Source organism: Hippocampus bargibanti, linkage group LG15, assembly GCF_051943395.1.
Source record: "Hippocampus bargibanti isolate YZ-2025 linkage group LG15, ASM5194339v1, whole genome shotgun sequence".
Classification (NCBI taxonomy): Eukaryota; Metazoa; Chordata; class Actinopteri; order Syngnathiformes; family Syngnathidae; genus Hippocampus; species Hippocampus bargibanti.
The window spans coordinates 9221748-9453616 of NC_142748.1; the positions used below are offsets into that span (position 1 = coordinate 9221748).

Below are 231869 nucleotides of genomic sequence, written 5' to 3' on the forward strand. Positions count from 1 at the left end.
ATAAAAATTATGCAATATTTTGTTGTGGTTTATTATACCGTTTGTGCGTTACTTTAATTTGCCACTACGTTTGCAACTTTGCACTCTCTCAAAAAAATTGCATATTTTAATGTAAGTCTTGAAACCATAATGGGAAGCTTAATCCTGATTTTAGTTGAAACACAGACCAAGAGGAGACCAAAATTAATGTTAAAGCCAATATTGAATCACACTAACAAGTTCTGCCCACTAGATGTCAGAAGCTACTAAAGAGAGAAGGAGAATGAAACGAGTAGAGTGAGCAGTTTCATAATTGGGGGGGTTCAGGGGTCAGAAAGGTCATTGAGTCCCACGGATATGACCTGAAAACGATTACAAAAGCAAAATAGTGACTAGTTACCTGTTTATTCTCACGTGGGCGTTGCAGCCTACCCCAGCTGTCTTTGGGCATCAGGCAGGGGACACCCTGAACTGGTCGCTAACCAATCGCTGGCAATCATTTCATTCATAATTTCATTGTCACGTTTTGCTAGTGATCATTATTGGATGCAGCGTTTCAAAATGGATTTTGCAAGTTCATATTCAATTCAATAAGATTCCGTCTTGGTCTAATTTTGCATTGGTCTCCCTTTCTCTGCTTTTTGCCCCCTTCTGAAATCCTGGTATCCCACCCGTGCCAAGCTTGGCAAGCGGGGGCAGCGCTTTCGCTCGGTTCAATTGACTCGTTTAGGCGATGGCGCCCCGACATTGCAGCTTTGGGGCGGCCGCCATATTGTGTCGTCTGTCTCATGTTGTTCACACTTGCTCACGTGGGAACTTGGGGATTGTTCGGGAATTATTTCAGTCATGAATCGTTTAACCATCGTAAAGCCTCATGAGTAAGGTGACCAACATTTTTTTTACCGTAATGTTGCTGTGATGAGTGCTCCCTAATCCGTCTCAACTCATTCGCTGCAATTCCTGAATTATTCGGAAATTGAAAAGTGTGATGTGGAGCTCCATTCCCGAATTTGTTTGGGTCGTTGTTTTTCCTGAAGGGGGCCTCCATTTCAAGGTCAAATAACTCCAGACCCATATAGTTTAGGAATTAACTATTTTTTTCTGATGAAAGAAGATAGTCCAAGGTTTCTTACACTGCATAGAATGTTTATGTAGTCCTTAAACTCAATATTCAGTGGGTCCTGGAATTTGAGTGACTATGGCAAAAACCCTGGCACTGGAGTGGACAAATTTTTTTCACATAGTCTAGCAGTGAAAAAAATAAAAGCCTGACACGAAGACGTCTTTGCACTAGCTGGAAACTTTGACTTTAGTTTTAAATTGTAATTTTTTTGAAACCGTACTCCTGGATATGAACCCTAAAAACCTAAAAACCTTAACATAACACCCTAACCCTGTTGAAAGCGCCTAACTCAAACTTGAAGTTGATGAAATACATAATCTTATCTTGAAAACCTAATTTGAAAGACTAATCTATTTACACATCTTAATCCTAATTTGAAACCCTAATTTAATTAAAACCATATCGTTATTGAGCCGATGATTGAGGTATCAGGTCCTGGCAAAGGCGACTGATACCAGCCATCAATTCTTCAGTTGGTTATGTGGCTTCCTCAGAATGCTTCAAAGTGGATGCATATGATGGGATTACATGTATATTTTTTTTTTGCGATTGACCCCATTCTTCCCCACCCATCCCCCAAGCCCCCCCACGGAAAATAGAACCAGTGTGAAGCCACTCACTTGCCGCTTATTTCATTTTGCATTTCGGTGCCCGCTGACAGATGGCGAGATCTTCTCATCCACCCCCCACCCACCATCACCACCATCTCACCCAGCCCCAGGGGGCTGTCGGGGTGGCGGTAGGAGGGAGGGGGGGGGGCAGTCTCTGTGAATGCGGCCACATGTCAATCAGCGGCTCTCATGTGATGGCTCTCATGCCAATGACGTTCCAGCCATATGGGCCTGGCATCACACGGCCTCGCCACGTAAGTAACCCGTGTGCTTGCTTCCTCTCCTTGCGCGCGTCTGGGCTGCAGACAGAGGTAGGGTGGCTGCAGAAGAAGAAGAGGAAAGGGAAGGAGGGGAGGGGGGAGGAAAGGGGGAGGTAGGCGCTCAAGCAGGGACCACACGCCAGTCTCTTCTTTGCCCTGCACGACGCATGCACCGTCGACATGGTGTAAACAAAACCCATGCAGGTAGGCTCCTCTCAAATGGTTCTTTGTGTCCACCTTGATCTCATCACGCATCCTTGCGGGCATCTTTTTGGCATGTTTTTGTCCTTCGTTTTGCTTGCATCTTTGCTGAGATGTGTGTGTCTGTGTGTCCATCTGAACACTACTTAAGCGGGTAGAAGGATACGGTGGCATATGTTGCAAAGTGTTTATTTTTGGTGGGAAAGGCTAAGGGGAAAATAACAAAAAACTGATAGCATCCGATAGGAGTGTATTTTCAATTGATTTTCAATGTCTACAAGATGAGGCATTTGTTGTTTTGTTTAAAGCATAACAATAACCTAAATCCGCATTCATCCAAACAAAATGGACATTTTTTCTATCAATGCTATCTATATTGGGTGGATTTTTTAAATAAAAAATATTTACTGTTTTCTATCCAGTAGAAGGGTGGTTGAACTTGGGGCCTGTTTATTGTTTAGAACTTGAGGTGCACCTGCACGCCTTGCCACGCCCTTTACAAATGTGATTGTTTTGATGGACACTGTCAAAGTGGTGCTGGTTTGACTATTTGACACGCTGATACAACAGGTAAAATTTTAGGTCATGTGCATTCCACTCATACCTAATTCTATGACACCCTCCCCCCATTTTCATCCAATGTTGCAGATGAAGCCTATCTAATACCTGCATGAGACATCCATTTTTATGTTTTTTTACTGGACCATCATATGTTGATGGTGTACTTTGTAACATTCCACCACCCCCACACCTCATTTTTGGGTTTCCCCACGTGTTGCAGGGGTACCTAATGATGTGACACATCCATTTCCAGCCAATTTGGCTTATAATGCCAAATGTCTCCTTAATAATGTGATTTTGTTGCATTCCATGTTGTACAAGTATTATTCTAATGATGATACTCCATGCGTCCATTCCTGGCCATTTTTGGTTTTCTTATCATATTCATGATGGCCCAGTTATATACAATCAATCAATAATGTGACGCGAGACATCCAATTCCTGATATTCCCCCACCCCTCCTGCAACGTCCACCAGGGGATAGTTTTTCGTGATGCAGGTGTTCCTAAAATGTTACTAGGGACATCCATTTCCAACAACGGTCTCTTCTGATTTATGGTATTATCACATGCATGGTTGACCTGCATGGCTCATCCATTTCCATCCTTTTTAATGGTCAAGCGTGAAGAGTGAAGATGACATCATTGACAGGATATAAACACACGCGCGCGTGTGTCCCCGCCTCTTCTGTTGCAGGTGACAATGTTGAGCCGTCTCTTCAGTGAGGTTCTGCCGGACGTCCAGCGACTGGCGGCGGCGGACTGGGCCGACACACCCGGCGAAGTGGCCAAGAAGAGCGAGCACGATGGTCACCTCGGCGCAGAGGACGAGCTGGACGAGGCGCGCGGCGGCGACAGCAGCAGCCGAGCGGAGTCCGAAATGGCAGATGAGGAGGAGGACGAGGAGGATGATGAAGAGGAGGAGGGCGTCGGAGATGAAGGGCCCGGGGAGAAAGGCAGCAAAAAACGCGGTCCAAAAAAGCGCAAAACGAGCGCCGCCCGGCAGGAGCGCTCCAAGGTGCGCCGGGTTAAGGCCAACGCTCGCGAGCGCACGCGCATGCACGACTTGAACTCGGCTCTGGACAACCTGCGCAAGGTGGTGCCCTGCTACTCCAAGACGCAAAAGTTGTCCAAAATCGAGACGTTGCGCCTGGCCAAGAACTACATCCTGGCGCTGGGCGAGACCCTGCGCAACGGCAAGCGGCCGGACGTGGTTAGCTACGTGCAGATTCTGTGCAAGGGCCTCTCGCAGCCCACCACCAACCTGGTGGCAGGCTGCCTGCAGCTCAACACCCGCAACTTCCTGACAGAGCCCGACCCCGGCCGCTTCCACATGCCCGGCTCGCCCTTCTCCCTGCACCCGTACTCGTCGTCGTCATCGTCGGCGGCGGCGTACCGGTGCCGCCTCGCCAGCCCAAATTATCAAGGCCCGGGCGGGGGAGCCCACAACCTACGCGGGCACGGGTACGGCTCCGGCTTCGAGGCCGCGTACACTCCAGGCGGGGCCTCCCCGGACTACTTGAGCCCGGATTACGAGGGCCAACGAAGCCCCCCGGGGTGCCTTGGCGTCGGGGTGGGCGCGTCCGGAAAGCAACAGGATCTGGACGCTGAGCGGAATTATCACTACCCCTCTATGCCTTACTCCCGAGCCGGGCGAGGTTTGACGTTTGGCCCATCCGGAGCGCGCGGGGGTGGCGCGCACTCCGAGAACATCCCCCCCTTTCACGAAGGCCACCACGAGGGCCCCTATGAGGACATCAGCGCCTTTTTCCACAATTGACTCAATTGAATGACAATCCTCATCGCCTCCTGTAATCCGATTACATACTGTTTGTCATTGTAGGACACTGTCTAAGTGTGTGCGCGTTGTTCTGAGTGTGTGTGTGTGTGTGTGTGTGTGTGTGCGTGTGTTTGTGTGTGTGTGTGTGTGTGTGTGTGTGTGTGTGCGTGTGCTAAATGACATATGTAATCTCAACAAAATGCACAAATAAAACAAGATTTATAATTGTTTATGTGTCAATCTACATGGATATGCACACACCCTTGAATTCTGAAAAAAAAATTAAACAATAGGAGACAAATCATTTACATAGAGATCATTAAAAAATAATAGAAAATATTCAAATATGTGCTTTGTATAGAATGGTGTTGCGCACCGTCGTAAAGGCGTGATGTGCAAAAGCCACAAAAAAGTCCGAAATAAAAATACATATTTTAAAAGGATTTGCAAGAGTTCCCTCGATTTTAAAGAGCAGGGCATCCGAGTTATTAGCTGATGCCAAATCCATATTGCACAAATTTCATATCAGCGTCTTCTCCTTGCACACTTTTTTTTTCTTTTTTTTCAAGTCTTGCACGAAGGCTGCTTTTCCAGGCTGGGACAACGGCATAACTGCAATGTGTTTAAGGGCCTAGCACCTCGGATTTTTTTATATTCTATGCTGATAATAATAGTAATTATTATTATTAGAGTAGTATTATATTCTATTAATAATGATGATAACGCTGAGAGCAGGTGGATATTTTTTGGACCACTGCCTGTGGTCCCATATGTTGCCTTGCTGGTCAAGTGTGCAAAGCTCTGCAGGCACACTATCTTATTACCCCCCCTAAAAAAACAAACAACAACAAATAAAAATTGCGAACATTGATACATCATCACTTTGCTGCTGTAAAATGTGAATTTCTGCACTGCGAGACTAATAAAGGCAAATCCATGAAATCCATCCATCCATCGATATGAATTTAAAATGGCGCGGATGCAAAGTGATGTGTGTCCCTATATGAGTAATTTGAATCTTTCGTTCTTTTCCCTGGGTGAAATGTTCCAGCTTTTGAACCCAGAACATCAACAACAAAAACATTTTAGGGCGGAATGACTCAGAAAGTCATCATTTAAAGGGCTGCACGTGACAAAATCAGAAACCAGTGCACACTAAGCTGGTTTTCAAACGGCAAGTCCTCTACAAAACTGGAAAACAATTATAAATCATGACAATGACTGTCCAAAAAATATTATATTTTGTCTGTCGTTTTCGACAGTTTACCAAAAGGCCGAAATAAAAATATGAGCGACCCACGTCTGCTATTTCTTTTTGCAATTATGGAACACAAAAAGCAAGTGAAATAAAATCACCCATCACACAGAAGAAAAAAATGCACATGCATATCTATCTACATATTTGAAAAAAAAAACTGATTTAATAATTTGTAGATAAATAATCGATCAAATTTCAGCATCTATACATTGAAGTGATTTGTGAGTGTGCTGACGTCCTGCAACTCATCCTCCATGAGAATTTTGCAGGCCGATACAGGTGGCAGTAATTCGCACCAATTCCCCACCAGGACATGGCGAGCGCGTCCACCAGGCATGTTGCCCCCACCACTCTCCTGCAAGTGCTGCTACCACCCCATTCCACGCACGCCCCAACCAGGCCAAACGTCCACAAGGCCCTTTGTGGGAAGGCCTCTGTGTTGCTTTGCTAATTCCAACAACATCTGCTCATTACTGCTGCATAGCCTCCTGGAAAAAACAAACAAGAGCAAAACTGCATTTTTTTAAAGCCTTGCCATGCATGCAAAATTTTAGGATATGTAATGATATAAATATATATATTTGGAAGATTGTGTCACATAAATGGAAATTCTGTACTTCTATTTGTTTTCATCGTCCAAAATGTGATATGGATTTAATCATCATCAAATCAATTAGTTCAAGCCTATTTGTTAAAATGGATGTGTGCAAAATGCCTTAATAAATACCGTGCAGAATGTAATCAAATAACCCAGCGAACTGTTCATTTTGTGTCATGGTATATAGAGGCCCTCATTTCCATATGGACCAATGCACTGATCATATTATCATGTGATTGCATTGCAGTCATTTTGACAGTATTAGCTGAAATGATGTCCAAATTGGAGGGAAGGAAGGATGCAATGGTGCTATTTTCATATTTAAGGTTCATTCTGTGTATGAGGGGGGAAAATCAAACAATGATCATTCCTTTACTTTTGAATGAGTTGTCATATAAGACAAAATAATATTTAAAGTCCCAACAGGAACCTTAAAATAATTAAGAGCAAGTCGTTTTAAGATGAGATAAACCTAAAAACGTTTGACATGCTTCATGACTAACACATTTTTCCAAAATCCTATATATGTGTGGTCGGAGCTCTGTTGCTAACCAAAACAGCAGCAGATAAGCCCCTCAAAATGATTTGACACATCTAAACCCTTTAAAAGTAGAAATGACTATAATGCAGTTTTTTTGGTTCATTTTTCGGTGCTTTCGTCATAATAGATTTTTTAAATGACACATTTCCCCATCTACATCATAATATGTCAATCGATCAAGTCAAGTCTAAATGAATGCCCCCCATTAATATAAGCTACCTTCCCCTTGTTTGATAATTTGCAGAAATACAGGATGAGGTGCATCTCCGTGGATGCAAAAGACAATCAACATATTCATAAACGAGTGTTTTGTTTACCTTCTTGTCACCGCTCCTGTCATGCAGCTCATTAGAGTTTGTGCAGGTGTCCCTAATGAAGTGGCCGCTGAGTGTCTATTATGCAGTGGTGTTTTGCTGCACAGATGGCAGGAGTGTTTTTAATTTATTTATTTATTTATCTTTGGGGGGGGGGGCAATGAGCACGAGGGGTAGGGGGGTGATGGAGAAGTGAGTGAGAAGGATGCCGGCGAAGTCGTTGCCGCTGCCACCGTTGCCGCCATGGCACGGGCACGCGGGCAGCAGTAATTGGCGGCCATATTGAGGGGTTTTGCGGTGCTGCCGGGCGGGCAAACTCCCAGCTGGACCTGTCAGATGCTATTCAGTCCAGCTCATTGCCTCCATTTTTTGGGTTGTTGTTCTTCTTCTTCATCTTGTTTTTTTCCCCCTGCAATATCGCAATGCGCTATACGTACTTCTTTTGTTGCTTTTTTTTCTCCTCATTTGGTCCAAATTACACATACACTTTCCATATCAACTTTTCTTCGTCACAGTCACTGCCACTGCCATTCCCCGGGATGACGACGGGGCTTTCTATGACGCACAAAAAGGAAGTACACGAGTTAGCCTGTCTACATTCTGCGAGATCAATACGACAGACTCTTTACAACATGGCGGACTAGCATGGCTAACATATGCCAAAAAAGGGTAAAATGTGTTGCATTTATTGCTATCCTTTGCATAATTCCAGCAACTATCTTAACGCAAGCTAATAACTGATCAAGAAATGTATTTTTAGCCTCAACGACAACACCATATTTAACAAAAACAACAACATCTCTGAAAGGTAGTGATGTTTTTTCTTGCCCTTATGTTCATGCCTTCGCTGCTTCGAGATGTGAGCAGTGCGGGCTTGTCAAAGACTAATGAACATCTGTCACTGAATTCAAACACACAGATGCTCTCAACACACACACGCACACACACACACGCACACACGCAAACACACTTTAATCGCTGTCCTCGACGCTTTCGTCGCCACCCGCTGCAGGTTTCGACTTTGACCTGAAAGTGAGATTGACCTTGCGTGGATTTCGCCCAATTGGCCGCCGTCTGTTGTCACCAGTTCCCGTTATCGGAAATGACAAAACATCATTGTGCTTATTCCATTCGCTGGCCAAAATATTCGGAATCGGTCTCATTGTTGTTCAAATTCTTGATGTTGGGATTTCTGAACCGGAAGCCATTTTTTAAATACATTTCTATATATTTTTTGTTGTTGTTATTTGGGTTGCTATTTCCAGCAGGGTTATGATGACTCTGTCAAGTGTGTCTGAGCAAACGGAATGGAGTGCACAGCTCTCTGGATTAAAAGATTATAAGGAGAGGAGCGAAGAGAAGATGAGGTCTCCGTGTGGGGGCTAGGGGACCGGTGGGATGTGGGGAGGGGGCACCCGAGCACCGAAATGGGGGGCATGTGAGGGTCGCGTAGAGACATCCTGGTATTGAACATATGCTCATGCATATGCGCCCATAAATGAATGTATGTGGTGTATGATTATGAATGTAGTGATGGAGTGACTTTTAAAATACATGACTGCATAAAAATAAATACTAAATAAAATATATAAATCATCACTTTTCCCCTGAATTAATCTGTCTCAAATTGAGATTCTATTACCAATAAGCTTGGACATCACCATGGTAACTGGAATTTTGCTAGTGGCTTTGCCAGCATGGCACGCGCCCGACAACAACCGGGTTCCGTTCACTCTTGGAGCTAAAGATGGCGTCTGAATGTTAAAAAATAATAATAATGTGCCGTTACGTTGCCTCCATGCAGAAATGCGGAAAGTACTGCGATGAAAAGTGGATGCTGCGTGTGCCTTCGTCCTTCCAGTTGCCAGTGGGAGTGCCAGAGGGAATCAAGCGCCACATGGCATGTTGATGGTGAGGCCAGCTGGGGGGGGGGTTACGTGTGTGTGCGTGTGTGTGTGTGTGTGTGTGTGTGTGTGTGTGTGTGTGTGTGTGTGTGTGTGTGTGTGTGTGTGTGTGTGTGTGTGTGTGTGTGTGTGTGTGTGTGTGTGTGTGTGTGCATTGAATTTAGTAGGGTTTTTGTTTTGCACGTTAAATTCCACAACATCTGTTCAGTAGGCAGCACCATATACTTCTACCAACCTGGCTGGTATGTGTCAAAGCAGCAGTGGGGGTATGTGGGGGCTTGGACTTTATATAGAAAGAGCCACACTGAAGTTAGACACACACAAAAAATAGATATGATTTCCATGTACCATACTTTCCTGTGTATAAGGCGCACCGGACTATAAGGTGCACCTTGAATGAAAAAAGTTTTCCAAATATAATACATAAAAATATAATGGTTTTCCAAATAGAAGGCACGCCAAATTATAAGGCGGCACATTGGTGTCACAGTGTGAATTATCAGTACTGTCAATCATAAAATGTTTTTGTTTATCTTTTATTTTGGAAAATGCAACAACAACAGACTTGTTTTCTGGAGATTGCAATGCTGGTAGTTTGTTTTAGTTTTTCAATTTGTGCAAATGCTTTTTTGTTCATTAGAAAAAGCCAAAACGCATATTTTTTTAAGGATATTGAATCTGTCAGTATTTTGCCTTCTTTTCAAGAAAATGCAGCACAAAGAGCTTGCATTTCTATTTAAAGTTTTCGGTATATAAATAGTAAATAGTAAATTTGACGTGACGGAATACAAAAACAAAAGCAGCGTGATTACATTTCCTTCACACATGTTCATTTTGCCGCAGGCTGATTAATGTGACGTGACCATCCCAATTTGTTGTTCATCACAACAACTGGGTTAAAAGTAATTTCTAGCATGATCGCGTGGAGGCTTTTCCACTAGCTGTGTGCAGTGTGTGTGTGTGTGTATGTCTCAGTCGAGCTATCTTCACACATGGAGGTATGCAGACATGCCACACACACATGCACAAAAGTAGTCCTTCTCATCCTCATCATCCCCATTGGCGATATGAGGGGGAAAAAAATCCCCTCCAGCCCCCTCCCTCTTTCATTTATCTGCCCCCACTTGCCCCCCTAACGCCCATAAGCCCCCCCCCCCCCCATCCCCACCCGTGGCAGCCGATGTCTTTCGCAGCGTGGCGTGCCATCTGTTGTGTTGCACACCCCCCCCCCACCCGCCTCACTCCCACCTCCCCGGCTCAAAAACACACTATCCAACATTAACTCTGTCTTTATACTCGATACAGAGAAAACGTACATTTTGACATCTATCTATCTATCTATCTATCTATCTATCTATCTATCTATCTATCTATCTATCTATCTATCTATCTATCTATCTATCTATCTATCTATCTATCTATCTATCTATCTATCTATCTATCTATCCATACATCCATACATCCATACATATTCAATCTCATATTCAGTTATTCAAATATTTACTGAAAAACGGATCATTTTGCCGCGGTCTCCTAATTTTTTGTAATTAATGAGAAGAGTACGCGTCCAGTGTCCAAACAGAAGCTGGCATCTGTGCCCGAGGGCATCATCCCGGTTCATTCCGCTGATTTAACCCTCAAATGAAAATGGATGCGCTTGCGTCCGCTTTGACTACAAAAAAATGGAGTAACATGTGAAGCTTTGTGAACAGATCCAGCACGTACCCTCTCGTCTCCTCAGGTGCAAATGGAGGCGCGCAACCACGCTGACGTCTCATCTGTCAGCCACGGGGGCCGTGAGTGGCACTTTTGGAACGCTACCAATGCCATTTTTTTCTCCAGTGAGACACCAGGCCCATATTAGAGGACAGGTTCTTTGCTTGGTGCTCCTGAATAGAATTCAAGCAGCTAAGCAATGGCCGCCAGCACTTGCTTTTCTCAGCGAGTTGCCCGAGCCAGCATTTGATGCCATGCTCCTCCCATATTAGGCCCCAAAAAAATTGGGGGTGGGGTAGCAATTTAGCGTCGCCCGTCTGTTGAGTTTACCTGCTTCCGACACCAAATTCCCCAGGAAAAGCCCTGGAATGCTTCCAAAATGGAAGCTTCAAAACAAAATGGAGTATTTTTCTGTTCGTTGTGTCGATGGGGCCTTCAAATGAGTGTTTCGAGCATCTGTTTGAAGGTGACGGCTTCAAATCAGACAGGAATCCATTTCGTGAATGAATTTATTTTTTATGATTTGAATCTATTCCTGTCATGAAACCCTAATTTGAAAATACACTCCTTTTTTTGAAGCCGTAATCCTGTCTCGTAGGACTTTGTGTTTGCCCATATTCGTGTCAGTCGGTCAAAACTGGAAGATGGCTGAAGACCGACATCCGTTTTCACCTTGATCTCAAATTTTCAAGTAAAGCCTTCATTTTAGAGAGCTTTTTATTTGGAATGCAATTTTACCTGAGATATGTATGTATGTTGTTTAATATACAAAAGATGGCCTCCCCGCCACATAAATGAGAAATGAGAAGTGTGAGAGACTGAGCGAGGCACACAGCAGCTGTCCACCTAATTCCTCCTTAACCAGGGCGCTTGTGCTCTGATTAAGAAAACGATCTGGCCTTTAATTTCCCCGTGACACCGCTTAATGCCTGCCGCGTGTCTCAATCGCCTCCAGGAGAGCTCGGCTCCTCTCGCGCTCTTTTTGGCGTGAGAGGGAAGCAAAACTAACGCTCGGAAGAGTGGATTTGACCTTCAGATTAAGGTTACGAGACAGTTATTGTTCCACTGGAATGTTGCAACGTCAACGTGCGGTTTGAATTTTGGGTCTCAAGTCTGGGTTAGGGTTTCAAATTAGGGTGATAGTGCACGAATAGGGTTTCAAACACGAATTGGGACTAAAAACGCCTTGGATTTTCTCCATCCTCACAGACGCCGCATACGCAGCCTCAGTATACAACACAGCGGGCGTGCATGCGTGCCGGCATGCGCCAATGTGGGTGCGTCCGAGCTCGTGTGGGTGCACCACCCGGGCCGCCATGTGGCACGTGTACGCACCGCCGAACGAGGTGGCGTTGCTATGGGGGCCAGGTTGCGTGCAGAACCGACAGCGTACACCATTGACACGGCAGGCTGGCGCTGGAGAAGAAAGGAGTGGAGCAATGCCAACACACCCCCCCCCCCCCCCCCACTCCCGAAAACACACGTCCCACCACCAACACCACCACACACACAAACTCGGCCCCTTGAGAGTTGAGGCAGAGGAATATGGAGATGATCATGTGACCTCAGTTGGCAACACAATATGCAGGGGAGGGTTTCATTTTTTTTTCATGAATTTCAAATTCAGGTTCAGGTTTAATTTTTTTCAGGATTGGTTTAGGAGTCAGGCGTCTAATTTTCATGTCATAATTCATGGTGGAAGGGATTGAAATGAGTCATCAGGTGAGACCTTTACGTCATACGGATCGACACTGTTGTGATGCAAGATCTCTAGTAAATGGAATCTGTTTATATGCGCTCGTTTACATAAAACCAGATTAGCCGCGGAAATCGTTGTCAGCATCACATGATTTGTCAAAATGGAGTTCATTTGACTATTTAGCACTGAAGTTATGATGCTATCAACTATTTTATTAGTGCAGTAGCTTCATTAAAAACAAACACACATTGCACGTAGTTTAAAAGAAGTTCTGGTATGATGATCAGGTTTCAAACCAGTTATGGTTTTGGGATTTAGCTCATCCTCAATGCCCCTTTAAAAGGGGACGCCGTGCAAACGGGGCCGTCTATGCAAATGAGGCGGTTATTACCCCACCGCTCATCAAGCAGCACCGAGGAGACATTAATAGGCTGATGAATATGCATGGAGATTTGTTAATTAAGTTAATTATTCTGCTGAAAATGCATTCGTCTTCCAAGGACATCTTCCCCAGGATTTCAACCTGCTCCGCTCATTAGTCATGCGATGTTTCACGCGGTTGAGAGGGAAAAAAACGGCAGGGGGGAGGTTATTGTTGTTGTTTTTATTTTGTGGGGGGGTGCATGATGTGTCTTAAATTCACATGCTCACAACAGGAAACTCCTTTTAAATGCGTCAACTTCAAACTCCCAATGCCCATTTTCCCCCAAAATATTCTGCACTACCCCCCCCCCCCCCAAAAAAAAAACGACATTCTCATCCTCTCTGTTTCCTGCGCATGCTTCCTCCCTCGCTCGCCGCCTTCTCCCTAATTGCATATTAAAACCCTTTTAAATGAACTTTTGCTGCCAACTTTCCAACACATTAATTAATTGTTTTAGCCAATTAAGTGGCGCCGTGCAAATGAGCCTCGTCGCAAATGGTCCTACAGGGGCACCCCCACCCCATCCCACCCTTCCCCACCTCCTCCTTCTCGTCTCCTTTCCTCCCCATCTTCCCGCTTCCTCTTCCCATCTGCCCTTACAGTTCAAGGCACACGGCGCTACGGAAGCAGAAAGCGTACCCCCCTTATACTCCCTCCCTCATAATACCGCACTGCTTTCTGGACCGTGTCCAGGCCTCGGGCTCCTCGTTCATGTCCAACTTTCATGGAGAGTGAAAGAGGCACATTCACAAAGCTTTAAAAAAAATACATACTCTGTTTCATACGGCAGGCACGAGGTAAGTAGCATTTGGTGACCCCTGCACCAAAAACTGGATCAAGTTGGGATTTTTAAACTCAAGCAGGTTTAAAAATCACGACTTCAAGACATGCTCATTGTACCGAGTCAGCTTCAAATCTCAAACTATGGCGGTTGCATCCAAAAATGAACTTGGATGCAAACCAGCATCGGCAATTGAACTGGACTAAATCCTGGTGGTGCAGTTGCACCCGGTGGATTAGTCCGGGCTGGTGCCAATCTCCATCCCTGCGCCACCCTTCATCCCTTGGCACAGAGAAGAGCGAGTTAGGGTCCCGGCACGTGCCCGTCCCCCCCTTTGGTTTGGCACACTGAGGTGAACTGGAGTCTGATTGATGGGCACCGCCTTCACTCCTCCGTCGGCCTTCCAGTCCTCTTCTGTTGGCACCGCAACTCGCCGCCGCGTCATTCCTGTGCCAATTGCAGCTCTGCTGGGGCACATCAATTACAAAAGAGAACCTCCTTTTCCCCCCTGGTGGCTTTCGACTGCGGCGTTGGGGCCCTCGCGGCTGAGATGTGGAAAGATGGCTTCACGTAATGCCAATCGGTTCACGGATTCCGCCAGGGTTTCAAGCAAATCTTGTGTTTTTAAAATATGGTAAGAAGTAAGGATCTTCTACCACCTTTTTATAGACCGATACCAGTATGAATAATCACTCCGGAGCACTCCTCAATACCAATACCAAGTACTCATGCTGCATAAAATGTTGATTATGAACAAAGACCTTTTTGTCTTTATGACTGGCAGGGTGGATTGATACAGTGTCCTTTTTTCCCTGCTTCGCATATTGGTTTGTGCGGGTTTTAAATTGGGGTTTCAAGCCTTTGTTGGGGTTTCCAAATGTGGCTTAAAGCTGGGGTTAGGGTCTTAAGAGAGGGTTGGTTTCAAATAAGCGTGGGTTTACTGTTGGCACGGTGCGTCGTCTGACAGGCAGGTCCTAATGGGTGGTGGCAAAAGCGTCCCGGGAGAGTCGTAAGCACGTCGGCTGGCACCGGCTCAGCTGCTCAACTGGGCTCAGGTGCACCCTGCCCACGTCTTCTCATCCGCTTGCTTAATTACAATCCCGTCACAAAAAAAAGGAGAAAAAAAGACATTGTTAAAAGGTGGTGCTCATCACCACGGGTCGATGGATGAGATGGTCCAGGGGTCATGGTGGAGGGAAACCTGCACCAAATAGGGATGGCTGTTTTGTGTTAATCGGGCGCCACCTAGAGCAAACGGCTACGTTAAATTTGACTTTCCTTTGATACTGCGGATTAAAAGGAGCAAGAACAGTCTGCAGCTGCCCTTCTTTATTTGCACCAGCAACTTTGTTTTAGTGTACAGTATAGTATTAAAATTGAATTATAATGGAAATAAAAGTATGTATATAATTTGAATTTAATTGCAGCATAATATTGGTTTGGGATTAAAGATGCTAGAACAATTAATGCCTTACCACTTGTCTACAACATCATTAAATAACAATACATTTGTACTGTAAGTACATGCCCAAAAGTGCTTGCGCGTTTAGTACTAGCATTACGGGAAAGTACGGAAGGAAGCAAGGGACCGGAAGTTGTAGGGAAAACATCCGGCCTGGAGTCGAATTGCGAAATCAACACAATGGCGGCGGTGCCTGCAGGACTGATTCAGAACAGTCCTGCTTCTGAACTTTCGGTCCCGATAACTCCGGCAGGGGCTCTGTCTCACGTGGAGCGGGTGAAAACCGAAGAGGTGACCGGTGAGAGTGATTTATTGTCAGGCACACCCTTCTGCCATACCCCTTTAATTAGTTTGGCTAAGCTATCGAGCGAAGGCTAACATGAAGCTACCATATTATTTAGTCTCTGTTTTATGCAGTATATCTTTTTTAATCGTGTGCAATGAAGCGGAAGCATTAATTATAGTTCCTCTATGTATTACAAGCCCGCGTGGACAAGATGCTTCTTTGTTATGTTGTAACATTGTAAGACTGTCAATAGTAATTCATGCATTGATTTTATGACAGTGTCAAATGGTGAGTATACTTTTGCTTTATTGATTGTTGCTGTGTCACTGACAATTTTGTGTTTGGGAGCCCTTTACTGAGCGAGTTGCTTGTTCTGTAGCCACAAGGGGACATAAGTCTTCTTGTGCCGGTCCCAAGCCCGGATAAATACAGAGGGTTGTGTCAGGAAGGGCATCCGACGTAAAAGCTTGGCCAAAACAAACATGCGAATCAAACCTCTGAAGATGGAGGACACTGATTCGCTGTGGCGACCCCTTGAAGGGAAAAGCCGAAAGGGAAAGAAGAAGATGTTTTTTGTTTGTTGGTAAAGTTTGTCCCACCAAAAAAATTAAGATGGTACATAATTTCTATCATATATTTGGTATAGTGCTGGACAATCAGGTCTTTCAATGGCAAATGGCAGGTCTTTCAATGGCAAATGATTTTCTGAACGACCCGATGCGCCACAGCTAAATGTGCACATTTTTCAATTTCCTGGCCTTATCATGGACAAATTACCCATGCAAATGTTATAGCGCCGTGTCTGTTTTCCAGAGTCGGAGAAGCAGAGTCGCATGGTTGCTTTGCTGGAGAGGCTTCATGCCAAACACAACGCGGCCCGCCCATGGCAGGAGACCAGCAAGGTGGTGCGTCAAGCCATGGTGAGACACCGTCTTATTTTTAGTATTCCTTTTCTTACGGAATAAGAGTAGTGCCTTCGTTTGAAAGTGTGCAGTAACTGCATTTACAATGACAAAAACATGTGTATGACGTTGTCTTGCTTGCTCTGTAGGAGAAACGAGGGATGATGAACGCCGCCAGTCACCAGCTGTTGCTCACCTGTTTGGAAACCCTTCAGAGGGCACTTAAAGGTGAGACCAACACCTCTTCAGAGCATCTTTAAAAACCCGAACAGTCTGTAGTCAACAATATTAACGAATTCTGTTTCCCTTTTTTTTCAGTTTCATCTTTGCCTTCCATGACAGATCGTCTGGAGTCCATAGCGAGACAAAACATGTGAGTGTTCATATTTTACATGTATATACAGGAAATGTATTCCAATTGTTTTTGGCTCTTTTTTTTCCAGGCTGGGGTCACATCTGAGTCCATCCGGAACGGAATGCTACATCACTTCGGATATGTTTTACGTGGAGGTGCAACTGGATGGCACTGGACAGCTTGTGGACGTCAAAGTAGCTCATCAAGGAGAAAACCCGACAGTAAGGCTGATCCCAACGCCTAAACTAATTCTTGAAGATGCTACCTTATCAAAATTAATGTTTTTGTTATTCAACAGAGCTGCCCCGAATTGATTCAACATTTAAGGTGAGCGAAGAATGTACCACTGTTGTAAATGAACAAATATGCTCATTTCATCTGTGGGTTTTTTTTTTTTTTTTTCGAACAAGGGAGAAGAACTTTGAGGAGTTTTCCAAGCATCTTAAGGGACTGGTTGACCTGTATAAGCTGCCTGGAGACAAGTGCGTTTTGGAATGTCTCTATTTTTCTTTTAACTCCTCCCAGTGTCGTCTTCCATCTTGACATGTATATATATTTTTTTGCCTTGCAGTAAACTAAAAACAAAGATGTATATTGCATTGCAGTCCCTGGAGCTGGATCTCACCAAGATGCTGCACATGTTTCGGTCAGTTTTCCTGCCTTAGTTGCATAGATCAGGGAAATTGCTGGAAAATGTGATTTGCATTGGGCATCTCCTCATTGAATGATTTCCTTGTTGAAAAATTGATCTGTCCGCCCATAGGCTGGCAACCAACGCCAACGCCGTGGAGACCATCCTGCACGGCAACGTGGGCCTGCTGACAGCGAGGAGCGGCGGCCATCTTGTCACCCTTCAGTGTTACGTGTCGCCGTATGACATTTTCGAGGAGGGAATGGGCGTGCACGGCAACTTAACAGACGGCAACGGTAAAAAACCAGCGGAGGATGTTTGCAGTCAGCTTCACTTTTTCTTTTTTTTTTTCCGCTTGAAAAAATTGACTGTGTTCAACAGTCGCCCCCTCGCTGGGCGTGAGTGTTTCCGTCACCATCGAGGGAACGGCGAACACTTACAAGCTCCCCATTGCACCGCTCATCACTGGATCGCATCCCGTGGATAACAAGGGGTAAACAATATACCTTTACAAAACCGAATCCATTTTAATTTCAATGAATTGAATTTCGATTTATTTTCAGGACACCTTCCTTTTCCACGGTGACCAACTCCAACTGCGTGGATCTGCCAGCTTGTTTTTTCCTCAAGATGAATCGGCCCATGCCGTTCTCTCAGTCCTTCATTCACAGACTGGGCAACGCTACAGGTGAATTATTGAGATATGACGCCCTTGTTTCTGGAGCAACTCAAGCACAAATTTACAGTTTGATCATTGCAAATAAAATGATGACAGCTACTACACTCATTCATGGATTCATTGTGTGTTTTACAGCCATCCCTGTGTTTGAAAGCCCTCCAAGCTTCTCCGCTCTCTACCAGCTGATTGTGCAGAGTCAACTTCAGACCCCGGAGGAAGGGGGAGGAGCCACGCAGCCGCCCTCACACAACATGCACTTCTACTCGGTAAGTATGCATTCAGACGCATCATGGTCAATTGATTCAATTGGATTGAATCACTTGATGGAGAGGAGAAAATCAATTTGAATCAGACATGGGGACATTTTCTCTGCGCTCGAATAGATGCTGCCAGACCAGCAGCACTGCTACTTCCTGAACGGCGACGCCCCGGTGCAGGATGGTCATTCCCTGCAAGGTGCCCTGGTCAGCAAAATCCCTTTTCGACACCCAGCTCAGGTGCCCCTCCTGCTGGACATCATTCGCCACCAGGCAGCCTACAACACCTTGATTGGTAGCTGTGTGAAGCGGACGTACATCAAAGAAGGTGGCCAACCTTTATTTTTGGGTTGTTTCATTTCAATCAGAGACGGTCAGTTTTGAATCTTGATTCATTCACTTTTATTTATTTATTTATTTTAATTCGGCCTTCAGACAGCATCGGCCTGCTGCAGTTTGAGGTTTGCCCCCTGACCGACTCGAGTTTCAGTGTCTCCTTCCAGCATCCTGTCAATGAATCGTTAGTCTGCGGTAAGCTTCGGGACTCCCACACAATTCAACAGAAGCCTTGCTGATCTCCCCTGCATGCTGATCTTGAACCTGTTACTTCTTCTTGCTCATATCTCCCCCTTGAGTTGATGATCGTCAAAAGAAAAGATCATCGAGCAAAACACAACTTTTTTTTATTTTCTAGTTGTGATGGACGTGCTGGACTCCAGACAGGTTTCGTGCAAACTTTACAAAGGACTGTCAGATGCGCTGATCTGCACGGATGACTTCATTACCAAAGTGGTCCAGAGGTAACGGTTTTTGATACGTGAAGAAAAGCTTATTTTGGGCGCAGTGTCGTGTTTTTTTTTCAATTGATATTTTTAATGTAATAACTGGTTCATTAAATCATCTATGAATGAACTGGTTCTTTCCTTTGTTATTTCCTTTATCTAAAGGTGTATGTCCATTCCTGTGACAATGCGGGCCATCCGCAGGAAAGCGGAGACCATCCAGGCAGACACTCCGGCCCTGTCTTTGATTGCTCAGACAGTGGAGACCATGGTAAAAAATAATCCGCCTCCTTCCGGCAGCCCCGCCTACAACATGGCGGGTGGAGATGCAACAAATCCGATGGGACTGTTGGGACTCGTCGGCGGCAGCACCCCTACTGGAGGAGGACCCCCAGGCGGGCCTAATTTTACCGGATCGATCACCTCTCTGTTTGGGATGTCTCGCAATGAAAAACAAGTAGCTGACTGCCAAACTCAAGCTGGCCAAGCACAGCAGGCACAACAACAACAACAACAACAACAGCAGCAGCAGGGCCACACGGACGACTATAGCAAAGTGACGCAGAATCCAATCCTGACGAGTCTTCTGCAGATCACGGGAAGCGTGGGTTCAAGTCCCAGCTCGCAGAACGCGCCTCCACCTCACCAGACTCCGCCGCCGACATCATCGCCTGCTAGTAATACCAAGAATCATCCAATGCTGATGAACTTGTTGAAGGACAACCCTTCGCAAGACTTTGCCGCTCTCTATGGTTCCAGTCCGAGGGAGCGACAGAATTCATCCTCTGGATCACCTCGTACGGATAGCATGGGGGCCGCATGCCCCGGAGGAAGTGCGAAAGGTAAGAAAAAGCGGCCACGAGTCCCAGAGAAGGGAAGCTTGTTGCCTGGGACTCCTGGCGCCGGGGGAGCGGCCGCAGGTAGTTTGGGCATGAAATCTCAACAGGCGACTTCCATGTCGCACCATCAGCACCACGGCGTCTCGCACGAGGACGATTTCCACCGCGAGCTCCTCTCGATGGACGTGGACGCATCTCAGAACTCCATCTTTGACGTCAATCTTCCGGGTGACGGCTTGGACACTCCCCACAGCATCACTCCGGCCCCAAGCCAATGCGGAACGCCGCCCTCTGGCCCGAGCGTGCCTTACCCGCCGACTCACATCCAGGCCCAGCCCCCCGCTGGCTCCGTACCGCCGCGCATGGTGCGCCTTTCCAGTTCTGACAGCATCGGACCGGATATCACAGAGATTTTGTCGGATTTACCGGAGCAAAGCGGGAAAACCGGCGGTGGAGGACAGCATCCAATGGGCGGTGGCGGTGACGACGCGGGCCCGCTCGGGACACCGATTCGGGATTCCTCCAGCTCAGGACAGGGCAGCGCTGTGTTTGACTCGGCAGACATTTTTAACACCAACAGCAACGAGAACCCTTTCACCGATGCCGCCGACTTAATTGCAGAGGCTGCGGCCACCCCCACCAGTGATTCATCCTCGACTAATTTCTTCCCGGATGCGGCCGACTTCAACCCCGACCTGCTGAACTCGGGCCATGGCATCTCCCAGAACTGCTTTGAAGACAGTTCACCCAGCGCTGATGGAGACCTGGATCTGGTTAAGGGTTTTGGCGGGAGCAGTCAGCAGAATACTCCGTCGGGTACGCCCCAGAATCCCACACCGCACAGGCAAAACACACCGGAGCCCTCGCTGAAAGACCCTTTTGATATGGGAATGTTTTTCGGAGGCAACAGCGGCTCTGGCAAACCGCTTCTTGGGCAAGCTCCGGATTTGGGAGACACTCATTTTGGAGGCTCGCAGAGCCCCCTCATGATCGGCTTGGGGCCTGCTTGCGTTGATTTCAAAAGCGGCGAGTCGAAAGTCAAACAACAGAACCTCATGCGGCAAAAGGACGATAATGGCAGCGGCGGGACGAGTGCTTCGGGAATGGGAAGCATGTCCACCGAAGGCAAACAGGTCAAGCGTAGCAGGACTCCATCCAGTGAGGGCAAATCCAAAGAGAAGCAGCCCAAACGAAAAAAGCTGGACCCGGATGGCAAGTCGCCCTCTCACAGTTCAGGCGGACGTCCGTACACGCCCCCCAGTGGCGGCTCTGGCTCCGGGGGGAGTTTGAGTGGAGGAGGCTCCAAATCTCCGGGAAGTTCCGGATGCTCACAGACGCCGCCTGGTGGCGCCACGCCTCCTATTCCCAAGATTACAATCCAGATCCCCAAAGGCACCATAACCGGTGGGAAAACCTCCTCCCATAGCGGCTACACGTCCAGCAGCTCAGCCTCCAGTGGGACGGGCGGAACCGGGGGCACTGGCGGCAGCAAAAGCCACCATTCCCATTCTTCTTCTGGGAAGATCAAATCCAAGGAAGGCTCCTTAGTGCAAAGTAACAGCTCCAAGTCCGCAAGCGCTACGGGGATCAGCACTGGGCCCTCCCACTCGAAATCTACTTCTCAGGCGATGGGTGTTGCCAAACCGGGGTCATCTCCGATCACAAAACACGGACTCTCTGGCGCCGGAAGCAGTGGAAGTGGACTTGGGACTGGTAACAAGATAAAAACTCAAGGCGGCAAGCCTCCCGGATCGCTTCTGAATCCCAGCATCAAGCCCAACATCTCCCCTTCTCACTCTCGCTCCAGCACCTCCGGTGAAAAGCTGTCTTCGCCCATGAAAATGCAGCAGTCCCAGGTACCGGGAACCCCGCCTTCCTCAAAGGCCAAATCCCCAATGGGCTCAGGAGGTGGCGGCTCCGGAGGGTCCAAGTCTTCCTCCGGGGGAGGCTTGAGCTCACAGAAGCCAACGAGTGGGACCCCTGTGACCTCCACGTCCTCGTCCTCCAGCTCCTCTACCTCTTCCACTTCAATGGGATTTTCTGGAGGCTCTCAATATAGTGGAGGGAGCGCCGGAAGTGGCGGAAGTGGCAGTGGTGGAGGTGGGGGTGGCGGCGGCAGTGGGGCAGCGGGCCAGAACAATGCCAACAACCCAAACGCCAAAGGAAAGTCCCCCAGTCGAAACAAGAAACCGTCCCTCACGGCGGTGATTGACAAATTGAAAAGCGTGGGCGGCGTGGGCGAGGACGGTTCTGAAGTTGGACCACCCGGGGTTCCGCCTGGTCCGGTGGCCCCGGCCGGCAACGTCCCCGTCAACGCCTCCAACATGGTGACCACCAAGCACGCCGCATCCTCCCAAAGCGGAGACTACAAGCGTGAGAGGTCGGATAAAGAAGGAAAGGCAAAGGTGTCCGTCTCAACGGGGGCCAGCGGGGATAAAAAGCTGATGGACCCCAAAACGGGCGCGGTGAGCCAGTCCGGCCTCGCCAAGATCATCATCAGCAAACCTGACGGAGGCTCACCCAGCATCAAGGCTAAAGTCACCCTGCAGAAAGGCGGTGAAGGCCCCGGTGACTCCATGAGACCTCAGATCAGCAGCCTGAAGGCCTCGCCCCTGTTCAGCGGCTCCACACCCAAGCACGACCGCTCGTCCCCGAGCCACAGCCGCTCGCCCGGCCACACGCCGCTCAACCACGACAGCGAGAGCGAGTCGGGTAGCAGCTCGGTGGCCGAGAAGTCCCACCAGAACAGCCCGAGCTCCGACGACGACCAGACGCCGCGACCCCTTCCTGCTCAACAGGACTATATGAGCACTGTCCCGCTGGGTTCCGGCGAGAAGCACAAGAAGCATAAAAAGGAGAAGAAGAAGCGGGAGCGCGAAAGGGAACGGGAGAAAGATAAGAAAAAGATCTCAGGCGGACCGTCGTCGCATCCGATGAAGGCGGACAGCTGGTCCCGTTCGCCCATCTCGGCCTCCGAGTCCTCCTTGTCCTTGCTCGCATCTGAGCGCCCATCGCGGTCCAGTCCCATGTACATCAGGAACGAAGATGATGACCTCATGGACTCAGCGCTCACTGGCAACCTTTAATGGCACTCTTTGGATATACTGTATTTAGTTTTTGGTATTCTCGAAAAGAAATACACAAAGGTGACTATTTTTGGATAAACAGTAGAAGATGCAGCGTTTTATTTCATTTTGCAAGTTTCCATATTATAGTCCTTTGTTATTTACATGTTTACCTCAATACATGTAGAACTATTTATTCAGACCCTGAGATCTTTGACGTGTGATTTTTGAACGTGCCATTTATTTTGGGATTAGGAGTGCGGACTAAATAAATACAGTCAAACCTCGGTTTTTGACCACCATCCGTTCCAGAAACTTCTTCGAAGAAAAATACCAGTCACTATTTTAGGAAGTTTGTACCCCCCATAGACCAGGATGACTGTGATTACACAGGAAAAAAAAAGTGCAGCTGTTTTGTTTAGTAATAATCTAGTTTGGACAGAGTGGTTGACTCTTTCATAAGAAAATATGTCATTTTGACAAATTGTCTCACAATACCTTTTCGTGTTTAAGATGACTGTATATTTTAAAAAAAAGTTGATACTTGTTCATTAAACATTTGAACTGGTTCAAATGTCCTCACTGCATCTTTTTTTTTTGGCAGTAGCAGCAACTGAGAGGAGAATTGATGAGATAAGCGCCTTTTGCTCTACTCTGGATCTGCTACTTGTACACTAGAGGGCGTCGTTGTATAAGAAGCTAACAAAGTATCTTCCGGTACACACCTTCCGTATGACCAATTGGAAATGAGGTAGGCGTGCCTCACGAGGAAATCAAACCTGTCATAGAGCGCGCTTGGAATGCTTTTCAGTCAAAGAGTGAAGCAACAAAGTGGTCCACCTGTGTGTGAGAGAGAAACCGGTTTCTGAACGTCGAATTGGACTTAAAACGTGTCAGCAGGCACCTTATATTCTCACCTCCCCATTCAAGTCAACAACAAGGATACATTTGACAGACTGAGGATTGGATGGATGGAAGGTGCCAAACCTGGATGACTCCTGGTCATGTCATCTTTCGCCTCATTTGTCCTCACTCTTCTCTCCTGATCGACTGAGAAAAACTGGGGGTTGTAAATTACAGTCGTCATGACGGAAATAAGCGAGAAGGAGAATGAACCGCAGCGACGGGACCCCCAGAAAGCACTGGCGACTGCGCCTGGCCAAGCTGAGTCCAAGGTAAAGCCTCACATTCTTTGCCTATTTGATTCTGTGGTGGGTTATGGGGATCAGTTTGTTGTCAATAATGAATTGACTGGCACACACTGGCACCGATCCCTGGGTCACTTTGTATCAGGTACTAACCAAAAACAAAACACACTTTATTCATTTTGCTCCAGCATCCCGTCAATGAATCATATCAGTGCATCCACCTTGTTTTTATTTAGGGACAAGATCCTTCCCTGTTCTTCAGTCTGTTTTTATTGCACAGAGACTAGTCTTTGCCTGAGGCTTCTATAAATAGGCTGCTGTGAAGAATTCTGGGAGAAATTAATGATTGAGTAGTACTCTAGTGAGGAGGGAGAAAAAAGGTAAACTGCTATCACAGCAATGGAATTTTTTCTCATGGGTCCTTTGCAAATGGCCTCCAGATACAAAAAAAAACATTTTTGTATTATAGTCACACACCCCCAGAACAACAATCTATGTAAAATTCAAATGCATCATTCATTCTGCTCTGTGTTCGCATGTGAGTTGGTGGAACGTTGCGTCACAGGCGGGGTCTTTATAATCTGCCACGCATAGTTTCATGCCAGGTCCACTTTCATCGGTTCTGACCGTGCAAAGTGATTAGTCTCGTGTTAAATCAAAGGTCAAACCTCATTAGCTGCGGATACAAACTACCACCACGGCCTGCAAAGGACCTTCTTTGCAACCCGTTGACATGCATGAAAAAGCCCCGCGTGAATAGTGAATTTAAAACTCATGGTTAAAATCAAGTCATTAAATGCACAAATCATTTTTTCCCTTTTTCTGGATTTTCAAACAATTGATGTCGCTTCATTTGGTACTACTCCTACCTCCTTTTTGTTTTAGAAAGGAAGCACTTTAAGCACTTTCCATTTTATGCAGTCGACAGTGACTCACAAAAATAAGCTGACTGCAGCCGATCAAGCGGCTGCAGTGACCCAAGTGGAGCAAGAAGTCGTGCTCACGTGGCAGCTTTGTGGCTGCTTCTTTTGCTCTTTTATCCTCCGGAGGAGATTTCAAATTCAAGCACTGCGCTTTCCGCGATCTCCCTTGATGTGGGTGTTCTGTACTTTAAATGAAATTATAAAAATAAATAAATATCCAAACAGCAGCTTTTGCTCAGTTTCATTAAATACCACAAAACAACCAAAACTGTTGTTTTAGATTCAAACAAATCCAACATTGGGGTAAATGAGCCCACACCTCATCGCCTCCCTTTTATCGTGGCAGTGACAAGATGAAAAGAGGCGGCGCTGCTTCCGGTGCCAAGACGTGCGGGCCCGCTCAATGAACCCAATCAAAAGGGCATTTTTTAAAAGGCCTATCGATTGGAGTCTGCTCGCAAGGGATTGCAAATTTGTGCAGTCGGGATGCGGCCAAGGGTGATGGGGATGGAAGGAGAGGGGAAAAAAAAGCCCGAATGACAGCAAACGAGCTTTGAAAATCGGGCTTTTCAGGCAAATGTATTCATGTCCTTGAGCCCCTCCACCCTGACCTTGTGTTCTTTCGTTCAAATGCACTCGTGTGTGTCGTTACGTCGACCGTTGTCATTAAAAAGATGATTTAGTGAAGCAGCATGTGGCTCATTAGTCAGCATTTCTCTCTAGGCTTGATTGCAGTGCTTGAATCAAATGGCCCTCACCCGACTTGGCTTTCAAGCATAAATGCTAACCTTCCAATTTTTAGTTCGTCCGCAACTCGTTGAGGCGGCGATCTAGTCATGTTTAAATGCAGGAGTATTAAGTGGTTCTAAACCAAATTTACACATTTATGCAATATTTTGCCATCGCTTACTTGTATAAGGTAACATGTTTGCCTTTTTTTTTCAGCTGCAGCGTCTGAAGCGTTCCCTGTCCTTCAAGTCTGTGATGCGCAGCAAAAGTGTGGACAACTTCTTCCAGCGCAGCAACGGCGACTCGCGACCACCCTGCGCACTCATCATCGCTCCCTCGCCTTCGCCTTCGTCGCCGCCCACCTTATCCCAATCACCCCTGGCCTATGAGCGGTCGCCCGCCCTCTCGCCGGCCATCAGCCCCAACCCGTCGCTGTCCGACTGGTCGCGCTCGCACTCCGTCAGTCCCTCGCTGTCCACGCCGCCTCTCAAGACTCACATTTTCCACGAGCACATCTTCCGAAGACCGACCAGCTGCGAGCGTTGCAAGCTTGTGATCCAAGGTAATGGCAACTTGCACCCGTTTGATTTTCTGGTCATGTCATTGAACTGGCCATGCGGATGTCCATGCAGGCAACTCCAAGCAAGGCCTGCGTTGCAAAGCCTGCAAACTGGCCGCTCACCTGTGGTGCTCGTCGGATCTGTCCCGGCAGCCCTGCAATGGCAAGGTAGGAAAAATGTATGAAACCTATTTGTACATTCTTGACTTCCTCTGCGACCCATCTAAGCCGAAAACTAGTCTGGTCTAAATTTGGATTCTTGTTTTCACACCAATCTCTGTGTTATAGCGATAGCGTGCAAATATTTCATTTTTTCCTTTGAATTACTCATATTTAATTGCAGTATTAATCGTGGTATCTGGACACCTTAATGGTTCCTCAAGTTGTCGGCCATTGAGTCTGGCTGATGGGCTTAGCCTAACAAGGGGGGGGCTTGTCCCGTACAAAGAGGATCAGTGAGTCCCCTTTCAGTGCAAATATAAGCTGGCCCGCAAAGACGATTAAGACACTGAGCAGCGTGTGAGAGCAAAGGTTAAAAAAAAACAAATTAAAAACGAGTACACCTGAAATTGTTTGCACACTTCCTTTTCCGCCGTTTTCTCACAATGCTGCAGCAATCAATATCTGCCCCCATCCAGCCGGCCTCCGCTTAATTCGGTGTGAAATCCGTCGCCTTTGAGGGGCGCGGAAGCAAGCCGTCATCACTGTCCTTTTGGATTGCTGCGCAGTCATCAAAGCGAGGATTAGACGTCTCGGAAAACAGCCGCACATCCGCATAACTTCTCATGGTGAGCAAGCACATGCGGAAATGTGCTTACCTAGTCATGAGAATGACCTACTTCAGCCTGAAACGTACATATCAAATATTCATCCTATGCAGTTTTTTTTCTCCCCCTTTATGAACTCTTGCAAAAAATTGGGTACAAAAATGTGACATGGACCGATCCCCAACCTGATTTCACATTATCGGTCCTCGTAGTAAAACGATTGGCAACAAAAAGGGCCTGGAGATCATCAAAGGTCTAAAATAAACCAAGAAATAAACGGTGACCGCACCCAGGTGCATGCTCGCGTTCAGTAGCGCAATGTGCCAGTCATCGTTTTTAATATCAGGCTGCAATAAAGCTGCCATGTATTCTTGGTGTGGTGGCATCGGTTTTAATTTAACGTAAAGAACGCCGGCTTCATTTGAGAAGCCTGCTGAGACCTCAAATAATGACCTGCAGGGACACAGAATATACATTTTACATGCACGTCACCTCAAATGGTTCCACTGTTGAGGCTTCTCCGTTTGCGACCAGTATTAGAAAACAAAACGACTTCAAGGTGAGAAAACCGTCCTGTCATTCAAGTCTTATTCCTCGTGCTAAATATAGCTCGCACTGGGTTGCTTGATCTTCTGCAATACGTCCTTGGATGGCGTGGTCATTTTTAGTCGCACTTGATCACACGTGAAACTAAAATAAGAAGACGAATGTAGATGGTAGAAAAGAAATTGTCTCACATCTCCTGACCCAAGTAAATCCGCTTCAATTCCAAGCCGCAACACTTCCACATACGCATCGGTGTTCTGCGCTGATGCTCATTTCTTCTCTTGTTCAGCACTTGCTGACGGCTGCCTGCTCGGGCGCCATCTTGGACTTCTTGTAAGACCTTACCTGTCACCTGTGGTCTCTCTTCAGACGGGAGCCTTTACGCGAAACTTCAGCTCGCCTCTACTAACTACTGAATCGCTGGGCGTCGTCCGGGAGACTCCTGATGTGCAGGGTGAGTGAGGGAGGAGTGTACTTCTATGACGGAACAGTCGCCGGTGTTGTTTTGGGGATTCAATGTCAAATGTGCGGAATGGTTTGTCATCCGGCAGAGGTGGACGACGCCACGTTGGACCCCGTGTACGAAGCCCTGCGGTATGGGACGTCACTAGCTCAGATGAGTCGCTGCAGCTTCGGGAGCATCTCCGAGTCGCCTTTCCATAAGGTAGCTTTGCATCGGTGAAGCACATGTGCCGAAACGACCACAACTGGTTTTTCTCCCACAGGGTGAGAAACTCCCAGACAAGACGGAGAATCAGCCAATCGCAGAAGAGGAAACCATTCCAGGATGTGTGTTGAGCTTGTGTTTCATTCATGCACGCAAAAAATACACAAAATGTCAACATCTGTCTTGATTCTTCATCGTTCTGTGCATGTCCAGTGCTCACCCCTCCTGAAAGTGAGAAGGCCGAATCTGAAGAGCGACTCAGCCTAAAGGTGTGTCTTCGGATTTCCTCGCCTCTTATTCTTCTCTTATTCCATCTTCCATCGCTTATTCTTCCTCCTCTTCTTTTCGACTCCCAAGCGTGTGGAAGTCCACTCCATGCACACCTATGTGGCTCTCTACAAGTTCTTGCCTCAGGAGAACAACGATTTGGAACTACAGTCAGTCCATTTACTGTCATTATTATTCATTCATTTACGTATGAAGTGATCATCTTGATTATTATTCAGAATAATGGTGGCTTGAACTACTATCCTTCGAGACCTGTGGGGTGGGATCCTGGGAAGGAGACAAACATTTCCGTGGCGTGCGTGGCAGGAAGAGGGAAAGGAGCTTATTAGTTGCTGGAGGAAGCAGCGCGTGACGTTACGTACGTTAAAAATCATCGTGTGACATTTATGAGCGACACATTCTGGAATAGAAGAGAGTCACATCAAACCCTCGAGAGTGGCTCCGTTCTGCAGCAACTCTCCAATCCAGTTGAAGCCTAACTTTATTTCCCACTTCCGAAAATAGACAGATTTTTATTGGCCAAAGGTCCACCAATTTGACAGTTTGTATTTTTTTCTGTTGAACCTCTTCTATCCTGATTTTATGGAAACCGGAATAATAATAATAATAATAGCTTCTTCTTCTTCTTCTTCTGTTTATTCTTCAGGCCCGGCGATCGTGTCAAAGTCACAGATGACTCCAATGAGGACTGGTGGAAGGTGAGTCTGGACGTAGCGTTTGACGTCATCTTTGTTCTTTCCTCCCATTACCCTTTTGTGAGCAAACGCCATCCGGGCAGGCACTTGTGCAATCAGTCAAGCCTCCTCCAGTCCGACGAGGCGGCGTGACTTGAGAGCCGCCTGGGTTGCCTTTGAAATTCAATGGCCGTGGGTGTGAGGATACCAAAAGTACTGAATTGAACCACTTGCTGCTTCACCAAGTCATGATAAAATGATCACGTTTGTGGTGTCTGGTGACTGAGACTGCCTTTTGTGCTTTCGTAACAGGGGAAAAGCCGCAGCAAGGTGGGATATTTCCCTGCCAACTTTGTGCAGCGAGTACGTCCTGGCGAGCGAGTGTGGAAGGTCATGGCTGGTTTCCACGGCAACCGAGACAAAGGCCAGATGATGGTGAAAGAGGCCCAGGTGAGCACGCCTGCGCGCACGCGCACACTCACCCAGCGAATGCATTAACAACAATGTATGCAAATGCATGCGTGAAAGTGCTGAAGTGACAGAAGATGGCACATTTGCATCGCGTAGCAGCCCAAGTCATTAAAGAAAATCTCACTTTTTTTCCCTGCCCTGTCTCACTCCCAATCCATCATCCATATCGTCACCCATTCATCACCGCTGTTAACACCCAACATATCCCATCCACCTTTTCCTCTAAATCCGATTCCCATTGTTTGGCCATTTCATTGCCCAAATCACTCAACCGTACCTATTCCCGCTTTCCTTGCCCATAATCGTGTTCGCCACCCCTCCCACCTTGTCGCTCCATATCCTCCTGCCGCAGATCTGCGTGGGCAAGAATGAGGAGACGGACGGTTTCCTGCGGCTGAGCAGTGGCAAGAAGCGAGGCTTAGTGCCGGTGCACATTTTGCTTGAAATATGACTTCGGCGAATAATAATAATAATAATAATAATAATAATAATAATAATAATAATATGAGTACTTGATTAAATTGCAGAAATTGACAGAGACATCCTTTGTAATGCTACCACGCCCTCTGAAAACGCCCTCTGCGATAAACATAAAATGAACAGCTGTTTTTAGGGAATAACAGCTTGTCTTGTTTGGATTTCTTCAGGGCTACTTTTTGATGTAGCGCAAAGTGGGAAATGTAGCAAAAGTGATGTCAGGCTACCTCCCTGCTAACTGGGAAAGCACGATACAACAGTAGGGAGCCGACGGGGAGACTTGGTGTCACACATTCAGTCGCTGTATTCAATGTGTGTTCCTGATAATATTACAAAAAGAAAACTGATAGTCATGAGAAAAATATTATGGCACTCTCCCGTCAAATCACAGATGCATTGGAACCCCCAAAGTGGAACACGAATCACCTCTTGTCGTTTTGAATGTCGTCATTACCTGTGAGCGAACTATAATAAAGGACATCATAGCAATAAAACATGGCCAGCCTTTAAGCGACACGCTACTCTGAATAGTTAAGCCATGTGAGGAGCGACTAATAAGCGACTAATTGATCTCACAATACAGTAAAGTCTCGTTATATCGATATCGGATATATCGATAGTCCCGGTTATATCGATACTATTTCTATGCACGCACGGAGAAAATTACATGCAAACAGGGTCGGATATATCGATAGTCCCGGTTATATCGATATTTTTTCGGACTCCCTTGAATATCGATATAACGAGACTTTACTGTAATAGCAAAGCATCACTTCTAGTTTTCATTTCCATTGGCATGCCTACTGCATCTTTGGTCAGTTTCTCCCGTGACACGTCTGACGTGCACTCAGTCAGTTTGACAGATTCCTCACTGGAGCTTGCAAAGCAAATTGTGGGAAAAAAGTGAAGTCGGGTGAACACTTTGCACTTTTCATCCATTTATTCTATGCACAGCCCACCCCACCACTCGCTTTGTTTTGTCTATGCGCACGTACAGGGAACATACTTGGGCTCAGGACCATTTATTGACAGGCCAAATCACTTTTTCGGCATTGCCCAATAAAGTGCGATTAGCCCTCTGTTTTTTTGTGTGTGTCGTCGTTTGTTTGCCGAGCAGTATTGACAGCCCGTGCAGGAACTGTAAAATTAACTCAAGTGTCATGTCTTGCAACTTCAAATTACTTTGGGAGGATCCATCACTCTTATTTTCCCCTCGCCTCCATGCCGAGATGCGCGGAGTCTCCTGCTCGTAATGAGCGGAAATAATACCATTAACTCCCAATAAAAGTCATTGGCAGCGGAAAAGCTGCTGGCAGGCCATTGAGTCCGTGTGCCTGCTGTGGCGCAATTCCTCAAATGATGACCCAATTTTGTTATCTATTATTTTTTTGGGCACCAGAGATGATGCTCAACGGCACCAACAAACAAACGTGTACTCTAATTATTCTTGTGTGTATTTGGAAACAACAGTACATTGAAATATTTTTGAGTCATTTATAAAATAAATACAGAATCAGAGGGATCACCTCCGAGGGTTTACATTTTTCCTGTTTATATTTACCTCCTGAGGTGCACTCGAAATGTCAGACTATCTTTGGGATGAGCGTTGTGTATTCTCATTTTAATCCTTTGTGAAAAATTACTGATATTATTCTAATGTTCGTCCATATAGGTCTGTATCACACTGCCCCCAGGTGGCTAATACACACATCAAAAGGAGCATCACAACGACCAGGAAATTGAAGCAAAACGGTTTGATTCCATTTCATTCCATGTCATTTTTTTAGATGCATTATTTTCCCATTTTTGTTGGACTTCATTGCAAAAATATTTTCAGTTGAAACCCAGTTCGGTTCTTTGCTGACCTCAGGCGATATACAAACACAACCGTTAAAATGCACTCAAAAATCCATTAACTCACAGAGAAAGTTATTTTTAAAAAGATCTTTCTTTCTAATGGTCTCCGTGGCTCGTGTCACAACACATTTGCCGACGTGTAGAAATGAATTTTTCACCTCGTCCGCCTTAGTTTAATGTGTTTAGCGATTGGTGAATCATGTATTATTTAATTTTTGCTGGCTGCATACATTTGATTTTTTTTGTTTGTTTCTTTCCCTTCAATTGTTTACGCCATAAATATAAAAATAGCAACGTAACACCTAAGCAGGTCGGAGATGGCTAATGTTTGTGATATACCGGTATTGTTGTCCATTGTGGAATTGAACAAAGGCTTATATTTCTTTACCTCGTCCAATCTCATTTAGCTGCAGGAAACAACAGTAATTAAGAAACAAGATGAAGAGAGGTGCAAAAATGCTGATCCGCCTCTGCATCTCGTAGCCTCTCATTTACTTTATACCTGAGATGGCTATTTTTAGATGTGAGATTTCTTTTATATGGCTGCACCATAAAAATAGGCTCCAGTGTGACCTTTTATTTCTATTTATGCTAAAATAACTGCTCACGATTAAACTGTACAGGCCGTAAAAACAGATTTTATTTATTTTTGCTGCCATCTTTTGGCATCATCAGAATCAATTTGTTCAGAGTGAATTCGAAAAAAGTTTGTAAATCGAAGGACAACCGTATTTAAAACCCAAACGTCAGCTGTTTCTTTTTTTTAAGTAAAAATTATTTTTAAATATACAAAAGTGCAGTGTTCCGAGGGGGGGGGGGGTCTGTCATATATGTTAAGGCTCACAATTTGGTCGGGAGACTCACGATTTTGACCACATTTCACTTTATAAAGCAACCATTGACACAATACAGACAGTTCATTTGTAAGGTGAAACAATAGACTGTAAAGAACAAAAACATGTTTATACTCATTGAATGTATAAGTAAACAATGAAAGCATTTTTTTTATTTACTTCTGATTTACACTTTTGTAACGCTTACATTATTTTAACACGCACCACAGAGTTGTGAGTACAAAAAGCTCCCAATTATGATTTCTGAATCTTAACATGCATGGCAGGCAGATTGAACACTCCAAATCGTCCCTGGGTGTGAGTGTGTGACTGTTGTATGTCTTTGTGTGCCCTGCAATTGGCTAGCAACCAATTCAGGGTGTCCCCTGCCTCGTACCAGAATAGGCTGTGAGAGACTGCAGCACCCACCGCAACCCTAATGAGGGATAAGTGGTACGGGAAATGGATGGATGGATGAATCTTAACATGTGTGGTCTGTAGATGCCGAAATTATTGCTGGGGCACCCGCTAAAGGTGCTTCCTGGGCGGCTTCGCTGGTCCCGTGTGACGTCCGAAAGGGGACGTTGAAATTGTGAGAATTTGCAGGGCTCCAGAACGAGGAGCCGAAATTTCGCCCTGGGCGTCGACTAAATATGCTTCCCGGGCGGCCTCGATACTCCCCTGTGACGCCTGGGGGCGCTTAGAAAATATGAAAAAAAGCGCGGAGTTCCAGGAGGGGAGGGCGAGGTTTCCCCAGGAGCATCCGCGAAATGTGCTTCGTGGGCGGCGTCGTGAGTTCCGTGTGACGCCTGGATGGTGACTTTTGACATATTCAAAAGTGCAGCCATCCGGGTGATAGGCCGAAATTTCGCCCGAGGCGTCCGCTGCAGGTGCTTCCCAGACGGCCTCGCTGGTCCCGTGTGACGCCCAAAAGGGGACGTTGAAATTGTGAGAATCTGCGGTGCTCCGGCGCGAGGGGCCGAAATTTCACCCGGGCGTCCGCTAAAGATGCTTCCCGTGCGGCATCGGTACTCCCCTGTGACGCCTGGAGGGGGGCTTAGAAAATGTGCGGAGTTCCGGGAGGAGAGGCCGAGGTTTCCCCAGGAGCATCCGTGAAAGGTGCTTTGTGGGCGGCCCCGTGAGTTCCCTGTCACGCCTGGAGGTTACTTTGGATATATTCAAAAGTGCAGCGTTCCAGCAAGATAGGCCGAGATTTCGCCCAGGGCGTCCGCTATAAGTGCTTGCCGGGCGGCCTCGCTACTTCCCTGTGACGCCTGGACGGGGACTAAAAAAATGTGAAAAAAGTGCGGAGGTCCGGGAGAGGAGGGCGAGGTTTCGCCCTGAGCATCCACTAAAGGTGCTTCGTTGGCGGCCAACCTACTTCCATGTGACGTCTGGAGGGGGGCTTAGAAAATGTGGAAAAAGTGCGGAGGTTTGGGAGGGGACGCCGGGGTTTTGCCCGGAGGCATCCGCTAAAGGTGCTTCGTGGGCGGCTTCGCTACTTCCATGTGACGCCTGGAGGGGGACTTTGAAAATGTCAAAAGTTCTGAGTTCCGGGAGAGGAGGCCGAGGTTTCGCCCTGAGCATCCGCTAAAGGTGCTTCGTGGGCGGCCTCGCTACTTCCGTGTGACGCCTGGAGGGGGTCTTTGAAAATGGCAAAAGTGCGGAGTTCCGGGAGAGGAGGCCGAGGTTTTGCCCTGAGTATCCGCTAAAGGTGCTTCGTGGGCGGCCTCCCTACTTCCGTGTGACGTCTGGAGAGGGGCTTAGAAAATGTGGAAAAAGTGCGGAGGTTTGGGAGGGGACGCCGGGGTTTTGCCCGGAGGCATCCGCGAAAGGCGCTTCGTGTGCGGCCTCGCTACTTCCATGTGACGCCTGGAGGAGGACTTTGAAAATGGCAAAAGTGCGGAGTTCCGGGAGAGGAGGCCGAGGTTTCGCCCTGAGCATCCTCTAAAGGTGCTTCGTGGGCGGACTCGCTACTTCCGTGTGACGCCTGGAGGGGGCTTAGAACATGTCAAAAGTGCGGAGTTCCGGGAGAGGAGGCCGAGGTTTCGCCCTGACCATCCGCTAACGGTGCTTCGTGGGCGGACTCGCTACTTCCATGTGACGTCTGGAGGGGGACTTTGAAAATGGTCAAAAGTGTGCCGTTCCGGTAGGAAAGGCCGAGGTTTCGCCCTTAGCATCCGCGAAAGGTGCTTCGTGGGCGGACTCGCTACTTCCGTGTGACGCCTGGAGGGGGCTTAGAACATGTCAAAAGTGCGGAGTTCCGGGAGAGGAGGCCGAGGTTTCGCCCTGAGCATCCGCTAAAGGTGCTTCGTTGGCGGCCAACCCACTTCCATGTGACGTCTGGAGGGGGCTTAGAAAATGTGGAAAAAGTGCGGAGGTTTGGGAGGGGACGCCGGGGTTTTGCCTGGAGGCATCCGCTAAAGGTGCTTCTTGGGCGGCCTCGCTACTTCCATGTGACGCCTGGAGGGGACTTTGAAAATGGTCAAAAGTGTGCCGTTCCGGTAGGAGAGAGGCCGAGGTTTCGCCCTTAGCATCCGCTAACGGTGCTTCGTGGGCGGACTCGCTACTTCCATGTGACGTCTGGAGGGGGACTTTGAAAATGGTCAAAAGTGTGCCGTTCCGGTAGGAAAGGCCGGGGTTTCGCCCTTAGCATCCGCGAAAGGTGCTTCGTGGGCGGCCTCGCTACTTCCGTGTGACGCCTGGAGGGGGTCTTTGGAAATGGCAAAAGTGCGGAGTTCCGGGAGAGGAGGCCGAGGTTTCGCCCTGAGTATCCGCTAAAGGTGCTTCGTGGGCGGCCTCCCTACTTCCGTGTGACGTCTGGAGGGGGGCTTAGAAAATGTGGAAAAAGTGCGGAGGTTTGGGAGGGGACGCCGGGGTTTTGCCCGGAGGCATCCGCTAAAGGTGCTTCGTGGGCGGCCTCGCTACTTCCATGTGACGTCTGGAGGGGGACTTTGAAAATGGTCAAAAGTGTGCCGTTCAGGTAGGAAAGGCCGAGGTTTCGCCCTTAGCATCCGCTGAAGGTGCTTCGTAGGCGGCCTCGCTACTTCCATGTGACGCCTGGAGGGGGACTTTGAAAATGGCAAAAGTGCTGAGTTCCGGGAGAGGAGGCCGAGGTTTCGCTCTGAGCATCCGCTAAAGGTGCTTCGTGGGCGGCCTCGCTACTTCCGTGTGACGCCTGGAGGGGTACTTAGAAAATGGCAAAAGTGCGGAGTTCCGGGAGAGGAGGCCGAGGTTTCGCCCTGAGCATCCGCTAAAGGTGCTTCGTGAGCGTACTCGCTACTTCCGTGTGACGCCTGGAGGGGGACTTAGAAAATGTGGAAAAAGTGCGGAGGTTTGGGAGAGGACGCCGGGGTTTTGCCCAGAGGCATCCGCTAAAGGTGCTTCGTGGGCGGCCTCGCTACTTCTATGTGACGTGTGGAGGGGGACTTTGAAAATGGTCAAAAGTGTGCCGTTCCGCTAGGAAAGGCCGAGGTTTCGCCATTAGCATCCGCTAAAGGTGCTTCGTGGGCGGCCTCGCTACTTCCGTGTGACGCCTGGAGGGGGACTTCGAAAATGTGGAAAAAGTGCGGAGGTTTGGGAGGGGAGGCCGAGGTTTCGCCCTGAGCATTCGCGAAAGGTGCTTCGTAGGCGGCCTCGCTACTTCCATGTGACGCCTGGAGGGGGACTTTGAAAATGGCAAAAGTGCTGAGTTCCGGGAGAGGAGGCCGAGGTTTCGCTCTGAGCATCCGCTAAAGGTGCTTCGTGGGCGGCCTCGCTACTTCCGTGTGACGTCTGGAGGGGGGCTTAGAAAATGTGGAAAAAGTGCGGAGGTTTGGGAGGGGACGCCGGGGTTTTGCCAGGAGGCATCCGCTAAAGGTGCTTCGTGGGCGGCCTCGCTACTTCCATGTGACGCCTGGAGGGGGACTTTGAAAATGGTCAAAAGTGTGCCGTTCCGGTAGGAGAGAGGCCGAGGTTTCGCCCTGAGCATCCGCTAAAGGTGCTTCGTGGGCGGACTCGCTACTTCCGTGTGACGCCTGGAGGGGGCTTAGAACATGTCAAAAGTGCGGAGTTCCGGGAGAGGAGGCCGAGGTTTCGCCCGGAGCATCCGCTAAAGGTGCTTCGTTGGCGGCCAACCCACTTCCATGTGACGTCTGGAGGGGGCTTAGAAAATGTGGAAAAAGTGCGGAGGTTTGGGAGGGGACGCCGGGGTTTTGCCTGGAGGCATCCGCTAAAGGTGCTTCGTGGGCGGCCTCGCTACTTCCATGTGACGCCTGGAGGGGGACTTTGAAAATGGTCAAAAGTGTGCCGTTCCGGTAGGAGAGAGGCCGAGGTTTCGCCCTTAGCATCCGCTAACGGTGCTTCGTGGGCGGACTCGCTACTTCCATGTGACGTCTGGAGGGGGACTTTGAAAATGGTCAAAAGTGTGCCGTTCCGGTAGGAAAGGCCGAGGTTTCGCCCTTAGCATCCGCGAAAGGTGCTTCGTGGGCGGCCTCGCTACTTCCGTGTGACGCCTGGAGGGGGGCTTAGAAAATGTGGAAAAAGTGCGGAGGTTTGGGAGGGGACGCCGGGGTTTTGCCCGGAGGCATCCGCTAAAGGTGCTTCGTGTGCGGCCTCGCTACTTCCATGTGACGCCTGGAGGAGGACTTTGAAAATGGTCAAAAGTGTGCCGTTCTGGTAAGAAAGGCCGAGGTTTCGCCCTTAGCATCCGCTAAAGGTGCTTCGTGGGCGGACTCGCTACTTCCGTGTGACGCCCGGAGGGGGACTTAGAAAATGGCAAAAGTGCGGAGTTCCGGGAGAGGAGGCCGAGGTTTCGCCCTGAGCATCCGCTAAAGGTGCTTCGTGGGCGTCCTCGCTACTTCTATGTGACGTCTGGCGGGGGACTTTGAAAATGGTCAAAAGTGTGCCGTTCCGGTAGGAAAGGCCGAGGTTTCGCCCTTAGCATCCGCTAAAGGTGCTTCGTGGGCGTACTCGCTACTTCCGTGTGACGCCTGGAGGGGGACTTAGAAAATGGCAAAAGTGCGGAGTTACGGGAGAGGAGGCCGAGGTTTCGCCCTGAGCATCCGCTAAAGGTGCTTCGTGGGCGGCCTCGCTACTTCCGTGTGACGCCTGGAGGGGTACTTAGAAAATGGCAAAAGTGCGGAGTTCCGGGAGAGGAGGCCGAGGTTTCGCCCTGAGCATCCGCTAAAGGTGCTTCGTGAGCGTACTCGCTACTTCCGTGTGACGCCTGGAGGGGGACTTAGAAAATGTGGAAAAAGTGCGGAGGTTTGGGAGAGGACGCCGGGGTTTTGCCCAGAGGCATCCGCTAAAGGTGCTTCGTGGGCGGCCTCGCTACTTCTATGTGACGTGTGGAGGGGGACTTTGAAAATGGTCAAAAGTGTGCCGTTCCGCTAGGAAAGGCCGAGGTTTCGCCATTAGCATCCGCTAAAGGTGCTTCGTGGGCGGCCTCGCTACTTCCGTGTGACGCCTGGAGGGGGACTTCGAAAATGTGGAAAAAGTGCGGAGGTTTGGGAGGGGAGGCCGAGGTTTCGCCCTGAGCATCCGCGAAAGGTGCTTCGTGGGCGGACTCGCTACTTCCGTGTGACGCCTGGAGGGGGCTTAGAACATGTCAAAAGTGCGGAGTTCCGGGAGAGGAGGCCGAGGTTTCGCCCTGAGCATCCGCTAAAGGTGCTTCGTGGGCGGACTCGCTACTTCCGTGTGACGTCTGGAGGGGGGCTTAGAAAATGTGGAAAAAGTGCGGAGGTTTGGGAGGGGACGCCGGGGTTTTGCCCGGAGGCATCCGCTAAAGGTGCTTCGTGGGCGGCCTCGCTACTTCCATGTGACGCCTGGAGGAGGACTTAGAAAATGGTCAAAAGTGTGCCGTTCCGCTAGGAAAGGCCGAGGTTTCGCCATTAGCATCCGCTAAAGGTGCTTCGTGGGCGGCCTCGCTACTTCCGTGTGACGCCTGGAGGGGGACTTCGAAAATGTGGAAAAAGTGCGGAGGTTTGGGAGGGGAGGCCGAGGTTTCGCCCTGAGCATCCGCTAAAGAGATGCTTCGTTGGCGTCCTCGCTACTTCCGTGTGACGCCTGGAGGGGGACTTAGAAAATGGCAAAAGTGCGGAGTTCCGGGAGAGGAGGCCGAGGTTTCGCCCTGACCATCCGCTAAAGGTGATTCGTGGGCGGCCTCGCTACTTCTATGTGACGTCTGGAGGGGGACTTTGAAAATGGTCAAAAGTGTGCCGTTCTGGTAAGAAAGGCCGAGGTTTCGCCCTTAGCATCCGCTAAAGGTGCTTCGTGGGCGGACTCGCTACTTCCGTGTGACGCCCGGAGGGGGACTTAGAAAATGGCAAAAGTGCGGAGTTCCGGGAGAGGAGGCCGAGGTTTCGCCCTGAGCATCCGCTAAAGGTGCTTCGTGGGCGGCCTCGCTACTTCTATGTGACGTCTGGCGGGGGACTTTGAAAATGGTCAAAAGTGTGCCGTTCCGGTAGGAAAGGCCGAGGTTTCGCCCTTAGCATCCGCTAAAGGTGCTTCGTGGGCGTACTCGCTACTTCCGTGTGACGCCTGGAGGGGGACTTAGAAAATGGCAAAAGTGCGGAGTTACGGGAGAGGAGGCCGAGGTTTCGCCCTGAGCATCCGCTAAAGGTGCTTCGTGGGCGGCCTCGCTACTTCCGTGTGACGCCTGGAGGGGTACTTAGAAAATGGCAAAAGTGCGGAGTTCCGGGAGAGGAGGCCGAGGTTTCGCCCTGAGCATCCGCTAAAGGTGCTTCGTGAGCGTACTCGCTACTTCCGTGTGACGCCTGGAGGGGGACTTAGAAAATGTGGAAAAAGTGCGGAGGTTTGGGAGAGGACGCCGGGGTTTTGCCCAGAGGCATCCGCTAAAGGTGCTTCGTGGGCGGCCTCGCTACTTCTATGTGACGTGTGGAGGGGGACTTTGAAAATGGTCAAAAGTGTGCCGTTCCGCTAGGAAAGGCCGAGGTTTCGCCATTAGCATCCGCTAAAGGTGCTTCGTGGGCGGCCTCGCTACTTCCGTGTGACGCCTGGAGGGGGACTTCGAAAATGTGGAAAAAGTGCGGAGGTTTGGGAGGGGAGGCCGAGGTTTCGCCCTGAGCATCCGCTAAAGGTGCTTCGTGGGCGGCCTCGCTACTTCCGTGTGACGTCTGGAGGGGGGCTTAGAAAATGGCAAAAGTGCGGAGTTCCGGGAGAGGAGGCCGAGGTTTCGCCCTGAGCATCCGCTAAAGGTGCTTCGTGGGCGGCCTCGCTACTTCTATGTGACGTCTGGAACGGGACTCCACCCATCTGGCCATTTTCTAAGTCCCCCTCCAGGCGCTACTTGGAACTAGCGAGGCCGGCCGGGAAGCACCTGCAGCGGACGGCCTAGGCAAAATTTCGGCCTCTCCCACTGGAACTCTGCACTTTTGAATATTTTCTAAGTTTGCCACCGGGCATCATACAGCACTCGCGAGGCCCCCTGGGAAGCACCTGTCGTGGACGGCCCGGACAAAATTTCAGCCTCTTTCCCCTGGAACTCTGTACTTTTGAGTATTTTCAAAATTTTATTTTAAAAACATTACACCTCTTTAAAAAATATTAATAAAATGTTTAATCCTCTTTCTTTCCTGTGGCCTCATGTGGAGTCATGACACACTCGTTGACGTCTAGACAGGAATTTTTTGCCACATTTGTCTTAGTTTTATGCGTTTAGCGATTGCCAACTTGTATATTATTAAATAAAGTATTTTTTTGGCCTGCTTCCGTAGTTTTAACATTTAGCAATTCCCAACTTGTATATTATTAAATAAAATATGTTTTGGCCTGATTACCTATGACGACTATTTTTTTTATGCAAGATTGCTTTATTATAGTCACACCATAAACGTAGGCTCCAGCGTGACCTTTTATTTGTATTGATACTAAAATAACAGGGCTCACAGATTAAATTGTAAAGGACAAAAGAGTTTATCTCAACTGTCATCGTTTGGCATCAGTTTAAAACACTCATTTGTCCACAGAGTCAATGCGAAAATGTTGCCGTTTGTAAAGCGAGGGACAACAGTATTTCAAACCTAAGCTTCACACATTAAAAAGAAATGACCAGCATGTGATAACATGAACCCAAATTTATTCATCACAAAAAGCAAAGTGCAGTCGCTTATTTGCCGGCTTCCTCCTCTTTAGCTAGATTCTTGAGGAAGTCCTCTCTCCTAGCCTGGATGTGCTCTTCTCTTCGCTCTTCATTGGCATTTCATTCGTCTCATTGGGATCCAACCAAACCTTCTTCTTGCCACAGCCCAAGACGCTCGACGCCAAGCGCTTCGGAAGCCTGAGCATACTTGGGAAACAAGTTGGATTAGGCATGTTATTACTGGAGATGCACTGACTGACGAGCCACCGTACTACACCCAATTTGGAATAGTTTCAAAATTCCAATGGTGATTTTCCGCCCCAACTTAACGACAGAAAGTATCACCTTGCTTGTTTTTTTTTATTCCAAACAGAGTTATTGAACTCTGGATCATTCATGGCATCACTTGTCGCGTGAAGCAAAATTTCACCCGATTTCTCATTTGAATGCGTTTGTCTCTCAATTTATGAACTATCAAATGACCTTTATGTCCATTTCAAAATGTGCAGCGTAGTGTTAAGACCTCAGACATGTCGATGAAGTTAAACAACTTGTTTGGACGAGGCCAAAATCTACATTTGTCTAACAAAACGTTTTAACTTACATAAATGCTAAAGAAATGATTGATAACCGCATGTTTAGGAAAATGACCCACATGTGGACATGGAGTGGCTCATACCCGCAGAGAGTTCATGAAGAGGATGTAAAGCCGACAAACCAGACGGTGCGGTCGAAACCACTTCAACCGTCGTCACTGACATCATGTTTACATATGTGGCTATATACAGTGAAATAAACCCATCATTTTCAGCCAAGATGCAAGAAGTAGTACTTGAGTCACTCACAAACAAACTAGTGTTACCAACGACATTAATATGCTTGTGTTGTATCATTTTATTCAAATTTCCCACATATTGGCTCAGCGGTAGGCTCTAAGTGAATGCAATTTTCTTTTCCACCGCACGATGGGGTAAAACGACAAGTAATTGAAAACAGTGTAAAACGTGCAGTTATATATTAAACGTCAAGGTAGCAGTCGCGTTTCATTAGATAATAAAAACCTTTATTTGTCTCACAAAGGAGAAATTCTTAATTTGAGAGAGGAATGAAAATTATTTAAGTAAATAGAAATGATAAAATATAAATAGAAAGATGTGACACCTGAGTGAGGTAGGGTGAGTCCGGAGTTTTAGGTGTGTTTGTTCAATTAATAGTCAATGCAATTCTTAATAATATTCTGCAAATTGTAAATTAGCAGTCAAAGATAGGCGGCGCCGCACGCACTAACGCACTTCCTAAATATTGACGAAAGGCTTTCCTGCCATGGGGGTTTGGACTTAGCCTCAGCCAATCAGAGGAAAGTCGTGTTTGTTCATATTCATGAGCATCCTGAAGCTTTTTGCTCCAATGAACGAAAGGCTTTAATCGCCGCATTCCGTTTCCTGCGGCTTCCGACGTAAGATCGGTACCACAACAACACCCAAACCATCCATGCACTGTGGAGTAGGACTTTACGTTGTTTTTTTTTTTTAATGGCCTGTTGTTTGAAGCATGAGTCGACGTAATACGACATTGAAGGTAATCGAGCCCCCGGCGCCTTGCATGCAACCTTGCATCGCTCGTCTCGTGCTGTCATTGTCATGGAAACAGGCTGACGTTTGCTTCATGCATCTTTTGTGACGTTTGCGCCTGCACGCGAGCAACTTTTATCTGACGTAGCTTGCAGCCCTGTTAACTGCGTGTTCGCAGTGAAGTCTAAAGTGCTATCGCTAAGATTGCACAGTCTTCCCAACATAACCCCTTTACAGTTATCCCAGTTAGCATAGTGGCTAATCCCGCTCACGCATAACGTGATGCAGTAGTGAGGCCAGACGTCCAGATCGCCATTGTTGTCTGTGCGACGAGTTCTTTGCATCTCCATCTGTTATTTAACGGCTTGACCTCCTTATTTATGAAATCGCGTAAGGGAGGGGGCTGCAAGTGCCCTTTGCTTTACCTCCTCGATCATTATTGTGTGCAAACAAGAAGACTATTATTTCATGATTTGAAAGATGGCTCCATAACATGATGTTTATGCTATGCCTTCATCCAAGTACTCAGAAGAGGGTGGTGAAATTGGCCTATTTTACAGGTGCATCCTTCTCGTGCATTAATCAAGCGCCTCCTACATTTTATCAATGAAAGAGCCTTGAAGTTTTTTTTTCATTCCATTCCCCAGTTGCAGTTTATGGTCAGTTAAGCATGAAGCAAAGAAAAAAATATGTCCTCAATATTAAATTGAACTTCATAAGGCCACAAGTATTGAAAATGGACACAGATGAAAGCAAGTGTTGCTTAAAATGTTAAAAAACCCCAAATAAATTGACCTGAAGCAAAAAACAGAACCTTATTTCTTCTCAACATCAAAAGCAACATGGCAACCTTCTTCACTCGCCTTTGTTTAGCCCCCCCCCCACAAAGTCACCCCATAGCGGGTAGTACTCTCGGCCAATGACCTCGTCGGAAAAAAAGCAGTCTCATCAGTGTGCGCGGCGAGCTCTTGCGCTGAAACACAACACGCACACTAGACGGGTGGGTGGCATCCCAGCATCCATTGACAAAAGTGACTCACTACTTTTATTTTCCAAGCGTACGTTGTGGCGAGCAATGCGGGGGAATAAAAAGCCTTGCAGATAAATATTTATGCTCCCTCGGTGGTTCAAATCACCGCGTCAAATGAAATTAATTGTCTGTGTTTTGATTGCTCTAACCAGGTGTCCAGTTAGATTTCGGCTGTGTGTGTCGGGGTTGTGAAGAAAAGGCCACTGAAGGCCATGGAGTTGGCGGACGGCTTGCTTCTGCAGGTCAACAACGGTGAGCAGTGGTGCAACCGCTGGAAGCGCCCCAATGACGACTCGGTAAGACTTAAAAAATATATAATGAAATGACAGTTTGTGTTTATAGTATTTTACTCTTATTACGTATGTATACAGTTTATGCTGTAAAATAGTTTAAAAAGTGCTTTGAAAAAGTTGTTTTCTGGACTTGGAACGGGTTAAAAAAATTAATTGATTATAATGGGAAGTGCTGTTTCGTTTACAACAAATTAGTTTTCAAGACAGGTTTCTGGAACAGATTATGGTTGAAAATTGAGGTACTATTGTAAATACAATCCACCCGCGATTATAAACTTGCCCGATCTAAAATTGCTCTTTTTTAATCCTGTGGTAATATATGTGTCCTGTTGTCCTTGAAGGATCGCAGTACTAGTCCATCCGTTCTGCGATGCGTGGCCACCACGTGGAAGGAGGGTCTTCTCAACAGGAAGAGGCCTTTTGTCGGCCGCTGCTGCCACTCTTGCACGCCACAGAGCTGGGTAACCTTACACGCTCATTCCCTGCCATTCTTGCATTAATTTGACGCGTCTTTATTCATTTGTATATTCTCATCACAGGAAAAGCTATTCAACCCGAGCATTCCATCACTCGGCCTTCGTAACGTCATCTACATCAACGAGACTCACACCAGGCAGCGCGGCTGGTTGGCACGGCAACTGAGCTACGTGCTCTTCGTCATGGAGCGAGACGTTCACAAGGAGATGTTCCCTCGGAACGTGGTGGAAAACGTGCTCAACAGCAACAGGTAGACATGAAAATAGGAAGTTGTCCCAAAATCCTTTTTTCCTGATTGAAAATCAACTTTTTGCTCATGTGTTAGCGTTGAGAGCGCCATCTTGAGCGTGGCCTCCGATTCGGAGCAGGTTGGCGGGAAGCGCAGCGAGTCGGTCAGCAAAGTCAAGCAAAAGGCCCGACGCTTCCTCCAGCAGATGGTAGCCAGTGTTTCGCCCGCCTTCGTCAGGTACGTTTGAGATGGAGCGATACGATCGCTTTTGCGCCGATCTTATCATGGGAGAGTTCAAAGGGCGATCGGCTGACAAGAATATATTTTTTTTTAACTCGCCGTTCCAGGCTGACCGGATGGGTTCTCCTGAGGCTCTTTAATGGTTTCTTCTGGAGCATTCAAATCCATAAGGGCCAGTTGGAAATGGTCAAAAAAGCAGCGACGGAGGTCAGGAAACATCCCAAATGTTGAACTCATTTGCTGACATTCCCGAATTCATTCGGGAATTGAAAAGCGCCATTAAAAATCAATCTGTATAGATTTTATTTTGTATAGCCACCTCCATTTCAAGCTCAGATAACTCTAGAACCAAAAAAGCTAGAAATGAACAATTTATTTCTGATTAAAGAAGGTTTCTTACGCTGAATTGAATTCTTATGTAGTCCCAAAAATCAATATTCTGTGGGTTCTTGAATTTCAGTTAGAATGACAAAAACCCTGGCACTGGAGTGGACACATTTTTTTGCACATCGTCTGGCTGCGAATGAGTTAAAAATGTCAATCCGTCCAGCAAAATGTCGTCCCCTAATTGTTGATGTTGTTGTGACCCCATGCAGCATAGCGCTCCCATGGTCTTCCTGCCTGTCCACAAGTCCCACATTGACTATCTGCTCATCACGCTGATCCTCTTCTGTCACAACATCAAAGCGCCGCACATCGCCGCCGGCAACAACCTCAGCATCCCCATCCTCAGGCCAGCCTCATGTCGTGTTTGCCCAAGTGAAAATAGCCACGGTTTACACGTTTGTTTGTTTTTTTGTGTGTGATTTCAGCACCCTGATCAGAAAACTGGGAGGATTTTTCATACGGCGGAAAATGGAGGAGTCCGGGGACGGCAAGAAAGACGTTTTGTACAGATCACTCCTATATGCTGTGAGTTGACTGCTGTTATGTAAGGAGAAAAATGTTAGGGCTCATTTTCTGGGGTCTCCATGTGAATTCCCACACCAAACACTCTTTTTTTTAGAACTTGCTTGAGAAAGCTTTCAATAAAATCGCTGATTTAAAAACAACAGAGGATTTATTGTTAATTTTTCTCGTCAATTCCTTTCAACCAGCCTTCTTTATGAATGCCCCCTCCCCAAAAAATAAATATTTTCACTGTCTTTTCCAATTTGCATCTTCCATCTTCTCATGTGATCCACTGCGCTCTCTTCAGTACACAGAAGAGCTGTTGCGTCAGCAGCAGTTCCTCGAAGTCTACCTGGAGGGCACGCGCTCGCGCAGCGGCAAACCGTCCACGGCACGCGCCGGCATGCTGTCCATCGTGGTGGAGGCGCTGTGCGCGGGCTCCATCGGCGACGTGCTGGTGGTGCCGGTGGGCATCTCGTACGACCGCATCATCGAGGGCAACTACAACAGCGAGCAGCTGGTCAGGTTGCTCGGTCGGCGACGTTCGGTGGAGGCGGCCGGCGCGGGCGCGTCTGATTTCTTTCCGTCCGTACAGGGAAAGCCCAAGAAGAATGAGAGCTTGTGGGGAATCGCCTGCGGCGTCTTCCGGATGATGAGGAAGAACTACGGCTGCGTCCGTGTCGACTTCAACCAGCCGTTTTCCCTCAAGGTGACATCACACTATATGGCTTTGTTGTGATTCTCTTTTTTTTACGAAGAAGCCGACATTTTTGACTGAGATCTCCGCAAATCGGATGTGGAGCATTCCAGAGAATGGCGTTCCAATGTTAATGTTGATGTTAAAAAGGGTGAAAATCAACCACATTTCAGTTTTTATAGTATTTTACAAATGACCTGCTTTATTATGACATTTATATGCAGTTTATGCTGAAAAATATTTCAAAACGTGCTTTAAAAATGTTGTTTTCTAGACTTGGAACGGATTTTAAAAAATACATTGATTATAACGGAAAGTGCTGTTTCAGTTTTTGCACCAATCGTTTTCAAACAGGTTTCTGGAAAGATGATGGTTTAAAATCCAGGTATCACTGTATTTGGAAAAGCTTTTTCATTCATTGAAGGTGCACCTCATAGTCCAGTGCGCCTTATACTGTATATGGAAAATACAGTATATAGAAAATCATGTGTATGCCAAAATCTATTTCTTATAAGTAAAACAAGACATGTGATTGATTTATTTATTGATTGTGAACGCAGGAATACCTGGACAGCCAGAGAAACCGCCACATTGCACCCCCGCTGTCCCTGGAGCACGCCTTGATGCCCGCCATCATCGATGCCCAGTAAGTGCAACTCTCTTCCTCTTGCGTGCCACTAACGCCTTCAAATAAAGCCTCCGAAATGCCCCCTCCCCTCCTTTTTTCCACTTCCTCGCAGCAGGCGCTGTCATTTGACATTTTGCCGCGCCAGCACTTGAGTTGACATTACCCTGGGGGTCATTTGAGTTCATTCCCATTGCAGCAAAACACCCGTGACCCTTTTTTTTAATGTATTCAGGCCGGACGCGGAGCCGTTCGACGGACAAGAGGAGGGTCCCCAGAACAGGGAGCTCCCCGAAGACTTGTGCAGACGACAGCTCATTAACAACCTGGCCAAACACGTTCTTTTCAGTAAGTTTGACTCTCCTCGCTCGTGGATCTTATTCCTTTTCAATGTCACATCCCAAGGTTTGCTTTATGCTGCAGCAGCACTCGAAACCGGTCCACCCCCGCCGACCCCCCACCGGCTTTGTCAGCTGCATTGTCCTCCTCTATTTTTTTTTAAACCCCTCCATCGCCAGCAGCCAATCGCAGCACCGCCGGCTGTATGGCATGTTGTTTTCAGCCAATTGGAGGTGGAGGAGGGGGAGCCCAAGAGGGGCCGGAATGTACCTCTGGTGTTCCGCTGCTTACCTCTCAAAGGACCAATACCGTACAATGACCCTCACACCTTATAATAATAATAATACATTTTATTTTAAGCACCTTTCAAAGCTCTCAAGGACACTTTACTGTCACAGACAAGCATAGATACTATCGTAATAAAATACAGTTACAAATAGAATACAATAAATAAAATACAATTGTGAATATTATGTGATTGATGAGAGTTACATTTTAGAAGCCATCTTTAGATCACTCCATGTTTTTTACCGCTTGCAATTCTATAAAATATCTGATCAAACAAAATGTATTGTATTTTGCATGCTTTAGTCAGTCATCGATGAGAAGGTTTCTTCAGCCGTCATCTGTACAAAAGTCTTTGTACTGGAAGTCTTTTGTACTTTTGTACAGATGACGGCTGAAGAAACCTTCTCATCGATGGACCACTCCTGTACGACTGAGAGCTTACACAGACGTTTAGTCAGTCATCCCTCTCACATCTCCGTTTGAGTCGCCACCACGTCTATTTCTGTTTTTTTTCCTTCTCTCATCCCCACGTAGCGGCGAACAAGTCCTCCGCCATCATGTCCACGCACATCGTGGCCTGTTTGCTGCTCTACCGACACCGACAGGTAAACATATGCTCATTAAAAAAAAAAAGTACTTTTAATTTGTAGGGGTGATTTTACTCGACCGTGCCCTTCACCGTGAAAGGTGGAACAAAGGTCACATTGCGCTATAACGACCCAGAGATCAGGTTCGTCTCATCAGGAGGAACCGCGACGTGATGGAATCCTGTGCGATTCCTTCCGGCAGGGGGTGGCGCTGTCCAAGTTGGTGGAGGACTTCTTCAACATGAAAGAGGAAGTGCTGTCCCGTGACTTTGACCTTGGCTTCTCGGGCAACTCTGAAGACGTGGTGATGCGAGCGTTGCACCTGCTGGAGAACTGCATCACCGTCACCGGCGGGGCCAACCGCAACGGCGAGTTCACCATCGCTCCCAGTCACACCGTGCCGGCTCTTTTCGAGCTCAACTTTTACAGCAACGGCCTCTTTCACGTCTTCATCGCCGACGCCATTGTCGGTATGTTGCGGAAAGTGTTTATTTTCATAACAATGACGCCAGGTTACCTGAGGTGTGGTTGAATTTGCAGCCTGCAGCGTCCTTTCACTTCAGCGGGAGCAGGCGGTGGAGTCGCAGGCGGTGGAGTCGCAGGCGGTGGAGTCGGAGGCGGCGGCGCTCGCCTCGCAACAAGCACCGAGCGTCGCTGTCGCCGACTGCCCGCTCAGTCAAGAGAAGCTAATCCGCAAGGCCGCCGGGCTCTCACACTTCCTGGTCAACGAGGTCGCCGTGGCGTCTGTAAGTCTTTGCATCGTCGCGATCAAGCTTGTGATTATTCATTTCCCAGATACGCTGCTTTGAATATTTATGTAGTCCAAAAACTCAATATTCCGTCCTCTCGCAGCCTTGCCAGACTATCTACCAGGTGTTCCTGGACGCTATCGCCCGCCTCATCCAATATGGCGTCCTCTATGTAGCCGAGGTCAGTTTGGAGAGCTTCCCGTCGCCCTGTCGCTCTCCTTCCTGATGCCTCTGTTGCGTGTCAGGAGGACCAGGAGGAACTGAGCCCGAGTCCCACGGAAGACCCGTGGCCTAAAAAGTTTCCCGAGCCGCTTTCCTGGAGGAGCGACGAGGAGGACGAGGACAGCGACTTTGGAGAGGAGCAGCGGGATCGCTACCTAAAGGTTCTTCTTTGCTTTTTAGCCCATATTTTAGTCGGAATGCTCAACTCGTTCAATTCAATATCAACAAAAAAACTCGACTTGACGTTTGGCCACTTTCCCTTTTTCCAGGTGAGCCTGTCGGCGGAGCACCAAGAGTTTTTTGTGTTCCTGCAACGGCTTCTCAGCTCCGTCCTGGAGGCCTACAGCGGCGCCGCCATCTTTGTCCACAGCTTGTGTCAACCCATGGCCGAAACTGAGTACACGCAGCGCCTCTTCAGATACTTGCTCACGCGCACCGAGAGGAGAATTGCTGCTTACGGTAAGTGAAAAGGATTACGATGTCATTATGTGTGCAAAAATGTGTCCGCTCCAGTGCCAGGGATTTTGTCATTGTCACTCAAATTCCAGGACCCACAGAATATCGACTTTTAGGACCACATAAACATTAAATACAGCGTTACAAACTTTAGACTCTCTTCTTTCATCAGAAAAAAATAGTTAACTCCTAAATTATATGGGTCTGGAGTTATATGAGCTTCAAATGAGTTAAGAGAGATTTTTTTTAAAACTGGAACTACCTTCCAATTTTTGATCATTTGTCCTCGTGTCTTTGTGTGTCTTCACAATTGGCTTTTCTTTTCTGTCTTCAGGTGAAAGTGCAACTCATTACCTGGTGAAGAACACAGTGAGAACATTCAAGGATCTCGGGGTAATCTAAATATATTCCGAAGGCGAATGAAAAGATCAACTTTCTTAGAATTTAATGAGACCGAGGCAAGGGCGTGTTTTTTCTTTTTAATTATTCTTTGTTTTTTTTCCCTTCAGGTCCTCAAGGAGCGGCGAGAAGCGCGCGTGACAATGCTGGAGCTCAGCCCCACCTTCCTACCTCAGGCAAACCGCAACAAACTGTTGCAATACATTTTAGGCTTCTCCCTGCTGTGACCCCGAAAAGCCCGCGAAACTCGTTGCTTCAAGCTCTCCCAACCCACATAAGGGCTTCTTAGTTGTTCCTTCAAAAATACGACTAATCCAGGTGCTACCCGGAAGTGCCTTTACGTTTAGAAGAAAAACAAAAAAAGCTCTGTCTTTTCCCCGTAGCAGTCCATCTCCATTACTTTGTAAGATACTATTGCAAAAGGCAAAGTTGCCTTTTAGAGAAAGCCAAGTAGCCATGGCAGGCAGAAGTGAAATCAAATTTAGTCTAGCAGTTCACTTAGCTACTCTAACCTGACAAATCAATCCGGATTCACATTCCTTATAATGAATATAAAGTTATTTATTAGCAGTAACTAATACAATTAAAGTGAAGGTCAAGTATGTTCCGGGTATTTGCGCCCTCTGGCGGACACGGCGCTCCTCGCATTTATCGACATTGCCTCATTCAGGAGCCGCCTCTGCATTATCTTCTAGCAGCTGTGAATTCAAATAACACGACTGATTCTTTTACCATTCTTGTTATTTTTAGACGTAAATCCTCTCAGTGGGTCTAAAAATGAGTTTTTTCCCCCAGGATTAAAATAAAGCAGGGGGAAAGTTCTCAAAAGCAGCAATGGATGTGCACGAAAGGTCTAAGTAAGTCTACTGAAGGAGTTTTCTTCTCAATTGTAGATGGTTATTTCATGTTTAAATCTGCATGTTTTCATGCAGATTTTCCTTTTTTTGTGACTTAAACGCGTCTAAACGATTTGGCAGCATGTCAAAAGTTTTGTTAAAAATGTGAATGAATTGGACTGAGGCGGAAATCGAGTGAATTTTAAAGTCACTCTCATAGACTGTACTGCATGTTCTCCGTCACGGGCGCTCGGCTGTAAACTTTGTGTTGTATTTATTGGTTCCAAGTGTGTGAAATATGCTGAGCCCTGGTGAATGTATCGCGGTGTCGCGATTGTCCAAAAATCAAGTGGATTTGCTGTTTGGACAAAAGGAATACGAACGGAAGTCAAAATGGAAGTTTTACATCATCACACGGTATGAAACTCAAGTGAGTGAATGAATGCACGCTTTGCTGTGGAAGGTTAAGAATGCCTGTAACATGGGAGCAGGTGCCTTTTTTTGTTTCAAATCCACTGCCGTGGTCTTTACTTGTATTTTTATGCATGTTAATGATTCGAAATCAAAGAAAAACACTGTATAATATATTAAGTTATAACAGGAAAAAAATCACCAGCCAGTAAAAAAAATCATGATGTGTTTGTTTTTATGTCTTAATTTTTGCTTTCCCAGAGCAAAGAATTGTCATTAGAATCATACACAAGATGTTGCGGCGTGAGAGAAAAAAAAGTCGCAGTTGCGCTTTATCGCCACAAGACGGCGACTTTTCCCACCAAACGCTGATTTCGATTTAAAGTGGTTGACGTTTTAGTTCCCAAAATTACATTAATAAATGTCATTAGGTTTGTAAATAAAAGAGGAATAGATGTGTTGGGACTTTTGCTTTTAGCATCTCTTAGAAAAGAGAAAATTAGTGTTTCAGTCCCTTTTGCAAGCCTCGATGTGTTTGGAGGACAGATCATTGACTAGTGATGATCATAGTCCATTTTTTGGGGGGTTAAATATGTTTTTTTTTATGTTGCTTCTGTTTGAGGCAACTGGTGACAAGATGCCGAGGGGAGAGAGGAAAAAAAGTCGCAGTTGCGCTTCATCGCCACAAGACGGCGACTTTTCCCACAAAACCCTGATTTCGATTTAAAGTGGTTGACGTTTTAGTTTCCAAAATTGTATTTACTAAACGTCATTAGGTTTGTAAATAAAATAGGAATAGATGTTTTTTGACTTTTGCTTTTTGCAGATCTTAAAAAAATAGTGTTTCAGTCCCTTTTGTAAGCCTTGGTGTGTTTGGAGGCCACATCATTGACTAGTGATGATTATAGTTCTTTTTGTTGTTGTTAAATATGCTTTTTTAATATGTTGCTTCTGTAAGAGGTGTGTGTGTCTGTGTACAATGGTTGGCCCACCATTGTTATTCTTGCACAGCCTGCAGGTCTCCCAATTGACAAGCGGCCTCGTATTTTTAGCAGCGTCACCCTATTTTCTGACCAAATTTGACATTGTTGCAACTCACGCTTGCTCTCCTTCGTTCCCATTGTGTGTATATGTATAGTTTTTTTGGGGGGGGATTTCAACTTTTTTTTTTAAATACTTTGTATTGTCTTTCTTTTTCTTCCACCTGTTGTCATCTGCCAGTTGTTTTGTTGACTTGTCGGACGTGTTACTCGGGGTGTTAAGAATCAAGTCGTCATGAAAAACATCTCCCGGTTTATCGGCGTAATCCGCTTTTAGCGGCTTTTCTGCCAGCGGAATCTTAATTCTGTCACGAGGATGCTGGGAAAGGGGGGTGGGGGGGGGGGGGCTGCAGGTCTGTGGTGGGATGGGGTATGTATGAGAGCAGCTGGAATTTTATTTTTACATTTTTAATTCTACGCCTGGCACCGCATGGCGCTAGCAGGCCGGCAACATGTACGACAATTTTGGCCAGCCAGTATCTCACACTCGCACAGCGATTGACCATGTGATGGTACCGGAGTTTGCGAGTCATTTAGCCTCAGAGTCTCTATTCAACATTTTGAATGGATTTGGACTTAGGACCATTTTGACTTACGGCCGTTTGGTCGGAACGGAACTCGGTCATAAGTCTGATATTTCCTGTATATATTTTTAATGGTGATTTTTCATTTTTTTAATTGCATATTTTTCCTCTGGTACGGTGCTGTTAAATTCATCCTTTTGAGAATCAAGTTCCACTTGGCCCGTGTCAATATTGATCTGGAACACACTACAGTATATAAAAATAAAAGGTTGAATGAGGGCAGAACACAATAGAAAGCATCCATCTCTCCGCTGAATACAAAAGCCATGTGCTGATAGCGGCTTCCATGGCTTCTGTCAGCTCTCTCGCTCTCTCTCCCCTCCTTCTCTGTGTTGTTCTGCTCGCTCTCAGACCAAGCGAGCGCCCGATTGGTCGCCGCCTTACAGGGACCGGGATGCAGGAGCGCAAGGAGGAGAGCGCAAAGATGCGATGAGGGATCGCCACGCAACTTCCTCGCAACATGTTCGGATGAAAGGGGCTCCTTTCTGTCCCCCTTTTTTTTTCGTATAAAATGGTGGACCACAGCAGTCGGCACCTGCATCACACCCCTGGAATGATGTGACCCTACTTGGACGCCCATCTCCCGAAAGCGGGCTCAACATGCCGGTGATGAAGGGGCTCCTGGCCCCCCAGAACACCTTCCTGGACAACATCGCCACTCGCTTCGACGGCACCCGTAAGTGCTCGCTACTTCCTGTACGCTTTCAATGTCTTGATTGGTTGGTTTATCTTTGTATTGTGACAGGTGGAACAATCAAATGTTCTTGTGTAAAAATGTATCCACGCCAGTTCCAGTTTTTTTTTCGTTGTCACTCGCATTCCAGGACCCACAGAATATTTATTTTTAGGACTATGTCAACATTCAATCCAGCGTAAGAAAACTTAGACGATCTTCTTTCATTAGAAAAAAAGTTCCTGCTGACAGTAGTTGTGAGACCTCAATATGACTTCACATATAAGGCGCACCAAGACCAGCAGGCTCAAGGGCAGTTTCTGCCAACGGGCAGTCAGGTGACTAGACTCCCTCCCAACCCTGCCCCCCCCTGCTCTTTCCTACTGCCACATTCACTGAACTCTAAGTACACTATCATCCTGAACTCTATTTTTGTTGTTTTATTTTACTGCAAGACCTCACGTTAACCTTTTTTTTTTTGTTTTGCATGACTACACTACCTCACTTTACATACGTCACTACCTCACTTTACATACGTCACTACCTCACTTTACATTCCGAAATTGCATGTATTGTCTGTTGTCCATTGTCTGTCTTTTTTAGCCACGTTATAAGTGTCTTGCACGCTGGGTCCGAGAGGACATTCTGTGCTGTATGTCATGCATATTAGCATATTTGACAGCTGACTTTGACTTGACCTGCGTATAAGGCGCAGGGTCATCTTTGGAAAAAAAATCAAGGCGTTTGGAAAATATGGTAGTTGCCAAATTCTTTTTGGACAAAATACACACGGTGCGTGCTTTGCGCTTATGATGACCCCCCTCCCCACCAAGAATAGTCTTATTTCCTCCGACATTTGGCGCCCAAGCGGCCGCGCCGGTGTTCACGTTAAGCCGCTGCTTCGCAACTCTGTTGTTTTGTAGCCGCGGCCTCCTCCGGGGAACGCGTGCCTCTTTGTAGGCTGCGGCCATTGGGGATGCGTACGTATGCGCACGTGTTCCCCGTGTCTCGTTTCAGCTCTCCTCCTAGCCTTTGTTGCTACAAACCCTTGGAGGCCCGTGCTAAATTTGCCATGAAATATGATGCAATTTTGACATATGATCCTAAGGAGTGAGTTGTTGTTTATGTTACTGTTTTGTTGTTGTTTTTGGTGATAATTGCCCCACTACTTATTTATTTATCTCAAGTTGTTGTTTGTCTATTTGAGAACGTAGCATGAAACATACTCATCGAGTTGACAATGACCGCGAATTATGAATTATGATATGTTGAGCTACATAAGGTAGACCAAGGCGGATATCGTTTGGTGGAAAATATGTCAGATACGACGACAGAAAGAAAAAAAGATCAAGTGCTGACACGGGAGCCGCCAATGTCAAAACAGCGCCTCAGACGTGTCAATCTTGGCGATTGGTAAACAAACCAACAAACACTCGTTTGACATATTTTTACACAGCCACAAGATGCTTGACGTCAATCCATGTAAGTTTTCTGTTTAACTCATTCACTGCCAGACGATGTGCAAAAATGTGTTCACTCCAGTGCCAGGGTTTTTGTCATTTTCACTTAAATAACAAGACCCACAGAATATTGCGTATTAGGACTATATAAACATTCAATACAGTGTATAGTACAAGGCGTTTGTAGTTATCAAAATAAAAGATGACTTTTCATCGCCAACTCATGAATGGCATTTGCTGATTATTTCTTGATTAGACAGCAACTTCCTGCTGGGCAACGCGCAGGGCCAGCGCGGTTACCCCATCGTGTACTGCTCGGACGGCTTCTGCGAGTTGACGGGCTTCACGCGCACCGAAGTCATGCAGAAGAACTGCAGCTGCCGTTTCCTGCACGGCGACGACACCAGCGAGCGGGTGGCCCAGCAGATGGAGAAGGCCCTGGAGGGACGCCACGAGTACCGGGCCCAGGTGCACTTCTACAGGAAGGATGGTATGAAGAGCCAAAATGGAGGACTGGGGGACAAAAATGTCCTTATTCACAGCAGTCGGGTACAAAATGATGTCTTTGACATCCCACTGAATGAGTTAGGGATTTTTTTTTGATTGGATTGGATTAACCTTTATTAGTGTCACAGGAAGACATTTACATTTCAAAAGTAGTAAAGTTATGGAGCAAAGAGGAAAGGAAGAAGTAGAAAAGCAAAATACGACGGCGCCATCTTGAAATCAAAACAACAACAAAAAAACAACTAAATAACAAATAATGTGACACAACACAAAATACACAGACAGTCATTCAATCTTAAACACTTTCTGCACCGTCTTTGTTACATGAAGCAGTCCTAGATGAAAGAGGAGAGGATCAAAGCCTCCTTTTCACCAGTGGATCAGCAGAATCATGGTGGAATATGCAGGTCTGCTCCATGCTAAATGTTGAAATCAAACGCAAAGCTGTCGCATCCATTGACAAAAAGAGACTGTCTAACATCTACTGACCCACGTAAATCCGCTTCAATTCCAAGCCGCAACGTTCTTCTTCTTCTTCTTATTATTATTATTTCCTCAGGTGTGTCCTTCTGGTGCCTGCTGGACATCGTGCCCATCAAGAACGAGAAGGGCGAGATGGTCCTCTTCCTCTTCTCATTCAAGGACATCACCGACAGCCATGCCAAATGTCAGCGCAACAACACCCGGGAAGGTAAAGGCATGATTTTCTTGGACCATGGAATGGCGGGGTCAGGGGGTCAAATGTAGTTTTTGGATGTTCTGGCTGTTTGAGTATATTTCGCACATTTTTTTCACGCAAGTTTTGGAGGAGGACAAACGTCGGAGGAGGAAGGGCGACTCCCGCTTGAGCGAGGCCCGCAAGCGAGGTCGAGCCGTGTTGTACCAGCTGACCAGTCGCTTCTCCCGCCGGGCCAAAGGTGACGTCAATCTGGGCGGGGTCAGTACGCCGCCGCGGCACAAACACCTTCTGTTGAAAAGAATACATTGAATATGAATCTGAAATCAACATAAATGTATTCATGTGGAGAAAATAGAAATGGTATCAACATTTTTGGGTGTTTTTTTTGTGCAAAACAAACCCTCCAAAAATGTTGGTGGACCTCTGTACAGGTTGTCTTTTCAAATTTTTGATATATTTTAAAAACAGTTTTGATCTCAAATATTGTTTTGTTTTTAAAGCTTTGGTGTTTAACTTATTGACTGCCAGACAATGTGTAAAAATGTTTCCACTCAAGTGCCAGGGTTTTTGTCATTGTCACTTGAATTCCAGGACCCACAAAATATTGAGTTTTAGGACTACATAAACATTCAATGCAGTGTAAAAAACCTTAGACTCTCTTCTTTCATCAGAAGAAAAGAGTTAATTCCTAAACTATAGGGTCTGGAGTTATCTGAGCTTGAAGTGAGGGCCGCTGTCCAAAATATGCAAAAAATGCAATACAGATTGGTTGATATAGCGCTTTAACAACAACTGAAGCTGGAACAAAGCACTAACATGGAAACATGTGAAATGCAGCCCCTATGTGGATCTATCTGGCACTCTACGTCATATTTTCAATTCCCGAATATTGTCGTGAATGAGTTAATACCGTGCATAATTTTAAATAATGTAATGAATTAATTTTGCCATTGAACATTCTATTCAGTTCTGCGCTAGGTTTTTAAATATATATGTATCTCCTTGTACTTTTCAAAATAATTTTCAATTCTAAAGAAAGAATTAGCTCTCCGCTTTCTCCTCCAAAGCCTGACGATAATTGTTATTTCCCTCCTGAGTAAAATAAATAAGTAAATAAATAAATAAAATGGCGACAGCTTTCCTTGACAAGGCCCTGACACGCATTCGAGTGTCGGTCAGCAGCTGTTGATGACAATCCAAAATGCTCCATTTTTTGTTTTTTTGTGGCTCTGTCCACGATCGACACATCCACCAAATCTCTCATCACGTGTTTCACATCTTGTCTTTTGGCGTATCCGCCCGCCAGAACATGATGGATCGTCTTTCGGTGCCGGAGTACAAGGTGGCGGCTGTGCAGCGCTCTCGCTTCCTGTTGCTTCACTACAGCGTGTCCAAGGCGCTTTGGGATTGGCTGATCCTGTTAGCGACTTTCTACGTAGCCGTCACGGTGCCCTACAACGTCAGCTTCACGCCTTACCAGGACAACGTCGCTGCTGCCCGTTCCACCATCGTCAGCGACATCGCCGTCGAGATGCTCTTCATTACAGGTCGGATTGCGTCGCGATTCTTTTGCAAACTCGGATCAGATGCGCTCATGCTAATCATGTGACTTTTTTCTTTCGTAGACATAATCCTGAACTTCCGCACGACCTTTGTGAGCCAATCAGGTCAGGTGGTGTACCACTCACGTTCCATTTGCATCCACTACGCCACCACCTGGTTCTTTGTGGACTTGGTGGCCGCTTTGCCCTTTGACCTCCTCTACGCCTTCAACATCACCGTGGTGAGGATGCCAAAACCACCAAGATCCGGTCGTGTGTGGGCAAGAATAGAACCAAGTTCTTATTTTTTCTTTTTGGTAGACCTCTCTGGTGCATCTTCTGAAGACGGTGCGCCTGCTGCGGCTACTGCGGCTACTGCAGAAGCTGGACCGCTACTCGCAGTACAGCGCCATGGTGCTGACGTTGCTCATGTCCGTTTTTGCTCTCCTGGCCCACTGGATGGCCTGCATCTGGTACATGATCGGGCGCAAGGAACTCGACACCAGCCACACCTGGGAAATCGGTCCGTACGCTTCAATGTCTTTTCATCATTTCAATTTCTTGAACTCACTCACTGGCAGATGATGTGCAAAAAAATGTGTCCAGTCCAGTGCCAGGGTTTTTGTCATTGTCACTCAAATTCCAAGACCCATCAGAATATTGAGTTTTAGCACTATGTAAACATTCAATTCAGTGTAAGAAACCTTAGACTCTATTCTGTCATTAAAAAAATAGTTAATTCCTAAGTTATATAGGTCTGGAGTTATCTGAGTTTGAAATGGGGGTGCCTGTACAAAATACAATACTATACTATTTATTTATGTAGCGTTTAACAATAGCTGAAGCTGTAACAACGAGCTAACATGAACTAAAGGCAAATGCTACCCCCTTGTGGAAGGGAAAAACATTGACGGAGGTCTGACTAGCACTTTATCGGCACCCAAGCAAGAAAAAACAAAACCCAAACAATTTGGGAATGGCGCTCAACGGTATATTTTCAATTGCCAAATAAATGTGATCGTGGCAGCGACCCGAGTTTTTGCACGTGCCGCAGGTTGGTTACACGAGCTGGGCAAGCGTCTGGAAACGCCGTACGCCAACAGCACATCGGGGGGGCCGTCGGTGCGCAGCGCCTACATCGCCGCCCTCTACTTTACACTCAGTAGCCTGACTAGCGTCGGTTTCGGCAACGTTTGCGCCAACACAGACGCCGAGAAGATCTTCTCCATCTGCACCATGCTGGTGGGCGGTACGTAACCCTGACACACCCACACACACACACACACACACACCGGACGTGGACCGACAATGACATCGTAACCCTCTCGACACAGCGCTGATGCACGCCCTAGTTTTCGGGAACGTGACGGCCATCATCCAGCGCATGTACTCGCGCCGCTCGCTCTATCACACCCGCATGAAGGACCTGAAGGATTTTATTCGGGTGCACGCGTTGCCCCAGCAGCTCAAGCAGAGGATGCTGGAGTATTTTCAGACCACCTGGTCTGTCAACAACGGCATCGACGTGAACGAGGTACCTGCTCGCGCCCGCCCCGCCGGTTCTTTTGAACTTCTTTTGACGCTTGTGTGGGGGAACCCTGGACGCGCAGCTGCTTCACGACTTTCCCGACGAGCTTCGCGCCGACATCGCCACCCACCTGAACAAAGACATCCTGCAGCTGGCCGTCTTCAAGGGCGCCAGTCGGGGGTGCCTGCGCTCGCTCTCGCTGCACATCAAGACGTCTTTCTGCGTTCCTGGCGAGTATCTCATCCGACAAGGCGACGCCCTGCACGCCAACTACTTTGTCTGCTCCGGATCGCTCGAGGTCCTCAAGGACGGTGTGGTGCTGGCCATACTCGGTTCGTACACGCCACTGCCGCCTGGAGATTCATAACGACATTGTTGAAGCCACAAAATATTTTTGGGGGGATTTTTTGACTCATTCGCTGCCATTCCCGAATTCTTTCGGGTTTTGGTTTTTCTTGTGGGGGTGCTGATAAAGCGCTGGTCAGACCTCTGGCAATGTGTGTCCCCTTCACAAGGAGGCAGCAATTGTCTTTTTTCCATGTTAGTGCTTTGTTACAGCTTCAGCTGATGTTAAAGTACTATATAAACTAATACAGTAAAGTCTCGTTATATCGATATCGGATATATCGATAGTCCCGGATATATCGATACTATTTCTATGCACGCACGGAGAAAATTACATGCAAACAGGGTCGGATATATCGATAGTCCTGGTTATATCGATATTTTTTCGGACTCCCTTGAATATCGATATAACGAGACTTTCCTGTATGTATGTATTTTATTGTATTTTGGACAGGCATCCTCATTTCAAGCTCATATAACTCCAGAACCATATAATTTAGGAATTAACTTTTTTCTTGTTGAAAGAAGATACTCTATGGTTTCTTACACTGAATTGAATGTTTATATAGTCCTAAAACTCAATATTCTGCGTGTCCTGGAATTTGAGTGACAATGACAAAAACTCTGGCACTGGAATGGACACATTTTTACACATCGTTTGTCAGTGAATGAGTTAATGATGCCGCTAAATAATCATTGATGATCATTTTTCCCTCCCCGTATCCAAATCTGCCTCAAGAAATATAAGCCAATGTATGATCTTATTAGTGTTAGATTTGCATGTCTACATGTGCTGCTTCGCCTTTTGTGCTGTTTCACCTTTTGAGCGCCTACATTGAATGTAACCTAGTGTCTTGTCTCTTTGTTTCACACATTATTAATTCATTTGTGAATTCATTTATTCCTTTTTTTGTGATGTATTAATTTTTTGTGATTTTTCGTGGCAGGAAAAGGCGACCTGATCGGATGCGACTTGCCGGAGAGCGAGCAGGTGATCAAGACGAACGCGGACGTGAAGGCGCTCACCTACTGCGACCTTCAGTACATCAGCGTGCGCGGGCTGAGGGAGGTGCTTCAACTTTACCCCGAGTATGCCAGCATCTTCGCCTCCGAAATCCATACCAACATCACCTACAACCTGCGGGAGGGCAGCCAGGACCAGGTAGCGACCAATTAGCGCAAATAGTTCAGCACTAGATCATAAGATAAATAAAAATAACTTTTTAGAAGTAAAAGCGTTGTCATGGGAACAGACCGTAGGATGGCAGTCCAACCTGCCAGATGGAAGGCTATTTTTAGGATTTATCAGAGTCAGGGAAAACCCTTCAAATCCTGGCTTCAAGCTGGTGTTTCGTAATAACTTGCTGGAAGGAGATGAGATGGTGGGTGGGCAGCGGGCGGGCGGCGTGGGACGGCCGTCCGGGTGGTTTAATGACCGCGCCTCTCTGCGGGATGACGACTCGTGAGCAATCCGAGTGTGACAACCAAAACCGGTGCACTTATTATGTTCTAATGAAGCCCGCTGGACTCGGCCTAGTAATAAAGGGGCAAACTTTTCCAATATGGGTCACTTGCGGTGAGACCATAAGATGCTGGCGTCGTCATAACAACGTCGCTCCAGGGACTGTTTTCAAAGAAAAATGTCACAAAACGTTTTTTCCATCCCACTAATGTCTGAATTATGTATTTCTTTTTATAGGGGGGAAGAAAATCAAAATACAAATGATGTAATTGGGGACCTCACCTTTTTTTGCTCTCTGCAGGGACTCGGCAGGTTTCCAAGGTCGCCCAGGATCTTACACGTGAGTCCATCACAAGTGTGTGTGTGGTTACTTTGATTTATTTATTTTATTTTTCCATTCGGAGTCAAAATCTGTCCAAAATGCTCCATTTGAATCCACCTCTCCTCTTTTGTGTGCATAAGGAAGCGCGACTGAGTCCCTCGGCGCAAAGAAGCAAGCACGAGAATTCATCCGAGGGCTTCCAGCCGTCGCCATCGGCGCGGTCGCGCCGTAACTTGCTGCTTCCCAACCTGAGCAGCCCCGTACGCCGCACCTCGCTGGGAAACCTGCTGGGCGACGAGCTGCGCCAGTTTAACGCGCTGCGCCGCTGCCGCTCGCCCAACATCCGCCGCGGCTTCCTGGGTCACGACGCCACCGCCGCCGCTGCCTCCTCGCCTCAGACTCCGGTCAAACCGCAGCCTCCCAAGCTCCTCATCCCCACCGTCGCCTGCTTTGGACCCCCCAACCTCAGTCCCAGGTATGCTCACGTCATCCATTTAGGATGTTTTTGGTGTAAATGAAGCTCCTCAACTCACCAAAGAATAATATTGTTGAGACCGGAGTCCGACTTGAACGCGCTCTCTTGTCACTCGGCTCAAGAATCGTGGACGGCATCGAGGACAACGGACGCGTGTTCCATTTCAACGTGGAGCACGCCGGGCCGCAAGCCAAAAAGGGAAGCGTGGGAGCCCAAGGTGAGTCCGGTTAGGGACATCCGCCCTCATTTCAAGCTCATATTCCTCCAGACGCATATCACTTAGGAATTAACTCTGATGAAAGAAGAGAGTTTTTTTACACTGCATTGAATGTTTATGTAGTCCTAAAACGTAATATTTTGTGGGTCCTGGAATTTGAGTGACAATGACAAAAACCCTGGCACTGGATGGACACATTTTTGCACCTTGTCTGGTAGTGAAAATAGTTAGGAATAATCGCATCTTTGTCGGGATTACCGCAGAGTCCATGCAGAGTCTCTTCCTGGAGAGTGAGGAAGTGCGGCAGAGTATCAGTCAACTCCATCAAAAGGTCAGAAGCAGCAGGTTTCCACTTTAAAACGGCCCTAAAGCGTATTTGCTCACTTTTCTCTTTTGCACAGATGAGCTCGTTAAACCAAGAAGTTTCGGAGCTGGCCGAGGGCCTGCGCGGCATCATCCACCTTCTCCAGGTTCACTTCAACGCCCATCAAAATTCGTACCACGAGGCGGCGCCTACTCATCCGGGCCACCGAAGCCACCCTTCCGCTTCCCGCTGCCCAAAGGCGACCTTGTCCGCGCCGCCGACGTGGACGTCGGGTCCGACCGCCATCAGCCGATCCCAGCCCGCTTTGGACCTACGTCCCGATGCGGACCCCCTCGCCAACCTCCCGCCGGCCGGTTCTTACCCGCTTCTCGGCCTGTTGCAAACCTCACACGATGACGTCGGATCTTTCGTTCAAGACATGCATTCCTCTTTCATCCCCGTTTGTACATCCCCGCTCCAAGTGGACCACCCCGGTCTTAGTCTAGGACACCGCAGTCTCAATCTAGACCACCACAGTCCACTATTGGGCAGCCGTGGAGAACCCGAAAGCACATCCAGGTCCAGCGTTGGCGTACAGACGCAGAGTAGCGAGCAGTCGTGGATTCTGGATCTCACGGATTAAAAAAATAAAATAAAAAGACTTGGAGGAACCCCACAAGGCCATTGAGCACCACTTATGTTGCCTGGTGCCTTTTATTTAGTTGTATTTTTTTCAGGGGTGTATTGGGAAAAACGTGGGTGTATACTTGGGAGAATCGCCAAGAATGAATGCAGAGTACAAAATGGAAAGGAAAAAAAAAATCTGATATTTTTTTACAAAATTCTTGTTTCATCAGACAACCTTTGTATGTCCCACAATGATTATTCATACAATGATAAATATCAAATGTGCAATAGAAATAAAATAGTCCCCAAATCAGTGTTTAAAAAAAAAATCATTTTTCATGTCAAAACGGTTTACAAGTAGCCTGGCATGAAACAAAGTCCAAAAGCCCCCTGAGGATGGTTAGTATTACATCACATCATTCCAGTAAATCAATGATGTCAAGTCACGCAGGAAACCCAAAATAAAGGACTGTAATCTCACCCCCCTATTCCGGAATGTACTGAAAATCAGATCGATAATTCTTCTCGGGTCCAATTGTAATTGCTCAGAAACATTTGGTCTGATTGCTACCAAAAAAACGTCACTAAAAGTCGAACATTTACTGCTAATGTTATGAAAGCTTTGAAACTTTCCCACGTTGCTTCATATTGGATTTGAAGGGCAGGGGTGATCAATAATGTGTCGCAATCAAGTATATTTACTTTTTTTTCCAAACACCTAGCATGTTTTTGTACTATTGTGTCAAAAAGTAATTTCCTGGCAAGGGGGTAAAGCTGCATATAAAGGAGACCACGCTAGGAAGAAGAACAACAATCCAGTCAGATCTTCACCTGAACAACATGAAGTGCCTCGTTGTTGCTCTTCTCGTCTTTGTGCTCGTCTGTCAGGGTGAGTTTTTATTCACACGAAAGCCCGTTTAATTTGGCTTATTTCTCACTTTTTTTCTCCCTTTCCTCCATTGGTTTTAGGCGAGGCCCTGCAGTGTTACTGTGGAGGAATTCGCCGGTGTCCAAGATCGGTGGAAGTGTGCACGGGTTCCAGCAACGCCTGCGCCAGCGTCATTTTTGAAGTCGCCAACCGTGAGTATTTTGTTCCAGTCACTTCACGTAGATTGTATGATGCATTTGTATTCAAGCCTCCAACTTAGCACTACCTATTGAGCTATGTGTATTTTTTATTTTTGTTTTTCATCCCCAGCCCCCAGCTACTTTCAAGGTTGCAGCACGTTGAATAACTGCCATTTGATGAACAGGCCCGGCATCTCCACGGCAAGATGCTGCACCACCGACTTGTGCAACCGTTAATGTTGTTTAATAGCACGAAAACGTTTATATTGATGCTTGAATAATAAATTCCTGTCTACGGACTTCCATTGTGTGCTATTATTTTTTTTCAAGTGTTTGGGCATTCATTGGAGTCAGTTAAAATGGCGGTCAGCAACTTTTAGTGAAGTCAGGCATAGACGGGCAGGCAAAAGATTCATTCCAAAAAGCGCATCGCAGCCACCAATCCGAGGTTTTTGTGGACTTCTGAGGAATTCTTGCCCAAAATTGCAATTGGAAGTCTTTGCTATCAAATAGTAAAAGTTCAGCAGTGCTGGAAAAAAAGTATCAAATAACTTTTGAAAAGATGGTGAGCATCCAAATATTGCTTCATACTGTATATTTTTGGGGGTCACCAATAAATGTATGTTGCAAAAAAACTCCTTACATGTAGGTATGTTGAATTCTAAGGATATTTTTGTGTTCTATTGTGTAAGAAAGTAATATCTAACCAAACGTAGTAAAATGTAATTTATGATACTTATAACCAAATAATATAATTTTGCGTTTATTTAGTTTGTCGAATTTGACTCTCCGTAGCGTGACGTCATCAAAATGGTGCCGGAAGTGTGAACTACGCACCCGGAACATACACCTGTCGTTCAATTACCAATCGTGCGATAGCTAAACACGTTTTGCAGGCGTTTGCTTCTCTGGTTTCGGGGACACTTCATACCTTTTGGACTTCGAAATTCAACCCACTCTTCGCCGCTTTTCTCGAGGTAAAATTTTGTTTGTGATGCATGTTTTTTAATTGTAAGTGTAATATGTGTACAAATGAACACAGCATCCACATATCCCATGAAGACTGTGCTGAGGCCATGTCGGTGACATGAACCAGGATAAACACTCCCGAGCAAGGTAATAAGCTTGTGCAAAGTTTCAGCTTGTCGGTGATACTTATGACTTTAACTATAAATGCAGTAAACTGTCTGATGACTTGGACTGGGAACAACAAATGTGGGACGTTCATCTATGCATCACCAAAAAGAACATCTGCTTTTGTGCATGCTTGACATCCTCACTTCCTACACCTCCCATGGTAAGTAAAGTTGTGCTTTCTGTTTATGTGTTTTTATAGTTATTACTGGTATTAAAAATAGTATAGCAGAAATTAGAGTTGGTGCTTCCTTTGGAGAGAAAATTAAAACTAAAATAGAGAATTAAGATCTGCATTTTGAAAAAAGAGATACAGTATATCTTTACTGTTTGCAATATGGAGTGTGCAAGACATACGTGAACCTGTGCGTAAACAAAAAGAGTAGCTGCTTTTGTGCATCTATGTTAAAATGACATCCTTACTTCCCATAACTCCCAAGGTAAGTAAAGTGGTTTTTCTGTTTATGTGTTTTTATCTTTATTACATGTGCTAAAAATAATAAAGCACATATAAGAGTTTGTCTTTAATTTCTTTGGAGATAAAAATGTAAACTAAAATAGAGAAGCTCTGTATTCTGCAAAAAGAGATACTTATTTACTGTTAACAATGTAGAGTGCAAAAAAACAATGTACCTTCAATCTGTGTGTCAACAAAAAAATGACATCCTCACTTCCCACAACTCCCAACTGCATTAAGGTAAGTAAAATTAAGTTAATACTTGTCTTTCAAAATAGCATAGCAGATATAAGAGTTGTTACTTAAGTTGGAGACAACATTAAAACCAAAAATTCCGAAAGCTGTTTCAATTGTTTTCTCAAATTCAGTATCGTTCTTAACTCTCTTTGTCAACTGTGCTCGCAGGCTTATATAATAATATCAAGATTTATTTCTTTAGATATTCTGCATTTTTTAAACCAAATAAAATTTGTATTATTTATAGATGGTTTTTAGTTCCCCAAAAATGTGCTATGTTGAAAAAGGACCACATAGGGTGTTTTTTTTTTTTTGAAAAATGTCTTTATACTGTACATTCTTTGACCAACAGGTAGGTCGCTTACACACACACAGACACACACACATGCACACACACTTGTGCTTTTCACCATCTTTGATTCCTTTCTGCTGCTTTCATAACTTAAAATAAGTTAAATTAGAAAATAATAAAACCGGCACTTGAGAAGGAGGATGACATGACATGAGTGGTTATTGAGCTCAAATGAGGGGCGGGTTTATGTATGTTGAAAGTTAAATTAATTACTAAACTTTTTTTCCCAGCTTGTGCCAATTGCAATAATCGAATGATTGATTACATTTAGAAAACCACATCCAAATGCTATGCTGCCGTCTTGTGGCTACTATGGGAAATTACAAGACTTTTTGGGCAGAGATTAATTACTGTATGTATGGGTCAGGTGTCAAAGGTCAGGGTTGGGAGTCCCAGAGAAAGGTGTCATTGTGCAGCACTTGCGCCAGCTTGCGATTGAACGGCGCATAGAAGTGGCGCAGGACGCGTTGCGTGGCAGGGAGCATGGGGCCCAAGTCTTTGTCGGCGGGTCTCCTGCTGTTCGAAGCGGGGCTTCTGTTTAGCTCCGACTCCATCGGCTGGCTCAGTGGCCCTGTTGGTTCGTTCAATTAAAAGTGGAAAAAAAGTCAAATAATCAAATATATATTGCCACCAGAGGGCATTGTTGAACAAGGTATTTCATCGTCATTGATAGAGTCATAACATTTTATGGGGGTTGGGGGCGTTTTTATTTTAAAATAAAATATAATCTAAAAGTTGTATGCTTTGAAGATAGTAAAAAAATCATATATAATACTGCGGCTGATTGAGGAGCTTAGGCTCAAGAGTTCTTCTGTACCATAGTTTGTGTCTGTAATCAATAATAAAGTACTGGCCCAACTGAATGTATTTCTGAGTAAAGTAAGAATTCCGTCCCCTATGGGTTGTATGTTCTTATAATTACTGAGCCCGTGTTTTTGCACTTTTCCAATCAATGCAACGCAGTTGCAACATTACGTGTGGCTTGTCCGGCTGATTAACATTCTGCGTTGCATATCGATCACCAACGCTCACCAAGGTCAAGGAAACGGAAAACGGTGTGCATGGTGTACTTCCTGTTGGAAGCGTGGTCTTCGAGCCTGAGCACGAGGATCTGCTCATGGCTGAAGATGCTCAGCCAGTCCAGCAGGTAGACCACATAGAGGCCCACGTGCAGTCGCACCTGCACAAACAAAACAGAAAAAAGGTTTTGGTTGCATCGACCGAATGTTGAGAAACACATTTTTAAAGTACACTTAATCAAAATGCATTTGCGTGGTTAATTTTCAGTTTTCATAATTTCTTACTTTAACTCATGAATGAGTTTTTGACCATTTTTTTCCTCAAAAAATATAGTTGGTTACTCAATATAAGACATTTTCATTGTATTTAAATGTTGATTACATTAGATTGACTTTTTTATCTGAAAATCAAAGTGTCGACGTTTGGTCCCTCAAACTTTTCTCACGGGAAGGGGAGGACAGCTGGAAGGCATTTTTTTGCATGCTCCAACAAGCATGAGGTCATATTAGCGGATGGGCAATTAGGCCATTGGTGGAGCGTGGCGAGCCCGTAATGGGCCGGTGTGTTCTGGGGGTACTGGGACGGCACGGGGGGTGGCAGTCATGAGGGGTGGGGCTCATGTAGAGAACGCTCGGCGCCAAGCTCTGCGCTCTGTCATGCCGTCTGACTCACGGGCATGGCGTTGTTGACGCTGGTGTTGTAGACGCAGGAGCGAAGCGTGTAGTCGGCCAGGCAGCCGTCCAATAGCTGGAGGGACTCGGACACCCTCTCGTGGAAATCCTCCGCTGACTTGTTGGCGATGCCAAAATACAAGTAGTCCGAATAGAGCCTGAATCACGTTAAGAACTTTGAAAACATGGACTTTTGTCTGTTGATAGTTAAATCTAGCCTGGCTAACCGTTAGATGCTCACCTTTCCACCGGGTCCCTGAGCATAACGATGAAACGGGCGTCGGGCTGCAGGGCGTGCATAAAGTCCTGGATGAGGAAAGGGGGCTCTCCACTACTGGTGGTGTTGTCGTAGAAGTACACCCAGGCGTTGTTGTCCCACATGGTGGAGGCGCTGGCTTCGCCTGCCAAAGACAAAAAGTGGCCGGATGGGAATTTTTGGCGGGCCAATGCGCATATGGGTGGGGGGTGGGGGGGGGGGGTGGATAGAAACGGTTTCCAGTAAAGAATTTGTGGTCACGGAATGAATTGGCAACCGCATAGATGTGCTTTGTAACCCCACCCCCAAGCAAGGAGACATTTCGATGTCATGCTTTGGAGTTGCTGGTTTTGCTTATTTGGTTCGGGTGTGGGTTAATTAGTCGCTTGGTTAGAAGATAATTTGTTGATTAATAGAGATTGTATCATGCAACTGCAAACTACTGTCCAGGAGGCTACTTGTGACACAATTTTACCAATGATGATGTTGGGCCGACTCGGCGTCCCACTGTCGTTGGCCGCCAAGCTGCCTTGGATCAGGTGAGCGGCCTGGTCGAACAGGTCCAGGTAGTCCTCCACCGGGTAGCGGTCATGGAAGCCATCGCTCAGACGGATGATCCCTGCAAGGGGTTTAAAAATAAAGGGCCACTGTTACAAACGGCTGAGAAATTGTGGTTCCATCTGAGCCAATGTTTCCGTAATTACAGTACGCATGGTAACATAGCGGAGTGCTCTCCAGTTGGCGTGCAATTTGCGGATAATGATCGTGGCCCGGTTGTCGCCGTACAGTGGGAAAATGCTCCCCCAGACGCATCATTATTCCATGTGTCGCATCGCAAGGTGTGATGACGGAGGGCAACGCTAAGAAGTGCAGAGCTGCAGGATTCCCCCCTCTCCCATCAATCGATGTTTCATCTTGTTGGTTTTTGATCGCCTGCGAGATTTTTTTTCTTCTGATGGATATGGTGTGTCAGTGCTGCTGCTGATTACCATGCCTAGGAATATCATGTATGTTTTTAAATATATACGGTATATGTCAAAGGGATCTATGACGTGTTCTTAAATGCTTTGAAGCACAGTTGCTAGTTACCCCATCTCTAATTCTTATCCCATACCTCGCCTGCCTTCATTTTTTTGATCAATGCTTTATTATAATTCACTTCACCCAATAATCCCTTCATGACATGACCAATTCAAGAGTTCGGCATCGAACGGCGGAATTTGTCCCCACCCACCTTTTAGATTTTTTTTACTCAGAGTAGTGTACAAAGACCAAAATCCTGCTGGTGCATTAACAAATAGAAATACATGGGTGCAAATGGATAGCTAAAGGATCAAGCGAACTTTGCTATGACTACAAAATAATAATAAATATGAGTAGTAGTCATAGAGATAAGCGCAAATCTTTCTCGATACTATCTGAGCTCATCATTGCACTGTGAGTGATCAATATGTTTTTTTGTGAGTTTGAACGTCATCAAGGGTAGACTCGAAATGCATTGGAAAAGATTACAACACCTCCCTGGAATATTGCAACATCAACAATATGCAAGTGATATTAATCAAAGGTTTTTGTTCAGCAGCTCAAAAATTTCATGAATTAAAATGAAAAAGAATCAATGGTGATAGACGCGCACTCAAGGCTCGAAATCGGCGCGCAAATTGAGTCATCGGTCTGCGATTTGCGCGGCAGCTGTTCTTAGAGACGGCATTAAGAGATTATAATAGCTGCAACGCCTGGGAGCGTATGCCTCTTTCAACTCAGTCATTCTCTCATCTGTGTCCGTAATCAAGTCAGCGTGATTTTTGAAGCACGGCAATCACGTCGGCGTATCGAGCTTCCGTCGAACCCCTGACACCCTGCCTGACTTCACGACCCCTGATCGGCGCTGCGACCAATTTAAGCACCTTTTTTGTCTTGAATCATATTCGGATTATTATGTGCACCCAAATTCAGATTGTTGGGTGAAGCCTGTCCGCAATTTTAGCCAACCAAGTCACTTGCAGTAAAATTGTTATCAGACTCGAGTTTCTCACATCTGAGCCGAACGCAGCTGGGTACATGTTTTGTAAGTTGGCGATATTTTAACGTTATCTCGCACTACTAATTATCTCAGGTTTAAATCCAGACTGTTTTAACATGACAAACATCTGGCAAACTCACCGAACCTCTTGCGAGTCCACCAATGTGGCTCTTTGAAGGTGGAGAACTTGACGTCGGGGTGCAGCCGCAAGCGGTCGTAAAGATCCGTGGTGCCGCACTTCGGCTGTCCGATGATGTAGAAATACGGCAGGCAGCGGATGCGGTAAAGTTTACCGTCGCGGCTCCACAAATGCTTTTGGAAAGTATTCCTGAAATGCCGGAAGACGTCGCGGAAGCGCCGTGCGTAATGCGCGTACAAGTTGGCGCTGTATGGGTTTGAGGTGGCGTTGCCCACGTACTCCTCATACCAGCAGGGGTTGCGGAAATCTGGAAGGAATTGGCGGGGGATGACCGAAAACATCTGGAAAGAGGGGGAAAAAGATGATCAATTCTACATTGATTGAAAATATTTGCTAGAATTCAGCAAAAGTCTGACTTGGACCTTCAGATCTCTATGATTCGAATTTTGAATCAAATGGGCAGATTTGAAGTCGTTAGCATTGAAGATAACAGCTATTTTTTACGCTACAAATGAATCCTAGATAGACTTGAGATGGTTACTCACATGTTGCTCACTGAGAACCAGAGCCTTGAGCTCCGGTAGCTGTCGGGTCCTGTGGAACTCCACCTTAGACACGATGGACTTGACCACCAGCTGAAGGTGTGCGTAGTCCTTCACGTAGGACAGGTTGAAGGCAAATGGTCCCAGGGGGTTTACCAAGTGGTGATAAGGCGACGGCGTAAGCAGGAGATCTTTCCTGTTCCCCGTCAGTACATACGAGGCCATGATGACAAACGTGACGGCCACGCCAAGGAGGACGCCGCACAGTCGGACCTTGCGGAACCAGCCGGGGGCGCTCCAACTCCTCGGGAGCTCGGGCTTCACTTGCAGGATGGCGAACAGGTTCATGGGCGCCCGGTCCACCTGAAGGAGCAGCGGCCTCTTGTGATAGTCATCCCCGGCCGTGTCCAACTGGGTGTACTTGTAGTCCATGTTGGTCACGGTCCGCGAATGCTGCCTCGCAGCGGCGGCCCAGAGTTTTGAGGAGGTCAGGTGACGAGCGTCCATGGTAGGATGGTGACAAGACGCCACCTCATCCGCCGATGGCTCCCTGACAGGGAAACGAAACCAGGGTCGATTTTTGTCATTCACAGAGGCGGAATTCGTCGACGCAAACGCAGTCTAACGTAAGCCACATTTGTGGAAAGCACAGAACGTGTGGGACAAAACCGAGAAGTTGCGACATTTCTGCCGGCGTAGCAAATTTGACACGGTCATGACTCATTTGCGGTTGATGCTTGTCAAAGTCAGACGGTCTTGCAACATTTCTCAGTAATATCTACACAGGACACGATTGGTCATTTTCCCTGACTTGATTTAGATCAACACAAAAATTAAATAAATAAATAAAGCTGTGCCCAATAAGCTACAGGAAGTCAGCCTTTCAATTTCGGTTTTGTAACACAACCCAAAATGTTTGCCCTTGAATCCAATTTTACTCAGCAGCAAAATATTTGGTCGGCATGTCATCAGTAGACCCACCAAAAAGTCTTGACAAGCTAAACTCCCAAGGCCACACAATATTTTAGTGCTCCAGTCCAACCGCCCCCTCCCCTGCCGCGCACAATGTCAAAATAGGAGCAGTGATAAGTAAACGTGGAATGATTCCAAAGGAGCATCGGACATCCATCCCAGCAGTGTCGGTGTGGGTCGCATGCGGGATTGTATTATTTTAAAATCATATTTCTCACGCGGATCAAGAGACTTAAATGGGCCAAAGAAAGAAACCCCCGAACCCTCAAATTTTGAAAACAAAGCTGTTCCAGATGATGCAGATAAGTGAATGCGACACCCAAGAACACCCGGGTTTGAATCACTTATGCAGCCGTGTTTCAGCGAGGATGTGCCTCTCCACCTGCGCTCATTCATCAGGCGATAAGAAACGCAGAGGAGGTGACTCATCAACCTCCTTCCAACATCCCGCTTCCCCACAGGTGCACCCCCATTTCCCTTATCTTTTTGGACCGATAAGAGGATGCCTCATCCTCGCTTAGTCAATGTCATTTACCTCGCCATCTTGCCACATCAACGCGGGCATGCAGGCAGAGGAATAGCAAATAACTCGCCTCCCTCCCAGCTTGGCGAAGAAGCTTCTTTTATTGACGAAAAACAGCCCAGAGGAGCAGCTGAAACTAGTCAGATAGAAGAACTTTTTTTTGTATGTTGCATACATGAAAAGTTGTGGTACTTAATCAGTTCACAGGTGTCAAACCTGAGACCCCAGGGCCCACATCTGGCCCAATACCATCATTTTCTGTGGCCCATGAGAGCAAATCAAACTAAAATTCAGATTCTCGTACGTAATTCTTAAAAGAGAGAGAGAGATTATAAGCATGATCTTGTTGCCAAACACCTCATGAAAGTAACTTTTTAAACTTTATAAAGAATGTTGGCTTTGCTCACTCTAAACAAGCCGAAAGCTGAAAAGGTTTTCCGCCATCAGATTTTTGAGGGACATACAAAAGAGCAAAATGACGAGTGTAAATGGCGCGTCTTAAGTGTGTCAACAAAGAAAATCAATTTCCACTAAGGCGTCAAATGAAGCGGGCGCAAAGCTGACGAGCCGAGCGTGAAATTAATCGTGCGCTGGGCGGAAGGAGAAGGCGGGGTGGCAATTGGATTTGTTTCTCACGTAAAAAGATCGGCGTACATGAGATGCTTTCAAGTGCGTGCCGGGCCTTCAGATGCCGATGACTTGGATTTAAACATTTTGCATCAGTTTGCTCGACGCATAGGAATGCCCTGTTTGGTAACCGTGGGCAAAGGAAACAAGGTACCATGGGATGAGGAACGTATGCATACCCCTGTTCTATTTCTGTGATACAAACAAAACAAAACCGGGGATTGATGACAGACAGTACTTGCCAGAAATTACCAAGGCGTCTTCATTGTTAGCTTCTCAGCATTTAAAAGGGTTGTGTAGACTTTTCCTTTCCCCTCGTTGATGTTTTTTGCGGGTTGGCAACTCAGGTGGCTTCCCCGTTCGGTGCTCGGCTTCCACTTATCTTTTATTCATCCTTTTATCTCGCGTGAGGCCGACGCCACAAGGCCAACTGGGATCTTTATCAGCGTAAACAATCGCGGGGGGCGAAGAAAGGAAACAAAAGAAACCATGTCGTAGCGAGAACGCATGCAAAATAATTGCAGACTTTCCTACCCATGAATAATTGATTGGGCCGAACGTATTATGCGCTTTCAACTCTACGTCTAACTTTAGAACATAAAGAGGCAAAATAACGTCAGACAAGTTGCCGTGTTCGTTTTGCGATCACGCAACCGCACGTCATTCCGATGCAAGCTTGACCAGCAGGAAGAGCGGAAATGTTACACCACTGAGGATTGAAATCCAAGTGCTAAAATAGGAACTACTTTGAGTTTTTTTAACATCCAAAAAATACAATCCATGAAATAGCGTGAAATTAAATAATAAAAAAATATGGGGGAAAAAAATTCCCACTAAAATTTGATTTATATTTAAAGAGAAAAAAAAATACAAAAATACTTAAATTATACTGAAATAGACTATGTATAGAACATAAATAAGATATTAACTCATACACCTCCAGACAATGTGCAAAAATGTGTCCACTCCAATGCCAGGGTTTTTGTCACTCAAATTCCAACCCATAGAATATTGAAAACCTGAACAAATTTGTGAATGGCGCTCCACGTCACACAATAAATTCGGGAACGGCAGCGAATGAGTTTAAAGCACCTTGTTGGCTAATCATCCTCAAAGTATCTCCCGGCGCATAACAGCCAATTCCATTCCCACGTCCGTGACGACAACATCGATATAGCATGATTGAGTAACAATAATATATACTGAGCGCAAAATGGCCATCACAATAAACCAAAGCGTTGCGTGCGTGTTTGCTGACAAACTGTGACTTGTGTTTATGGGAAGAAGGGGGGGTGGACATTTTCAATTTTCCCAGCTGTTCCGCTTCGTGGAGAAAAACAACACACACACACTGTGTTTACAGCCATGATCATAATTAGGAGTCTGCCGCCGCCGCACAATCTTTTAAAGAGCAAGCGTGCGGTCTGATCACTTGACTCTGTAATCAAGGATCAGCACATGAAAAGAGAAGAAAAAATCCACCATAAACACCATAGATGATCCATGCTGATGTGAAAAGAGGAAGAGCACGAGTGGGTTGTTTTTTTCCTTTTCTTTTTTCACCGCTGTCTGACCTCCATCCACCCCTTTTTAAGCGTTTAATGTCAAAGGAACGCTCATAGCTTAGTAGCTACTTTGTCTTTTGTTGATTACGGATGACCTGGTTCTCTGATTTCAAGGAATTGAGCAATTCATTTGTCCGCAAAGAAGGCATTCATGCGGGACTTCGCTCTAGGTCACAAATGTTTGCAGGACATTCGCCAATGTTTTTTCCCCTTCTTCTGTGAAGGGAACTTTGAACAAGAAACAAAAAAAGTGAAAGTCAAGCAAACATTTGCAAGCTTGAATGTAGCCTGAAGTTGTTAACTCATTCACAAAGCATTGCCGGAGGTGTGACCACCGCTTTATCTGTATTTGAGGCCTTTGTTTAATCATTTACTGCTCAGTGCAAAAGGGGCATCGTTCCTACTACCCAACAATTAGGTTCTTATGAATCAAACGCACTGTCAGTAGCCCAAATGTTGGTAGCCACGTGTCATAAACCTGAATCAGAAAGCCTTTAACCATCCCACAATGAGAAAATCAAAAATGATTTTGATGATGATGATGACAATTGGCAAAAGTGTTTTTTTACAGCCATCCCTAGTCTTGCCATGTGGATAATCTGAAAAATGCCCATTTGGCTACATCGGGGTCAAAGTCTCTGATGTTCCTGTCTTGAAAGAAAGTCCCTGGCCCATTGTCCCCAAAAAACTACAACTTATCAGGTGACTTGCAAGTGTATTCTTGGATTCTTTCGATGGGCTTGCAGCTGCAAGCGCACGCGCACACGTGCAAATTTGGTGCGGCGAGGCATCCATGGCGTGTTCTGAAAGGAGGACATTATACGCGCCTCCCGAGCGGGGCGCCCGCAAAACTTTTCCACCTTTCCATTTGATTCGGGCGTGCGTGTCAAGCCTGCGAAAGGCTTTGGAAAGTCGCCTCACCGCAGCGGCGCTCAACGCGCCCAAATGTCAACGAGCGCACTTGAATGGGAGAACGCGATGCGCGAAACGTACCATGAGTTGTCGGCGGCCCCGCTACGCCGCCGCCGGGGTCAAGCAACTTCTCGCCGCACCTCCCGTGTCCATTCCCGCGAGGGATCTGTGTCAACGGGAGGAAATCCACTGCGATGGAATTGTGTGAAAGTGTACGATGACCTCAAGCTGAATGCTGCTTGTCTCCTTGTCTGTCTTTCTTCTGTCCTTCCGTCCTTCCACCTTTCCTTTCTGCCTGCGTTCTGAACACTGACTAGCGCGCTCGTTCGCTGCTTCTCTCTGACTCCTCTCTGATGAAAGGGAGGGGGCAGGGGCAGCCCCTCCAAAGGCATCCATCCCACCACCGCCACACACCATGTTATTACATATCGTCATCATACACACATGTATTTTCATCTGTAGTATGATCAAAAGGAGATGCAACTGAAAATCTATACATCAAAACGCTTTTGCGCAGGACAGAAAAAAAGTTTTGTCCTGAAAAAAAAAAAAAACATTCAAACGCTGTCACGTTTACGACTAAAACACAGCTAGGTGCACTCGGACACAAGGAACATGCTTTTTCCCCCTTAAACTGATTTGTTCCTATAGGCTAGTGCAACGTATTCACACACACGACTCAACAATTACATACATACATATTAGCATATAAACATATTAGCATATTTGAGAATAAAGCTGACTTTGACTTTGACAATCACCCGCACTACCGAAATATTTCGTCATAGTAACACCAGCTGAAAAAGGCGCGTCACAACAACATCCGTGACACTCTGACGAAGGCGGAAGTAATTGAACACCTAAAATACACTGTCTGTAAGAAAAGAATCTAAATTAGATATCAAGTAGACAGAATGAACTTAATACAACTACTACAGGAACATATTTATTGGCACACACTACCGATTGTGAACGACGCACGTTATATAGTTGAATAAAATACACATGCACATTATTTTCATTGGGGGAAAGAAAACAATGTGGAAATGTCAACATCTTGCCATACACCGCCACAATGCTCATCATGCTTGGCTTGTTGTGATGTTGTGGAGAATCGATGGTGGGGGGGGGGGGGGGTCGCCACCACCACCAGCAAGACAGCCGCGGCTCAAAGGCTGCTCCCATTAAGACAAGCGTGGATTTATAGGCCACGTGCGTAATTGCCGTATGGTTCACTTAGCCAGCGAATACATACGTCCTGATAAAAGCGGCGCTATGTAGTGTGTAACATAACCTAGCGGATTGTAGTGTAAAAGCAGGGTCCTTCGTCTGGGGATTTATTTGGGAGCAGGCACACGTGCGGTTGTCATTTCGCCACCACATCCATCAATGCGGCACATGCTCGTGGGAATTTTATGTTATAATTTCATAAAAAAAGAAGATAAATGACAGCACTGAAAACACGGTTGGCATAAAAAACAATCTGGTGACATTTATGGTATTAATTCTATGCATTTTGGAAGATTTGGAAGATAAAACAAATAAAATACAAATGATACTTATTTTCCTACAAGAAAAAAAGTGAATACATTTAAAGAATGCATTTTTTTAAATCCACATTGAATGAATGCTTGTTTTGTTTTTCCCCTCCTATTCCCGAGCTTGAAGTGTCCATTTTATTCAAGACAAACTTCTGGACGCTTTTCAAATAACTGACAACTTGCATCATTTTTATTATTGTTTGCACTTCTGGCAATAAGCAGGCAGCCATCTCGGGGCGGGAGGGTTGGGGGGGGGGGTGTAGGGGTGTTCCTACCTCACTCTCACTCACTGAATAGATTTTTCCACCATTTCATCACAGGACTCTTTGTGTGGTGAAAGTGATCTCAGGTTTTATTAAAAAAAAGTTTAGAAGGCAGATTTCAAAATTAAACTAATTCTCTCGAGTCCTCTTTATTTTGACGTCTGTATTTTGTTGCTATGTCTGGTTTTAGCGTCTCAGGGGGTCGGAACAAATGGGTGTTGGGGGTGTCTGGTGGTCCAGGAACTTTTTGGTTCCAAGGATCGCGTGTGAAGGCCACGCTGCGTCATGACTACATCGTGACCCTGATCCTGTGTGAATTTACAGATGTTAATCAGACTCATCCATCAGCATTCGTAAGTGGGAAAGGCTATGCTACGCTCTGCCATGCTGTCATTTGGATGAGCAATGCTGTACTTGGCTCACGTTTTCCAGCGTTATGCTATGTAACGCTAGTCTCGGCGATGCTATTATTTTGACATGCAATGCTATCCATTGCCTTGCTTCGCTGTGACAAGCTAAGTCGTGCTACGTCACATGCTGGGGTTTTGACAGTGTGACTGTACGAATGAAGGTCATGTTCCAGGGCCGTACAATAAGAGCAGTGTTTCACTCTGCGGGGGAACCATCTCCCCACACCCTCCCAAAGTGGATGGGGTCACCCGCTGAGCTATTTTAAGGCTGTATACTATAAATATAGGAAGCATTCGTCAGTGCTGAACATAATAGTCGATTATCTGCTATTCGGGAATTTGCGCATATGCGGGAGGGATATAAAATAAATTGTGGAGCTCGTCACTGAGGTGCCGGAGAGTTGAGTGGAAAAGCAAATCTCTTGGCTGGAGCTGGGGGTTGAGTCGGAGGAGCGGGCAGTGGCCGTTTTCCAGCCAAGGGTGCTTCTTACAATCTGTTCACATTGTCTGTATACCACACTTGACACATTGTAGCGTTCTCGTGCTAATCTTTTAAATCCGATCACCTGCACTATTAAATGGAGCAGACGGAACAAAGGCTAGCAGTATTGCTATGTAGCTCAAGATCTGTTGAGCGTTGCACAATTACACCAATCAGAAGCCAATCCACATGAACATGGGCTTATTTTGAAATACGCCAAATATCCCTCGGATTTGGCTTGAAAGCCCATTTTTGATGTTGCACCTTTTCCGCAAACAACTTTTGTCATTTTTCTGATTGCTATCTTGCGTTAGTTTTCTACATATCGTTGAAAAAATGTCATCATTTTGATCTCTGCAACATGTTTTTCTCTGCGCAACCCCAAAAAAGGTAATAGCATAGATGCCATTTTTGGAGGCAGGCTGTCAGTAAAAATGACCTGCACCCCCTTTTGGGTTGATTGTTTTTTGTGCCTCGCAGCAAAGACACCACGCCTCCTGGGGGAAGAAAGGAGCCGCTGCCTCCTCGATGAGACGAAATTGAGATTTCGTTCCAAACAAAACAAGCCTCCTTCGAGCAAACGCAGATAACAAATCACCACACCCTGTCCACTTTAACAGCCTCGGTGTGTTTGAGACTCGCTTGACATCATAATCAGCTCAGTTGTATGAATGCTACTTTCAGAAAACATTATTATTATTTACCCTTTCAAAATAAACTTGCTGATCAAATACATATATTTAAAAAAAAACCTAAGGCTTGTTCTACACCGCTCCCAGCTTTAATTCCAACCGTTTCCGAACGCATTTGCTTGATCGGCTGACTCGCTACGGCATCCCGTTCAGCGTGACAGCTTTCGACTCCCATCATTCAAGCATACGCAAACATCAGCGAGAATGAGTGGGATGAAACAAAACAGAGATATAAAAAACACCCATGGGATGATCCACAATTAGTAATGGATCCTCATGAATATTAATGAGATGCTAGTGTCTTTATCAGCTGTGTGCAGATGACTACCTTGGGCTATTTCAAATGCACGCAGAGGCTGCCGATTATCTCCTCAAACTCTATTTTTTTTTCTTTCACCCCTCTTTACTAGAAACTGAATTTGTTTTGGGGAAAGTGCATAGCAGTGATCTTACAAATCCCAAAAGAAGTGGATTTAGCCCATTTCAGTTCTCAGTGGCTCAAACGTTGACACTCGGATTGTTATATTTACCACGTAAAAAATATATTTTTTTTCATGTATTATACTCGTAAAATGACAACTTTTTCATCGTACCATTATGACAATCTCGTAAATTGACCAGACCATGACGTTATTACACAAATAAGCCCATTTCTTATAAAATAACACCATAAATGTTAGCTTTATTTAGTTTGGATAACAAACCGCCCATGCATGGCCGCCGGGTCCAATGAGGACTTTAGCCAGTACAAACCCCACCCCAAATAAATGGTTCCCCCGGGTTGCCCCAGGTACCTGCATCCCGATGAATAGCGGCCAGTGTAATTGCAGGACATGAGCTCACCATCCTGGGCATCCAGAAATCCATGCCGACCCGTACAGCGGTACCAGAAGCGATTCCTCTCCTTGCTGCCACAGCTGCTTCAATCTTCCTTCCAACCCAACTTCCTTCATAATTCCCTCCACCCATCCACGTTTCTGTCTTTTGGCCCAACGTGAACATACACTGGGATGGTGGCCCGTTTCATCCATGACAGTACAGTGTGGCTTTTTCTCTCCCCGTGTGAAAAATATCTCTTTCTTAAAGTGTCAGAAACTTATCAGAACTACTCCGAAAGTGCCATGTTGGCATTGGGCATCTCCACTGTGGTGGTGGCTTGTCTTCATTGTGTGTTCTCCATTAGGACATGTGGTTTTGTGTTTTGAGACAGAAAGAAACAAACATAATTCAGTGTTTGTTCCATTTGTTCCATCCCACATGCAGAAAAAGATGCCATCAAAAGAATGTTATTTTTTCTTTTTTTGGCTTTTGTTGTCCCCTGTAAAGATGCCAGCAACCAAGCGCGCCGCTTGAGCAAACAAAAACAAAAATGAGAAGAGAGCAGACGTCGCTTAAAGCGCAACTACTGCAGCTATAAATCAACTACAAATTGGTAGTTGATAAACCGCTAATTCCATCTGCTGTTTGTTCATTTTTTTAATGATTAATGTAGATCACTACCATGTATTGATGACTGCTCGTACTAATATCACCGTCCACTGTCCCTTTTGGGCTCTTAAAACGCTGGGAAAATAAAAAGCAGGCCCAGTTTTTATTAGAACGTAGGCTCTGTGGCTGCGGGAACATCGGGGGCATACTAATACCAGCCGGGTCCAGCTGCTTGCTACGCTTGGATGACTAAACTCGATTGGGAAACATCACACGGCCTCTTTCTCTGTCGCAAACGTGCCAGGGTAGCAAGCGGCAAAGTGGCTCACCACTGCGTCGTCCTCTGACAGCTGAGCGCTTACCGCTCAAGCGGGCGGCGGTATCACCAAACTCATCGTGCAGTTGGTGCGGTTGCATGCATGCGGTGCACCTCGATTAGTAGTGCAAGTACCTGTAATTGTTTAGGGACAAAAAAGGCAATCAGAAGGTGACACTCAATAGAAGCGCGTGAAAGCATAACATATTTATTTTACTTTTTTAGATTTTATCGCTAGGCCTTCACTCGTGCTACCTCTGAATCAATCCAGACTGTATAAAACGTGTGATTTACTACAAGTCCATATAATAAGAATTCATGGACAAAATATAATTAACATCAGTTCGTGATTAATATATTTTTTGGCCAGCAGACAAGGCTTTGCATCCCTTGAAAGTCCTTGCCTTTGACCTTCCTCTTCTTCCCCGTCAGTCTCCAGCTGTATGATCTGTGTTCAAGACGCTCCTGGCTCAGGATCTGCCCGTCTGTCTGCGGCTTCCCCAAATATCCCCGGGGCGCATTTTCCGGTGAAATGTTTCGGGTTACGCGGGCGGCCTTGGCGTTCTCGCTTGGCTGCATGAGAGCCTCGCGAGTCTGTCGCTTGTAACTGACCGACGGCAAAGTGAAACGGGAGTTTATCCCCAAACCTCTTCCCTCCAAAAAAGTTATATTAGGAAGTGTGGTGCAACAACTGGTAACGCTTGAGCGACGGGATTTGTCTTTCGTGGCTGCGGCTTGAAATGTCAACCGACAATGATTAAAGGGCAGGTCAAGTCCAACGTTTTCTCAACAAAATGTTTCGTGCACCCTGATGTGGCCTTCTGATTAACATAGTGTTTGTCAAAGGAAAAAATATTAGGACTAATATTTCTCTGAGCCCGTTGCCCAACCTGTAACCCGACCTGCCAAAAGCGACGCTCGTTTGCCAAAAAGGGACGCATCGTCCAAGCCTTGAGGGGCCTCGCTTTCGTTATTTGTGTCACCTGACGATAAAAGCCCGCTCGCTGCTGCCAACCTCGGATTCCTCTCATATTTCACAAGCAAACTCGGAGGCCTTGCTTGGCCGGCTGCCATACGGAATAATGAGGTGTCCTGTGCTGTCTGATTGAAGACACTGGGCCCTTTTGTCGTCCTCTTCTGAAAACGATAACTGCAGATCATCTTAGCGAGATATCGTTACTGCCTCCCCCTCGAAATGTTTGATTTTTCACAAATGCAGAATTACAATGGAAACTGTAAAAAGCCTGAATGTTACGATAAAGTATATTATTTTTCCCACACTCATAATATTTTTAAAAATCTGTTAATTTTACAGAGCAATAAATTAATCGACACTTCTAATATACTGGCAGTTCCTATGTTGCCCTTCTTGGGTCCAGTAAGGTCACCTCACCACCTTGTGGTAGTAATGGTTATTACACCATATCCAAACTTTGTAATTTCCTTTCTTTTTATTTGCAAAATGACAACTCACGCCACACCATGATTGGCTGCAATAATTTATTGCAATTTTTTTTCTTGCATGTAACAAAAGCCTTGCCTTGGAAAAGAAAACAAGATGCAAACCTCGTTTTCTGCTCATTTAAAAGCGTCATCCACAAGAATTAAATGACTACGAAAGAGAAAAAAACTAACACGTTTTAAATCCTGCTCCTTGCACATCCCTTGCACACCTCCATAGTTCAACAAAAAAACCATCCACGTTTCTGCCGCTGTTTCCATCTTTGGAGGAAAGTAGTAAAATAGTATATTTCACATTTTTATTTTAAATAATTAGAGCAGTAGTAGTAGGAGGTAACTTTATCATTGTGCAAAAATGTTCTCTCTCACAAGAGTGAAACAAATCCCTTCCATTAGAAATAAAATTCAAGTGGCAACAAGTACGCATTGGGGGGGGAGCGAGTGGTGATCGCGGTGACGGTGGTGGGGATTCGCTGAAAACCAAAAGCATTTCTGCTGGTCGGGACGTTCTAGAGTCCCGCGACGGTTCTGTGGATGATATCGATGCACTCTCTGAGCTGAGGCTCCTTGATGGTAAGGGGCGGGGCCAGGCGGATGATGTCTCCGTGGGTGGGCTTTGCCAGAAGTCCGTGATCGCGAAGTCGCAGGCACACCTTCCACGCGTCGTATTCTGAGCGGGTTGACAACGCCGCCCCGTCAGCGCCCCTTCTTGCTACAAATGTGGTGAAATGGCGCGGCTAACCTTTGGTTTGTTTGATGACAACGGCGTTGAGTAGGCCCTTGCCCCGCACCGCAGTCACAATATCGGACGGCAGCTTCCTTAGCTCCGAGCGAAGCAGCTGTCCCATTCGCTCTGCGTTCTCCGCCAGCTTTTCCTCCTCCAATACCTGCGGGAAGACATTTTACTTCTTTTAAGTCTTTTCCAAGATTATTCATACTAGTACTTGCTTGAAGTTCAGCGACTTTCGCTTCAAGTTCTTTGTTGAGGAACTATTGGCCACCATGCAAATAAACGATGTGGGTCTTGTAATGAACTTTTGAACTCTGACCTCAAGGGCGGCAATGGCCACCCGACAGGCAATGGGGTTCCCGCCATACGTGGACCCGTGCTCCCCGGGCTTGATGGTCAGCATGACCTCATCGTCGCACAGCACGGCAGAGACCTGACGGCGAATGCAACCGTTAGACATCGCGTGGCAAAAATAATCAATACAAATTTGGCTTGGTTGATAAAAGTTAATAGAAACGCTTACAGGGTAAACTCCTCCCGAAAGCGCTTTTCCCAGAATAACAATATCCGGACGCACTTGCTCATAGTCTACGGCCAGACGTTTCCCGGTACGGGCCAAACCTGTCTGCACCTCGTCTGCAATCCACAGCACCTAGAAAGACGTTTTCCCATGCGATTAAATCCATTCCTTTTTTTGTAAGTAGCATTGTATGTGGAATAACTATGACCCAAGTGCATACTCACGTTGTGCCGTGTGCACAGTTCCCTGACCTTGGTCAGGTAACCGTCGTCGGGCACCAGCACGCCCGCCTCGCCCTGGATTGGCTCCACCATGAAGGCGGCCACGTGCGGGTCCTGCAGAGCTTTCTGCGACGGACGTGACATAACAAAACACGATCAAACCTCCTTTCTCTTTACACGGGGGAAAAAAGTGAGTGGTCGTGGTCATGATCCGGGGTGGGATCTCTTCTACAGTCCCGAAACCAAACCTCAAGTGCAGGAATGTCGTTGAACGGAACCAGCTCAAATCCGGGCATGAAAGGGCCAAAGCCTTCGTAGCTGCTGGGGTCGGTGGAGCTGGAGATGGCTGCCAGGGTGCGCCCCCAGAAGTTCCCATCTGCAGTTAGACACATAGCCCTTTATTTTACAAAACTTTTGACCTTGCCTCTCTTTTAAAATCTCTTTGCTTCTGGCTTATTAGCTTTCGAGTAACGGTCCACTCGTTAGCTTTCACTCACCGGCAAAAACAATCTTGGCTTTGTTGTTGGGGACGCCTTTCACATTGTAGGCCCACTTCCGGGCCAGCTTGCAGGCCGTCTCGCCACCTTCCACACCTTCAACAAAGACCGGCGTCAGCATTTCCCAGCCCCCCGTTTCAACAGACATTTTTCTCCCTTACCGGTGTTCATGGGTAGGACCTTGTCATAACCAAACATGTTGGTGACGTACTCCTCGTAGGCGCCCAGCACGTCATTGTAGAAAGCTCTGGAGGTCAGCGTTAGCATGGAGGCTTGAGCGGTGAGGGCTGCAATGATCTTTGGGTGGCAGTGGCCCTGATTCACGGCGCTGTAGGCGCTCAGGAAGTCAAAGTAGCGACTGCCTTCAACATCCCAAACGAAGATTCCTGAAGAGGGAAACGATTCAGTTGTTCAGTTCATTGCAGATTTTTGTGTTCTGCGGTTTTGGCTGTGTTAGCTCACCCTCGCCCCGCTGGAGCGCCACAGGCAGTGGATGGTAGTTGTGTGCGCCGTATTTCTCCTCACGGGCGTAAATCTCCTCGGAGGTGAGCGGCTGCTGCTCCATTTTGCGTATGATGCCAGGACGTGCCGCCGAGTGGACGCCACGGAGGGCGCCGACTGGCGCCGGGTTCCTCAGGTTGCGACTCAACTGGAAAAACAGGGACTTCATCCTGGGGTGGTTGTGTCTTTGGGAAGGAAAAAGTAGGCACAGTGGAGGCTTTTAGTGTATGTTCAAGAGCAACTAGTGAAATTCCATTATCCTACTTCCCAGTCAAACTGGAAGCAGACATACGACAAAAGCTCCGCGCCGCTATTGAAAGGGAATCAGCTCATTCCTGGCTTTGTGGGGGGAAAAATGCATGTGTGCTCACTCGGTTCTGCTGAGAAACAACCCAGATACTCTTGACATTTGTTCTTGCTTGTATTTTGATGCCATTTGACATTTTAGTTTGTGAAATTGTGACTCTATAGTATGCTTTATCTACATTCAGTTATGTATTGCTGCGCGAGTAGGTTATAATACTTCGGGAAGGGCAATTACAGCATGCTATTGAAGTGAAAGTCCCTTGACTGGATTTTCCTTTGCCCTCAAAAGACCCACACATAGTTAAACTGTAAACTGCGGTCAACAAGCCAACTGCCCAAAAAAACTGCGGACTTTTTTGGCAATGCTGGATTTAACCCCCCCCCCCTGAAAGATGATAGGCTGCAAGGGAGCAGCCTCCAAACGCGCACCCACTTTTTGCATGCATCAAAGCATTGTGCTTAGAAATACGTTGCCAATTGGGTTATGTTATGCAATATATTTTTAATTCAATATCGCATGCATGATCATATTATTATATTAGCCCCGTAGCTAAGCTAACTTTAGCTGTCAAATGTATTGAGTATATACGCGAATTAAGACAGATGAAGAGAACAAAGCATTAAGTACCAAAACAAGGTGGGGTGTAGTTCAGGAGCGTATCGGCGTGGGTCGTGGGTTTAATCCGATGATCGACGTTAGAGCAGGTCGGATTTCGATCTGCAAGCAGTTGTCAAGTGTGGAAATATACTAAACGCGACGTCACAGGAAACGCCCCCATGTCGTAACTTTCGCCGTGATTGCGAAATCAACAGTTGGGCTCCTATTGTCCGTTTAAATGATTGTCATTACTATATTTTTAATGATAAAATATTAACGAAATGTGGGAAAAAAACTTCATTAACAACGCGACTGTAAAAATTTTATTGAGAGCGCCTCTGGCTACTGTCGCGCATGCGCAAAAAAAGGGGCGTCTGTCATGGCGGACACCGGCTGGTCCAGCGACGCGACAAGTTTGAAAGGAATCATACTGGACATGTGTGGAGTTTTGTACGACAGCGGGGAGGGCGACGGGGTGGCTATTCCCGGTTCCGTCGAGGCCGTGAGGAAGTGAGTGTTGATCGGCACTCCAGAAAGCGCATTTGATTCGAAGCCAGTTTTGTGCACACATTGCACTGAATACTACTAATACTACCGTTTACTTTTTGTGTTTGCAAAGGCTCAAAGCTTCCGATCTGAAGTTGAGATTCTGCACCAACGAGACCCAAGCAGTGAGAGAGAAATTTGTAGCCAAACTTCAGAGATTGGGATTTGACATTAGTGTCAGCGAAGTCTTTTCTCCTGCACCTGCAGCCGTTGCTGTGCTCAGGGAACGCGGGATGCGGCCCCACTTGCTGGTGCACGACGGTATTGCCTGTTCATACATGGAATAGTCCAAGTCTTTATTTGTACTGATAATAATGATTAAACAAATCTGGGAAATTCATATCCGAGATTTATATGGCGGTTGTTATTGCTTCCAGTCATGTGATGCAAAAAAATCTGAGAAACCCAATGTTTTATTTTAAACCAGACTCATAAAATTGTATAACATATTTTTGTCTCCCAACAGCTCTCCTGCCAGAGTTTGACGGCGTGGACAAGAGCGATCCCAATTGCGTGGTGATCGGCGACGCTGCTGAAAAGTTCTCCTATGACAACATGAATGAGGCGTTCAGGGTCCTGATCGGCCTGGAGAAGCCTACTCTGTTCTCTCTCGGCAAAGGGTAATCGTTTACCTGTCTTCAGGATGAGAGTACTGCTGTTTTCCACCACGTGCATAAATCATAGCTTTTGCAACATTTAAATGAGTACCATTTCTGTCACTCTCTCGCCACAGAAAGTACTACAAGGAGACAGATGGGTTGAAACTGGATGTGGGAGTTTACATGAAAGCTCTGGAGGAGCGTGGCCACCGCACTTGATGCAATTGCTTCTCATCATCATATTTTGCAATTGCCTGTTTGATTTAATCTAGTACGCTTGTGACGTGGAGGCCGAGGTCATCGGCAAGCCGTCCCCTACGTTCTTCCAGAGCGTCCTCAACGACATGGCCCTCCAGCCACACGAGGTGGGTGGAAGCAAACATGCAATATACTAAAAGTATGAACACGCATATAATTTGTACCTTGTCTTTCCTGCGAAATCCTTCATCTCAGTTATTTCTGCTCATAGTTTGTCTGTTTATTATTATTTTACAAAATTATAGTTTCATTGTACCGCTAGGTGATCATGATAGGTGACGATCTGGTGAACGATGTTGGCGGCGCACAAAAAGTCGGAATGAAAGGCGTGCAAGTCCGAACGGGAAAATACAGGTTGGTGAATTACAGGGTAGTATCATCCTCCAAAAAAACATACATTAATAAATAAAAAATACAAAATTGTGACATTATAAAACACCCGCCTTCCGGGGAGAAATACTTTTTTTTTGTCAACAGAGGGCACCAAACACCAGTTGCTTTTCCCCTTGAGTTTGCGCGTTTTATTGAGATGCCTCCCAAAAAAATTTAGTATAATTTGTTCCACTAATGTCTTAAATTGCCTTGAGGGTTTGACAAAGCCCGAGAGAGAAAGAAAGCATAATTGCATGTGCTAAATTGGAGACCCTAATCACTTTCACGTGTACTGTACATGCATGGCTGCACTTTTTTTTCTCATCCACATCACCATTAGTGTTATTATTCCTCCAGTGAATAATAACTCTGCCTGACAACACTTAAAGGGCCTTTTGAGACGACAGTCTGTTTCTTTGACGAAAGACTATTTTTGGTTAAGTTTTATGAAAATGGAGGGAAATTAAGTTGATCTAAACCACGCCAGGAATTACAACCTCCGATGAGGCCATTAAAACGCCTGAAACAGGTTTGGTTTGATCGTTAGCTCTGAGATTTATGAGTGGCAATGAGTGTGCCGCGATGCCATTTTGAAAGAATTGGCAAATGAGCCCACATCTCCCATGAGCCACTTATGACTTGCAAGTCATTTTTATTAGGAACAGCTACACAAATAAAAGGGTGGTTGGCGGAGGTGAGGGGCTGCAAGTTAAGCAGAAACCGATTCACGTTGGGAGTTGATGAGAGCGCACGACAAACATTTTCACACAGCAGGCAACGTCGCCGTTGCCTGCATGACGGTTTACAGTGTCAACCGTAACGCCTGGCGGACCATGCTTGGCTGCACGTGAGAGCTGAGGCCGCTGTTTCCAAGCTGGTCCGGCTAGATTCTGCGTCGTGTTTTGGTCGTGCAGCATTTCAAAATCATTTTGCAGTGGGGCCCTCTATGACAAATGTTGTCCTCATTGAGGCGACGGGACCGTTTGCATCCCAGCTCACGTAACCCAAATGCCCGGCGGCTTACAGACGTGCGCAAACACACGGTAGCCGCTTCCTCCGGCTATTCACTATTCAATCCCATCTCTTTGCAAAATCCCGCGCCCGGCCTCCTTTCTGGCGGCATACAAATATTTGCCACGGTGCCTTGGCGAGCTTTCAGAGCGCGGGATTAATGGCCTTGTGTATGCGAGGGGAGGGCGGCGAGGGACAAAGCCCGGAGCCCATCTGGAACTCGGACCTGTGATTCGATCCAAGACGCAGGATGAGGCGGGTGAATATTAAGGGCCTCCATTTCATAAACGAGAGCCTTTGGCTACTCTTAGCAAGTGTTTACCCCGTCCGGGAACCATTCACCATCGGAATACCCCGTCAGCTGCTGTTCTTGTTTGGGTCCTCCTCAGGCCCAGCGACCAGAGGCACCCGACCGTCACCGCGGATGGGATGGCCGACCACCTGGGCCAGGCTGTGGACATGATCCTAAGCCACAGGGGCAACCCGTGAACCTTTTGCGCTCGTATTTGGAATGCCGACCCCCCAAAATCAGATTATGGATCGCAGTACGGTATGTCAGTATGTACATATTGGACTTGATTGAGTCGCTTTTGTAGAATGATCAATGACACACCAGCCCACTCCCACATATAAAAAAAAAATCCAATCAGAAAGTAGGTCATCGCCTTGTACCGTGTGAGCGTGTCACAACGCAACTGGGCTCTATCACACCAATGAGTGGGTATTTTCATAGAACCCCCCCCCCAAAAAAAAAGTAAAGGAAAAAAAATTCGGGCAATGCAACCAAAAACTATTTTCCGTCACTGCTCTGCAGGTTCTGCCGTACTCAAATGCATCCCTAGCCCAAAAACAAAAGCCCACTGCCAAGTGATTAATTGAGGTCTTCGCGGTTCGCTTGACCACGAACCCACACAAGCTTGACCGCCATTGGCCGATTAAAGGTAATAAAACTCTCCGCGTAAGGACAAAAGTGCCACTCCTCTTTTTCATTACAGAGTAAAAACCCGAGCGGCGTCCCACCGCAAAGTGTTTGCAGCCGCTGTGGCTTTACAAACACCCTGCGCGTAGTTCAACTCTGCACTTGGCCCAATATTTGCCACTATTCAATTGGAATTACTTTTCTCTAATTTGCGGGTGTTTTTCGGGGGGGCTGGGGTCTTCTGCCCACCCCATATGGTTCTCCCTTTCCTTCCGTGCGCAATTAAGCTGATGATCCAATTTTCGATGCTAAGATGACTGACGGCGCAAAGTCTGAAGTGTGTCTGTCAGGAGGACCATCTCCATCCCCCTTAATACCTTTTGACTAATCCGTGTTATTTTTGTTCATGTATGGAGACCCCCCCCCCCTTCGCTCCCTCTTAAATTGTGCAGATGTAGCTTAGAGCAATAAATCCTACAATGAAACACCATAGGCTGTGTGAAGTAATATTTTGCAGTACCTGCGTATGCACTTTGCCCTTGACCCGGAAACAGCAATGCAATTAAATTCCTGAGCCCACCAAACGACAACTTCAAATTTTTATGATCGCCTTCTACAGGAAAGCGTTTGACTTTTAGATTTGACGATAGGAGCGCGATCTGAGTCAGAGTGAGCGTAGGAGCCAACTGTCATGCAGTAACCTCCCTCGCACCGTTATCTCCTATTGGTAAACGGTCTCCTTCCCCTTTCTGCAACACTGCTGATTACAAAGGGCCGGCAGGATATTTGAGCGTTCCGAAACATTTAAGTGTCGTTGCATGGCGGGGGTTTTGTAACACAATGAGGAACTTGTAAATCACGGCATCGTAATATGATGACTGACATTTGATCAGATGTGAAATCTGGAATGAATCACGAGTTAACCGTTTTGTTGTTATAGAGGGGGGGTGGGTTCTTGGGGTTCCACGGCAAGGTTAGCAAGCAGGCCTGACACATGGCCCACATAATACAAGCGTCCCGTACGTCACCGGGCTCCTCGCAAGTAAAAAGACCCTTTTGTTTGCCCCTTGCAGAGAAGGCCGCGTGGGCAGACGGGGGTGAGGGGTGGGGGTGTCTCTGGGGTGAACCACAGCCTCGCTCCGTCACTCCGGCCGCAATTATCACCCTCCCGGACGTCATTCTAGTTCGTTCGGTCCACTTCACAAACACAGATTCATCAAGTGCGCCGTGGCTTGTCTTGAATTAGGTTAGTTTGCGTTGTCGCGTTAAATACAAAATAACTTTTGAAAACTTCAGTTGCTCCCCCGCGGTGGACCCCAGCTTGGCTCCGCTACATTTTTAATTACCGTTAGCCTCAAAAAAAGGAAAGGAAATTACGCATTTGAAGCGTTTTATTCATATCGAAATATGTTTTTACACCACCTTGTCGTTAAGCGTCGTAAAATATGAATGCTATTAGCGTCCTAACGGATCTTGCGTCCAACTTGGAGAGAAGCCACGTTTCCCTTTTTGTGGGTTGAGTCACTTCCCGTTTGTGCGTTTCTGTGCTTTCGGGTCGTCCAACTTGGCCCAGTTCTGGGGAACCTGTACAAACCTGCAGCAAATTCTCTCCACGAATGTACGGTGAAGGGTTAGCAGTGAAAAAAAAAGACGAGTGCGGTGTCAATTCCTCTCAATCTGCTCAATGTCCAGCTCGCCTCCGAGCAGATAGGCGTCCTTCCCCGTCCACGGGGGCAGCTTATCTTTCTGGTACGTGGAGAACGGCTCCGCCTCCCCAAAGGTGAAACCAGGCTGAACGTCGCCCGTAGCGTTGGCGGCGTGGGATTCCTCGCCGTGTCCACGACGCTGGTCTGAGATTCCGCGACAGCTGAGGCTGTGGAAGTTTGGAAGATTCTGCAAAGATGGCCGGAAAAAACAAGGAAGGGCCTTTGTGAAATGATTCCGCAACGGACCCTGAGTGACGTTGGCACCATCAAGGAGCAATATTAGCAGTTGATGCCGATTTTTTTTTTTTCAGTGCTTTTTCCAGCGGGCATCGCACAATGAAGGCATACATGCTGGGGGAACCTTCAAAGGACTTGGGGGAGAACGGATGCCAGGATCCTGACAGCTGAACACTCGTAGCGAAAAGCTTTGCCTCGCATTGGGACGATCCAATCTTTACGCTTTAATGCGGAGAAGACGCAACAGCTGCCCTGCGACTGAGCACCACGGACAAAGGAACCCAGAAAGCCCCTCTCGATGGCTTACGTAAGCAGCGAACAAGCGTGCTGGAGACTGTGAGCAAACCCCCCCTTAACTCCCCCCTTGTGAAAGGACCTCCATCACCCCGTGCCGCTAAAACATCTAGCAGGCTCATCATCTGTTCTGACCTTGAATGACAGTCCGCAGACGGTGATCGATTGCATTTCAAGGCCTGTTGCAACCAAAATACCCCCCCTCCGACCTCCCCCATAGCTGAATTTACCCCTAATCAATACCTCTTTACAACCACGCCCCACTACTGCGACCTCTGTCGCAGCTGTTTCAGTGCATGACATTGACAAGTAAATGACACACTGCCTCGGCCAGCGAAGCGCCATTAAGCCCCCCCACACGCACCACCTATGCCCATGTGCAGGGTTCTGGAACTTGTTTTCATGAGTTGCCAACTCCCCGGAACGAGCCTGGAACTCCCCAGAACGAGTCTGGGACACCCACGTGCGAACACCAACCTGTGTCATCTTTGCCAGGTCCAGCGAGGGTCTTTGCACGTCATCCGGCCTCCGGCGCTTGACGCCAATTTTCTTGTCATTGAGGACGCAGGGCTGTGAGCTGCTACGAGTGAGACCGCCCGGCACTCCTCTGCGCTCCAGTTCAGGGGTGGAGTCGTGCGAGCTGACCGGCGAAGAGTCACGGGTCTCGCCGATCTGTTCGTTCGAGCAATAGAGCGGTGGGGCCAAGGCGCCGCTGAGCCTGACGCTGGAGCTCCGCCGGATATCTGGGAAGCCGGTCCGAGCGATTCCGCCAGGGTGGACGCTCCCGCCGCTGTGGCACCTCCGCTTTTCCACGGCCGTCCACACCCTGGACCCCTGCGGTCGCCAGGCGGAGCGGTGCAGCTCGTCGGAGCAGGAGAGCGAGCGGCATTGACGTTTGTTGGGCGGCGCCGTCGACGCCAGCGAAGACGCGGCGGCTTCGGTCAGGCTGAGATCCTGCAGGAGGCTGCTTATGGCGCCCGACGCGCAGCCCGCATCCCAACCCCATCGGGAGGTGTTCCGGTGTACCTCGGGGAGGATGTCCCAAATACTCTCCAGGCTTGTCGCAACCCGACTTTGCGGCGAGGAGAGGCCGTGTGCCACTTCGCACCACCCCCTGGTATCTGCAAACACGTTAGCCACACACAATTTCTTCCTTAATGGCGCCGAGATCATTTCCGGTGATCCGTGCAACCCACACGATGGAAGAATTTGGGATTTATTTAAATGACCAAGGCCCCAAAGTCGCACTTCCTGTTCCCTCTCAAAACCACGAGTTGGACAAGCGTCTCACGACACTGCACAAACGCTTGCTTGTGCGAATGACTTGTGTCATCCAGTCATGTGATTTAGTGCGACCAAAGCGGCTTGCCCGCCGGGGGACGTTTGCTCATTTCCCTGGAGGAAATATCGTCTTTTTTGCTGCTCATCGATACATATTCGTCTTTCCTTCTTACCCGTGAGTTCACGAGAGAAGAGAGCGGTCCCCTGGCTCATGGTCTCAGCCTGGAACTGTGGGAGGAAAAATAAAAAGCGGAATAATCACGCAGGCGTCTTGACTTCATTTTCTCGTGGCCCAGAGGGCAGGAGGGATGGAATTCTTCTTCTACTCCTCCACCTACGTGATTTAGCAAATGAATGGCGGCAGCTGAGCGACTCTATTGTGGCCACCAGTGGAGTGAGTGGAGAAACACGACAGGGGGACGATAATGAGCCACGATGATGTTGAAATTCACTCACCGAGCCCAAATGTGTGCTTTTCGACGTTACATTTTCGACGCCCTTCTCCGGCCTGGTCTTGCAAATGATCACCATGGCGACGGGCACCCCCGTCCCGGGCCGTTGTGGCGAGTGTCAGTCGAGTTGGGCCATGACGAATCTTCACTCCTCTGGATTGTCGATCCTGATGGAGAGACACGCAAAGTTGGATGTTTGTCTCATTTAGAAAAAATGGAGGATTCGGCGCCGTGCGAATGACGCAGGAGACCAAAGTGATCCACAGGGTCAAAATTGTGTAATTGAATCCTCGTGGCCGGGAATAGCCGACCTTGCGGTTATCCACACGAGCTTCCTGGTTGCGGAGGATGCAAAGACCTTATTTACATCCCTTGCCTTGGACGACACAAATGACGTTCAGCAGCATTAGCTAGTAGCATCAACCCCCAAATCAGTGGCGGACCGTCAATGCCCTCAATGCCTTCTGTGCTGGACTAACGATATCCGAATCCCGGACTGATGTTAATTATATTTTGTCCATTAATTCTTATTAAATTATTCCAATTTGTCCTTTAGTTTCCTTTCATTGCTTTTCCCCTGCTACGCTGCTTCTAGACGCGTATTTTCCTATTGAAGCATTTAACCAATCACATTTCAGCCATCATTTGTTACCGGGGTCAGAAAACGACCTGGACGTCTCCACAATCAGTTCTGCAGGCCCTGGAGGATAAAATGAAGTGTCGATGAAGCTGTTGCTTCGTGGGGTTACAAAATCTGACACACCCCAATTAGAGCGACTTGTCCATACATTGGCTAGACTTGTAATCCCCCAGCCAGCAAACATTACATGAGGATTTGGGTCTTGACTGACAATTAGCGCTAATGCTAATCCATGCAACAACCCTGAGACAGCTGGTTTTAAAAAATAATAATACAAAAAAAAAATTAAGCTCAATCAACTTGTTGAAAAGCTTTGCGTCTTCCCTTCCAAGCGACTTACAAAATCCGCCATGTAACATCAATTTCGGCTTCATACGTTAAAGTAGTTTAATGATTGACGAATATTTGCTTGGGTGCAAATAGCGACCGTTTGTTGGATAACGACAAAAAAAATGTTTCGCTGAAAGTGAAAGGAGAACACGCCGTGGCCGACCGCTTGTAGCTCGCCGCGTTCTGACTCTATCTTGTGTCACGGGTGTCTTGTGACAAAGCGCGTCATAAAAGGAAACACCTAATTGACAGTTTGGAACCAGTTTTATTATCGTAGTAATTCACCCAAAGGCCAAACTTTTTCTTCCTTGTGATTAATTAAAGGGCAGGTGCCGAGATGACGGGGCTTAAAGCAAACATACCAAAGTAGGGTACGTTCGCTTCTCTCCGTTTATGAATGAAATGAGCCGAGTGGGAGGGGGTCACCGGGGGTGCGCCGGGGGTCTCGTCCAGCTTGCAGCTGCCCGCTTACCATAAACACAAAGGCTCAGCGTGGCTGCCAAACAGTGGCGCGCTCCCAAGGGAGGGGGGGGGGGGCTGTTTAATTATCCCCCTAACCCACACACACACACACACACACACATAATTGCAGTAACTGCACACACTAGCGCATGAGCCATTAAAGGCCAACAATTGAAAACACAAGCATCCTCCTAAATGCGTCGCACAACGCTGGAACGTGTCAGAAGCGCACTCGCCTCTTTCACACGGAGATCCGGTAAAATTGCTCTGTCATAGTAGATCCCTCCCTCCCCCAAATGTAGCTGCCTCGGAACCGGTCCTAAAGTGAGACATCGGATCCTCAGATTACCATTTCCCATAATCCAGTTCCTAGAAATTAGTTTGCCTCCTTTACAATTCCGCAAAAAGCACATTTTGATACCAACAGTTCAAGTCTGGATTGTTTATTTATTTTAATGCTCTGTGGTATAGCATAAAAAGGGGGAATACTGTCTTTGATCGGTAAGGGGCTTTTTTTCCCCCTTAATTTCATCAAAAAAACAGCTGCATTCCATGTTGCTTCCCCTTGGCATCGGCCATGATTAGTGGGACACTATGATAATTATGAGTGGAAATATCCCGATTTCATGGTATTGCGTTTTCAATTCGAAATTTTTCCATTCACCCAAAAAGGCTATGTTTTTGATGTATTTATGAATGTAAAAATGTTTTCCCCCGAATAAATTCTAAAAATCGTATCAAGAATTTATCTCTCAGTTAAATAGTAATTACTGCAGGATGGAACATTTTCCATTGTTAGAATTGCTGTAGATTTTGAGGGTATTTAACCCAACCCAAAGTAATTCTGCATGCATGCATGCATGCATACCCCCACCTTCAGGTGGGTGCCTGGGCCCCACTCGCCCCACCCCCTTGCACGCCACTGCGCCCCATGTGAGGATCTCAACTTTATCTTATCAAATTCATAACAAAGTACGCTTGAACCTACATAAAGTAAAATGACAATATGTCGTTTTTATCAATGTCATCAGTGAAGACAATTTGCGTGAAAGGGGAAAAAACGTCATTGAATGTGTGCAAATTATTAAAAGAAATATAAACCACAGACAAAAGAGAGATGAACATGATCGAGCAAATAGTTTCATAGCCATAAAGTTATTTAGGTAACAATCACCATCCGTGATGAGTAACGAACAAATTAGTTAATAAATACATTTCGTTATTTACGACTATTTGGACTTAGTCAAAGCTTGAGTCGGGCGTCTAACATTACCTTCTAGCTGCTTTTCAGCGTAGCCGGATCATGTTTGCATCTGTCGTGCATTTTTTTAAACGAACAAACAGATCAAACAAACCAACAAATAAAAAGTAAAAAACCAGGGTGAGACGCGCAGATAGTAATTCGCTGAGGAGTAGTGTAAAGTGCAACATTTACTCAAGTCCAACGCTCAACTGTCCAACATTGCTCGTGACGTCACATTGCAGACGAGACCATTCACGGCAAACCCGGAGGGGCGTCGCAAAGACATTCCCACTGCTAAACTGTGAACAGCAATGCTTTTATTGTTGTCAAACAATCATGCAAATTTCTTCCTTTATTCAACGCTTCAACCGTTGTTGGGAAGTCCAAGCGTATTTTAAAATAGCGTTCACTGAACGTGATGGTTTAATCCGGGCGTGCTGTCATGAAAAGTAATCAGTTTTGCACGAGCACGCGCACATACACAAAAGTGCTTCCACAACATAAAACTTGAAACCTGATAACTTTACCATACCAATGTTCCCCCAGAGGGGGTAATACTGAGATCTTTCTTTCTTAAACCTGAATAATAACTGGTCTGTTATGGGGAAAAAAGATATATACATATATGGCAAACAGATGTCCAGGAAGTGACCTTTGACATTGTTGTACTGACATAATAATAGGAGTCTTCAAGAAAGAATATTTTCACTGTACAAACTGTCTGTCTTTTCAAGTTTTTTTAAAGTGGATTTTATCGATAATACTATACTGTGGAGTGCAAGCCTCAATCACTGAATTTGGTACAGCATAGGTTTTCATTTTTGATCGTACACACACATCCTATATTTTAATTGAGCACACAAAAATGACGCCGAATGGCTACAAAATGGTGGTGCTGACGTCTCGCCTGATGAAGATACTGGAGGGACTCATCCTGGCCTACCTGAGACCACTGCTGACCGTGAAGGACGTTATCATCTACCTCCTCCATTCTGCGCTGTCACACCCGCAGCACTGTGAGGATAGTTATTTATTTATTTACATTTTTTTTGTCTTCTATCTCAGTTGGATCATATTACTGAAGTGAATTGGGAATTTGTCCGTTGCCATAAAGGTAAAGATTTTTAAAAAAATATATATATTGCTAAGCTACTTTTGATCCTCCATTGAAATAGTGTTTAGTGAGGCACACCCATTGGGTGAAACCCTTTCGGTAATCAAGGAGTTACATCTGTTATGTGTCACTAATCCCCCCCGCCAGTAGCCCCTTCTCTACTGTCTGCTTTTTGTGTTAAAGGGCAGACAGGATTTGTGCTTGTTAAAGTACTGAGGTTCCAACCAAACATCTTTGAATGTTTGTTTTACACTTGTATTGTGTTTATTCTGCTCATAGGGGGCGCTGTCTACTTACCAGGAATAGGCTGCTAAATGTGGATTGGTAAGATTCTTGTTTTTTGTATTTACATAGTATTTATAAGCGCCCTTCAAAACATTAAGAACCTTTACAGTCACAGTATCAAAATGTTATCTGTGTGTATTACATGGGTACTTCCATGTAGTGCGCCATCTTAAAATTGATTTATTTTCATTAATGCAATAGGTTACCCAGTGTCTTAGAGAGGTTTTATAAAACGAGCACATGATGAAAACAAAACAGTAGAGTTTCGAAAAACAGCAGTACTGAAGAAGAGTACACATAATTTTGAGAAATTTGCACTGTAAAAAGTGCACCCCGGTCCCACAGAATAAATATGTCCCTACATGGATTTACAACATTATACTACAAACAACAACCTTCAGCATTGCTTGTAAATACTGCAAAAACACCCCCCTCACCACCGCTCAAAAAAAGCATTTGGTACATTCTGTGTGCTGTCTTTCCTAGATTAAAAAAGAAGAGAAAGAAATAAAAATCCCTCCCCCTGCGCATGCTTCAAAGTGCTTCATGTGGTCCGTTGCAGGGCGTTTTCCTGCTTCTGGCCGTCCATGTGCATCTGAATGGACTTCCAAAGGGCCCGGATGTTGCCCTCTCCAAAGCCGATCGACCCTCGGCGCTCGATCAGCTCCAGGAAGAAGGTTTCCTCGGCAAAGAGTGGCTTGGAGAACACCTGCAGGAGGTACCTGGGGAGGGAAACATCAATTTCGAGGAGTGTTTGCTTGCTGAAAGGACACACATGTAGTACACTAAAGCAGCTTTGAACCACCCGGCCGGTTTAGCAGGGGAAAAAAACAATATATATACATATATATTCATTGATTTGACTGCTTTAATATGAGATCACCTCTGCGACTGCGGGTCTGATGAGGCCTGCATCTCTGGGTCGGCATCCAGAAGAATGCCGTGCTCCGCCAACTTCTGGGCGTCACGTCCCGCCTCCTCAATCTCCCGCAGTTTTCCCAACTAGTCAAAAGATTTTTCGAGAGAGTTGTTGATTCTAACTTGGATATTTTAAGCTGCTGTCTATTTGGTGATTTAATTAGCAAATAAACATCAGCAGTTTAGCTCATTCACTGCCAGATAATGTGCAAAAATGTGTGTTCAATACAGCAATAGAAACCTTAGACTCACTTTTTTCATCAGAAAAAGATAATTCCTAAATTATATGGGTCTGGAGTTATATGATCTCGAAATTAGGGTGGCTGTCCAAAATACAATACAATGCAATGCACACATATTGGTTCACTTTAACAACAGCTAAAGCAGTAACAAAGCGCTAACATGGAAAAGGGGAAATGCTGCCCCCTTGTGGAAAAAAAAAATGCCAGAGGCAATGGCCAGCGCTTTATCGGCACCCAAGCACAGAAAAAAAAAAACCAAACAAATTCCGGGATGGCGCTCTGTCATATTTTCAATTCCCAAATAAATTTGTGAATGGCAGTGAATGCATTAAAATGGTTTTGGATGATCGGAAGGAACGGTTCATTTTGCCCGTCGGTATTGGTTCAAACCTCGGAATAGTAGGCAGGCGGCGGAGAGAAGAAGGGCACGCCGGCGTCGGCCATGTTGCGCACTGTAGCCACGATGTCACCCGTGTACAGTCCGATGTGCTGGATCCCCGCCCCCTGGTGCTCCTCCAAAAATGTATCCACCTGGTTACTGCCTGGAGGGAAGACGTTTCAATTTGACAAAATGTCTCGCAAAGTCAATCAATATTTGCTTGACTTTTGTCACCACCTTGATTGGGCAGCGATTCCGCCAGGACAAACTTGCAGCCGGGCTCGTTTTCCCGCTGGCTGGGCAACGACAGGCCCGACTCGCCGCATTTCTGATACTTCATGGCGGAAAGGCGCAGGCCGATGCCCTTCTGGTGGATGACCAGGCCGCTGTCTGCCTCGTCATTTCTGCAAAGATGACATGTTGTCAGTCATTTTAGGGAGCAGTCGGAGCAAATGTTGATTTAATTTTATTTGTGTGCAGTTGTACAGTTAAGTCTTCTTCTTATTTTTTTTTTGTACATGCAATACTTTTTTCTTTTTGACCTCCCCAACACCGCTTTCAATTTTGCTGCTGTAGATGTCAAATGTCCTCATTGTGGGACGATTAAAGGCTTTCTGACTCTGATCTGATGAATGATATGGCCTGGTTTCCATCATGACAATATGCAGTGGTGCGTTCACGCGCAAGAGTCATTTTGTTCAGTGAAAACACTGTATTTCTAAGTGAAAAGAGTTCAAGTCAAATGATCTAATTGGACGTCTTACCGATGGATGAAGACTCTCTGGAAGCCAAATAGTTGTTGGTACCAACTCAGGACTTGCCGGCTGGTCCCGATGGCGCACGCGTAAGTGATGTGGTCCACATGGGTGACAGCCTCCGGGCGGTGCGGTTGCCGCTGCTCCCCTTGGCCGCTTTCCGTCAGCAGGAAGCCGGGCAAAAAGCTTCCCCGGTACTCGCTCTTGTCGATCAACGTGTGGCACACGTTTCCCACCGCGGAGCGCAGCACCGCGTAGGTGACCAGGCCCTGGTGGTCCCGCACGGCGGTGGGCGGCACCGGGAAGCTGCACCCCATCCGCCAAAGAGCCTCGTACGCGCCGTGGACGTCGTCCACCTCGAAGCACACGTTGCACACCGTGTCCACCGGGTGGTGCGGCGGGATGTCGTAAAGACACCCCCCGGTTTGGCGATGCCCCGGCGGTTCCGGATCGACATTGAGCCGGCCGCGGTCTCCTCGGTTCGCCCTCTCGTTGACGACGAACACGGCGGCCCCGGTCTTGAAGGCGAGCTGCCGGCTTCGCTCCGTCAGTCTGGTGGCGAACAGATTGAACTTGAATTTGTTGCTGAATTCGCTGGCCAGCTTGTCCACGTTCGAGACGTGCAGAGAAACGTGATGCATCCGTCTCACGTAGGCCGCCATGTCGCTTGTGGAAAGTCACCACGAGGTGTGTCCGCATTGTGCCACTTGGTTGACTTCTTGCATCCTCGCCCTCTCTCTAACAACTTTTATTAACGCATACTAATCCGATCTATTCACGATGTTTATCAGGGCAAACAATACATGCAGTGGTTGAAATGACAACCCTGTATTTATTGCAAATTTCCCCATTGTGGGACGAATAAAGGTTTTCTGATTCTGATTGTGATTGTTGGAGATGCGTTAATCTGTTTAAATGGCGCACCATAAACATTAATGTGCGTGGGGAGTGGGTGCAAATGCACCGTTCTGCCGTCTAAACCAAGTACCTTGTTTCAATTCTGGTCTGCAGTCATTAATAACTTTTTTGCTACTTATAATAATAATAATACATTTCATTTCTAAGCGCCTTTCAAAACTCTCAAGTACACTTTACAGTCACTGGATACTTGTTTGTTTGCTGCGTCTGTTTGTTCGCACTTTATAATACTTCATGTCATTCATTTATAAGCGCCTTTCAAAACGTTAAAGTACACTCTGCCTGTGGCTTATTTTCGACAAATTAAATAGTAAAACATAAAAACGTCATCAAAACGATGTTTAATGTATAAATACTGCGGATCAAGTGAACGCCTTGTCAATATTGATATTGTACTTTTTCTGCTGCCACAAAATGGAATATAGTGTTTCATCATTAGACTGTACTATATCTTTTTTTCTTTAACGATGTCAAACAGAGACTTTACTCAAACCAAAATGTGTGCACTTTGCATTTAAAAATTATTCTATTCATAATAAATATAATATTAAATATTTAATAGATATACAAAGAGCACACATTTGTGCAAAAAATAGTTATACAATAGACAAACGCACAGTTTGAACTACTGTAATTGATTGTTTTCTTGTCATTTATAGTGATGTCGATCACTAATATTGATTTAATCCTTAACACTTCATGCAAATCATTTTAAGAACCGAGCAGGCTCGTATTTAATTGAAAACAGATTCAACAGATTCTCTTGTTTATATAATTTCGCATAAAATAATTCGCCTTAAAACGTTAGGTTTTTTTCCTCTTAAAATTCCAAATGTCCCACCACACGTTAATGCATCGTGACATTCCCCCCACTCCCTCTTCCGGCTCCCCAGTGCGCACCTTACGCAACGTCGTTGACTTCCGGGTCTCGCCCAATCACGACAGGCGCTCTGCCATCTGATTTAGGACGTCACTAAGTTTATTTGGACGCTTCAAGTCTGCATCGCCGCCATTAAAAAGAACACAAACAAACAAACAAAATACAAGCAAAAATAAACGCAAGTTGCAGCTATTCACAGGATAAACAGTATCTTTTGCGTCGAGGTGCACGCATCCGTCGTGGTAAACATGTGAGAGTTAAAAAAAAAAATCGGTTCGGAAAAGATTCGACCGAGCAGGAGACGGTGTCGGCGGCGCTGGAATTGAAAGGGGGGCTTTACAAGGCATTGTTGCGGTTCCCCAAACAACACTTTAACTTAGACGGTAAGACATTTGCATGCACCCTGCACGAATATGATCACATATTTTGGGCGTGTGGTGGGGCAATGGGTGTCCATGTTAGCCGAGTGTGCTAAAATGGCGAGTTCGCGTTGCAATCTGGCCGCTAAATTCAACCCAAAGGCCGTTAGACTCATTTTCGGCGCTGGCCGGATCATCATCTGCACTGCATTTGCATATCATTGTGAAAACATCGTTTTAAATGCTTCATAATTGCTGTTTTTGTTGGCAATGTCACGTGGTGTGACGTCATCACATTCGCAAGATCCACCCCGACTTGTTGAAAAACATCCAAGGAAATTAACCTGCAAACTTGTCATTTATTTTCTAATGTGTTTGTTTTGCTGCCGATTTTCGTAGTACCCGATGTCCAAGATGTGCACTTCAAATAATTCTTGGTCTTGATCCGCAGGTGATCCACAATGGCCGACCCGTGGGAGAAATGGGCCTGCGACTACTGCACCTATGAGAACTGGCCCTCCGCCACCAAGTGCACCATGTGCCGCGCTCACAGGTCCCGCGGTCCCATCATCACGGAGGAGGTGGACGCGGAACCCGGGCGCCGCCCGTGGGACCTCCGCGCCAGCGAGGGTGGCGGCGGCGGAGCCCTCCTCATCTGCCCGGACTCCAGCGCCAGGCCCCGCGTGCGGCCAACCAGCATGGCGGAGATCTCCGCCAAGTGGTCCTGCCACACGTGCACGTACCTGAACTGGCCCCGAGCTGTCCGCTGCACGCAATGTCTTTGCCAGCGCCCCAAAAACATCAGCCCGACCGAGTCGCCCCACGCCTCCGGCTGTCGCCCGCCACCGCCCCGCTTCCCCGCGGCGGACCCGTGCGAGGAGTACAACGACCGCAACCGCCTGAACACCCGCCGGCAGTACTGGACTTGCTCGTCGTGCACGTACCAGAACTCGGCCGTCACGCTCACGTGCGGCGTCTGCGACCGCCCGCGGGCCATCGAGCTGACCGCCCCATCCGCCGGGCGCTCGGCCGCCGTCAATGAGCGCGACCGGGCGCGGAGGAGGTCACCTCCTTTGTCCAACAGCGAGGACAACGTCCAAACGGACTTCCAGAGAATGAAAATGGCGGCGGGGGGCGTGAGCGGCGAGGAGGAGCGCCGGCTGGACTTTAAGAAGCTCAAGCAGATCCGAAACCGCGTGAGGAAAAGCGACTGGCTGTTTCTCAGCGCCTGCACCGGTGAGCCGCTCGTATTTGGACCGGGCGCCGACCTCCTTTCGCGCCAAGATGGCGGACGACCGACTCGCAAGTGGCAACGCGGCCGTCCGTCTATGGCTTTGACTGAAGAGGGCCTTTGAGGGGCGAAGCGGCGGGGGTTGGGGGGGCGGGGTCTGTTGGCCCAGCTGGCGGCAATGAAAGGGCATGTCTGGTCTTGGGTAGAGTGGCCGCAAGGACTTCCTGGATGGCGCTCAAACCCCCCCCCCCCCCCCCTACATGTAAACACCACCGAAATAGACATTTGCATAGGTCATTCGCATTTTTATAATTGAAAAGTACAAGTAGATACTGTACATACATGCAGTTAAGATCCAACTTACAACCGAGTTCCGTTCCGACCAAGCGGTCGTAAGTCGAAGTGGTCGTAAGTCGAAATCCATTCAAAATGTTGAATAGAGACTCGGAGGCTAAATAACATGGGTATATATGGGTCTGGAGGTCATGGTTGTCAGTACAGGGGGTCGTAAGTTGAGCTGGTCGTAAGTCGGATGTCACCTGTATTTAAAAACCTAGCGCAGAACTAAATAGAATGTTCAGTGGCCAAATTAATAAAATTAATTACAACTATGCACGATATTAACTCATTCACTGCCATTCCTGAATTTGTTCAGGTTTTGGTTTTCTTGCTACGGGTGCTGATAAAGCGCTGGTCAGACCTCTGACAATGTTTTTTTTTTAACTTTCCACAAGGGGGCAGCATTTCCTTTTTTTCCATGTTAGCGCTTTTTTTCCAGCTTCAGCTGTTGTTAAAGTGCTATAGTCTGACTGGCTGGGTGGCTAGTCGATAGCCAGCGAGCTGGCTTTTTATCTATTAGTTATATACCTATCCAGCTAACTAGCTGTCTTGCTGGCTATCTATTAACTGTCTATTAGCTCGCTAGCGAGACCGTTAGTTGAGTTACTTCCGGGTTGAGTGAACGCTGGCGCATATGGCTGCCGCTGCTCACCCACAGAAAAGCCAATGGTGTGACTGTAAAGTGACTTTGAGAGTTTTGAAAGGCGCTTAGAAATGAAATGTGTTTTTTTTTGCAGGCGTGGTAGAAGGAGACCTGGCGCCGGTGGAGGCGTACAAGTCGTCGGGGGGCGACATCGCCCGCCAACTGACACCCGACGAAGTGCAAGTGCTCAACCGGGCGTCGGCGTTCGATGCCGGCTTCACGCTGGTGCACTTGGCCATCCGTTTCCAGAGGCAGGACATGCTCGCCGTCCTCCTCACCGAGGTCAGCGGCGCCCGCCCATTGCGTCTGCGTCTGCGCCGGGTGTCGCTTAGCGCTTCTGATTGTTCTTTTTCAGGTGACTCAGCAGGCGGCCAAGCGCATCCCGTCGATGGCCTTCCCCGAGCTGACGGAGCAGATCCGCCGGGAGATCGCCGCCTCGCTGCATCAGCGCAAGGGCGACTTTGCCTGCTACTTTCTAAGCGACCTGGTCACCTTCACGCTACCCGCCGGTGACCTTGACGCTCTCCGTTTTGTCGCCGCGCTTCCATGACCGTTCTTCTAACCTCCAAGCCCCGCTTTGCAGATATTGAGGACCTCCCCCCCGCGGTCCAGGAGAAACTATTTGATGAGGTTCTTGATCGGGATGTGCAAAAAGGTAAGTAACTAGCTTCCCGAGCGTCGCGCTCCCGTGAGATGCTAACTCCGCAACCGTCCTGCGCAGAACTGGAGGAAGAATCGACGGTCATCAACTGGTCGCTGGAAGCGGGCACGCGCCTGGACAGTCGCCTGTACGCGCTGTGGAACCGCACGGCCGGCGATTGCCTGCTGGATTCGGTTCTGCAGGCCACGTGGGGCATTTACGACAAGGATTCGGTCCTACGCAAGACGTTGCACGACAGCCTGCACGACTGCTCGCACTGGTCGGTTGCTAGGAACCAAAAAAAACAACCAATCATCCATCAATGTGTGTTTTTATTTTGAAATCATGTCGCGGCTAATTTCTCGCCTTTGGCAGGTTTTACACTCGCTGGAAGGAATGGGAATCGTGGTACTCGCAAAGCTTCGGTATCCACTTCTCTTTGCGGGAGGAGCAGTGGCAGGAGGACTGGGCCTTCATCTTGTCTCTGGCCAGCCAGGTGGAGTCCCGTTGCATTGTGGGAAAGCCGCCCTCGCTCTGTATGTATGCGCGTGACATCTTTTTTTGCAGCCTGGGGCGAGCCTGGAGCAAACGCATATTTTCGTGCTAGCGCACATCCTCCGAAGGCCCATTATCGTTTACGGCGTTAAGTATTACAAAAGTTTCCGTGGGGAGACTTTAGGCTACGCGCGATTTCAAGGTGAGCGGACGACAAAAATGTACACACGCATTGTAATTATTTCATTTCATCAATCAATTTGACTCTAAATTTCCATCACATTAGCATTTTTTTGTCAAATGAGGCCTTGCGGTCCAATCATATATTTAAAAACCCCGCGTGCACCTTCGCAGGCGTGTACCTGCCGCTGTTGTGGGAGCAGAGCTTCTGCTGGAAAAGCCCCATCGCGCTAGGCTACACGCGCGGACACTTTTCGGCGCTGGTGGCCATGGAGAACGACGGCTACGCCGACAACCGCGGCGCCGGCGCCAACCTCAACACGGACGACGACGTCACCGTCACCTTCCTCCCTCTGGTGGACAGCGAGCGCAAGCTGCTGCATATCCACTTCCTGTCCGCGCAGGAGGTACGTCGCTAGCATCGAAAACGAGGGCGGGGAGATCGTCTTGTCATGTCTTCGTGTCCGCTTTTCCGTCGAGATGGGCAACGAGGAGCAGCAGGAGAAGCTTCTGCGCTCATGGCTGGACTGCAGCGTGACGGACGGCGGCACGCTAGCCGCCGTGCAGAAGAGCTCGCGGCGCCGTCATCACCCGCTGGTCGCGCAGATGCTGGAAAAGTGGCTGGATACGTATCGACAAATACGACCCTGCGCCGCCGCGCTCTCCGACGGCGAGGAAGAGGACGACGATGAAGATGACGAGTGAGTGGCGCACACTCAACGCGGACAGCACCCCCACCCCTTCCCTCCTCCTCCTCGTGGACTTCCTAGTACTTATTTAATCATGAAGAAAAACGCACTACTTTTTTTTTTTGGGGGGGGGGGGGGGGGGGGCTGTTATGTTTGCAATTTGCCTGACAGACGTTTACCCAAAGAAAAGCCAGCGTTTGATCATTCTTGAAGCTATTTATTTTTGCTTTTGCACAGATGAACTGCTGCGTTCTGCGAGGGAGGGACAGATGGACGTTAGAGTTGGGGCAGTTTTCACTCTAAGACGTAGTTGCTCGGGTAGTGAGGAGGGAACGCCTGCGTTGGTTTCATTAAATTTGATTCACTTGCAACATTGTTTTATGTATCCTTTCCTCTCCCACACCCCCTTTGCCTTGCGTGCGCACATGAATTGATTTGGCAATTGAAAAGTGACGTGGAGTGCCGTTCCCGAATTTGATCTGATTTTGGTTTTTGAGAAAATACTTCAAATATGGTCATAGACAAAACCAAAAAAAGGTATTTTCACCATCTCATTTAATTCAGCAACCCCCCCCCCCCTCGTCCTCCGTGGACCCAAAAATGAAACCACACAACTCAGAAACAAACAATTTGCTAATATTGTCTTTTTTTTCCTTGTTGTTTTAATTCCAACTGCACCGAATGCTAAATGTTCACCTGATACAAGAAACTAATACAAATACTTGTGCTAAAAACAAATGCGTAACCTTGGGGGGGGGGGGGGGGGGTCTGTTTCACACCGCTATGATTGCCCGCTATTGCTTTTGACAAAAGAGTACAGGATGACTCCGGACAACCAAAACTGGATTAGGAAGGGGGTGGAAGTGAAGCACGCGGGACCATGCGGCGGAGAAGAACATCGACTCATTGACGATAATCTCACGAGAAAAGGTGACATGTTTTTTGTTTTTTTTTTTAAGTTTTTTTTGTTACTTCACAGAGCAAAAATAAAGGGGGTGGGGGGTATTCCTGAGTCATGAAGTTTGTCACCACCTGTTTTGTGGAATAAGATTGGAACGAATCAACAATCAAGGGTACAATTTTAGAAACAATTCGCCCATTAAGTACTTTTTTTTAAGTGGTAGATATAGTTTGAACAAGAATGGGGGGAGGAGGAGTGAATGCATTAAAAAAAAGCAGGACGTGGGGAGCAGGGTTGATGCATATCCCAAAAACAAAGTCCATTGGGGTTGCCCACCCAGAATCAATCCCATAAAAATACAAACTCCACTGTTGGTATGGGGGGCACTGTCTCTTGGTCCCGGTTGGGGTGGGGGCTTATGGTCCCTTCTGAGCACTATTGCTCCGTTAGGTGCTCTCTGAGCTCGCCGTGTTTGGAAGGCTGGTTGGGGGACGGGGCCTGCGAGGGGTGCGTACCCGAGGGCATCGCGTGGGTGCTGCTGGGCAAGCCGCCGGGCATCATGCCCTCCAATGCCCCGGGGAGGCCGCCTGGAGCCACGCCCACCAGGCCTGCAGGGTATCTGAAAAAGGCGGAGGGCAGAGAAAAACAAGTTACTTCCTAAAACTGCACAACTGGGGCTTGGGGAGGCAAACACAGCAAAAAGCATTCTACACGGTGAGAAAGCAAATGACTTGAAGATAATATAAGGAGGGCCTGCGAGACCATTGGTTAAGTAGATGAGCAAACGAAGTCGAGCAGACGAAAAAAAGGCGCCTGTAAATGAAATGTATTATTATTATCATTATTATTTTTTATAAATATAAATAGGACGGATTATTGGCCATGATATGTCCTCCCCCATTTAGAGAACTGCAACATGACAGAATAAGCGCGAACTGTCGCCGTCTTGTGGCCACTTTGGGAATCGTTGGGAGTAACAACTTCCTCCGTTCCCAAATTAATTCTAACTCAGTCAGCATATTTTGTCTTTGCAAACAACACACTACAGGAACAGCCGTACATAAAGGAGGGAATCGCCTATACATACCTAGAAGACATAATAGACCATGATGGCATTTCCAATACAAGAGATTATACGGACATATATGAAAAACACGCTGCATCCAACTAAGTGTCTGGATGACAGAAACCCACAATGTAAGTTACAGGTTGTAAAATGTATGGCGTGCGTTAGGCTCGACGGCGTAGAGATATCTCCAGAAATCAACCCATACATAGCATTTGAACGAATATCAAAATTTGACCTTATACTAAAAGACAGGGGAAAAAATGAAATGTGATGCACCACCAGAAGATGTCTGCACCCAACAGCAGCAAGTGTCCCACGACACTAAGTGACAGTGATTTACTTTCCACTTTGGTCATATTTCACATAAACTACTGAGATTTCGCAGGAAAAGGTAACTAATAACTGCTTGAATTTTAACATGTCACCGTTTTGGGCAAAAAAAAGAAAGAAAAATGCTTTTGACCTGACTGAATTGTTTCCCTTTCCGATTACGTAGTTCCGCCCAGGCCGGAAGCGGATGTTCTCCCAATGCTGAGATGTGCTCGCGTGGATTGTTAGCTTCTGTTCCGACAGACCGAGTCAACAAAACCAGAGCAAATATGGCAGACGACTTTCTATCTTTGGTGTCCAAAGTGTTCGCGGAGACAACGATCTTGCAACCAGCGACAAAGATTGAGGTTTGACCACCACGCCGAATAATCGAGCTATCTCGCTAAGGCTAACATCGCTCCGAGCTAGCTCGCTAAAGCTAACGTCGCACCTGCTGATGTCGACGTGTCATATCGTTGTTTTGCATCTTCAAGTTCGAAGTTAGCTGTTTTTGCGCTTTGGGACTCTGCTATGTTGGACGTGATAAGATGCTTGCATGTTTGTATTTCAGCTGAATTCGTCATGAGCCTCCCGTAAAGGGAACCGACATTTGACGGCTTGAAAGATCTGCTGAAAACTGGAGCCGATTTCAACGTAAGTTTGACTCATCAAATTTGTCCCATCATATGACATATGTTGATTGTAAAGTTGGTGTTGTTTTGGCAGGACTCTCTCGTCTCAAATTGCTCAAGCTTCTTCAGACTGTGAGCTGGTGTGAGAGAAGAGGATGCACAAAACTGGGGTAGATGGAGGACACTGATTCGCTGTGGCGACCCCAGAAGGGAAAAGCCGAAAGGAAAAGAAGAAGACCCATGCCCAAGTCGTCCACAATGAAGGTGGATACGTCTGTGTAAGCTCTCAGTCGTACAGGAGTGGTCCATCGATGAGAAGGTTTCTTCAGCCGTCATCTGTACAAAAGTGAAGGTTTCGGACGTTTCGCCTCCTATCCAAGAGGCTTCGTCAGCGAACTAAAGTCTGACTGGTCGTATCGGCCCCATATATATATCCCTAATGTCCAGACCTGGTGGCGCCGGACACAGCTATGATAGGTCCCTACTCTCAGGTTGGGGGGGGGGGGGGCGTGGGACCCCCCCCTGTGGCCCCACTGATTGTTCCTACATTCCTGACTAACGATTGGCCTATTACACCCACTCCCCCCGGTATCACCTCATCAGCATAACGACCCTCATCAGCATTGCGAAAGTTGCCTAACCTGTTTTGCCTGATCGTTATGCTGATGAGGTGATACCGGGGGGAGTGGGTGTAATAGGCCAATCGTTAGTCAGGAATGTAGGAACAATCAGTGGGGCCACAGGGGGGGGTCCCACGCCCCCCCCCCAACCTGAGAGTAGGGACCTATCATAGCTGTGTCCGGCGCCACCAGGTCTGGACATTAGGGATATATATATGGGGCCGATACGACCAGTCAGACTTTAGTTCGCTGACGAAGCCTCTTGGATAGGAGGCGAAACGTCCGAAACCTTCACTTTTGTACAGATGACGGCTGAAGAAACCTTCTCATCAATGAAGGTGGATGTCATCTTTTTTTGCAAACATTTTTTTTTTTATGACAAAAATATTTAATTGTGAAAAGTCATATTTTAAGACACTCTGAGGTTTCTTTTGATGTGTCATTCAACAGGCCTGAATGAAACTGATGGACCACCGGAAGAGGGATACCCAACCAGCAGAGGAAGTTGGCACGAGGTCACTCATCAAAGTTCGCTCCAGAGTTGTGGTAAGTTTTTTCATCCCCACAAAGACCATGTGTAGTTAGGTGTTTTTTTGCTGAAAAAATGTTTAGTGAGGTGTTTTGATTTCCCTTTGTCACAATGACATTTTGCAGGTTGTGCCAGTTGCACGTGCCTGGTCTTGAACCCTGCACTTCTGCGCCGCAAGTATCTGCCCTGCCCACTGGACCATGGGGGTGTGGCTGTTTTCGTTAAAAATTCATGTATTTATCATGCGATACCGCGTTGACACTTAGTAAAATTCTTTGCAGGTTCTCGGCGCTTCGCGCCTCGAACCTGCCTAGCGAGCTCGCTTCGCTCGCTCGCATTGAGACACTTGGCTCGCTCGCTTCGCTCGCTCGCAGGTTCACTCTTGTGCTTGTCGGGGCCTTGGGAGGCTGTCCACTTGTGGACCCGTGAGCTCGCTCCAGCGACCTCGCTTCGCTCGGTCGCTTTCGCTTCGACTTGGTTTCGAGCCTGTGCCGCGCAGTCGACACCCTTGTATCTTTCGCTGTGACTTGGTTTCGAACCCGTGCCGCGCAGTCGACACCCTTGTACTTTTCTCAGCGGCCCACGGGGCCCCAATAGAATATCGGGTTTGTTCGCTTATATCCTATTCTGAAGGTCACTGTTGGAATAAAAGCACAAGTTAAACATGCTGCCCAGAGCTGGGATCGAACTCAGGGCCTTCACAGCGAGAGTCCATTGCCTTAACCAGTCAGCCACGAGGACCACAAGTATGACTCGGTTGTGGCCTATCATAGACTTTTCTCAAGTACAAAAAGACTTAGACTAAAAAACTTGTCTTTTCTCAGACATCCATTTGAAATGTTGGTTTCTTTGCTTCTGTCTTATTGTGAAGGTCATTGATTGAAGAAAAGAACAAGTTACACAAGGCGCCCAGAGCGGGGATTGAACCCAGAACCCTCGCCTGCGGAATCCATCGCCTTAACCAATGAGCCACGGACAGCACAAGGTTTGATGCACCATCATATACTTCTGTGAAGTACAAAAAGACTTAGACTACAAAAACTTGCCTTTTCTTTTTCCACAGATAAAAACGACCATTAAGAAGGCTTGTAAAGGGAGGCGGCATTAGCCATGAATGAGTTTTGATCTCAACCTGCCCAAATACAAGCCCAGCATTCGTACCACTACTCCACTGGGGGCTGAGCGTAGTCGGGGCCTTTGCTCGTATTTGACCTGCGCGGCGGAAACACTCTGTACACAAATACATAAAATAAAGGTTTTTTTTTCCCCCCTCTATTGGTCTATCTTTTATTTGCGTTGTTTCACGAAAAAGCAACTCAGTTATTCAGGTTGTAAAACGACCATGCATAGTAAGACGTTCCCCCCCCCCCCCCCCCCCCCCAAAAAAAAAAACGACCATGTATAGAAAAAAAAGACTGTATAGTAAGACGTTTTTACCACCAAAAAACGACCACATATAGTAAGGTGTTTTTATAGTATAGTAGTTTTTATAGTATAGAAAGGCCCCAAAATAAAACGACTATGTATAGTAAGGTGTTTTTCGCCCAAAAAAAAAACTACTATGTATAGTAAGGCGTCACCCCCCCCCCCAAAAGAAAAAAGACCATGTATAGTATGGCATTTTTTGCATGTTTTGGTGTGGTTTGGGCTCATAAGCTTTAGCCGAAAACATTTCACATTTTAAATCAGTTTTAAAAAAACATTACAAAAGTGGGTGTGTGTAGTCATGTTTTTTTGGGGGGAGGGAAGCGCCACGCATAGATCAGCGTTTTGTTTTTGTTTTTTTACTGTATTGTTCAACTTGTACTTTTTTTCAAAAAGATGACCACGTATAGTTTAGTCGTTTGGTATAATTTTGACTTAAACAAGACAAAACGCTGAACCAACTGTCAAGAACTAAAATGACCACAAAGCTAGGACAACAAACACGCACGCGGGGGGGGGGGCGTTCTAGCATCGATTTGAAATGTTTACCTGCTCCCCGTCTAGGCATTTATTTTGTCTTGGGGAATGGCAGCCGGCAGCGTTTGGTTGGCGTGGCTGCGTGGAACGACACCAACCACAATGGGACATGACGCCAACATGGCCCACCACAACAACATACTCACAGCTTGAATCGACACCTCTTTAGGCACAAATCGTCGGAATCGATTGTTTTTTTTTGTGTTTGTTTTGGGGCGTGTGGTCACCTGTAGGCCGCGCCGTTGATTTCGGGGTGAACCGCCGGTTGGTCCGTGGCAGCCCAGGGCGCCGTGGTGACAAAAAACTCCTTATTGACGCAGTTCCTTAAGCTGTCCGGGATGCGGCCTGTCGGAAAAGAAGATTTTTAGCCGTCCGCCGTTTGCCTGCGCGCAGCCCAAAGGCGCCACCTACCCGTGATGGCTCTTCGGATTTCGGTGGCGGCGGCCTCCCTCATCTCCAGAGATGCCTGCTCGCTGTACCAGGACGTGTGCGGCGTGCAGATCAGGTTGGGCGCGTCTTTCAGGGGGCCTTGAGCGAAGCTGCAGCCACCGCAAGTTGGCTTGATATCGTCACACCAGACACATTCCCGCGCTAATAATCCTCATTTTTTATTGATTGACTGACCTAAAGGGCTCATTCTCGTGGACGTCCAAGGCGGCCCCGCGTATCCGGCCCTCCTTCAGGGCCTGCGCCAGGGCCTTCTCGTCCACCAGGCCCCCCCGGGCTGTGTTCACCAAGAATGCTCCCTGACGCATCTGCACACAAAACGAGAACTGTCGCATCAGAAGCATTTGGACTTGTTGTCTTGCAGTTCCCCCAACTCGGCACCAGGTGTCAGCCCACTCTTATACCTTCAATTTATTTGTTTATTTTCACTATAGTGATGCAAACCTTTTTTTTATTTTCACTGCGTTTTGTCATTTATAGAGTTGATGTCTCAGGGGAAAAAAAACTAATAAAAAACAACGCAAATCGCATCACGTAGCATTTGCCTTATGTCCATGTTAGCGCTTTGTTCTAGCTTTAGCTGTTGTTAAAGCGCTACAGAAATCAATATGCATTGTTTTTTATACATTCGCCCCCATTTCAAGCTCAGATAACTCCAGACTTGTATAACTTAGGAATTAACTCTTTTTTTCCTGATGAGGTGTCTAACGCTGAATTGAATGTTTATGTTGTTCTAAAACTCAATATTTAGAATGAAAAATGACAAAAACCCTGGCACTGGAGTGGCCACATTTTTGCACACCATCTGGCAGTGAATGAGTTAAGCGTATGAGCGTCCCTGCTGTGCACCTGTTTGATGGTGAAGTCATTGATGAGGTGATGGTTGTGCTCGTTGAGGTTGCAGTGCAGGGAGACGCAGTCGCTCTGGTAGAGGAGGTCCTGCAGCGTGTATACGCGCTGCACGCCCAGCGAGCGCTCCAGCCCATCTTGCAAGTACGGGTCGTAAAACAGGACGTTGAAACCGAACACCTTGGCGCGCACCGCCACCGCCTGCCCCGAGCGACCTGGCCGTCACAAAAGACGCATTGCTTGCTTGTTTGTTTCAAAGTCATTTGAGTTAGCCGGCAACGCTGGCTCACCAAATCCGATGAGGCCCAGAGTCTCCCCGCGGATGCGCGCCGCGCCCGACGCCACCTCCCGGATCTGCTCCACGCTCTGGACCCGCGTGCCTTCCCGGAGAGCCTGGTACAGCCACGTGTTGCGCCGGTACAAGTTGAGCACGTGACATAGGGTGGAGTCGGCCGTCTCCTCCACGGCCGCCGACGGAATGTTGCACACGGCGATGCCTGTCGTGGGGAGGGGGCGGGGTCTATTTGGCCATTCGAATCTGGTCTCGGCCGTCAGACCTACCCAGCTCTCCGGCGGCTTTAATGTCGATGTTGTCGTATCCGCTGCCGATGCGGATGACGATGCGCAGTGCTTTGAACTTCTCCAGGTCCTCCCTGGTCAGGGTGATGGTGTGGTACATCATGGCCCCCACCGCCTCGTTCAGCACCTTGTCCACAGAAACCAACATTGTCACAAACATGGATTGAAAAAAAAAATGAAAATCACCGGCAATGTTTTTCATTGTCCTTCGGAAAAGTAAAAATAACATATATCCATTTCATCCAGGAGGGGCTCACAGCGGAGAAGCCGTCCTCCACATAGAGAGGACCCAGATGAGGTGGCTCGGGCATCCGATCAGGATGCCTCCAGGGCCCTTCCCTGGTGAGGTGTTCCGGGCACGCCCCACTGGCAGAAGACCCTGAAGATGACCCAGGAACACCTTCAGATCCGTGAGGAAGAGCTAGAAGAAGTGGCCGGGGAGAGGAGCATTTGGCTACTCTAGCGTGCAGCGCTAACCTTGTGCTGATTTTCCGACCAATCTTTCAGGTGATTTTCCTTATCAGCAACTTGTCAAAACTGATTTTCAATCTTTCCTGGCTCTCTTGGCTTATCACGGGCCGCTTCCTAGGTGAACATTACCGTCGTGTTTTCCCCCAGAAGACGGCGTGAAAACAACACAAAGGTCTGCGGGTCTTTGGATTGAATTGATCTCCGTGTAGATGCTTGCCTTGCATTTTTTTTTTTTTTAAATTGCATTGTGAAAGGGCGCACAGACTTCCCATCGGCAAGATGCGGCAACAGATAGCAAGCTACCCGATAGCAGCAATAAAAAAGAACCCCTTCTCCGCCAGCTAAAGTAATTACTGCACACCACGCAGTCATAAAACGCCAGTGACGCTTCCCCGGCAACATTCAAAAGGGAATTGCAGGGGGGATAACCTACCAAACAAAAAAAAATGACAAAAACCCTGGCACTGGAGTGGCAGTAAAGTCACTCAACAAAAAAAAAAAAAAAAAACGTTCCGTTACCTTTTCGTGAATCTCCTGCGTGGACTGCGCGTCGCAAAAGGCGACGGTGGCCAAGTCTTTGAGGATGGGCATCTCCACGGTGCAGTCGCGCCCGTCCAGCAGCGCCACCAACGGGCGCGGGTGCATGGGCCCGTTCATGATTGGGGGACGGATGCCTGCGAATGAGGCAGACACGGGAAGAGCTCACGGATCGGATTGGATTGGCAGAAGTAAAGATCATCATATTGATTGTGTTAAATGTTGTCAACAATTAACGTCAGATCACCGTTTGGCGGAACAGGAGAGCCTTTTTTGGCGCTTTTGTCAATTAAATTGAATGTCAACAATTTCCAACGACGGTAATTGCAAGCAAGCTCAATATTTGACAAGGCCGATTGTATTAAATGTCATTACAATTCAAGCGGGTGTGAAACTAGCATGAAAACAAACAAAAGGGTAACACAGCCCGTTGGACCCAAAATGCTCCCCAGAGAGACGCATCGGGCGACAAAGAGAAGATAAAAAAAACGAAGGCGGACAAGCGAGCGGTCCGACATTGCGGAGGAGGATGAGGTGTCGTATGGCGGCCGGTTGTCATGGTGATCGCTTCAAGCAACTGCGGTCGTCGCCACTTCAAATTTCGCCTTCTCGCCATCGCATTGGCACAGACGGAGGTCAACGCAAGTGAAGCGCGACTGACATGGTGGCGAAGGGGGTCACAACGAGCGCTAAGGGGTTAAAGGTCGCACCAGAAGAGACTTTGCTCAAGGCTACGCTACTCGTCGCTCCTGTCGAAACAAAAAAGGCTTGGAAATTGTAAGATTGCCGCTGCTACACTCTGGTTGCAGATGAGGCCAGAGTTTCCATTCTGCTGCGAGAAGGGGGGTAATGGTGGGTGTTTGGCGGGTGGACAAGAACCAGGAGGGGAGAGTGAAAAAGGCATTTACGAGCAGACACGCTCTCCATCGTATTATCTTCAACGCTGATGGTTGCCGGGCAACCGCAAGCTGCCGATTGCAGGTGGGCGAAACAAAGTCAATTCATGACTCTCAAACACACTTTTTTCCTTAGGGGGTTGGGGCAAAGGTCATGCACAAAAGCCACTTGTCCCACCCTGCGCCCCACGCGGCTAGTCAAGAAAATGAGCCTGCACATCTCTACCGCGCCAAGTTGCTCCCCGAGAAGTCAAAGCGAAACCGCAGGATGACAACGCGGTGATCAAACCCCCGTCATTACCACTGACTGACCCCCCGCCCCCTTATTCCGCCCCCTCATGCCAGACTTTAGTAGACATCCAGCAAAGAAAACAGGAAACATGCCGCTTGCCTGGAAAATGTTGCCGCCACATTCTTTCTCACTCTTATAAACGTCGCATGGCGAGGGGGGTGAAGTGGGAGGGGGGGGGGCAGATAAAAATCTTGACGGAAGGAATGGGGGTGATAAAAAGTGGAAGATGATAATCCAAGGATGACCTATCCACTCTCCCGCTACCTGGACCCCTCCCAAGCCCCCACCCAGCCCCTACTTACAGTCTGGGGAGGGCGGGGCGGAAATCAGTTCGATGGTGGATGCATCATCATCATCTTCATTAGCATCATCTTTGCTGGAAAGATTCAATTTTGGACCTTGGAAAAATGCCCCCCCCCAGGATGGAAAAAAAGGCAGCAGAATGGCTGCTTGCTTCTTAGACGGCGGCAGGGGCGACGGCGACGCACCGGCTATTCATCGCTCCCTCCCTCCCTACTTCCTTCTCCCCGTTTTCCCTCCTCTTCCTCCTTCTCCTCGTCGCTTTTTGGGACAGTGTTTTATTTCGGATGTGGACTGTTCACACCCCTCCTCTCTCATATACGCACGCCCCCCTCAGCCTTTGGATTATTTGGTTTCCTCCATTCCTGCACCCCCCCCCCCCCCCCATCTCGACAGCAGCGAATAGCAGAAAAAAATGCAATTCAAGTGTTTTCATTCCTATTTTTTTTTGCAGCGACAGCAGCGGCACAATTTTGTACGCAGGGGTGGGGGGGGGGGGGACAAGGCGGCAGATGATTGACAGGTCGCTGTGCCGAAGGACGGCGGGTGGGCGAAAACGGCCTGTTTAGAATAACAATGTCGCTGCGACTCTGCCACGGAGAAAGGTTGGGTTGGTGCAAGGGGCGGGGGGGGGACACCAAAAGCTATTAGCGGTGACGGTAAAGTTAAATTAGGGGGGGGGGGACACACGCATGTGCATGCCGTGTGTGACGGAGGTAAGGGGGAAACAGCTGCTTAATGAATAAGATCAACAACGAAAGGTTTGGATGGCATGGAATACTAATGAATGATCAAAATATGAATAATGTATTACAGTGTGGTTAAAATATTCTGCGGAGTGCCTTAAACAGTCAAAACCGCAAATGGCGTTTGATTGCTAAGTTACAACCTTTAAGAAAACGAATGATTTCTATCTCATGAGCTTTAAAGTTGGCAGTAGAAAAAAATATATTTTATTCTAGTCAATGACCGTTTAAAAAAAATGACGTCATGATTAGAATGCAATTGCATTCACGAAAAATGGCATTTTTTCTGCCCAAAAATAAATTATGAGACAAACTTTTCTCTCCAAAAAATAACATTACTGCAAATTTTTCAATAGTTCAACTTATTGATTGAGAATAAATTAAATATGTATATTTAGCCCAAAAAATGCCACGTGAAAAAAACATTTGTGTTATAATATATAGTCACATGTTTAAGAGTGGGTATTTAAAGGGAAATAAACTCAAAATTGTTTTTCTTTCTTTTAACCAAGACTTTCCTGATCAAGTAATTGTCGTGGGCTCTGTGTAGCCAAGCGCAAAGACCCCCCGACCCCCTTGGAGAAATCACTAATGGTTGCCAGATGAGGGAATTCGGCCTAAGTGCACTTTTTACTGTAAATGAGTGCCGTCCGCCGCTTTCTCAGAAACAAACAAATATCAAAACGGCTCCAAAACGACAAATATTTTTCACCGGGCTAAGTTGAGGACGTGGGGGAGATGTCAAGGACGAAAAGCCACCGCTGCGACCACGTCAGCTGCAGGTGGTCCCCAGATGTGGTGACTGGGGGCAAAGGGGTCTACTACAATGAGGCTGTGGGGGTGATAAGGACCACTGCAACCAGGAAGTAGTACTGGGTACGGCGTGTCAAAGCAAACCGGCAACCAGCTTGTTGTTCTACCCAAAAAGATGAGAGATGTTTTTTTTATCTCACCCCCTTGGCATCTCCAGCTTTTTGATCTTCCTCTCGACACCCCCACCCCACTCACGGACTCCCACTCGCTATCCAGGAGAGACCAAGGTAAATATGTGCAAAGATTGGTAAGTCTTTGAAACATACTGGCAGACAGATATGGCGATAACACGTTTTGTACCTTCTCTATTATTTCACAGGGAGAAAAGGGTCGGAGGGGGATATAAAACACAGTTGGCCAACACTTCACAGAGGATATTCAATATCCATGAGCTTTTTCATTTGAGGCTGATGAATAATTCAGAGTGACCTGCCCACAACTGAGAAAAAAAGGGAAGAGACACTCGGAAAAAAACATAAACGGGAGGGAGGAGGTGTGCAGTTGTCTGTTTTGGCCGCTGTTGCCATTTGACAAGAGAAGGGATAATATGAGATGGCGGCGGGTAATTTTGGAGCGGAAGGGGGTATCATCGTGAAGCGTTGTAACGTCACGTGAAAGATTGGCTGGAGTAGTGTGCTCTCGGCTGTTGTTAAAGCGCAATATAAATCAATAGTATTGTATTTTGTACAGTAGCCCTCATTTCAAGCTCATAACTGCAGACCCATATCATTTAGGAATTAACTCTTTTTTCTTGATGAAAGAAGAGAGTCTCAGGTTTCTCACGCTGCATTGAATGTTTATGTCGTCCTAAAACCAAATAATCTGTGGGTCCTGGAATTCGAGTGACAATAAGAAAAAAACCCTGGCATTGAGGTGGAGACATTTTTGCACAAGTCTGGCAGTGAACGAGTTAACATCTTTTCACTTTTTAGACAACGCAAAGGTCAGCTAGCAAACCCCGCCCACGCTAATACTCCCAACTAAAAAAAGCCCGGCTGATCCTGAGTGGATTAGCTTCTGTAGGAAAGAAGGTGACGACACGCGATTCGCCACCTCCGCCGGAAGCCAATAACACGCCCGAGTTGACGTCACGTGACGTGGAAGCTACTCACTTGCAGTGCTGCTGTGCTGGACGCCGCTGACGGACAATTCCATGACCGAGGTTGCGCACTTGCTACTTTGGCGGAGAAGAAGGGAACTGTGGCGACTAAGCTGGACCGGAGTGTTTAATGTCATTATTAACGCCACTTAGCCAACCAAGACGCAGAACCCTCCCACCGCCAGACATCTTGTAGAGCCGTGCAATCTTAACGTAAAACTTATTTCACTTTGTCAACGTGAAAAAAAATTCAGGTGAATCAACAATTAAACAAACCTATTGGTCGATATCGGCGTGGCCATTATCGACGATATTGCAAAACATCATTATGACATAGTTGTACTAAGTTCATCCTGTCTACTTGATATCTAATTTAAAGCAGATTCTGTAAGTAAAAAATCTGTTTTAAATCATTATGACATTGTAAATAGAAATAATGAAAACAAAGGTCTCTCAAATTCAGTCATTGTTAAGCGAATAATTTTAAAATAAAATAAAGGAGGGGTGCAAGACAAGTCAACAAGTGCCCCTACGCATGATATCACAAACCCCTCGAGAACTAAACGGCGACAAAGTCGTCATTATTTCCGCTCAATTTTCTCTTGCTCCGAGGGGGTAGCAAAGCACAGCACTACCTCCCTCCACCCCACCCCCACTTTCCTTAAATGCGAAGATTATCCACCTTCTGATTGCCACCGGAGCCCAGGGTTGCGTAGCAACAGACAATTAAGAAATACGCTTTGCGTTTGTTTGCGTGTGAGGCCCGCCCGGCCAGGCCATTATCAGATGAAGTTACCGAAGCAACAAATATCAGCTTTATGCAAATGAGTTTGCACTGCCGCCAAGGTAGCGAAAAAATAAAATAAACAAAAATCATCACGATAACCTTGGTATGGCGGTAATTTAACGCCACCCGATTTACTCAACAGTATAAATGTCCATGTTACATTCAGTGCTGTTGAACGTAATTGAAAAATGATCATAGAACACCAACAAAAGACAACGTTCGGTGGTTCGTGACTTTCAAAAGCCAAGAACGCATCAAAAAAGCCAAGAACGCATTTTCTGTTCATGGTCATCGCTAACGCAATATACGGGGGGAAAAAATACATTAAATAGAAAAAAATTGTGGTTTTCTTCCTCTGCATAAATACAAGCGCGAGAATTGTGCGTTTAATAAGCTTTAAGAAGAGAGCGCAAGTTTCATGATTACTGTCAGAAGAAATAATATTTATGGTGTTAAAAAACAGACAAGGCGTCTATAAAAAAACGGTTCTTATAATAGACAACGGTCTATCTTATTAGACTAATTGGATGACACGCCACTTAAGCACCTGATTAGGAGAGAGTAGAGTGTAAAATAACAACGGCGATATTTACCATCGGAAAATAGAACCAGGGTTCCTACTTTTGGTTTATAGTTAGTCCCTGGAAAACAACCAAATACAGCGCCAGTTGATTCTTAGCAAGACAAAAAGTAGCGATTGCTAAGGAGGCGCATCGCAGCTTAGGGACGTTGTACGAATGTACTACGTCAAATAATATAAATGATGGAGTCAGTTCTTTCTTGTTGACCGTCACGTGACTAACTTTCGTAAGTCTATCAAAGGCCGACAAAGACAAAAGTTAGAGAAGAGAGATCATCGTACTTGTATCGGGCGTTGCGGTCATGGTCGAAACAATGACGGGCGGACCAGTGCGACGTCCGACTAACTTGGAGGTGCTGGGGTTTAGCGCTTGGAGAGCGGCGGCGGAAGCCGAGGCGACAACGCTACTCTCCGGAACGGCGTTCATTCCTTTACGTAGGAGTTGCGGGCTGTGAAGAGGGCTCGGAGCAGCTACCGGTGAGGCAGGGGGAAGGTTGGGGGCTCTTTTCATTAACTCCATGGGGGAATAAGAGCCCGAGAAGGTTTTGGGTGCAGCTCCGGGAGTTCCCGGAGCAGGCGGGGGCTGTTGGCCAAGAGCAGACATGGCGAGGCCAGTGTGGGCATTGTACATGGAAAAATGTCTTCCTTGGTTTACAGCCTGGCTATAACCTGCAGGGCTGATTGGTAAAGCTCCGGCTGCCAGGGGGCGCAGCGCCGGAAAAGAGGTGGTCTCCAAAAGGTGTTGGGACGGAGCGCTGCTGGGTCTCCTCCCGAGAAATTCCCCTAATCTGGGAGACGCCGCTTGGATAGCGGTTGGGGGCTGCTGCATCAGGCCGGGATCCATGGACAAACCTTGAGGCTGGACGTAGTAATCGTTGCGGTGGCTGAAGCTGTTGGATCGGGTACGGGGTGCCGCCGCGCCGGTCTTGGAACTCAGCACGATCCGGGAAAGAACGCGGGCCTGCGCCAAGTTCGGGGCGACAGAACGGACGTCGTTGTCCTCCATCATACCCAGCACGGGGAAGGAATCAAATCCGTGTTGCAGAAGGAGAGTGATGGTACTCTCAGCCAGACCTTCGCCTCGCAAAAATGCCAAGAAGCCGGTGTCCGCCATCTTCTTGGGGTCCGCCGCGACGGGCAATCCAGCGCAAATTCCCGCCGCCGAACCCATCATGGCTGTGCTAGGATCGTAGTTGGGGTCATAAGGAAGTCTTTGGGAGGCTATGGCTCCATAAGCGCGAGGTAGAGCGGCGTCCATTCCAAGCGAAGTCGGGTCCACCGCGGAATCGGTGGCGGCCGACCGACGGGCTTCCAGAGACAAGCTGCCGAAATTGTTTAGTGGTTGGTGAGCGGCGCCGGTCGACTGCGTAGCGGCGTAATTGGGAAAATGGGGCTGAGGTTCGTAGATTGAAGGAGAGCCGCCGGCAATATGCTGAGCGTCCGAGATAATCTTGGATCCCAGAGTTTCCCTGTACAAACGGCTCAGCTCTTGGACAGGAAGGGGAGGAGGCGGCGGGTGTGGTTGCGTGGGGATAGGTAGAGAACCGGCGGCCTGCGTGGAAGGTGTGGCTCTGGCTTGATCCCATAGAGGCCTCAACCCCCTAACGCCGTGCCCGTAATGCAAGGCTGATCTGGTTAGAAGTCGGTGGCTATCCCGAAGAAAGTCTGGGTCTTCGGGTAGCGGACCAGTTGGGGCGGGCGGAAAATAACCATGGGGTCGTGCAGCACCCCGGCCTGACATGGCACGCTTGAGGTAAAGGCCGTCGCAGAGATCCGACTGAGGTGTCTTACTCATGAACTGCCGCTGCCCCGGTTGGTGGACCGGGTCACACGCTGACGATCCAAGAAACGGAACGTGGGTCTTACGATCCAAGTGTCGCAAAAAGCAAGTTCCACTTTCACCGCTGCCGGGCGTCAACGAATTCCTCAGGTCGGAAACGGTCCCGCAGTAACGACAGCGACTTACGGCCTCGTCTCTGTGGCCCTCAGAGAAATATGTACCCCGCTCGCTCGGATTAGGCATCGGGGGAAATGAAACAGACCACAACGGACATGTGTTGCGTTTCAACTCTAAAATTACGTCCACGCCTATCAAAAAATAGGGAGGAGCAAAGAAGTGAAACACTACCCACACCTGAGTTGCAGCTTTCGGTCGCCTCTGATGCTCATTCTTACGTTCGCGCTATCGTGTGGCTCCCAACTAAATAATTCAACCCCTTGAAATATTAGAACTTCATCCAACTTTGGGGCGAGGTGCTAATCCACCCTGTGCTATGTTTGATCACAAAAGAAATTGATCATCGCAAGTGGTGTTAAGAAGATAGTCGAGCAGTGTGAGATCGTTGCAAAAATCACACTGCTGATTGCTTCAACAAAAATGATCTTTCAGGGTGGAGATTGACGTAAATCTAACTCGAATTAAATCAAATCTAGTGGAAAGATTCCTTTGCCACAATTGATCGGCAAAGCAGCAGCCAGTTGCCAAATTTATCTTGTGTGCGTCTCGTGAGGACTCCTCCATAATTAAGTGAGGATGCTATATTACACTTGTGCAACGGGGGACTAGCCTGAATAATACAAGAAAAAGGAAGAATTGCGATATTTGGTGCCAATACTACGACTGCAAGTGGGTTCTAGTTAAAAAGTACAATGCGGAGAACAGGCGTCCAGTCGCCGTGGTGCCTTTGGAGCAATCTGGCCATCTTTCTAGGCCACGGGATGCTAACGGCGGGAATTGGCTGGCCGAGATAGCGGCGGGAATGATTTCAGTAGACAGCCGTTCCACTCAGCGATTAAACTTTCATGACAACTTCATGAATTAAAGTATGGCAGCGGATAATTTGACGATTTCTTTCAATGATTCAATGATTGTTTATTCCTGTTAGTATTTTCGTTTTATAGCGCGAGCAGGTTTTTGTGCTCAGAATGAACCAATCAAATCGCAACACACTTTCAAGCAACTCAATTATCTTTTTTTTCATTTTGGCTTTCCTTCTCAACAGATTTCCATTTTAATTGATTTATCGGTCATTAATGGTGGAAAAATTGATTGATTTTTTTCACGTTGCAAAAACCTGGGATCTGAGCGAGGATGTGCAGAGATTTTGCATCCCCTAAAGGTGAATATTTGCTTTCCTATTTTAGTTTCTGGTGCCGCCAGCAGCACAGATGGGGCGGACAGAAGGGGAGCGGCGACGGCCCACTTGCTTTCTGGTGAGATAAAGTGGGGGTGAATGAGGGGGCGGGGCTAAGCGAGAAAGGGTAGTCAATCTGACGGTGTGGTGGTAAAGAAAAAAAACATCTTGACATTTATTATTTGTCAAGATGCTGTTTTTTGAAGAGCTGCGGTATATATTTTTGGGGGGCCGATTCAGTTTGTTCAAAAAAAGGTAAAGGACATCTTCGTATCTGATCAAAGCACCTTGTGCGACGAGAAGGACGAAAACAGCGGGAAAGAAAAGATAAGGCAGCGTGGTGGCTTTGGCCGGTGCAGAAAGCACGTCGTCCGTCTCGGCGGACACTTTGTCAAAAGGCGGCGCTTCACATCTTGAAGGAGAAGAGCGTCCCTCGCTCCTTCTTCTGCCTGCCAACGGCGCCAAACTGGATCGCGATGAGTCACGGCAGAGAGGAATTTTTAGCCCAGCTGCCAGAGACAATAACCAGTTCGGGCTCGGCGCCGTGTTTGCTTTCTCCTGGAGTCGAGATTGTCGTCATGGCGGCCTTATCGTGTCCCTACATGCGAGTGGTGGGACGAGTATTTATTTTATAGGTCCCCCACGAGACCCTTTGTTGGGACCAGTTTGATTTTCAAGCGAGTTCCCATTTTTAAGTGTTGAAATAAATGATTTATAAAACACCGACAGAAGAGTGATCCATCCACAAATACATTTATTTTGCTAGCATTTTTTTCTATCATACTTTTTTCTATCATACATTTGTTTCAAATGTATATTTTTTGAGATTTTTTTTATGTAATCCTCTGCAAATGTGAGTATTTTATGGGCTTCCCCCCAAGTAATTCATTAGATGGGGCTCCGAAACCCAAGTGATGGACTCAGTGATAAAAGTAGGCACAACAATGACAGAGACGAGATCCTTACCTTCACAGATTCGGTCTAGTCGCTGCCTCTTTACTTTGTGCTTGTCGGTAAGAGACATGGCCTCCGAAAAGGACGTCTCGGCAAAACAAGGGGGCCGGGGGGGTTGACGGTGTGGCTTCGGGTTTACCAAGGCTGACAAGGTTCAGATGCCTCTAGTGCACTGCGGGCACTGCTCCCCGGGGCATAACGCCTCGGCACACACACCTGAAGCGGGGGAGAGAAACAAGTTATGGAACTAAAACTAAAACTAAAACCTAAAACTCAATATTTTGTGGGTTCTGCAATTTGAGTGAAAATGACAAAACCCTGGCACTAAAGTTTTTTGCACATCGTCTGGCAGTCAATGAGTTAATCGCATAATTTCTGGAATTTTCAAATATTTTTGCATCTCACTTTATTGACATTATAGTTCCAATAAACCGCATTCTGACGAAAACCCAAGTCCTGCACTCATGGAAGGATTTACGATGTATCGAGAAGACCTGCTGAGTACAGCATTGCCAAGAAAGTTGTTGATCCCTAAAAAAAAAAAAGAGCGCACAGGCTGGAAGACACGGACGGATAATGTAACACATTGAGCCCAGTAGAGGGTAGTTAAAAGCAATTCAGAGTGGAACTCAATCAAGGAGGAATCAATGCCTGTCAATCTTTTTCCACTTTAACGACTAAACAGCAGAGTGAAGTGAAAACGCATGTTATTTTCTAATCGCCAAACCACATTACCGGCGATGTTGCACAAATGCGTTGCTGCTGTAGAGAACGTGAGGCAAGACTGATGTTTTTTTTTTTTTTTTAATCCCCTGGCCGGCACAAGTAAAGCAAAAAAAAGCTCACACAAAAAGGATTAATTGTTGCAACTAAGAAAACTGCTTGTTCAGTAGCTGAGGCGGCCTTCCTCCCGCTGACGCCGACAGATGTTTTGATGTTAGCAAGCAAACAAGGATCAGGAATAAAAACATTTGGGGGGGAAAGAGGGAGGGTGGGAATCCTTGCCTGAGGTTTTGAAAGTCCTCTGTGGAAAGCAAGGCGTCCAAAAACAGAGCTATCAAATTGTTTACAACGGGGAGGAAGAAGCGCTGTCCAAAAAAAAATATTACGTCGCTCAATAGCAGTTCAAAAAGTCAATTATTTTTTGCAACTGACATTTTCTTGCAGTGATTGGGACATAGTGTCGAAAAGGTCTTTCAGAATAATGTGTAACTTGTATTTATTTTATCATTTGTAATGTATAATTGCATCTATTGTTTTGTTTTGTGATTGAGAGGTGTTGAAAGGCGCTTATAGACAAAAATGTATTATTATTAATACATTAAGAATCGTGGCCGAGTCTTGACTGAAAAATATTTGTGCATAAATTAGATGGCAAACCAAACGTTGGATGAGTGGGCGCCGTGGTTGTCCATCAGCGGAGGGAATCGGGGGTGCAAAGCGCTGGTTTCAATTAGCTACGAGCCCAAACACTTTCTGCGGCCTCGGTAGTCGATTAATGGATTTAGCGGCGGACGGCCATTCGACAAGCGATCGATCGCTGTTGTTGCTTGGGGTCCTTTTACTGAGTAGTTGTGGCTTTTTTGGTCAGTAGACACAGAATCAAACCATTTACTGGTTGTAAGATGATAAATACGAAAGGTTTTGGTGTGAAGAGGCTATGAGAAGTTGGAAATATCAATGGTCGAAGATGATTGCCCCCTTTGTCACCAGGGTCATGACGGGGGGGCGGGTATCAATTAGTCTGCAGCAGAAATGCTTTGCAGCCTCATTAGTCGATTGATGGATTAGCACTTGACCAGTGATTGATCGCCCTTGTTGCTCGTGGCCGCTTAAGTGAGTGCTGGTGAGCTGCGCTTTCAGGCTTTGGTGTTAGTGGGCAAAAGCTGCAAATTATTCTTCTTTTTTGATTGATCAATTGAAATTTCTCAGTCAAAAAGAAATGGAGCCTGTTACAAAAGACAAAGTGTCCAAGGGAGCTGACGCTCGGCGGGCATCTGCGGATGCGACTGAATTATTCAAAAGGTCACGACCACCTGCTTGCTGCGCGGGGGCTTATTTGCCGCCGGAGAGGCAAAACGCCAAAGGAAGCAATTGACTGTGTTTCGCTTCCTGCAATTCTCACTGTTGACTTTGTAGTCTTGAGTCGCTTCGTAACAGGCTCATGGTTTTAGTTTTCAAAGTCTTGGTGTCCGCTTTTTCCAAATCAATCTGTTAGCACGGTGCCAAAACAAAGGAAAGAGGAAACGGGGAAGGTGTGGTCACCTGGCAACACCAACCCGGCTCATCTATTAATATCCCGTGGCAGGCCGCCTCCTTGCGGTGTGATTTTCGTGTTCCGAATGAGTCCCGCCATCCGCGTGGGAAGGTAACAACTTGACACCATTAGAATTTGCTGGAAAAGCGTGCCAAATAAATATAGAAATGAAAAATACCCGTTTATAATCATCATCACGCTGCCCACATGCACGATTTGCTGCACTAGGAATGAATTTTGCATTGCAGTCCGCCGAATGCTATTTACGTCCAATCAATACACTTGCAAAGTTCCACCTGGCGAGGTTATCTGTGCGCTGCAGAAGCTGGAGCAAAAAATAAAGACAATAAAAATACCAGAACAAGGGGAAAAAAACTCTGGAGCGTGCCAACTTGTTGGTGCTAGGCCACAGCAGCGCTCCTTTTGTATCCTTCCAAAAAAAAAGATGATTCAGAGGCACCCGTGAAAGAAACTGAGGTGCTTCCATGACCCCCACCCAACCTTACCGGTCCTCCTTGGAATGTGCCCACAAGTTCCCAGCGGGATGGCGGAGAGCGCAAAGCTTGCCGTACGCAAGCTTTGTATTGGGAGCGTGCCAATTCAAACAATAGAGTCCACAGTACAAAGTGGCGAACCGGATTGCGAAACTGGAATGCTGAAGGGCATAATTGCAAGTGGGTTCAATGTCGGGTTTACGATTGGAATTAATTTGCTGGGCGGAATAACGTGGTGAGTTCATTAAAAAAAATATTGAACTCACAAAGATCAATCGTTGTGGTATTTTTTTCCCTTACCTTTTGGCCGTGTTACCGGTGTTTGAAGAGACGGACCAGGCCACCCAAGCTTCTGAGACACTATCAGAGTTGTTGTGGATGGGAAAACACCTGGAAGTAAAACATAAGGGCTGAGCTGGAAGCATTTTAGATTGCATTGGATTAGCCTCGCAGCAAAGTGATGAAAGTAAAAAGGAAAGAAAGAAGGAGAAAAAAAACACACAGAGCTAAATGTTGAAAACAAACACGAAGCTGTAGCATCCACTGATTGTCTCACATCTCCTGTCCCACGTAAATCCGCTTCATTTCCAAGCTGCGACAGTTCCACATGAGTATATTACACACCTAAATATATGATCTGAAATGATGTGGACGTTACCGTGACGACTGTTGGATTCCCAGAAGAAAGCCCATCGTAAATCGTCCCATTGAGCCATGTTATCCGGACAGACGTGACGATCCTTTTAACGTTTGACACCCCCACACCCTTCCCCACTCCCGATAATGGACTCTCCCAATCTCGGAGCACCGCACCTGACTCCCTTTCATTTTCGTTGACAGGGCGCCACTTCAGTCCGGAAGGGCTTGGATGCCGGTGTTAGAATTCCAAGTGAAAAATGACCGTCGGAGTGCACTCGGCTCGACGGATTAACTGCACAGCGAAGGAAAAAGTGCTGATGGGCAACGGAAGAATAAAAACGGCCATTCATCATTGTGACACGAGGGATCAAACCTGCGCTTTTTCTCAAACTTGAGTTATCGCACGGTAGTGCCGGCGCGGTGACAGCTGCAGAGATAAAGATGCTGCAAACTCAGGACCGGTTCCAAGGGGGCCGTTTCCTCAAGAGGGAGCGTGTTCGGTCTCCTAAAATCATTTCGTCAATTTTTTTTCCTCATACAAATCGCACCGCTGCCGCCGTGCGTTTATGCTGAGATGGCGTTTTTCCGAACGGCCGCGGATATCAGCGTGGAGATGTAATCACTGATCCCTGCTGCAAACCATTTCGGCAGGAAACTAGTCGGGCCTAAATCGCAGTAATGGTTCCTCAGTAACATCACTAACTAGCAATAGCATTAAATTACTTTTGTACTGCTGGAATTTTTTTTTTTGCTACTGAGAAAAAAAACCAAGTCACAGAAACAAACTCTGGAAAACAGCTCGAGTCCCGTTTGTGAACTATCTGGGATTCCCAAGCACAAGAAATGAACCACCGAGCCCCCTACCTCCCATTTATCCACCCATCTGCTCCCAGACTAAAGCGCCCTCCACTCGCCACGCATAGAGGGGGCCGGATTAAATCAAGTGCCATGGAGAGCAGGGTCCCGTGTTACCCTCGCAGGAACCACTTGAGGGTCTGCTTTACTAGCCAATGTTGGTTGCAAACCCCCCCCCCCCCATGCTCCTTATTAGGAAAGCAGAAGGCTTAAGTCAGCCGAGAGGTCACGGGTGGGTCCATAGGGGGGGCGGCGGGGATGGTGAGCGTGACCCCGATGGGGAATGGGGAGGACGTGACCGAGATGACCGCGATAACGGTGGGGGTTCTGGTCATTGTTTAACACCTGATAGAAAGTAGAGGCGGATACGACAGGACACAGAGCGCCACATTAAGACCACTTGACTTATAGCGCTAAGCTATCTGAATTAACTCCGTATATCAAGCTCGGTCGAAAGAGGCCTGATCTAATTGGGGGGAGGATCAAGCAAGGGTGGGGTGGGGGGGGGGGGTGTGCAGACTAACAATTCTATCTGCCGCCATTAAATTTAACCACTTCTTCCCCTTTCTTTCTCTCTCTCGCTCTTTCCAGAGCCATAAAACCGCCAGGAGGACGTTTGATTTATCCCACACCCTGGCCCGGGTTTCTATCCTAACTATCGCAGGCCTTCATTGAATTTTATTTCCCCCCCTCTGTCTCCTAAATGTGATGAGATTGCGACATATCGGCGAAGAGGGGAAGTTGTGCTGGTTTGACAAAAAAACGCTGATGCACAATTACTTTAATAATACCAAAAGCTGCTGCCTAAGTACAAATAACATCAAATAAAAATACAAAATGTCATCCCTCTCTGCAAATGTAATTAAAAGAGTCAATGAGGCAGCGCATTATGAAACGTGGAAAATGACAAAGTGACTGAAGCAAATACTTCTTTTTAGACGTGCACGACCCGGAATCTATTCGGCCGCCTACTTACCACCCACTCGTCGCCGCTTTTCTACCTGACGCCTTCAGATTTTTTTTTTTCTGACAAAAAAAATCTGAAGGTTTTATTTTCAGTCTATAAAACCCTCCGCTATTTTTATTTTTTTTCACATGGCAGCTACGATGAAAGGCTCTAAATTTCCCCAATCCAACCGTGCGGTATGATCACCAGCGGGGAGGATGTAAGCGCTACATCACTCTTAGTGTCAAATACATAATCCGAGCGTGAAGTGAATACACTGGTTGGCGCTCACTCATTTCTCAGCTGACCGGCCTCTCCGGCAAAGAGTGGTGACCCTGTGAAGGGGAGGTCAAGGGGGGTTCCGTCACACTTTCCAGACAGCAAATTGACTCGAAGGCCCCGAGCGGCTAATGGCATAATGAGGCCTGAGGCAGCCCAGAGTGACAGGAAGTCAAAACAGACAGACGCACATGGGTCCATTTTTGGAACATGCAAATTATGGCACCAACTGAAACGACTTTCTCGATTTAGTTTCTCATTCTTTTAACATTCAATTTAATTCTGCCATAAGAATAAAAAGAAATCAATACTAAATGACTAAATTTGTCACACTGTGCATGCTTGGTCTTACTTGGCAATATGTTGGAATGCAGACGGACAAACTTGAGATGCGAGTTTTTCGTGTCAGATCAAATCAGCTCATGCAAAGTCGTGGAGTTTCATGGTGTCTAGAAGAAAAAAAAACACAAGGCTATGAACTCTGCGCTAGTGCGCAGGGTGGTCTCGCCTGATTTGTGGATTCACCTGGGATGTCGCGCGTCTTTCAGTTTTGCTGTGTTTTGTTTGAAGGGAGGTCATGAGAAGTGGAACCCCATGCAGGAACGATAGCACTAAACAAAAAGAGACAAGAAAAAGAGGGTGGGAGTGGGGGGGGGGTCAACACACAGTCTATTCGGTCAGGCAGAAGTGGGCCAAGCTGGTGTCGCACTCAGGAGATGACACACATTTGAGCGTCTGACTCGTTCTTTTAAAAAGACACACACAAAGAATCCCCTGAGTCTTACCATGCTGATACTGTGTTCCATGCACATCAAGCTGACTGAACAAGACGGAGGGTTACAAGCCATGTTATTTAGTTATTTTTTTCACTTAGCAATGTGATCAATGATCGTATTTACTGAAAAAGGCAGTCTCGGCCGGTGACTGTAATTACCTTTTGCGATGACTGATGTCACTGTGGGTAGTGCTAAGTATAGCGCTGCACATGTCATGTACAGGTAACATCCAACTTACGACTGAGTTCCGTTCCGACCGAGCGGTCGTAAGTCGAAAGGTGTGAAGTCGAAATCTAGGGTCTGCAGGTCATGGTCGTAAGTACGGGTGGTCGCAAGTCGAGCTGGTTGTAAGTCAGATGTTACCTGTATTTTTTTTTACGATGAGTCTCCTGATTAGAAAAAAAACAATCACAACAATGGCTCATTCTGCTATTTCATATATAATTTTATAATTTGTGTCTGCTTGGATGTCATCTTCTGTTGATGCGGGAGTCAGTAAAAGAGGGTAACCTAGTCTTTAAGGAGCTTTTTGAACCCTCGGAGAAGAGCATTTTAATTTTAAAAGGCTATACGGTTATCTCCACCACAGAAGAAAAAAAATCACCTCGGGTGATCCAGCTGCAGATTGAGCTGTCTGGTCTCTTAACAGCAACCAGGCTCGGTCGGGCCCAAGTGGAGCAAACTGATTACATTTCTCAAGAGGCAACATTTGTGGCCTTAGGCCCCGGTATTAGTGGAGCCAAAGCTTGCTCTGTTACGGCTTGCCAAGAAGCGAGCGCGACTATTCCGATCGAGCGCTGAGATTCAAATTTAAATGAGCGTTGACATTTCGCATGGCGAATCATACGCGTAATGCCTCGGTCGCTTGTGCAACTGGCGCGCCGAGGCAACATTTTGTCAACAAAAACCCAATTAAAAGCTACTTTTGTTGTTAATTCTCCATCTCCGGGGTTGATGCAGGGGGGACATATGCGACTCTGTGCAGCTGCGGTAAACACAAGCCGCTTTCGTCCCTGTGCTTGTTTTTTTCGCACATGCGAACTCGGCAAGTCATTATCCAACACGAGCTCATCGTTAGCGCAATCATCATTCACTGTTAAGGGTTATGTAATTGCTCTGTTAATCAGTGGGGGGGTGAACTGCGGCGGCAGTACAAGCAAGTGTGTGCATTAAAAGAGATGACGGTTGTAGTTCAGCGCTGGACGTACACGTCACGGATCATCAGAACAACAAGGGCAATACAATATAACACGTCTTCATTTATATAGCGCTTTCACAACAGCTGCAACAAAGCGCTTCACATAATAGTCAACACAAAGCAAAATAATAAACAACAGGAACATAAAATAGTGAACGTCGGGTGGCGCCGTTTGGCGAACTTCCTCCCACGAAATGCTCTTAAGGCAACGTTTTGCTTAACTTGAAAACGTATACGTTCGCAACCCCAAAATGGGTCCCGAGTGCTTGGCACCTCAGTCGCAACCTACGCACAGAAAACAAACAAGTCAACGGTTGGCGGTTAGCGTCGAGAGGCTGGCAAAGCTTCACAAGGTTTAACGCCGGCTGCCGGGGCCCGACCCAAAACGGAGAATGGCGAGAAAAAAAATGCACTTCTATTGTGGCGAATTTGCAACGTGACACTTGGGAGAGCGGATGCATTCACCTTGCTCCAGTGACATTTAAAATAAGCCGCAGCCATTTTCTTTTATTTATTTTTCTTCTTCACCCCCACCGCCAATCCCCTACCGTCTCCCTTTCAGCTCCATGTGCGTCGCCATAATTTGAAGCTGTCACAAACAAATCCTCAGCGCGGAACCTTGACAAATGTCAGGTCCCGTCAAAAGAGGACGACGTGCTTCTGGAGAGAGGGCGAGGTGGGTAGGGGCTGGGGGGGACCTTGGAAACTTTTTGTCAACAAAACGGGGACTCGTGAATATTTATGAGCGTCCGCCATTCACTTCCTCGAGACGTCAGACTGGGCTGTTGATCTGACGGAGTCGCCCGACTCCAAATATTCCAAGTATGGCTTAGCTCCAATTTACACCGTGTATATGTTACATCGCTTGGCAGGGACTTGAACGCTTTTGGTTTTCATTTTGTGGCGTTTTACGTCATTCATTTTATCGTTTTAAGACTATATGCTGCGTGTAGATGTAGTACTTGTCTCGCCGTCTCCTTGCGCTGCCATCATCTAATCTCTGCTGTTACAGCTGCACATTATGTCACTGTGTCCAGCAGGCCAGACTTTTTTTCCAGACAAGGGGGGAAGATAGTGTGGTAAGTGGTGCTGGTTTGGAAGGGGGTGGGGGGGTGTCTCTTTTCTCTCTTTCCTTTTCTTGCATGGGCAAAGGATCAGAGGCTTTAATATGGCTGCCAGGGAGGCAACAGCCATTTAATAACAATGCAATCGTTGCTCACAGCAGTCGTCCGGTGTCGCTCAATACGCCCCGCCGTGTGCAGATGGTACATTGTCTGCGCTAACCCAAAATACCCCCCCCCTCCAGTCACCCCGCCTTCTCTCTCTCTCCTTTTGAGATTTGTCATCAATATTTAACCCTTCTTCCCAACAGAATCAACAAGCAATAACACTGCGGTATTGGTTAAGAGAGGGGTGATCTTTTTTTGGGGCTCCCGCAGGGTTGAGGACATCTGGAGGAGGCGTTTCCATGTACAAAACAAAGAGTTAAGAGCGCAATTGTCACCCAAGCAAGGACGTAACAGGGTTTCATTAGCATGCAACAAAAAAAAGGCGAGGTGAGAGGGGGGGGGGGGTTGGAGGGCGGCGCTCATTCCATTCAAATCAACACAGTTAATGTCGCCATAAGCAGTCACCTTGCCAAGTTACCCTCAAAACTCATTCGTAGGCAATTATGCAGCATTTTGATTAAAACGACCGCTACGACGGCCATTTTCTAACGGCGGGCGTTCATTACGCGGCAAGCAGGGAAGGCCTTAATAGAGCGCCGGCCGTAAACATCGCTCATCATCAGCGAGCCTGCCATCGGATCTCCCCTTTGCGGGGACGGCGGAGGACGGGGCGTCTTCATTTTCTTTGTGTGTTTACTCGATAATGGACTTTGCCCAAAAGAGTTGCGAGCGGCGGATGAAGCCGACGCACCTGACGGAGCGCTGATTAACGACCAAATTACAAAACAAGTCCGGGTCACCTTCCTTAACTCTGTGATGGATGGTCCATACGCGGCCATTTCGATGGCTTTGGCGAAATAACGGCGGCTCGCCACCTGTGAGACGCTGCCTTCTCGCTTTTAAAAGACCAATCAATGCTTCCATAAATCAGAAAACGCTACCATTCGCAGTCATAACGCCGTAGCGGGCGATGCTTTACGGCCTGGCTGACGTAAGCGACCGTGATCCGGCGTCCGCGAGGCCTCCGTTAGCGCTTGCATCGCTTTGTCGCCGCCGTCACGGGTAGTTTGCGAGGCTGCAAATGAGGCTCGCCATCTGTCCCACCTCGATGGGAGTTTTGCGCAGCTCCGGTATGGCTGACTTCCCCCGAATGCCGTGCAAATGTTTGGAGATGTTACATAAGCGGTGAGAGCTTCACTCGGGTCAACGGGGGGGGCTTAAGCAAAGCGTAGCGCTATCCGCGTGACGGTATGGCTAAAAGTTTGAACTCATTCACTGCCATTCCCGAATTTATTCAGGAATTGAAAATATGACACGGAGCGCCATTCCCGAATTTGTTCGGGTTTTGTTTTTTCTTGTGGAAGGACCTACCTTTTGTCAAAGAGGACCAACTTCTACTTCTGTGATAGCTGCCTCGCACGAGTTGATGCGAAATCCAGCACCGGCGTAAAACCGTCTAGTTGCTCTCCTGGCTAGTGAGTCGCTCGCATCAAAAGTCGAGGGGTCCGTTCGGCTCCTTCATGATGGGGGTCCTGCCGCCTCAATTAAGTTGAGCTGAAAAACGACAGAACATTTTTTAGTTAGCTCAACATTGGAAGCGAAATGAACATGTACATTTTTGAACTATTCTTCCAACAACTTCAGTTTTCATGCCATTATCGCACAAATATTTTGGGGCCCTCGCTTGCGCAAAATAAAACGCACGGCAAACCGAACCACTTGTTGGAAACGAGGCTAGCGCCGGTCTTGGCTTCCAGGCGTATTCATTAACTGGACTGATCTGCAGATACAAAACTGCTGAGCGGCACATTGCGGGAGACAAAGTAGCAAGCAGCGCGGCCATGCCGCCCGTTACCATGGCGGCCCTTCACCCCCATTTGGCTGCCTGCGCTCAGCAATTTTCCTCTTCTACGTTGGCCTTGTGTTTTGTTTATGTGCATATGAAACAGGAAAATTCTCTCCAAATAAAACTCACCGCTGAATGGCGAACAATAGACGAAGAAAAAAATCATTAACAAAGCCAGAGGAATGATGGGCAAATAAGGATGACCCACAATCGATAAATCCACTTAGCGGTCCTGTAAACACTTGGGGGGGGGGGGGGGTGCTGTTGAGTTCTTGTCTCCAGAATGAAAACCAAGGGCAACACAGAGGTGGCCATCGCAAATCACATTACCGGGACACCAAATTAACCTGTCCTCTCAAAACATTTGGCCGAGGCGCCATACCCGTATAACCTTGAAAGCGCATTCATCTTGCGAGGGGAAGCCATGTACCCCCCCGCCCCCCACATTGAGGTAATTATTCAATATGATCCTTGGCCGCCAAACGCGACACCTTGTAATTTCATTTCACTTACCTCTATTTAGCGGCACAATGAGGGGTCCCAAAAGACCACTTCCTCCTTAAGATCATAAAGGCCTATTGTGCTCGCCTTTGAGAAACCCCCTCGGTGGATTACGCCAATTAATATGCATTCAATGAAACGACGATGAATTAACGTCGCCGCCCGCCCTGACGACACGACGGGGGAGGGATGCTCTGAGTTTGACATAAAGGCATGACCTAGTAAAGGTACCGTAGAGGTAAGCGCAGCTGCTCGCCAACCACATGAGGTTCAGTGCCGCTTACTTGCGCTGAGGAGGAAAAAAAGGGGGGGGCATCGGTTCAGCAGCCTTATGTAAGACGTATCGCTGGATCTTCTCCCTTTTGAATAGAGCTGAGCGCTCACTGTCACCGTGATAAGGATATTCGTAGCTCCAATTATCCTTCCACTGAAACATCACACGATGGACTCAGCTGTCAGTAGAGTTGGGGGAAAGTGGTGACTGGGGGCGGGGGGGTAGATAACAGCAAGAAAGTCCAATAACTACCTTTCACGCAGACAGTTTCTCCAGTTGTACGCTGGGGGAAAACAAAGATGCCAAACACCCCGAGAGACCAGACAAATGACATGAAACGTGTTACCTACAGCAACGTTGCCAGCGTCCGCCCAATTTGCGGTGCTTTCACCAAAAGAAATAAACCCTGCAAAGTCAGGCTCTTTATCAAAATAAAGTTTACAATATGAAAAGACTTAAACGAGAGACGTCCTCGCACTTGTCAGTCTAAAACGTCCTCGCACTTGTAAGTCTGACAGGTATGCGACCGAAGGGAAAGCTGCCACCATAAATCCCAGCTAATGGTGGCCAGCGAGGGAACTTTTTAAAGCGGAACTTAGAGAAACCGCCGTTATTCACCCGTGGGCTAGGGGGGGGCGGAGGAGGCGGCGGCGGAGAGGATTTCGTTGGAGGGTTTGACTGATGGTAATAAATATTGCACGGCGGCGACAGGGGTCCCCTCTTGGAGAGCCGCTCAATTGCCATGAGTGATAGGTCGCTGCTGGGCAACACACGGTGGAGGACGGCAGAGTGCACATTCCTCACGCGGGGGAGTCGATTCTAGAAGCGAGACAGTAGACATTTTTAATGCAAAGGATAAGAGGGGAAAACAGGAAGCAGGACACTCGTTTAACTTCTGTAGGATTAAAAGCCCACTTTAATGGACTTTGTGGAAGGCTCCACCATTTTAACTTCTTTGACAACAACGGCCTTGATGGAGGACACTTGTGCATTTGACCGTTGGGGAGAAAGATGACGAATAGGAGGAAGGAAATAACTATTCTGGGGATGATAGTACAAGACTGCAAAACTGCAGCAATCAAGGCTTAGTGCACGAGCTTGTTGAAGAAAATGCTAAAAAAATGATAACAGAGCAAGTCACAAAGAACTGGAGGCCCTCCCGCACCACCCAGGGAGAGGTCATGGCAAGGGCATCTGACAAAAAAACAGGTCGGGGTCATTTCCATGTGACAGATGCTACAATTTAGCTGCTAGCTTGTCTGCTCTTTTGGTCATTGGGAGCCACTTTGATTGCATTTGGAGGTGCTCGACGCCAATTTGCCCCCCCACGCAACTTATACTAATACACATTTGTCCTATTATTTTGATGCATTTATAAAAGTCTTTATAAGATTCCCGGTCACAGTTGCATACCTTTTAACGTCGACTTGCATCTTTTTCTGTGACTTAATGAGCTGATCGGCTGCACCTTTGACCTATGGTACTTCAAGTACCGGACAAAAAAATCCGACAAATGAGTACTAACGGGAATATGGAATATCAACAACATTTTATACTTGTCGGCTTGTTTGGGGACTTGTGCACAAAGCTCGGACGATGAATTCCAGCGCGGGGGCCGGGGGTCGAGTCGGTAGTGGCGGTGGTGCCTCTGGGAGGGTGGCTGGTTGCAGAAAAGTGCACGGCGTCGTTCGCCGCACGTTTTAACGACCACAACTCAGAGTGCGACCTTTCAGGGGCCATCCTTCTGACTACGTTTGTAACTTCGCAATGCAAATATGTTGGCTATTTTCGCTGAGACGGGAGGACGGTTGGCGTCAAGTTACCCCTTGCCCCCGAACGGTGCTCATGGAACAAGGTGGCGGCCATTAACGAAGGGGGGAGGAGCGCTGTCAGTCTGACCGACCCGTCTCTTCCCTTAGCGTTTACGGTGGCCGCACATGGCCGATCGAGCGAATCGCGAACTCAATTAAATCACCGACATTCGCTTAATTTACCTTTCAGAACTGTGAAAAGGGGGGAGCAAGTTGACTTTTTTTAGATGCACGTCGCAATCGTTGTCTCCGTCGTCGTCTTGGTGGTCAACGGCTGGGGTAGCATCATCCCTATCCGTAATTCAAGATTCCACTTTATTAATCCTTCAGGGTGGAAAAACAAACACAAAATCCTCTCCTTTTTCTTTTTCTTGCTTATCCGATCGCCTAAAAGATGCAGTTGGAAACACACCACCTCCTTGTTGATTAAAAGCCGAGTCCAACCAAGTCCGGTTTATTTTCTCCCCTCCGCCTCTTTTTTGCTCACTCTGTGCAACTCTCGTGTAAGTGCGTGTGTGTTTTCTTCTCTTTTTTATCAAGGCGGGGTCTTGGCACGTTCAAGCCAATGACATCCACCAAGGACCCCCCACCCCCCCCGTCTTTTTTTTTACTCATATGGTCAAAGCATCACAGACTCAAGCAGATTTGACACTTATCCTTTTCTGTCAGTTAATGATGCTCATGGCGTTTGTTGCAAATAAGGATGTGCTTTGTGAATACCACAGCAATCCATCATTTTGGATTGATGGATTGAGTAACTCAAGTGTGGTGTCATTTTTGATACACGCGTCTGAATGCTGTTTTCTGATGTGCAGATTTAGGCGGGGATGACATACATTTTGTTACCTATCATCCTATCCATCCATTTGAGCAACATGTAGTGTGCACGGCAGCGCTCTCGAGAGAAACAACATCTATTACCCTGCTAATGAATTATCGACGCCATGTTTCCTTCATTTTTGGTGGATTTAGTCGCTCCTGCCAACTACCTTGATCGATCGGAATACTAAGGGGTCAATTATTCACATTTTTATCATGCTCAGTCGCAGCTCTGTTGCAGTTGTTCCTAAAGTGTTTCACACTTTGGCATCGCGTCAAATAAATAGGAATCCTAATCATCCTAGTCCCTGTAAAATGAAAGTAAATATGTCTTGTAAATTCCATACATCGCAGTTAAGAGTTTAACAACAATCAATGAAGGATTCAAGAAAATTACCAAGTTGCGTACGTGCGACATGCATTCTCAACCACCTGTGCTGTAGCAGTAAAATATTTCATCACTTTAATTTTTTGTTGTTGATGATCACGTGTTGCATACGAGTTGTGTCAATATTTTGATTGGCTGTTGAATTGACGAAATAGCGGCCATTTTAACAGCTTGGGCCACATTCAAGTATCCCTGAGTGAAAAGGAGCCTTTCCAATGACAATAAACCGTTTTCGAAGCGACAAGCCGCACGTGAAATCCAAGACGCTTGCCATGTTTTTATGACTCAAGAGTGCTTTAATGGAAAACGCGCTTTATTATGGCGGCGACGCCCAATTTGTCGTCCCCAGGTGAGCGCTTGTTGTTTATTTTCATTGCCTTATCTTTTACCTGTGACACGTTGTCGTTCACGAGAAGAGTTGAAGAAATATGCCCGTTAAGGCCCTTCATGAATCATCGCTGATGTGAAAATGCGAGCGGCAAATAGACCGCCGTTAACCCCTCCTTCAATTTACCTGATGCTGGATATAGCAAAGCAGCCCCACAGAGGTTTTTTTTGTTTACATTCTCAGTTCTGTTTTGTCTTTTAGTCTGTACAAAAAGCACTCTGGCAACGTGTAAGGGTCACCATGTTGTGAGAAATTTTCCTTGGAGCCATAGTGCTGCCGGGCAGGAGCCAACAGACAGCAGAAATTGGGTCGAAGTATGGCGAGATTGGGGCCGGCGGCGTGCTAGGGACACTCGGTAGCAAACACGCACACAAAAAAAAGGACGAGTTGAAAAATGGACACCACCTTTTCAGCCCGTGTATGGAAAAATCATTACAGCGTGAGAGGGTACGCCAAGCCCGGGCTTGCTGACTTGTTATTGCGCCATTAATAACTTTTTTTTTGCGCTGGAGCAGACATCAACAGGCTCACTTGAGGGAGGCGGGAGGGCGAAATTAAAACCATGCGTGTTACTTTTTCATCACGTTCTCATTCGTGAGAACGTGATGAAACAATCCAACATTTATTGGATGTTTAACCTCCAAAATGACACCGGAAAGTGACGTACGCCACCTAAAACAGTGGCATAGGTGACAATCGGGTCTTGAACTTCTCTTTTAATTAAGTATCGGCCATTTTATGGCTTTAATTCTCCTTCTGTATTTGGAAAAAAACATTTTTTTTAGTCAACCTCCCTTGCCACATCTTTTTGACAGACTATTTTTTAATCTCATTTCTCTCCGTTCCACACGGAGGGGAATTGACAGCGACATGAGACGGTTGAAACTGTCAGGCTTTCTCCCGTTGTAGTGGAGATTGTGCTGACGCATCATTTTTTTTTTAAGTAAAAAAAAAAAGTAGCAACTCAAGTGTTTCACAGAGCGGAAACAGACAGAAAAGCAGGAGGAGGGACGGGGATGCTCACCAGAATACAATCGGGAAATTGTAAGAGGAAGTGCAGTGTTTCGTATGAAAAAAAAAACATTCCCAGCAATCTTCGGGAACTGTGCGGGGGACACCCTGAACCGCTTGCCAGCCAATCACAAGGCACATCAAGACAAACAACTTCACAATCACACCCCTGGGACAATTTCGAGTGTACGATCAGCCTTCCTTGCGTATTTTTGGAATGTGGGAGGAAACCAGAATACCCAGAGAAAACCCGTGCATAACATGCAAGGTCCACACGATGGAGGTCGGAGTTCAAATTGAGATGTACCTTTATTCGTTTCGCAGTGGAGGAATTTACATTTCACAGCAGCAAAATTATGAAAGGGAAAGGAAAGAAAGAAGTAGAAAAACAAAATTTGCGCTAACCACCGCACCGATGATGTCATGACGGTCACCGTGGAAACCACGCACGCCGTAGGAAGTAAGCCAACGTGAGATGGACATAAGAGGGGCGGCTTTCGTTTCCGGGTGGGAGAGGTGGCGCAAAAGTGTTAATCTGTGAAATGGGATGAATTTCAATTGGCTGGCAAATGGGATTAAAATGGCGCTGGCTGCACTCGGAAAAGTGGACTGAAAGGAACGGATACGCATGTTTTGCTATTAAAAGAACCCCCCCCCCCCCCCTTACCACTGTACGTGTCAACCAGTGGGAGTTTAGGGGAGGTTCAAGTGTCAGATCGAGAGAGAAAAAGGCGATGCAGGACGCCAGATGGACACAATGTAAACATTGCGCATGACCTTTGCCCACAATTATAAGAGAGATAGAAAAGCCACATCATCTAAAAAAATTAAAGCAAATAAATAAAGACGTTTTGGGTCATTTTGCTGTAAGAAGAGTAAACAATGCAAAGCGTTATACCCACTGGCACTGGAGGTGCAGCATGGCCATGGCAACAACCCCCATTTCCTGGTCATATCTTGAATGAAAAGAGAAGCATAACAGTGCCGACTTGATTACGGCGGTAAAGATCGGGCAATAAAAATAAAAAAAGTCAATTAGCGTGTCCGTCATGTGCTGCGTCGACACTCCGGAATGGGAACAGAAGCTGTCCTCTGCCCAAGGATCAGTGGCGGACCGTCAAGGCCTGCAATGCCTTCTCTACCGGCTTAAAAATATCTGAATTACGGACTGATGTTAATTATATTTTGTCCATTGAGAAAGGTTATTTCCTGGCTAGTGGTACTCTCTATTGGACTTTTTCAACCAAGATTGATTAAGACATAGCACTACTGAAGGCCTAGCGATGAAATCCACTGCCCGCCACTGTTAAGGATGATAGTCAAAAAGTACAGGAGGTGTACCTTTGACAATCACTGCCGTTTAATCCCTGCTCCACAAATGAAAAGTAGTCTGTAATTATACCCCTAAACCAGAGCCCCCCGCCCCTTACCTCAGGGGAGCCACCATCAAACACCGGAATGAGGAATCTCAATCACACTGATGTAATTACGCATTGTGTAGCCTCATGTGTTATGTAGCTTTTAGATGCTAAGTTGCTAATCAACGCGGCGGATTCCCTCGCTGGATGCAATCGCTAAATTAGCCTCGGAGTGTCCCGCCCAGGCCACAAGTTAGGCTCTTGCACGCGCGATATCAAAATCATGTGACTTTATGATGATAATATGATAGTGTGCCTCGTTGTTTTCCCTCCACCAGGCTTATGGCACACTTGGTGTCTTACCACCATCCCTTTGGCAAATGGGCATATGGCGCTAACAAATCGCCACGGAAAAAAAAATCCTTCCAAGCTTTGGCTGGGTTTCTTGCCCCCCCCCCCTCCCCGTGCTAATGGAAAGTGTCACATAACACATTTGCATGACGTGTGATGAAATGCCGCTGCAATGAGAAATTTTGTTTGTTTGATTTACAGAGGACGTCCTAGCGCACGGCGGGGTAAAGCGGCGACACCAAGAATTGTCAGAAATCAGGGTGTCACTGTGTGCACCCCCCTACCCCAATATGTGCCCCCGCTCACTTGTGCAATGCATTACATGTGCATTTTAACTTGAAACGACAGGACTTTAGACTCAATGCTAATGACGCTCAAGTCAATGGTGTAAATTGATTTTTTTTTTTGGTGGTGGGGGGGGGGGGGGGGGGGGGGGGGGAGAGCGACCGCCACCTTCTCATTCCCTCAGTCAGTTTTTCCACACTACTCTGCTGCAACAACTTTCCACAAAATGCATCCCGCATAATCATCCTAGAATTTGACTTGGGAATTTGCACTCTGGCTCCCTGTGGGTCATGCCTTATTGTTCAAATAAAGTTTTTGTAAGTAAAAAATTCCTTTTTTTTTGGGGGGGGGGGGGTTGTTTTTTTCCATCGAAACGTTTTTTAAGGGGGGTTTAGTACTGTAAGAGTGATGGAGCGCTGAGAAATCATTAGCGACGTCGCCACCTCGCCAGGGCCGCGCTCGTGCCAGGCGTCTGTTTTGTGACGGAGATTAATGTTGCGTCAGTAACATTCTTTGTATGACACGGCTCGCCAGCAATCTCGCGACATTGAAAACCGATGGCGGGGGAAGTGAATAAAATAAATAAATAGGAGCCTGGCGTTTTGAGGGGGGCGGGGGGTTGCAATGCTAAATTGACTTGACGTGCGTGGCGTCCCGCTGTTTTCCGCCAGTCAAACGCTCGCTTGCTGTCGGTGGCGTCATGAAAGCTACTGGTGGGCGGGAGGTGGCTCGAGTATGCGGTTGTACGCGCCCAACAAGGCAGGGCTTTTATTTTTCCCAACAAGGCTTTGCTCGGGGGCACGACACATTTCTGAGGGGCTTTTGGATCTCCTGGCCTGATAATTCCTTTCATTATTCAACGCTTTGCTGGCAGATGTAGTGAGGCCACAAAAAGGGGGTGACAGAGGGGGGGGGGGGGGGGGGTTCTTGGGGAAGTGTAAAACGTCTGGGGTAAACGTAGCAGCGTTACCCCAAAAATAAGATGAAATCAATGTCAATTTCCATTTAAAAAAATAGCGAATTTGTTTTCTCCCTGCGCTTATTTTCCTTTGTTCATGAATAATAAAACGTCTCCTTCCACTGAAGTGGAGATGAAGCGATCTCTCGTCGCCTTTCATGTGAATCCTCAAAACGCAAACGGCGCACCTGTATGGGAGCAATGAGGGGGTGCGGGGGGGGGGTCGTGCATACAGACGAATGCGCACCTGTGCGAATAAACACACCCAAAGCATCACACGAGGGCAGGAAGTTGATTTTCGATGACCTTTGACCTGTGAAGAATGGCGACAGACCTGACCATCGCAATATAAGGTATAACTCCATTTTGAAGGGCATTGTAACCTACACAAAATGTTGTTTTTTCCTGCAGGATAGTCAGAGCGACGATATATCCCCAATTTACTGTTGACGCTCAATACTAAAAATGATAATAATAATAAATGTCAATTCTAAGCACCTTTCAAAACTCTCAAGGACGCTTTACAGCCACAGGATAAGAACATAAAAGAAAATATATTAATAAAAAAGGACTTTCAGTCGAGTCTTCAAATTTTTTTGTCTCATATTCTACCAAATGACATCACGCATCCATCATGTGACCTTTCTGTTCTCCTATTTTGTATATTTCAACCATAACGAAGTAAAGATCCCACCCGTCACGCGATTTTATCTTCTGAAATTTTCCTCCTTTTCTTTGAATTGATTTCTCCTCCGCAGTCATTGGCGGATGAACCAGTTTGTGATCCGACAACCCCCGCCCACCCTCTACCCTCTCCCCCAACCGCCTTCAACACCATCTGAATTAATAAGTGTTCCGGGTACGTATCGATTCCTTAAATCGATATCTTGTTTGTGTTGCGGCGCGCTGGCATGATGAGGTTGAAATGGAAACGGCACAGAGAAAAGCAAAGGCTCCTTTTTCAGTCACTTTTGATTTAAAGGACGCTATTTTGATCGACGGGAGCAAAACAAAATGGCACCGGTTCTTTACAAGCTTATTACACTTTACTATGTCGTAGCCAACAAAATGGTTGTTTTAGTCAACATTTAAATACATATATATATATATATATATATATATATATATATATATATATATATATATATATATATATATATATATATATATATATATATATCTACACTGTATATATACATGTACATATATATATATTACCGTATTTTTCGGTGTATAAGGCACACCCAAAAGCCTTAATTTTCTTCAAAAGATGACCCTTATACTCCGGTGTACCTTAAACATGGAAAATCGGATACACGGTATTATGGACTTCGAAGTACCTCTTCATCGAGTCAGCGTGAGCGCGGTGGGGTGAACATTGCAGATGTCAAACCACTGCCGATCCACTTCCTTGTGGGGCATCAGGCCATTCCGCGGTAGGTTGGGCTGGCGGCGGCGCTGACGCCCGCTCACCACCTGCCAGAAGCGCTGGCCCTTAAAGAGGAAAATGGTGTCGTGTGCGTACGAGAAATAGGCAACGTCGATATTCCCGCCCGGGTGGTCGCCGCCGGATACCGGCGGGAACGCCTTTCGGATGGCTTTCGGAAAACCCCGCGCCACCTTGTTGGATTCCACGCTAAAGGCGTATACCTGTCAGAAGACCAAATATAAGTTGCCGATCATTTTAACGTTTTTTTAAATGGATGACATCCTTACAAGGGTGTTTTTGAAGAAGTAAATGCACGAGTCCCTTCGGTCGTACACGGCCGTATCGATGGGACCGGAGATCCCCGGGAAACCTTTGGAGATCTTTCTGGGGTAGCGGCGGCCCTCTGGGTCCTGTATGAAGACCCTGTCGTTGTTGCCGTCGTATTTCCAGAACTGAGTACCTGTCACAACAGAAGGTTCGGGACCCATAAAGCATCGCACCCTTGAGAATTGCGCAAAAGTGGGATTCTACCTTTGAAAAAGTAGACGTCGTCTCGCTTCAGGGACCAAACATGCACATAGGCGTCCACTCCATCCGCGGGGAGCCCGCGCCAGCCAATCCGAAGCGGCACCGGGTCGCCATAGCGCGTCCGGTTGTTACGATTCTCGTACAGCCAGTACCAACCCTCCCTCATAAAGTAAGTGTTGAAACGGACCACCACTCGGCCGTAGGGGCCCCTCTCCCGTCTGATCCAGTCAAAAACGGTGCTGAAGCTGCCCTTGCAGGCGCCTGCGGAGCGAGAACCAAACGCGGGTCGGTCGAGGGCTTCAGTCGAGGGCCCGTTCGGAACCTGGACGGCGGGTGATGCTCACCATAGAGGTTCTGGATGGCTTTCCTGTCCATCCAGCCCATTTCAAAAGCCGCTTCCTGGGGCAGGTAACTGGGCTGCATGATGGAGCCGGCTCGGTAGATGTGGGGCAGGCCTAAAACATGACCAATCTCGTGAACCGCCACCTACATAAATAAATAAATACATAAACAAATATATACATTTAAAAAAAAACAAGGATAAATAAATGTAATTAATTAATTAATCATCATGATCCAGGGTTCCTTCACCGCTCACCTTAAGGAGGCTAATTCCACTGCCAGTATTCGGTGCGGTAAAATGTTCATCGTCGTCAAAATGGATGTCGCCCAGAAACCAGGCGTGAGCAAACTCTTGACCGCTGCCGTCAAATCTCTGATTGCAACCAAGATGTCTTCCTAGACGCCATGTAATTGAATCGCATGAGTAAACGTGGGTGTCAAAGTTGTTAAATGGCGGTTGCGGCAATTCTCCGAGACACCAATTTTGGTCCCAGTTGAAGTCTACCAAACGCAAAATTGTTCAGACAATCCGAAAACTCAAACGGGAACTTCTAGTTTGCCATTGTAGAATAGTTTTTGATGTGAAAATTGTCAACTGCCTTGAAAAAACATAAACATGGCCCACCTGTTCCGAAGCCCAGCCTGACGTCGATGTCCTCCAGCGGTGACCTGTTGTCCTCCACGAACTGCAGCGGCGACACTTCGCTCCACATGCGGAAGGCTAACCTGAAGATGTACCTCTGCTCCTCTACGGAAAGCTGATTGCTGTAGCCTTCGCCGATCAGACGCCACCTCAAGACGTTCTTGCTGAAGGCCGCGTGGCCCGTTTCGCTTAGGTCCCTCTTTTGCCGCCTGCGTTTGGTCGCCAGGGCGGCCAGATGCCGTTTCCTACGTGTCACCCGGGCAGCGTTGGTATCTGAGAGAGCACTTACCGTGCCGTTAACATCCAACGAGTTCGTTTTGGAGTCATTAACGACACGAAGGTGGTCGTCACTTGTTGTGAAGTTGCTGTCAGTCTCATTCAAAATATCAAAAGCGGTGCTGTTTTCAACATCCGAGGTCAAACTCTCCTCAAGTTCACGTCCAGAACTGAACTCTTCCACAGGGTCTTCTGGTTCCTGCTCTGTTTCCTTGTCGGGGACGCCACACCTGGGCTTGTTCATGGCCTCCCTGGTGGCGTCGTCGAAAGCGCCGGTCACCGGAAGGCCAAACAGCCTCTGGAAGTCTTTAAGCGCCTCAGTCAGCGCTCGGTTTTCTGGAGGACGATCTCGAAAATGGGGCACCGAGTTCCCCTCCTGGATGCTCGCTTGGAGGTCATCAAGGAAGTCGTAATTGGTGTTCAGATCCTCGTCGCTGTCTCGCGTCTCCTCCCACCTCACTGGTTTCAGGAAGCCGTATCTGGACAGGAAAAGCTGATCCAGATGCATCATTGTTATGTGGTTCCCACTCCACTCCCACGAATTTGTATTTCATTGCGATGAAATGTAAATTTACCTCTGCCGTGTACTTGTCCGTGATGGTCTGAGCTTGCTGGCCGTTGAACATCTGCAAATCCGAGTGATCGCGATGATGGAAAAGCTTCTCGCCGCTGCTGGTCCATAGAAGCAAAGAAGTGATCAGCTGGATGGAAGTCAGCATCGTGGTGGCGGTTCAGGTCGGGTTGTCCGCTGAAGAGAAAAAAATGTTGGCTGGGTAGGTTTTATAGGACCAACCGGCACACCGGTTCCATCCAACCGGATGCGAGGTGGGGCTTTCCATGGGGTGATGTGTGAATAGCAAACAGTTCAACTTGTTAGCGACAAACAGCGAGGATGTACCGTGCTGTATAACGCTTCGCTGGTTTCAAATGGACTTCGAAGAACACCCACTTTGAAGGGTGAAGCAAAATGAAATCTGAAGACCCCACAGTGAACAAAAAAATGGCATCTACAGTCCATTCATAGACAAAAAAAAAAACAGTCCGCTGACCAAATATTGCAAAAATGTGGCAATTTTAGAGGTCCCCCCAAAAATTCCTCCCATGTGTTTGAAATCATGAGCAATTGTGAGGATGCACAAAAATTCTCCACTCAACTTTATTTACACAAAACTTAAATATCCATCAATGTATACAAAGTTCTGCACGTGGAGCTACTATCATATATACAATAATAAAGCCATAAATCCACATGCAAATTCAATATGACACAATGCATGAAAATCAATGAGGAACCTATGCTGTGCAACGCACAGGTGGTCAGCCATCTTGGTTTCATGATGAACTTCTGCTTTTTTTGTCCATACCAGAACAAAGTCCTCCTCAACTAGTCAATATGGTCATTTTAACTTTAGCGCGTTGCTCATGGCCTCCGCCAGATCCTGCGGCGTGGGCTTCTCGGCAGTACAGCTGACGCTCAGACCCTGACACAATATGGCGTCCCGCGTGGTGGGCCCGATGGCGGCGAACTGCACACAATATTTCGCTTTGCTCTTTTTTTTTTTTACCGATTTTGCGATTTCAATTGTGAATGTTTGTCGAACATTTCAGATTTTACCTTTATTTGCGTTAGCCGCTCACCAGCCAGACAGCGCAAGGCCTGTACACAGAAGTTGACCCCCGACGGGCTGAAGAAGGCCACACTAGCTGGGGGGCCCTAAGGGAAGTTTGTGTGTTTTATTTATATTATATAATATCTTGTATATCTCACAACATATCAAGGGTAATGTTTGACCTGTGCAGCAGCAAAATAGTCTGTAAGATTCTTGACCAGGTCAGGATGCACGGCTGTTTGATAGACAGTCAACGTCTCGAGGGGGACGCCTTGTGGACAGATCAGGAAGTGATCATCACAGGATCAATAACAACAAACTAATCAATTGGATTAAATTAGTGTTAAATCTATTTCCATTACGTCCAATACAAAATAAGTACAATATAGAAAATCCACTCTCGTTCAATGACTGTTTATGGTATTTTCTCTTGATGCATCCTTCTTAACCATTTGCTTTAAATATAGATCTACTTCATTAAAAGGACATGTTACCATTTTCCCGCAAAGCCACAGGCAGAACTTCTCTTTTGATGGAGCCACAAGGGAAGAAAAGAGGGAGGATACCGGTGTCCTCTCCTATAATCAACAAGGAAGTATGCTAATTTGCATTACTTCCAATCAATGAATAACCATTTTTGTTCTTCCATTATCAAAATAGACCGAAAATACGCCCTCGTACGTTCAATGATGACACGCGACAGGACGTTGGCCGTCCCCGTGTCCTCACCGAGTGGGTTCAAGCCAAGACGTTGTACTGCATGCAAGACAAAAACAAATAAATAAAGAAATTATGCATTTTGGCCATCATTTTCTATTAAAGTCAGGAACAGTGAATCACTTCCTGCCACGTAGAACAACCAGGTGGTTTGTTTACATAGATGAGGAAAAAGCATATAGGCCGTAAAAGAACGACAAAAGGTGGGACACACTTCAGGAAGGCACCTCACCTGCTCAGAAACAATAAAAGGACATTGCAACAAGTTGTCACCTGTGCTAACGGCACCTCGCGTGTTCATGTCGGTGGCAGGTGAGTTTACCTAAGGCAGCCGTCGCTTTCCCCACCACGTAAACGCACTTTGCATTCCACTTGTCTTTCGCCACACGCTGCCATTCTGTTGAAAAAGACACAAAGGCCCCGTTTTGTTACACTGGTGTGACAGTTGTTATTGTTTTTAACATTTGAAACAACAGGGTGGTTGTCCAGATCAACTTTTCCATCTGGTTTCACCTTCTCTTCTGTCCTCAAGGCACATCTTCACTGCTTCCACCGCTCTTGGGCTTGTAAATATAAGGCCGCCATATTTTTCTGTTTGGAAAAGCTTTGGGGAAGATATGAATTGTATTTCATGTAAGATTACATTTAAAACCAAATTAAACAAAAATATCTGGTCACCTTTTCTGATAGGGTGTTGAGTGAAACAAACTTAAACGATAGCACAGGCAAAAGGGTTGCCTGCAGGCCGACCTTTGTCATTTCCTGTGGTATCACAAAAAGGGACAAGCATTAAAATATGAGAAAATAATGTTGTTTTTGTTGTTTTCCTGCATCTACCTGGTTGTAAGGATCAGACCCAAGGTCTCCATCACTTGGCTCTTTCAGAAGCAGCACGTTCATCTTGACAAAAACTGCAGAATTTATAGATCATAAATCATTGAGAATATACTGGACATTTGTGGGAACATGAACTGAGCTATCTTAAAAAATTGAGTCAAATGAAAATGCAGGGCGTGAATGCACACAAACCCAAACTACACCCCAACTGTCAGGTTGCAGATAACAACAAAGCTTGGGTGCATGGGTTTGGATGCATATTATTCAATCAAGCCACAAAATCCAACGAGGAGAAGCCACTTACTGACACTACCCGCAACGCACCATAGCGTTTGCGTTGCACCACGGTCCCGTCGATCACATTATTATTAATAAAACAAGCAATTATATTACGAGTCTGAACGTACAGCTGAGCGCCAGGAGACCAATCATTTACAGGGGGGTCGTCTTATTTTACTGTCGACTAACGTATTGCTGCGAGGCATGACTTGCATGTTGCATCTAACCGGTACTTTCAAAATAGCAGGAATAAAATTCTCTACGAGTCAAGAAGAAATACGTGACTTCACATTGCAGCTAAAGAGCAGCATGAATAATTGTCACCCCTTCTTGATTGGTTTATTCCAAGTCGCCATTGACCCTGACCGAGCTACGGCGAGTCCATATGGCCAAACCAAGATTGAAACAAAATGGCGTGCTAGTAAACAAGTATTGCACATTTTGTAAAGTGAAAGGTATGCAACAGAAGAGGTGGCAATATATTGATGCATGCTTAAATCTTATAAATTAGGGTGTCATAGCTACATTATTTCGTCGAGTGACATTGTGGTGTCCACTTGCACATTACGAGTATAATGCAAACCCCCTTCGTTCACAATTGGTTTATTACATTGGACGACCATTGGGGCTCTCCGTCACGCCCATCCCCGCTGAGTCTACGCACACGCTCGGCGCATGTTTGCAGCATGGCTTCGTCAGCAAAGAAGAGGGCGATGGGTCTTGAGAAGAATCCCCCGGAAAGCGATGAAAGCTCGGACAACAGTCTGGGGGATGAAAGCGATTCCTCCGGCGAGGGCAGCGATGCGTCCGAGGAGGAGGAGATTAACGAGGCGGGGATGACATTTTAGAGTTATCTGAATGAGTGCGAGGTTGCTAAGGCTAACACAGATGTATGATAACTATGCACAACTAGCCTTGTGCAGCACTATCCTTATATTTGACCAGGTTGTGCAATTATTAAGTGCATGAAATTACTGTAATCAGATTTGTTTGCTATTTAGGAGGTGACTGTAGACTTCGAAGGGCACGCCGTTACGCACAACGACTTCAATGGCATCAAGAAGCTCTTACAGCAGGTTGGTTGCATTGAAACGAAAGGAAGAAAACAAAACAAAGCGTCTTCATGTGTCGGCTTGCTGCGATCCAGCTGTTTCTGAAGGCTCATGTCAACACGTCAGAGATGACCGACATCATTATCCAGCAGAACCACGTGGGAAGTGTCATCAAAGTAAGTCCATATTTACTGTATTAATAAAATCGTTGTCATTTATTCACGCTCCGCTTTTGAACTAATCTCAAGCAATGCATTATTTTTTCTTTTCAAGCAAGCAGAGGTGCCCGAGGACAGCGACGATGACGACCCAGATGAAGTGTTTGGTTTCATCACCATGGTGAACCTCACCGAACGAAAGGCAAGATTATCCATCGTCCTCTGTCAACCTCGCCGTCAGGCTTCTGTGACGTTTACCTTAATCGTTCGCAGGGCGTGCAGTGTGTGGAGCAAGTCAAAGAACTGATCCTGGACCAGTGCGAAAAGTGCTCCGGCCACATCGCCGCCGAACAAATGGAGCGGATACTCGGCGACACCGCCAAGCCCGTGGGCCTCCTGCTGAGCGAGCGCTTTGTCAATGTGCCGCCGCAGATCGCCCTGCCGCTGCACAAGCAGCTACAGTGAGTTACTGCACCTTCTCCGGATTATGTTATGTGTGATGGGGATTACGTGGGGCACAATGAGTGACAATCTTGGGAGAAAGAACTACAAATTAAAATCAGAATCAGTCAAAACATGATGGTGATTTTGACAGGGAGGAAATCTCCGAAGCGGAACGCACAAACAAGCCCAGTGGGAAGTACCACTACTGCCTGATGATAAGCAAGACCTGCAAGGAGGCCGGCAAGGGCGTTCCCGCATCCAAGGACGAATACACCTTCATCAACGCTGAAGAGGAGTTCTTCTATGAGGTACGGAAAATGCATTTCTTGCTGCTTTTAATCCATTTACCTTGGTTGCCCTTTGAAAAATTGGCCTGTATTATGAAAGTAGCCAAATATAAGTTTCAAAAATGCAATTACAATTATTTAAAAATATATATAAATATTTTTGTATGCTACCATCTCAGTTGCTAACGTTTACCTCTGTCAAACTTGATGGACGTGTTCAAATTTCTTTTTTGGCAGCACGCCGTCTCCACGTTCCACTTTTCCGTGCAAGAGGATACCGACTCGTGCCTGAGCGGCCGCTGGTCCTTCGACGACGTTCCCATGAAGCCGTTCCGCACCGTCATGCTAATCCCGATGCAACGGATCCCCGCCATCATGGACAAACTTAAAGAATATCTCAGCGTGTGACGACTGGTTGCATCGTAGTGATAAATGGAGGGGGGGGGGGGGGTCTGAATTCCCCACATCCCTCCCAAAAAACTATATTATTGCAAATAATTATGAGGATTTGAGAGAATGTACTAGATTCAGATACATTTTCTATTCTACATTTATGAAACTAAATTCTGGCAATGATGAGGATAAATCAAGTGGACTGCAATTAAATTTCTTACATCAATCTGTTCAAAATCCTTTTTTTCAGTTTTCCAATGATAAACTATACATCTTAAAATGCACGTTATACAAAGATTGTGGAAACAATAGGAGTCATTGGAAAAAAGCTACCAGATTGACTTGTACTGGAGCCAGTTAACTTTTTCTCACATAATTTTGTTTTTTTGGTCGTAAAAATAGTGCAACAAAAATGAATAGACGTGGAGAGAAGGACCCTTCGGACAGTGTTTACTGCACATGGGATGTATCAAACATTTGGCATATAAAAACATGGTCACCTGCAATACACATTCGCACACGGTGCTTCCCAGCACACAGACATGTTTTTTGTTTGCAGTAAAACTAGTGCATGGTCCTCAAAAGTAACAAAAGTTGAGTTCCATTTTGGACTTATTTCTGTTTTTTTGCATGTGTTTTAACTAAAAACCATACGCCAAGAAGAAACGATCAAATGATGTCAAATGTTTGCAAATGATATGACAAAATAACATTTTAGCAGGTGTCGCAGTTCAAAGCAGAGACGTCATTTGCAGTCATACGCTAACTTCAAGTTTAGTTTAGCATTGCACGAAATAATAAAATAATAAACTTCCTGACATAAAAAACAAGAATTCTGCATAGTGAAAAAAGACAGTAAAAAATTGTTTAGCCTCCAGCTAAAAAAAATGTGCCCATTGAGATGAATTGAAATTAATGTGTAGTTTGTTCTAACCTAAAAAAAAAAAAACAAAGAATGATGCTCACAAAATGGCCAATGCAACTATTTCCTGTTTTCATAACATGTAAATGAGGTTACAAAAACAAGACAGCATGGCTGTAATTCTCGGCTCCCGAAGTAAAAACAATAAAAGTGCCTGGCACATTGCACTAAGTGGCCATCAATAAATAGCGATTCCGATAAATAATTCACTCGCATGTACCTGAACTCTTAGCACCAAGGAGGCATGTCACCGCCGCCATTTTGAAGGCGGTTGCAAGTGCAAACGATTCCACCGCTGCTGCGCCAACGTCATCATCTGCCGACTTGACGTTGCCCATCACGCGGGGCTTGGGTAGCGTGGCGGGATGCTCGGACACATTTCTGACCAAAATAAAAACTAATATGATACTGAATTGAATGTGTCATTTAGTTGAGATACTGCAAGATGGTGGGAAAACAATTGATTTTTTTGCAAGTTCAGATCATATGAAAAAAAAAATAGATATTTTTTTGGGGGGAGACTCACTTTGTCGGCTGGGGACGTACAGGTTTGGGTCCAAGTTCGGGTCTGGGTGCAGGTCCAGATCCTGGTCTTGGTCCAAGTATGGCGTGAGAAGTCCGTGGGTCAGCAGGCAGGGGCTTCTGAGGGGGGCAAGGCCGCTCCTTTTCCTGATATAAGTGCAATAGCATGAAATCACCACAGGAGGGCGATGTTAGTTAACAAGTCAAAAAGGGATGACTGTATTTGTATTTATTTATTTGTTATTTATATAGAAATGTTTAAAAACGGGATTAGTCATGAGGTACACGCCAGTAATAATTGATAAAATATTTTTATTATTTTTATGTACACATTTTTGTATCGATTAATTTATTTTCCATTTTTATTGTTTTTAAATTCATTGTATTTGCATCATTTTATCGTTCAAAAATAGAAAGCAAAGCATAGCAATGAATTTTTCTGTTTATTTTGATTTATGCAAGGTAGTACTGAGAACTGTCCAGTAATTCGGAAATATTACTTTGGTTTATTCCAGGGGTATTACCAATATATGATTATTTTTAATACATTGTTATGAAACAAATGGCAGTTACAGTTACAAAAACAATTAAAAGTATTATTTGTTTACCATTAAAATTAAATTAATTGATGCATTTTTCCTGTAATGAATGGGCATTCAAAATATAACCCAAAATTCGGCTATTAGGTATTTCTAATTGACTTCATAAAACATTTCTGGATGCTCACCATCCTGCACCCGTTTAGGCGTGGAGCGCCGGCCAACGTCACAGCTGTCCTTCCGGCCATCGTCACATGGACGTGAGGATGAAGATGAAGACGAGGAGGAGGCGGCGTTGCCCCCGCCGCCGTCGCCGCGCCCAGCGACGCGCTGAGCGAGAGAGGCTGGCATTGAGGCAAGCGGCGCAGGCTATGCGACGGGTATGGCGGCGGCGGCGGCGCAAGCTGCGTCTGTGGTCTGCGATGAGTCGGCTGTGGTGAAGATGGAGAATTGTTAACAATCCAGGTAGGTCAGAAACACACCCAAAACCAAATATTTGGTCTCATTTCGGGAGACCCCCCTCCCATCCATCTAGGCAGGACTTCCTAAGGAGAAAAAATAGGTCTACTTGGTTCCTGATCATGTGTGCCATGTTGAAAACACATTCTCCCCGTGTGGTGTTATTTGTAAGTGGGCCATCGCTAAGCAGTCCCCAGCCGTCTAAGCAGGACCATATCGGAGGTGGACCACAGAGAAACGGACCCCCCGCATTGGTAAAAACAAGCCAAAACATGAGCGCTTGGTGTTTAGAGCAGATGTTGGAAGCGTACACATGAGCTCATATGGAGCCCCCCCCCCCCAATGGAGGAAGAGCAGGATGACCTCACCTGCACCGCACACCACATCAAACAATTTCTGGAAAAGCTTCACGACCAGAACCACATGATTCAAACCAGACTAATGTGCAGCAGCTGGAGGAGGCAATGATGGGTGGGGGTGTTTGTGTGTGGGGGGGGGGGGGGGGGGGGGGTCCGCCCTTTTGTGCAGTTAGGTTGAGTCAAGTCCCGCAATGGGACTAGCCGTTAACATTGTGGTGTCGCAATATACAACATCGGACACATTTTGTCGCTATATCACAGATTTTCATCCGCTAATGCTAAAATGTGGAATCACGCTACCTTGAAAACGTTGGTGTTGGCGGGCGGAGGAGGCGCCGGTCGGGATGGCGACGCCACGCTCGCTGATTGATGCCGCTTGGGAGTGGATGCCGTGCCCGTCGAGGCGCTTACAGACCTGTGGGAAAAACACCTATTAACTCATTCACTGCCAGATGATGTGCAAAAATGTGTCCGTTCCAATGCCAGGGTTTTTGTCATTGTCATTCAAATTCCAGAACCCACAGAATATTGAGTTTTAGGACTACATAAACATTTAATACAGTGTTAGAAACCCAAGATTCTCTTCTTTCATCAGAAAGAATGAGTCAATTCCTAAATTATATCCGTCTGGAATTATATGAGCTTGAAATAAGGGCGACTGTCCAAAATACAATGCAATCCATACATATTGGTTGAGATAGCGTTCTAACAACAGCTGAATGACAGTGAATGAGTAAAATACACGATGAAAAGCATTTAAAAACTGAAAAATAACCTGAGCTTGTCCGTCGGGGCCTTCTTGACGCCGGAGAGCACCCCCCGCAGACTTTTCCGTTTGATGCACACCACCGCAGCGGCGGCCATGAGTGTGAGGAGCACCGCCATGACACCCACCGTCACGCGGGTACCATCTGTTCTCAGAGTGGGGGAGAAAGGGGGTAAAAGGGGGGTGTAAAGTGTCCTTGGGAGCTTTGAAAGGCGCTTCAAATGAAATGTATAATATTATTATTATTAAAGAGAGTGAAGCGAGATCAACGCAATCTTTGGTGAAATTACCTGCTAGTCGGATGGGACCGCTATCCACGCTGCCTCCGAAACCGGACGCGTTGCAGAAAGGGGGTGCACGGTGCGCCTCGCAGTGACAATTCTTCTGATTGTTGCACACCTGCCAAAGATGCCGCATTTAACTCATTCACTCCCATTTATGAATTTATTCGGGAATTGAAAGTATGATGTAGAGCGGCATTTTTTTTCATGCATGGTTGCCGATAAAGCGTTGGCCATGGCCTCTGGCGATGTTTTTTCTTGGAGTGGACACATTTTTGCATGTCTGGCAGTGAATGAGTTAATCACACACACACATCCCTCCCCCCTTTTTGTTGTGTGTTTGTGTGGTGGGGAAAAAGGGATAGGGGCGTGTTGGTGGTGGGGGGCACAAGGACGACCGCCCCGAGACTTTGATGAACAGCTTTGGGTGGCTAATCATAAGTGAAACCATTAAGCTTAATTGAGTGGGTTGCTTTTGGCGTCCTGGATGATTGAGTGTGCGACTCTTTAATGACTCCTGAGAGAGAAAAAAAGAAAAAAAGTGCAGGTGGGCACTCAAGTAAAGCCATCATGGCGGTTGAGGACGGGGGGGGTCTGTAGGTTAGTAAACAATAGACGGCAGGATACTTTCAAATGCAATTGATTGACATTGAGGCGAACTAAAATGGTGATGGGGACGTGTTAGGGTTTGTGGAATTGTATGGATGCAAATAAAGTTTTTTGGGGGGGTTTGGATGGCGAGCGGATGACATCGCGGCGCACTCACCCCTCGCCCGTTGCACTTGGAGGCGCATTCGTGCACCCCAAAAACGCTGACGTTCTGGCAACGGCGGTTCAGGCACATCTAAAGGACGACACATTTGAAAACAATGACAAAATGTATCATGGGGGTCTAGGAGGCTTTTTTTTAAAGTGGGGGAGGGGGGTCGTCACCATTCCATCTCCACACTTGGTCCCCGTCAACACTAGGCCTGGATCTGGCATGTCGTCGCCCAGGTAGACGTGCGTGCCGCGGCAGAGGATTCGGCCCCCTTCTTGCAAGGGGATGTTGGTTTCTATGGAGACGGCGTTGGTGCCGATGACCGGGCGATTGGCCCCCCCTTGGCATTGAACTTTCCCGCACTGGGCGTCCCTGCAAAATACAATACAATACAATATATCCTCATTTGTGCAGCACTACACATAATAGTCAACAAAAAGCAAAATAATAAACACAACAGGAACATGGATGCTTTGGAGTGCCTCATTGTCGACCATAAGTGCATACGTCACTCTAGAAGGAGTGACATCCATTTTTTAGCTTCAGTTTCAAGCTAGCATGGCCACTTTAGAACGCCTCGTTGTTGTAAGCGGTGTCTAGTGGTTTACCCGGCATCACATTTGGCAAAGGATCCTTTGGCGTCTTTGCCGCAGTTGCCGTAAGGATCGCCTGCCGAGTTGACTCTCTGGAAGCAGATCCCGGGCGCGGCTTTGGCCCCTAGCGAAGAGAAAAAAGTCACGTGAGGAAGCGGCAAATGGGTGGGTTGGGGGAGGGGGGGTGGACTTACCCGGACCCCACAGCGTCACGCACTGCTGCTCGTGCGTCTGACACACGCCGTTGTAGCAATAGCCGTCGGCGCCGCGGCAGGCGTGCCCGTCGTGCAGGTAGACGTTGGGGGGGCAATGCGGCCCACCGCCTGTGCAGAACTCGGGGAGGTCGCACGAGTTGCCCGAATCGCGGCACGGAGTTCCCGCTGGTTTCAGCTTTGGAATGAAACGTTCGAATGAGACCAAATGAATGGACGGGCTGTGGGCGACGGGCGCCATACCCGACAGTCGTGGCAACACTGGCCGTGGGCGCACACGGCGTCCCCCTTCAGGGTGCAGGTGGTGGCGTTGCAGCAGGGGTTCAGGCATTCCTGGCCGCAAAACGCATGACTTGTTCTGATTCCCATTTTAGGTGACCCCCCGACCCTAAATCACACCTCGGGTTCACCGCAATCGCACTCCTCGCCCTCTTCCACGTAGCCGTTGCCGCACTTCTGCCCGCCGTAGAGCACCTTGACCTCGGGCATGTTGAAAAGACACATGCCCACCCCCTTGTCCAAACTGGTTGCCAGGTCTTTCTTGCTGCAGCTGCTGAATACAGTCGGGAAGGGAAACCTGTGCGGGTGTAAAAATGGGGGGGCGGCGTGGTGTCAAAAAGGTTTTTAGTCAAACTCCATTTTGCCGTGCATGACGGAGTGCGTTTCATATTATTCCTGGATGCGAACGCACGTCCACGCCCGCCTCGGAGTTTCTTGATCCAACTCCTCCTCGAATGACGTCTGTGTGATGGGATCAAGAGATAAAGAAGAGCCCTCCGAGAATTTTGTCATTAACTCCTTCACTGCCAGACCATGCGCAAAAATGTGTCCACTCCAGTGCCAGGGTTTTTGGCATTGTCACTCGAATTCCAGGACCCACAGAATATTCCGTTTTAGGATGACATGAACATTCATTGTAGCGTAAGAAACCTTAGAATCTTTTCTTTCATCAGGAAAAAAATCAATTATATGTGTCTGGAGTTATATGAGCTTGAAATGAGGGTGGGGGTCAAAAATACAATGCAATACATACATACAGTATTGGTTTATATAGCGCTTTAACAACAACCGAAGCTGGAACAAAGTGCTAACATGGACAAAAAGCAAATGCTGCCCCCTTTAGGAAAACCATTGCTTTATCGGCACCAAAGCATGAAAAAACAAAACCGGAAAAAAAAAATCGGGAATGGCACTCTATGTCCTATTTTCAACGCTCAAATATATTTGTGAATGGCAGTGAATGAGTTAAGAAAATAAAAATGTCATATTTCTCCTGACAAGAGATGACTCACGCCCACGATAGGAGAATTAAAAGGCAGCGTAATCAAATATTTAATTACCCATAAATCCCCCTCCGGACTCCGAAGTGAAAACAATTTCTAAGCACGGGAAGATGATCATCAATCATCAACAGCGTGCATATAGCATGTACGCAGTCAGGAATTCATCTTTCGACGAACACACTCTAACGTTGACAATTCACAGCGTGCTAATCCTCGTGGCCTTTTTAAGATATTCAACTGGAAGGAGTGTGTGTGTGTGGGAGGCGTTGAAAGGGGGGGGGGGGGCAAAGAGGGGATAGCCGGATTATAAAGTGCACTCGGCAACACGGAGGAATATGGATTATTTGCACGCCAAACAACGCTCAATATTCACGTCTTAATTGTATGTCCATGATTAGTTCTATCTTAGCTCTCCGTGCACGGCGCCGTATTTGGAGAGGCAAATAACGGAAGCTTCAAATATTCAAAAGCCGCCAACTTGGAAGAAAAAGTGTGGAACAAGACGGTTTAGGGGGGTGGGACGGCGGCGCGGGTGCTTAAGTATTTATCAGTCACAGCAGAGTTTGTTTTTTTTCAACATTAAATTTGAATGCATGTCAAAGAATAGCAACTGGCTTAGAACGAGGGAAAAGTGAACGGAGGAATAAGACAATTTTTTGGGGGGGGTGGACATTAATTTAATTTAATTTACATTACTGTAATTTAATGTCATGACATGTAATTTCACTTAGTTGTAATTTATTGTATTTTATTTATTGTATTTTTATTGTATTTTACTTTACATTTTTAATATTATTTAATTTAATTTCCTTATTTAATTTAATTTAATTATTAATGTAATGTAATTTAATGTAACATGATGCCATTTAATTTTATGTAATTGTATTTAATTGTATTTTGTTTTTTGTCTTTTTATTGTATTTTATTTTACATGTTTTATTTTATTGTATTTTAATTGTATTTTATTGACCTTTTAAATTGTTCTTCAAATAAAAAAAATATTTGGTGAAAGATGGCTGCCGTGCAAAAAATAAATAAATAAATAAATAAATAATAATAATAATAATTTGAGAGTGCAGAGTCGCGACGCTCACCCGGTGGAAGGAGTCATGATGCAACCGCCGCGCTCCGCCGTCAGCCGGCAGCCGCACCCCCGCTCGGGCGTGTCGTGGTTCATTCCGAAATTATGGCCCAGCTCGTGGGCCAGCGTAACGGCGGCACCCAGGGGGTTGTCGGAATGATCCTGAAAAGCAAGCGGCGGGTCACACAAAATGAGGTATATACAAAATGAGGAGAATACTTGAATATAAATATTGATAATATTTACATATAAAACAATGTACCATGACGATTCCCCCGGACTGCTCCGCCGTGCACATGCTCATGATGGGCGCCATGCCGATGGTGGTGCCCTGGAAGTACACCCCGCTGATGGGGGGGTTGATCATGAGACCGTTTTCCACTCATTCTAAGACGCAATCTATGTATGACTGGCAGATGCAATGGTGAACCCCACCTGATGAGCTGTGCGTTGTCGTGGGGCTTCCGAGGGAGCAGCTTGACTTTCCTCCAGTCCAGGAACTCGTGCAGGGTAGTGAAGGGGTCCTGCGTGACTGGACACTTGTCGACGTCGCTCCAGACCTCCAGGCCCACTAGGGCCACGCGGATATTCAAGGCCCTGTAGAACTGATCGGGGGATGAGAAAAGGGATGAGAAAGGACGAGCATTGATGGATATGTGGAACGGTCGCTGCTTGGAATTGAAGCGGATTTACGTGATGAGTGGGGCTGCCTTCACAGCAGCTCCTGAATTTTGGTTTTTCTACTTCTTCCTTTCATCACTTTCCGAGACTAATAAAGGCTCGTCTAAGGCTCAACCGATGGGTCGGTTACCTTGTCGACGTAATTGGCAATCTCGGCCAGCCGCTGCTTGACTTTCTCCGGGTCCTTGCCTTGCTTCTGAAACTGAGGGCGGGCATTTGAGTCAAAAGAGACGACGGCGAAGGCGACGGCTGGCCTTACCTCGCGGTTGTCGGCCACGATGATCAGCTCCACGTATTTGGTGGTACTTTGGATGTGACGCTTGTGCTGCGACAGAGAAATGGAGACGACGTTTGTTTCGGGTTGCCATCATTCCGTTCTACTGTCGTATGTGTGACCTTGGTGAGTGACACCCATGTCAGTAAACGAGTTTCTAGTTGTGATTTAATCGAAACAAAACTCCAATTCCTGGCCACCTAGAGGAAAATAACGATCTGTGTTTATTGTTAGATCCTTGTCAACCCCCCCACAGGCACGTAATTGTTTTGTGCCATAAGAAAACGGGAAAATTGTGCAAGACAGTCAAGTGTTTTTGAAGCGCCATATGTTTGGCCTGCATCCCGAGAAGCAAGCAAGCAAGCATCCAGGGAATGATTTACAAAAGACGGAGAACAATTTTTAGGGGTGGCGAGTGGGGGGGGGCGGAAAGTCCCAGACTTGTGGGAGAGGGAGAGCTGGAGGGGATGGGGGTCGCGTGAGTCCTCTTGCAGTGCTAACGTCAGCGTTTAGCATCATTCCTGCAGCTTTTTGTTCTCGTGCGAAGGCCTAATGGCCGCCATGAGATCAGTCGGATAGCTCAGGTGAATAATTCAAACAAGCGACAGGGTGATCAAATATAAAATACAGACCCTTGAATAATTTGCAGAATCTACAAAGCACATTTTTTCTGCATTTGGTGAGGCGTCACATCGGGGTCAGGGGTCAAGGTACTTTTCAAAAGTGAATAATTCCCAAAATAAAAAATGAGTAATCCTCACCCTGGTGCTGAAGGACTTGAATGGGTCAAGCAGTGCGACAGGTTTGGACGTGTTAGACTGATGCCCACAAGTGCCGCTTGCCAAGCGGAAGTGTTGCGTTGAGTAGACCCGGTGAGTTCCGTGGGTGCCCTGGGCCATTGGCTCAATCACGTATGATTTTCCATTCACAGATATCAACCCCCTGTGCGCACACGGGTGTTTAAAGCAGTTGAAAATCTTCAGGCAGCCACCATGGCGGACTCACTTGAGTGTGGAGTTACAGGTGCTGAGGGTGACATCCGAATCTGGATAACGTTCCACTTCGCCGTGGTAGTAGCAGTGCGCCTGGGGTGAACGCCAAAAAACGCACAATTGTTTCCATCAATGTATCGCGGACATCCTCATCATCAAATGGAAAAAAAACAACCAAAACATTTCCTACAGAAGAATCAGGACGTCATCTCTATGGTGATTGACCAATACAAACAGAGAGCTTACTAGAAACCTTATTTTGAAATCCAGACAATGTCTTGGAACAATATTTAGAAATCCCTCGCCTTTGCTTTGCACCTGAAAGCAACACCCGAATTTGAACGAGGCTTCAAAACAAACTCTGTAATTGACACCCCATAACCTGAGTTTGAAAGCCGAGCCGGCAAATGTTGACGAGAGCAGTTCTTGAAGCTCCACGTCGGTTTTGAGGCGCAGTAGGAGAATGCAACGATGCCGGCTGACAGCTGTTTTTGAAATGAAAAGCTGAGCATGTGTGATTTAACGGGAACAAGAAGAGCCGTTGAATATTTCATCCCCTTGGACTTTTCAGGCACACTTAGTCTTCAATTCGACACTTTCACTACAGCAAAATTCTTTTCAGTCTATCTATTATGAATTAAACCCCCCTCTACACCCCGAAAAAAAGTGCAATTTGCTTCGGACCTGATCTGACTTCTCCCCCATTCATCAATTATGAATTTCGTGAGAGCAGAAAGTGACAATTTCCCTCTTTTTTCAGTCATTTATAATCTTATAGCAGAGTGGAAATACGAAAAAAAAACATTTAAAAATAAAAGGATGCCAAAAAAATTCCATACCATAGAGTTGTGTGAGCCTGTGACCGCAGTGCCATCAGGTAGGTAATGCGTTTCTTTGTAGCCACTCGCAAACAGACCCCTGATATGAAAAAAAATAAATAACATTAAATAAAACACAAGAAAGCATTTGACTATGACCATAAATCATTCACTGCCATTCCAGAATTTATTCGGGAATTGAAAATATGACGTAGAAATACAGTAAAGTCTCGTTATATCGATATTCAAGGGAGTCTGAAAAATATCGATATAACCGGGACTATCGATATATCCGACCCTGTTTGCATGTAATTTTCTCCGTGCGTGCATAGAAATAGTATCGATATAACCGGGACTATCGATATATCCGATATCGATATAACGAGACTTTACTGTAGTTCGGGTTTTTTTTTTTTCATGCTTGGGTGCTGATTAAGCGCTGGCCAGATATCTGGTAATATTTTTTCCCTTCCACAAGGGTGTAGAATTTCCTTTTTTTACATGTTAACGCTGTGTTCAAGCTTCCACGGTTGTTAAAGCGCTATGTAAACCAATTTGTATTGTATTTTGGACAGCCACCCTCATTTCAAGTTCATATAACTCCAGACCCATATAATTTAAGAATTAACTCTATTTTTCTGATGAGAGAAGACAGTCTAAGGTTTGTAACGCTGTTTTGAGTGCTTAAATAGTCCTAAAACTCAATGTTATGTGGGTCCTGGAATTTGAGTGACAATGACAAAAACCCTGGCACTGGAGTGGACACATTTTTGCACATCGTCTGGCAGTGAATGAGATAAGGAGTGTACGCAAAAATCAATTGCGCAAGTGGGATCAACAAAAATGACAAAATAATATGTTTTTAATCATTTCATGATAGAAAAAGTGAGCCTGTGGTTCGGCAGAGATGCATTTTCACTTTTATAATCTTGCCACTGCAGGAAATCAACAAAATAAATGGAAGCAGCGGGACTTGAAAAAGGGATTGCGATTTGCAGGGGGTGACAAAAGGCAAGATTTGGCATCCAGGAATGGCAAATTCAATCCCTTTCCTGCCACTCTCTGAGCTGCTTTGATAACCCGACCAGGCAAAAGCGCCAGTCAGTCTTTTGTCAGCGTTGTGGAAATACTCGTTCCTGTCTCGTTTCCGCGGATGCGTGTGACATTTCATCCAGACAGCATAAAAAAAAACGGCGCGAACCTCTTGACGACATTCCTCGAGGTAATTGTGACAAATGCGAGAGGAATCGGGCGCGTAAAAATCCCAGTGCGGATCAAATGGAACGACGCCGGGCGGATGGAATCATTTCAAAAGTGACTTGAGCCATAAAAGTCAATCTTGGGAGGACAATTAGTGCAATAAAAGCTATTGGAGAGATTCACCAGGAAACGTACTAAGTTTGGAAAAAAAAAATTGTGAATGGCGGCGGGGGGTGGAGGGGGTTGTCGGGGTTTGAATCCTTTTTCCAGAAGCGGGTCAAGAGTCTGACATCAGTGCCAAGTAGAGCAGACTATTCCCAACGACGACTCAGATGCTGACATTTTTACAGTAACTCCCGGAATTCCACCTTGCTAACCGCCCACTGGACGATTACTTTCAGGCAGGCGCCGAAAATGACGCGGGATCCGTTGACGTCGCCACCTTTGTGAACCATCTCCCTTTATTACCCGGGCTTCATTAATATTCGTCACACCTTGCACGGCGGAACCGAAAAGATGGTCAGATGCGATAGCCATTAGTTTCCGAGGCGATGCAATTATCGCGGTGACAGTCACCTGAAGATTGATGCGCCAAAGCCCAGGCGTGCCCCCACCCCTTTCACATCCCCGGAAATCAATTAAGTGGCATCTCCGTGCGACGTCCGCCAACGACGGATGACTCGAGGGATCCCAATTACGGTGCCTGGCGATGATGAATACCCCACCATCACCAGCCCTCAACAAAGGGATTAAATGATTGGAATTGGGAGAGAAGCGACAACAAATACACTCGAGGATGACGTGAAGAGACGCACACAAAGTGTCGGGGGTAATGGTTATGACCTTGTGGAGCTGTATCGGGCCCCATAAAAGTCTCATAGGAGCTCCAAGTCATCCTTATCATAGCATTGAAGAAGTCCAAAATGGCGCCTGAGTAGGAGACTGTGCAGTATGAATATTCCAGCACCGTTTTTGATTGTGATGATGTCGGTTCCATTTGACTGTTATAGCTGGACAGCTCTGGGGCGATTGTGCTTTTTTTGTGCCTGTAACAGGCAGCATTTTCGTAGCAGAGTGCCGGTGCGTATGTGGAACTGTCGCGGTTTGGGATTGAAGCGGATTTACGACAGGAAATGTGAGACAATCTCTTTTCGTCAATGGATGCTATTACTTTGAAATTTGCTTTCAACATTTAGCTTGTAGCAGACGTGGACATTTCACCATGACGTTCCTAACCCATTGGTGAAAATTACGCTTTGAGCCTCTTCTTTTTCATCTAGAACTGCTTCATGCAACAAAGAGGGTTCAGAAAAAGTGCTTAAAATTGAATCTCTGTGTGTTTGTGTTGTCATATTATTTGTTATTAAGTTTTTGTTTTGTTTTTTTTGACTTCAAGATGGCGCCGCGAGATTGGCTGCCTTTACAGCAGCTCCTGTATTTTGTTTTGTTACTTCTTCCTTTCCTTTCCTCTTCACTTTGCTGCTGTGAAATGTCAATTTCTCCACTGCTGGACTGATAACGGCTAATCCAATCCAATTGTCATTCTGACAGAAAGTTTGGGTAAAAGTAACCCTGGACTATATATTACAGATATTTGCCATTAAAGAAGCTCATATTCACTTTAGTGAAAAAAAAGTAGTCATAAGCCGACGAAAAAAATTAAAACAATCATTTGAAGGCTTGAAATTGGACGATGAGTGCCTGGAGTGCTTTCAAATGGCGTTACATAACGGACACATTTCTCAAGAGGACGGATGGGCCTCGATTCATTCATCTGGCTTACAATTCTTTTAATTAGATGGTTGTTTCATCAAATAAATCCATCCTGAATTAACCAATGCGAAGGGAAAAAAAAGACGGGAACAAATATCCGATAAGCGTTGTTCCACTGAACAAGATTGTTCTTGGATTGTTCCCATTTCCGCCTTCAGGCAGCCATCCTTCCTCGCCCGTCTGTTTTCGGAGGGGCACTTTGACGTGCTCGCCCCAGGCTCCGAGTGACCTTTTAGCCCCCTCACCCACCCACCCCCAAATCTTCAGCCTCCGCCCGTCTTAATGTCAAGGGCCAGACGTCTGGTAGACACTTTCCAAATGTCAATGAAACAAATGGCGTCTCCTGACAAGCAGAGTTAGCAATATGCTAACCTAAATCCATCACGATTGCTAATAAATCCCTTCCAAGATTTGTTTTTAAAAAATATGACTTCCATATTATTTCTTCCATTTCCCATATCGTCTTAGTTATTTGAATAATAAACTCGGGAGTTTTTCTATATCCTGCTGCAAACCTGCTGCGCTGTTATGAGCTGGTCTGGTGCGCCGGTGACTCGGCTCTGATGAACTCCAGATGTCCAAATACAGACATCATCAGCTAGAGGGTTGGGGGGGTGAAGTGCGGGTGTTTGGGGCGAGGGGGGGGCGGGCGGTGAAAAAATTTCATTGAAAGTCACATACTTTTTTTCTGGTTGTTTTGTTTCACTGAAAACACTCCAACCGTCACCTCTGAATGATCACTAAAAAGGCCTGCTAGCAACATTGAGCGGATGCGATGCTAACTTTGACCGGGATAATATCATATTTGTGTCATTTTTTTAAGGGGGGGGGGGGGGGCGATATCCGGGTGTAGCAACTTACTCGTTTTTGCGTAGGCGCAAAAGCAGCTGCTGGCCTTCCACCTCAATCAGCAGCTTCAAGGAAGTCGGGTGATTCTGCAAAGGAATTTGAATTGTGTCTCAATACAACAAGCAAAATGTCCCAATTGGTGTCAAAAGTAATAAATAAACCAAGCCACAAACATAATGACCCCCCCGCCCCACCCAGCATGCCGACAGCTTGCGCATGAATTTCATCCGGAATCTCCAGTGTCCTGCTTCCACTTCCACTTGACGGCACCGGCGCAATAGAGGGGCGATAAAGGCACTGGGGGGCGTTGGGGGTGGCTGGGGGTGTTGGATGAATTAACCCAGAGCGCTTCTTTTTATCACAGTTGACCAGGAACCAACCACCACACATGCCGGCACTGACAGCAAAGCGACGCTAACTTGCCTCTGCTTTATCGGAAATGAGTGTCAGGTTTCGGTTTGTGACCAAAGTGGGGGGGGGGTCACTGTCGGGCCCCGCTTGCAGCTGCAAACACGTCAGTCATTTTAATCAGTGGCAGTTAAAAGGAATACCAGCATGACCATTCAGGGATGGGTCAAGTTTGTTTCGTCTTGTCATGTTTTACTCATGGTTTTGTTTGCTACTTTGGACCTTTTTGTTCTGATGACTTTAGTACAATTTGTCAATTACGCCCTGCATCTCCCTCTTGCCTGCATTTTTAGGGTCCACCACCACCACAAACGCCTTGCAAACTCGTGACAATCAGAGTCCACATTGCCAAAAAGTGCCACAGCACAAAAAAATAAATAAACAAATACATAAAAACATTATTTTGTCCCACTTTTGACACCATTTGAGACACATTCTTGACATGTCACCACACTTGGCTAACAATCTTCTGGACATTTTTTGGGCAATGTTTATCGATATGCGTATCCCAAAATGGTTGCCACATGGTACATATTTTTGGTATTTTATTGTATATTTTTTGCCTCACCTGAGAGTGAAGCAGGTGCATCGGTTTCCAGTCCCGTCCATCGAGCACGAGAGGGATTGTGGTCCCGTTGTGTTTCTGCTCGGAAGTGGCCCAACTACCTGCAGATGACACCCATGTTTTGATTGTTTAATATTGATTTAAAAAAGCAGACATTCATTACATTGGGAAATGTTTCGGTTTTTGACCAAATCGGTTTTTGAACAGTTTTCTGGAACGGATTATGGTCGAAAACCGAAGTTTGACTGTATTTCAGTTTTTTTAGGGGGGTGAAATTCCGCGCAACTTTTGCGATTGCATATTCAGACCGTGTCCTTTTAGCAAGACTTTATTTGAATAATATCGAATCCAAATGGCTGACTGCAAATTTAGTCATGCTGTCATTTTTCGTAATGATTTTACTTTTCCTTCCTCGCTAATAATCCGTTACGCCTTGGGGGTCGACCCAGCGTCATCCTCTGCCAGTTTTCAGTTTCCCATGAGTCGCCCCCTTTAATTGCTGAGTCTGCTTATTATCCAACGTTGGGAAGCAACTGAGCTTTGTTCAACGGGAAGAAGAGAGAAAAAAAAAACAGCTCTCGCTCTCTCTCTGGAGTTCATCATGGTGTCTCTGTTTGGCAAACCCCCCGAGCCGCCCTCCCCGTTGTGGACCCAGCGGGAGAAGTGCATCATTAGCGGATGGAATACCATCTCATCTCAAGCGAAGTCGGGAAAGGACTGCGTAAACGCAAGAAAGATCAAGATTTCGAGTAGCAATACGGTTCGCCGGGTGCGGCAGCATTAAATAAATAAATAATCAAAGGAGGTGTAATTGACGCGTTCAATAAAATAAAACCAGGCTCTCCATGCGATAAGCTCCCTTTATAGCAGTCGCTATACACAAAGATACCTTGTTCCGTTTTATATTAGCTAAATAAATCTGCGCTGGTTGGTGGACACTTTTGTCCGCGCGACCGAATGGCGACTTAAGTGCGGCTTTGTGCTTTGACGCCGGTGAGCCAAAAGGTGACTTTTTGGGGGATGGAATAGACTGCAAAATATAAAATACAAGATGGCGTCTGCAACACGGGCTGGGTGGAAATATATGGACACCCGACGTAAAAATGGGGACGTGGTTTTGTTGCCAAAGTTTTGTCTCTGGGAAGTTTTCCTGGATGGGATCCTCTCAGCCAAATAAAAAAAATATATAGAAAACCTCATCGTTCATCATTCTGGAGCTGCTCTTGTCTTTGTTTGCTTTTACTTTTAACTCATCACTATGCCCTAATTTATTCCACATGCGCTTTATTCTTGGCATATTTCCTCCTTGTGATTCACAAGCGAAAGCGCGTCCTCCCTTGCACTTATTTGTATACCATGCAAAGCTTTCGCACTTTCCAAAGACATTTTTGACACGCTTCAAGAGCTTTATATTATCTGCTGTTTGCTGCAACAAAGCGAATGGCAAAAAAAGGCTGTCAAAGATGACTTATTATTATTACGAGTGCATATGGAAAGGTGGCACTGAGGGGCTTCTTCATTGGGGCGAGCCATAGCTTTGTCTAATAGAAACGAGTGCATGGTTGCCATCTTGTGGCAACTGTAGGCAATGCCCAAACTTTGTATGCGCCATCAATGACCATTTGGCGTAAATAAACAATTATTTTCAGTCTACTTAAAGTGAAATTGGATGGTCTAGCGTGCTTGGTAATAGCTGATCGGATTCAATCGGGGCTGAGGGGTAGTGGATGGGGGCTCTGTCACACAATGGAATCTTTTCAGGGTGTGATGATTGAACATCTCGATGAATGCTAGTGTTCATCTAGTGGTAAATGGCCTTTCGGGGTCGTTTTCTATTACCCCCAACCGCCACCCCCCACCTATTGGCGTAATGAACCCATTCACTGTCACGCCAGTGGGGCTTAATCACCGTTGGAGGGGTGGACGGATGGCCTCGCAGCCCAAAAAGTCATTTCGGCCGCAGCGAGAGCTTAATATCGTCCCAGACGACAAAAGGTGAAGACCACCGTCGACACCCCGCCGTCCGCCTCCCTCCCTCCTCTCTGGCCTTACTTAGCCGGAGCGATGATGGTCAGCTTCTGGGTAGCGAGCTGTGCGAAAAGTTAATGTTAATGCGCTTCCCGTGATGGATTTCATTTACGGCCGCCCTGGAAGGCAAGCGCACGTCTGGCGTCCATTAAAAGGGAAACGCTGAAATTGAGGAGCCAAGTTCGTTTCAGCCACATGGTGGCAGCCTCAAAAAGACAACCCTTTTGATCCGTTTTCAACGACGACCATCAGTGAAGAAGTATTTCACGTCCTTTCGCCTCATGAATATACAGGATTGTTTTGATGTCCAAATGTGAGCTCATTTCTTAGCCCTGCTAACCATTATTTCTTATGCAGATGTAAAAATAACTTATGGTCAAGGGGAAAAAATGGGAGGCAAATAAATAAATAAATAAATAAATAAATAAACACCAACCCTCCAAAACAAACAAACAATTAAAAAGAATATTAAAAAAATAAAAATACAAATAAAAAAAATAAAAAAATAAATTAAATTACAAAAATAAAAAAATAAAAATACATCAATAAACAAATAACACAAAACCCCCAAAGCATTAATAAATACACAAATAAATAAATACACATATAAATACAGAAGTACATAAATACACAAGTCAGTAAATAACACAAAAACTGAAATAAATAAATAAATAAATAAATAACTCGACAAATTCATTGACGTGTCAAATCCACGTGAGCGTGTAAACAAAACCACCCAAAGGGGTGATGGACAGCCTGCCTCTTAATTAACTCCCAGGTTTCATCAATTACGAGAGTGAGTGGGACAGCGTGAAGATGTAAGATGTTCCCTGTTGGGCACATGAAGGCGCTCGCTAGTGTCGCCGCCTACACCCTCAAGGACATCAAACAAGGAAGTCAAATCAGCTGCTGTGACTATTGTCTCTCAGCTGGTTTCTGGGATTGAGGTTGTGGGGGCAGCATGGGAGCAAGCACATCCAGATGCACTTAGATCCTTGGTAGATCAGATTTTCTTTTCATATCATCAAGCTACAAATCCCCCATAGTCAAAAATGTATTTCTTGCCCAAAATGTGACAATATTTTATAGGTAAATTCCCATTACATTTTTTTTCCGCAGGAATGTATAAGTAATGGGAGGAAGATGGTTACAAAATATTGCTAATTATTTCACTCCATTATTGAGATGCATTCATTTAATGTTATGGTTTAAAGCTGAATGTTTTTTAAGTGAACACAATATTTGCATGAATTATATCACTCTTAGATTCTTACTAATTTAATATTACTCCAATGAGTGGAGTGGCGTGGACTTGTACTGTACTGTACATCCATACATGTTTCCATGTATGGCTCTCAGACAAAGCTGCACACACATGCACACGCACACATTACATCGTTACGGCGTGCGTGCGCGTTCCATCCGGACGTACGTCTTACCTCCCGCAGGGTGACGCGCGTTTACGCATAGACACGCTAGGAGTGCAGCCCAAATCCCAAAGTTGCCACCAGCCATGGCGCTGCCCGTCCAGATCAGTGCTGCCGAAACGTCATCTTCATCTTCAGCATCATCCTCGTTATGATCATCCTCATCATCATCAAATGACGTCGTGCAACGTGTGCAAGTTGCAAGGGAAATCCCGTGGACAGCGAGGCATCGTGGGGTGAAGTGAGGGAGTCTGCGAGGAAAAAATGACGGCGAGTAGGTAGAAGCAAGTGAAAATGTGGCAGAAGTAAAAAATCCCAAGAAAGAGAAGGACAAGAAGTGGTTTTGTGTCTGGTGAGCTGTGTGAGTGGCTGACCATGTGCAGGACGAAGTCGACAGGGTCCTAAAACCCTTCAAACCGGAAGCTGGGAAGACAATACAGGGGCGTTTCTGTCTCCAAACAAATATCTACCCCCCCCCCCCCCCACCCAAAAATATAACTAACTAACTAACTGACTAACTAACTAACTGGATGAATAAATAAATAAATACATCTAAACAAAAATTAATTAATTAGTGAATAAATAAAAATACAGAAAGAAATACATGAATAAATACATAAATAAATACAAATAAATAAATCCATCCATCCATAATAAATAAATACATGAATACATAAATAAATTAGAAAGCAGGACCATGACAAGGAAAGATATCTTTTATTAATTAGTTCACGTAGACAATGAATAAAACTTGAGTTGGACAGTGTCACCTTAAAAGTGACCCTACCTCGAATTTTTATTTTTATTTATTTTTTTATTTATGGATAGTAACCCACTCACATAACCAGATGCATCCGCACCCACACTGAAGCAATACTTCAATTCCTTTTTGAGTCTTCAATCTCTGAATCGGACTTTCCGGCATGCTTTTGGCCATTCATGGGTGGGATCGTTTCGGCTATCATAGTGTCAGACATATGGATCCGGAAAAGTATAGAGTGCAATAAAGGGGCCACACCCTCAATGTCAAAAATTAGAACTTGACCTTAATTTAGTACAGTCGTCATCCGATCACTTCATTTTAGCCCTTAAGTGAAAAATGAGGTTGCCCATTTCCAGTCTTCATATCTCAGCTGAGCTTCTGAGACACACTCATGTACTTTGGCTGCGCGCTGTAAGAAACAGCCACTGTGCATGGGGGACAAAGGCGCCATTCTAATCGCTTGCTCTTCGTTAAAATGTGGCAAAGAGGTCACATTCGGCCATCTTGCCGCTTCATAGCTTGGCACTGCCGCCACGGGATGGCCGTCTGCTTTTGGACCACCAGTGGGGCACAGCGGTGGTTCATTTGTTGGCAAGGGGGTTGATCATATGCCATGTAACAAAAAACGAAAAAGAACTGCGAAAAAAAAGTATTATCACTGATACAAAAATGTATAAATGTGGAAAATCCCGTCAGTCGACAGTCAGTTGCTGCTCCTGTGGAGAATCTGATCCAAAAGTTTCTACAAAACAGAAAATATGAACACATGGAGTAATACGGGACAGTAAATAAACAAATAAATAAATATAACGTGAATTTGAAGCACAATAATGGACACCTTTGTTCCAATGTAGACAAAATAAGACACATCATGGAGAGACGGGAAGTGCATGGTCGAAAGTCAAGCCAATCACATAAATCTAATCGATTGTTTATTATACTTTGGATGCCACGTTGCAGACACTAAAATTAATTGCCACCACATAAATGAGAGCATTGTTTCCACCAACAAAAATAGCTTTGTGGCATTTGGGACTGTCAAATGTGAGGCAATACTTCCCTCTGGTGGAACATAAAGAATATCCATAAACATTACAAAACAAAGGGGAAAATAGTACTGTATATATAAATATAAAATACAAATATATTAGTTCTTTGTGCACATATGTGCACGGTACCTTTTTGAAATGCTCCGCTCGCTGTCTATTGGTCAAACAGGCCTCCTTCTTCTTCTTCGCTTCCTCTTTTCGCCTCTTTACTTCTGTTAGTGGCCTGCTATGAAGTAAATGTGAAAAAAGGCGATTGCCCCCCTCTAATTTAATATTACATTCATATTTAACGCATGCATCACCCAATTCCTGACCGGTTGGATTTGAGCTCCTTGGTTCCTTCTCTGGATTTTAAAAGATTATCTAGAAAGAAAAAAGAAAAAAACATGCATACTTTTTATGAATGTACTAACATCTTAAAATATTCGTTTAACAGTCTAAACATGTGAAAAGTAACGTTGAAAAAGCGTTTAAAAAATAGGTCACGAAAATGTGTGTTGTTGTAGTATTAAATAATGTCCGCAAGAGGGCAGTAAGTTCGCGTTTACTGGAAATGCTTGAGCATCGCTGTATGGTTTACCCTATTAAATATAGATGATAAAAATAATTAGATACCTCAAAAGAGGTACATTTATGTCCATGCAGTTTTGCTTACCTAACACAAAAGTCGATTAAAGTATTTCCCAGCTGCATGGCATAAAAATGAGTTCTTATAAACTGCACAATTTGCTCTTCTTACCATTGATGGAGCGGGCCTGTTGCTGAGGTCCTCTGGGTGTGCGAGCAGCACCTGCCCTGGATCGCTCTTTCCTTTCCTGGGCCTTCTTCGCCATGTTTTGCACGCGCTCCTGTGAGCGAGCGATAAAACGGGGCTTGGATTTCAGCAGGGCTTCCTGCACACATCCAAATCACATTTTTTCCCTCTCTGTTATAACTAGTTCACATAGCCTCGAGATATTTTCCACCGAGATCTCTAAATAACCCGTGATTTCAATATGGGGATGATTAACTTCTTCACTGCCATTCAAGATATGGGCCTTTTTCCTGGCAAAAATTCAGAATAACTACTCCAGCATGTCGCCAGATCTCCCGACTAGTTCAGTTTTGAAAGACCCCTGAAAAGAGCTCAAATGACCCAAAACATATTTTAGGATTTCCTCACCTGGAGAGAAATAGTGGGATGGGATTTTTCAAGGTCAAAATTGGTAGGTGCATGTTCAGGACAAGGCTGATCTCGGGTAGGAACGTCGGTGGTTGCCGTTGAGCACCGTCCCTTGACTGCCGGCGAGGAAAAGAGAATCGCATGCTTTTTGCTTTCATTTACGCGGCCGGCGATTGCCGTCGCATTCCACCAAAGGTGGAAGACAAACTGCGGCGCTTGCAACATTTTCAGGTCTTTGTGACCGAGATCAATGTTTCATCAAGGCCGGGAAGTGATGATTACATTTGAGGAGTAATAAGAGCACCTGAATTTCCCTGCGGGGAGGCGTCGGGATCTCCCTCGGAATCGCAGGCCGCTGGTTTCTTCTTACTGAGCTGCCGCTGGAGTTTGATGTTGGCGATGATGGCGGCCGCGTTTAGGGCCAGGACTTCCTCTGGAGACTGGTGAGGGTCTGCAAAAGCCAGCAAAAGCTGATTTAAAACAACTCAGCATGATTCCGACTTATCTTAGTTTCACTCTCTGATGCTTTCTATCTTTTTGACTGCTTTATTTCCTGTATATAATAGCTGTCCATGTGAATCGTTTTGTTACCGCTTTAGCTGTTGTTAAAGCGCTATATAAAATAATATGTATTGTATTCACTGCGCATAGTAAACGAGCAACATGCGCACTCGCTGCTTCCTTTACATAGTGAAACAGATTTGTTAGTGCGAGGATCATGTTGTCTAACCTCCCCAAGGACACGAGCGAAAACCGTCAAGGAGCAATATTTGGATTTTCAATGAGTATGAATGTCGTTGGAAGCGACACCGAGCACCAAGTCAAAGCAGATGAAGAAATCTATTGGATGCAATGGAGTCAGCGGTATAGTTGAAGAATTCAAGCCCCAGAGTGTTGAACAGCAAGACTAAGCGCCGCTATTTTTAGTTTTCGGCAGCCTTTAAACATGCGTAGAAAAGAAATGCTGATATAAAGAAGCCTGTCAAACCTACCCGGAGTTTGAATGAGGGTAAGGCACGGAGTTGAGCTCCATCGAGCGGCAAATGCCTCCCGGTGGTCTTTCTTTGGGGTTTCCTGAAAGTTCTCCCGTGGGAGTCCCAAGCTCCATTTTCTGACAGGCGGTCCCTTGGGTTCTTGTGCGGCAAACTCCGCAGGAGTACAGTCACCATTTTGTACCGTTGCCCCAGACTCAACATGAGTTGGACTTTCTAGTAGCCTCCAGTTCTCGTTTTCTTTGCCATCTGCTCCAAAACTGTTCCTGCTCGGAGTCCTGGGACTGTAAATCTCCTTATGCTCTGTCACTTTGATGATTGCGGGCTTTCTCCGTAGGATCACGGGGGCGGAGCTGACGCTGGTCCTCTGTTCGGTTACTTTGACGATGGTCGCCTTACTTCGTCGGTCCATGGGTTCGTCGGGCTGAGAGTGGACAAATTGGCCGGGAGGCCTGTCCGACGAAGTCAAACTGGCCGAGCGACTGACTTTCCGACTGGAGATGGTGATGGATGAGAATCCCACTTGGTTACGGGCGATGAGAGTGGTAGGCACGGACGTGGTCTGGATGTGTTGCGACTGTAAGCTGTGGCGCCTGTACGGCTGCGTCACCGATGGATGTCCGCTCGCACCGCCGGAATGATCAGGCACTTTGTACTGGGCGGAAGTCGTCAGGGGACGACATAGCGAAGGTTCACCTACTCTGCTCGACTTCTTTTGGGAGTCTATGCGCAGAATATTTGAACAGCAACATGAACGGCCATTGACAAACAATGATTGTTTATTTTACTAAACACCGGATACTGACCAGGAGAACTCCCCCGCGGAGAATTTCTCAGAGGACTCCGCGGGGGATCTTCTGCTCTTCTTACACGAGGTGATTCTTGATATGGGTCCGAAAGGATCTCCGTCGGGGGTGGTCTGGACAGAGTCCCTGACACCCTGTTACTATTCCAGCCTCTTCTCAGTGCTTTCCAGATTCCAGTCCTTCCCTGCTCAGGAGAAGCATAGCTTTGCTCACCTAACACCTGAAGATGCGATGGGAGATGAAAAGTAGTTTTAGAAAGCCGACGCCAACCATGTCTCGATGTCACGTAACACGGGATACCCTCCCCTATAGAAAATGACCTTGGTTTTATTCATCAAGCATGAGGTCTCTATAGTATGACGGCTTTTCTAAAGAGAGTCTCAGCTGCTTTGCCTTCCTTCGTGGTTTTTGCTGTTGATTCTCCGGTCAGATGACTCGGGGCTCGACACATTCGATGGCCCCCGCCAGCCACGGAGGCAGCGAGTGAGACCGATGCAGCACACGGCGTCTGCGACTCATCCCCTCGCAGAATAACAATGAGACTCCAGGCTCAATAAAAAGGCCAGAAAGCAAAAGAGCGGCACGTCTTCCGAGGCCTCTGACACGTTTATCGAGCACCAAGGAATTACCGATGCACCGCGTCCCGGCTTGTCGAGGCATTTTTGCTCTTGTGCGACACTTGTGAAGAGAGTTTTGCTCGGACGTTAGACAGCTTGGATAACATCTAATATTTCAGCAGGAACAGGAACAATAAGAAAAATGGTGGCGGTGTTACAAAATAGGCAAACTTTAAGGGCCCTGCAAAACGGTTTTTCGATACTGAGCAGAAAAATTTATCATACTCCAAAAACTAAGATCTAATTTATCAGCTAATTACAGGTAACATCCGACTTACAACCAGCTCGACTTACGACACTCGTACTTACGACCACAACCTCCATTTGAAAATGTTTAAGTCCACGCCTTGCACTGCAACGCGCTAGCAGGCCCGCAACGTGTTTGACAATTTTGGCCAGCCAGCATGTCACTCTCGCACAGCAATCGACCGTGTGATGGCACTAGAAGGGGCAGTTTGTGAGTCATTTAGCCTCCGAGTCTCTATTCAACAATTCGAATGGATTTCGACTTACGACCATTTTGACTTACGACCGTCGGATGTTACCTGTATTTTGTTTTGAAGCAAAGTTCATGACGAGCATGTTGTTCAGTAGTTTTCCACCATACTCATCGACGGCGGTCCAAAAAATGTGCGGTACCTTTTTGATGACAGGGGACGACCGGTCGGCAGTCCGCCACGTCTCGCGCGGACTCCTCTCCGCCTGGCCCTCTACGGCAAAGAACGTCAGGGCAAAACAAATGGTCACAACGTGTATTTCTCCTTTTTCGGCCTGACACACGCACACACGCATCTATTTGTCTTGCCTCACAATCCACAGCCACAGTGTTGACACTGTCAATAATGGATGTTAGCTTGGAAAAGTGAACGCAGCGTCGACCCTGCGACACTTTTTCCCGTGGCGTTTTTCACAGATAGGCAAAATAATTGCAGGTCACTTTTTGGGGGTCAATTTGTTTAAAAATAAGTGTACGGCTAAAATCTTGAATCGTGATTTGTCACCATTATTAGCTTAGATGCGACTTTATTAGAGAGTGTAGAATTTCCATCGGCTGCTGCATCTGTTGCCATGGCGACAATTTCGGGGTGATACCACCGATTCCGATTTGCTTTGGACACAAACTTTTGAAAACGCCACCACTTTTTGCACCGTGTGATTGCGGCAAAAAAAAAATATAATAACACAAATAATGTGTTTTTCGGCGACGCTGCTAGACAGGAAAGTGCCTCGCCGCATTCCATCTGACTCACCCGATGTCTCATTTGTGTCTCGGCAGCAAAATCAACACCCCCCGCCCGACCCTATTTTCACACCCCCCACGCTAATTTGTGCCTCCTGGAGAATCTTGTCATTACTCCGGCGGCATTAGTGCCCATCCTCCCAATCTATTCCTCACACTGTTAAGCTTTAGCCAAACAGAACGCCGGGGGCACACGGGTAAAAATTACCCATCCTACCTGTCATCCACGTGTCAAATTTGGAAGATTTCGATGAAGCGATTGATATGATGAACATCGTCAACTAGCTTGGAGCTAGTCATTTATCACCTCCCTATTGATTATTTTTTTCCACTGTGCTTACATCCGTGTTCCCAGTCGACGAGGAGAAATTATTTTGATTCCCGCGAGAGGCTCCACGGGGGGTCTTGACGGGATAATCGATGCAGAAACAACAACGGGATGGCGGGTTATAAAGGCGGTTGAGTGACGGACTGCCATGCTTGAAGATTAGTAGAGGTTAGGCCACAAATTCAATCAGTCTACATCTCGTCTTGTGTTTCCGCCGCTAGGTGACTAGCTTCTTTTTTCTCCTTTTTTCCATCAAACGCGATCCCGCCAAAGCAGTCGTGACACGGCAAAGGGGCAACAGCCGCTCTCCATCATCATCATCATCATCATCATCATCATCCGGGATGAGCACAAACCTTGATGGAGGCTGAAGGTTCCTCGACTCTTCAGAAACGTCGGCGTGATTGGCTGTTTCAGTTTCACCTAAAAATAACATTAAAAAGAGAAATTAGCCGCGTCAAGCTTTCACATTAGTAGCAGGTCAAAGGTCATGAGTTTCCATTGTCCAGCAGAAGAGGCCTGGCGGTTGTTTTATGAAAAGCAACTGATCGATTGAAAAGTCACATATTGTTTACAATTTGCCACACATGAAGCGTCTTTTTTCCCCTCTCTCTTGCGCCTGAGCTCCAAAGCAGTCGTAAAACCTGAAGAAATAACGCACAGTAAGCTCTTTTCAAAAGGGATGCGATGCGGCGAGTTTGCGACAAACAGCTCCCTGAGGCACTCTTTCTCCCTGTTTTTTTTATTTTTTTTTATTTAATGTTATTTATTTACTTGAGTCCCCACTTTGGACAATTGCGACTTACAGGTTTGAGAGTCCGCAAAGCCTGTGAGGATTACAATAACAAATCCTGCGGGTCCGATTCGTGACAAAAACGTGCTTTAATAAGGTAGTCTAGCGTAAAGAATAAATACTCTTGAATCAAGTTAGCTTCGACCATTTCAACTTTGTGCTGCAATTTGCGTATGATCCAAAATATGGGTATTTTCTCCCTCTCAAGGGTCCAACGACTTTGATCTCATTTTACTTTTGCTGGGATGAAAACGTTGAGTCTGTTGGATGTGAGACGCCCGTTGCCTTACCTGGGCAGCAAAATGTGTGGAAACATTTTTTCTTCGTTCCGGCGAATCTTCCACCTTCATCACTCTCCCTTGAATCGGGAGCCACCCGGTTTTCACCGGCGTAACATCACCGAGTTGGGACTGTTCCTTTTTGGGCGTCTGTGAGATATGAACCCTTTCCAGACTCCCCCTGCGACCCACTGGGACGAATAACTCGCTTTGGTGGGACTCCGGGCTGCCCGCGGAACCTCTCGTCAAGTTGCCGCTGGACGACGAGATCCCGCTGAAGGACGGAGTCCGGTACGGTCTCCAATTTCCATCACTTGATTCTCTGTCGTCCTGCATTTTGCGGAGTTGCTGGAGCCAGCCGTCCACTTGGACGCCCTCCATGGCGCTTTGAGGGCGAGCGGACCTCCTCCAGCCTATAGGCAGGTGAGCAGCTGGCCTTCGGAGGGTCATCCGTTTAGCGGTTCAGGTAACCACGCCAAAGTCTCCGGTTTCAGGCTGCGATCAAACACTTTTACAGCGGAGGCAACCCGTGTTCAAGTCGAATGCGTGTCAATTGCATCGATCAATACTTACACTCCTTTTTTTTCCACTTGCGCCCAAATTTGGATGTTAGACGGAGATAGTTTTCAATCAATGAGATGCCACAGGGTGGCGTCCCCAGTCAAGGCATGTAGTGTGAGGGATGCTCAGCCAAACAAAGGCGTTACTGAGCATGATGGGGGCGATGGGACGATCCAAGAAGGCACTGGGGGGTATAGATTGAGGAGAAAACAAACACTTGTTGATCCAAGAACGAACCAAATCAGGATTTTGGAACATTTTGTTGAAACTGTTTGTGTTTTCATGAAACATTTTCATTTCCACATAAACTATGCAACGCGAGCATCCCAGATGAAATGATTCTTCATGCTAATGATATGATTTTGTGACAGCAAAAAATAAAAAATAAAAAAATACACACCCGACCCCGCTTCCTTGTAGACTCCCCCCTCCGATTTGGGCCCGTCCGTCCCAGGGATCTTGTGATCAGCAGATGATGATGAGGCTGGTTTGTCCTGGAGCTTCTGTCTGTGCCATGTGACCTTCTCAAAGCTCTTGAAACAGTCAACTGGGATGCACGTGGCGCGGCTCAGTGCGTGAAAGGTTGACGGCGTTGAGATTTTCTTAAAAATATACATAAATACAAATTTTAAAAATGTGTTTTCACTTTGTTGTGGACAAAACAACCTTTATAAGTCATAAACGTAATTTTAAAATACGGCCCTCCTTGCACCAATAACGACGTGACATAAAATAATCTAACAGTACAACAGTAATAAATTGCCATTTGAAAAGACACATTCGGTATAGGTGAGTTTTATAATGACTTTTGTTGGTGTGAATATATTTTACTGCTTTAATTAATCTCATCTCGTATATTAACCTTCGTAAAGCTGTTGTCTTTGCATGTTTTCTCTCCTCCCAACAGTGCATAAAGCTTATATATTGTTTTACGAGGGAATACAAGCACCCCCAAAAAAACATTAGCCATCTGGGGTGTGGGCAAGACGGGAGGTGCATAATTGAGAGAGTCCTCACACAGCATGAGTACGTAATGTGCGCATAAACGCCGAATGAACATTGGCGATATGGTAGAGTACCTTAAAATCGCACAATTCAATAGCACACTATTTGTCTTCCAACAGTTGGGGATTTTTATGTTTCAAGATCATTGTTCCACGATTAAAAAAAAGAAACTTTGGCCTGTGGTAGAGGAATTTACTATAATTTCAAGGGTTTACATTTAAGAATACCAACAATAAATCCAGATGATGGTTTAACAACAAGGTGAATAGTTGTTTATATTCTTTAGATCTGTATATTTTTATTCTTGGCCCATTATACCCCTTTGTGACTAAATTTATAACATGTAATACTTTCTATAGCAGTAAAGTGGTGATGTAATGCAAACTGCACATACGCACGTGGATTCTGCCTGGTGACAAGTGACGAGTTAAAATATCCAAGTAAATATATTAGCCAACGTTCCTGGACCTGCTTTTGGATGTACAGTATTGGACATTTTTAAGTCATAAAATGTTTTCACTCCCTAAAAATATTGGCTGACCACCCATTTGTTTAAATATAAAAACACCCGACGTCACCCTACCACACCGTTAAATTGAAATGCAGCCTAAATTCTACCTAGCAACAAAGAAACAACATGACTCAATTGGTTACGTAATGCACTTGCAATGTGGCTTATGTGTTTTCCAATCAGCGAAATGTTGAAAAATATATATAGATTGAATGTGTTAGAAATTAACGGAGAACTCTGTTTTGTTGTTACAATAATACGCCGATTCATAAATACTACAGTTTAACGATTGTTTGTCCACTCGAACAGATCAAGCCAGTCATGCTGTTGAATGGAGTAAAATTGAGTGATGTGTGCATAATGATACAAAAAATAAGAACTATTTTTTTTCCATGCCGGGTAGGTAAAATAAAAAGTTTTTAAAAAGTTCCCGTGGTTCCCCCTGGTGGAAGAGTCAGCTGCAGGAAAAAAATGGCGACCCGGAGTAGCTGCACAACTCTCTGTAGAAAGTGAAGCAAAAGTCGAGCGTTTTACGATCGACTAGGCTCGACTGAGCTGCCTCGTGGATTCGAGGGAAAAAGATTGGAGCATGTCTCGCTGGGTGCCCACCAAGAAGGAAAAGTACGGCGTTGGTAAGTACAAAGCAAAAGAAGCAACTCCATCGTTAGCGCCTATTAGCTCTCACATTGAACAAGTTAGGAAGGGACGGGAACAGAAGATACTGTCAAGCCGAACGCGATCGCCAATGTCCGGCTTCTCCTTCCAATTCGGAGATCGTGCGAGCTAGTTTTGACAGCGCGTTTTTGAAGCGGAATGGCTGGAAACGCTTCTTTTGCGCGGTGGCAGTGGCGATGAAGACGCAGGGAAATGTTCTGAGGCGCGCCTCAGCTGCTGTTTCCGCTGCAGACGGACGAAAGGGGCCTCAATCACGACCTCAATCAACTTCCAAACTCTTCCACTTCAGCTTTGGGAATGCAACTTTTTGCACCGCAAACTTATGTACTTCACTGTTGCACTTTACTCCACTTCCCTGGACAAGGTCCTTGCTAATGTGATAAATCACATCAGGGTGAGCTAAATAGTGAAAGTCAGTACCTGGGATGTGTCACAAATGACACTAAATCAAGGGAGTCCAAATGTCTTTGTTTACGGGTTGGATGAAAATCATGGAATGAGGGAATAGCCACTTTTTGAACAATGTATCTCATCAGCTGAGGGTTTGTATCTCAGTATTGGTTGTCCGCCTCTTTTTTGAATGATTAGATAAGTCTTTCCGATCGGTGATTGTGGTTTTCTGCGGCGCAGATGACCCAAAACATCTTCCAGTTCCATGTCCGTGAAGTTTTTAAAGAGCAACAACTTGGAAATGTTGTTTTTTGACAGATGGCGTCAAGGGGGCTTCAGTTTGGCAAGCACAATTCTGTTTTTTTTTTTTTTTTTTACAAAGCGTGCCAAGGATACAGTGGAACCGGTGTGACAGTGTATAATATTCCCCACTGCGCTCCCCTGACGGTATTGATCCAAACAGCCCTGGTATTGTCTGCCGTGGTGCCCCCGCTGTGTGCGCACCCTTTGCCGACTTGACAGATGGTCCAATAGCGTCCGTGATGTCGGTGTGAAACCAAGTTCAACCACGTCGACCGGCATCATTACATAATTTAGACGGGCCTTGGTGATAAAAAAATGCAGCAGAGCCGCCTGACTGTCAACTTCTATTAGGTGGCTTGTTGCGTGAAAGTGGGACCCCCTCCTCCAGCTTCCCACATTTTACTTTTTATTATTTAACTGAGAAAATAATGCCACTGTGGAAAAGCGCAGAAAAAAAGTTTTTCGAATCCATTTTGATCAAACTCCTTGTTGAAATTGAGCCCATTTGTGTGAAATTCTTTGTTTGTTAGCAGAATGTTAATTTGGATGCATTTTTTTTCCACCCGATTTACTTTCTTTTTTGGGTGGGATGGGTCGTTTTCAGTGAAATGCTAGCGTGACTCTCGAAAGTTTGGGTCATACATAAGCTCGCAAAGTTGATTAAAAGGTTAACAACAAACTTTTAGGCATGATGTGTTTGCCGCTGCACCGCCAGCAACGTTTTAATCTATCAGAGTTTTGCTCATAAGCCATCAGGGGGGACTTTGACACTGGACAACCCATCTTCTTCAGCGCACCAAGAACTAATCTCACAAGTCCGACACTTCAAGGCTGTCTATCAACGCTTGTTATGAAAGTCCCCGATGCGCTTTGAAAAGTGCTTGCCTCTTATTTTATTTGCGAATCAACAGGCTCAGCATCTCTTGGGCAATTGGGGTCATGCTGTCCACAGCATCTTAAGTATGTGTTATTTTTGTGTTTATCCCGTCTTTTCCATGGCGGTTAAATCACTCTCGTCACATTTCGGCCTGGATGCCATTTTGGACAACAAGGATATTTAGTCTCATGCTTGGTTGATCATCGCGGTGCCCAAATGTCACCTATTTGGAACCCCGGGAAAATAATTTTGGTTGTTTACGCAGAGTCCTCAGTTATCGGTCCAGACGTTCTACGTTACGCCGTGTGGAACCAGCAATTTGCAGCCATTAAGCCCACTCCAGTGGCAAATTCCAAACAACACCTACGTAGCGGGGTTCAGTGTACAGTACGCGCACCAAGGCGGCGGGGAAGCAAATTACTTTGGAGTCTGTCGCTGATGGTGCTTCATGAGCACTTTCAGTCTGCAGCTCAAGGCCGCTCATTTGCAGTTGCTGAAATCTCAACAGGAAATCAACGCCCCAAAGACCCCCCCCCCCCCCCCCCGTTTCTTCTTGAGCCAATTATAAACAACGGCCCCTTGAAGACGTTTCGATGAAAGTGTTGGCATGATTGGACTAAAATGTGTAAGTATAGAGAGAGGGAGAGACCCCCCCACCCCACCATCATATCCCCTTTTTGGATCGCAGCCAAGCAAGCAGGAAATGTCGCTTGAGATATTAAACAAATCACAATGGATGGAAAGCTTCCAGTAAAGTCGGAAGGAAATAGGATCTTGCGCGGGAACATGAACTGTGTATCATTTTGGCAAGGAAATAGTGTAGTCTCTTTCAGTGTGACTCATCCATTCCAAAAGACACACACTCCACGTCCACCGCAGAGCGCAAGACAAGGCCCATAGACAGCTTTGCAAAGACCCCGCCCTTCAAAGCATCCCTAAAACACATTCGCTTTTCTGTTGCGAGCAAACCTCACAAAAAAAGAGCCGATCCCAAGTCCGAATTTGACCAAAGCTGGGACATTTTGACACGGCATGCAAACCCGCTTAAAAATAAACACACAGGCATTTCCTGCCATTAGCGATGGCATAATGGAGCGCTCCCTGCGGTAAAGTGACCAAACCCCTGTTGCCTTTTATTTATTTGTATTTTTTTTTCCAGGGCCCTCGCCTCACGTCGATACCTTTTGTGTACTTGAAACAAACCGCATGCGTTTCCTGTGGGTCTTTGTTCACATTGTCAGCAAGTGGCTCTGGCGAATTCTCTATTATTAGAGGCCGCAAAAACAACACTGGCATGTGTTTATGGATGACAACCTGACACACGAGGCTAATTAAAATACGATACTAGCGCATTTGATGAATTGCATTAGAATATTATCTGATTGACATTTAAAACAACATGGCAGTCAAAAGCAAATCTGCTGAGTTTTACACCGCCTCCAATGTTTGGTCTTTCCCGCTGCCTGTTGACGATGACTGCGGCGTCAGCGTTAGCCGGCGTAGGCGCTTGTTGTCAATACACGCCACATAAGAGTCCCTTCTGCTCTTTTTCAGCCATCTACAACTACGATGCCCGCGGTGAAGAGGAGCTGTCGCTGCAGATCGGCGACACGGTGCACATATTGGAGACACATGAACGTAAGAATCGGATCGAATCTGACGTTTTCCCCACATAGGGAAGTATGACATCACCGATGCAATACCTACCATGCATTTCTTTTTGCGCATGTCCACTATTCTTTTTTTTTTCTTTCATTCCCAGACTGGTACCGAGGGCATAGGCTGAGGAGAAAATCCAGAAAGGTGAGCGTCGGGTTAATACAGTCAAGTTCTGACCCAGTTCTTGACCCCGTCCATGTTTTTTTGCATTGACCTGTCAGGCTTGTTCTCCATTCCGGCAGGGCATCTTCCCCGCCTGTTACATCCACTTGAAAGAGGCCACTGTCGAGGGCAGCGGGTCAGTACTTGAGCAGCGTGTTTCTATTATTGCGTAATAATGTTCCTCTCCTGTCGAGGGGGTGCCGAATTGGAGACCTTTCAAAATGAATTCAGAGATTTGCTTCCTGCGGGCTTTTCACAGGTTGGAGGATGACTGCTGAAAATGTGCAAAGATGAGATGGTGCATGATTGTGGAGATTGTAAACCTTGAGTTGCCCCATCTCACTATTATGTCGCTCTCTTCCTCACTTCGACATAGTTCTAAGATGCCACTGAATTGCGCAATATATTTGTTTCCCCACCTGACCGATAAATAAAATGGATTAAAAAAAAAGCCAACACTGTCCATGGGCGGTTCCGTTTTGATTCATGAGTAAATCATTGTATTTGTCATCGGTCACCGCAGGCAAAAGGAGACGGTCGTTCCCACGGAGCTGCCGCTGGTGCAGGAAGTCACCACGACATTACGGGAATGGGCGTCCATATGGCGCGACTTGTACGTGGTAAGTTGCAACTTTCTTCTTTCTCGTTCGATTGATCTCGTCAAGCGCGTTGACGGAAATTTGGGATGCTTGCAGGGAGACAAACGCGAAATGTTCAACTCGGTCCGGGATATGATCTACGACCTGATTGAATGGCGTTCGCAAATCCTCTCGGGCACGCTGCCGCAGGATGAGCTCTCCGAGCTCAAACAGAAAGTCACGTCCAAGATCGACTACGGCAACAAGTGAGGGTTTGCTTGATTTTGGAAATGTCGACATTGTCAGTGTAACTGATGAATTCTATAATAGAGGAATGTGAAACGAAAAGAGCTAATTTGATGCTATTTTTTCTCTCTCCAGGTACTTGGATCTGGACCTGGTGGTTCGGGACAAGGACGGAAATATTCTGGACCCGGAACTGACAAGCACCATCAACTTGTTCCGAGCTCACGAGACGGCTTCCAAGCAAATCGAGGATCGCATCCAAGAGGAGAAGGTGAAACTAACGAAATCCTGGATGGATATCTGCCTGCAACCATGCTTTGCAAGCTCTTAAATTCTTCCTTTTGCTTACAGTCACAGAAACAGAATATTGATCTGAGTCGGCAGGCCAAGTTTGCTTCCACGCCGGCGTTTGCGCTTTTTGTCACGCTAAAAAACGTGGTGTGCAAGATCGGAGAGGATGCTGAGGTGCTTATGTCGCTTTATGACCCGGTGGAGTCCAAATTCATCAGGTGAGTCCCTCGAGGAGGACTTGATGAGAGAGGAAACTGTGCCGTATTTATTGATTGATTGATTTTTAATTTCTCCGGCAGCGAAAACTACCTGGTCAAGTGGTCCAGCTCCGGTCTAGTGAAAGACATCGACCAGCTTCACAACCTACGCGCCGTTTTCACCGTCAGTCACTTTTTACCATGGAATGTGATCACCCGTTTACAACCCCCGCCACCCAAAAAAACAACATCACACATATTTGTGATGTAATTTCCTCTCAGGATTTAGGCAGCGAAGACCTGAAGCGCGAGAAGATCAGCTTTGTGTGTCAGATCGTGCGCGTGGGTCGCATGGAGCTGCGCGATAACAACACCAAGAAGCTGACGTCGGGCCTGAGGAGACCTTTTGGCGTGGCAGGTTAATATTCAAATAAATAAAAGTTAAAAAAAAAACACTCAATCTAATCTATTGTATTGATAATATTTTAATGTGCGGAATCAACGAGTCTTCCTGACTGTGAAGCCATTTTGTGTCTGCGCCCCAACAATATTCCAATAATGCTCTCCTTGTCCCTCCCGCCAGTCATGGACGTCACTGACATCATCACGGGCAAAATGGACGACGAGGACAAGCAGCACTTTATCCCGTTCCAGCCGTAAGTGCACAACGCCATCATTCTGTGGCCAACCCCCCCTCCCTTTCGATTCCGTCCCCCCCCCAGTCCTTGACACCTGATTAGCGCCGACCTTAAGAGGCGTGCACTTCTCCTTTTCCCCCCACTGACTCAATTAAGGCAATCTCATTAACGGGCTGCCAGTCTCGCCGACAGGCGGAGCAACCTTTTGCTTAACGCCATTTTCCGCATAATTGCAAACGCTTCGACGGGGCCAACGGCTGACCCGGAATTTCATCCGTCTGCATAAATTATGCTCATTGCAGTCCAGCGACAAAGCAGGTTCTTGATGTGTTTAAACAAAAAAAAAATTGCGCTTTGCCCAGCGCTACCTTGACTTGATTTAATTCATTCCGTGGCTAAGCTCTTAATTAAGTACTTATTTGTACCCGGATCATTTTTTTTTTGGAGACGCGGTTTTAAAACTGCAACTAAATTTCGATTTAATGAAGGAAGACTGAATAAATGTGGGTTTAAAACAGCAGGTCAAAATCCAGTTGGATTAAGAGAGACAAAACAATGTAATGCGGTTCCACTGAATAAAAATAAGAAAAATAAAATGAGCAGAAATAACACCAAATCCTTTATTTTAGGACTAATCCTCTCATCACATTAAAAGTCATATCCTCAGCGCTTGCACCCAAAAAGGAAAAGTCATTGACATTCGCACACAAAGCACCATTGGGCAACAAACGCTCGCTTTTATATTAGCACTTCAATATCTGGCGAGGGACATTGCCGCGGCGCGACGCCAAATTTTGCCCCTACGAGTTAAGCGACCACATTTTGTAAATCTGACATTGTGTCATGAGCATTTCCCGCATTACGCTAGTTTTTCTCAGCATCACCAGCGCATCTGTTGTGAAAACATGACACGTACATAATTATCATGTTTTTTTTTACCATTTCCTGTTTCAGGGTAGCCGGCGAGAGCGACTTCCTGCAGATGGTCATCAACAAAGTCATCACGGCCAAAGAAGTCAATCACAAAGGCCAAGGTAATCGCTTACATGATGCGTGATTGGAGAATTGTAAACTAGCGTATACAACATCGACACAGGAAAAGCGCTCTTCCTTCGTCAAGCATTGACACTGTCACCTGTCACCTAAAATAACCTCCCGCTCATCTCCATAGTAACGGCATACTTCCGCTAATTAACAGACACGCCTCTTCTACTAAGATATGGTCACAGATTTGACACGTCTGTGCAGGAAGCGAAAACATGCAAAGTGTCTCGTGGCTCCGTCTGCAGCTGCAAAGCTGTAAAGCCTTCTCAAAATAAATCTAGCACTAAGCAAAGCTAGCCGTGTCCTTTCAGTGATGGCATCATGTAAAAAAGGCCAAAAGTAAAAACAAAACACATTAGATGTTTTGAAAGGAGTATTTTCATAAAACAGCAAAACCCTTCAAAATCGACTTGGTGGTGTGAGGTTTCATTTGCATCGTGCTTACAATACACTTCTGAGATCGTTACCACATAGACTTAGTTATACTGATGAGGTGATACCAGAGCAAATGGGCCTTTCAGGCCAGTCGTAGACCATAATCAATCAGGACAATAGAAGTAATCAATGTAGCCTCAGGAAATAGTACTCTGCTCCCCCCAACTTTAGAGCAGGGACCTATCAGAGCAGAAGTCTGGCACCGCCACCTCTGGACAGTAGAAATATGTATATAGGGCCAGAGCTACCAGCACAATTTTAGTTCGCTGACGAAGCCTCTTGGATGAGAAGCGAAACACCTTCAAAGCAGTACAGATGACGGCTGAAGAAACCTTTTCATCGAAAATTGTCTTTTTGTCATCATGATTAGGCCTGTGGGTGACCCTCAAACTGCTTCCGGGCGACATCCACCAGATCCGCAAGGACTTCCCTCACTTGGTGGACCGCTCCACTGCCGTAGCTCGCAAGATGGGCTTTCCGGAAATTATCATGCCTGGTTTGTGGAACAATTTTCCCTGAATTTCATGATGTGTTATCCACTTTTAGCATCACACTCATGTGTTTTTATTTACCGCAAAGATGTATTTGTTTGGTAAAATGTTATGGTTTTGTCAAATGTGTTTTTCCGGTTTCTTGAATGCCATAAAGTTGCTGCTTGGCCACTTCCTGTTCCACTGACCTGTTGTTGCTTTTCAAAAGGTGACGTACGAAATGACATCTACCTGACGCTGGTCCAGGGAGACTTTGACAAGGGGAGCAAGACCACCCCCAAAAACGTGGAGGTCACCATGTCGGTGTATGACGAGGATGGCAAAAAACTGGAGGTATAATATCAAAGTTGCAGAATGTTTCCTTTTTAAAAATTATGACTACTATATATGATTGAAGATATTTTGGTTCGCGTCAAGTCTCCAAAGCTTTTTACTTGCATTTGGTCTCATCACTCCATCCAAAATTTGCATACGAGAGCGGCAAGATATTTTTTAATCATCTGTCTCGTGTCCTAATTAAGCTTTAGCGCCCACTTGAGACTTCAGCTAGTGGCAGGCCTTTTTTTTCCTCTTTGCACCGGATGTTTAATTATTGCCAACCCTTGCTGGGACGACACCTTTTGTACTGCAGAGGTCCGTCGGCTAATAGGGAGCATGGGAGCTGTACTTCCCTAACGTGGGAGGAAGATTGTCTGCGTCACATCGTTGACTTTACTTGCGAGCTATCTTGAACAAGAGTGGAACCTACAAAGTCAGTGTGGATTTATTATTATTTTTTTTTTTGGCATCATTCTTCTGTCGCCAAAAGGTTGTCACGTTCAACTGAGGGCTCAGTTATTCCTCATAATTGCCACTTGTCAGAAGCCATTAGCGTCGGACCAGCTCAACATCGGAGAGTCAGCTGGCAACGTGCGAAAATTCAGATTGCGAGGAAACAAAGCCATTGGGCCCTTGCCTCGTCGCTACGCCAGATCCCCCCCCCCCCCTCCATATACACGCTGACCGCCTTAAATAATTAATTTCTCATTTACCCATGAAATCCACAAGGCTTTCGGGAGCTTTGCAGGCAGGTGTGTAAGCATGGGGAAAAAGGCCCGTACGCTTGCAAGTGGAGCGCATTTTATTCACTAAGTGTGATTGAAACCGAGTGAGAAAAGCGCAGCCATTTTGATGATGTGTATTTGTGGCTTGGGGGTGTTTTTATTTACTCAACTGCAGAAGGGGAGGAATTGGCAGCCTGGCAGGGACGCAATTTTGTGTCACTCGCAACAAGTTAAACGCCCCCGGCAACACACCGATTGTCAGCTATGTCATCCCCAACCACTCTGCAGATGAGCGTGTGTTAAAATATGATACGGTGAATGATCCAATTTCACTCCAGGTTTCTTATATAATAATATTTATTGATGCCCCCCCTCACTCTGTATCTTCCAGAATGTCATTTTTCCTGGTGCAGGCGACGACGGGATCAGCGAGTACAAGTCAGTCATCTACTACCAAGTCAAGCAGCCACGGTGGTTTGAAACCATTAAGGTATTTAATTAGTATACCACTTAACCAAAACAAAATGGCGTGTTTGTTGAATTGCTCACGGAAATTTCCAGGTGGCGATCCCCATAGAAGACGTCAACCGGAGCCACTTGCGCTTCACTTTTCGCCACCGCTCATCTCAGGACTGTGAGTAAATCGAAATAAAAGGAAAATAAATCATGTTTTTTAGTCTTTTCCCCAAATCTACCTTCATATTTATGCCGGTAGCAGCTCCTCTGCTCTAAAATATGCGGCGAAGCAAAGTAAACATAAATCTAAAGTGACAGCTTGAGTTAAAGTCAAAAAGCAGCGCACCTTTAACACAATTGTAACTTTAATTGGCCCACAAAAGGAAATGTAGCCTAAAATGAACTCCTTTCTCATACTTACCCCAGTTGGATGTCGTGCATATTCGCCTTTTCTCTCCACTGGCCATCAGCCCAACAATTAGTCACTACGAGGGCTAAACGATACAAGTGGAATTTATGCCACTTCCCTTGCGCTTGTAGATCACAACCTGAACCTTTTCCCTACAAAGTAGATTTTTATCATATTTCTTACTCTTTTGTGGTTAATGTCCCCAAATAAATATTCCTGAATATGTAAACACACAAAGAAAAAACGCATCTAAGGGCAAAATCTCTCCATGTCTTGTGTTTTTCTTTCCACCTCGCAGCAAAAGACAAATCGGAGAAGATTTTTGCCTTGTCTTTCGTGAAGCTGATGAGGTACGACGGCACCACCCTGAGGGACGGCGAGCACGATCTCACTGTGTATAAGGTACGAGAGCAAACTCCTGAAATACAATGGAGGAGGATACGTTTCAGGATGCTATAAATAATCCTTATGAATCGTATCGAGGCAGTCAAATTGATTTAAGATCCAATTTTACTTGACTGTGGCCACTAATGTAATGTCTAATGTTTTCTTTCTTACGATTGGCAAAATATAATTAAGGATCTGCGCAACCGTGAAAAAAACCCTCCACTCTGCTCCATTTTGTGTTTGCAACCGCGCAGGCCGAAGCCAAGCGTTTGGAGGACTCGTCCTTGTATTTGAACTTGCCCGCCACCAAGGTAGAACTTGAGGAGAAAGGATACTCCAGCACGAACAAGAGCACCCACAACCTGGGAAACTGTACCGTCAGCAAGGATTCCTTCCAGATCTCCACTTTGGTGTGCTCCACAAAGCTCACGCAGAATGGTGAGTGACACACACAACCTTCTACCTATCTTAACTTCTCCACTCAGCATGTGTTCTTACAGACGCAAATGTGAGTGCAGAAAAAAAAATCTACAAAGTTCATGTAACCAAAAACGACATAATAATTATGTAAAATTCCCGATCCATTATCAAGAATAGAGCATGTTTAAAACAGAAGGCTCTGCGTTTTGGTTCATTGGAAATTAAATCAGTGCAGTGCGGCCTCTGGCGCGGTTAAGTAAATATTCACACGTTAATGCCGAGGATTTTCTGTTTCAATTGCTCCGCGGCAAGGTCACCCTTTTATGCTAGTTATTTCATTCCGAGAGCATATGTTGACTTTAATGAATAAATCCTTTTGTCTTGCTTTTTTCCCCCCCAGTGGACCTACTCGGCTTGTTGAAATGGCGCTCCAACACCAGCCTGTTGCAGCAGAACCTCCGACAGCTCATGAAAGTGGAGGGCGGCGAAGTGGTCAAGGTCGGGAATGGGCGCTACCTGCAGAATAGACCGAATCAAAAGTTTGTTTTTCAAATTGAGGCACCAAAAAAAAAACATTTTTTCCCTTCATGTTAATTAGGTGCCACAGAAAAGCATGTGTTAGTGTGACGTGGCGCCTTCTGCGTGAGTGTTATTTGTATTAGCGGCGCTTTTCATATTAGTAAATATTTCAGAATCTCACTCGTCTGCCCCCATACGACAGACAAACACGGCCCTGATTTGATTCATCATTTTTATGCGTCACCAGATGGATTTGCAGTAAAAAAAAAAGGAAAGAAAGTAGCAACGATAGCAGCGTTCTTTTTGTTGAAATTAAACACATGGCTTCAGATAAGGGTGAGGAAATCAAAGTTATGGTTCCAAACTCAGGTTTGGATTTCAAAATAAGGTTTTCAGGGTTTGAATTTAGGTTCCAAGCCAGGGTGGGGTCTTCAAAGTACAGCTCAAAGCTTTCAAAGTGGGCTTGTGGATACATTGTGGCACATTGTGTCATTTTCAGTTCCTGCAAGACACGCTGGATGCTCTCTTCAATATCATGATGGAGAACTCGGACAGCGACACCTTTGACACGCTCGTCTTTGACGCCTTGGTGAGTGAGAAGCTGAAGAATTTTGTCACTTAAGTCGAATTTAGTCTTCAATCTCGGCCATTGCGAAGCGAGGTATATAGAACGAGTCATCATTCAGGCCCATCTAGTCTGACTAAATGGGCGTGATGTGTGTGACTAAGAAAATTATTATTTTGAAACTAAGTTGTTGCTGCAGTAGAATTTAATAACGTGTCATCCTTCAGGTGTTCATCATCGGACTGATCGCCGATCGCAAATTCCAGCACTTCAACCCGGTTCTGGAGACGTACATCCGCAAGCATTTCAGCGCCACGCTGGCCTACACGTGAGTTGAAAGGTCGTCACGAGGGGAGCGATGCACTGATGACACGCCATGTGTGTTTGGTGCAGGAAGCTGACCAAGGTTCTGAAAAACTACGTGGACAATGCAGAGAAGCTGACGGAGCAGTTGTTGAAGGCTATGAAGGCCCTGGAGTATATCTTCAAGTTCATTGTGCGCTCGCGGGTCCTGTTTAATCAGTACGTGATAACTGGGCCTTCGTTTTGTGCATAAAAAAGGAAAAATGCAAACATGACATAAAATGTCCGCCATGCACCCCCCCCTGGCAGGCTTTATGAGAACAAAGGAGAAGCCGACTTCATGGAGTCTCTGAGGCACCTCTTCACCTCCTTCAACTACATGATGAACAGCAACTCGGAGAATACGGGCATGGTGAAGGTATTTGTGTACCTTCTTCCCCCTCCCCCTCTTTCATTCTTCTCTATGCTTTCTATGACTGTCTTTTCTATTTAATCTTAGTGTGTAAGGACTGTGATATGCTTGACAGTATGCGCAGTCCAGACTTCCTCAATGTACTTTTCATCACTTCATACTATTTGTTTTATTTCTTGTGTCTCTGTGTCATTTCCTCTCAACCTTGACTGTCCCTGTGAACTGGTGCTCCTCTTGGCTTTTTTGCCCTTTAGCTGCTCCTCAAGGTATTTATCTCATTTCATATCGCTTTCTTCTTTTCAGCCGTTGCAAATTAAAATGTAAATCGCGTTTGCCATTAAAACAAAACTGCGGAGGCCATCTTGAATAGAGCCAATTGAATCCGAATGGACATTTTTTTTTATTCTGATGACATTTTTGAGCAACAGTTGTGGTTGTTTGTGTCCAGGGTGCCGCACTCAGGTACATTCCAACGATTGTCAATGACGTCAAGCTGGTGTTTGATCCAAAGGAACTAAGGTAACAAATAACATACTGATGAGAAGACATTCCCCAATTTGTCACCCAAATATCACATTGATTCAGTCAGCCGTGGCTTTCCACTCCAATGTGCCGTCAGCGCGTCTCGAGCCAAAAAAAAGCTTTATTAAACTCTGCAAATATTTGCTTCGCGGTCACCGGAGTCACAAACCAGGGAAATAAATACTCCAGTCAATCAGCAGTCAACTCGTTGTAAATAAAACACACAATTTGGCGTCTGACCGCCCGCCCTCCAAATATTACCGAATTTTGATTAGTTGCTTTGTCGTGAATCGAAATTGGGGTGATTTCTGGTTATCGTAGGCTCTCGATGACATTTGTTCTTCCTTCATTTCCACAGCACGCTGTTCACAGAGTTCATCCTGAAGGTTCCTCCGGGTCGCCTGGTGAAGCAGAAACTGGACTGTCTGATCGACATCGTTCACAGTGATCTTTTTACCCATCATGGTACAAAACAGTCGACATATGTCGCGCTGTGCTGCTCATCATCATTAACGACTATTTTGTGCTTTCCGCAGATTGCCGTGAGATTCTCCTGCCTCTGATGACGGAGCAGCTGAAGTTCCACCTGGAAAGACGCGAGGAGCCCAAGGCCTGCTGCCAGCTTCTCAGCGACATCCTGGAGGTGCTCTACAGGAAGGACGTGGTGAGGAATGCCAACCTTTTTATTGCAAACATGACGCGCAGGAGTTACTTTTGGGCTGATGTGTTGCTCACCCGTGTGCAGGGCCCCACCCAGTGGCATGTGCAGATCATCATGGAGAAGCTGCTTCGGACCGTCAACAGGACAGTCATCTCCATGGGGCGAGACTCCCCCCATATTGTGAGTTTTTATTGCACACACGACACTTTTAGAGGTTTCAGATAGTCTCTAAAATTAAATCCTTTCACTCATAATTTCACTCAAAATGGTTTCGATCTATGCAGCAGACCGTTGCGCGTCTTATCTTCTTGCATATGTCTGATCACCGACTCGGTAGACGATTGGCGATGCCTGGCAAGGAACGTGTGTAAACTATAAATACTTTGCGCCATTTGCATGACTTTAATCCATCTTCTGTGTAGGCTACAAATATCTAATCGCTGACGTCTTCGTTAGTTTGTCATCGGACGTTGACAAGAGCGGATCATCCATGTGAAATTGTCATTTTTGTTCTTTTTATGGAGGACTTTTTGAGGACACTCAATACTTTTATGACACCCTTAAAATACAACGACAAGCATAATGACAAAATCAATTTTTATTTGAAGAATCAATGCTAAAAAATAACTCATAGCAGCTGCCCCAACTGCCTTTTGCCCTTTTGGGTATTATCTGAAACCCCTTTTACTGCTGCCAATTCAAATCTTAAAGTTGTTTATTTTCTTGCTGTAATGCATCGCGACTCATGTTTTGCCAATCGCTTCGCATAAAATGCCATGGACTCCCTCTACTGTGTCCTCTCCCAGTTTTCCTCTCCGATTCATTGCCGTCCAAGACTTACCGGGTGTTGTGTTGTGCAAACCTCAGGCGATAACGCCATTGTTTGTCAGCTCATTTCATTTCCTGCTTCATTCAGAGCCCAATGAAGTGGCGTGTGTTAATTTAGCCAAACCTACCGCCCTGACGTATTGAGTGTGGACAGAAAAGGCTGCATGTGTAATGTCATCGCTTTAGATGAACCGCTTTTCATCCCCCGGCCACTTTGCATGCTAATATAGCCGCCGGTAAACACAGGCCGCGCCGGGTGACATCTAGCTGTTGAAACAAGTGTGAAAGTGGGCCTTCAGCCTTGCTAAAATGATTTTAAAATGCCCTTTTTAAATCAAAGGAGGCCTTTGAAACCTGTTTCCAAAGCCGTTTAATCATCCATTTTGATTTTAATTTCTTTTCTGGAGGAGCTTGGCGGTAAGCGGTCACAGCATCCCGGCCGATGACCTTGTCCCACTGAGTGGCGTCCTTTCCCGTTTAGATTTATGCATTGGTGTTCTACTCCGCTTCCCTGCGCTCACTCCTTATTTTTTTTTTTCCTGGCGCTCGAACGGAATGTAGATGAAGCGGCGTCACGAAGGCCACTCCCCGCGCTGCCCTTTGGATGACGTCACGCTGGATATTGCACTTTTGCAAACTATTTGTGGTTTTTTTTTTGCATTAGCCAAAGCCATGTCTAATACAAAGGGCGAGTAGTTAACTTACATATGACTAAATGTTGCTTATTCTTCACGCTATTGTTATTTCAATACGTGGCCTTTGCGGATTGACATCCTGTTTGTTGTTAGCTGCGTGACAGCAGGCACTATCACGTTCTCACAGCACACGTATCCCCCCACTCCACCTCCCATCCCACAAAAAAATGAAAACTACTGTTTTCAGATCTTTGCCTCACTGCCTTTTTCTCTTTTGCCACTGAACTCACAGTGCTGCAGAGCCAAGAAGCGGGGCGAGAAATGGCACTGCATGTTAATCAGTTGCTCTCCCGCATTCAATCTCCGAGTGTCTTTTTTTGTAAGCCCTTGGAACAAAATACAGCAGAGGAGAGAATGTTATCGCATAGTTATCACTTGAGTTTTTAAATAACAGGAGGCTTAATTGGCAAGTTTTAAAAAATGGCACCTAATTAGCCAAAAATACATAATGATGTTGAATGAACACATTTGTGTGAATTGACAAATAATTCTGAGTTTTGTAGGTGTCTGCTTTTATTTTTCATAGTTTGCATATGAAATTATTCAACAGTATAAAATACACAGTATTGCACGTAGTTAATCAATTGCACTTTTTTTCCCAACATACAGATAAACACCGAGGTTTCTTTCTCAAGTGCTAATCATAATGTTAAAACATACGTATAATTGGAGTCAAATCATCCTGGCACTTTTTTGTGCACAAACTACTTCCTGTGTTTTTTAGGTTTTGTTTTTATGTGCGTTTCTGACTCTACAATACTATTTATCAATGTTTTTTTTGTTCCCTAGTTATGCCTATTTGTAAAATCAAAGTAGCCCTATTCAACGTTATGTATCATATCGTGACTGTCAGAAAAGGTATTTATAAGAAATGCAAATGCCTTGGTGACAGTAAACATATATTTTTATGTTCGCCCAGCACCGTCGCAAAGTGGATGTTCATCTTTGAGTGTAACAGCACGTGTATTTTGATTTTTGGGGCGGAGCCAACTCCCAAGGGACAGAAATTGTTAATTGTCTGCAAAAAACGAAGTAATTTGTTAAATGTTGATTTCTGTTTTTGTTTGTTACGATTTATAGACCCAAATGCAGTTGTTTCTTTTTCAGCAGCTTCAGTCCTGCGAAAATGCGAGGCTACACTGTACATTCTGTTCAGGCTCGGTTTCCCGCGGCAATACAATCGCATGGAGTTGTTCTTGTACCTTCAATGGTGTTCATTATTTTCAGGGCTGGAACAAAAATATACATATATTATTTTAAAAAGATGATCGTAGCTTAGTGGCATTAAATATGAACACCCCCTCCTGTAAATATATTCCGCTAAAACCTTTTTAAATACAGCTACACATAAAAATGTCTTTTGATGTCCAAAAATGCAATTAAGAAAATAAGTTTCTTTTAACAAGACTTTTTTTTCTATTTACATCTCCTTCAAAGTTAGTCAAGAAGTCAATGTGACATGTTACGGATGGATAAAATTGATCATAGCTTTTTTTTCCTTGTGAGACGACCGCTTTCACATGTGAAAATAGTCTCAGAACTTGCAGGAACAAGTATTTCCTGAACGGCGTTTGTTGTGCTTTGTGGTATGGCGTGGCAAGCCCATGTCGTCCAGGATTTCGCTAGATGGCAACTTAGAAAGGAGCTGCTCATCACATGTTGTCAAAAGTGTGACCCCTGCAGCCCCCAGGTGCGATTTCACACCAATTTTGACAACAATAGCTTCCAAAATGGCTCCAAGTGAAAGCTCCTGAGGCAGGAAAGCGTGGCAGGCCAGACTCTTCTCCACCCCCGACGACGGGTTCACATGAACCAAAGTCTCCATCGGGCGTGCTTCTTGGACTCGGCTTTGGACTTGCGCTTGGGTGTGGACGTGAAGGCTTCGTGGGGGTACGGCAAGGAGGGGAAGTGGCCGTCGTCCGACGGGCAGAGCCTTTTCATGAGAGGCTGCAGTTTGTCCTCCTGCTGCTTGAAATCCAGCTCCACGCTGAAAGCAAAACAGGACGCAATCAGATCAACCAGATTACACCGGAAATGGTCAAATTGATTCCCAAAATGTCCACGGTGAACAAAAATGGATGACTTCCTGCGGTGGTGAGGCTACACTCAGCATTTTGCATCTGCCCTCGCTTTCCCGACTCAGGCCTTTTTTAAACTCGAAGTCGAGACCACTGCAGTAATTGGCAATAAATCACAATCACTTAATTACAGAAGGGGTAGAAATCAATCAGGGTAAAGTTAGTCCGAATTTGCAGCTTTGTGACTGTACAAGCTAATGGGAGATCTACAGTATAACGGATAGGCTTGAACGGGAGGAGAATTTATGTCGGGATGCATAGATCGATAGTGGGAGTGCATTTGGAACATCCAATTTCTATAGCGATTATTCCCACTTGAGGCTGGGTGACCTGGAATCCATTTTAACAAACTTAAAAATGTCCATGGCGAAATATATTAGTTTTAACCTGGAACATCCCCTTAAAAGACTCCTTAAATCACAAAAAAACAGATCTGTCTTTTGTGTTTAAGCACTTTTTATCTTTAATTAGAAAAGGAATGAAAAGCCAAGGATTGTTTGAGATCGGTTTAACCCGCTTCCCTGTCCAAAAAAAAAACACATTTCTTCCACGGGCGTTTCAAACAACGCTCGTCGCATGCAGATGGTCCAAATGTCGGCGGCTTAAACAGATGCCAGGAGAGCCGAGTGATTGGGTGTCTTTTCTCGGGCTTCCAGGGGGGAATATGCTTTTCAAGGTGCCACTTAACATTAGAATCCAAGCATTTCTTGTGCATTTTCAATCATTTTCTTGACCGACCATCAGCATAATGAACACCTAAAACATTCTTACGCACACCAGCCAGTACGATTAACTTATTCGGTGCCATTCCCGAATTTGTTTGGGTTTTGTTTTTTTTTCATACTTGGGTGCCCGTAAAGCGTTGGTCAGACCTCTGGCAATGTTTTTTTCCCTTCCACGAGGGGCAGCATTTGCCTTTTGTCCATGTTAGTGCTTTCTTCCAGCTTCAGTTGTTGTTAAAGCGCAAAATAAGTCAATATGGATGTATTGTATTGTATTTTGTATAGCTGCCCCCATTTCATGCTCAGATAACTCCAGTCTCATGTAACTTAGAGTGGCCTACTCCCACGCTTTGTATTTTCAGCGCAGCCCGCGAAAGGTTATCGACGCAGGCGGAAAAAGTTTGAAGTCGCAGCTGAAATGAGCGCGACGCGTCGGGTCTGTTGCGATCAATGACGTGGTGTGTTTGTCAGAAGCTAATGAGGATTTGCGGCTATTGCCGCCAAAGTATTTCCGTGTGGCCCTTTTATCGCTCACAAAGCCTTAATTGCATCGGCGCCAAAGCATCCGGGGGGCATGTTCTCATCCATTGCTGCCGTTTTTCTGTTTTCCTTCATTTTTTCTTCTGGGATCGCTTGCATGTACCCACACGCGCGTACGCCAACACGATCGCCATAATAGGCTTTTGCTTGCTCTTCGGAGTAAGCTCATCATACTGTTGAGACCGTTGTTGCTCACCATCTGTGGCTACAAGTTATTATTTCCCCCGCACGGATAGAAAAAGCCATTTAAGCTCATTTGGAAAAACTGGTATTTTTATAGTAATTAATTCGCTGGCGGCCATTTACGTTTATAATCCGAAGCCTCCTGCTCGCATTTGCATAGAATCGCATTTAATCCAGTGGCGGGTTTTACTGGTGTCAGGTAGCAATTTGTTAGCTGCGGCAGTTGACCGCTCGCACGGAGTAATTAGAGAAACATCGGATGCATCTAATGAGATCATTAAGACGATTCATCTGCGAAAGGGAATGTTTACATGAGAACATTCAACCAAAAGCAAAGGGGTGTTGTTTGGAATGGCCAAAAAAATCCAATACGGCGACTTTTTTTTTCAAGAAATGAGACAGGGATGAAATTCCGTGACCGTTCCTTGCCTCAAAACCTTCTCATGTGCCTCATTGACGTTCCGGTCAGTCTCCTCTTTCCCCTTTTCTCCTCCCCTTTCCACACCTTGAGGTATTACATCACCCGACGATATGCCACAGAGGCCACTAATCTTTTCATCCCTCTTCTTCTCGCCCACTTCAGATTCAAAGCCGCACACGTTTGTGTGTGTGTGTGGAAAAAGTGCTGAATTCCCGTGAACTCCTTCCCGTCGGCTGCGCTGCCTGAAGGCGATAACGCATTCTGCCGATATGGTTCAGGGATCTTCCCAAAAATAAATAATAATGGGGGTTAGGGGGAATTGAACCCGGCCGGCAAGGGTGGTTGTGTTTGTGTATTCTACTTGAAGTTCTCGGGACTGTGATGCGGTGCCGTGGTTTTCTGCTTTTTGACATATTGATTATGTGTAAGGGTGTGTTCCGCCCCCACCACCTCTCTCAGTGTGTTCTCGCCATCATGAATTGCCTTGGCCCAAAGACCAAGGCGTAATATGGGTCCCCACGTTTATGAACATGGACGACGCCACTTCTCCGCTCACCAAATGACTATATGACAGCAATTGGACCCACGCGCTCTTTGTTTTCGGTCACGGCATTTTTTTCCGAACCTGCTTTCCTCCTCCTTGTGTTCCTCCACCTCCAGAGAGGTAGCGTTCATGGAGACGGAGGTAATTAGATTGCCGTTTAATCCCCCGTGCTTTTGCTATATTTGAGTCTGTGTCCAATCGAGATCATTTTCTTCAAAACTGACGCTGGTTTCAATGCGGACCTTTTAACTCATTCACTGCCATACCATGTGCAAAAGTGTGTCCACTCCCGTGCCAGGGTTTTTGTCATTTTTACTCAAATTCCAGGACCCAGAGAATATTTACTAATAAATACATTCAGAAATGGCAGCATATGAGTTAAAAAGCGGTTACATTTGGGGCCGAGTGGTGCTGTTGTTTCCACGTGTCATTAGGCAAAATCAAGTATTTTGTAAGCTTGTCGCAGATGGGGAAAGTTTATTGTCGTTATCGTACCAGTCGATCCTAAGAGGTCCTTTTACGATGCAAAACAATTGACTGCAAATATGATCCGTTATACTCCAATGGCGTTAAAATATGAGTATCTCCTACTTCGATTTGCTCCAGCTTCATTATGTTTGCCGATTATGTTTGTCGCTTACGATACACGGCGAGTCACTTCATTATAGATTCAATCCGATTTGGAAACGAGGCGTTCCAGTTTGTTCGGATTCAGCCCAGCGACGATACAATTTACTGCAATATGATTCTTTTTGTCAGCTTGCTTCTGCACTGGAAAAGTCTATTGTTGTTTTTAGTCATATCAGAGTTTGCTATTGTTGGCAAAATGCCGTATTATCGAATCGCGCTTACACACATCTCGAGTAATGACTTGACGTAAAAGCCGCACATTACCAAATCAATTGGGGCGTCCCCGTCGGCCATGTATAAGTACGCAAACGCTCAGTATTGAGTTGTTGAAGTTTGTAAGAGGAATTGTCATTTATACCCACCGTAAAGGTTAGCAATGTTCTCCAGAGAGCCTCGGTCTGTCTCTACTCAAGCAGACAGAGCAGAAAGATGAAGAGTAAGAACACCGGAGGGAGACTCAACGTGACTTCCCCGGGTTGAAATCATAAGATGAAACGTGTTAGGGACTCATTTAATGACACCTCGCGAGCTTCCGTGTCACCGACTTGTCCAAAATTGTCACGCTGCTCTCTTTCTGTTTTTGACATCCGGCTCGTGTCACACTACCTTGCCAACGCTTTGAAATGACATTTTGTTCACCTACATGGAAGTACGTGATTTTCTTTTTTTCATGTGAAACTTAATATACGCAAATCTCGCATAACGATGGCACATTTGCATCTTTGCCAACTGGGGTCACGCCACTGACCTGTAAATAATGCAAGCGCTGTTCCGGCATGTGTCGCAGTTGGCCGTGTCCTGTCCGGTGCGATAGGAGAGCCTGCTGGGGGGGAAAGGAAAGATGAGAGTAGTAAGTGTGTAATAATTACAAGCCTTGTTAAGCCGCTCCCGTTTTTCTCGTCGACGTATGTCTCGCCTCTCATTAGCGGGGAGACACGCTGCCCCACCCTGTGCTGAGCGTCCGAGAGAGTGGCATTAACCACGCTTGGCTGATTGAGAGTGGAGGTGACTACCCCTTCTGCACTAAAGGCTAGCTTAATCAAAGCCTGACCAGCCATATTGACAACATTAACCCACAATTACACCTGATTCAGAAGGGCGCAAAAGCTAATTATTTTTCCACGGTGTCACTTCATCTTTTTATTATTGTCCTTTGTCAGGTGGAGGGGCTAAATGTCAAGCCACATTTACTATTTTGATACCTTTTAACAGTGCTGTTGAATCAGTCTTGTCTTGTTTTCTGTCTCTGGAAGAGCAAGATATAAGATATAACCGAAAAAACGAAGCCGACCACCTCAATTAAAAAAAAAACTGCAATCCCCAAGTCCACTTCTTGCGTTTTAGTCTTCGCAAAGAACATATTTAATGCAATCGAGCCCCTTTGAGTACAACGCAAGCTCCATTCTTCCTCAGGCAACAATGAACTTATATTGCTCCCTCCGCTCATACTTGGCTACAAAGATAGCTCTGGTTTTATGTGGCTTTAATGGGATGTTTCTCTCGCGTAATATTCCATCTTGAGCACTGCAGAAGGGGCTTTACCTCTATTTTGTGTGTGTGAGTGAGAGAGAAGCTATCTCCAAACTCTTAAATGGCCTGTTCGACATTGATATTTGATGACCGCCATCATCTCTTGCTGATTTATGAGCACCTCCAATGAAATTTTTAGCGATCGCGTTTAGATCACCGTGTCTCCTAATCATTCGCTGTCCATGGTGCTGCACCAGTCAAAAAGGGAAAATTAAACACCCGTCATAAATTCGACGCTCCTTATCTAATCAACTTCCCGCCATATGCTCTGGCAGATATATTGGGGCGGCGTGGATGCCGACGTGGTATTTCACGCCATTGAGCAGAAGGTTTTTGAGGATTAATTAAAGGCGATATATTTGTGGAAAAATGGCTTTTTAATGGCTCGTATACACATATTTGGGTCTTTGCCTGTCCGGTGACACGACCAAGTAGAGAAGTTATATTGCATATTTTGTTTTTTATTTTTTTTTAATTGCCACTTGGGCGAGGGTCCATCTTCAGACTTGGCCCAACCATTATTTGCTGATTCGCCATCAGCACCGCTTTTGTCTCCTTTGGTTTCAAGTGGATTTTTTTTTTCGTTTTGTCATCGGGAATGCCTTATTTTGGGGAAAGTGACCAAAAAAAAAAGCTAACCGACACCACGTTCCGCTGTACAAACTCATCGTCGGAACATAAAAGCCACTCATCAGCCAGCATTTACTCTACAAAGTCGTCATGGTAACACAGTCTGCTGTCATTCTTCTTCGAGTTATTATTACCGACATTTTATTGAGACCTCCTTGTAAGTTGGCGGAGGTGGCACATTTCCCCCACACAATTTAGGGAATGTCGTATTTGTGTTATTTTTTATATCTATATAATGAGAACAGAACAACCTCGCACTAAGCTAATAAGACAAAATAGCGCTGTTGTTGAGCAGGTCTTCCTTGCGGGGGACTGAAAGCACAAGCACCATTAGCCGTATATTGAGCACCCTGATTTGTATTTTTTTTCCCACCATTTTAAAAAGGTCACCGTGCTGGTGGTTTTAAAAAGAATGTACGTAAATCTTATTAGACAGGAACAGCCATGGGGACTTGAGCTGGTCTTGTATTCACCGATGGCAAATTCAAAAAGCCATTGCTGAATGTTTTGCACGTGGAAATCAATGGTGACGAAACAAAGTTCTCCCCCCTAAAAAAACATGAAGAGCTCCCTGAGATGAGCAATATGTACGCCACTCCGCACCTCAAAGTATGTGATTGCCCAGGGCCTCGCAATTCTCTCATCAAATTGCCCCCTTTTGTTGGCCTCTTTTCTGATAAACAGTCCTCTATTTCCCAGCAGCCTCGATGCTATCTGCCTTCTTTTATAAAAACTCGGTCGCCATTGAGCCACAAATGTGGATTTCCGAGGTCTGCCGGCACGCGCCGTCGCCTCCTTGACCGTGACGTCGCTCGTACTTTCGGCTTGCAATAGCGACATCAATTGCTTGGAAAGAATTGCCTGAATTTTAACGGCTAGATTGAATCAAACGTAGTTAACGTTCAATGATTTAATTTTGGATTAATGCCACTGACGTGGGAGGTGCAGGTGGGATCTACTTACCCCTCTCTGTGGGCTTCCCCCTTTTCCAGTTCTTGGATCACCCCCAGAAGCACCTTGATGGTCTCCTGGCTGGAGCTGATGAGGTTTTCCATGGCTTGAAGCTGTGCTTGAACTTGCCCATCTTGATTCACAGGCACAATTTGCTTACAGGCCTCGTTGTCACCCGCCGCCACCCGCCGGGGCTCGCCCTTTTGGCTCTGCGGCCCGTCAGGCTGGAGGCTTTTCTTCCGCTTGTGCCGTGGCGACAGGCTATCCAAGCACTCCACTTGGGTGAGGGAGTTCCACGCGATGGGCCCGGTCACCTTGCAGGCCCTTTCCGGCGGCTTTCGCGAGCACTGCGACGTTTCCTCGTGATGGAGCGGCCGCTTTTCTCCCGGCGGTAATCCCACACTGGTTTTGGATGCTACGCTGCAAAGCTGGTAGTCCGCGTTGCCGCACGGGCCGTCCGATGCCGTGTGGCGCTCATTTGTATGGAGCAGTGCTTTGGTCCGCCAAACTCTGCGTCCCCCGTGGGCCGCTTCTTCCGCCTCATCGTCCAAACACGGCGGCGGTTCCGGCTTCACCTCCACCACAAAGCAGTTATTCTGACCTCTGTACGTTTCCACGGGCGCCACGTGCTTTAACGCGTGCCCTTTCTTGCGCTCAAAGGGGAACGTCTGGTAGCGCTTCTTCAGATCAGGCGACGTTTGCACCCCTGTACTGCGCGTGACGTTGGGGATGGCTCGTCGGGCCGGAACGGTCATGTACTTGCGGTACGTCGCTTTGTAAGATCGAGGATTCCCGTCCTTGGCCAACTCGGCCTCCCTCTGCTCGTTTTGCGCCTCGCAGATATCTTTGAAACGCACTTGCAGGGCCTTGTTCCGTTTCCTCACCTGTCGACTGGCGTCCAGAGAATACTTGACTTGCAGAGCCAGCGAGGCGGTGGGTAAGGGCGCCACCGCCGCCTCCGAGTCCGATTCGGAGTTGGTGAGCATGTATCTGTCGCCCTCCTTGCTCACCATGTTTCCTACGAGGCGTGGAGAAAGATAGGGAGGGCTTAGTCATAACACTTTGTGTATTACGACCACTTAAACTCAAGTTACGGGAATAAAGGAGAACAAAGGAGCATCAGCCCAGACTGGCGAGAATCTGAATCAGAAAACCTTCAATCGGCCCACAATGGGGAAATTTGTAAGGATGTGAAACGGTCGCAGCTTGGAATTGAAGCGGATTTACATGGGACAGGAGATGTGAGACAATCTCTTTTGGTCAATGGATGCTACTGCTTTGTGTTGGTTTTCAAAATGTAGCTTGTAACAGACGTACACATTCCACCATTACATCTCTGATCCACTGTTGAAAAGGATGAATTGATCCTCTCCTCTTTCATCTAGATCTGCTTTATGCAACAAAGAGGGTGCAGAAAGTGCTTATGATGGAATGACTGTCTGTCTCTTTTGTCTTGTCACATTGTTATATATTTTTTGTTGTTTTCACTTCTAGTTCGCGCCACAAGAGTGGCTGTTTTTACAACAGCTCCTGTATTTTGTTTTTCTACGTCTTCCTTTCCTCTTGTTTTTATCACTTTGCTGCTGTGAAATGTCAATTTCTCCACTGCCAGACGAATAAAAGCTCATCCAATCCAATCCAAACCTGCATAATTATGGCAAAGATCACAAATAGCCTTGTATTTGCCTTGCTTACTAAACCGCTGCCGTTAATAACTTGTTGAATGGTCCAAAATATCCCTCGGATCCTTTCTTAAATTAAAACAAAACCAAAACCAAAAACTCAGATGTAAACCGTGCAAATTTGCAAATCGGCAAGATTTTGTTTTACTCTTCCCTGCCATCACTGCGCAAAACAAAATCCGACCCGAGAAAAGGGTAAGAATTTTGCATTCCGCAGGCTCCTTAACTCCTGACACAAACAGAGTATAATTTCTCGCCTGCCGATTTACGACAAGCAAACAGTCTGCAATCTCATATAGATGTTGAATCAGACAGGGCAATTATTTCCCCTCAGCTTATCTTCCGTTGACGTTGCGCTCTGTCAACAGGAAGAAAACGTTCAAAGCGTTCTGTTTATTTACCTGCGAGCCACGCAGAGGGAACGTTGCGCCCTCTGTCGCGTTACCTCCACGGCTATTATCCTTGAATTATGCATGTAGGGTGGAGTTACGGGCGGGGCATCTTATTTTACTATCTGAACCATCTTATTGGCCATAGGCCACGCGTCCGCAGGCTCCCCGTTACTGTGACGCCGCCTTCAATCTCCAGGCATAAAGTGTGTCTTTTGAACGTGCTCCCGAAATGAGGTCACCGGCGTTCCAAATAGCGACGCGCGACGTTCTAGGTGATATGAGGGACAATTTGAAATGTCACCCCGCCGGGGAAAAAAAATACAATTAAACATGAATGGAGTCAGTAAGCCTCCCGCTCTGACAAAATCGGGCGCTACTTTTTTTGCCTTTGATCCTTTTTTGACATTTGCGAGCTCTGTAAATCTTGATTTTGATGTTTGAGAGCCTCCCTACCTCCTCGACTGTCGGCCTCTTGCAGTACCAGGATGATTCATCGTGCCAAGCGTCTTCTTCTGAGACTTCTGAGACTAGCCCAATTTTTCTTTATTAGGTTTGGGGGGTGTCTACTTCTGGGGTGCTTGTCAGCGACGTTTCATTACAAATCCAGATTACTGCAGTAAAACAATTCATTGCTCAGTAATGCAAATGTTTTTTCTGCCTATGCTAAATAAACATGCCCCACTTTGAATTCAGATCTAGCCGTCAGCCTCAAACCTGACTCAGCGGTTTTCCGTGTGACAGTCGTCACTGCGGGTAAACTCGTAAAGGGTTGAAATGTCAGTGCTCAGCATTTCCAACCCTGAGGGGACTGAATATTTGCCACTTTTTTTTATTACGCTCGACTAATTTTGTCTTATCTCGCGCTCCATCGAAAGGGAAAATCCATTCATGTTGTGTGCGTAGCAAAAAAAAAAAGCCTAGAATTAATTAAGCACTGGCAAATGTAGCTGCACATGTCAATGAGGGAGGAGACTTACTTGAAATCGTCGAGGGATGAAAATAACAATTCGATTTAATTATGATGCCAAATGAAAGAGGTTCCGGAACGTAACCTTGAGGGACACCTGTTTGATGGGGTGTAACATTAGCCTCCCAGACAAGGTAGGTCAAAGGATTAAATATTTTTTTCCTCTTCAACTGAGCCCATTTCAGTGGACTATGCAAAACTAACTCCTTCAACTTTTTATTCGATTGCTCCCAACTTGAACCACATATCAAAATCTTCACAGCATAGCATCCTGCCGTATTTTGGTGATTCGTGATAAAACCTCCCCTTAACTCAACTCCCCGAGGTCAAAGCTTGACCAAAACATCTTTGGTGTGATGAAGGTTGTTAAAGCGATTCATCGCCTCGTCCTCATCACATGGGATTTTTCCCGCAACTCCCCTCCGTGGCGTTCGGGGTGCGAGGACCCGATGGTGGCCGCTTGTAACTTTGATTCATATCGCTACTGCGATAAAGCTAGAGAAAATCCAGCAAAAAACACCATGGCCTTGATGCCTGGATCCGCCAAGGAATTCCCACTCTCCCGCCCTGCCTGAACAAATGAGCAGAGCAGAGCGACGGCGGCATGATGGAACTTCCCTGTAATCCTGCTTTATCTCGCCTTGTTTTGTCATCCCCCCGCTTATTTCTGATCTCATAATTACAAATGGTTACGAGTGTTTTGAAAGACTCGGATCCGCCTCTGAAGCCTTTCTGGCGGCCGGCTTTAAATTTGATTGCAATAGAAATACCCAATTGTCATTCCTTGAAGCTCAAATTTGACGGCGAAATTGACAGAAATACGACGTTATGCATATTCAAAGCTAATCGCTAAGCTAATTGGCACAGTCTGCGAGCTATAAAATGGTGACTACGTAGAATTCAACAGTTTTTTGGTCCAGTAGCTCACTCATGTCATGCTTGACGGCCAGGCGTGGTCAATTTAGAGCGCCTTATCGTTGGCCGTGAGTGCACTCGCATCACAGTAGGCAAATACCTACTCGGATCTGAAATGCAATGTCGGGATTAATGGCAGACTAACTCCGCCAGGCGTTAAGGGCTGCAGGTTTACTCAGGATAGTTCGACAGCTGTCACGTCCAAGTGTGTTTTTACAGTTACTGATGGACCCACGCCGCCATAGCGGCCAGTAGTGATTGACCGCAAAGGTCAACTCGGAGGCACTATCAGCCTATGGAAAATCCTTTGTGAGTTTAACGGCAGTTTAATACCCCTCAGGATTAAAAGGTGGCTGGAAACGGCCGGATTTTAAAGGGATTGTCTTTCTGGCGGTTGTCCCTGCGGCCGGTCGCCTCGCCGAGCTGTTGCCAGGCAGCATCTTCAACATTTTTTTTCTGATGCTGCGGTTGAGGATGAGATAACGGAAGCAGCGTTTGAAGGACGTGCAAAATCCCAGTCACATTCTGGCTGTATGCTTCAAATCAGAGGAGGAACTCTGCAATGGCGCCGGGGTAGGAGCTCATTTGCATACCTGTTGAAGGCACTCAATGGGATTTGTTGACGTCCTTGCAACTCCTACCAAGTTTCTGACATGGTTTTTCCCGAAAAGGCTTCTGATCGGAATTTACTTGACTTTTCCTCGGTGCCTTTGCTTTGCCCTGGTTGTTATTTACCCTCCTCCCCACACACACAGACACCCCCAAGCGAGCCTCTGCTTGTCCTCTTTGAGGATTTCCCCCTTGAGGCCATCTAAAGCGTCCACGGGTGGTGACATTGGGAGCATGTGTAACAATTGCAGCTCAACGTTGCAGGTCCATCAAGGAACAAAGCAGACGTTTCATCACAAAGCTCAAAAAAAACAAAGTCATCACCCTGCCCACCTCACCCTGACCTTCAAAAGATGACGAGACTTTTTCTCTGCCACAAATCAGCGGAATCTATTCTGCACTTTGTTTTTCTGCTTCTTGACTTGTCAGCAAAGAGCTGTCAAGTCCCGCATCTGACACTCGGGACTGGTCTCCAGTCAGTCACGAAATACAGACGCGCAAAGTGAACCCATGTCACGACTCCATCGACCGCAGATCTGATCTCTACTATGTCTTGGGGATTCTTCACCCGCTCACAATCCCCCAAGGAGACTCACCTCAGTCAGTCGTGCAGCGCAGAGGGAAAAAGATGTGCCGCTTGCATGCCCGCCGTTGGGCGGTAGGTCGGCTACGCCATGACAGAAGTTGTTCGGGCGGGCGGGCACACGTTGGAGTCTGTCGTCATCGATGCACATCGGCGTCCTGTGATGCACCGTCCTCTCAGAGCCCTCACCCGCCCCCAAGCCGCCCCCTTTCGCTCCCCTCGACTGCACTTTTTCCTGCCGGCGTGACCACGGCAGCAGGGGCTCACGCTTGCTCTCCTGCGCACACGCATGCATCCACGCACATGAACATATAACGGCAGCGTCCTTGATTGGTAGAATCGCTCCCCAATTGCCCTTTCCGCCGCCCTCCTCCGCTGCCGATGCAGCCGGCGCCGCTGCTCCTCGCGCTCTGGCTTCCCTCTTCGCTTCTGCTTGCAAGTGGCGGAGTTGTGTGAGAGGTGGAGACAGAGAGAGTGAGAGAGCGAGGATTGAGAGTTAGGAGGGAGGAGGGTCAAACGCAACATTTTGAGAATCTCCGAGTTGAGGTTTTTGTCTTTGAAAAGCATTCCCAATACGTTTGTGTGTGTTGAATTTGGTTTGCAAAAAAGTCCCATTTTCAAGACGTTTGTATTGAATCTTGTATTGCGTTTAATGCATTTTTACTCATTCACTGTCATTCCCGAATTGAAAATATGACGTGGAGCGCCATTCCTGAATTTGTTTGGGTTTTGTTTTTTTCTTGCAGGGGTGCCGATAAAGCGTTAGTCAGACCTCTTGAAATATTTTTTCCCTTCCACAAGGCGGCAGTATTCCCCTTTTTTTCCATGTTAGCGCTTTGTTACAGCTTCACCAGTTCTTAATGCCCTACATAAACCAGTATGTATTGCATTGTATTTTGTACAGCTGCGCCCATTTTAAGCTCATATAACTCCAGATCCATATAACTTAGGAATTCACTCTTTTTTTCTGATGAAAGAAGAGAGTCTAAGGTTTCAAACGCTGTATTGAATGTTTATGTAGTCCTAAAACTCAATATTCTGTGGACCCTGCAATTTGAGTGAAAATGACAAAAACCCTGGCACTGGAATGGACACATTTTTGCACATCATCTGGCAGGGAATGAGTTAAGGATTCTTTTAAGACTAGTTTTTTATTTATGTGCAAAACAGATATCTGTTTGTTTAAAATCTTAATATGTCACTTGTAGAATCAAATTACCTGATTTGATTATTGATCCAAGCTTCAGCTTTAACTCTAAACTGACCTATTTCCCCCGAGGGCTTGACCTCGGGGCCTACAGAGTATAGCTATTCAAGGTTAAATAGTTTGTCTTTAAATGGACTGCTCGAGAGAGATGGAGAAAAAAAAAGGTTTTCTTTTTTTTTTGCTTTTTTGTGCTAGTGTAAGCAAACTGTTCCTCCACCGTCCTTGTCGCCCCTCGTATGTAGCGCACGCACAGCAGCGCGGGTCAAAAAGAACCTCCGTGCTGTCACGCCGACGGCCCTGCTGGGATTGTAAATTGATCTATGGATCGCCTATTTTGCAATTCAAAAAACCGCCGCTGTCGCCTCCTGACCGACACCAGCGCCGCGTGCGCTCAGATCAACTCCTGTCCAAGCCGCATTTCAGCTGCCTTGCGGTCAATCACTCTGCTTCCTATCAAAAATGGTCAGTGAGATTTCCCTGCTGTATCTGCTTTTTGGGGGCGAGTAGAGGGGAGATTTTAAATGATTTTTTCCCCCACCCTGTAATCACTTAGTCTTTTTTTTTTCTTATTTCGCCTTCTCAAATTTCCCCCCTTTAACAGGAAGTGGTTATTGAGGTGATAGGTGTCAGAACTCAGCTTTGCTTTATTGTCGCTCGGCGGGTGGAATCAAGTAGATTAACACCCGAGGTTTGACGACAAATATCGGAGGGATGATCGTTGCGTACTCAACATGGATGGGGTAGCGACGAAAAGCCGAATATTAGCATTTTTGTCCCCGCTAGCACGTGACAGGCATCCGAACGAACGCCTCTCCTCCGGTCGGTCGCCTGCTGGGGCGGCCCGTAAGGGACATAGTGGGCTTTTCTAATCAGCCGAGACACAAGGAGGCAGGCGGGTTAATGAGATCGGGCGAGCCTCCCTCCCCCAGCTCCCAAAATCCCGTCCAATCAACTCTGCAAGTCCATTGCAATTTTGACCTCCTTTGACTGTAACGCACTGCTTGTACTTGTTGTTGCGCAGGGGAGCTTCGTGGCCAGCATGACAGCCACGCTGAGGCAGATGGACGACTATCACTACGCGCATCTGATCAACACCTTCGGCAAAATACGAAGTGACGTGGTGGTGAGTGCCAATAGCAGTGCATCACAATCAGAATCAGAAAGCCTTTAATTGTTGGTTGGGTTGAAAAGAAAAAATCTAAGTTTTGCATGTACAAAAAATGGCCCAAGACTTAAGTGTACAACTGCACAAAAATGTTTCGTAAAAAGAACTGTACAGTAAACAGTTTTGTATACATTATAGGTACAGTTATACAGTAATAAAAATCAATAATACGAAATATAAAATGGTAAAATGACACTAAAAGTGATAAAATTGAAAAATGAACTGTAAACAGTTTGGTATATAATAATATTCAATGGAAAACGTTGCTCAAAAACAACAGATCGACATTGTATATTATCCTATCGTGCAAACGTCACGTTGGCCATTTTATATGGATTTGGACTTACGACCGTTTGACTTACGACTGTTTTGTCGGAAGGGAACTCAGTCGTAACTTACCTGTAGAATATATGTCACTGTATTTAATTTTTTTTTTAGAATTTAGAATTAATATTAAATATGGTGGCTGTGCTATTTACAAGATATAAGTCCAGTTTGCTGTTTTTGCTTGTTGTTTTAGGGGGAGGGGGAAGTTGGATTCTTTTCACGTAGATTTTTTTTTGCAGCCATCGCCACATTTCAAGGGATTTTACCCCCCTCTAAACATACCACTTCATGCTTGTTATTCCTGGGGCCAATAAATGGCCATTTTCAGGGTTTCCAATCCCCCCCCCTCCAAAGAAAGCACTCACGGAGCAGCATGAAACACACTGCACATTTATCATGAAAAGACTCTCTAAAAAGTCTCAAGAAATCATGTCGGAAAAGCTGCTGGAAGTCGGACATTTTGCTTGCAATTGCTAATTTTCCAGTCAATTTTGACCGTTTGCAGCAGTCCCTCAAAAATGTACTTAAAGTCAACCCCCAAAACTATTTGCAGGTGAAATGTGGTCGGTACATCATTCGCCAATGTTTCAATACGGTGTGACTTTGTTTTTCCAGGACTTCCTGATGGAAACCTTCATCATGTTTAAAGACCTCATCGGGAAGAACGTCTACCCCTCGGACTGGGTCATCATGAACATGATGCAAAACAAGTAAGTGGCACGCCGCTGTGGCCTTGAGACTAACGATGTTGACGTTGCTAAGGAACAAGAGTCAAAAGTGGGTTAGCATAGCTGCGTGTTGCCCCCCCCCACCTACCCCAACCCAACCTCACCCCGATTCCACCATGCAAATAACATCAACACCAGGCCTCGGCGGCAGTGCTGTAATCAGATGAGCAGGCGGGAATCATAAATGCTAATCTCTCAACTTTCCGTCCCGCCATTTTCCCTGATTGACGTCTTGTTGTCTTTTATTCATTGCCAACCTGGCTCGCTGCCACCTTGGCTAAAATTAAACAACAACAACAACAACAAAAAGTGACAATGCAGCGTCAGCCGCGTCGCCTCGTGCAAAATTACTTTTCGTCGTTCATTAGACGTCCAAGTGTCCCCTAGGTAACCTAGTGCCTTTATTTGGCTTAAGCTTTCTCACCGGGATATGTATATTTTTTCTTTCTTTTAACTTTGTAAGATAACATTTGTGCACCCGTTTTCCTCCATTGGGCCGAAAGTGACATTTCGGTTGCGGGTCTTTTTTTATTGATGCTAATGTGCAGACTCATAAAGCTACGGTAAGTCAAGAATTTGTCCCTCTACAGCCAAATTTTAGTGTGCTCGACTGTTGAAGGATTTTGATTTTTTTCTTAATCTATTTCCGAGCTGGCAGATGGTAGGAGCAAAGTTTGAAAACGGCGTCCTTACATGGGTGCAAAAGTCACCCCACAAGCACGTCGGTGACTAAACGGACGGCGCGTTCATCATATTGCTGAAATGGAGCTAATCACCTTATTAAATTGATCTGATAACTAAGCCTTGTGACCTTGCCGTTATCTCTTTGCACGCAACTTTTTTTTTTCCTACCCGGCGACTCTAGATGGGGCATCGTTTTCCGACTTGCTCCCTGAACTCAATTAGCAAGTATGATCTGCTGATAAATGTTCATTAGCATACGTCTCTGCAAAGGGGGAGGAAGCGGAGGGGCCCCCGACATACATTGAGGATTCAAAATGGCGGCCATCCATCAACGATAATGAGGCGATTTCTCCGACGGCGGCGCATTGCGTGTATTCATCATAATGACGAGGATGTGCGTACTGTATCCAAATGGCTCTTAATGCCGACGGGGTGGCTTCAGAGCAACTGAAATATGTCGCAGGGAGAGTCGCAAATTTTACGGCGAGGCACCTGCATTTGTCTATTCGCCTTCCCAAAAGCCCCTTAAACGTCCCGTCTTAATATTACCCCGCCGACGGGGTGCAGCCATTGGAAAGCAATTTTCGCATGAACCCCGCCATTAAGTATATCAGCTATATTGGCATGTGCACGCTAGCAGAAAATTGAGTGAGAGGTGCACACTGGAAGGTTAGTAAAAGGCTTGAGCGCTAAGCAAAACCAGATTTTTATTATTATTTTTTGCCTTCCTTGACAGGTGTTAACCTTTGCCTGTCATGATTAAGCTGGCACTTAACTACAGCCGCCCCCATTTCAAGCTCAGATAACTCCAGACCCATATAACTTAATACTACTACTACTACTAATAATAATAATAATAATACATTTTATTTCATGCACCTTTCAAAGCTCTCAAGGACACTTTACAGTCACAGACAAGCATAGATACATCCCCATCGTGCTGAGACGGGCAAGGGGGTCACACAGAGGTGGAGGGAGGAAGAGGATCTGAGGGAACGAGAGGGAATACAATTTGAAGAAGGAATTAACTCTTTTTTTCCTGATGAAATCAGATAGTCTAAGGTTTCTTATGCTGAATTGAATGTTGATGTCGTCCTAAAACTCAATATTCTGTGGATCCTGCAATTTGAGGGAAACATGACAAAAACCCTGGCATTGGAGTGCACATTTTTGCACATCGTCTGGCAGTCAATGAGTTAATGTGTTTGGCACATCAGCGGCAGAAAGTTTTGAGGTCACAAATCATGTATCGCGTCAGACATGGCTTGTCTGACGCTTTTTGTTCAAGTCTTCACAAGCCTTTTAAAAGCTCGGCGCCGTTAAAGTTATTAACTTTTAATTGCGGGACATCACAGCGGATTAGTTAGTCGGACGCTTGTTGTCGCCCGCACGCTTTCAGCCGCCCCGCAGTCCTTCTGCTGCGCCGTCTGGATGCCGCGAGGTGCTTCGCTCACTTCACTTGATTCATTTATGGCGAAGGCAGCTGGGAGAGGATGGAGGAGGAGGTCGAGTTATATAACAAATAGAGTCCTTGGAAAACTGGCCGGCAACAAAATTACCAGGCAGAAATGACTTGGGGCTACTTTTCGGTAGGTTTTTTTTATTAGCGACTTATGTAACTTACTTGTTTTATTCCTTTTTTTTATAAAGTAAATGAGTTACAATGTGCTTAAAAATGCCACACGTCCGTTATTTTAACTTCCCTTCCCTAAAAGTTTCCTTGAATTGACTTGTAGCTCTTGTCGCTCACATGGTGATGGAAGAAAAAAAATTACAATGATTCATCGATCACTTTTTTTCTCCACTTTTGCCATTTTTTGTCTAGCTGTCATTGGAGTTCAAAAAGTGGCCTGTTTGACTTTGGATTTGCTCAGTGTGGTGGAACACGAGTTCTTACATTTTTTTTAGTCCTTTGGCATTTGTGAGACATGCCACTCACAATCGCTGTTGACTCTTTTGTTTTACTAGGCAAAGTAGTTTCACTGCCAAGTGACCTTTTCCAAACTGCATAAAAGGGGAACAAAATGCGATTAGAAGTATGTGTTTTTTTTTTTAAGTCAATATTTTAAAATATCACTTTATGGTGCTCCCGCTTATCCGATTTGAGCACCACAAACACTTTTTTGTGCTCCGCTTATCTTCACAGGGTCTTCCTGCGGGCCATTAATCAGTATGCGGCCGTGCTCAACAAGAAATTTCTGGATCAGACCAACTTTGAGCTGCAGGTAAAAGATGAACTTCTCACCACCTTTGAGAAAGCTGTCACTGTATGAACAAATTCTTTTTCGCTGCGCCTCACATCTGCTTTGTTTGTTTCTTTGAAGCTGTGGAACAACTACTTCCACTTGGCCGTGGCTTTCCTCACGCAGGAGTCGCTGCAGCTGGAGAACTTCTCCAGTGACAAACGGGCCAAAATCTGCCATAAGTGAGTCTACCCGAACGCCCACTTTCTGGTCTGCTCTTGTCTCAGTTGCATGATTGTGCTAATGTGAAAATGTAAAGGAATTACAGTAAAGTCTTGTTATATCGATATCGGTTATAATAATAAAGGCAAATCCAATCCATCCAATCCAATCGATAGTACCGCTTATTACGATACTATTTCTGTGAACGCAAGGAGAAAATTACATGCGCGCAGGATCGGATATATCGATAGTCCGGTTATATCGACTCCCGAGAATATCGATATAACAAGACTTTACTGTACTTGTTTAGAATAACGCGATGAGTTTAGTTGACCATTTTGGACCCGCTGATGTTTCCAGGTACCAGGACATGCGACGGCAAATCGGCTTTGAGATCCGCGATATGTGGTACAATCTAGGTAATTCCGCAATCTTTTATTTTCTGGCCTATTGATCATCTTCCGTCTCCTCTAATTCTTTTTTCGCACCCCCCTTATAATAAAAAAGGTCCCCACAAGATCAAATTCATCCCTGAGATGGTTGGTCCCATTCTGGAAATGACGCTAGTGCCAGAGATCGAGTTGCGAAAGGCCACCATCGCCATTTTCTTCGACATGATGCAGTGCGAATTCCACTTCACGTGCAGTTTCCAGAGGGTACGTCAGGGAGTTTTGATTTGGATTTTTGTCAGCAAAAAAACATGTATATGCTAGCCATTCTTCAAAAAAAAAGATTCTTCTCTACAAAAGTCTGCAATCTTAATGCTAAATCATGATGTAAAACGCCTTCAATGGGCTATCCTAACTAGCATCAATATTTGTCAGAGTTATAAACGTGAAAGAAATGGATATCTGTATCCAATTGTGCAAAATACAAACAATGCACAACAGGGTTATCTCCAAAACTGAATTATTTAAATTATCTTTAACGACTACTGCATTTTTTAAAAATAGCATACAATAACGTGCTATCACTATCGCTGTTGTTTCGCATTGAAAGAAAGACGTTGCTGCTGCTACCGCTGCTGCACTTCAATCACACGGGAGCGATGGGGGTGTCTCAAAACAGGAACGTGGGGGGGGGGGGGGGGGGGGTCATAAACGGTGTGTTGCCACGAGCTGGCTTGTAATTGGGCAAATCCCATTTTGATGTGTTGTGCCGCGATTATCAACAGTGACGCCGCAAGCGACGTCATGTTCTGCCTCGTTACGGCATAAAATGAAGCTTTTCTGCATGGGGGGAATCCACTTTTGCGAAGCGAGCAGGCGCCTTTAAATTACACGCAAGGGAAGTACAGTGAATCGTTTTTTATGGGGTGTCGTTCCAGACCCACCCAAAAAAAAGAAATTGCTTAATTTTCTTAGCCTGAATGCAGAAACTGATCCCATTTCAACGTCATAATCACGTTGTGCCATTTGCAGTTTGAGAACGAGATCATCACCAAGCTGGATCACGAGGTGGAGGGCGGCCGCGGTGACGAGCAATATAAAGTCCTCTTCCAGAAGATGTAAGTTCCTGTCTCGCCGTTGCGCCTATAGATGCCATTGAAAAAAACTATTTGAAACCCGTCTCCAGTTTACTGGAACATTGCCGGAAGCACAAATACTTGGCAAAAAGCGGCGAGAACTTTGTCATCCTGGTGGTTCGCTTGTTGGAACGTCTACTGGACTACCGAACCATCATGCACGACGAGAACAAGGAGAACCGCATGAGCTGTACCGTCAACGTGCTGGTTAGTGACAAACGCGTTGTCACTGCTTAAAAATGCATTTCATTTTTCCCGGTGATGTCCTTTTTCCTCGACAGAACTTTTACAAAGAGATTGACCGTGAGGAGATGTACATCAGGTAAGATGACACACTAGTCATTTTTTAAAAATATGTATAAAATCCAAGTACATTTTTTTCTTTGTCTTCCCAAAGGTATTTGTACAAGCTGTGCGACCTCCACAAAGAGTGCGACAACTACACGGAGGCGGCTTACACGCTACTGCTGCATGCCAAGCTCCTTAAGGTACTTTTATTTTTTAATTGTTATTTCTTATGACCAAAAAGTGGACTCGGACAACTTTCACTCATTTGTGTCAAGCCGCGTGAATTGGGGTGGAGGTCAGCGGCGGATCAACAGAAATCCTTTTAGCATGTAAATGGCGCACTCGGCGAATCAGTACGTAGCAGCGGGGAGCGAAATGGATCGCATTTGTTGCGCTTTTTGGAAGCAATCGAACATGTCCGCATTCGTTTGCCTTGATGATAAAACAGGAACATTTTTTGAATTTTTGTTTCCCCCCCAGTGGTCTGACGAGCCGTGCGCCGCCCACCTGACCCAGCGTGACGGCTACCTGGCCGCCACACAAGGCCAACTGAAGGACCAACTCTACCAGCAGATTATCAATTACTTTGACAAGGGCAAGGTGAAGCGCACCGAAGCACACACTTCATTGATCGCTTGCTCTGTGAAATTGTTTCGCAAACATTGAAAATGTGGATTTATGTGTTTTTTTTTCCTTTCAAATGGACACGTGTGTTTGTTTGTTTGTTTGTTTGTCTTGCAGATGTGGGAGGAAGCCATCATTCTGGGGAAGGAACTAGCCGAGCAGTACGAAAATGAAATGTTTGACTTTGAGCAGCTTAGTGCGTCCCTGGTACGGTCATTCATTTATTTTTCCCTCCAAATATGGTTATATCATAACTCATTGACACAACCGACAATATGATCCTGGCGACGGAACGGCTGTTTCACAACTGCGTATCCCTTCACAGCGCAAGCAGGCGCAGTTCTACGAGAACATCGTCAAGGTGATCCGGCCCAAACCCGACTACTTCGCCGTGGGATACTATGGCGTCGGCTTCCCGTCCTTCTTGCGGGTGAGTGGATTGAAGACAAGTGTAGTTATATTGACACAAAGTTATTGGATTAGCCACATGGAATAGGTAACGTGACCAGGATGACAAATTTGGCTCCCCCCACCCCAGAACAAAATGTTCATCTACCGCGGCAAGGAGTACGAGCGCTGGGAAGACTTTGAGGCCCGTCTCCTCACGCAGTTCCCCAACGCCGAGAAGATGAAGACCACCACGCCGCCCAGCGAGGACATTAAGAATTCCCACGGACAATGTATCCATCATTCTGTAACTATTAAAAAAAATCATATTTTTGAGAGTAGATTTAACATTCCTTAATGTGTCTGTGTGAAGACGTGCAGTGTTTCACGGTGAAACCCATCCTGGATTTACCTGCCAAATTCCAGAACAAACCTGTCGCTGAACAAATCCTCAGGTGGGTGTCAAAGTCAAAAATGTATTAGCAACAATCCTCATACCGGATTGATTTTATTTAATTCTTAACTCATTCACTCCAAGACAATGTGCAAAAATGTGTCCACTCCGGTGCCAGGGTTTTTGTCATTGTCACTCAAATTGCAGGATCCACATAACATTGAGTTTTAGGACGAGTTAAACATTCGATACAGTGTTAGAAACCTTAGGCTCTCTGCTTTCATCTGAAAAAAGAGTCAATTCCTAAGTGATATGGGTCTGGAGTTATATGAGCTTGAAATGAGGGCGGATGTCCAAAATACAATGCAATATTGATGTATATAGCGCTCTAACAACTGCTCAAGCCGTAACAAAGCGCTAACATGGACAAACGGCGAATGCTGCCAATCGTGGAAGGGAAAAACATTGCCAGAGGTCTGACCAGCGCTTTATCAACACCCTTTCATGACATTAAATATTTTTTCTCCCTTGAAATATATTTCTGTAGGTGGCCCAAGCACGCGTGCGTTTGCCCGATCCGCTCACGCGCGCCGTTGAGGCGTATAAATTCCCTTAGATGCGCGAGCCATCGAATGCATCAGTGGGCATAATTAAAAGGGGATGTTTATGCCGTGGAAACCTTTTAGCAAATACACCAGCTTTTATCGCGCAGCTGCAGGGCGCCCCCTCCCCGCCATGCGCCCACGACGGTGGTGAGTGTCTCTGACCTGCCTTTGCCCGAGTGCCTCGTGGCCCAATTCAGGCCGGTGGTGCGTTCAATTTGCGCCGTCAATCATTTGTTTATTAGATCAAGAAGTTCACGCCGCAATTTCTCGCATCACTCTGGCTCTCCAGTAATGCGATTTCAAAAGGTGCCGAGATGGCAAAGAAGGCTTCAGTCATCTGGAGTCCAAGATGTCTCGTGTCACCGGTGAATCATTTGCTCTTTTCTCTCTCTTCCAAAAGCTTCTACACAGTCAATGAAGTCCATAAATTCCAGTATTCGCGACCGGTGAGAAAAGGCGAAAAGGACCCGGACAACGAGTTTGCGGTAAGTCATTGAATTGAAAGGATGGCAATGAATTAAAATGATTTTCTTAATGGTTGACAGTCTTGTCGCCGGATTTTTTTTTTTTAAATGGAGGTCTAACTAGTTGCATAATATACTAAAACAAGTCGAAATCTGTGTTCAGAACATGTGGATTGAGAGGACCACGTACACGACGGCCTATAAGCTGCCGGGCATCCTGCGCTGGTTCGAAGTCAAGTCCGTGTGCACGGTGAGTTGCAGGCCCTTCCTAATCTGATGACGTTCAAGCCCTGCCGATCGATGGCGGCGATTAAGCGATTTGGACGGCCATATTATTATATTATTATATTATTATATATATGAATACGTCCCTTTGTTGTCAGAAGAATCGATTAAGCTGTCGCTTTTTAAATAATGCTTGTTTATGGAAAATTTCCCCCTCTAAATTGCATCGACATGAATTTTCACAATTTAAATTCACCCCTGATGCTTTTCCGTGCATTCAGGATGAAATCAGCCCCCTGGAAAACGCCATGGAGACAATGCAGCTAGCCAACGACAAGATCAGCAGCATGGTCCAGAAGCACCTCAGCGACCCCAACCTACCCATCAACCCCCTCTCTATGCTCCTCAACGGCATCGTGGACCCCGCCGTCATGGGCGGTTTCGCCAACTATGAGAAGGTTAAGCCCCGCCTCTCATTCCGTCGCACTTTTACAGGAGTTGACCAAAGCCCACCAAGAACTATTTGTTTATGTGTTTTGGCTTCGCCCCCACTTGATCCAAAATGTGAACAAATGCAGATTGCGCATTCCTTCCCTCGTAGGCTTTCTTCAACGACAAGTACACGCACGAACACCCGGAAGATCAGGACAAGATCGACAAGCTCAAGGATCTCATCGCCTGGCAGGTGCGACTCGGTGCACGCAAAGTGTGTTGCCATGCCGCCGCTCGGATGCGCTTCAATCATCCTCCATCACGCTCGCTCCGCTCTATAAAAAGGCCCTCGACGGGTATCCCGGGAGACGGGAATCCGGCACACGCATGTTTGTGTCTCCCACATCTCCCGTTGAGCTTTCCAAATCACGATAAACACAATTTGAAATCTATGTATAAGGTTGAAACGTTGCACGTTTTTGGCATGGCGCCGTTCTGCAGATCCCCCACCTGGCCGAGGGCGTGCGCATCCACGGGGAGAAGGTGACGGAGGCGCTGAGGCCTTTCCACGAGCGCCTGGAAGCCTGCTTCAAGCAGCTCAGGGAGAAGGTGGAGAAACAGTACGGCGTCAAAACGCTGGTGAGAATTGAATTCCAAGCTGGGAAATACAAAAAAAAAATAAAAGACCATAGCTCCACCTTCAGGCAGAGTGAGATAGCCACAATGGAAATCACCGTCTTATTTTTATTTATTAGTAAAGGATGTAACATTTAAAATTAGCCTATTTTTAATCATGCAAAATGCTAATATGTGCTGGTCTTTTTTTTCTTCGTATTTAGAAAATAGTACTGAAGGATTTGGCCAGTACAGAGGTTCTTCCAGTACTTTATTTTTATATTTTAAACAATACCGTTACTTATATCTTCTATCATCTTAAAAATAATCACTTTGACTATACTTCCATGCAACACTTGTCATAACCGATTGTCAAACGTAACTTATTAATATGATAATGAATCTCAATGCTTCTTTTTTTTTCTCCCATGAATGCCGATCGCCTTCCCAGCCGGCGGCGGACGAGCGTCGCGGTTCTCGACCTCACTCGATGGTTCGCTCCTTCACCATGCCGTCGTCGCAGCGGCCTCTGTCCGTGGCCTCCGTGACCTCCGTCTCCTCGGATAACTCGCCCTCCAGGCCAGGATCTGACGGGTAACTAACTCTAAAGTACTGGCAAGCCAACGTGGATTCAAAAATCAATTCCTGGCTCGGCGTGGTAATCATTTCATTGTGATCTGCGCCGTGGACACCGGAGGGCAGTATTATATGGACATAAGCATAGACTATAAAGGAGCTCAGTAAGATGCAGTAATATCTATCATTCTTTGCTGGGGATAAAGAATCTATTTTAGGCCGGTTCAATTTTTTTTATGTAATTTTTAATTTTAATAGATATATATATTTTTTCATGTGTGGTCCCCGAAGAAGATGTCTTTTTGGCCGTTTCTTTACATCTTTTGCGTCGTTCCAGGTTTGCCTTGGAGCCTCTGCTCCCCAAGAAGCTGCACACCAAGTCCCAAGACAAGCTGGACCGCGACGAGCCCGAGCGCGAGCGACGAGACAAGAAGAAGGAAAAGCGCAACAGCAAGCACCAGGAGATCTTCGACAAGGAGATGAAAACCACCGAGATCCCGCTGCAGCCCGCCGAGGCCGTCATACTTTCCGAGACGGTATGGCGCCCCCTTCTGCCTTTGCTTTGGATTGTTTCCACAACAGCCACAACAGAATGAATCTCCATTACATTTTTCGTCTTGTTGCAGATCAGCCCGTTAAGGCCCCAGAGGCCCAGGAGTCAGGTGCTAAATCAGATTGTCGGAGACCGTCGCCTGTCCGCGTCACCGGGACCGCCCGCCCCCTCGTCATCCAACTCATCGTCCTCGTCTTCCTCGCCGGGACCGCCGCCCATCACGCCACGCAGCAAACTCTCCTTCAGTCTGCACAGTGAGCTGCCCTATTATTTGCCCAATTATTGTTCATGTGGAGATCTTTAAAAATTATTACACTGCAACAAAAAAATTGAGCTATGGTGATTTCTGGTCAGGTGTGGATCTGAACGGGGTCGCCTGCACCGACAAGGTGGATGTCCCGCCTCCACTTCCCGTCAAAGGCAGCACGGCGGATTACGGCAACTTGCTGGATAATCAAGACTTGAGCGCACCAACCGCGACCACGCCGCCGTCGCATCAACGGGTATGTACCAGTTTAAAAGCAAAAACAACATTATTATGTTTATTATCTTTCTTTCTTTTAGCTCGAAGCCGATGTGTTGCTCGGACTAATGACCTTCTGTTTGCGACGTAGCATTTACCGCCACCGCTCCCCAGCAAGACGCCGCCACCCCCTCCTCCCAAGACCACCAGGAAGCAGACATCCATCGATTCGGGAATTGTACAGTAAGCGTATAAATACAAACAAACCAAAACTGCCACAAAAAATACAATAAAAAAAATATTGGCTGCTGCCCCTCAAGACTGACACACACGCAGAAACTGTCAAAGACACACACGTTCCTGGCACTCATCACCTACGCTGACAAGATGAATACCTCATTGCAGACCTTTTTGAGTTTTTACCCTTCAATTCAACTCTAATGTGCCACTATATTTGTACAGAGGTTTGTATATAGGATTTTATTTTCTCTTTTGTACCTTATTGTTTGTATTAACGCATTATTAGATATCACGAGGCATTTTTCACAACGCGACAAACAAAGCAACAAAAAAAAATAATAATGCTGTCGGGTGACATTTTACTGGGGAAAAGTTTGACTAAACAAGCGTCTGAAATTTTCATTGTGAACAGCTCCAAATTCACTACTGACAACACTTTTGAATAAATATTCACAGTGTATGGACTTTGCAAGCAAAAATACGTGTGGTGCTTCGTTATTTTACCCACTTAACAGCAGTTGGTATGAATTTCATTTTTTAACCCCCAGTTTTTATATTTGCGGCATTTTCTTCAGTTGCTTGAGTGGTGTGTACAATTCAAAGTATTGTTCTCAAGAAAATAAGTACACATAAAATTAACTAAAGATGACCAAAAAGCTACTTAAATAATATTATTTCTGTACAACTGAATCAATGAATTCATTTAAATAATTACAATTTACATTGTCATTTGGTTCATTTATGGTCCATAAAAATGCAACACTCTCTTTTTTAAATATTTTTCCTTTTATTGTGATCTGATTGTTGATGCAGTAAGCAAAGTGTCCAAATAATAAATAGAATGAGGTAAGTCTGTATTATTTTGAATTTATAATCATGTGATGAGCATTCATGTTATGTGATTGTACTTTATTGGTGCATGGTGCAACTCAGCAGAAAAGTAACTAAGTTTTGACAAGTGCTTAGAAATTAAAGTTATTATTATTATTATTATTATTATTATTATTATTATTATTATTATTATTATTATTAAGCAAATCCCATTTTTATGAAATATAGCCTATTTGTACAACATATCATTTCACATGTTTGTTTTATGTTATTTAGTCCTTTTTAATGGTGATGTTATTATAATGGCTCCACTTGGGCGCAGTAAGAAAAAAAACAAGAGTAAACCGTGAGGCTCACTGTGTTAAATGGAGATGGTATCATCATCAAATGGAGATGTTATCGGTGCTCATTGAAAGGCAGATTGGACCCGATTGAAAAAGAAGAGGTGTGACCGACCCCCCCTTCCAGGGAAGAAAAAAAATCTCCCCGGGAGCTCCACCCTTGCCCATAAATACGCCTCCTTCCCCGGAATGGGAGTTCACTTGCTTCCAAGTTTCCTGTGTGGGTCGTTTGGTTGGAACAATGAACGCCTTTGGATCGCAGCAAGCCTCCAGCCAGCAGCAGCAGAGCAACGGCAGCCACCCCGCTCACGACCTCCTGGACATGGCTGTGTACTGTGACAACTACGGCGTCTACCAGCACCAAAATCTCCACCATCTCCATCACCCACAGAGACCCCCCAACCACCCCTCCGGCTACGGCTTGAGCGACTACGCCGCCCCGCCCACCAACCCCTACCTGTGGCTCAACAACTCCCCGGCCTCGACCTACCTGCCCCCCGGCTGCGGCGGCGGTGGTGGCGGTGGAGGAGGCGGCGGCGTCGGCTCCACTTACCTGCCGTCGGCTGGCTACGCCTCCGGCGGCCAGCGGCAGCTCCTGGCGGCCCCAAGTGGGCTGGCAGGCGCCGACTTGGGCTGGTTGTCCATCTCCAGCCAGCAGGAGCTTTTCAAGATGGTCCGGCCTCCGTATTCGTACTCGGCCTTGATCGCCATGGCCATCCAGAATGCCCAGGACAAGAAATTAACACTGAGTCAGATCTACCAGTACGTGGCCGAAAACTTTCCGTTTTACAAGAAAAGCAAAGCCGGCTGGCAGAACTCCATCCGGCACAATTTGTCGCTCAACGATTGCTTCAAGAAAGTGGCCCGGGATGAGGACGACCCCGGTGAGTGCCGCTTGTTTGAACGCGTTCATTGACACTCGAAAAAATGGCCCGAAAACGTATTTATTTCAGCAATTCTACTTACTCTTCCCCTCAGGGAAGGGCAACTATTGGATGCTGGACCCCAACTGCGAAAAAATGTTCGACAACGGCAACTTTCGTCGCAAACGCAAGAGGCGGGCAGAAATCGGCACCGCGGCGGACAAGCCTGACTCCCATGCCCAGCACAAGCTCTCGGACACGGCCAGCTTGCAGAGCTCGTCCCCGCCCAGCCTGCGCGGTTCACCGGCCTCCACGGAGCCCCGTTCGTCGCCGCCCACCTCGGCCGATCACAGTCCGTGTTTTGCGGGCTTCGTGTCAGGCGTCAACACGCTGCTCCCCACCGCAGCAGAGACCTCATCTCGGGGCTCTGACCGGGACTTTGGCACGGAGTTGGCCCAAGGTCGAGAGGGCACGCCCGGACTGGGCTCCTACTCGCCCTCCTTAATACATGACAGCAGAATGAACTACTACAACCTCAGTAATCATTTCACTGTCAACAATCTCATTTACGGCAGGGAAGGGACAGAAGTTTAACAGATATATACATATATATATCTACATATATATACATATATGTATATGTATATATATGTATGTATATATGTGTGTGTGTATATCTAACTCTGTTACATATATACATATATGTATGTATATGTATGTGTTTATATGTGTATATATATGCATATATATTTATAAATCTATATAGTATGTATATGTATATATTTATGTATATGTATCTAGATATGTATATATACATGTATATAACGAAAAGTTTCCCCATTTTTCACCTCATATATATATATATATATATATATATATATATATATAGTATAACATACCATAACATAGTATAACAAGTAGAACATATATGCTGCACAGTATATATATATAAGTAAGACACTTGTCCCAATGGAGGAAATGTACAAACATTATTTTTTATTAGAAAAGTTACTTGTATTTTGTTTTATTTAAACTCATATTGATGTTTGAATAAAATACTTTTTTATATATTTGTGCTTACCAGTCTTGTCTACATTCACACATTTTTTATTGTTATTGTGATTATTCACCTTCTCCTTTTTTATGCCCACCCCCCAAAAAAATCCTGCCAGGTTGTCTCCAATCAAGTGCCTATAAATCATCAAAGTGTGTAAAAACGGAGACATTTTCCGCCTGTCACCCCCAATCGGCCCTTAAATCGCCACACCGCCCAACCCTGACCCGGTTCACAAGTTCATATTTTTGTTTCCGGCTCGTTTTACGCGAACCTGCGAGGATTATTTGTACCTGTCCCCCACCCAGCTGTCCCCGAACATCACGCACGAAGTCTGCACACTCCTTTACGGAAGAGCATCCGACACTGGAATCAAAGTCGTGTAAAATCGAGGAAGCACCTCTCTGTCGGCGGGATAATTGAGTGCAGTGAAGCACTGCGTGAAAAGCAGAATGAATTGTGATGCACAATGACCGCTTGGCATCGGGTACGCTCCCCTCCTGGGCTCAGATGAAAATATTGCCATCTGAAGATGTGGGAACAAACTATGCCTTTTGTGCCATTATCTGGGAACAAAGCGCAATGTCGGCAAAAATGAGGCTTTAAAGTCATGTACACACACTCATGGTCAACAACAAGGCGCACTAAAGCTGAAATGACTACCCAAAGCCATCTTCAAGTTTGACTTAAAATAATCATATTTATTGCCATGTATGTAGAACACACAAGGAATTTGTCTCCTGTAGAACAGGCTGCATCGGGAAAAAATGCAAAGAGGCACGATACAGTTCTATTTAGGTTACTGTTTAGAGAGTTAATGGTGATGGGGGAAGAGCTGTTTAAATGTCTGCTGGATTTGGTGCGCATGGATCAGTCGCTGGAAAAGGTGGTGGGCAGGTTGCGGAGTGTCCAGTAGGCTTTTGCGCGCCCTTGTTTTTCGATTCGATAATAATAATCGACCTCTACTTGCCCAGTTTACTCTGACATGCAAGCAAAAATCCATCTGATTCTTGCTTGCATGTCAATCAATCAATCGTATCTGACAATGAAAGTTCTTTCTAGTCCAGAAGTGGAAAGTAGCACTTCGATCTGGTCTTGTTTTCGTTATCGAAATTAAAGAGGTTTCTGGCCGCACACCAGTAAGCCGTCCATGTGTTGCATTGAAGACGTGATGACAGCTTCATGACCGGGGAAGATCTGTAATATATGTATGACAGTAGGGGGTGTGGAGGGGGGCTGCTTGAGTGACAGGTGAGGAGAATGCCCATCAGAGTGCTTGACCCGATTGGGTTTCATCACTTCGGTCCATCCAATGCCTGGAAAAATTAATGCATCGCCAAGACATGGATGGGGGGGGGGCGTTTGCCAGTATGAATATATAGATTAAATACATTTTGGATTACATACAACACTCCTAAAAAGTTTTTGACGCCCCCCCCCCCCCCAACCACATCCCTGTCTGAGTATAATCCGTTAACACACACACATTAGGGAATTGTCTGGGGGGTGCAAGAGGACAGTTTAAGAGGGGAGGTGGATGTGGTGGGGGGGGGGGGTTCCGTGGTGACAGCGCACAGCTTGAAGCACCTGCACTCTGTCATTGCTTGCTCGTCGCAGACAGGAAGTGGTGACAGATGACACAGGAAGTAGGTGCACGGCGCAGTGAGTCGGGGGTGGTCGCTGTGGGTTCCGAGCCGGAAATCTTGGTGTGTGCGTGTGTTTGGGGGGACGGGGGGTGCACGTCTGACTACTTTAAACCAATAGTGCCGTTTCACCTGCTTCCATGCTGCACAGAATGTGCGTATGTGTGATAGTGCCCCCAGTTCCCAGGAGAATCCCCCCCCCCCTTTCTCCTGCCATCAAAACAAAACTCCCCTTGGGCCTTAATGAGACCCCCTACCTCCTCCTCTATTATGAGGGAGAGACAGCAGAGGGAAGACAGACTCAGAGACCTTGCCCATTCAACCACCAGTGCACCCCCCCCCCCAATTTGAACTCAGGCTCTACAAATGTTTTCATCCAAGGGCCACAAAATTTCAGATTTCCTTTCAGTCTGCTTAGCATAATGCTAACATACAATGCAAAATGACATAGACAGGCTAACAAAACTAACATTGTTGTCAATCAATCAAAGTTTAAAGACAAACGGTGGTGCAAAATGTGGACACAGGTAGCGATTGGCCCCCGGGTTGTATTTTTGACCCCCCACCCCCACCCCCTCTGACCCCTACATGGAGTGAAGCTTCTTTTCTTGCCTCCCCAGTCAACGTTTGACTTTGGGTCCCTGTAAGCTGCTGATGATCTGGGAGATCAAGACCCAAAATGACAGGCTTTCAGCAAACCGACCCCCCCAATCTCTCCAAAATGCCTTTTTTGTCTTTTTCACTCCACTTCAACCCCCCCCCCCCCAACTCCATTCACTTCTAACACACCTGAGGGAGGTTCATGTTTGCTCATGCGTGTGTGGCAAAAGTTGAGATGGCACCATCATGGACCCCCCCCTTCCAATACCTCCCGGACCCCCTCCTATCTCATAAAGCAACATCATGATGAGATTTTGGGTTTTTTTAATAAAGCTGACAGCATAATAGCCCCCGTTTCCCAGTCCCGACGTCCTGCCACTATATTTAAACGTTCATTTAAGGAACGCCTTCAATAAAGAGCACAATCGGGAATAATGACAAGGGAGGGAGGGGGGGGGGGCACATAATGACGCAATCAGAATGCTGTCAAATGAAAGTCAAGTCTTTGGCCCCGGAATAGAACTTGAGCAATGAATGCTCACATTTGAAGCCATGATGAAGCCGTTTCATCGGAAGAGAGACAGCAAGTAGGAGAACGCGGGCAGGAGTTGTTACGGATGTATTTCAAGTGTTGACAGCGGGTAAAATTTCCGTGGCCGTATTTCATGCCGTCACGCTCACCTGTAATTGATGTTTTATGTCTGCGTGCGTCCGAGGAGCCAAAACGCGGCGGGATAAATCACGGTTGATGATCACGACTTAACACTTTCCCATACGGATCTGGTTTTAGGGCGCCTACCCGGATTTTTTATTTCTCCTACCATCATCTGGTAATACTGCGTGTTTTGTGTTAAAAAAAAACGTTTATTTGGCTTTTTTTATTTGAAAATTATGATTTTTTTTCTGGTTACATTTTAATGTCTCAAATAGCTGGAATTGTTTTGTAACCTGAAAAATCCCTGCATTACAGGAATATCCCCCTCATTTTATTTTTTAAATAATTGTTCAATTCAAACAAGTGTAGGATCATATTTTTTAAAAATAGGTTATATTTTGCCAACTCTGAATTTAACTTCAATTCATAATATTACCAGTAATTACGTTTCAAAAAAACCTTTAAAGACTTCTTTCTTGTGTCCTTATTTGCTTTAAAGATGTCGGCACTTTGAAAGCTGCGATTGCTCCGCCGACCAAGCTTTTCGCCCTTCGGCTTCTACATTTTTACGGCGGCGTCCAAAACGTCACGGTTCTTAATGCTTTGGAAGTCATCTCCAGGAGAAGAAGGAGAAAGAAGAAGAAGAAAAAAGAAGGAAAGAAAGCAACTCGACTAAGTCCTGCAGGAATTTCCTCCCCGGGGGATCCCTGAGTGATGTCCGTCTCCTCCCAGTCCATCACGGCTGAAACTGGATCACTTGACACTCACTCGCTTAAGTGACTTCAGTTCCTCGCAAATCCTGCGCGCCGTTGCTTCTCAGGAACTTGTTGTTCTGGGATTCGCACCTTTGGACCACAATAAAGGGGTCAGAATACCCCACTCCCCCCCAAAAGACGGCGCCTTCATTTCTCTTATCTCCCCCGATCAGTCAAATAGACACGTTTAATTGGATTGGATTGGATTTGATAAGCATTTATTAGTCCCACAGTGGAAAAACTGACATTTAATAGCAGAAAAGTGATGAAAGGAAAGGAAGAAGTCGAAAAACAAAATACGTGAGCTGCTGTAAAGACAGCCACTCTCGCGGCAAAGACACCATTTTAAGCACTTTCTGCCCCCTCTTTGTTATATGAAGCAGTTCCATCATGGTGGAATGTGCACGTCTGCTACGAGCTAAATGTTGAAAGCAAACACGGAGCTGTAGCATCCATTGACCAAAAGAGATTGTGTCATATTTCCTGTCCAATGTAAATCCGCTTCAATTCCAAGCATCGGCGCCATTTTGGACTTCTTAATATTTTTACTGTTGAAGGGAAAAACATTTTTTAAAATATTTTTCTAACATAGCTTGGATGGGAGTACTAGTATTCTTTTTTTTTGTCAAAGGAAGGAAGGCGGCAGATAAGACTGTCTTCACCCCGTGCGTCACCTCATCACCTTGCCGTCGCGTGTCAACGACGGACGGAAGAGGCGAGCTGGGACGCAAAGGGACAAACGACAGGTTGTGGGGGGGGGGGGGGGGGCTGTTGGGGGGTTTACACTTAGCATCGGAGCAGCCGAGCCCAACTTGTAGCGGGGTCGGGGTATGGGATCCGGGGGGCTAAGGGGTCGTAGTCGCTCACCCCGGGGCGACACTCGGGCCTCCGCCTCGGCCCCTCTATTGTCAACAGGCCCGACTTTTCATCCGCCGTGTTTCCTGCCGCCGCATTCCTCCTCCGTCTGATACCCACACCGGCAGGGGCGCGGGACGAGGGGTGACTTGTAACTGCGTGAGCACCCCCTAGCACGTCAAGGGTGATATATGGAGCGCGGTAACACGACGCCTCGGATCCTGAGCGCAAGAATAGGGGTCACGTGCAAACACTCGAGGCGCCGGCGCTCCCGTTTGACCACCTGATGCGGACACAAAAAGACTAAATAAATAAATGCATCAATAATCATGTTTTTTCATCTCTCAAAAGGTGCAGTTTTTCTTCTCAGTGCACCTTTTCCACAGATGACTTCCTTCTTGCTTCCGATTGCCTGTCCACCGTCTGCCTGTAGCGCCCTCTGTTGCTATGGCATGCACTCTACAACCTCATCCGCATACTGTGACGCCCATGCTGCAGGATCATTTTGACTTTTAAATTGGGGGGGGCAAGTCAGGGGTCCGCCACGTCTGACTAATTGTGTAGCGGGGCCCCGAAGCCGATCTGCGACCCCTCAAGCTGTCAGACGCCGTGTCTCCTCGCCCCCTGCAGGGCGTCGCTATTGTTGAAAGGGGGGGGGGGGGGGGGCAAATGCCTTTTTTTTTGTCTCCATCGGCCTGCAACCTTTTTGGGGGGCCATTTTCCAGGGTCCAGTTTGCGCTGGCTCCGGAGGTCAAAAGCCCGCTTCCGGAG

The 231869-nt window shown here is 46.3% G+C and overlaps 20 protein-coding genes and 1 long non-coding RNA gene across 49 annotated transcripts; 11 read left to right on the forward strand and 10 right to left on the reverse strand.

The window, feature by feature from the left end:
* The first annotated feature begins 1865 nt into the window (after positions 1 to 1865).
* LOC148887636 (neurogenic differentiation factor 2-like) lies at positions 1866 to 6473 on the forward strand. 2 transcript variants are annotated; one of them, XM_089015380.1, is made up of 2 exons: positions 1866 to 1967; positions 3432 to 6473. In XM_089015380.1, exons 1-2 carry the CDS (start codon positions 1884 to 1886, stop codon positions 4512 to 4514), a joined length of 1167 nt encoding a protein of 388 aa, XP_088871506.1. In that variant the 5' UTR covers positions 1866 to 1883; the 3' UTR covers positions 4515 to 6473. The 2 variants fall into 2 exon arrangements, with proteins under 2 accessions (XP_088871506.1, XP_088871507.1); XM_089015381.1 differs by lacking the exon at positions 1866 to 1967 and adding an exon at positions 2020 to 2177.
* Positions 6474 to 15370: 8897 nt separating this feature from the next.
* On the forward strand, positions 15371 to 23527 carry med1 (mediator complex subunit 1). Its single transcript, XM_089016001.1, has 16 exons — positions 15371 to 15509; positions 16311 to 16417; positions 16549 to 16627; positions 16718 to 16772; positions 16843 to 16975; positions 17053 to 17081; positions 17165 to 17236; positions 17326 to 17400; positions 17518 to 17681; positions 17767 to 17878; positions 17949 to 18073; positions 18200 to 18330; positions 18448 to 18649; positions 18757 to 18852; positions 19016 to 19121; positions 19269 to 23527. Exons 1-16 carry the CDS (start codon positions 15392 to 15394, stop codon positions 23026 to 23028), a joined length of 5364 nt encoding a protein of 1787 aa, XP_088872127.1. The 5' UTR covers positions 15371 to 15391; the 3' UTR covers positions 23029 to 23527.
* A 222-nt stretch (positions 23528 to 23749) lies between these two features.
* LOC148887638 (SH3 and cysteine-rich domain-containing protein 2-like) lies at positions 23750 to 31707 on the forward strand. Its single transcript, XM_089016032.1, has 11 exons — positions 23750 to 24182; positions 26024 to 26369; positions 26440 to 26534; positions 28049 to 28133; positions 28231 to 28343; positions 28405 to 28468; positions 28560 to 28615; positions 28704 to 28783; positions 29281 to 29332; positions 29621 to 29758; positions 30132 to 31707. Exons 1-11 carry the CDS (start codon positions 24093 to 24095, stop codon positions 30228 to 30230), a joined length of 1218 nt encoding a protein of 405 aa, XP_088872158.1. The 5' UTR covers positions 23750 to 24092; the 3' UTR covers positions 30231 to 31707.
* Positions 31708 to 31988: 281 nt separating this feature from the next.
* On the forward strand, positions 31989 to 51594 carry gpam (glycerol-3-phosphate acyltransferase, mitochondrial). Of its 2 annotated transcripts, none has more exons than XM_089016018.1 (20): positions 31989 to 32008; positions 43780 to 43923; positions 44262 to 44381; positions 44460 to 44647; positions 44723 to 44863; positions 44974 to 45073; positions 45463 to 45599; positions 45679 to 45778; positions 46065 to 46277; positions 46353 to 46466; positions 47015 to 47100; positions 47315 to 47427; positions 48241 to 48311; positions 48496 to 48763; positions 48834 to 49039; positions 49146 to 49223; positions 49288 to 49425; positions 49534 to 49723; positions 50055 to 50113; positions 50230 to 51594. In XM_089016018.1, the coding sequence occupies exons 2-20, from the start codon at positions 43840 to 43842 to the stop codon at positions 50344 to 50346; spliced, it is 2523 nt and encodes an 840-aa protein (XP_088872144.1). In that variant the 5' UTR covers positions 31989 to 32008; positions 43780 to 43839; the 3' UTR covers positions 50347 to 51594. The 2 variants fall into 2 exon arrangements, with proteins under 2 accessions (XP_088872144.1, XP_088872143.1); XM_089016017.1 differs by lacking the exon at positions 31989 to 32008 and adding an exon at positions 42434 to 42604.
* A 1188-nt stretch (positions 51595 to 52782) lies between these two features.
* On the forward strand, positions 52783 to 63728 carry LOC148887640 (voltage-gated delayed rectifier potassium channel KCNH4-like). The gene is made up of 16 exons (XM_089016002.1): positions 52783 to 53666; positions 55380 to 55613; positions 56190 to 56321; positions 56431 to 56567; positions 57616 to 57856; positions 57935 to 58092; positions 58172 to 58373; positions 58905 to 59099; positions 59185 to 59384; positions 59461 to 59710; positions 60671 to 60885; positions 61487 to 61525; positions 61648 to 61982; positions 62105 to 62199; positions 62463 to 62530; positions 62601 to 63728. The coding sequence occupies exons 1-16, from the start codon at positions 53591 to 53593 to the stop codon at positions 63144 to 63146; spliced, it is 3123 nt and encodes a 1040-aa protein (XP_088872128.1). The 5' UTR covers positions 52783 to 53590; the 3' UTR covers positions 63147 to 63728.
* Positions 63729 to 63860: 132 nt separating this feature from the next.
* LOC148887641 (uncharacterized) lies at positions 63861 to 64497 on the forward strand. The gene is made up of 3 exons (XR_016117650.1): positions 63861 to 64019; positions 64100 to 64210; positions 64329 to 64497. It is a non-coding gene; the product is annotated as an uncharacterized LOC148887641 (long non-coding RNA).
* A 1037-nt stretch (positions 64498 to 65534) lies between these two features.
* Positions 65535 to 75950, reverse strand: LOC148887642 (carbohydrate sulfotransferase 15-like). Of its 2 annotated transcripts, XM_089016028.1 has the most exons (8): positions 75710 to 75950; positions 71033 to 71579; positions 70489 to 70828; positions 68801 to 68944; positions 68311 to 68470; positions 68071 to 68227; positions 67411 to 67558; positions 65537 to 66949 (listed from the first exon to the last, which is right to left on the reverse strand). In XM_089016028.1, exons 2-8 carry the CDS (start codon positions 71534 to 71536, stop codon positions 66756 to 66758), a joined length of 1647 nt encoding a protein of 548 aa, XP_088872154.1. In that variant the 5' UTR covers positions 71537 to 71579; positions 75710 to 75950; the 3' UTR covers positions 65537 to 66755. The 2 variants fall into 2 exon arrangements, with proteins under 2 accessions (XP_088872155.1, XP_088872154.1); XM_089016029.1 differs by lacking the exon at positions 75710 to 75950 and having other exon boundaries at positions 65535 to 66949.
* Positions 75951 to 82245: 6295 nt separating this feature from the next.
* Positions 82246 to 85779, reverse strand: oat (ornithine aminotransferase). Its single transcript, XM_089016030.1, has 10 exons — positions 85624 to 85779; positions 84651 to 84874; positions 84350 to 84574; positions 84189 to 84284; positions 83940 to 84067; positions 83695 to 83817; positions 83474 to 83602; positions 83270 to 83383; positions 82963 to 83107; positions 82246 to 82890 (listed from the first exon to the last, which is right to left on the reverse strand). The coding sequence occupies exons 2-10, from the start codon at positions 84856 to 84858 to the stop codon at positions 82730 to 82732; spliced, it is 1329 nt and encodes a 442-aa protein (XP_088872156.1). The 5' UTR covers positions 84859 to 84874; positions 85624 to 85779; the 3' UTR covers positions 82246 to 82729.
* A 169-nt stretch (positions 85780 to 85948) lies between these two features.
* lhpp (phospholysine phosphohistidine inorganic pyrophosphate phosphatase) lies at positions 85949 to 89788 on the forward strand. Of its 2 annotated transcripts, XR_016117649.1 has the most exons (8): positions 85949 to 86103; positions 86213 to 86400; positions 86606 to 86759; positions 86873 to 86934; positions 87009 to 87103; positions 87259 to 87350; positions 88769 to 88929; positions 89194 to 89788. XR_016117649.1 is itself a non-coding variant. In XM_089016034.1 (7 exons), the coding sequence occupies exons 1-7, from the start codon at positions 85973 to 85975 to the stop codon at positions 88866 to 88868; spliced, it is 822 nt and encodes a 273-aa protein (XP_088872160.1). In that variant the 5' UTR covers positions 85949 to 85972; the 3' UTR covers positions 88869 to 89788. The 2 variants fall into 2 exon arrangements, 1 of the variants encoding a protein (XP_088872160.1); XM_089016034.1 differs by having other exon boundaries at positions 88769 to 89788.
* An 883-nt stretch (positions 89789 to 90671) lies between these two features.
* fam53b (family with sequence similarity 53 member B) lies at positions 90672 to 96131 on the reverse strand. The gene is made up of 5 exons (XM_089016033.1): positions 95974 to 96131; positions 93273 to 93435; positions 92990 to 93044; positions 92013 to 92656; positions 90672 to 91191 (listed from the first exon to the last, which is right to left on the reverse strand). Exons 2-5 carry the CDS (start codon positions 93345 to 93347, stop codon positions 90961 to 90963), a joined length of 1005 nt encoding a protein of 334 aa, XP_088872159.1. The 5' UTR covers positions 93348 to 93435; positions 95974 to 96131; the 3' UTR covers positions 90672 to 90960.
* A 1353-nt stretch (positions 96132 to 97484) lies between these two features.
* On the reverse strand, positions 97485 to 100500 carry hpdl (4-hydroxyphenylpyruvate dioxygenase-like). Its single transcript, XM_089016031.1, has 5 exons — positions 99646 to 100500; positions 99119 to 99285; positions 98893 to 99044; positions 98226 to 98344; positions 97485 to 98064 (listed from the first exon to the last, which is right to left on the reverse strand). The coding sequence occupies exons 1-5, from the start codon at positions 100296 to 100298 to the stop codon at positions 97887 to 97889; spliced, it is 1269 nt and encodes a 422-aa protein (XP_088872157.1). The 5' UTR covers positions 100299 to 100500; the 3' UTR covers positions 97485 to 97886.
* zranb1a (zinc finger, RAN-binding domain containing 1a) lies at positions 97923 to 111055 on the forward strand. Of its 9 annotated transcripts, XM_089016025.1 has the most exons (17): positions 101518 to 101817; positions 102245 to 103029; positions 104101 to 104288; positions 104362 to 104515; positions 104590 to 104661; positions 104728 to 104926; positions 105022 to 105142; positions 105214 to 105343; positions 105496 to 105728; positions 105802 to 106022; positions 106824 to 106940; positions 108477 to 108657; positions 108861 to 108943; positions 109016 to 109185; positions 109992 to 110087; positions 110196 to 110276; positions 110942 to 111055. In XM_089016025.1, exons 2-11 carry the CDS (start codon positions 102255 to 102257, stop codon positions 106858 to 106860), a joined length of 2130 nt encoding a protein of 709 aa, XP_088872151.1. In that variant the 5' UTR covers positions 101518 to 101817; positions 102245 to 102254; the 3' UTR covers positions 106861 to 106940; positions 108477 to 108657; positions 108861 to 108943; positions 109016 to 109185; positions 109992 to 110087; positions 110196 to 110276; positions 110942 to 111055. The 9 variants fall into 9 exon arrangements, with proteins under 9 accessions (XP_088872147.1, XP_088872151.1, XP_088872149.1 ...); XM_089016023.1 differs by having other exon boundaries at positions 109016 to 109199; positions 110196 to 111055; XM_089016024.1 differs by having other exon boundaries at positions 109992 to 110278.
* LOC148887648 (C-terminal-binding protein 2) lies at positions 106934 to 138055 on the reverse strand. 12 transcript variants are annotated; one of them, XM_089016011.1, is made up of 16 exons: positions 137745 to 138055; positions 134501 to 134683; positions 130512 to 130597; positions 130339 to 130435; positions 128280 to 128411; positions 128081 to 128198; positions 127568 to 127657; positions 124529 to 124732; positions 114898 to 115052; positions 113890 to 114034; positions 113619 to 113825; positions 113329 to 113543; positions 112657 to 112787; positions 112444 to 112571; positions 112260 to 112377; positions 106934 to 107530 (listed from the first exon to the last, which is right to left on the reverse strand). In XM_089016011.1, exons 8-16 carry the CDS (start codon positions 124584 to 124586, stop codon positions 107347 to 107349), a joined length of 1341 nt encoding a protein of 446 aa, XP_088872137.1. In that variant the 5' UTR covers positions 124587 to 124732; positions 127568 to 127657; positions 128081 to 128198; positions 128280 to 128411; positions 130339 to 130435; positions 130512 to 130597; positions 134501 to 134683; positions 137745 to 138055; the 3' UTR covers positions 106934 to 107346. The 12 variants fall into 12 exon arrangements, with proteins under 12 accessions (XP_088872137.1, XP_088872138.1, XP_088872134.1 ...); XM_089016012.1 differs by adding an exon at positions 126782 to 126911 and having other exon boundaries at positions 128081 to 128411; XM_089016008.1 differs by lacking the exons at positions 128081 to 128198; positions 128280 to 128411 and adding an exon at positions 126782 to 126911.
* A 2402-nt stretch (positions 138056 to 140457) lies between these two features.
* mmp21 (matrix metallopeptidase 21) lies at positions 140458 to 148051 on the reverse strand. 2 transcript variants are annotated; one of them, XM_089015983.1, is made up of 9 exons: positions 147953 to 148051; positions 146913 to 147085; positions 146044 to 146830; positions 145675 to 145814; positions 145421 to 145562; positions 145080 to 145337; positions 144836 to 145008; positions 144460 to 144769; positions 140458 to 141123 (listed from the first exon to the last, which is right to left on the reverse strand). In XM_089015983.1, the coding sequence occupies exons 2-8, from the start codon at positions 147054 to 147056 to the stop codon at positions 144464 to 144466; spliced, it is 1950 nt and encodes a 649-aa protein (XP_088872109.1). In that variant the 5' UTR covers positions 147057 to 147085; positions 147953 to 148051; the 3' UTR covers positions 140458 to 141123; positions 144460 to 144463. The 2 variants fall into 2 exon arrangements, with proteins under 2 accessions (XP_088872109.1, XP_088872108.1); XM_089015982.1 differs by lacking the exon at positions 140458 to 141123 and having other exon boundaries at positions 144350 to 144769.
* On the reverse strand, positions 147457 to 149951 carry uros (uroporphyrinogen III synthase). The gene is made up of 10 exons (XM_089015984.1): positions 149806 to 149951; positions 149502 to 149575; positions 149343 to 149426; positions 149178 to 149268; positions 148987 to 149061; positions 148629 to 148703; positions 148442 to 148525; positions 148130 to 148218; positions 147953 to 148051; positions 147457 to 147863 (listed from the first exon to the last, which is right to left on the reverse strand). Exons 2-10 carry the CDS (start codon positions 149562 to 149564, stop codon positions 147735 to 147737), a joined length of 789 nt encoding a protein of 262 aa, XP_088872110.1. The 5' UTR covers positions 149565 to 149575; positions 149806 to 149951; the 3' UTR covers positions 147457 to 147734.
* A 292-nt stretch (positions 149952 to 150243) lies between these two features.
* bccip (BRCA2 and CDKN1A interacting protein) lies at positions 150244 to 152340 on the forward strand. Its single transcript, XM_089015666.1, has 7 exons — positions 150244 to 150610; positions 150782 to 150856; positions 150928 to 151008; positions 151106 to 151192; positions 151264 to 151451; positions 151586 to 151742; positions 151959 to 152340. The coding sequence occupies exons 1-7, from the start codon at positions 150356 to 150358 to the stop codon at positions 152127 to 152129; spliced, it is 1014 nt and encodes a 337-aa protein (XP_088871792.1). The 5' UTR covers positions 150244 to 150355; the 3' UTR covers positions 152130 to 152340.
* A 116-nt stretch (positions 152341 to 152456) lies between these two features.
* Positions 152457 to 171276, reverse strand: adam12a (ADAM metallopeptidase domain 12a). Its single transcript, XM_089015665.1, has 23 exons — positions 170919 to 171276; positions 167455 to 167552; positions 166491 to 166564; positions 162678 to 162756; positions 161852 to 161931; positions 161608 to 161788; positions 160832 to 160897; positions 160703 to 160774; positions 160327 to 160496; positions 160154 to 160238; positions 159905 to 160053; positions 157927 to 158104; positions 157771 to 157860; positions 157510 to 157705; positions 157331 to 157439; positions 156896 to 157094; positions 156729 to 156806; positions 155972 to 156080; positions 155691 to 155826; positions 155216 to 155330; positions 154286 to 154528; positions 153563 to 153705; positions 152457 to 153417 (listed from the first exon to the last, which is right to left on the reverse strand). Exons 1-23 carry the CDS (start codon positions 170992 to 170994, stop codon positions 153243 to 153245), a joined length of 2901 nt encoding a protein of 966 aa, XP_088871791.1. The 5' UTR covers positions 170995 to 171276; the 3' UTR covers positions 152457 to 153242.
* Positions 171277 to 171716: 440 nt separating this feature from the next.
* Positions 171717 to 181871, reverse strand: lg15h10orf90 (linkage group 15 C10orf90 homolog). Of its 3 annotated transcripts, none has more exons than XM_089014842.1 (14): positions 181697 to 181871; positions 179896 to 180097; positions 179508 to 179679; positions 178947 to 179429; positions 178220 to 178286; positions 176935 to 177005; positions 175679 to 175898; positions 174873 to 175595; positions 174185 to 174331; positions 173881 to 173996; positions 173458 to 173566; positions 173033 to 173081; positions 172848 to 172944; positions 171717 to 172411 (listed from the first exon to the last, which is right to left on the reverse strand). In XM_089014842.1, the coding sequence occupies exons 4-14, from the start codon at positions 179382 to 179384 to the stop codon at positions 172373 to 172375; spliced, it is 2076 nt and encodes a 691-aa protein (XP_088870968.1). In that variant the 5' UTR covers positions 179385 to 179429; positions 179508 to 179679; positions 179896 to 180097; positions 181697 to 181871; the 3' UTR covers positions 171717 to 172372. The 3 variants fall into 3 exon arrangements, with proteins under 3 accessions (XP_088870968.1, XP_088870965.1, XP_088870966.1); XM_089014839.1 differs by having other exon boundaries at positions 173458 to 173611; positions 181697 to 181868; XM_089014840.1 differs by having other exon boundaries at positions 172848 to 172941; positions 173458 to 173611; positions 181697 to 181867.
* Positions 181448 to 224274, forward strand: dock1 (dedicator of cytokinesis 1). Of its 2 annotated transcripts, none has more exons than XM_089014837.1 (52): positions 181448 to 181643; positions 184811 to 184894; positions 185019 to 185059; positions 185137 to 185213; positions 185601 to 185697; positions 185773 to 185921; positions 186037 to 186172; positions 186253 to 186410; positions 186492 to 186573; positions 186672 to 186807; positions 186973 to 187045; positions 187982 to 188061; positions 188877 to 189002; positions 189206 to 189330; positions 190432 to 190530; positions 190602 to 190674; positions 191204 to 191307; positions 191547 to 191730; positions 192113 to 192210; positions 192731 to 192820; positions 193024 to 193124; positions 193190 to 193318; positions 193409 to 193517; positions 193960 to 194030; positions 194392 to 194498; positions 194570 to 194697; positions 194779 to 194874; positions 211823 to 211924; positions 212909 to 213003; positions 215852 to 215930; positions 216030 to 216130; positions 216471 to 216529; positions 216618 to 216766; positions 217532 to 217617; positions 217686 to 217842; positions 217917 to 217957; positions 218033 to 218123; positions 218404 to 218523; positions 218665 to 218754; positions 218873 to 218977; positions 219086 to 219227; positions 219308 to 219389; positions 220334 to 220418; positions 220561 to 220647; positions 220904 to 221080; positions 221224 to 221307; positions 221556 to 221693; positions 222121 to 222263; positions 222583 to 222781; positions 222872 to 223052; positions 223153 to 223301; positions 223413 to 224274. In XM_089014837.1, the coding sequence occupies exons 1-52, from the start codon at positions 181601 to 181603 to the stop codon at positions 223506 to 223508; spliced, it is 5634 nt and encodes a 1877-aa protein (XP_088870963.1). In that variant the 5' UTR covers positions 181448 to 181600; the 3' UTR covers positions 223509 to 224274. The 2 variants fall into 2 exon arrangements, with proteins under 2 accessions (XP_088870963.1, XP_088870964.1); XM_089014838.1 differs by having other exon boundaries at positions 181449 to 181643; positions 185158 to 185213; positions 223413 to 224273.
* Positions 196247 to 210001, reverse strand: insyn2a (inhibitory synaptic factor 2A). 2 transcript variants are annotated; one of them, XM_089014844.1, is made up of 4 exons: positions 209608 to 210001; positions 204459 to 205464; positions 202084 to 202155; positions 196247 to 198204 (listed from the first exon to the last, which is right to left on the reverse strand). In XM_089014844.1, the coding sequence occupies exons 2-4, from the start codon at positions 205457 to 205459 to the stop codon at positions 198021 to 198023; spliced, it is 1257 nt and encodes a 418-aa protein (XP_088870970.1). In that variant the 5' UTR covers positions 205460 to 205464; positions 209608 to 210001; the 3' UTR covers positions 196247 to 198020. The 2 variants fall into 2 exon arrangements, with proteins under 2 accessions (XP_088870970.1, XP_088870969.1); XM_089014843.1 differs by having other exon boundaries at positions 196248 to 198204; positions 202084 to 202158.
* A 292-nt stretch (positions 224275 to 224566) lies between the features above and the next one.
* On the forward strand, positions 224567 to 226130 carry foxi1 (forkhead box i1). The gene is made up of 2 exons (XM_089014845.1): positions 224567 to 225557; positions 225652 to 226130. Exons 1-2 carry the CDS (start codon positions 224915 to 224917, stop codon positions 226128 to 226130), a joined length of 1122 nt encoding a protein of 373 aa, XP_088870971.1. The 5' UTR covers positions 224567 to 224914.
* The last annotated feature ends 5739 nt before the right edge of the window (positions 226131 to 231869 follow it).

Bases quoted from the DNA above. Each gene is read 5' to 3' on its own strand.
- lg15h10orf90 (XM_089014839.1), bottom strand. From the start codon at position 179,384: ATGACCCTCCGAAGGCCAGCTGCTCACCTGCCTATAGGCTGGAGGAGG. The intron at 178,287-178,946 runs GTAAGGCAACGG...TGTTATTTTTAG, and splicing joins CCACACATTTTGCTGCCCAG to GTGAAACTGAAACAGCCAAT. The intron at 175,596-175,678 runs GTCAGTATCCGG...TTCTGCGCATAG, and splicing joins TCCGCGGGGGAGTTCTCCTG to ACTCCCAAAAGAAGTCGAGC.
- oat (XM_089016030.1), bottom strand. From the start codon at position 84,858: ATGAAGTCCCTGTTTTTCCAGTTGAGTCGCAACCTGAGGAACCCGGCG. The intron at 84,575-84,650 runs GTGAGCTAACAC...TTCCCTCTTCAG, and splicing joins GGCGCTCCAGCGGGGCGAGG to GAATCTTCGTTTGGGATGTT. The intron at 82,891-82,962 runs GTTAGCCGCGCC...CAACCCGCTCAG, and splicing joins TGTCATCAAACAAACCAAAG to AATACGACGCGTGGAAGGTG.
- LOC148887638 (XM_089016032.1), top strand. From the start codon at position 24,093: ATGACGGAAATAAGCGAGAAGGAGAATGAACCGCAGCGACGGGACCCC. The intron at 26,535-28,048 runs GTAGGAAAAATG...GTCTCTCTTCAG, and splicing joins GGCAGCCCTGCAATGGCAAG to ACGGGAGCCTTTACGCGAAA. The intron at 28,616-28,703 runs GTGTGTCTTCGG...TCGACTCCCAAG, and splicing joins AAGAGCGACTCAGCCTAAAG to CGTGTGGAAGTCCACTCCAT.
- hpdl (XM_089016031.1), bottom strand. From the start codon at position 100,298: ATGGCGGCCTACGTGAGACGGATGCATCACGTTTCTCTGCACGTCTCG. The intron at 99,045-99,118 runs GTGGTGACAAAA...TCTTCCCTCCAG, and splicing joins GGAATCGCTGCCCAATCAAG to GCAGTAACCAGGTGGATACA. The intron at 98,065-98,225 runs GTGATCTCATAT...TTCCCTCCCCAG, and splicing joins TCAGACCCGCAGTCGCAGAG to GTACCTCCTGCAGGTGTTCT.
- LOC148887642 (XM_089016029.1), bottom strand. From the start codon at position 71,536: ATGGACGCTCGTCACCTGACCTCCTCAAAACTCTGGGCCGCCGCTGCG. The intron at 70,829-71,032 runs GTGAGTAACCAT...CCCTCTTTCCAG, and splicing joins TGGTTCTCAGTGAGCAACAT to ATGTTTTCGGTCATCCCCCG. The intron at 66,950-67,410 runs GTGAGCGTTGGT...ACGAACCAACAG, and splicing joins TTTCCGTTTCCTTGACCTTG to GGCCACTGAGCCAGCCGATG.
- LOC148887640 (XM_089016002.1), top strand. From the start codon at position 53,591: ATGCCGGTGATGAAGGGGCTCCTGGCCCCCCAGAACACCTTCCTGGAC. The intron at 61,526-61,647 runs GTGAGTCCATCA...TGTGTGCATAAG, and splicing joins GGTCGCCCAGGATCTTACAC to GAAGCGCGACTGAGTCCCTC. The intron at 62,531-62,600 runs GTCAGAAGCAGC...TCTTTTGCACAG, and splicing joins TCAGTCAACTCCATCAAAAG to ATGAGCTCGTTAAACCAAGA.
- foxi1 (XM_089014845.1), top strand. From the start codon at position 224,915: ATGAACGCCTTTGGATCGCAGCAAGCCTCCAGCCAGCAGCAGCAGAGC. The intron at 225,558-225,651 runs GTGAGTGCCGCT...TCTTCCCCTCAG, and splicing joins CCGGGATGAGGACGACCCCG to GGAAGGGCAACTATTGGATG.
- med1 (XM_089016001.1), top strand. From the start codon at position 15,392: ATGGCGGCGGTGCCTGCAGGACTGATTCAGAACAGTCCTGCTTCTGAA. The intron at 17,401-17,517 runs GTCAGTTTTCCT...GTCCGCCCATAG, and splicing joins AAGATGCTGCACATGTTTCG to GCTGGCAACCAACGCCAACG. The intron at 18,331-18,447 runs GTAAGTATGCAT...GCGCTCGAATAG, and splicing joins ACAACATGCACTTCTACTCG to ATGCTGCCAGACCAGCAGCA.
- zranb1a (XM_089016021.1), top strand. From the start codon at position 102,255: ATGGCCGACCCGTGGGAGAAATGGGCCTGCGACTACTGCACCTATGAG. The intron at 103,030-104,100 runs GTGAGCCGCTCG...TTTTTTTTGCAG, and splicing joins GTTTCTCAGCGCCTGCACCG to GCGTGGTAGAAGGAGACCTG. The intron at 104,927-105,021 runs GTCGGTTGCTAG...CGCCTTTGGCAG, and splicing joins CTGCACGACTGCTCGCACTG to GTTTTACACTCGCTGGAAGG.
- LOC148887648 (XM_089016003.1), bottom strand. From the start codon at position 122,451: ATGCCTAATCCGAGCGAGCGGGGTACATATTTCTCTGAGGGCCACAGA. The intron at 113,826-113,889 runs GTAGGTCTGACG...TCCCCACGACAG, and splicing joins TAAAGCCGCCGGAGAGCTGG to GCATCGCCGTGTGCAACATT. The intron at 113,544-113,618 runs GTGAGCCAGCGT...TGTGACGGCCAG, and splicing joins TCTGGGCCTCATCGGATTTG to GTCGCTCGGGGCAGGCGGTG.
- lhpp (XM_089016034.1), top strand. From the start codon at position 85,973: ATGGCGGACACCGGCTGGTCCAGCGACGCGACAAGTTTGAAAGGAATC. The intron at 86,104-86,212 runs GTGAGTGTTGAT...GTGTTTGCAAAG, and splicing joins TCCGTCGAGGCCGTGAGGAA to GCTCAAAGCTTCCGATCTGA. The intron at 87,351-88,768 runs GTTGGTGAATTA...GGTCCTCCTCAG, and splicing joins GTCCGAACGGGAAAATACAG to GCCCAGCGACCAGAGGCACC.
- bccip (XM_089015666.1), top strand. From the start codon at position 150,356: ATGCAAACCCCCTTCGTTCACAATTGGTTTATTACATTGGACGACCAT. The intron at 151,452-151,585 runs GTGAGTTACTGC...TGATTTTGACAG, and splicing joins CCGCTGCACAAGCAGCTACA to GGAGGAAATCTCCGAAGCGG. The intron at 151,743-151,958 runs GTACGGAAAATG...CTTTTTTGGCAG, and splicing joins AAGAGGAGTTCTTCTATGAG to CACGCCGTCTCCACGTTCCA.
- uros (XM_089015984.1), bottom strand. From the start codon at position 149,564: ATGAACGTGCTGCTTCTGAAAGAGCCAAGTGATGGAGACCTTGGGTCT. The intron at 149,427-149,501 runs GTAGATGCAGGA...GTGATACCACAG, and splicing joins GGTCTGATCCTTACAACCAG to GAAATGACAAAGGTCGGCCT. The intron at 147,864-147,952 runs GTAAAATCTGAA...TATTGTGTGCAG, and splicing joins AGCGGCTAACGCAAATAAAG to TTCGCCGCCATCGGGCCCAC.
- insyn2a (XM_089014843.1), bottom strand. From the start codon at position 205,459: ATGGTGAGCAAGGAGGGCGACAGATACATGCTCACCAACTCCGAATCG. The intron at 202,159-204,458 runs GTAAGTAGATCC...TTTCCCCCCCAG, and splicing joins GGGGAAGCCCACAGAGAGGG to CAGGCTCTCCTATCGCACCG. The intron at 198,205-202,083 runs GTCAGTGGCGTG...TTTTGCTTTCAG, and splicing joins AGCGCTTGCATTATTTACAG to CGTGGAGCTGGATTTCAAGC.
- mmp21 (XM_089015983.1), bottom strand. From the start codon at position 147,056: ATGCTGACTTCCATCCAGCTGATCACTTCTTTGCTTCTATGGACCAGC. The intron at 145,338-145,420 runs GTGAGCATCACC...CTCGCTCCGCAG, and splicing joins AGCCATCCAGAACCTCTATG to GCGCCTGCAAGGGCAGCTTC. The intron at 144,770-144,835 runs GTAAGGATGTCA...GTCTTCTGACAG, and splicing joins ACTTCTTCAAAAACACCCTT to GTATACGCCTTTAGCGTGGA.
- LOC148887636 (XM_089015380.1), top strand. From the start codon at position 1,884: ATGTCAATCAGCGGCTCTCATGTGATGGCTCTCATGCCAATGACGTTC. The intron at 1,968-3,431 runs GTAAGTAACCCG...CTTCTGTTGCAG, and splicing joins GCATCACACGGCCTCGCCAC to GTGACAATGTTGAGCCGTCT.
- adam12a (XM_089015665.1), bottom strand. From the start codon at position 170,994: ATGGCTGGTGGCAACTTTGGGATTTGGGCTGCACTCCTAGCGTGTCTA. The intron at 160,775-160,831 runs GTAAGGCCAGCC...GCCCGCCCTCAG, and splicing joins TCGTGGCCGACAACCGCGAG to TTTCAGAAGCAAGGCAAGGA. The intron at 157,440-157,509 runs GTAAGTCCACCC...TCTCTTCGCTAG, and splicing joins CGTGACGCTGTGGGGTCCGG to GGGCCAAAGCCGCGCCCGGG.
- gpam (XM_089016018.1), top strand. From the start codon at position 43,840: ATGGAGTTGGCGGACGGCTTGCTTCTGCAGGTCAACAACGGTGAGCAG. The intron at 45,074-45,462 runs GTCAGGAAACAT...GACCCCATGCAG, and splicing joins TCAAAAAAGCAGCGACGGAG to CATAGCGCTCCCATGGTCTT. The intron at 49,426-49,533 runs GTTCTTCTTTGC...CCCTTTTTCCAG, and splicing joins AGCGGGATCGCTACCTAAAG to GTGAGCCTGTCGGCGGAGCA.
- fam53b (XM_089016033.1), bottom strand. From the start codon at position 93,347: ATGGTGATCATTTGCAAGACCAGGCCGGAGAAGGGCGTCGAAAATGTA. The intron at 93,045-93,272 runs GTGAGTGAATTT...TTCCTCCCACAG, and splicing joins AAAGCACACATTTGGGCTCG to TTCCAGGCTGAGACCATGAG. The intron at 91,192-92,012 runs GTTGGTGTTCGC...CCATCTTTGCAG, and splicing joins ACCTGGCAAAGATGACACAG to AATCTTCCAAACTTCCACAG.
- dock1 (XM_089014837.1), top strand. From the start codon at position 181,601: ATGTCTCGCTGGGTGCCCACCAAGAAGGAAAAGTACGGCGTTG. The intron at 193,319-193,408 runs GTACGTGATAAC...CCCCCCTGGCAG, and splicing joins TCGCGGGTCCTGTTTAATCA to GCTTTATGAGAACAAAGGAG. The intron at 218,978-219,085 runs GTGAGTGGATTG...CCCCCACCCCAG, and splicing joins GCTTCCCGTCCTTCTTGCGG to AACAAAATGTTCATCTACCG.